This window comes from Scomber scombrus, chromosome 5, assembly GCF_963691925.1.
Source record: "Scomber scombrus chromosome 5, fScoSco1.1, whole genome shotgun sequence".
Classification (NCBI taxonomy): Eukaryota; Metazoa; Chordata; class Actinopteri; order Scombriformes; family Scombridae; genus Scomber; species Scomber scombrus.
The window spans coordinates 5,056,489-5,344,846 of NC_084974.1; the positions used below are offsets into that span (position 1 = coordinate 5,056,489).

Consider the following 288,358-nt stretch of genomic DNA (forward strand, 5'->3'; position numbering starts at 1 on the left):
ATCTAAGGGAACATTAAGTGCTACAGCTTAACTATCTCATCATCGCATTAGAAGACACTGTTTTCCAGAGAGTGTGCTCTGGGTGTAAAGTCAGTTGCATCCTCTTCTATATCTGCAGCCTAATCGGCGTCCTCTAGCTTCCTGTGGAAACTGGAAACTACAGCGGTGTTCTGTTGTCAGATCGAGGTTACTGCTTGCAGAGTGGGACCCGGGGAACAAACGTCAATGAAATATTATGAACTTCCTCTTCTGCTGAAGAGACAGGAGTTATAAATAGCCAGGGTTATTTTCAGGCAACACTTGTGAGATTTACTCAGCCCTGGTCTGATCTGGGCTGGGCTGAACCTCCATGTGGGATCTGGTTACAGGACTGTACCATAAATATACAGCATGAACCTGCAAACTACAGCTCACTCTGTCCTGCCCTCCGCCCTTCAAATCGCACTGCAGTGCCCAAGCACCCTTTATTCTCAGAACGGACACACACGATATGTGTTTTTGTACGAGTGTACACACACACACACACACACACACACACACACACACACACACACACACACACACACACACACACACACACACACACACACACACACACACACACACACACACACAGTCCATCTCGCTCTAGCAAACAGGACTGATTCCACGAAAGCTGTGTGGGTTGAACCAATATTCTGGCCCATTATTACAAATCCATCTGCCAATAACTGTTGGTCACTACAAAGGTAATGACATACAAGGTAAAACTGATTTAAAATGTTAAAGCCAGATTTATATTTCAAAGCTTTTAAAGAAGCTATCATCAGTATTTTCTATATGAATCATGAATCACATGACTGCTTGCATGTGAAAAGTATGTTTCGTTGAGACAAACCCACAGAGATTAATCACCTGACTGCAAACTTCAGGATGAGCAACAGAGGAGGGATTTCTCTTCTAGGAAAGACAAACACCTTTGTGATAAGATCACATTATTTCAATACACTTTATAGTTAATCAGTCATGTTAGCGTGAATCAATCATATTGCTGTTGTCATGTTAGATCCACTAACAGTATTCCATGTAATTCTGATTATGCAGTAATTATTGTAATTCAGATTATTATAGCATTGTCTATTGTCTATTTATTGTTATTCATCACAGCTGTTGGCATTGTGAGTCAGATCCTTTCTGTATCATCTTTGAAATCCCATTTCAGTGTGTGTGTGTGTGTGTGTGTGTGTGTGTGTGTGTGTGTGTGTGTGTGTGTGTGTGTGTGTGTGTGTGTGTTTCAGGTTCCCTCTGACAGGAGCTGAATCTCTGGTGTCTCATAGTGACTCACCTCCAGTGTGTTAAAGCAAAGGAAACACACACAGTGACACGCACACACACATACACAGAAAAGTAAACAGAAGATTAATTAACACTTGACCTGCCATCCACTAACTGTAACCCCTCACATACTTCTGCATGGAAACGGAAATGAAGTACAGTCTCTACAGTTTGAGCTGAACAGATTTGGATGATCTGAACAGGAAAATAGAAAAAAATGACTGTATTTACCAAGTCTGGAAACAGAGACTCGAATAAAAATATTCCCCCCTCATTACTTCACTTCAATTGATCTGTGTTTGTGGTCACTGTGTTGTTTCATTTCACTTTGATTCTGCATTAAGCAACAATAGTGTGCTTATCTTGGAAGTCAATCACTTCTTAACTATGTGTTCTTATTTTTAAAATAGAACTGGGCAGAGCCTCGTATGTCTGCTCCAAGGCTGTGGAGTGTGTGTGTGTGTGTGTGTGTGTGTGTGTGTGTGTGTGTGTGTGTGTGTGTGTGTGTGTGCGTGTGTGTGTGTGTGTGTGTGTGTGTGTGTGTGTGTGTGTCAAGGCCGTAGGTTTCCTGTTGATGCCAGGCTGTCAGGAATGCCTCCAGCCAGGGTCAGAGGTCAAAGGATGTGTGTCACTGTCATTTCCCTTCTCTCAGCAGCAGCCCGTGATGCCCCTCCACACATAACACAACACACACACAAAGCCTGTGCCGTGCTCACACTGACAGACATTAATATGCATGTAGAAGGCATTCATCCTTGTTTTAAATACTTCTGCTCATTTAATATTTATTTAGACAACATCATCTTCGTGTGAATAAAGCTACAGAGTCAGAGTAAGGTCAAAGGGCATGCAGTTAAAACCTATTCATTTATTCACTAGTTTAATAATGGGAAGGTTCAACATTGAGGCTGTGCAGTTGCATAACAAATTTCCCAGCAAATCACATCTGGCTGTATCGGGGAGGTCCATTTGAAGAACTCAATTAGAATAATCAAATTTAATATTTGTTGTTACAAGTTTAAATGAATAGTCTGATAAGCTCCCTGGGACAAATTGTGCTGAGTAAACACAGACTATCTCATAAGCTTGAAGCATTTTCTCCATGACAGTGATAGTTGGCTGAGGCACCTAAAAAGCTTTTGTCATCTAATTACAAAATAAATCACATAACATTGGCAAAAAAGGTGCATTCACACTCAAAAACATGGATCATTCTTATGTTGAGCAACCAGGGGTGGGATTAGTCATTTTTTGGCCCTGGGCAAAGACAAACTGGGACCACACCTCTGCCCATTTCAGACCACTATTGCTATCTATTAGCCTAAAGATGCAGCTGTGCAGAGAGACCCTTTCCAGAATAAGTAAATAGTCAGTTTCATTCAATGTTTAAAACATATAGGAAGAAAACAGCCATGTATGCTAACATGGAAAATCAGCAATTAACCATGAATGCTCTTCACTGCTGTTACCTAAAAAGAGATTGAATAAGACAAGTCCTCCAAATTAAATGACCACATAGGTTGTTTGATATAATCCAGAATGACCCATAGAAGCATCTTCAGAAGAACCCATAGGAGTGTAAAATACCACTTTTCAAAACTATTACAAGTCACTGTTATGAAATAATAATGTTTTATGATGTGACAACACTGTGGTTAAGTTCTGGTTAGGTTTGTGGCACAAAAACCACTTGGTTTGGGTCAGGGAAAGATCATGGTTTGGGTTAAAATGATTATTTGAAAGGCGGTTAGTACCTTCGTTGTCACGCCAACCGTAAACACCACGTCATGATTTTTTTTAAAACTGTCTCGACACGCTGTTGAAAACATGACACGGGAGATCACTGACTTTCAGATCATCTGGAGACCAGGAACATGTATACGAAATGTCAGGGCAATCAATCATCAGCCAAAATAGTGGATCCACCTCTCTCGCCTTTCCAGAGCAATTCCGCTCGCGTGGCTAAAACTTACAACTGATTCGCCAAACTCCATTGCATAATTGCATAATGTGCACAAGTAAGTGGATGTGTGTTCCACAGTGCTGACGGGGAGCAAACAAGAATGCGGAGATGGATGGAGTCATCGGATCGGGTCAGCAAGGTCATCCAAATGATGTGTGTTTATCTACCACAGTCAAGCTGTTTATATTCTTCTGTCAAAAAGACATAGATGTACCAATGTCGTGTCACACTTCAGCCCTTCATCCTGGAACCCACCCTTCTACTAGTATGTGTGTGTGTGTGTGTGTCAGTGCCAGTGTGTGTGTTGAGTGTGTTGAGTCCCTGGTTAGTCTGGTCGTTGGGGACAGGAAGAGCACCGCTACGAGAGCACAAGTCCCCTTATTTGTTTTAAGAAAGCGTGTGGTGCATACGCGTGCCTCTTCCAAAGGGAAGCGCAGGTCGGTTCCGTCATGCACACGCACACACTAACGCATAAATGCGTCACGCACACACTCAATCTACTGGGCGGTTACTGGGAACATCTGAGGCAGGATGCTGAGTCCAGGAGGAAACCCTGTCCAGACTAGCCCTCTCTCTCTCTCTCTCTCTCTCTCCCCCCCCCCCTCTCTCCCCCCCCCCTCTCTCTCTCTCTCTCTCTTGCATATGTGTGTGTTGTTGTTGTTGTTGTATGTGCGTGTGTGTGTGTGTGTGTGTGTGTGTGTGTGTGTGTGTGTGTGTGTTTGTATGTGTGTGTGCAATCTTAAAAACTTTCATGCATTGCCATTAGTTACTCAATAGCAGACAAAGGGAAACAGCAAAGATGATCTAGACTACTCCCTTTATTGGTGTTCTGGGGTTACTCAATTCTTCTGGCAGTCTTTTTGCCAACTAAAGACTTTCCACAAAATCTAGAATATAAAACATTCACTCAAGACATGAACGTGTTTACTCTACACTTTTATCTTCCCATGCACACACAAGACAAAAGACGCATATCCTCTACATGTGACATCCATCTTGAGCCAGGCAGTGCTCCATATCCTCCCCATGATCCCTAAACCAGAGTGGTAACATCCTCTGGTTGCAGCAAGGGGAAGCTGGCCTCAGTGTGACTCCGCTCTGCGGCAGGTAACACCCCAACTTCAAATCTCCGCGCAGACGCTCAAACGCTGAATCATTCGTCAGGTAAGAGTTGAAACATTTAAAATATGGTGTTTCTTTCCTTGTACGTGTAGGAGGAAGTTCTACAACAGCCACGTTTATGCTTTTCAGGAACCTCTTGGGATGATCTTCTGGGCACATTCTCTCTCTGCTTGACCTAAGGAGTTTGGCAACATTCCTGAGGGAGACTTTTTTCCACTGACACTCCCAACAAAGTAGAAGAGGAATACACAGCAAAAAGCAGGAGAGAGAATCACTTTAAGAGAGGGTACGGGAAAAAGAAGAGAGAAGGGGAACGATGATGGAACTGAAGATCCAGCTGATCCCAACGGGGGAAATCATCCTTTCTCCGGGGAAGAATGGAGAAAGCTGCTGCCACAACTGCAAGGTCAGTTCACACACACACTGCGGCCGGGTCCCAGGCCAGGTCTGGAGTCAGATTTTTCCACTCATCCTTCGTTTCCAGTGGGTAGAAATTGATGCTGACACAGCTGAGGTTACAGGGTTCGTTTCCCGAGGGGATGATGTTGAGAAACATTTACATATTTGAAGAACCGTAAACTGCTTCAGAGTTGGCCGTCTGTCATGTAAATTACATTGATGAATCAGAGCAGCTGTGGTTAGTTAAATGTTTTTTCTCGTTTGGCTCTGAGTAATGTTCTGAGTTATTCACAGCTAATTATACATGTAAAGAAGGGCTGCCTCTTTAGACTAGTACAGAGAGGGGATAATATAAACATTTCATTTACATAAATAGGAAGGCAACATTTGGCAGCACCCAGATATTTAACAGTATGATGTAACAAAATGATTACCAAAAGAAAAGAGACTTAAGATGTCATACTGGAGCTGACTTTTTAGAGTTGAAACACCTGAAATGGGTTTAACCTGAAACATTCTCCAGTGATTCATTTCATGGTCTATATTGTTCTCCTGTGGTGTATATTCATATTCTTTTTAATAACTGGACAAACAAGGACAGCAGGATACTTTAAGTGCAGCTACAAATGAGTTTAAAAGCAGAACATTTATTACAAAGGTCCGTTTTTTTGTTACTCCCACAGACTTAAAGAGCAAAGGCTTCTTTACAGAAATTGGTCGAATATTCGTGTCAATAAAATCTATAATAGAAGAAGCAGAGAGATATTGGTTTTTGGACCAGCTGGAGTGCAACCACACACTGTAGCATTTTGTGCAATAGGCGCGGCCACGGACACGCCCCACTGTGCCTGAAATAGTTTGCCAACAGGCGACGAGGGTGATTCCCACAATGTTAGCTTTTGGGTAAAATGATTCTGGGAAATGTAGGAAATCATTTGCTTAAACAGACAAGGCAGTATAGATAAACTTATGCAAGGCACACTGAAAGAAGAAACATTACATCTTAGTTAAAAAGAAATGCTTTGAATGTATTGAACACAGTCATGTCACAGAAAGTACATTTTTCCTTAATGTTAGGTTTTTTAAATTGTATTTTGAGCTTTTTGAACACATATAAAATAAATTTAACCAATAAACAACAACACACAGGTGACACACACACACACACAGGTTTACTTAGGTCACTTTTGCCTAATCATAACCATACCCACTGACCCAAAAATCTGCCTTTTACCGATTTGGGAAACTGTTTTTAACCCCAATTGAACAAACTGTCTGCAATTAACTTGCCTTAAGTCTGAAAGTCTGAACACACACACACAAACACACACACACACACACACACACACACACACACACACACACACACACACACACACACACACACACACACACACACACACACATATCCAGTGTCCATAGCTATCATAATGTAAATGCTCATACAGCCATATAGGCTTAAACCATCCATAAATATATACTGTCAGGAGATGTCCAATGAGAGTGCTGTAACTATATCAGTCCAAATACATTGAGCCTGATATCTTTCAGATATTTTCAGATATATGACTTCAAACTGTGCAAGCTGAGACAAGTACCTAGAGGAAGTAGGATGTGTAAAAAAAGATGCACAATTTGTGATATTAGATGTTTAGATGTAGGGACTTCAGGAATGTGATCATAGAAAGTTTGCTACAGAATCCATACATCAACGATTGGCTCCAAACTAGTGATGTCACAAATAACGCTCATAGGTACCAAATTAAACTGAGATTTATGGCCAGCTCAGAGAAACTTTCCCTCTTCTGCAGATGAATATAAAAAACAAAGTCACAATGAGCCCCTTTTTTTTAGGTCAGGGAGCCATTTAAAGCTGCGATTATAGCAAACAGGCACCTAAGTATCTGTTTGGCCCGCTGCCCTAATGATGTGCAGAAGAATTTTAAGTGCCTTTCTCAGAATAAAACTGTCATATAGCAATTTATGGGACGAGCTGATGACAGGGCAGTATGTATTTACTGATGCTACCGCTCTGTGTGCATCAGATGTATCAGGATTACAGCAGTTTTTAATTGTGTAAATCTTGTTGCCCGGTTAGGATAACTGCATGACATAGCCTGTAGCTTCCGCTGCGTTGCCATGGTGATGTTTCTACGCAGGGGATTACGAGACATAGCTGTAAAACATTTTTGACATGTGTTACATACTGTACTGTATGCACTTGTAGGAGGGCGGTAATAAAGACAGCTGATGTGTAATATCTATACAGTATCTAAGGAATGAGGGGGACCGGGCTTGTTAAAGACAGTCCTCCCGCGGTAGAAGGCACCATTTGGTACAGTAAAGCGTGGGGTCGATGCAGGATTAGGATGTGTAGTAAAAGGAATGCGGTGTGGTTAATGCAGCCCGCTGAGTGTTGGTCAGTGATGACTGGGGAGGTGTGGAATGTACTGTAGCCTGGATGGGAGGAAACGACAAAGACATTCCAGTACGCTGCTTCGCATTCCCCCCCCCCTTCCCACATTCCTCCAAGGTCAAATCACCCTGCGTCTCTAAATGTGTGTGCAAGGTGTGTGTGTGTGTGTGTGTGTCTCAGGGTCATCAATTGTTCTTTAAGCAATCCCCAACACCCTGTGTAACCTCTGTTGGTCATTTGGCATCAAAACTTTAAAGGCAGTTAAATCTGATCTCTTGGTTCACAGACTTTCCTTACATGTGTTTCTGGATTTTGCCCCACATTGTGATATTATTAACAACAACTTGTAGTCAGGTGAAGCTCTGGGAAGCTAAAAAAAGAGAAAAGGGTAACACGGTGGAGATCATTTCCTATGATGCAAAATGAAAAAATGATGTGTGTGTGGCTACATTTTGGCAGTGTTCCCCAATTTTGACTCCACAGAAGGAGAGTAGGGAGGGTAAACACTGAGGTGGGTCAGCGATATGACTGGCCTTTCCGTCCAGTAAAATCCGTCTGTCAAACCTCGCCTTGTCAACAGGATACAACCTGCGTGTGCTTATATGTGAGCGAGTGCCAGTGGTTGCAGGCTGTTCGATGCTGGATCGATCACTCCCCCCTCTGGCAGTGCTGCCATATTACAGTCCAGCTCAGGCTTTGACAGCCAGCTGACCAGCTGGTTGAGGTCACCTTCACATGGACACTGCACACGTTGTGCAACTCTGCAGTAATGTGTGTAATAATGAAGGCTGTTGTTTAGTGATTTTCTTTCTTTCTTTTCTTGACATGCTCTACACTGTCCAAACATTGTCACAACACACATGCCTTACTAGTGGGGGTTGCAGCTACCACTGAGGACACTGAGGTCATGACCTTCGAGGTTACCAAAGGTTCATCTGGAGTTTGAGCTCTGCTGTAAAACCTTTTATCACATAGTCACTCTCAAGCTCTGTCATTGTCAATTCTTGGAAGAGAAATAATAGAGAAACTGTTTCTTAGGTTGGAACTTCAAGATGGCAAAAATCCTTCAAGGCCCTGAAGGCATCGAGACTTCATCTGCTTTAGAGATTACTGTTTTTCCCCCCACAGTGAACATTTTATTGCAGGAATTTTAAATTGTGACGCAATGAAACAAAAAGGTGTTCTACTTTTCAGCTCAGTGTGCCTGAGCGCCACATTACTTGTAACTAAAGCTGCTGATGATTATTTTTGCTACCAATTAATCTGTTGATAATTTTCTTGATGAATCATTTTATTTGTAAAAAGGCAGAAAATGTCCCATCATGATTCCCGTTGATTATCATATATGACTCCATTAATCAATTATCAAAGTAGCTGCCAATTCATTGTCGGACTAATCAAATATTAGATTAATTGGATCGATCTATCTATCTATCTACACTGGACTGTTGAGTGTAGGGAGGGGCCCTGCAGTGCCAGTGTGAAGGTGCAGTGGCAGCCTCACTGACGGTAGAGGGTACGAGAACTCTTTGAAACCGGCATCATCACACCGGTGAGCAGTTTGATGCACATCCGTTACTACATTAGTCTATTAACACAGTGTACGGGAGAGACAGATGTATTCCTAGCGGTGGCACCAAACTCCATTCAAATATCTGCCTGTGTATTTACATTCTTCACGCTTGTGTGCGCACACAGTTGAAAGTTTAGTCTGAGAAGTGAGGATGGATGCAGGATTGCAGATATCCCTCTCTTTTACTAACATGTTCGGTTTGTTAACTTGCGTTCATTTCGGTGTGACAGTTTGTGGATAAGCATAAAAAAAAAAAAAATGTCTACGTTTTTGAACAGTTTGGCTTTGATATGCAGGCTGCCTGAAATGCGTCTGTATGTTATTCCACATTAGCGCGGCTTTGTAAAGAGGCTTTTTAAAAAAAATCTAAACACGGGAAGTTATTTCTACAGAGCTGTTCAGGAGTGTGTGAAGGAGAGCTGAGGACTGCTGCATCTTTGTCTTTTAGAAGATAACAAGTCAGCCGTGAAGAGTGTTTGTAGAGAAAACAGTGAGGGCACGGTCTATGGATTGGCTAAAATAAACCATATATCAGCCATGCCTGAGCCGCGGGGATGGGCTGTGGGTGAACTTCCTGGTGCTACAGTACGGTGACAGAAAAAGAAGGTGGGGGGAATTACCACACCACTCCCAATGAGAGCTAAGGGGAAGTGAGTCCTTACACTGTCAGTATTTTCATAATAACACCACTATCTATCATATTACCACTAAGATATAAAATGAGTGTCTGAGTAATATGACTATACGCTGCACCGATAGACGAGGTAAAGTCCTCTCATGAGGCTGCCGCCGCCAGTGGAGCCACAGTCAGGGGCAGAGCTTCAGCAGTGGGAACGCTGCTGGTGTGGACTGGGAGTGGTGGGAGTGGTGGGAGTAGTGGGAGGGTCAGGACGGGGAGAAACCCGGCAGGACGCCAGTCACTGACAGTCTGGGCTGACACTCACACCGGAGGGACTGACTGAACTGAATACCTTCTCCAGTCTGGGAAGAAAAAGCACTGAGCAAAGAGGAGATACTACCACAGCGGGTACTGAGCTCGGCTATTTCAGGTAACGTTACGTTTTATATCAGCGCTTCAATTAACGTCACTTCATTTTTACCGCGCAATGTCTCGCTGTTTACTTTCATTTAACGCTAGCTAACTTACTCCGTCGTGACAGACGTGTGGTCCCTTATTTCTCACATGGTGGTGACATTTGGAAAGTTTGACAAGAGTCATTTTGTGACAGTGCAGCGTGCTTCATGACTGAGTGGGTGGGCTGAAAGCGTTGACGCGTGGAGAAACCCGCTGAGCCAAACGTCGTTTAAAAAAGCAGCGTTTTAAGGCGACATAGGCTTTCAGCGACTGAGCCACACGGTTAAATACACGTAAATGCCTGTGAGGAATAAATGGGAGACACTGTTCAATTCCGCATATGTTCAACACGTTCATATTTGAAAACTTTGGCAATATTTAGATGTTTAAACGCGGCAGCTTGTACAGTCTCTGCCGAGTTTCACGCCTTTTCGTGCGCTAGAAATGATTGTTAAACTCACCTAGCTAAGTATAGAAGCTGTAAAGTTTGTTTGTATACTGACAATAGTGTTTGCCGGTTTAAAGACTTGGTGCTAGCCGTGTTTTCTGAATATATTTCGCTTTAGTTGTCGTTGGCCGGTTAGCGAAGAAACTGGAAATTATATTTTCTACGCCTTTTCTGAATGCACTTTAGTTCATAACGCTCCCTCCGTTACGTGTCAGTCATCTGTGAATTTGCCAGCTGACGTTCATTGAAGGCAGCGCCGTGAACTTTTAGCCACGTACTGATTTGGCGTGTAGCCTACAACTTCAACTCCTTCAGGCTGGGCTTGTCTTTTTATAGAAGCCAGACAGACATAGATTAAGACACTTAATTAAATAGCTAACCTCACAGCCGGTCACACCTGTGGGGACAAAGCTGCTGTAAACTGACTTGATGTGTCCCTGTATGGAGGGAGGGGGGAGCATCTGTTGTTTCTCATGGTAACCTACTATAAGCCATAATCAGTGTTGTTTTGATAAATGAATGCTTGGTAAACTTGGTAAGCCACCACTAACATTTAGGCTATTTTTCCCCTGAAATACCAAATCTCCATATAAAATGGGTGAGTTTTATGATATCTACCATTCCTTGTAACTAGAAAAGGGGCTGGGCTTGCAGAGCTGTAGGGCTGCGCCTGAGAAAGTGTCACAGTGGGTGACTAAGGCTGTGTCAACAAGCCTGTCCACCTGTTAATGTGTGTGTTGTTTGTACATGACGTAAACACAAAGATAACACCTGGCAGTCAATGCAAACCTGTACGCGCCCGAACGTAAGAACACATGAAAGATAGAATATAATCTGAAGCTTTTTCTCCTTGGAGAAAGTGCATATAATCTACTGATCTTCATCCTGATAATGTGATTACCCACCCAGTAGGGGAAGGTGAAGGAGAGGTAAAGTAGCCTTGTCCCGTACATTAAGAAGATCCACACATACACAGATTGAAAGCAGATGAGAGAAGTGTCTAGAAATGAGCAGGGTGGCAGGGGAGGGATATTCCCTCTGGGCAAAGCTACTTAGAGCAGCTGACCTGTTGCTTTCAAGGTCACTTGGAGGACATCGGCTGCCTGCACCTTCCATACGTTTGATATAATCTCCTTTTTAAATGACAGCTCATTATTGGAGATGATTAGCTTAGGAGCAGAGGCCTGCGCAGAAGTCAGATTAAAGTGCAGAATATTCAACAAGGGGCAATCTGCAATGTGATTATCCCACTTGGCTCTAAACACACATTGATGCGCTGTTGTCAATACATTTTTCCAAAGCCCCCCCCCCCCTGCTGCGTACTCTCTGGTGAGAGTAGTTTCCGTTAGGCTGATGTGGTGCAGATGCTTTAAGGCTGATTTTTCCCTCGGTGTCTTTTGGGGTTGTTGTTGTTGTTTTTTGGCTCCTGATGGGCTGGGTTTTTATGGATATTCCTGGTTCGTGGCTGTGACAGAGTTGTGGTGAGAGTGGTGTTGGGTAGTTTGGGGTTAGAATGAGCTTTTACCCCAAATGATTTTGCTGCTTTCGACATGTTTAGACTTTTTTCCCTTTTGGCTCCATATGGTCATGTAAGCACAAACACAATACAAAAAAGGGCTTGTGAAATGGTTTTGTCTTTGTTTTAGATTCTTTAGATAATGTTAGAATGACCAAGAACCAAACACTTAGTCACTTATTTTGTCTACATTGGTTTTGTACTCAATAAGCTTGAAAAGTTTTGCATGTGTGCATCTGCTCAACTATTGAATGAATAAGTTCTGGTAAAATAAATCTGTTGTTGAATGTGCGAGATCCCGAGAACGCCCTGAAATGGACCCCTGGAGGTCCCTACTATGGGAACCACATCTCTTTATTTTGGCGGATATAGGAACTGCTGTTGACAGGGTAAAGGGTTTTCCTGCTCATGTAGTCACCCTATTATACATTTGGTGAATCATGGGAGGAACCCATAGGATACACCTGACAGCCTGGCCGTCAGCCTGACCTCCAGCATCACCCTCTGTGGCAGGGAGGACTCTCACGCACGCATGTAAATCCGCACACTCGTGTACTTGAACTGTGTCGTAGGAAACAGGATTTACTTCCACTGTCGTGACCTTTTTGGATGTGAACTTGCCTCAGCACGCTGGCGGCTGCTGAGGAGAGTTTACTCCATGCACAAGTTATTAAAAAAAACGAGCGAAACACTCGGCCACCTGCGCATAGATGGAGCCTCACATCCCGGAAGCGGCATCTCCGTTTTCTGGCAACAAATACATGGGTGGGAAGCCAGTGAGGGATCATTATGTCCTTGTCCCTGCACTTGTGACTCATACTGGTTTATCAGCTGTGAAAAGTTTGGAAGTGGAAGTCGGGGTAAAAGAGGGGAAAAGAGAGAAATAAGGCACACATGTAGCTTTTTAAAACATTTTACCATCCATTCATCATTCACTATTGATGTAAATGTGGAAAGCTTTAGTTAAGCTTTAAAAAACTGCACTTTCCCTAAAGTGTCAAATAAATGATTTTTCACCAATCCCTACATTTGTAAAAGTTAATGAGATAGTTTGACTATCAGCTTAGTTTATCATTCTGAACAAATATAGTACAGCGCACAAATTACTGAGCTTTAAAGGTGCTGGTAGGTGGGTTTTCTTAGCTTCAGACAGAGCCATACTAGCTGATTTTTATGCTATGTCCAGTTAAATCCCTGCTAGATGCTACTTTCATACTGAGCGTACAGACACAGGAGTGATATTGATATTCTCATTTAACTAACAAGAAAGCGAATAAGCATATTTCCTCAAAATGTCAACCTGTGAGATTCATTACCTTTTTTTAATGGGAGAAGTGAGAGCAGGTAGGAGTAGATGAAAGCTGAAGTGACATCTTCCCACTAACAATTCCACATATACGCTCACTAATGGGTTACACAGCTGTTCCTTATCCTACACATGAAGCCTATTTTAAAACCCTGGCATCTGTGATTATACAGTATGAGCCGAGGCATTGAGATATGGTTCAGGGCTTTGGACATTTCTTTCCTCAGATAACATTAAGCACAGATATCACAGTAGACTTAGCCAGGGACAGGACTGATAAGGTCCTAATGCAACAGCATGCTGTATTCATGGCCTTTGGACTGATTTCTTAAGACATGGGAGGCCTGGGTCACGTTGAGTTATTGAAGGCAAAAATCAGATTTTACATCTATAGCTGCTGATAGTGGATAGTTAACCTCATACTTGACACTATAAAAATGTTTTTGTCACTATTACACAAAGTCTCCTCCAGCTGTAGTCATGGCGATGCTCCATCAGACAGTGAGCGACCACATCTCATTTATTTAGACTGACGCGCTTCCTTTTACCACTCGACCGTTTCCTGTGAAAGAAAACTGAGGAATGACACAGAGTGAAGTCAAAGAGCAAATCATGTGGTAAATACACGGATTAACTCAAATGATCTTATTTGAGTGGTATGTGCGAGACTTCAGGCGGTTGTTTAGATGATCGGCGCTGCAGATAAAGGCTGAGTGTATGGGAAGTTGAGTCAGGCGCTGGGCTGGGGACGTGTTGGATGGGGAATTGGGGATGGAAGTTATTGATCCGGAGCTCTGCCAGACAGACTGCAGGAGACACAGAGATGTAGATATAATGATGAGAGGGAGCGTTTGCATTAGAGTGTATCCTAACATCAGAGTGTTTGTTAAACAGAAAGCAGGGATGTAGTGTGAGTAATATAAACTGACTGAAAGCTGCACCAGACAACTTAAGATGCTGCTGATTTGTGTGGTGGTTCAGTGAGTCAAGGTTTATTCACAGACTTTCAAGTTTTTTTTTATAAAACATTCACCTATTTTTACCCTAAAAATGTTTTTCCATTCCAAGTTAAGCAGGGTTAATGTATGACTAAACCTACAACGATTAGTCCATCAGTCGACTGACAGAAAATTAATCATCTATTTTAGCATCTATTTTGATAATCGATTAATCTTTTTGAGTCATTTTTTTAAAGAAAAAGTGCTAAAATGATCTTTGTCTACCATCTTAAAATGTGAATGTTTTCTACTTTCTTGTGTACTCTGTGATAGTAAACTGAATATTGATTGTTGTCGATTGTAGAACAGAACAAAACAAGACATCTAAGGTTGCATGTCAGGCTTTGGGAACCCTTTTCACCATTTTCTGACATTTTATAAACCAAATGACTGATAGATTCTTCGCGAAACTAATCAACAAATTGATCAATATTGAAAATAATAGTTAGTTTTAGCTCTACATATGACATCTCAAGTAGTGAGCCTCACTGTCTGAACTGTTGCTCCAGCATGATGAAGTTCAGGTGTGTGTTTTTACATGAGAATCTTGCCTTGTGCAGCCTGTGTTGGAAATGACGCAGCAACACTTTGTAAAGTAAGAGCAGTGTCCAGGAGAATGGAAGTAATGAGGGTGTGTGTGTTACCTGTACATTGACACCTCACAGTCTTGTGTACAGTGGGTTTGTGTGTGCCTGTTAAGTTTCATCGCACTCCTGTGGGCAGCCGCTCGAGCTTTTCCATGCCATTCTTTCCCACATCCCAAAGCCATCCCGGCAGCCGAGCGAGCCCCGCCCTGCTGGGAATAAACGTTACGAGTGACTGCCTTCTGCTTCTCCTCTGTATTACAGCACAGACTCCCTGTGGGACTGGAAACCACCCTGGAAATTAGTCAAAATCCAGCGCCAGCCTTCACTGCCATTTTTGTACATGCAGTGTGTGACTAAGGGTAGCTGGGAAGTCCTCGAATGCTTATAACAATCTTTTTTTTCATTTTACTCATCATCTCTTGCACTTGATGTGTCTTTGACTTGATGATCTTCTTCTTGTTTGCATTCCACAAGTCTCTCCTGCCCCCTCTTTCTATCCTGACAGTCATCTGAGGACAGAAGTGTTCATTCATGTTTACGTACCATAGCGCTGACTAACTCTCTTCCTAATCTGTTCATACACCTTCACTCAGATTAAACCGATCATACAAGATATCCACTAATCCTTTTTCACCTGTTCTCGCACATCTTCAGCAGAGCCAGAAGGAGAGGAATCTGTGTGTGTGCTTGTGTGTGCGCTGTTTTAGGGTATTTTACCGGGACATCAAGGGGACCGCCACTCAGTTTTCCAGAAACCTATTGGACGTCACTCAAACTTTTCAATGCCATGTTAGTTAGAACAATAATCCATGCGCAATTATAGACTTAAGATGTTTATTTTAATTGCTATTAATATGACTCATTGTGTTCCAGCCCTGTCTCCCACACATGGACAAGGTAGGTGGTCTGAGAAATAAGGAAAACACTCTCCTTCTTACTCCTCCCCGCCCCGTAGCTGAGTAAAACATCCCAGAATATACCTGCGTAGCTTTTTAGAGAGCAAAATATCTGAGCTATCTTAAAGGTAACATACGGATTTGTGTTCACTGTCTGTGTTCTGTACGCTCAGCATCTGCTCCTCCAGCTACATCCATCCTTGTAATCATGACAAACTGTTCCTGAGCTCTCTGCATCCTGTACAGCATCATACCTGTAATTACATCAATCACTCTCCAGCGTACATACCTGTGATTTTTCTAACTGCTTCCTAACTATACCGTCAGCGCTGAGACACACCCACCCTCTCTGTGTTTTCTGTAATACGAAACCGAAGGCAAATCTCAGTGTTTGTTGAAACAAGGGTGCACATGAGGGGGGTCAGTGTTTGTCTTTGGGCTGATGCAGAACATCAGGACATTTTCAGGCCGTTCCCTATTCGAGCAAAATTCGACAAAACACCAAATAAATTCCTCTCCTCATCGCTCTACCCGACCACACTTAAGCCGAGGTGTGCTCCAGTTTGGCTATTTTTAACACGTAGTCATGTTAGATGTGATGAACTAACTGAAAAGGCAGGAATGAGGAAGAGGTGGAGGTGGAGAAGAAGGGGGCATGCATTTTTGTTTGCACCAGGAGAAAGTGGAATCAGGTGACTGGAAAACACGGGAAAGAAAATTTGGCTTTGATTTTTTTTTTTTTTTTTTAAAGCAAATGGGCTTGATGGGTTTGACTTGAACTCCATTTAAAGGCAGTTTATTTTGCCCTGTGGTTGACTAGTAACTGCCTTATCAGGAAAGTTTCTTCTCAAGCTCATTTGGACTAAGAATTTTTGGATGGTCAATGCAGAATGCAATTATTTACTTTACTGTTTTTCTTGATTCAACATTTTATAATAATATTATAGTTTATACATAGTAAAAGCAGCTAAAAGTAGTAGGGCAGTGCACTGGGTGTCAGTCCGGAGGGGGGAGTTGCAATCGGTATCGGTCTGGGAGGGGGTGATTGGTCTACTAAACAGCAACACAGAGGTATCAGGAGGCTTTGCTCGCACACGCCCTGCATTGATAGTCACACAAACACACACACAGGTTCCGGGAGATTGTATCTCATTTGCGGGCGTCAGGGAGCCGCTATCAATATGCAGGAGACTCCCGGAACTTCCGGGAGAGGTGGGATGTCTGTATCGGGCATTTTTGCTTTTGTTATTCAGTTAGTTTTCTGTTGACTGTTTTTTGGAAAGTCCACATTTTCATAATGAATTTATTAGTGCAGCCATGCCTGTTACAGTTAGATTTGTTTTTTTTGGTTACATATTTAACTTAACATTTAGGTTAGGTCAAACTAGAAAGTGACACCATGATATTTATCTGTGAAACATGTCAAATAAAAGCTTGGTAGGAGTTGGTGAACTACTTTAGCTGGTGAGCTAATGGCTAATCTGCCAGCACGCTCACGTGGAACATGCTAACACTAGTCAGTCACAATAAACTTCTATGGCTAAACTTCTATTTTCTCTTTGCTGGCTTGTGTACTGCCCCAGTTAAAAAACAAAAAAACTCTGTTTGCTTTAATAACAAGTTATTGGAAGAGGAGGGAAAATCTTTCTCAGTTAGCTTACTTGTTAGCTTAGTCACTGGCAGGATAAGTTTAAGAGCTTATGTGTACCATTGACTCATAATGCTCTAAAAACCATGACTCTTTGTGAAGCAGTTCATACAGATAAGTTTTTAAGATGTAATATCTGACTCCATTTTGGACTTTGCAGCTCTCTGTTACCACAGAGGCTAACACTGTCAGGTTGACTGAGGGAATTCTTAGGTCAAATGAACAGAGTTTGACAGGATGTGCCTTTAGTTTAAGGGTGACATATTTGAATTCAGCTTTTAAACTAGGATACATACTGTATATTGTAGCAAAATGGGAGTCCTCTGTATGGATGCTGTGACTGTAACAGAAAGAATTGTGGGTATGTACTTGTGTTTTCCATCCAGCCTTGATTAGTGGGACAATACAGCAAACACCAGCGTCCTTGGTTAAGACTAATCAGGTTTCTTTCCCACTCAGTACCTTTTTGTTAACCTTTAACAGAGTCCTTCCATGGAGCTTTGATATATCAGTACAGCACGAACAGGTGCGGCCTTGGACTTGAGGAGAGAAAAGAGTGCGGGAGAGAGAGATCGAGATGGAGGAGTGACATGAAATAACAGTTTATGGCGGAGGACTAGGAGGTAGAACGTAAGAGATCGCAAGAAGAGAGGCGTATAAATAACCCGATCATGTGCGCCGTGAGGTCGAGAGAAAGAAAACTAAATATGGCATAAAAGCCAGATGCCGGCAGAAAGACAAGAAAGGAGCCTGTAGAGTCTGAAGGAATGCACACACAGGTGATGAATGAGATTAGGCTTTGACTCTTTGACTGATATGGGTTTCTGATGCCAAAGACAGCATTCATTCATTGTCCTTACCTGCTTTGAAGGGGAGAGTGTGCCAGTTTGTCCCTGAGCAGGGTAACACCCTAACTGTGACGAGTCAGCAGTCCATGACACAGTCGACACAGATAGTAATGAGTGTAAAAGCCTTGTGAAATCCTTATCAGAGCTCTTTCCCTCTCTGTGTCCCTCTTTCTGTGCTGCATTAGGGACTGTGAGATCCAGGTTAGGAGGTTAATGGTTCATCTGTTTTGCAATCTCTTCCAGATTTGGCTGTAACGAAAAAGCACTCAGCAGCTTCGTTTGAAAAGTGCTCTATAAATACAATGATTGTCATTATTCATCAGGGTAAATCAGTTCATCAGGTTTAGAGAGTCTGAATGTGTTAAATTCTCCCGATATTATCTGATGAAGATAAGTTATGAATAGTTTGATATGCCGCTTATTCACTTCCTTGCCAAGAGTTGGATGAAGTGATCAGCACTGCTTTCATATCTGTGTGTTACAGCTGAAGACATATAGGGACAAACAACCAGCATGGGTCCATCCAAAGGTTAAAAGCACCTGCCCACCTCCATCTGTAAAGCTCACTAATTAACAAGTTTGGACTCTGGCTCTTAACTCCCACTCTTTAACATCGGTTGCTCTACAAACAAGATATGACAGTTCAATGATTGAGGTTTACAGTGCTGGGATCTTTGGACAAAGCAAGGCTAGGTGTTTCCCCTTGTTTGCAGGCTTTATGCTAAGATAACTAAATCACCTGCTTGCTATGGCTTTGCATTAATCTCATCTCACTCTCAGCAAAGAAGAGAACCATTTTGATATTTCTTGGGGCATTTTGTACCCTTTTTATGTGAGAGTGGAGACATGGCAGGAAACTTACAGAGAGAGATGGAGGCATTTGTAGGACTTTAACAGACTACAACATACAGAGAGAAGCGTCATTATGTTGTTTTTTTGAATGACATGCTTCACATTTCACATAATTTCTGCCTCGGTGGAGCTGAGAGGACACAGTTGTCCTTCACTTCATGTATTTTTGTCATCGCACAGCTGTGAGTGCATACTTCTGTAACAAACACAGATAATCAAAAGCTGACTATCTCACACACCCCATCAGCCCTGCCCAGTCTAAGTATGACAAGTGCATCTGTGTGTGCGTGTGTGTGCGTGTATGGGCGGCCTCCTGCTGTTTTAGGAACAACTGTTCGTTCGAATTCCGTCCCCAGGGGGATTAAAATGTTAAAAATGAGTTGTGGTGCTAAAGGCTGAAGCTCAAATTAGACATTCTTCGCTGTATTTGGATTCTTATAGCACGGAATTCAATCTTATCATTAAATGAAATTGTTAATTTCATATTGCATCATCATTTTTCATCTTCAGATTCAGATGTCAGTAAAAGTTTTTGCAAGCTGTGGCAAAAATTCTAATTGCCTTGTTGTATTTGAACACATTTAACACATGATTATTGAGTCAGCATATTTACTATAAATGGTTGAACATATCACTGGCAGTTTCTGCAAGCCTCTACACTTTTAACCTCGTGTGCCACTCACTGCAGATTTATGGGAAATGTGGTCTTGAATGTAAAGCGACCCTACAGAAGTTGCTATCATCTCCAGTATGCTTGCATACTTTGGTATCAAAATACACACACACACACACACACACACACACACACACACACACACACACACACACACACACACACACACACACTTACTCAAACTCACAGAATGCCTGTTTCTGAGTCTCAGGAGACAATAGTCATATTGGCAACGTGTAACATTTCATCATTCTCATGAGGCTGGCCAGGGGGATGGGGTGTGTGTGTGTGTGTGTGTAGTTGTCTGGTCATAGTAACTGCATGACTTGCAACATACATCAATAATGTGTGTGTGTGTGTGTGTGTTTCTAGACAATTGTAGGGGACTTTAAGCACTATATTGTTTGGAGATGAGTGTAGCCACTGAAGGATTAACATGTGTGTTTGCATTTTCTGTCTCAGCAGCCCAACCCTCAGTAATAAATCTCTAAGTAAGAGATTCCAGAGATGTTGCAATGAAGTGACGTGTCTTCTTCTGTGTGTGTGTGTGTGTGTGTGTGCGTGCAGGGCAGCCACCAACCAAATGCTGGTAAAATATGCAAGTGACTGGTGAGTTTGCTTCCCTCACCAGCCAAGTCCTGAGCCATCCTCTCTTGTTTTGGGAAACGGTCTGTGCTTAGTTACTTTCTGGACAGATTCCTCCAAGAGTTGAAGCAGTTCAAACATTAATTCCAGCTCATTTGTCAGGTTTCATGTTAGGTGGATGCTCAGATGTCAACAGCGCTTTAACGAAAAGCCGATGGCCTCCGAGGGGGAAATCTTTCCAAAGTGTCGTACATCTTTTGGAAATCTTAACTGTCTCACATTTTTCAGGAATGCAGGAGAACATTGCTGCTCTTTTAGATAAAGGCCCCAAAAGCTAGAAAAATAGAAGACGACGAGGAAAATAGAGGCACGGACGGAAGTAAAGGATGCGAAGAAGGAAAGGAATGTACTGTACGTGCGGTGTCTGTCTGCATTAATCGCCCCGGATTTGTTTAGCCCCGCGGCCCAGCTGTTAATAATGTCTAATCAGCAAAGAGGAAGTGCTCAAAGTAAACAGGAAATTTGCTGTTTAGAAATTAAGCAACTTAGTTCAAGCTGTTGTGATGCCACACAATAACCGTGGGCTGGATACACGTCGCTGGATACACGTCGCTTCAAGCCAAATTTGTTGCCATCGGTCCAGCGTGATGAAATACTTCCTTATTTACTCCGTGCAATCCAGGCGTTGTTTGGTGGTTTTCAACTAGCTGGTGTCACAGGGACAGAAGACAGAAGGAATAGGAAGAGGCGGAGGAAGAGGAGAAGGAGGAAAATGCTGAATTGCTTTCTAAAATATTAGTCATCCAATTTCTAATAAAGGACTGCTACTGTAATTGCAGTCTTTGGAGGTATAACTTTTGTCAGCTGCAGCAGTTCAGACCAGTCTGTATTGTTCCCAGAGTCTATTGTGGGTGTGAGTCTAATGTAAGGAGGCCAACATTGTTTTAACATACAGCTAAAGCTCTTTTCCATATAAGGCCTGCTGGGTATAAATAAGACGAAGAGGCCCTCTATACATAGGGGAGGATAACAGACAGAGGGAGACAGAAGGTAGAAAGAAAGAGATAAGAGGACAGCAAAGGGATAGAGATGGAGAGAGACAGGCAGTGAAGGAGTAGCAGGGTAGATATACACCACAAGTAGAAAAAAAAAAAAGGGTGGGAATGGGATAGGAGTTGGAGGCAGAATGTTCCTAATGTTTTGAGTTCCTTCACAGCAAGTCACAACCTGCCCCGCTGACTGGAAAGGCTTGTCGACTGCATGAGTTTTTCCTCACCTCGGGTTAGTGTAGGGTTAAGGTTAGAAGACAGAGGTAGTCAAAGGAAAGTCTCCATGAGTACAGTACCAGTCAATGCTTTGGACACACCTTTTCATTCACTTGAGTAAGGAACTGGTGCTGTATATCAAGAGTTGTGTGTATGTGTGTGTCGGTACACTGTTTTGCCAGCATTTACCTTTACTTCTTTATTACAGGTTTTTTTTTAGGCTACTACTTGCACTACCTTTTATTCTTTCCAGTTTCTTCAGTCTTTTACTATAGTGGAACATTTTCTAATACTGTAAATAAAAACTTAAAGCCCCTAATGGGCATGATTTGAACATTTTTGACTTCCGTACCCCCCATCAAAAGAGACATGATTCGACCCTCATTTTGAGATAAAGGGGCTGTACACATTCTCACCAGGATTGTATAAATACAACTTTTTTGTCATTAGAATAAAGATGCTATATCACATTTTAAAAATTAATCTCATAGGGGCTTTAAAGTAAACAAATGATTTCAGGAGGTCAGCATGAGCACAGTTATATTCTGCTGACACCTAACTTTAGCTTTCTTATTTTAGTACACACGTCATGTTAAGTAATAGAGTAGAAGTATTAATAACATCATCAGCAGTGAAGATATGGAAGGACTGTGTACTTATTCATTAGAGGGCTAGTTCTATAACATTCATTGTAGTGTAGCTATCAAAGTTTGTTGTGAAGTGCCTGAGGCAATGATTAACAATGATCATCAAAAACAATACATGGATGACAATGCATTTATTAAATACTGGCTAACTAGACCTCATACCAGTTCTACAAAACCTGAGTGTATTCCTTTTAAAGAGAAAGCTCATTGGAAGAATGTCACTTGAGTCAGCATCAGTTGATGTTATCAGACCTTTGTAGACGGCTCCTCACCTCTGTTTGATGCTAACAGCTTCAGGCTGTGTCAGCTGCAAAGTGTTTTGGCAGTTAAGTTGCATTGTGGGTTATGTAGGTGGGTAGGTGCCAGGTTGGAATAATAAAATAAAAAAAGACAATATCTCTGATTCTGCTGCATTAAGTTTTCATCCTTTTTATAAAACTGTCCAGGAGTACAATTCTAAATGTGTGGGATACTATTTCAGGAGCACATATAACTCTCCAGACCAGCATTATACAAAAGAATATCTTATTATTATGTATCACACAGTAATTGCACTCTATTTGTAAAGTATGGGCTGTTTCACCGCAGACACTTTGACAGGTCGGAGTAGGGAGAGCACAGGTGTTACTAATGACATTAACGAGGACCCTGAAACTGAAGCAGCTACATGGAATCCAGCCATCGTTAATTTGATTATTCACACCTGTGCTTTTTTCTACTGTCACATGTCAACATGTCTTACAGTATGAACACAGTATATCTGACTATATAGAGCCACACCTATGCGTGCAGGCTCACCATGTGTCAGACCTGTTGACCTCGAGCTGTGCCAGTATCACGTTGATAACACCAGCTGTTTAAAAAAAAAAGAGTTAAGAATAGACTGTTAATTTTAGAGTGTTTGCGGTTAGAGCCTCATTGAAGAGGTTATTATCAGCTTGAAAATTCTGCAGAAGAGCCAATAAGCTGCAGCCGTTGTGCAGCGGCAGCTCCAATGGACACACACACAGCCAACTTCCATTCATCCACTGAGAGGACCCAACCGCCTACTCCACTCAGCCCAGGATTATTCTTTTATGGAAGACGCTAGACACTTTAGGAAATGCCTGCACGACCAAACTGCTGCCACAGTGGAAAAGTGTGTTTGTGTGTGCGTGTGCAAGGCAGGGAGTGTCTCCATATTTGGTCTGTGTGTGTGTGTAGTGAAGAAAAAACAGACTACAGTCCAGTTTCCTTCATTAACTTAATTTCAAGCCCGCTGCTGCAGCCTTTTGTCTGCCGACTCTCAGTATCACATCTGTTCACAGTGGAAACATTTCACTTTCTTATGGTCTGCTACACATGGACACACACACACACCCACACACACAAACACACCAATACACCAACACATTAACACACACTGTGGTGAATCACTTAACCCAGAGCAGTGAGGGAAGCAAGGGAGAGGCACGTTAAGTAGGCTGCACACAGAGAAACAGGAACAGTAAGAGTATTTGGCCCCCTGGGAACCCCCCCCCCTTGTGTCAATATGATGCTGGGTCACCATAAGCTGGCACACGCACGCGCACACACACACACACACACACACACACACACACACACACACATACACATAGACATAATATCTTTATTCCTCCTTGCAGTGACAATTTCACCATCTGTCACCAACTTCCTGCCTCTCATCCTCTTTCTTGATACTTCTGTTTCATCATGTTCTCTCTCTCTCTCTCTCTCTCTCCCTCTCTCTCTCTCTCTTTTCTGCCCTCTCGTCTCTGTTCCCCCGACTCTTGTTCGCCGCCCACATGGCTCGCATTCTTTCGCTCTGACATCACAGCCGCCCTGCATCGACTTTTTATTTTTTCCTACTCTTTTTCTTTTCTTTTTTTTTGTCAGCCCTTACTTCCCCCCCTTTCCTCTCCACTTTGTATTTCTTTTTAAATAAGGAGCCATACAAGGATACAGAGATTTCACGCTGAGATGTAAGAATTTTGGTGTGAAAGATGGAAGAATGATTGGAAGAGAGATGGGAGAGGGGGTTTTAGGAAGACTGTGGAAGAGAGGGAAAGTGAAAGGTGAAGGCTGAGGGATGGTGATGGATGGTAAAAGTCTGGCTAGTGTCAGGAACTTGTTTGCACGAATAGGCCTATGTGTTTGCATTTTCACAGATTTACAGCCACTTTAAGCGGGTGTTTAATGGTTAAAAAAGGCCACTTTAGAGTTTCTTTTTTGTTTGATTTGTAGCCACTGGGTGAAGGTTTGATCCCACCTCTGGCTTTTATATCTTAGCTCACACTGACAGTTGCACTCTAGAGTGGACAAAGGCCAAAAGTTCACGCAGTATTTATCGTTCAAGCTAATTTAATGACTTGTAATAGTGCAGATTACAAAAGCGACTTTATTATGGTGAGAGAGCCTGCGGAGTGTCATGAAGACAGCAGGGCCTGATGAAAAGTAACAGAGCACAGAGACAGCTAGAGAAAGATATACGAGGAGGAACTGTGCGTCCGTCATTTAGTGTTCCATAGTATTAGAATCAAGCACCAATGAGCCAGTGATCCACATCCAGCCAAGTCCTCAGTAGATAATCACACACTCGCTCATCATCACATAACTTCTAAGATGACCAACAAGCCAGATTTCCCCAAAACTAGGTGTGTTCCTTTAACATAACTTAGACTTCAGAGCTCAGAGGTGCAGGCATATTGCTTTTGGTTGAAAGCCAGCTATAGCGCAGTTTTGCTCAGTGGGACTGTGGTTTTAGATGACATGTAAAGTGATGCCTGAGGAGATTGTAATAGAAACGGGTGGAGTCATCATATGGGCTAGATGTACTTTTCTGTCAACATTTAGATAGAGCGCATCACCGCAGAGGGTTTCAAAATCACCAACAGAACTGTATGTTAACTATTTATTTTCCTGTGTTATCTCAGTTTTAGCTATTCTAGCTTCAACATAATTTTTCATCCCAGGCTAATCTTCCTGGCGCCACAGAGGATGCTGTAACATCATGCTGTAGGAAGAACAAGTATCATGTTGTATTACTAATGTCATCGCAGCGTAGTGTGTATCAGCATCCTTTTAAACGCCTGGGATTCGTCACAATGATGAAACCTTTGCAGCATAGGCTGAAAGTGCTGAAAATGAACCCGGTCAACCTTGCAGCCAAGGGTGTGTTCAGTATTTATAGAGACGTCATCCCGAAAAGCTCATAGGCAGTGTCAGACCTCACACTGAGGGTTTTTTTGAGGGCTGATAGTTTGAGTATTGAGTTTATGAGCATCCTCATTAGAAGCCAGTTAAATAAGCTGATGAAACTTCGAGATGTGACTGTGTGTTCAGAGAGAAAGCGAGAAGAATTTGAGGAAGCGGTCAATGGACAGAAGTGACAAGATAAGAAGACACCCAAATGAGCAAAAACACAAAGTCAGCTCAAAATGTTTTAACTTGAGTGAAAAAATTTGCATTAAATCTTTACTTTATGTAACAGACACAAGAGGAAAATAACAGAACACAGACGCTTGTGGTCTGGTATAGTAGCTGCTATAGTGTTTATTGGAAGACTAATTTCTGCTCTAGTTTATGGGCAAACAATACATTAGTCTAATACCATTTACATGAAAAAGTGAAGCCAAAATATCTTCTTTCCGGGAGCTGCCATCTTGCTTGTGTGACGTCATTTGGAGCCAGAGGTTGCGCAGAGACGGAGACAGGGTTTGAAAGACGGAGGTTTGAGAGCGACTGTCACAGCTGTCAATCATTATGTGTACTTTGATTTTTTTTAGTTTGGCTTATGTCCCATATGCTAACATAGAGAGGGTGGGATTTGTGACCTATACTGCAGCCAGCCACTAGTTGGCGATTGAGATTTTTTTGCTTTGCTTTTGTGGAGTTGTCATGACGTCTATGTTCATATTCAGTCAATGAATCACTAGTATGTCAGTCAATGACTAATACTAGTATGGTAAAATATAGTTTTATGATGTTTCCCTCTTAAGTGCCTCATGCTTCTGTAGTATATTAAGACTAAAAGTGCATACTGAACATATTTAGCATCAGTGTGTTGCATTATGTTGAAATGTGGGGAAGTCCTCAGTGCTCAGAGAGATGTGTGTGACCAATACTGTTCTCATGATACAAGTCTATTAAGCAATATCTGGTGCACATGAGTCATTAGCTTGAGCACACAGTTTTATCTCATTCAGATGAAATGCATTGTGGGTACTCTATAGGGCAACCCAGCATGTGTGTGTTTTCAGTGGTGTGTTGTCTACATGGAGCAGCTGCAGAAATCCCCTTTTAGTTAGCTCCACTTTAGTTTGCAGCTCAGTTTTAGCTTCTTATAAATGCAGCAGATCAGTGAGGCATGATGTTACATGACGACACATTCCTAAGACTTATTTTTAGATTGTATGGGCAACAGAGGGAGAGTGGAAAATCTCTCTCTCTCTCCCTCTATCTATATATATATATATATATATATATACATCCAAAGATAATTCTGAACAAACGTTGCAGAGAGGAAGTGAGTGAGGAAAGAAGAATTTATGAAGTGGGGAGCAGAGAACAGAGAAAGAGAGAGGGAGAGGGAGTTCCCATTTCTGATTTCCCACGGAGTCGAGGTCACATGCGTTTCCCTGAAAGCAGTCAGTTGGATTTAAGCTTTTTTTTCTCCTCCTTATTTCCCCTCAATCTAAACAACTCAATGTTTAATTTGGTGTTTTCCCCCAAAAAGTTGTGTGTGTGTGTGCGATAAAGAGGCCAAGGCTAACCAACATGAGCTTTGAATCAGAAGAGAATCACCTCCTTCCAGCTCATTAACTCATCAGTGACCTGAGATATGGACCTTATAACCTCACTTTTATAGGTGTAGTAATGTTTACATAGAACATAATGAATGATACATGCAGCTGTTGTAGCTACCCTACAAACATCTGCATTAAGACAGAGGAGAGACCTGAGTTCACTTATTGGGGAAAAGCAATAATATTTAAAGATGTTTAAAGACACATGAAAATCCTCAGTTGTGTCTCTCAGTTGCTGGCTTTTAAAAAGGCAGACATTTGTTTTCTATATGTACAACATGCATATCTTTTTTTCCGTATTATTTATTTAGCATTTACTGAGATCAGTCAAAGTCCTACAATATAGAGAGCATGTTATATTCTACCTCTTGTGGTGCTGTTGGCCAAAATGTTGCGATGGGCACCGGAGCCTGTAATTGAAAAGCTCTACTCGCCGGCCAAACGGCAAATATAAAACAATGTTTGTTTCCATGGCTTTATGCCCATCACAGTGCTTTTATGTAACACCGTTTATAGCTCCAGAGCTGTAAAGGACCAAACGAGGGATTGAATATGCTGTGTTGTCACCTCAGCTAGTGTGTGTGTGTGTGTGTGTGTGTGTAGGCAAGAAAAACTGTCAGGCAGTACGTGGGAGGAGAGAGACAGATGCTCCGTCTGGTGCCAGCAGATCATTAGGATGATAACAATTTTGTACTCTGAGATTTTTTTTTGTCTCATTTTTGTGGTGTTTGTGAACAGGACTTCCCCACATATCCACCAACGTCAATCATTCCCTACAGATTAAGCTCCAAGAGTTAGCTTCAGCTGGAGAAGGCGGACGGGCAAGGGTTAAAGTCTGACAGCTGAGCCGAGCGAGACACTGGTGGTCAGATACAGCCCCTCCTCCCACCAACTCAGCACAAATATGCTGCCTCAGCATGAGCCTGCAGAATACATACACACACACCTTTACAGTCCATACACTTTGAGCCAGAGACATGAACACAGACGAGTAAACGAGTGAACCCAGCGTACATGTCTGTAGTGTTAAAACTGCAAAGCCGCTATCTGTGCTAGTATCTTTGCCAGTTTCCTGCTGTCTGTCCAGCGTATTCTCACACAGTTGTGAGAGAGAGACACACACACACACACACAGAGAGAGAGAGAGAGAGCGTCTGGAAAACATTACTCAGATTCCTGCAACAGGGGCTCTGATTATACTGGCAATGAAACAAGAGGGAGAGAGAGTGCAAAGAGTGAGGTGGGGTTGGGAGGTGGGAGAGGAGGAGGTGGGGGGCATCAAAAGAGGTGTACAGAGTTTAATCTCTGACACAGACACCGCTAAGCCCAGTACAAAGTGTGTGTTTTCTCCTGCTCACACAGACAGATGGAGGATACAAATGGAGGTCTGTTATTTTCAGGCATTTTGACGTCTGCCTCAGCAAAAAAAACCCTAATAGCTTCTTATTGAGTTTAATTTATTCAGTGATGACCAGCAGAGGGCAGCATGGAGGAGAAAGAGTGTGTGTACTCAGTTGTGCTTGTTGTTTAAGGGTGTGCTTTCTTTTATTATCACTATATGGTTCTCTTTGATAAGACACCTGCTGTCTGTCTGTGGAGTACACTGATCAGCTTTGGTGCAATATGAACATTTTGAATGATTCTGTATAATCACAGTAAATGAAAGCTGCGTCTTTGACCATTGACTGTTTTTGTAAAGAATCACTGCACTTACCGAAAGATCCTTGAAGAATCTTTTTCCTTTTTCTTTTTTTAAGTGTGTGGAGAAGTAATAAGGAAGCATGAATAGAACGACCTTGGCTTAGCCTCAACCTGAGCTATGCGAGCCTCGCAGCAGAATGAGGGAAATGGAATGAGAGGTGACGGCAGTTCACATTTTATGAAACAAGAGAAACTGAAAAAATGCTGGAGAAAATTTCACCCTGCTAAAAGGTTACAGCTGAATCACTGTAAAGAAGACATATACTGAAAGACGTTGCTCAAATAGTAATTAAAGTGGAAAGAATTTTAACTTTTACTCTGAAATGTGAGTTGAAGTGTATGTGATGAACTGAACTGGAAGTGTCTATTAAAAAGTCCTGAAAGAAATTAGTGGCAGTTCAAGTGTAAAAACTGAAAGATGAAGTCAGTTAAAGTGTCAGCTGCAAGTGTGACCACTGAAAGAGTTGAAGAAGTTTTTATGTCGTCATTGAAAGTTAAAGGGCATGAAGCGTCAGCTGAGGTTAAAGAATTAAACGCATCTGAAATGTCAGCCAAAGTAAAAAAAATTGAAAGGAGTTGACGTATAAGTGGTATAAACAGCTGAATTGTCATTTTGAAGACAAAGAGCTGAAAGCAGTTGAAATGTCGCCTGACAATTAATCATTGAAATCAGTTGAGCTGTCATTGGGTAAGAGAGAAAAGCACTTGAAATGTTCCTTTTTTTTTGCATAAGTGGTAAAATGATTTTAAATTCTAGTTGAAGTGGAAACTCTGAATATGCTTTAAGTGCAGCTGAAACGTCAGTTGACATGTCAGTGAAAGTAATGAAAGCAGTTGAAATTTCATAATCCAAACTGAAAGACCCTCGAGGAATCTTTTTTTTTTTCCTGAGTGGAGGGGTTACAAAGGATACATGACTACAAGTATTGTAGAATGACCTTGACCGAGACGTCACCTGAGCTCAGTTGCAGATCTGTGAAATAAAACTGAACTCATTGACTCTACTCGTACCCCCCCCCCTTCATTCATTCTCTCATTCCCCCCCCCCCCCCCTTCCAGCTTCTCTCTACTGTTCTGCCAGCTCCCTTACCTTTCATGTTATTTTTCTCATCATACTAGACACACACAGTATAAAATGTGTTTTTTTTTGTGTGTGTTTAGAACCGAGATGGACCCAGAGATGTGGAATATGCAGTTAGCAACAAGAGCTAGTTGTTTGGCTTAATGGGCCTATTCTCTTAGATCCACAGGAAGCAGGGAGTCATCCTAATGAGGCCTGTAAAACCTGGCTTTTCCTGCTGCCGCTCTGCTCTTTGAAGCTGCGGCTTGGACTTCCAGAGGTCCATTTCAAGTGTGAATCCTACGGAAGATGTTTGGCCACTTCTGATTCCACACTGAGGTTTCAGTCTTACAGTTTACAATATCACGTTTTCACTCAGACGCTCTTATGCCAACCACCTCCTTACCTTGCGATGCTTCGTATGAGCTTGCAAACAGGTGATTTTCGAGATCCTCAGACAGCTCAGCATCAGACTTCAAACCCTTTGTTGCCTTTGTTAATGTCTGTGTGTTAATCCTGCGACCGCGGTGGAAACTTGTCTTCCTCTTTGTTCTCAGCAGTACATGCCTGTTGCCTGTAAGATGTCAACTGTTATTAGTGTTAACAAGCAGATGCATAAGACTGCTGAGGCCTTTGATCTGCACAGAGCCGGTGTGTGTACGCGTGGTCCGGACTGATTACACTCCCTGTAATGTTATTGGACTAACGATGGTAGGGCCTCGTGTACATATATGTGTGCATGCATGCATGCATTATCGTGTGTGTGTCTGTGTGTGTGTGTGGATTCACCAGGCATCAAGAGGCCATATTTATGACAACGGGACTCTTGGTCGCTTGTCTGGTTTCTGCTTTCTGCTTCAGCTTGTAAATCTCTGAGTGGGGCGAGAGCAGGGAGGTGAAGAGAGAGAGAGGGGGAAAAAGAGGGAGGAGGGAAGGAAAAGGAAACTCTCCCAGCTGTAATACATGATTATTTATTGGCTCATCCCGCATTTACTACTTTACATCCAAGATTTTCCCTTTTTTCACATAATCACGCTCGGACGCGCACATCCTCTTTACTCTCTTTTTGGCGATGGAACGCCTTTTTTTCCTCTCACAACCTTTTTCTTCTCTCCAGGGGTTGTTAAGGCCAGATGTGTGTGTGATGGGAGATGTGTTTGTGCTCTCATAGCCCCCCCCCCCCTCCCTTTTTTTTTTTAAAGAGCAGCAAAAGAGCAAGAAAAGAATCCAAAAGAGAGCAGCTGTGGTGAGTTTTCACTTTTTAGCCTGTTGGATTGAGGAGAGGTCAACAAGGGGGGGGGCAGAGAGAAGGAAGGAGGAGGAGATGGGGGGGGGGGGTTATGTGTCACCCAACACAGGGACTGTTTCCTCTGGAGGGGTGAGAGAGAGAGAGAGAGAGAGAGGGAGGGAGGGAGAAGAAAGTGGGTGAACGAGTGGCGAGCTAGAAGAGAGCCAGAGAGGTGTGTGCAAGTGTGCGAGCAGCAGTAAGTAAAAGGAGAAGCTATGGCAGCAGCTGGATCTCAGGACAGAGGGGAAAGCTTCTAAAAACAAACTCTCGGCTAAATAGTGGTGGTGCATGGTCACATTCTTATAGCTGGACCGTCGGATATCAGTGGGAACGACTACCACATCCAGATCAGTCGAGAGCAGGAGCCATGAAGTACAGACCGATGGTAAGACACCAAGTTGCCTCGCAGAGAATATGGTGACAATCCGGATGCTTTTTTACGGTACGATTAGTCAAAGTTTGCACGTCCCCCACATGCACGGCTGCAGGATTCATACGTGAAGGGGTGAAAGGTGAAGGGGATTTGTTTTAGATTAGACTTGAAAGTCAATTGGAGTGGAAGAGGAAGTTTTTAGGAGCTGCCTTATTAGTAACGAGCAGCTACAGCCGCGTTTAAATTGTGTAACAACCTTCACCGCTTCATGCGCTTAAACCTCAAGGACACAGGTAAGCGAGGGGCAGGTGAGACCCACATCTTTACCTCAACTGTCTCCTCTTTTTTTTTTTAGCTGATCTCCTCTTTTGATCTCAGCATCCCTTCCCTCACCTCTCCTCTGTATTTGTCATGTCAATGTCAGATCTATTTGTATTCAGATCTATTTGATATCTGGGAAGGTGTGCCCTCATCGCGGTGTGTGTGTGTGTGTGTGTGTGTGTGTGTGTGTGTGTGTGTGTGTGTGTGTGTGTGTGTGTGTGTGTGTGTGTGTGTGTGTGTGTGTGTGTGTGTGTGTGTGTGTGTGTGTGTGTGTGTGTGTGTGTGCGTCAAGCGTGTGTGTGTGTGTTTGCACCGCCCCAGGGCGAGGCAATCACATGGTGGTGTTGTGTGGCCTGGGCAGCATTCTTTGGCATTCTACGAGAGGGAGCACGTTAATGAAAAAAGCATGTGTTGATGTATCAATGAAGTATGGGTGTGTTTGTGTGTGTGTGTGTGTGTGACTTCATTTTTCATGTTGTATATCTTTTAAATAGTGAAATATGTTCCTGAGCAGAACTCCCGCGGTTCCACTTAAATGTTTTGGCTCATGCACATGCGTCCACAAGGATTTTCTCATTCTAAGGATCTGTCTCTGCCTCTGCAGCAGCGTGTGCGGCTGACTGATTTGTCAGGATTCCTGAGAGATTCCTGACACAGTTGTCATTACTTCCTGCAGGGCATCTGACTTAAGCTCAATAGGTAGTTTATGTTGGGCTCGTGTCGACTCTCTCCAGGATATCCGCTTCAGTCAAACTTCGTCTGAACTTTAGTCTGGATGCAGCCTAGAAAGAGGCGAGTGACAAGCTCGGGAATGGCTCTGTAAACTAGCTGGAATGCAAATTTAATGAGTTAAAAACCTCAAAGCTAAACGTCAATGGAGTATCGCTGGGGTCGGGTAAGTTACAAACTTGCTAAATTGTTGTGGAGTGCCTGATGAAGTTATGAATGTCGCATGATTCATTTGAAATGTGAAGGATAAAAATGAAGAGTAAAAAGTGAAAATGTCTTTTTAAGGTTAAACTTGGGCTAAAAAGAGTAGAAAAGAAACAGCTACTTTAAGTTGATTTGACAGCATACAGCAGCATGTGAGTCCCACACAAAGATATTTTTGTCTCTTTTTATTTCATTAATGGTTGTAACCAGTGAGAAAAATGATAGCTGTAAGAAAAATGTCACACTTAATTGACTCCACAGTAGGGATGTTGTCATTTGAACATACTCCCTGCCCCCTCCAGGAAGATCTCAGTTCAGGCAGTAGAAAAGCACAAATGGAGCATGTTAGGTCCTTGGTGAAGCAGTTGTGCATATCCACAGACAGAGTACACCCTGATTTGCAGCTGCTTGTGTTGTTTTGGCCCGCATGTCGTCAGGTAGGCAGGTTCATGAGAGTAGCGAGCTCGCCCCACCTGTCTGACTGCTCTGCTGAGCAGCTCCACCGTCCCCTGGGATGGAAATGAACATGCTAACTGCTAAAGCCTGGGGGCTGTTGCCATGGTAATCACAATCAAAACATTTGAAAGCAGGAATCCCATAAGCTATATGTGTGAAACGGGGAAACGCCTGAGCATCCATATATATATCATCTGCCTTTGATTATAATTGAATTCCCCTGTCTCACACACACACACACACACACACACACACACACACACACACACACACACACACACACACACACACACACACACACACACACACACACACACACACACACACACTGACTTACAGTAATACAGAGTCTAGCTCACCTCCAGTTGGTTATTTATGGTTTATTTATTTATTTTTAATGTGTATCTTCAAATCTCAATGAAACTCCATATTTGAAGCTCCCCGTGTAGGCCTGCATCGTGATTTATTGACCACTTCCTCGTTTAATGAAGGCTGTGGTCGACTTGTGGCCCCATCAAAACCAAACAGATCACCATCAACTCTGTCATGTGGCTTGTGATGTCACACTTGGCATTATCACGGCCTCGCTGTATTCTCACAAAGGACAACACTCATGTCTGCAAAACAAATCTAGACGTTGAGTAATTCTTCACTTCATGCCCCTCTCTCTTTCTACCAGCTCGTGCAAGAACAGGCGAGAGAGAGGAGGAGAAGTCGGTGCCAGACGACTGATTCATAAAGGAAAAATTTAGAAAAAGGGCAAAACGCTGTGCGAGCAGCAAACCATTTCTTCACTCATTTTATCATCATTATAGAACTTAAACAGATCATGTGAGACAGAAATCAGACGGTCTTTGTTCTCCTTGCATATTTAACCTGGTTTCTGAGCAAATATTTGCTCTGGGGCTTATTTATTTAATAGCTCTTTGAATCCCATCAAGCCTGATGTAGGCACACTTTGTGGAGGCCTGTGACATGAAACTGTGTCATACAAAGTTGAAAAATACCATGTTTATATCTTTTAAATGTAGAAAATTTGCTTATATTGATTTATTTGGACACTAACCAAAAACTAATGCGTTATGCTGACAGGTATGGATAAAGGTCAATAAAGCAGATTAGCACTCTTGCATCCATCCACGGCTCATCGTGCGCTCTGTATGGTGCATTGAAAAGCAGCAGGTTGGATGAGGTTTACGTAAACACTGTGACATCTGAGCTCTCGCAGCGCACCCAGGGCGATGTAAAGGTCAAGGAGAGAGCTGCTATTGTTCACAGGTCTGGACTGGATGATCGAATCTCTCTGCTATCTCCCCCCTTTCTCTGCTTTCTCTTAGATCTTTGATGTTAGAGGTTATTGCTCGCTCAATCCGTCATTCGAAAGAGGACAGAGGGACTGAAGGGAGGATAAGGGAATAAGAAAAATAAAGATAAGATTAAATGATGATATTTAAAAAGAGACCCATGAGGAACTTGTGATTGTATTTATCCAAACTGCATGATGTAGTGTAGCTGTATGACACACCTCTGATCTTTCTCTCTGGGCCTCAGTACTTTTTCATTATTGACCACAAGACTGTCATGGTGCCAAATATTGGCACTGGATGTTTGCTCAGATTAGTTATTACTTATTGTTGGAATGGTTAATGATTTAAATGAGAATTTTTACAATTTTAATCAATCAATCAATCTTTATATATATAGCACCTTTCATACAGATTAATGTAGTTCAAAGTGCTTCACAGTTGACTGATGAGCTGATAATAAGACAGATCAAGTGTAGACCGAGGACAACACAAAGAAGAGGAACAAAAACAAACAATAAACCACAAAGGAAACATTGAGACCAATACATGCAAGAGAAAATAAGAGTGATTCTTTTAAAAGGATTTATAATACAAATCTAAATTTAAATAAAGTAAAATAAAAAAAATATGACAGAATAAGAAAAGTTATAGTAAGAAAAACTAGGTTACTATAGATTATAGTTATAAAAGAGAGATGAAGTTTTAGGCGTAGTTATTAAGAACTACACTTTAAATGAAAAGAGTTATTAGTTCCTGTTCATTAGTAAAGTATTTAAAAAGAAGACGAGTGGCACAGTTGTTTTGGTAAATACTAACACACCCAACAATGTGGGCGTGTGACAGTGCCAGTTATTAGCAGATAATGTTACCTCAGTATGGTGTCTTAACGGCACATGTGTCTGAGTGCTCTTGAGCAAGCGTGCTTTATTAGTGCAGTGAATCAAACTCTTATAGAGGTAGATGTCTCAGAGTTGTACCTCTGCAGGTCTCCTCATGCTAACCTGGTTCCAAGCTGACTTGTTTGCTGCACAGGATTTGGAAAACGTGACGACATGTAGGAACCGGGTGGGCACGTACTTGGTGTGTTCCCGTGTGTGTGTGTGTGTGTGTGTGTTTGTGACTTGCGGTGAGAAAACGGGTGGAGGTCCGGTGTGCGGCGCTGCACTCAGGAAAGCCAAACACTGAAAGCGGCACTGGGAAACAATGAAGTAATGGAGAGAAGAAGGGGAGCGACTGAAATAAGGAGGGAGTGTGAATGAGTGATAGAATGTATAGAGGAGGAAGAGGAGGGGAGAGGTGAAAAAACAAGGGTCTGCTTTCTTTCCTTCCAGGCGTCATAATATTTGGAGGGTTTTGCAATAAACCATGACACCTTTTATATAAATGAATGTCAGGTTTGGTTCTCTTCATAGTGATTTAACCTGTTCCCAGGTGATGAATCTCGTTTAAACAGCCAGTGTCTTATAATTCTCTCCTAGGATAAAAACAGCTGGACAGGAAGTCATAAGTTTCATATGTTTCCAGCTGCAGCAACAACAGCGTGTTTGGATTAAGAAAAAAAGAACTAGTTAGCATGAAATAGTGAGCATAGGCTGCAAAATAGAAGCTATAACGCTGTCAACACTGTTTGATTGACAGGTGAGAAGTGCAGAAATATCACAGCAGTGACTGATAAGCAGTGAGGAATGTTAGCCACACACACACACACACACACACACACACACACCCACACACACACCCACACAGCTGCAGTTTCTTTGCTTTCTGAAGAGTAGTGTGAAACAATAGGTCACCAGAGCTCATGGCGTCCAGGGGTGAGAGAAACAAGGATGTATGGGATTCGCACGTGCACACATGCTACAAGTGTGCTATCTGTGCAACTTGATCAGAAATACAGAAGAAGAGCAGCTCGAGTGTCAGTTTACAGTGCAGCTAAACAAAGTCATGTTGTTTTTTTTAATAAAGAGGTCAGTGAATGACTTTTTTTATTTGGGTACAACGGATCACAAAAGGCACAGTTTCGAGTCACGAATCGGATCATTTTTTAGATGAGAAAAGAAAGGGAGACAAATATAACCCTTAAAGCAAGCAACTTTTCCCTAAGATCTTAAATAAAAACATCATTCAAGATGTCCGATGTTGAAAGAAAATCTTACAATATATCAAATATTCAATACTCAATTATTAAATTCAGTGCAATATGAGGCCTGACACCTTTCTCCTTTAAACATTGAAGTGATTGAAATAATAGCCTGTGTCCATGACTAGATAGAGAGGTCATTATAGAAAATCTATTGCTGAGAAAACATAGGGTTTAATTTCATGGTAATCTTAAAGGTTAGAAATTCTAATAGAGTGTCAGCTTCCTTTTCTCTGCACTTGTCACTCTTCTTGATCTGCTGCCTGGAGAAGTGATCAGCTGATTAATGAGGCTGATATCTGGCATTTTGAGATAGTAAAAAAAAAAGTGCATATCATCATCCGCCCTGCTCTTTAAATACCAGCATTGTCATATCAGCTTCCAGTTCCTTTAAAAACAGCACTTACTGTACTCTCAGAGGTGTGAAGAAACTTACAGTAAACTCAGCCAATGTGTGATTAAAAAAACAGCCGTTTTAATGTGGAAGTCGTATATTGTAGTTTCCCGTTAAAATCTAACAGCAAAAGTGTTTCTGAGCTGAAACCTAATTGCCTGCACTTTGGATCAGAGCCATCGTCTCGTCCCACATTTTAACAGCCTGGATTAAGAAGTAGAAGAAGAGCACGGATGAAAGCTCAGGTCATCATCAGATCATAAAGATAAGAGGTGAGTCAGCTCCTAACAGCCTCCCTCTTAGCCGGGCCACTTTCCTCTTTTAAAAGGCAGTATAGGTAAAGTGCAGGGGGTGTCTCGCTTAATTAAAGCACATAAATATAACAGGCGGTGTTTGCTAATGGTATTTGTCGTCGCATGAAGTTGTTTTTAAAGTCCAAAGTCCACACGGGTGTCCTGTGGTTTCTCTCCATGTGTGAAGCACTACAGGACACTGACGCTCTCCTTTTTGAAAAGCCAAGATCAAACATACTCGTGCATACTTGTGTGAAATCTGCTCAAGATGTCGTGCGAGTGTGTCTTCTCTTTCATTCTTCTCTCTCTCTTTTACTCCTCTTCCTCTCACATCTCTCTCTCCTCCTTTATGTTTAAAAAAAAAATCTCTCTCCCGTCTCACTCAGCGCTAATTAATATGTCCTCTCCTCCCTCAAGCTTTCTCCTCTCTTCTCTTTCTCCATCTCTTCTTTGCGGTCTCCTGAGGGATGAAGACTACTGTGCTGCTTAACACAACAACAACACCTGCTGTACTTTGTGTGTGTGTGTGTGTGTGTGTGTGTGTGTGTGTGTGTGTGTGTGTGTGTCCCTGTCCCTGTGCTTGCTGTCCCTGCCTCTACTCTCCAGCACAAGTCTAATAGCTGGTTTTGGTCCAACTAGGTACATGTTAAATATGGATCTGGGCAACATTCGCAATCTTATGCTTAAAACTCAGGCTTCTATTTTAGAAAGCGGCTTCCTGAGCAAACGTGTCGATGATCTTAATCATGTAAGTTTTGCAATTTCACTTCTAATGCTAAGTTAGTTCTGTATGTGTATATACAGTATATATCTATATATATATATATATGTGTATATGTTATTTTAGATATGTGCGACCTGGGTGGTGTTTGTTGCACTTTGGTTGAAGTGATAACTTTTTTTTTCTCCCACATCAGTGTATGACTCCATCTCCAGTTGTTGGATATGTTAGGATCACTTAGAGGTTGTTCTAAAGAAAACATTGGATGAAGTACAAGCAGAATATCTCCACTTTGTTTAGTTGTATGTTTTTGAGTGAATGTGAGGTCTTTTGTACTTCAAACAGTGGGTCTTGGCATCGGTCTGAATGTGCTCTATTGTAGGTGGAACGCCGTGGGGGGGGGGGGGGGGGGGGTAGACTTTGGATTTTCTCTAAAGTCCTAAAAGATGTGAAGTTACGGGACAGGAAGGACTAAATTAACCCCTCGGGGGTTTTCTTGCACACAAAAGGGGTTTTATCTCAATAAACAATGCAGCTGATTTGGATCTTTGGTGAGGCCGGCGGTCAAAGTTTTTGGATTGAAGCTGATGGTAGATGATTATTTGTGCTCATATTTAATATTACATTTTAGATTTTAGAGTTTATGGCCAGGATACACTTTTATAAACACATACCATATGCAACCATTTGTGATAAGAATTCTTTAAATTTCAGGATGAAAGTTAATTCTTGACCTTGATATATCATTTCAACATCAGCTACGCCTTTCCAGCTCTTTCAACAGCAACTCATGGCCTTTCTTAATCATGTATGAATACTGGGATTTGGTTGAAAGCTCAAGAATAAGCTACCAAGTGGAGCATGAGATATGATTCTTTGGTCAGAAAATGTATTTTTTTTAAAGAACTGTGACCAAGTTAAATACTGAGCAGGACATGTAACAGATGAAGAATAAACTTGTCAGCGCTCTCTGTTGTTACGGCGACACTGTTTCAAAAATGACTTCAAAATATATCTTTGGCATTTCTGTGCTCAAACTTCTTCTTACTTCATCAGCCAACATATATATGCAGATAGAAATACGTCCAGACTAAACTAATATCAGCCAATAAAGCAGTCCAGCCGATCTATCAGTCTATAAATGACACAAACTTGCTGGCAAAGTATTAGACTCTTATCCATATTCACCAAAAACCTGCTTTTTTTCAGTTGTTCCAAACTGCTGCTCCATCATCACAGTTTGAATCCCACAGTGATCTAATACTGTCTGTACCTGCTTCTTACTGTTTTTTGTTGGTGTATTAAACAAAATAGTGTATTTTTTCCACTATATTCTACCAGTAACTTGTCCTCCAGTTGGGGCTGCCCTGATTTATGATTTTGATTGGCGGTTTATTCTTCTCACTCGTTATTTCCTCAAATGAAGATGGATTATGTGTGTATGTGCAAGCGTTTGTGTGGAGCGTTTGCTGTTTTTTTATACCCTCCCTTCTCTATTTCTCCAGTTTCTCCTCCTTTTTGCGGGGGACAGGCAAACAATGATTGATGAAGTATCACAGTACATAGGTTATGTTGTAATGCTCATTCACTTACCCCGCCTCTCTCTGTCCTCCTCTAGGTGGTGGCTAGTGACGGGGTGCGGGCTATGATGGAGTCAGCCCTGACAGCCAGAGACCGGGTGGGCGTGCAGGACTTTGTCCTGCTGGAGAACTTCACCAGCGAGGCCTCGTTCATAGAGAACCTGCGCAAACGCTTCAAAGAGAACCTCATCTATGTAAGCAGATGTATTGTCTCAGTGACTGTGATACGGAACCTTTTAGATACAGCCACACTTACAGAACCAGAGCTTGTAAATAGAAATTTAGCCTGAAATCCCTTGTACTTTAAGACTTGGATACTCTAGCCAATTATTGACGAAACTGAGGTCCATTAATGCTTGCAGAAGTTGACCTTCTGTTGCTGTTCATTATGTGTTTAAAAACTGACCAAAATAGCTTATGAGCATCTTCTTTATACCTTTATAACTTTGACTTTTAGCATACTTTCACTCCAAAATGCAGCATTATGTTTCAATTGGAAGAGGACCAATACCTTGTATAGTTCACTTATTTGGTTCTACCCAAGTTTAAAGGGGTTTAACTAGTTATCAGTTGTCTCAGTCCAGGTCTTGTTTAATCTTACTGCAAGTGGATCTTTTCATGTGATGTGAACAGTATGTTTTCCTCTCCGTCAGACGTACATTGGTTCAGTGCTGGTGTCAGTTAACCCTTACAAAGACCTGGAGATCTACACCAAGAACCACATGGAGCGGTACCGCGGGGTCAACTTCTACGAGGTCTCGCCACACATGTAAGTACACGACCTCTGCACACCTTACAGTACGCGGGTCAGACGTAACATTACATTTACAAAAGACTTGAATTAACAAATGACAGTCAACAATCATTCTTTTCGGTATTCTCATTTGGAAGACGTGTGAGAAATGATTCAGCGCATTTCGTTGTTATTACAGGCGGAACATTTTTTACTCGTTGGCACAAACGTCATTCACAGTGAACAGCGTGTTTAGTGTTGTCTGGTTTTTTTTCTCCTACACTATAATAAAGCATCTGTTGACACTTATAAAGCTTTTCCCCCCACCGTGACCAAACATTTGTGGCACCTGTGTACCAAATGTTTGTGTGTGTGTGTGTTCAGTGTATTTGGGAATGTTTGAAAAGTCAACAAGCTGCGTGATGCTCTCATGGTCTGACCGTTCTTCTCTCTATCGGTCAGACGGTCTGTAAGACATCATGGCATGAGGCATGAGTGTTTGTTTGAAAGGTTGCCACAGGAATGGTGAGGGAATCCCCCGTTAAATCCTCCCAGACCCTGTAGGTCAGCTACAAAACAATCAAGTTCATTATGGAGGCTCAAAGTGGCGTCATCGAAACGTTCTCAAACCTCTCGCTAGCTCCTTCTCTCTCTGCTCGATTCCACTGGTAGTTTATTTTTCCTCTTCTCTCCGCTTCAGTACTGGAGTGTACGGCCAAATGTTTTCTCTCTCCGTGAGTGGAAAGAAAGATGTGCTTTGGCAAGTGGAGATGGAGGGCTGGAGAGAGAGAGAGTGAGCAAGAGAAAGGGGGGGGGGGGGGGGGGGATAAGCAAATGATGGTACCAGGCAAGAGATTTCCTCCCAAGAGAGAGGGAATTCCTCTGACCTGAACCTGACCCCCCCCCCCCTGCTCACAACCACCTCCCAATATCACACTAATAGGGATCACACACACCTACAATCTGATGCTGCTATAGCCAAGCTGCTGTTTTTCTTTTTAAATCTTCCAGCAATTAGTCTGGTGTCAGAAATGTGTCCAAACAGGCTGAAACAACACAGCGGTGCTGATAACAGCATGGGGCTGATAAATGATACTGTAACTAAAAGCGGATGCACTCCAGTATGGACTTCATGATTCATACTGATAGTCAGTCCAGTGTCTTTCCATGTTCACACTGTATGAGGAGTTACCATGTGATACTTTCCAAACACAAGTTCTCCAAGACACACTAAGTGCTAAGTTTTTTAAACAGAACATCATCCTCATAATGACTGATGAATGAATATCGACTGTAAGTTTTATTTAATTAGTATTTAATGTTTTTTTCTTCTCTTCTATTACATTTATCTGATAACTGTTTGACTCTTTTAGGCTTTTCTGTACCCATTCTTTAAGTTAGAATTTAAACTGTCAATGGAAACTTGACTTTTGCCAATATTTAAAGCTATAATCAATATTTTTGTGTTGGCAATGATTTACATAACTACATGTAATGTTAAAAGAGTCACTCGTAGTGACAAACCAACAGATAATTATCACCCACCTCTGTAGATCCTCAGAGCTTTTTAGCGTCTTTCAGCTCATTGTTTTGGTTTTACTGCCTGCAACTTTTTTCAAATGATTGAATTTAAATGTGTTTATAGCTTGCGTCCAAAAGATGTTTGGCACTTTATTTGATAACTGCTATAATATTAAAAGGTTTTCTGTACCAATTCCAGGATTTTTGTTTAAATCTGCCAATGTAAAATATTTCTCTCTACTTCACCTAAAGCACTTGGTTTATTTCCCCTGGGTATGAAATGTGCAAAATAAGTAGTTTGCCTTGTTAAGCGATGATTTCTTGTCTAAAACCCTGAGCATCTTAAGTTGTTTCCCTGTCTATAGTCCAAGCTTTGTTGCCCATTTGTCTCCAAACATCCTACTACAGTCTTCCTGATTGCGTCTCTCTCTCTCTCTGCTCCTCTAGCTACGCGGTGGCAGATAACTCTTACCGCTCCATGAGGACAGAGAGGAAGGACCAGTGCATCCTGATCTCCGGCGAGAGCGGTGCCGGGAAGACTGAGGCGTCCAAGAAGATCCTGCAGTATTACGCCGTCACCTGTCCGGCCAGTGACCAGGTGCAGACCGTCAAAGACCGCCTGCTACAATCCAACCCCGTGCTGGAGGTGAGACTCCATTCTACTAGTGGACCACACAGAAAGCTTTTCAGCATATTGGATTTAAGTTGCGCTGTCACATTTATCAAGCTGCTGATTGATGACAGAGGGAGATACTGTATATTAGTTTGTTGATGAATATGAGGCTGATTTTTTTTTTTTATAAATCAACCTGTCAGCAGTTTGAAATAAGTCTGATAACCTCCAGATTAAAATGAAGAAAAATAGTTTTCAGGCCAAAATAAGCTCTATATATCACACCGTCATGAGTAATGTGTTCATATCTTTTTATCACGTTGGAAATCATTCATTCACCTGCTGATAGGTGTCAACACATCATTTTTTACATTTAAAATATTATCAATTTTCTTAACATTATATTCAGTTTAAAACATGTAAGAGACCATTATTCCTGTTTAAGGTTGTTTAGGAAAATGAAGGCAATAGAGAAGTGTTAAGTTTACAGGAGCGCTTGTTTCGATGTGTGGCATGTCCAGATGCTGTCCAGATGTGTGTGTGTGTGTATATGTGTATGTGTGCACTGTGCCCTGTAATCTGTCCAACTGTAGACAAACACTGCAGGGACTCTTACCTTCTTGTCTGCCTCCTCATCTTTATGACACTCTCTCTGTTTAACTGTTATCTCTCTTCCTCCTTAATCCAACGCTCCTCACTCCTCTCTCTCTCGTCTTTTTTACCCACAGGCGTTCGGCAATGCCAAGACGTTGCGTAACGACAACTCGAGTCGCTTTGGCAAGTACATGGACATTCAGTTTGACTTCAAGGTGAGCAGGATGGTCTGATTTACACTGGCAGTTACTTTAAACACGCTCCAACAAGTCCGTCTTTAGGAGGGAGGATATTGATTGTTGCAAGAATCTGAAATATTGTTCCTCATATCGAAAATCCTAAAAAAAAAAAAAAACTTACGCTGTGTTTTTTTTTGCATGCCAACATAAGAAAATGTAATGATGTCTATTCCCACAACTTCCCCGTGATTTTTCTCTTGATTTCGACATGAATCACATCACTCCCTCTCTCCTGCATCCGTGCTTGTGGACGCACAATATTTGCCTGCATGTGTATAATCACACCTCAGTACCCTAGCCTCAACCTCTCCTCCTCCTCCTACTCCTCCCCCTTCTCTCCCTGGCCTTTGTCCCGTCGGCAGGGCGCCCCGGTTGGAGGCCACATCATCAACTACCTGCTGGAGAAGTCCCGGGTGGTCCACCAGAACCACGGGGAGAGGAACTTCCACATTTTCTATCAGCTGATCGAGGGAGGGGAAGAAGACCTGCTAAGACGCCTGGGCTTAGAGAGGAATCCTCAGCAGTACCAGTATCTGGTTAAAGTAAGCATGTAGGACTGTGTGTGTGTGTGTGAAGTGTCGGTAAACATACCGGATGAGTATTTATAGTGTGTTTGTGGTAAAAACTGCTATAACTTGGGTGTGGTATGCATCTTTCTGCAGGGCTGGAAAGTGTGAAATGTTTCAATAAAAGTGCTATGGGTGTGCCATATATAGTATGTATGGTAATATGGCTATACATTTTTATGTGATTAAAATGAGTCATAGCATTATAACAACAGCTGTTTACTTAATTAACCTTATTTCACCAATAGAAGCAACCAGTGTCATTTAGTGATGATGCTTTTTTTGGTCTTTTTTAGTATCTCTATATATTTATACATATTTTTATGCTGTAATAATGCTGTGCTGATGAAGTGATGAAATGAACAGCATGAGTATGAAAAATTAAAGGTTAGGTACAAGAAAAAGCCAGAAATCACTTGAAAAGAGCCAAGCAGCTGATCTGACATATAAACAACCACAAACAACGGATTTTGAAATGAATAACAAAATATTGTGCAATTATATCATGATTAATGTCATTATTGTGAAACTGTCCTGCAATATCATATTCATTTAATTTAACAGATTTTGTTACCACAATATTACCTCTTTCCCAATATGTCATATGCAATATAAACATTCATTTTAGTTTAAACAAAAGAAGCCAAACTTTTCAAATGTAACATAATAAAATATAATCTAAGCACAACCAGCTGTGCAGTCTGAAATTAGCCCAAAATATGACTGAAATCAGTGAATATCTGGAAAGGAGGAAGTAGATAAGATTACAGGATTACTTTTTGAATAAAGTGTAAAGATTTGATGACCAGCTTTATCACTAGGTAGCTGTCCTTTACGTGGATACCTACTCTGCACTGTGCTGTGTGATGAGATGTATAGTGATGCTCACTTTCTGTCGAGACAGAAAAATTACACATTTTTATACCAGACATAACAGAACTACATCTCAATGGCATGTACTACACCAGCATGAACAGCATCTGATGAATGCTGCGGTTTGATGTGTGGTTTATTACAGACATATTTATAAAACAACCTGCCGAAGGGGAATTACCTGCAGCCATGCTAAAATCAGACTTAGACAGTGAAGTCATTCCTGAGCCACACCTCTGTAGATGAATGTAAACCATCTGTAAATTCTGCAGGGAAGTTGCAGCAGGATCTTACTCTATCCTGTCAGAAGCCATAGGTCTGTAGCCTCTGTGTGTTGAGTGTGTGTGAGTGTGTGTATGTGTGTGTCCCAGTGGGAGCTCTGGTTAATAGGCTCTCAGTAAGAGGTTCTCTGTGCAGTGAGAGGAACTTTCCTCAGGGGGGGAGGATCTGCCTTAAGGGCACTAGCTTCACCTCCCTTCAGTGAACACACACCAACAGCTACAGAGCAAAAACATTTCACGTGCACGCTTGTGCAAATAGGTGTTTACATGACGTGTCAATGGAAGCTCACATCACATGTAAACGCCTATTAAGATCATTTATGGATTTTGCCCTGCATGTTTTTAAGTTTGCAAACTAGATTAACAGCCTGAAGTAGACAGGAAGTAAACAGTGTTTTGAGAGTGCTTTAGCTTGTTTTTGTGTGTGTGTTTTCCGTAGGGTAACTGTCCCAAAGTGAGCTCCATCAATGACCGCAGTGAGTGGAAGCTGGTGAGGAAAGCCTTGAGCGTGATTGGCTTCAACGAGGACGACGTGGAGGTGAGGAGCAAATCCAAGCAGTGGAAATGAAGCCTGACATGTTGTCACCTTCTTTACTACTTTAGGTAGTGTGACATGTAGAAAAATTTCAGCTGAAAGTGATGATCTCTCTCCCTGAGTATCTAAATATGTTGCACTTTGTTTTTCTTTCTTACTCTCACTTCTACTAAGTAATTGAAGTTTGCACCACACAAACACTTAGCTATTACCACCCTCACTATGTGTGTTAACAGCAATATAAGCAGTTAAGTTCTCCATGTGCCTGAGGGGGCTGAGGCTGTTCCTGTGGATATTGTGTGTGTGTGTGTGTGTGTGTGTGTGTGTGTGTGTGTGTGTGTGTGTGTGTGTGTGTGTGTGTGTGTGTGTGTGTGTGTGTGTGTGTGTGTGTGTGTGTGTGTGTGTGTCTGATATTATATGGTGAGAACTTGTTTGTGCTCAGCGTGGGAGTTTTCCTACATGCTCAGGAGTCTGGGCTCGCTTCCAGAGCTCAAACAACCTCACACTGCTTATAGAGTGAGGAGCAGGTGTGTGTGTATGTGTGTTAGCCTAATTTTAATCACTCACCCTTATCTGCCTAGTCGTTCATAAAGATAGCCTCAACAGTAACCACAGATCTGTATAATTCATCTTTTTACCTTTGTTCTCTCCCTCCTCCCTTCAATCTCCTTTTTCTCTCCTTCTTCTACTTTCTTTGCTTTCCATTCCCTGTGTAGGAGCTGTTGAACATCATCGCCAGTGTGCTCCACCTGGGGAACGTGCAGTACGGCGGAGAGGACGGCATCGCCTGCATCACTTCTGACACTCAGATAAAGTACCTGGCCAGGGTAAGAAGCTGCACCGAGCAGGTTCATAAACACTCCTAACAGGCTGCCGGTGAAAAAAAGGCTCAGGTCAAGCATTTAGAATCTCTCCTAGGAACATTAAACAAGGACTAAAATAGTCCATTCTCAGAGGAGGACTTTAGAGGTATTTACAGTATGAAGCTTTCTACACTTATTTACAGCAAGGAGAGGAAATACTGTCAGCAGAGAGAGTGATGTCACTGCTTTATGACTCCCAACGCCACAAAGTAGAAATTATGATGACCTATTATAGTTTTTATGATGTGTGAGTTATTGAATATTAGACGAAGATAAAATTGGAAATTATTGAAATAGCAGCATAGGCTTTATGTGTAAGTAACTAATTTATCCAAAATGCAAAATTATACATACATATCTTAAATCTCATAGTATTTTTTTTTTTTTCATTTGCATAATATGCTGTTAACACTGGCAGGATTTATGAAATAGGGTTTTAAAATAAATGTGTATACAATGAATTAGTAGCTATTGTGATTCAGCTGTGTAAATAAGTCAGCCCTGTCAATGACATCATGTTATTAAATCATAGCGCCACATCAGGAAAATGATTCCATAATAATATAAAAACTCTGTATCTCCCAAATATTACAGTCCACATTCAAGCTGAAATAAATGAATGTAATTAGATTACATCTGTTATAATTAAGTTCCATGTTGGCATTAGGCCAGGAAACAGGGAATCCTCAGCCATTATTTGTGGACATTCTTTACCACTCTTATGCAGGCAATATAAAGGGTAATTCATCCCAGTCTTCATCCCACACAAAGTCAATTGCAAAAAAATGCTTCTGTTTTTTATCATAATTATCTGTTCATGACTTCATTGTTATAAATATTTCCAAAACATTCCTCTTCCCACTCATTGTTTCTGCCTGAAAGCAATCTGCTGCTAACTCCAACATGTTGGAACACCTCTGAAGCTTTGTCTCAATATTGACTTAGTCCAGTTAGGAATGATTTCCTGCTCTGTGAAGCTTGATAAGTACTCACATTCACATATCTGTTTATCCCTAGTAATGCTGGTTAAGACTTAGTCAATGATGTCATTTGCACATTACTCTAGAAAAAAAACCAGATCATACTTTGTATACAGTAGCCTCCATTCATTTCCGCTGCAGTCTTCTAATTACGCCTGATGTCAGACATGGTCAACAGATACCATCCGCAGTGATGTCACAGCGGCTGAGCGGGCCGACGTCTGTCTGTTGACATTTTTTGGGGATCATTTATTTATAGTGATGGGGCTGCGGCGCATGCTCTAATGTTGTTGTGCTTTTCCAGTTGTTAGGAGTGAATGGGACGGTGCTGACGGAGGCACTCACACACAAGAAGATAATTGCCAAGGGGGAGGAGGTAGGTTTGAATATTACACACACTCATTGTAGCAGTGTGCGATAAGCATTTGTATACAAAGCTTTCCTGTCTGTGTAATGTCTGGTCTGCTCCAGTGTAATTACATTGTAACTTGTCGCTGCTGCTTTCTGTGTGCCTCTGTCTCTCGTCGCCATCTCTCACCCTCCTGTGTGTGTGTGTGTGTGTGTGTGTGTTTCGTCTTCAGTTGATGAGCCCTCTCAACCTAGAGCAGGCATCCTCAGCTCGGGATGCTTTGTCCAAGGCAGTGTATGGACGCACCTTCACCTGGCTGGTTAACAAGATTAATGCTTCACTGGCATACAAGGTATACAAACACACATACACATATTCACTCTCTGCAGTAACCGTGGCAACTTCCCATTCAAGGAATGTACATTTTTGACCTCATCTTACTTTCAGGAATTCGTATCACCTTCTATTAATGATATTACATCTATTAAACTGAAAACAAACTTGACCCAAACTATAGTGTCCCCTACATTTTGTGACAGCACAGCTCCACCTTGTGGACATTAACCAGTCCAACAAGTGCGCACAAGGCCTGGAGTCTCATCTCTGTGGCAGCTGTTACATGCAAGCATTACACCAATAAACTCATATGAGCCCCAATATGTGTTTTTTTCCCCTCAATACAGTTACATAAAATCAGCTTGTAATATTTTAAATTTTAAAAATGTTAAAAACAATGAGCTGAGTTTCACTTATAAGTCTTTTGATCTGTTGTTGATATAAAAAATAATATGAGCACACTGTTAATGCTTTCTGCATTTTTCTGTCATATAGATATAAAGATGAGTTTTGTTGTTTTTCTTCAACAGGACGACTCGTACAAGAATTCCTCAGTCATCGGCCTGCTGGATATCTATGGCTTTGAGGTCTTCCAGAACAACAGGTACAGTATTAATGATTTTAGGTTCATCATTTAGTCCATTGTTAGTTTACAGATAGTAATGCTGAATTTAAACCTTTCATGAGGTTTGCTCAACAGCTACAAATCCATCTAAACAAGAAAGTAATTGAAACACTGAAACTTAACCCACACAGTCTGATTTTTCTTTTTTTAATAAAAAAAATAAAAATAGCACAATGTAGAAGAATGTAAAATTTTCTGGAGCTTTCAGCTGCATCTTGTAGCCTTCACCAGCTGCTAGAGTTTACACAGTTGCTTACTTAGCAACCTGAGTCAGCGCTGTATGATGAGATGCTCCAGAAAAAGTTAGTGGACCCCCTCAAACTGCTATTTATGCAGACAATAATTAACCTTCAACCTTAACCTATACAGTAACCTATATTTAAATACAGGATGCTATGGATTACAGTGATTGGGTAACAGTAGCCTTTAATGAAGGATCGGTCACCAGCCACTCAGTCAGAGTCACCCACCACCGAAATAGCATGTTTGTGACATGTGTTTTTCCCCCCCTTGAGCTAACATGTCTGCTGTTGTTGTTTTGCAGCTTTGAGCAGTTCTGTATCAACTACTGTAACGAGAAGCTGCAGCAGCTCTTCATTGAGCTCACCCTCAAGTCGGAGCAGGACGAGTACGAGGCCGAAGGCATCACGGTCAGACACCACTTTCTTCCCTTCCTCTCACACACACATCCCTCCTTCATACTGCAGTACAACGTATGAGAGATGAACACCTGGATTTTTATGAGTTGAGGCACATTCACCAGCTTATTTTATCTTCCTCCTCCAGTCCTGCCAGTCTCTGTTCAACCTTCATCACACTCTCTGGTCATGTCCTGGTTTAACATCCTGTCATCACACTCTTCCTCATCTCTCAGCTGGAGTTTAGGCTTTACAAAGAGCTCTTAATGTGATTGTGGTTTCAGTTATGTTTGCTGATGCGAATTTGATAATCTAATGTATTATCCTGCTGTTTCACAAAGGCTTTTAGGCCAAGTGATTTGCAATAAGTGCTGATATTTTTATAAGATGCTGCAATATAAGGAATTAATCCACCATCTTTTTTTATCATTAGAGCTGTGTTATTTATTTCCAGTTAAAAGCTTTAATGATTCCTTTTATGGAATTATGTTTAATGGCGGCAAACATCTGTAGAATTTTTCATCTCACTTGCCTTTGCCTTCATTTGCATTTATTGCATTTACATTGATTTGTTTTGCTTCTCTGGAACAGAGAGGCCTTTTGTGCGCAGTCTAATATAAATGCACTGGTTAAAGAGCAAGAAAACAGGTTGTGGGAGAGACTTGGATTCACCTCTCAAAGAGCCCATTATCATCAGACATCAGGGCAGTGGGCTTCTGTGGAAATGATGTGGCTGTTAACATGAACACTGCAGCACTCAGGCTTTGTGTTCATGTGTTCACATACAAGTGGGTGAGCAGCGAGTCTGAGCGCCAGGATTCCTGAAATTCTGCAGATGATTGAATTTTATGGTCATTAAAAGGTTAGAATAGTTGTAATTGTATCAGGGTTAGACTGATACATTTTTTAAATTTAAGAATTCTTAGGCCTGTCACAACAATTACATTATCGACTTATCGTACAATAACGTAATTAAAAACATCATCATGTCTATATATGGACTTATTGTATGATACGTGAACATGACCATGATCATTTTTTTGACCTCAGTATTGCCACACTTCACATTAGCAGCTAAGAAGCTATTCATGTCACATTGGTTAAGCAAGTAGTGTCCTCCATTCCTCACTGTTTACGTCCTGAGTGGAGACTGCAGAAGAATTAAAGGTATATTACTCTGTCCCCAACTATAATGGCAGTCTGTGTTTATACAGAAGTGTAGCGCCCACTCTCCAATCCCACCCCCGCCCCCCTTGCATTATTATGCTATTATATTATCATTATATCAGTGGTATTAAATGATTTTCAAATGACAATAATATTGTTTATCGCGATTATATCTGAGACAATATATCGTCCAACAAAAGTTGTTATCGTGACAGGTCTAAGAATTACATTTATACAACGAATTGTACGGTAGTCATTTATCAAGCAGTCGTTGAGAGCCTAATTAGATGGTAACATCTCAATTGAATTGCAATTGATGTCCAAACTAGTCTGACTGCTTGGATAATAATAGGTGTAAGACAGCAACTGTCCCTGCAGTCTGCCTACGAACAGGCTGTTCTGAGACAAGCCAACAAGATAATAACTGAGCCGTCCAATGTGCCACACTTAGTACCAGCTACTGCCATCAGGGAGGAGGTTTACAGCACCACAGTGATTAATAGATTTAAAAACTGTTTTATCCTTACTTCAATAAATTATGTAATTGGCAGCCGATGAAATAAGGATGAAATTGATATAAAAACCAACAGAGCTTCAATTTTACTTATCTACAGATGATTGACTATTTTGTTGACTATGTTTCTTGTTGCCTGTAGCCGTCTTCCTGTAACCTTGTCTTTTATGTATGTGTAATGTTTTGTATGGATGCAATAAGGGTGGAAGCCTGATCCAAATGTCCTACAATACGGGACAATAAAGTGAATCTTGAATCTTGAATCTCAGCAACTGATGCCACCTCAGGCGACTAGTGTTGGCATCTTTCAGAAATCCACAATACTTCAACTGAGCTTTTAAATCTGTTGATTTAATGATAATACTGTTCATTATGCCAAACAAGGACAATTCATGTCTGACATTTTCATATGATCTCTAACCGGAGTTCTGTCCTTCCAGTGGGAGCCGGTACAGTACTTCAACAACAAGATCATCTGTGACCTGGTGGAGGAGAAGTTCAAAGGCATCATCTCTATCCTGGTGAGGAGACGCTCTGCTTTCCATCTCTTTCTAACTGAAGAGGATTTGAGACTAAATTGTTCTTTCAAAAGGATGATTGAATTCACTCTGGAGGTGGACATATATACCCAATGGCAGTTACCCAATGAGTTTGACATTTTGGGCAATAATACTGGTGTCTTGTTGTCACTGTGAGATTGATAGACAACCAGCAAATACGCACTTCAGTTGTTTGTTTACAGCTTAAACAAATAAGATATAATATAATATATATACAATGTTGATTACTGAGCTTTAGAGGTACTGGTTGGCACATTTTTTAGCTTTAGACAGACTAGCTGTTTTCCTTCTTTCCGCTCTTTATGCTAAGACAAATACAAGACTGGAATCAATCTTCTCATCTAACTCTCAACAACAACTCAAGTCAGCATGTTTCCCAAAATGTTGAACTGTTCCTTTATTGCTCAGTCATTACTATAACAACCAAAAACCGGTTTAATCTCACTGTAAAGTTAATTATGTATTCATTAATGTGATCCCGGCACCATTTGTGTGTAAAATCTAAACACATAAAGCTCAGTATCAAGTTATTGTAAGTGATATGAGGGGATGTTGTTGCTGTTGTGAGATAATGACTAATGGCCGTTCCTCCCTCTGCTCCCGCTACAGGATGAGGAGTGTCTGAGACCTGGAGACGCCAGTGACATCACCTTCCTGGAGAAGCTGGAAGGCACAGTGGGAGGACACCCACACTTTGTGACGTTAGTTTGATTCGAACTCTCAGCACAGTATTTAAATATGAGGTTGTCTGCTTGCTGCACTGCTGGACATGTGGCCACTCCATTCACTTTATATCCATTCTGTGTTTGTCTGTCTCTCTGTGTGTGTGTGTGTGTGTGTGTGTGTGTGTGTGTGTGTGTGTGTGTTCCCCTGCAGTCACAAGCTGGCCGATGGAAAGACCCGAAAAGTAATGGGCCGTGATGAATTCCGACTGCTGCATTACGCTGGGGAGGTCAACTACAATGTCAACGGTGTGTATGTGTGTGTGTGTGGCTGTAAACAAGCTGTCCTCATTCAAGTTGCCCCCTCTTTATTTGTAACTGGAAACAAGTACGAAGCAGATGAAGCAAAGCAGCTAAGGCCGGTGTGATGTTATTTTCCTAGGATGTTTGGTGTTGCAGTGAATTTGGCACCGAGGTTAGACATGCTAAACTCATTTCCATTTCTAAATATCACTACCCTCTGCTAAAAATAACACGTCATCAAACCAAAACAAGTTTATTTTAGAACTTTGTCGCAATGTGACCCACTCACTTACTTAATGCTTTTTATGCCCGCTGGCATTAAGGGCAACAACAGAGGATCTCCACTCCTTTGGCACTTCCTCTCTTCCTTCCTCCTGCTGTCCAGTATTGGGGAATTCTTGTAATGTGTTCTCTTCGTATTATGTGTCCAATCCATCTCCTCCGCCTTCTCATGATAGTGGCGTCAGTGCTGTCTTGATTGGTCTGAGCCAGGGATGTATTATAAGAGCTGATAGGGCGCCACCACTCAGCCCATCAGCCAATTTTTCCCAGTGGTCACTTGTGGTATTGCAGCAAAAAAATCCCCCTGCGGCACAAAAATCATTTTCCCCATAGACCACCATTGTAAAAGAGACGTCTGTAAAACTGTTGACAGGACACCTTAAACTGCAATCAAGTTCAATTACGACTCTTTCTATTAAGAATTTTTGATCAATGGAGGTTTTATATTTGTTGAACTTTCCTCTAGCCGAGAAAAGTTGATTTAAAAAAATCTGTGACGTCTTCACCATCGGGGGAAACACTCCTGTGCATATTCAGTGGCAATTCTACAGTTTGTAGTCTGCTAGCGTAATAATGTAATCCGCCCAGTCAAAGTTCAAATGAGGTGAACTCTGACCTGTGAATGTGCAGGAGAAACAGGAAATACATGCAAGTTTCAATAGACGAAGCAGGAAAATATAGTGATCATAGGAGTATAACAGGAGGGTTATCCCACCTGTAATGTGCACAGGAAGTGTTGAGTTTAATTGACAGTAACGTTATGTTTAATATACTCAAGTTATGAAGACAACTGGTTAACATGAAAGAAGTCTTGAGTTTACTTATCAATAACAAATGAAAAAAGGATCAGAAATCAGAAGTGTCTTATTAAAATGGATGATTATGAAATAAAGGCCTGTTTTTAAATCTAAGCGTGTTGCACATAAAGTCTTGATGGAAGAAAGAGCGTCTATTTGAGGATTTATGATAGCTCTTTCTCATGGTGAAAAATGACTTTATAACAATATTGAATTAATGTATTCAACAGCAACACCAGACTTTACTTAATTTTACCAGTAACAGTCGTGGAAGTGATTAGTCAGCACATGTATCAAAAATAAAACTGATCTTCTTCTTCTTCAGGATTTTTGGACAAGAACAATGACCTACTCTTCAGGAACTTAAAAGAGGTGAGACTGAGTTCAGATCGAACAGGAGGAGAATAAATTAAGAGGATTGTAAGAAAAGCACTTTGATAGAGTGATACAGTGTTTGAGTCAGTGGTTCAGCATTGTCCTTTGTGTTGTGTTTGCAGGTTATGTGTATGTCAGAGAACAAGATCCTCAACCAGTGCTTTGACAGGGAGGAGCTGAGCGACAAGAAACGTCCTGACACGGTGAGATACCTCAGTCTGTGTGTGTTCCCTCATCGTGTCCTGACTTGCTCTGCATGTTGCACACACTCCTATAAGGGATGCTCTCAAGCATCCCAGAATACTTTCCCACAGCAAAACAAACAGTGTTGTGTTTCCCCTGTCCAGTATTGAGTGGGCGATATGATGGGGATTCTCTGTGGCCTCCCACTCTCTGAAGAATGCCCTGACACTTGTATGCCCTTCACACAAACACACACACGCACACACACTTAAACAGGGTACTGTCACAGGCTGGCAAGTTAGAGGCCCAATCCTCCACACTGGGCCCAGTGTTCAGTCTCTACTGGATTGCCAGTCACGTCAGCCACTCCTCTGCATCGCTCCTTACCTCATCATCTCTCCGTCGCCGTAAACGCAGGAGGCTTCCATTTCATTTTGCTCTCCTCATTTTTAGCTTCCACAAGTCTTTTGCTTCAGTTACTGACCAGCATCCTCTCCCAGCCTCTCAGCCTCATCTCTTCATCCCTCTCTAACCAGCTCCCCTCCTCTGTTTCTCTTGTTTGTGTCTGCCCCTCCAGGCAGCAACCCAGTTCAAAGCCAGTCTGGCGAAACTCATGGAGATCCTCATGTCGAAGGAGCCATCGTACGTCCGCTGCATCAAGCCCAATGACTCCAAGCAAGCAGGTATGAAGTCAAGTCTTGTTTTGTATAATATGGTACCAAATAAGAATGCTGAAATGCTGAAACGCTTACAGAAATACTAGCAGATACTGAGAGACACTGTCAACATAGTGTACTCCAGGATTAAAGAACATCTTTAATCAAAGGTGAAACTAGTGACTGAAATAAAAAAGAACATCATACACAAAACTTTGAGTTCTTATTGTAATGATTTTAGACTTGTTGAACATCTTGGATTAATGCAATTTATCTTTATCTAACCAAGTAATAGAATTACATGTGAAAATACATGTGATCTTCCCTATTTTTTTTTACACATACAAAGAAGTTTAAATTATTTAAAAATGTATATTTTAGTGTTTATCTCTTGGGCTGACATAAAATAATAATATACATATAAGTCTGTATTGTACAGTAATGGTAACTTGATTGGACAGTGGACTACAGGGAAGAGGTGGTTTTGATGGAGTATAAAGACTCTACCATTTATAACCCATGATATTGCTGTGCCAAAAAAAACAATCAATTATAAAAATCAATGATACATTATACAATAGTTTGTTGACGTAGCTCTGTAATAGCTTTGATGTCAGCTTTATGTAACAGTTCTTGTAAACACAGTTGAAGCAGCTTAGCAGCCTCAACAAGCTAATATTTTCACAGAGACGTCATGTTAATCTCGTGCTTTGGCTAATTCCAACCAAAACAGTTTGTTTTCAGAGGCATCAGCGGTTGCCGCGTAAACTCTCCGTGTGGTTGTCAGTATATCGGGCCGGCCTTTGTTTCTCCCCACAGTTGGCCTTTTGTTGAATTTCACACTGTTTCTCTGTCCTTTGTCACTCCTACTCCTGCTGCTGTTTAGCATTTACTGGTTTCTTCTGGTTCATTTTCTCCAACAGACCGTACATTTTTCTCAGACTCATGTAACCGTGCTCTCCATCTCCCACTCTTTTCCCCTCTGGTCCTGCTCCCAGGTCGATTTGACGAGGTGTTGATCCGTCACCAGGTCAAGTACCTGGGACTGATGGAGAATCTGAGGGTGAGGAGAGCCGGCTTTGCTTACAGACGGCGCTACGAGGTCTTCCTACAGAGGTGATCAGCTGCTCCTTTTTTATCCTATAAGGCACAACTACATGTTACCACCTGAAGCATGAACTACTTCGTTATAAAGGACATATTCGAGCATATGTGCTTCTTGTTGTCTTTTAGTACACATCTGAACTGATTATGATGTCCTTGTTAAGTCAAATAAGCCAAATAAGGCAATTAATACAATCAGTTCCATACAATACATTTGCTGTAAGAAGAACATTTTTACTACTTACAGAATGTCATATAGCCCCAAAACCAGTGTTGTGGTCAGTTTTGATATAAGATTCAATGATGTCTGTCATCTCTAATCATGTGATAAACACAACTGAATAGGCAAAGTTCAGGATTAAACTACAGATACAGATGCACATTTGTTAAATCCATGAGTAAATCATTGCCTACACTGAAGACCTGAGTCTTTTAAAAGGTTTTTGAGGGAATAGTAAGAATCCCATAGAATCTAAATGACCTGTCTCTACCGTACATCGTAATATAGTAAAACATAATAATTTAAAATACTTCAAATTATGAATGTAGTGATAAACTAGTGAGTAGAGACAACATGGACCTTTTTCAGAGCAGACATGTTGTATTATATGTGTAAATGTAAAAGAAATTAGCTTTGTCAATGTGCCATTTTAAACCAGATTATGTGTAAGAATTACAAAGCAATTTAGATGTATGAATTGTTTTTATATTGCAAATGAATGGACAGGTTGTAATGGAACATATAAAATGAGACCTTCCCTTCCTGAATTGGTTGGTTGGGTATATCAGCCTGTGGACTGATTTTTATATGAAGGACCTGGGTGGGATTTTCCACAAAAATCTAAAGGATGTGATGTTTTTGAGTACCCTTCCTCTCTCCTGCTAACCTCAACAAGAAAACAGTGCTATCAGAGTAGAAACACGGCTGTAATGTCATGTCACCCACTCCCAAGCACACACAACTAAAACATTATTTCCTCAACAAAGGAACAGAAAACAAACTCTAGAGCGATAGCAGAACAGAGCTTACCCCTTTTGTTTTTTCTGTTGGTAGTAATAAGATGGTAATGGCACACATTTCACAACAAAACATAGCGTGTTGCTTCCTGGCCACAGCTCACTGAGCCTACCAGTGTTTTGTAAACACGATTAGTCAAAAAAAAAGGATGTAAAATGTTTACTGGTTGGACCAGGTTCGGGTGGTTGATTAACATATTTTAAGCAAGTGTTTGAACTGACAATTGAAAGATGTTCTCTGTAACAATTAAGTTTTCTTCCTGAACCAGTATTCCAACTCATACTTACTTTTCACTTTTGTCTGTTTAGGTATAAGTCCCTGTGTCCAGACACATGGCCTAACTGGGAGGGGAAGCTTTCCGATGGAGTGGCCACACTGGTCAAACACCTGGGATACAAGCCTGAGGAGTACAAACTGGGCAGGTCAGCAAAACACACACACACACACACACTCATATCTAGAGAGAAATGTTGAGAGAAGTGTTATGATGTTTCAACTGTTTTTAATTATTTCATTGAATATGTTTTATTTTAAACTCACAGATCCAAAATTTTCATCCGCTTCCCGAAGACCTTGTTTGCTACAGAAGATGCACTTGAGACCAGGAAACACAGTCTTGGTAAGAGCCCGTGACATCACTGATAATTTGTGTCTAACATTGTCAACAACTGTTACAACTCAGATTGAAACCATGCGTCTCCTTTTGCTCTCTGTCATCACACAGCCACCAAGCTGCAGGCAGGATGGAAAGGCTACAGTCAGAAGTCCAAATACCAAAAACTCAGAACCTCAGGTGAGGAAGTCTGTACTATCACATCTGTACTGCATTTTCTCTTGTTAAGGGCATGTTTAGAACTGTAAGAGGTCTCCTGGTAGGTTTTTATTGTTTCTTTATTATTTAAATGACAATGTGTGTCGTGTTTCTCATCAGCTATTGCCATCCAGGCGTGGTGGAGGGGGATCCTGGCGAGGAGGAGGGCTCAGCGCAGGCGAGAGGCCGCTAATACCATCCGCAGGTACAGACTATGCAGGCACAGGCCAGCAGAGGGCACAATACACTCACTGTGTGATAGATACACCAGTGTCTTCTAACATCTGCTTCTAAAATGAGCAGTATAGTGGTTGAAGGGTTTAATTACTTCATATAAATTATCGTTCTTCATTAAGATATTTAACATCAAGACCTTTTGTCTTCCAGTTGTAAATATAAGCAAATAATGTTTGTTTTAATTGAAGTATTGTTGTCTTAATTGGCAGACACTAACTGTATGATGTTCAGATTTTCATTGCTTTGTGTCTTCATCTTTCCCAACCTCAGGTTCATCAAGGGCTTCATCTACCGCCACAAGGAGCGCTGTCCGGAGAACGAGTATTTCCTGGATTACGTGCGCTACTCTTTCCTCATGACGCTGCGCAGGAACCTGCCCAAGAACGTCCTGGACAAGACCTGGCCCACTCCACCGGCAGCTCTTACCGAGGTGAGAGGAAGTTTGTTTCCGGGAAAAATAATAAAAAATTAAAGTATGGTGATTAAGTGACAAACAAACAAGAACTAATTCTTATCTGAGGACAATCAGAAAATAAACGATGTTGTTAAAGCCCAAACAGATCAAACAGAATCATATTAATAATTCTATTATTAATTTCTATATATGTAAACAAATATTGTCGTTTTCAAACAATATTTGTTTTGCATAGGAAGGTGATGAAATAATTAATTTATAAATTCAAATCTCCATAAAATATAGATAGATATGAATTCATAAAGAAAATTCAAAATGTGTTTTTCTTGACACTCTTTTTTTTTAATAACATAAGATTGCATATGCTACAGTAACTTCTCACACATCCAGTATGTTTTATGCCTCCACATATATGCAGCTATACATATATGTGAAACCTGTCTGTGTCCTCAGGCGTCCGAGCATTTGCGTAAGCTGTGCATGCAGAACATGGTGTGGAGCTACTGCAAGAAGATCAGCCCTGAATGGAAACACCAGGTGAATATTGTTCCATCACCAGTCAAGTCATGCTCTTTGCCTCTACTCATCTGACTGTCAGGTTTCTGCTTCCTTCATTTGCTTCACTGTCATTACAATGTGTGCTTGACAGATGGAGCAGAAGATGATTGCCAGTGAGATCTTTAAGGACAAGAAGGACAACTACCCGCAGAGTGTCCCCAAACTGTTTGTCAGCACAAGACTCGGTAAGCTTCAGACATCTGTTTCTACTACAGCAGACTGTCTGTCTGACTTATACAAGATGAAGTGATTTAACAGGATGTCTCCTCATGTTCAGATGGTGAGAACATTAATCCCAAGGTGCTGCAGGCTCTGGGCAGCGAGAAGATGAAGGTGAGTCGAGCAGAGTCATGATGCAAGATCAGTTTGAAAGGGTGTTTGTGAATTTCTTCTTCATCATCATCATCATCATCCCTTCTGTTCCCAGTATGCAGTGCCGGTCACCAAATACGACAGGAAGGGCTACAAGGCTCGGCCACGCCAGCTACTGCTCACCGCCAACAGTGCTGTTATTGTAGAGGAGGCCAAACTCAAGCAGCGCATCGACTATGGAGCTCTAAAAGGTCAGAGGTCAACAGCCAGATGAATCATTTAGCTAAGAGGATAGCTTCTTTTGGATTATTCATTAAAACTGTCCTCTCCTCTGCAGGCATCTCGGTCAGCTCTCTCAGCGATGGCTTGTTTGTTCTGCACGTGCCCAGTGACGACAACAAACAGAAGGTGAAGATTATAGGACAGATTGTAATGAACCTGATAGTGTTGTGACAGAAGCTGGTCTGATGTCATGTTTTCTCCTGTGAGTTTAAACCGTGTGTGTCTTTGCAGGGCGACGTGGTTCTGCAGAGCGACCATGTGATCGAGACCTTGACCAAGATTGCCATCTGTGCCGACAAAATACACAGCATCAACATCAACCAGGGCAGGTGAGAGGCAGACAACCATCCTGTGTGCACATGACAAGTATTACATTGTCACAGCAGACTTGAAGTCTTGTTTTTCAGTGTGTGTTCTTACATAACAGCTAACAGCAGTGTAACACTCCTTAAAATAAATCACTCCTACACATTGAACCCTGTTAGATACAAAGTGGCCAAGAAAGCCTGCTCTCAAGAGTGTCTTTAAGTCTGGTCTTACTGTGCTTCTGTTCCTCCTCCAGTATAAAGTTTACAGTGGGTCAGGGGAAAGAGGGGATCATAGACTTCACACCTGGATCAGAACTACTGGTGGCCAAGTCTAAGAATGGACACTTGTCTGTGGTGAGTGTCAAAATCCAAAATTGATTCAAAAAATTGATTTCCAAAATCATATACCTTATAAATACTTTGATATACTATACTATACTATACTTTACTATACTATACTTTACTATATAAATACTTTGATGTACCATACTATATATACTATACTATATATACTATTCTATATAAATACTTTGATGTACTATAGTATATATACTATACTATATAAATACTTTGATGTACCATACTATATATACTATACTATATATACTATTCTATATAAATACTTTGATGTACTACACTTTGATGTACTATACTATATAAATACTTTGATGTACTACATTTTGATGTACTATACTATATAAATACTTTGATGTACTACACTTTGATGTACTATACTATATAAATACTTTGATGTACTATACTATATAAATACTTTGATGTACTAGAGTATATATACTATACTGTATAAATACTTTGATGTACTATACTATATATATTATATAAATACTTTGATATACTATACTATATAAATACTTTGATATACTGTACTATATAAATACTTTGATGTACTATACTATATAAATACTTTGATATACTATACTATATATACTATACAATATAAGTACTTTGATATACTGGACTACATATATACTATACTATTTAAATACTTTGATATACTATGCTATATAAATACTTGAATTCCTTTTGTTGTCCCAAGAGTTGTGAAAGTCGCTCTTAGTAACAAACAGAAAATTAGCCCTTCAGCTCTTTTGAGCCATTTAGCGCCTTTTAGCTCATTGTTTTGGTTTTCTAGCTCACAAACTCTCCCCTCTCTGATAAAAAACTTACTAGAGAGCCAGATGTTTAACTCAGGTGCTGCTTGAAATGAAAACAGTTAAAAGGAACTTTTTGTTATTGTCAACATTGTGGTTCCAGCTTTTTATGTGAAAAATTCAACCAATGCAAGGACTTCAATATCCTCCCACAACACAAAGCCAGACTTGTGTTTGAAGCCAAAAGCGATAAAAATGTCTTCCCTCGTTCTTTGTCAAGGAGGCACCTGCACATTAGAGTTGTCTAGCTGTTTAATTCTAATGAAACGTCATAATCAGCGGAGACATAATTAGTGTCATGTTATTTGGAAGGAGAAAATGGATTCATGTGTATTTTGACTGATGTGAGATTTTCCTCTGGATCTCTTCCAGACGGCTCCCAGACTGAACTCCAGATGATGGCCAGTCTGACCACACAAACACAAACACACACACACACACACACACCAGGACCCAAGTACTCCTGACCACCCTCCAATCACACGACCGCAGACGCCACTCTGCCTAAGCCAATCAGACGCCAGCTTGTCACCGCACCGGTGGCACGTGCTTCCAATTAAAAAGAAAATAAAAGTCCAGCAAAACTAATTGATATATTTATGTTTATATATTATATTTTTTGGGATTAATACTTATTGCTGTTTGAATATTGTGATTTTATATATGAGGCCAAGGAATAACAGATATTCAGGTGCATTTTTTTCTTGCACCGTGTGTGTTTATTGTGCTTTATTTGGGAACATGACCAAGAAAACAATGAGGGAAGCTTCAGAATAAGAGACGATAATGAGAAGAAGGGGGGATGTTGTTGATGAAATGAAATCAGGGTTAGCTGTTGCCTGTTGCCTCTTTTTTTCCTGTTTACTTCATCTTTTTTGATTTATAGGCTTGACCGTCTTCCTGCTTTTCTAACTGGGGCGGATGGCTTGTTGTTGAAGGTGTGTAGAATAAGGCTGACGGTATGTAGGCTCGCTGTTGAGGGGTTCAGGGATGAGAAAGAACAACTCTTCATGCTTAGGCACGAGAATCTAATAGATCTTGATGGTTAAGAGACCTGGTAATAATATAGTGTCGTACTGTGGCTCACCAAAATAGTTGGATGTACTACTGAATATATTTTCATGTATCTGTATATGTAGACTGAATATGAAGGGAGTTTATCACGAGGGAATCACTACGTTAGAGAAACAGCATGCACTGTAAATGCTGCAAAAAGTGAACAAAGTATGTGTGAAGTGGCTGAGGAAAAGGCAACAAAAAGGTAAAAAGAAAGACGAGAGAACGTGGCCGTCATTTGCCTCGTTGCCAGGTGCTTGTGCCTTTCTCCTCGATTAATCCTGACTATTCTTAACGAGGGAGTTGAAGAGCTTTATATCAATGTAAGAAAACCATGACACTCAACTAGACTGAGTCGAGTTAAGTGTAGATAGAAACCCGTCGTTCTCTAACTGAATGTGGCTCCAGCACCATGACATGCTGCGACTCGCTCCAAGGCCCCAGCATCGCTCTCTATAGCTGGCTACATTTCTTCTTTTCTTCCTCCTCCACTCTTTTTGCTTTGCTTCTCCAGCCTCCCCCATGACCTGCCTGTTATCTGTCCTACGACTGAACTGGTCTGATAGCTGCCCCCTGACCAGGGTTCAACCAATGTATTTGTGGAGATCATACAATAAATAGATCTATTCTTACACCTGTATGCCTTTTCAAACTGCATTTAGACAAAAATGTGACTAGAACTCAACTCAAAATTTAAAGCCATATAATTGAAATTTCTTTTGATGGATTAATTTAGATTTGAGTTGAGTTAAAATGAATATGAAGGCGAAAAGTCTAGCTCTGTTTAAGAATAACAAAATCTGCCTACTAGTACCTCTAAGGCTCTCTTACAATATGTCATTTCTTTTTTTTCTTTTTTAAAAATCCATACAAAAACTAAAGTGTAAAAATGACAATATGTGGTTTCACTGGGCTGGGCCAGACTGATTCTTATGAAGCTACAGTCTGAGACTGTTAGCTTAACTTAAAGTTTAGAAAAAAGGTGTAATAGCTGGCTTAGCTCTGTTTCTAAAGGTAACACAGTCTACCTGCTAGCACCTCTAAAGCTCTATAATCATGTGTAATTTTATTTATAATATGTACAAAAACTGAATGCTTATGACAAAATGTGGTTTCTCTGGACTGGGCCAGACTATTTCTTGGCTGTTAGCTGTGGTTAGATCCTGTAAAACTACAATTGTCATCTTTACACTTTTTGTTGGAATCAAACAAACCAGATATAATATGTTAATTAGTGAGTTTTAGTGAGGTGTTGTCAGGTGGATATTTTTACATTTGGACAGAGCCAGGCTAGCTGTTTCTCCATGTTTCCGGTTAGCTTTAGCTAAGATAGCCGGCTGCTTACATAAGCTTCATATTTATTAACAGACAGAAATGAGAGTGGTATCAATCTTCTCAGTTAACTTTCAGAAAGAAAGTGAATAAATAAAGTTCCCAAAATGTCAAAGTACCCATATTGTCAGGTTATAATCATTATGAAACAGCGATTAAACCTTTACATGACTCCATTAAAACTCATGACATGAGTAAAATATTCATGCGTCCTTTTCAAGGTGTCACACCAGTTCAGGTTTAGAGCCTCTTTCAGAGCAGCTGTAAAATAAAAAAAATATCTTTATAACCTTCATAACTCTTGACTTTTGCCCCCAAACTCTCTTCCAAGCCTACAGTTGAGAGACCAAAGACTGATGGTGAGAAAGTTGTGTTATTGAAAACTCTAACAGAGTAGGCTAACATTTTGAGAGGAACTCCAAAATGTTTCGAGAATTTTTTTTTATTTTAATCTTTTTCTTTTCTCCAGACCTTGCTCAATGACAGAACTTTTTCTCCCTCTATGGCTCTAAGGCGAGGCGGGTGCAATATGCCAAGGCAGGACTGTGCTACTGCCCTTATTAGCCAAAGACCCTGTTGATTTCTAGTGATTCTGTGTTGTATGATTTATATATTATTATTATGTCAGTCCTGAATGTTCTGTTTTGTTTTGTTTTTCCAGGAGGGAGATGTAAATGTACAGTTTGTTCTCTGTTATAAATGAGAGATTCAAGCCAAGTGAGGTTTGATGATGTTAAACATTTGGGGGAGAAGCAGCTTTTAGTATTGTTTGCTAACTTGTTAATGTGCCTTGTTGGATAGCAATACAACAGATTAATGTGGGATTGTATGAGAAATACCTCCTTGAGTCTAGTCATTGACATTTGACAACCGGTGTTTGGCCGTTTCTAAAAGTTTCCCACCTAAAGGTTTCCTCTCTCCGTGTGTATAAGCTTTATTCAAACCAAATTCCTAAGTTTGTCTGTTGATTTACAGATGCACTCCTGTTATTAGTCCTGACTTACTGTATGCACCAAACCAATGTATAATTATGCCAACACACTAAAAAATAAGATACTAAAGATTTGCTAAATAAATTTGAAACGTACAGTAAAAACCAAATGAATGGCCTTTCTTTTTGTTCAGCTGTGTGTGTGTGTGTGTGTCCGAGTGTCTAACAAAAACGTTTGTGCTCTATGTTTCAAGGTTAATGCTCAGTAATAAGCATACACTAACATCAGTTTACTCTTTGCCTTGTCTGTCTAAAATGACAGTCCATGTATCTGTTAACAAAGGGCTCCTACCATGCAGCAAGACCCCTGCACACCACATTGTGCATCAAAGCGAAAAATGCATTGCAGGCTTTTGTTTTGACTGTTTTTATGCCACAATTAGCAGATTACTTTTAACTAAAGAAGGTTAAATTACCAAAAGGGGTTAGGCAGACAACTACCCTAAGGCCCCCAGAGCTCCAGGGGTCCCAAAAGTTCCTAACCCACTGTGTGCCAACTGGTTTGTGTTAATTTAATAGACATGAATTGAATATGCACCATTAAAGCACATAATCAACTGACGGAAGGTCCTTAATGCTCTGCCAGCCTCGCTCTATTACTTTATCTTGACAACTTGTCACTGTGTAAGAATCCAGTTTCATTAATTTACTTTTTTTTCATTTTTATGCTTGTATGCCACATAATTTTAAAACAGTATGTGTCTAATCAAATTATCATGCAGCAAACCTGGGGATGGGATTACAGGTCAAAAGGTGATCTAGCTCCTTCAAAATTATATATGTAAATCCGTGTTCTCCAGACAAAGAATGATTTCATCACCCTGCTGAGTCCACTGACTTTTCTAGGAAAATGTGTTGATAACAGTAACTTTATAGAGAGGGTCTGGATTTAGGAGCCGCCTGACGTCTTGGGCCCCTGGGTTTACTTCTATGGTGTAATCCATCAACACAGGGGGAATGCAACTAAGTTGAATGCACTTAGTTGCATTCCCCCTGTCAAGCAAAATACAGAAATAGAGTTTTAAGTACTTTTAATTTTCTTGAGTTTTTCCATCTTCATACCTCCTGTCCAGTATATTTCAGGGTTAAATATTGTAATTTTTACTCCACTACATATATTTGACTGCCAGTTACTTTGAAGATGAACATTTTACATGTAAAATGTGATTAGTTTATATAATATTATGAATTGTTATAGATGAAACAATCTAACCATATCTAAAGTAAATAAAATGAACTTCACCTTTACCAGCTACAACATGAAAATGTTGCTGACATATTAACACATCCGTTTTAATAACCCAGAATTATATAACTCTTAAAGATGTTATTTTGCTTAATGATTACTTCGACTTTTTCATATTTTATATATATTTTAACGCATTAAGTAACACATCCAACTAAGTACTTCTTCCACCGCAGTCCTTTATGACAATTTCCAGTGTACATACTTTGAAGCGGCCACCAGGTGTCGCCCTCGCTGTGTTAAATTCCCCGCTTTAGTTTTTGTTTTCAACTGGTTCATGGGAACACCCTTCTCATGTATTTCTAGGAATTAAAAGTTTGGCATGAGGCCCCAAGTAAACAGTGAGCCACTTCACGTGTGGATGTGATTTATAGTCTTCATACAGGAGAGATAGCAGTGCTTACGCATGTCCTAAATATGGGTCTGACCCATATTTAGGACATGCATAAGCACTGCTAGTACTGTCACGGTCACACACTCAAAACAGGAGGCACTGAAGGCCTCAGCTTAGTGTTTATTCTTAGTTTGAATGTGCTTAATTGTAACATGAAGAAAACTGTCTCAGAGTGGTTCTGTTATTATCATTTTCTGGAATTAAATAACATTATTATGATTGTATTGATTGTTAATAACATTTCCACAAAAAATACCTTTAAGTTTACATTCCTCATTTGCCTTCTACCAACGATTACATTTCTTTATTGGCTCACAATTAAGTTATTATAATCGATAATTCATTCAGTGCGGCTCTGAGTTGTCAGTACGTGTGTTTACTGTTGTTGTTTATTTGCTATTTGGCGCTCAATAATGATCAGCTGTCCGCTCTTTATTTATTTATTTATTTATTTATACATATGTGTGTGTCCAAACATTTCAAGACTGTGATCCCAAACATTTTTGCAGTGTTGAGAAACAACACACATGTAATATTGTCCCTCTCTGATTGGCTCCGGCTGGTCTCCTAGCTCAGCCTCGGACCAATGGGGAGGCGGTGTTGTTTGTGCACCGCTGCTGCGCTGCTATAAAGCGGCAGCAATGAGGGATGAGAGGAGAAACAGTCATCCAAAAAGAGACATCATATGTGTGTGAACTTGCACCGCTGCTCTGTGTGTGTGTGTGTGTGTTTGACATCGAGAGACATTGTGGACCAGCAGCAGAGACAATTTGGGACTGAAGACTGAGCGGCTTTATTATCTCTTAATCCACAGACTCAGGTAGGCTGTCCGCACCAAGGATGCTCCACACCGGAGCTGTGACGCTCCGCTGCCTGGAGGAGAGGCTGACTCATAGTTTCTGGCGTGCTTTACGGGAGAAATCAGCATTTCATAATGACATGAAAATATCATAGGCGTTATTTTAGCAGTAAGGTGTTCTTCACTTAGTGTTTCTTTGTGTCACGGCTGCAGAGAGGAATCAGCTGCTATTACAGCCTGTGACATTGTTATCAACTTCAAGTTTATCCGTGTTTGATCACTTTTACATCCTGTTGGCTGATAGTGTTACTTCTGGAGGAAATGTCACGCACAACTGATTCTATTTCACCACATACATTCATTACAGTTGTTTTTCTTTCACTGTCAGGATCACTTCTTCCGTGTCCTATTTTTGTGAAGACGACAGCCGCTACATGAAAGATTGAATCAGTATATGCTTTAAAAGCAGGAGCGCGCGGTGTCAGTGAACATCTGTTTGCAGCTGGATAACACAAGAGTTTGTTGCATGTTGAGGCTTTTTGTTAGCAGTAGCAGTCTGTTGATTAGTGTCTTTGTTTCAGCAGCATCATGTACTGTTGTTGATACCGAACAGCTGAGCGCCTCCTGCGTGGATGTGCGTCAAATTAGCGAGAAACAGCACCACGCACTTCCGTTCAGTCTTCTAAATAAAAGCATCAATTAAAGTTAATCCAGTTTAAAAATGGAAACGACATCTAGTGAAGCAAACATATGTGTGTGTTTTCACCAAGCAGTAAACTGTAAATAAATGTAAACACCTTGCAGTCATTTCATCCGTCAGTTATATTGACATCAATAATATATTATGTTATTGGTGCATTTATGCTACTATTTTTGTTATGTTTATGATGTCTTTTATATTGATGATTTTACCTTGTAGCACTTGTAGATTTGCTTCAAATGTAAAGTGCCTTACAAATAAAATGGGTTATTATTATGATTATTGTTGTTGTTAATATGGCCCATGTATGTGTTACTGCACAGATACTGTGGAGGGATTTAAAATGTTTACTGGCTATTTTAATGTATATTATTATGATGACTAGTTAAAGGAAGCTTTAAATTTAAGCTGTGTGTTTTTGGTTTTTTATTTAGGAGCTTTAATCTCTGTCATAACAAGTTATACAGAATTAGCTCATTTTATTTTATTTTTGACCACCGGAAGTGTAATGTATCATTCTGGGGAGCTTGACTCTGTGCAGGGATGGAGGGGGCTGGAGATGCAGATTGTGGATGGGGTGGAGGGAGGGGCGGGGGTGTGCAGATAGTCCAGTTCAGACCAGTTCCAACACTGCTCTTCACTCACTGCAATATTGTGACTTTTGTCTTATTGTTTTCAGCGCGATGATGTGCTGTTAAAAACACACACACATTCAAGTGACTGTGTGCGTGTGTGTGTTATCATGCAGTTTATTCTCAATGGTCCTCAGTGCTGCCGTTGATGAGTGGCATTAAGTTCATATTCAGACAAAAACAAGCTGTCATACAGTACAGTAGGACAGATTTAAGTGATTTTTATTGGTATAATATTATAATAATGTAATAATAAAGATGTGAATGGAGTGTATTTCTCTTATGGATTCATGTCATGTTTCTTAGGCTTAGTGTGACATGTGAATGAGCGTCACGGTGCTCAGTGTACACCGTTGAAGCAGCATCCTCTCTGCTCCTATCACAGGTCGGTTTCAAGTCAATCTCGCGCCGTACTGGTTCGAACCGGCTGGAGCTCGCGGTGCGTTTACGTGCCGCAGAGTTTTCTGTAAACATAGGTTGTTTTTCTTCAAAGCGGTTTTGTCTCCCCCCACACACACCTGCTTACACTGTGTAACATTTTTTAATACTGACAAATGAGCATCCAAAAATAGTCGCGTTTGTTGATGTATATTTAATTACCTTTTTAAGGCAGACTGCAGATCTTTTTTTCTGCTATTTCTTGCCTACATCTAAAATATATCATAAAAAGCTGGGGTTGAGAAATTTAAAAATTGCATTCTAGCACCAAACTCAGATCCTTTAAGATTTATAACATTTTTTAATTAAAGCTTATGTCAACTATATTTTCTGGCAAGAAAGACCTCTCTCTAAATTCATCCCCCACGGGTACTGAATGCATCATCAACCTCACGTGCAACAGCTACATGAGCTATGTCACTCCCAGCCAATAAGAGAGGAGCTATTAAACCCGTAAGCCAATCAGATAATTCAGGGGCGGGGGTGTTTAATATTAATGGAAGGGATTTGTGCTATTCAAAGGCCTCAGCTGTTTTCTGTTTTGTGAGTCCTTCACTTCATCATCATCATCATCATCATCAAGCAAGAACAAAGAAAGATAAATTATTCAGCCACAAAGTGTCATCTTAAACATTTCATTGTAAAGTCAAGCAGCTGTGCAACATATTGTTTATATATGACTATATATCCAGAGATGCTGAACTTCCCACTGAGTAAAACAAGCAATGCACCATCAGAGTCACACAATATCTGTGACCATGTTTCCTCTCCTGTATATATATTCAAGAGAAGCATCCTGAATGTGGCTGTCACCTCCCTTCATCTTGTCTCTATCACCCCCCCCCCTCTTGTATCCTCCAGGCTCCAGCAGCCTCCCTTCCTCAACCAGTCAGGCCAGTGAAGTGCTACCTCCAACCCAGCAGAGATGGCTCCCTCGCTGGCCACGGCTTTCTCCCGCCGCTGGTGGATGGCGGTGACGGCGGTCATTGAGAACCTGCTTTTCTCGGCTGTGCTGCTTGGCTGGGGGTCCCTGCTCATCATGCTCAAGTCAGAGGGCTTCTACTCCTACATGTGTGAAGGACCTGGTGAGTCAGCATTACACAAGTTATATTTGACAAAGGGAGGGTGTGGGGGTGGGAGATGTGGAGAACTGTTGGAGACCATCAAAGGTGGAAAGTAACTGTGTTCAGGTACTACTTATTAACTTTTTTGAGGTACTTTACTTCACTATTTCCATTTGATGTTACATTGTACATCTTTTCCACTACATTTGAGAAGAAAATATACTTTTGACTTTGTTATATATTTATTTGACAACTATTGCTACTTTTAAGATTTTACTTAAAAAAAGAGATTAAACCATTTATGTTCAACTTTTTCAGACTTGTGACTCTTCACAATATAACAGTGTCTAATTCAAGCCAGTGACACCAAAGAGTGATTTCCCCTCTAAACATGTATCCTAACTGTGTAAAAAGTAGTGCACATTAATTCCACTTAAACCAGCTACAACAGTAAAAAGCCGCACACATTTCGATTAATCTATATTAAATTATAATAACACATGTATATAATAATATAGCAGTCACAGAACCATTTTTCAGCAGAACAAACACTTAAAGCCTTTGTGCTTTTTCTTCAATGGGATTTTGAATGCAGGACTATTACATGTAATAGAGCATTTTTATCCTTTTAACAGTTGCTGTACAAACATATGATGCCTCCTGGTTGAATCTGTGCATATATTTATTTATATTTGTCATATATTTTATATTGCCAATAAAGAATTTCAATCGGCCAATGTATAAGTAGTTCTACTAAATACTTATTCCACCATTGGGCCCCATGTGTAACTGAGGGGAACTTATATCAAGTAAAAGTCCTGTGGTCAGATGATTGACTTTGTGTTATAAATGATATTTAGTTTGGTTAGCCGTATTAGAAACTAAGTGTCGCTGTCATTTAGAACTTGCTTACCACAACTTTTACTGCTATATTTGTTTATTTTTTATTAGTACAAAGCTGTTAGGGTAACGTAATGTACAGATAGTGTATAAAGTGTCCCCACATTATTAGGAAAGTTTGTAAGGGACCACTTTCACTACTACATCTGCTGCATATTTGTCATGCAAAGTGGCTACACAGATGCAAATAGTGCTAATAGCCCTTTTTAGCATCCAGTATTATAGCAGAGAAGCCTTGTTTTGTTTTTTATGGTTTAAGGGGACCTTGTGTGACCACACCTTGATTATCTGTGATCTGCTTAGAAACCTAAAATCTGATAGCAACACTCAGTGCTACTTAATGCTGAGTGAGGGTGTGTGAATGTGTACAAAAGACTTTCTGTGGAATCGCTCATGTTTCGCCTGGCAGTGACCTTTGAGCAAAGCAGCTACCTGCGTATTAGCAGGAATCTTATTGATCAAACAGTTTAGATTTCCTTGTAGAATACAAGTCGATATGCCAGCGGCTGTCAGGCTCTAAACAAGAGGCTGTGAAGCGTTCCTGCACAACAAACCAACATATGGATCAGATCCGGTTATTTTATCTTACTCTGTCCGTGATCAAAGGTGATGCAGTGAGTTGCTGCACTCTGCGAGTTATTAAGTTGTGTTTTTTATGACAGAAAATTGCTTTGGCTCAGAAAATCAAAATCACATGAGGAGTTTGGGTCATCCTGACAAAGAATCAGTGTCCAGTAATAGTCACAGTAGCAGTGTAAGTTACATACATGCATAACAACAACCTACTGAAAGGTAAGTTGGTCATCATCAGTAGTGTTTGGAGTTGTCTCCATTGTCCAGGCAACAGATGAATGTGTGAATGAGACCATTCATCCTTTTTCTTCTCCGCAGTGATTATCACAGAGGCTGGTTTCTGTCTTTGTCTCTTTGATCCTCTGATATGTCTCTGCCCGTGTTTCTCTCTTTGTATCCTACAAAAGAAGCAATGATGAAAGCCTTGCAGGGTTAATTTGCACGGATGGTTTCGCTGCTGTCACATTTTATATAGCACTTGAGAAGACTGTCACTGTGACTGTAAAACATCACTGTAGGTCCGTATTTCCCCTGTGAACTCTCATTTCTCTGTTCATCAGTGCTTACGGTGTGTTTCATCTACATAGAATGAAAAGCTAATGATCCAATGATGTATTATTGAAGGCAGCCTCTTCATCTGATTGGATTAGGTTTAGCTGTGGGAAGTTAACCTGTATGGATCCTCGGTATTGACCCTACAGTCACCTGATTCACATCTCACTTTCTCGCCCCCACTCTCTGACCCGCTTAGTAACATCAGCGATTTTGATGTTTAGGACATCTGGAATCAGGTCAGGAAGCTGCTCAATATGCTCAATTTGTGTATGTAGTCAGTGTTTGTTTGTTTTCTGGGTAAAAATGTGCAGATATTGTCCTACTTCTAGCAGAACTTGGCAAAAAAAGTTGAGCCCTACCTGGTTTCTACTGTCTTGCCTCCTTTTCAGTCTGATTCTAAGTATAGGTCACGTTACTCATACAGTGGTGATTGGAAATTTCATCTTTTTAAGTACTGTTTCCGAAAGTGTTGTCATTGTGTTCAAAATGAAAAACCCCACAATGGAACACAATGAACAATATAAGGCTCTTTAGAGACAACACTACACAAAGGCAGTCACCAATCTTTACACAAACAAAAAGCGTTGCAGCATTATGGAGGTGGTCAAACACACTCTGAGTCAGAAATGAGAGTGCATTCAGAGGCCGGGCCAGCCAGACTACAATTGTAAAGGCAGTCTGGAGTTTGGCTGAGGAAACAAAGCACGGCCCCAGAACGCTACGGCGTCGGCACCTCTGATAATTTACATAAAGCGTCACAGTAGATAAGGTCCCAAAGCATTCCTGTGACCACACATAGAGGAGAATGCTAGAGATGTAGGCGAGAAAAGGGCTTCCTTTAATCATTTCTTCTGTTTGTGTTCAACATCTAACCCCTCCCTTAAAGTTCATACTTTCTATAGCTTCCAACACGTGCTTCCTCATGTCAGTGAAACTCTGTGTGGTTTGTTAGTTCAGTGCAACCTGTTCTCCCACGATGAAGTTGTGGTTACAGCGGGTGTGAAACGTGTACATATATACGTGTCGCAGCACACACAGAGAGATGTACATTCCTTCGTCTCACCCGTCATCTCCTCTCGCCTCGCTTTCTCTTCAAATAGATGGGCCTGTCAGCGCCGTACTTTCACTGACATTCTTCAGAAAGATACGCTGACCAGAAAGTTTGTTTGGCTCAATCTGAACAGAATGTACTTTAACTCAGAGAGGAACCAATGGAAGATTAGAATAGTTGAAGTATATTAAAAGCACACATTGCTAGTTTGTTCCTAATCCCTTCTAATTTATTGCTCTTTGTGTATCCAGTTGTTGCACTCTAGCAATCATTAAACCAAATGATGTATGCTGTGAGTGTTTGACATCACCTGCATGTATAGGAGAAGCTTACAGAAGAGGAGGGAGAGGGGGTGTTGAAAGGAGGAAAAAAAGGAATTTGGCCAAACATACAGCTGTTTTTGTGCTGTTGCCATGAAGGAGAAACGCTTGTGAAAGATGGCCGGTTCGCACTGAACACACACTGTGTGATTATTCATGAGTAACTTTTCAGAGAAGGAGTCAGCCTTTATACCCTTGAGTGTGTTTGTGTGTATTTGTCGTCAGGGCTCTTCCCTTATTGACTCAGGTTTGCTGCAGTCATTTGATTAGTCAGCAGCCGTGGCTCGCCAGGGGGCAGATGCTGCTACCTGCTATTAGCCCAACAGTCAGCACTTAGTGCTCCAATACACCTCAAATACCAGCCTGAGAGTGTAGAGCATATAATCCAGCTATTGACAGAAAGGTTTGATCACAAACAGGCCTTTAAAGCTGATAAAATGCCCATATTTTAGATTTTTCTGACAATTTTTTATCAAGAAATATGGTCAGATTAGAGCCTGGAACTGTATCAGTGTTATCAAGGGACACTAAAACTCATTACTACTAGTAGTCCAGTAGTCTTATAGACTTTTAAAGGATAATTTGAGTTTATTACTTACCATTCTTATTCATAATAATTGCACTCAGTGGCTGAGATCTGGGAACACGGTGACATTGCTAAAAGGAAGTGAAACAAGGTAATAAAGATGTTCACACAGACTGTAAACAAACCTTCAGTTAAGCCAAATGTATATGGAAGAGAAAACAAAGACCAAAGGCAAACAGTTCATTGTGAACACCTGTCACAGTTTATAGACTGACATCCATTGAGACTGTTTAACTTAATTTTATGGTAATGGTTACATTTTGCTTTTACGTTTTACCTCCAAATAAAGTGATTTAGGTATTTTAGCTTATTTACAACCTCATTTCTTCCCTGAATGGACTTTGTTGTAGCAATGCCGCTTTGAGCTCAGATCTCAGTAACTGCTTTTTAAACCCATAGATAAACTTTTAAGTCATTTATCTACCATCATGTTAACTCAAACCAGACTTTGCTGCAGCCTTTTTGAGCTCCAGTCATCCCCGCATCTCTCAGTAAATATATGATCCAACATAAAAACACCACTGCAGGCCTCAGATCTTCATTAAACCTCATGACCTTTCACCTACGCATGCTCACAAGCCACACACACTCGCTTTCTACACCACGATGCATTTAATATGACATCATAGCTTCCTGTTGTTGTTCTAAAATCTCCCTGAAATGTACAAACCAGCGTCAGTACTCCCTCCTTTTCTCCCTCCTCCTCCTCCTCTCCCTCGCCTTTACCTTAAGCTGGCTCAACACAGATCTAAATCACCTCCTTTATGAACATAGCGGGAAAGCAGATTTTCAGCTCAGTTGTTTATTAGACTTTAGCTGCTGTTGACCGTGTGCCCCATAAAACCGAAGGGAAGAAAAACACTCTGATGACTAAGTGCCTTACACCTCCCTCCTCCAGACATTGAACATGTGGTATCTGCTGAGTCAGTCTCTTGTCTATTGTTTTCCCGGCAAAAAAACAACAAGTCAAGGTGAAGATGTTGTTTTCCTCAGTCGGCCTTCCTCCGCATCACGCCTGTTTGTATCAACTGAGATTGACTAGAGGCGGCAGTCTAATAGAGAAGACAGACAAAAATAGACTCCACATGCAGTGCGATGGACTGTGTTTACCAGCTAGGGATTCAGCAGGAGGCGGACTGAACCGGAGTCCGTCTGTGCGAAAGTGTTACAGAGAGTTCCCCCTCCTACCCTGCAGGGGTTCAGTTTGTGGCTATTTCTGGCACCTGTTTACCCCTGTATTGTGTTGTTTTCCCCTGCGGTCGGTTTACTTGACCTTTAATGAGTCTCCTGGCCTTTTTTCTCTATCAGCATCTCAGTTCTCGCTGAGGGAAGGCAGACGCAGTAACTCTGACCTCAAAGTGCAACATTAGAAATGCCCAGAAGGTGTTTATTTTAGATACGAGCAAAACCTCAAGAAGGAATGAAGTCAGCAGTTTCTTTCCTCTCTGGTGTTGTCTCGTGTTTGTAATTTCTTGTATACAGAGAATTAAGATGCTTGTTTTTTTTATAGCACAATAGACCTCCTAGTTTGATTTAAAGATACAGTATACAAGATTTCTCATGAAATTAGCCCAGATTCGCTCTGTTTATCAGAGTGTTTTTTGTTTTTTGCTTCTTTTGCTAAAAGTAAGGCCGTTTCTCTGTGCTCACTTTAAATCTCAGTTTAACATGAAAGAGCACAAGAAATTTTATGAAATTGAATTGAACTTTTTCATGGATACAAATTATCATTTAAAGAATTTTATATTACATTATTATCAGAATGTGTAAGCAGCGTTCATTTTTCAGTCTGAGCTGAAATGTATTTACTTTTGGATAGTTTACTGCATAACAGTGCATCATATTTTGCACATATGTCATATATTTGCTATGTAAACAAATCTACAGCTGCACTAGCCGCTCTGTGAGGTTGTACTTTGGCACTTAGCCATTAACAAAAAGTAGAGCTGCTGGGAATGGCACTAGATGCTCGTATCTGGTCGTAAACCAAAGTATGGCGTTCAATGGAAAAGTACCGTAAAAAACGGTTAAATGTGATTTACTTTTCATTGAAAAGTGGGGTGTGTCGTATAAAATACAGAGAGAGGTTGGATCTGGATATCCATATATAACTATAAAGAGTGTCCACACTTATGAACATCCTACAATCCATCTAATTGTTGCTGAGACGTTTTACTTAAACCCCAAAATATTAACCTGCTTGTGGTCTAGAGGTAAAGAAGAAGAAAGATCCCCAAAGTCAGCAGGATTTATCTTCACAGAAGTTCATGACAGTCCATCATCGTTGAGATATTTCAGTCTGGACCAAAGTGATGACTGACAGACTGACACTGCCATCCCTAGAGCTATGTACAGCTGTCAAATACTGCAAGCATTAACTTACATAAAATGGAGTGTAGTGAAGTAGAAGAACCTCATACTTGCACTTAGGTAAATGCATAGTTACTATCAGCCTTTGGCAATAAAACCTCACAGTCTGGACATGTTGGTTAACTTACAGATAATTACGCAATGTACAGAATAACTACATATATGTTTAATTAAAAAATGTCATTTGGAACCACCAGCAGGATAAAATCAAGTTAACAAACAGTGTTTCCTCATCTTTCCCTCTCTACTCTTTCATTTTTCTCACCATCCAGTAAACAACTCCAACCTCAATGCCACCAACACGACCTCTGCGCCGGCTGAGGAGTACTTGGAAATGAAAGGCTGGCCCATCTGCAAAGACCAGGACGAGATGCTGAACCTGGCCTTCACCGTAGGCTCCTTCCTGCTGTCCGCCATCACCCTGCCCATGGGCATCGTCATGGACAAATATGGGCCGCGGAAGCTGAGACTTCTTGGCAGGTGAGGCGGGAGATAAAGCTCTTAATCCATTTTCCACTTGCTATGACACTGAGCCGTTATGGACTGTTCGGTTTGTTTATTGCCGATGCTTTGTGTTCCCAGCGCCTGCTTCGCCTGCTCCTGCCTCCTCATCGCCTACGGAGCCAGCGATCCCAACAGTACGTACACTAATACATCACTTTAACGGCATCATACTTTCAGTCAGGGACCCTACTGCCTCACACACACTCATCTCAATCATGTCGCCTTTGTAGGTGAGCAATAACGTAGATTTACACGCAGGCACACACGGTGTATCGATGCTGTGGTGACACTTCAATCAGTCAGATGGGATGTGTGGGAGTTGCATTGTGTCAGCAGGGTTACCAGCTCAGCCTGTGTCACTAATCCGGTCTTCTCCCGCAGGTCTGTCCATCCTGATCTTCTTTGCGTTGGCGCTGAATGGGTTCGGAGGCATGTGCATGACCTTCACCTCTCTGACGGTGAGTAGCAGAGCTTTACTATGATTCTGACACTGTGATGTGTGTGATGGCGACATTTTTGGATCGAAGGTGCTTATGACAAGAGATGAAACAATTAGTTGATTTATAAGTTAGTCGAACAACATAAACCATGTTGTCTGTGGCTCAGGAGGTAGAGCGGGTCGTCTACTAATCAGAAGATTGGTGGTTCGATTCCAGGCTCCTCCTGTCCGCATGTCAATGTGTCCTTGGGCAAGATACTTAACCCCAAATTGCTACAGATTTTGCAAGCAAAGATACCAAAAACGTGCTAGTATCACATTCTTTTCTTCTCATTTATGAGGATTTGAATCTCTTCTTTTTCCTTAGTTAATTAAATATATTAAGGGTTTTGGATTGCTGGATGACAGACCATGAATAGACAATGAAAGCACAAATGAATTTGACGGTACCACTTTCTCGGTGTGACTATGCAGCGGACAAGTTAAAAAGCAAACGCTGGATGAGTGGAAGAATCAATGCCAATATGAGCGAACCCATTATCGTTTAATACCTCGATATGAGCTGAGAGATTCTTCGGAAGACGAATTGTAATTGGAAGAGGAGAGAGGAGAAAGAGAGCCAGCACAACGCTGTGAAGTGATAGCGTCAGAGAAGGAAGAGAAGAAGAAACACATGGGTCAGTGAGCAGAGATGGCGAATGGCAGATAGACAGATGCATTAGAGAGAGAGAGGGGAAACGTTTTAAAAAGATGGAGGGAGGAGGAGACGGCCTGGGCAGCAGTTGGAGGGATGAGCAGTGATGTGCAGACAGGAGGAAGTGGATGGATGGAGGTACACAAGAAAAGCCACTGGTCAGGATGATCTCATCAGTCAGAGAAAGTGCTGCATCACAGGAGAGGACACGTGAGAGAGAGAGATAGAGAGAGAGAGAGAGAGAGAGAGAGAGAGAGAGAGAGAGGGGTAAAAAAGAGAACCAGACTGCATTAGTAATCTGTTATTCACTCCTGCTCTGCTGCTCTGGCTGGGAGCCAAAAAAAGACCTCTCCTCATTCATTTTTCATCCACACAAGGACACATGCATCCCCAGTGTGTGCTGTTCACAGCGTCCACAGATGTGCTGTTGTTGTAACGGCACAACAGGCCGCGCGTTAGAGGTGAAAATACTTGAGATAATGAGACAAATTAGGGGTTCTGGCTGCAACATACTGTATCTTTCACACATTAAATGCGAATATAGCGGTTATTTCTGTGCAGCAGTGTTGCCCCGAGGCATCGACACTCTGTCACCTTATCACAAAACACAGTGAGAGCAGAGGCAGGCTGCCATGGGAGGAGACAAACAGGAAGCAGCAACAGGGGAACTGAGTTTGCCTGTCTCCCCACCCATGCTTCACTGTTTCCTACTCGGGCCGCCTACTGGGACCCTGACACACACACACACATGCATACACACAGAAGTTGCTCAGCTGGTTTCAACCCCCTCTCCTCGCCCCCCCCGCTCCCCCCACACCCCTCCAACCTCCCAGTCTTTAGTCCCAGCCTTGTTGTTTTTGTCTTCTCCAGTTTCAGCTGCTCTCCCTCAGCAAGGCTGGACCTGTACTCAACTGTCAAAGCTGTCAGGCCTGCAAGCAAAAACCCTATACGCTACTGTACATCAGCTATGTGTGTGTGTGTGTGTGTGTGTGTGTGTGTGTGTGTGTGTGTGTGTGTGTGTGTGTGTGTGTGTGTGTGTGTGTTGTTTTAGCTGTGAGCTACAGCGAGCTGAAAGAGTTACAGCTCCCTGCAGGCCTTGACAAATGTTTACGCGGCTGTCTTTGCTTTGTGTGCTGCCTTCCTTGCCCCTTCCTCAAACTCAGGATCAAGGCTTGTTACTGAGGAAAACGTCTATTTTAAGAAACCTTTTACCTTTTATATACAGGGCGGGGAGGGCATCTCAGGCATCACGGGTCATTTAAATTTCTTCAGGTCAGAGAGACCTGTGTGTGTGTGTGTGTGTGTTTTTTCCGCTGATTTTTGGGAGCAGAACAAGAGATTTCTTTCATTCTCTTCAGCCACCGTTCTGTCTTCATTCCTGTTTTCCCACTTCTCAGGAGCTCCGAGTGGCCACTTTGGCTCCTTCCCACCCTTCTCTGTTATTTCTTCTCTTTATCTATCTTTGCTTCACTTCCTCATTCTCTCCTGTGGATGCACACTCAGCAGCACTCAATGTGCCTCCAATGGAAAAACAGGGAGTGAAGCTGAGGAGGCGAGAAACTCCCCCAGCTGCCTTTCATTCTTCCTGATTCTACGCATGTAAACAGCTTCATGTTACAGAAAATTTCTTCGAATTCTTTTCTAGGAAGTTTTCCTGTTCCCACACACACACACACACACATATGTACATACATCCACACCCAGAGCACACATGAAACTCCTCCTCTTGTTCTCCGCCTCGCTCGTGGCACGTGTTGGAGCCCCCCGTGTTTCCTGGGTTTGGTCTCCTGTTCTAAAGCTTAGTTTGCTGCCCAAATCTACTTTCTGGCTTTTTAATGAGTATATCTTCTCTTCATAATGCCCCCTTTTTTAAATCTGTGTCACTAGTCCACCAGATAACATACTTAAGGGCCTCATCTACCTGACCTTCTTGTGTGAAACAGTCAACAAACTGGCCACAGATGTGTTTTTTAGCTGAGAAATCAAAAGAGCGGAGAACATTTTCACCTTAATGAATGAACTTTTAGGTGGGGCCGAAGGCATGACTGCATGTTAGGTGGAAAATTCACCAAGCTCTCACACACACACACACACACACAGCACTTCATTCTTCTCAGTGGAAGGGTGAAGGGAGTGAAAAAGTGGTGAGATCAGGCTGCAGATTATTTTTTACCATGCTGGTGTGAGATGAAGGAAGTACAGTGTATGCTCTGTTTTACTGCACGTGACCACATAAAATGAAGGGAAGGGAGATGTGAAGGGGGGGGGCAAAACGATGAACTGATGCCAAAAGGTCAAGAGTCACTCTGTAATTTGAGATCCAAGCTGGCCATACGCTGATATCAGCCTGTTGTGGATGTGGCTTTGTGTAGTGGTGTGAATCCGGTTGCTGGATCTGTTGGGTGCAGCTGGAATGACTGTAAATCCCTTCCAGACACAGAGGGGTCTTAACACATGTTCAGAAACGTCACCGCCCTTCCAAGAATATATTTCTGCTGGAAACTTCCAAAAGTCAACAGATTTCAGGCCAAAATACATCAAATTAAGCCCCTAAATATATTGGACTCTAAAGGGAGGGACCAAAAGCTGACGTTAGGACGATGGAGGTATGCAGTCTGGTGTTCGTCAGCTGGTGTTTGCTCATCTTACGGCCCAGTTGGCAGTTCTTAATGACGGATGGGGTCCTATCCTGTGCGTCAGGACAGGACAGGACAGGACCGGTCAGAGCTGGTTCTCAATGGTCCAGTTTCCACTCACTGAAGCAAACCCTCTTCCTTCTTTCATTTCTCTGTCCAGTTTCCTCTTTTTCGCCCTCTGACTGCATTTAAGGATCAGCATGTTTTTGTCACTCCCCGGTTCTCTCTGTTGCCACACACTCTGCGTTTCCATTTCCATTTTCACCACTCAGCACACGCTCTCATCCAGCGTGGCTCACGAGATGTGTCAAAAAGCACACGGCAGCCGAAACCGTCTGCAGTCACAAGGGAAACTTTTAACCACACGCTGCTTTTTGGAGAAGTTCAACAGGGATGCTAGACAGCTAGACGTGCAACAAATGTGGAGCTACAGACTCCCCGTTGACCCATTTATTGTACATTCATATTTATTAACTTCAGAACAGGGACCCAATAAAGACATGAGTGATACAAATAGATTTTACAGGCCACTCTTGCCTTAAGCACTGAAATACTGAAATATATTCAATAAACAAAGGTGCTCACAAGGGGTCACAGTACATTGTGTACAGTACACACAGCATTCATCTCATCTACCTGCATTGATAACATTCAGCACTCTCTCCAAACAAGATCTAATCACAACTGAGCAGGTTTGAACAGGGCCAGATTCAAGACATCAGTATTTCTTTAAACTTTACATAGAATAATATTGGAAAAGCTTGAAGTGAGTGTCATATTTACTGTGTAATCCTATAACTGACATTCATAGTGCTGATGTATATTGTGAAAGCAGGCTTGGTACATTCATGCCGACTAGTAAAAGTTGCTGAGTTCAGGTGCGTTGACAGTCCATCACTGTATTGAGTTCTTCGAAAAACTCTAACTAACCCAAAAGCTTTTCTCCCATTGGCCAACCCGAAGACTTTTTTTTTTAAAACAACAAAAAACTGTACATTGCTCCAGTGTAATTTCGCAATGACCCAAATGTCTCAGATGACTCAGAGTCTTTCAAAGAAGAAGAAGCTGATCCTGCTGTGTCATGACTAACTCACCTGAGCTGCCTGGACACAGTTCCAACAAAGCCATGACACACACACCGCAAATACACTTATTGATTAGTTTTTCCATCCTTTAAAGCACCATTTGTGTCTCAGGAGGTGACTTTGAGATTATTTCTTACACAGTTTAATCAGACTAATGCCTTTATCCCCATCCCACCCCACCTGCACCTGTCTGCACCTGCTTCTAACCGAACCCTTGCCGCCGAACCCTGATCTCTTATCTCCAGGTGACTGCTCTGAAGCTAAAATAAACCTTTAGTGATGGCTGTCCAAACACTAAGTCCATCTGCGTGTACCCTGACACTCTCTGCATGGATACACTGTGACCACAGAGCTAACAAAAGATCTATTCAGGGAAGAAGCAACAACAAAGTAGTGGGTGGGCGGTTTGTATCTACCTACAGGACTGCTTGCTTTCCTTCACCAGTCGGGCTCTAAATAAATAGATATTTGATCCTTAATGTAACAGAGATTTAGGAGACTATAGAGTGGAATTTCTCAAACGAACCTGGGGTAAACCTCTGAATAAGAACTGTGTATTTCTGAAACGTGTCAGCAATGATATTTTGATCAAATGTATGATGGTGCGCCACCGTTTCTACCGGAAGACACTTTCTTGGCCTTTTCCAGGAGCTGTGTACATCCTATACTATACTGTTAGCATTTAGCTGATAGCAACGTTGTGTCTCTGCCTCGCGCTTTAGCACTTTTTAACTCACAACAATACATTTGCTTGGTGGCAAACGTATTTTATTGGCGCTTGCAGATCACAGTAGCAGCAGAACATCTATCATATCTGTTATCTGTACAGTTACTGCGCTGTCATTGGTTGTTGTGTGTCTGTTAGTGCCTGAGGCCACAGCTGATTCTTTGTCCTCCACTGTTTAACAGTCACCGCCTCACCTGTCTAAGTGACTGATGTGTTATTAACTCCAGCAACAAAAACACTGTTATCTGACCCTAGTCAAGCCTGTCAGCTGCTCCTCCCATCAACTCACACGGTCGCAGTTTCTCTTGCTGAACCTACAGATCTGTACTTCTTCTTTCAAGATTAGTGCAGCAAACTGGTTTGTGACATGTTTTTTTAGGTAACTGCGGTCTTACCAGCTGACAGAAAGTGACTCAGACCCAGTAACCCAGAGAAACTCCCGTTGTGACGTAAGCGTTTTTCATCAGGCCAATGCTGCGCTCAGCAGTGTCACCGGGACGAGATGTGCTTTCTGCATGCAGCTGCACACATTGCAGACTGCACCGCTTACTCTCTTAAACAGATTCTATTCATAGAAATGATAGCCAGTGGCAACAGTGCTCTTTCCAAATGAACCTGCTCCCAGAGCGAACAAACAAGCTGGAGTGTATTAGTGGGAGAGACACAAATGAGGTGAATGACAGAGAGGTTAGGGACCGACTCCTCCACACTGCGGTGGCCTTATTCCGATGTATATAATCTGAATATCTGGGAAATAGTTCATTTACAGGAAAGAAAACTAAATGAAAATGATTGGGGTTGTGAGGAGGGAAGTATTTCAAATCGCGCCTAGTATATATCAATGTTTAGTCAGCAGTCTTCTTCCCTGTTGGCGCATTGCTGCATGTTTTGGCACAGTACACCTATCTGTAAATCACTGGAATAGCATGAAAACATTGGCAGGACTCACACTGCACGTGCACAAATCGAACGAAACAGGGACCCACTGAACTGCTCCACATCACTACTAGAGGTCAGAAACTCCTTTGATATGTTTGTAGAACTTCTAATATTTGCCACTAATGTACACATTATTAAAAGCCTGTACAGAGACAGAACCTTTGTCTTCTATAGATTTCAAATGAAACACGCCATGATTTAAAGTAGTCTTTTGGATTTAATTATTTATTTATTCATTAACTATATTGCGAGAGAAAATTATAGAGAAATTCAATATTTTTTTTGGACAGGATAAAATTAAAAGACCCTTCACTGCCCTCCCAAAAAGTCAACCAAAAGAGAAAATAAAACACCTTTCCTCTTCTCTGACCCCTTCTTCAATCCAATCATTTTTTAAGTTCCTTATTTTCGTATTTTCCCAAAGTTTGACATTACTAATAGAGCTCTTGCAACACACTGGACATAAAAAATGAGTCATCCTCATAGGCTGGAGGATGAGGAAATGATAGAACGTCAGTGGTAAAAATCTGAACCTGTTGACTCTGCATAGCTATCATGAGTTAGCCTTGATTCATTATGCTGACCGCATCATGTCTGCTGAGCTGAGTTGCTCATTTATGTCTCCCCTTCTCCCCTCCTGTCTTGTCCTGTCGTCCCCGCCAACTGGGCCAAAGGTCACCCATCCTACCCGGGCGTTGTCAGTCTGTCAGTCTCCTCCTGTAAAGTGTCATAACTGGATTCTTCCGGTCGAGTGCCGCTCCAGAGAAACACAAGCGCAGAAACTTGGTCCGCCCATTGTTATTTTGGAAGTCGTAGCAGGGGTGTAGCAATTTTCAATGCTCACCTTTGGTCCAATTAATCCGGGAGAGAGGCGTCTTTGTGGGGTGAGAGGGTTCAAGCAGCTGCCTAACAAGCTGCACCCCTGCTGTGAACACAGCGGCAGGATGGACAAGTGGATGGACACATGAGGACAATGGGAGAGAGAGAGGGGATTTTGACTGCAGCTTTTCTATTTATGAACCATAATAATGCTTCTGAGGAGTTACACCCTCATCTCATTTTTAGCTTCCTGCCTCCACTCATTCACCACTTCATTCACTGCTGTTGACTAGAGTTTTGAAGCTCCTTTAAAGTGAAGCAAACATGACACTGATAAAGATGATAAATGTCTCAGCCGCATTTCGCTCTTGCACTCTCTGTAGCTGTTTTCCACTTCCTGAAGGAGGCTGTTTACAGTCTGAAGCTGTCTAGCGAAGAACATCGTGTGCTGTTGTCTCGAGCGGCGGGTTGAGCATCATTATGCAAGACTCTCTGGCTTTTCTCTCTCTTGCTCTGCTTCTTCGCTTCAAATAATGGAAAGAATAACAGTGCGAGAAACATCCTGCTGCAGAACAGGGTGTACTTTGTGGGGACAGGCCTATCAATAGTCAATAATGTAGAGGCCTGGCAGGACTACGTGTTTGCCTGCATATGTGCAAATTTCACATCTGTTTGTGGATTGTGGAAGGACAATAATAATATGACAGCAGAGGTGAGTGTGCAAGCTAACATGCTGTCCACAGAACAAACATCAAGTAATTGACTAAATCCAATTATAGATATTATTTGGGCAAGCAGCTGCAGGCTTAAACCAGCACTTACACTTCATCCCTTCGATACATGATGAGAAGGTTTAAAGCAGTAGGGATATGTTGGGTATCTTAATGCTGCAGCATAGTGCGCAGTGTGAATCACGTTTGGAAGGTGTTGCATGCAGCTTCAAAGGAAGAAAAAGCCTCAGTCTATCACTAGCGCACAGAGTTGATGCACTACAGAGGGCTTTTAATCCATGTTAGTGTTATGGCTCCAGGGATAGCAGCGTCTTTCTGTCTCTAGTCAAAACTCTTAATATCTCAACAGCTATTAGACAGATTGCCATGAAATTATGTGCAGGAATTCATGGTCATGGTCCTCTGACTTTTCATCTCACGCCACCAGCATTAGTTTGACATTTGTTATTTTGGGTAAAATGTCTTGGATGGCAAACCATGACATTTGGTTCAGCCACTCATAATCCCCTCAGGATGAATTGTAACAACTTTGGTGAACCCCTTAATTTTTAGTGTTGTGACTAGGTCACAATTTGGGTTTGTCCAATAGTTTACGACCAAATACCTGTGAAACTAAGGACATTATTTTAGTAATGAGTGCTTGTACAAACCAGAAAATGTTTGCATAGCTCACATGTTAAACTGAGATATGTTAAACATTAGTAGCTAAACACCAGCATGTTAGCGTTGTCATTGTGACGACATTAGCATTTAGCTCAAAGGGTTGCTGTGCTGAAGTACAGCCTCACAGAGCCGCTAGCTTGTCTGTAGACTCTCATTCTTGTTTTTCTTCCTCCACTGTGACATTTGAGAAGCGCAAGACCAGTCTGTGCTTCTGCATGGTGTGTTAGAAAGGGATAATTGATTTTTTTCTCCTTTTAGGCCCCAAGCTAATAGTTTTCATGGTGGTGTAAATCATATTCAGATGTTATAAGGTGATCAAGATTGAGATTATCCGCTTTGTTCTCAATGAATCTGTTGACATCACATGTCTTTGTGTGTTTTCATGTGATTCGGTGTGTAGTCTGACTCCCCTGGTGTTCTCTCTGCCCTCTTCTCAGCTGCCCAGCATGTTCGGAGACCTGAGGTCGACCTTCATTGCCTTGATGATTGGATCCTACGCCTCCTCTGCTGTCACTTTCCCCGGCATCAAGGTAACATTTAATTTGTGTTGTCAGTTACATCAAAAACCCAAAATATGAATTCTTCTGCTGGTACCCATCAGTGTTATCGATTCTCCATTATGATGTTTTTTTTTGTCCCGTCTACCTGCCCGTAGGTGATTTATGATCTGGGTGCCACCTTCATCAGCATCCTGCTGGTCTGGGCCGGCTGTGCCTGCCTCGTCTTCCTCAACTGCTTCCTCAATTGGCCTCTAGAGCCCTTCCCTGGCCCAGAGGACATGGACTTCACGTAAGACTACCAGACTACACACTCTCTCTGGCACACATACCAAGGCATACATCTCTGTAGCCTCCAGCTATCCTCTCTAAGTAGCCATTGTAATATTGTTAGCTAAACTGAGCTTATACCTGATGTAAATTGATTCCAACTGTGTGTTGTCTGTACGGTCTACATCCGCCAGAGATCACCGCAGTCCTACACACATGTAGAGGATTGAACAGACATGCCTCCTCACACACTCATGCACACTAAATCCCAGTGTAATTCAGCAGAGGCCCCAGAGACAGGAAAGACTATGAAACCAGATGATGAGGCGGCTTTGCTCTCATTCTCCTGGATCCTGGATCATCCCATCTTTTCTTTTTCCCCTCCCGTCTCCAACCATCTAACACTTTTTTCCTTTCCTTCCACCGTTCTCTCAGGGTGAAGATCAAGTTCAGCTGGCTGGGCTTTGACCACAAGATCACAGGGAAGCAGTTTTATCGGCAGGTGACCACCGTGGGACGCCGTCTCAGCGTCGGCAACTCCATAAAGCAGCATAACCAGCAGCCCAAAGATCTTGCTTCGCAGGAGGCCAACAAGCTGTGCCTGTCCACTGTCGACCTGGAGGTGAAGTGCAAGGGCAAGGACGAGAGTAAGTCTAAAATTGGAAATGAAACTTTAATAGTCCTGGGAGGTGCTTTGGGAATCTGTAGTAAGGCAGCAGAAAAAGTGGAAACCAATAACTGAATAAGTGCGGTAGGCATTCTCTCTATACAAACCCACTCATGACATTTGTGGCCTTTGTTGCCATCAAAGACTGGAATCCCCAACACGCTGCTAAGAGAACGTCACAACAGCCGTCTGTGTCTGCGTCAGAGACACAATCCCAATGGTAAAACAGAAGCTTTTCAAAGATTCAGATAAGTCAACACAATTGCTCCCTTGTGTTCTAATGGTTCAGTGTGGAGCAAAGACAGCCTCACTATTTGTCTCGTCCCCTTTGCCAACCTATGAATATTCATCTTATGGTTCTCAAAGGCCGGTCTGCTGTTAGGAGTGAGCATTGTGAATGAACTGGGCAAGAGAGAACATCTATGCCAGATTTGTCTGAAAGCTCCATGATGGACAAAGGTTTTTTCTAGACAACAGTCCACCCCATGGTCCTGGGGAGGAGTTGTAATATGAGCATGTTATGAAGTGCTCCATTGGGACCCAAGTCATTAAGCTGTTTTTGTTCTCTTACGGTCATGATTGTAGTTAATTAGAGCTTGTCAATATGAAATCATTGAATATTAATAAGGAGATTATCCTAACACAAGGTAAATGTGGCAACAGCAACTCCAACCCAAATGTTTGACAGCAAAAAACTATTATGATTTTTACAATATACTGTATTTATTAATTTACTTTTCAGTCCTATTTTTGTTACTATTTTTGATCAAAATGGTAAAAATTCTGTTTCAAAGAATTTATATATAATTCTGAAACACTAAATCCCTTTATTTCACTTTAATTTAAAGCTGCACACTTTGTATTTTTTACATCAACAATAACATGGTATGTGTAACTTGAAATATGTTGCTCGTAGCGACACATTGCACACACAGATAATTATTACCTGACCTATTCCTCTCAGCACTACAGCTCATTTTGGCCTATTTTTGTTTGTGGTTTTTGGTTTTCCGGCACAGATGCTGCACTCTCATTAACCCCGATTGTAAGCTGCGATTGTACACTTTCAGCACCAAACAATGACAAAACAAATGAGTGATTAGATAATGAACTTTGTGGAGCACTTAGCCACTTAAGAGACAGAACTTGGGAAAGACTGGATAAGAGTGAATGGTGGACTTACATTTACCCTAAATACGACAGTTGAATCAAGCCTGCTGGAGCATCGGGGTCTGACCTAGATCTGTACATAACAATTAGGTCTAAACACCCCTTACATCCCAATGGTACCCCTTAAATGCCCCTTTACCTCTGCCCTAAATCCAAACTAAGCTAATTTCTGTTACCCCTACACCTCCAGGCCTCCTAAGAACCTCCTGCTTCCGTCTACCGCTCTGGTTCTCCCACATTGGGGTCAGGGACTCCCAGCAGGGGTGGTCTGGTTACTCCTCTCTTGGTCTCTTTGGTACCAAATGGACCGTGGAATCGGTTCGGACCCCGTCCTTAGAAAAGCTGCTCAGCAGGTGTGGAGCTCATCAGCAGGAAAGCTCTAGAGAAGCATTATTGTGGTTGAAGGCCAAGCATCAGCTGGTTGTCTGTGTTTCTGTGTGTATGTGTGTGTGTTTCAAGCGCAGTCATGATGCCCTTGGTTGGTTTCATAACAGCTGGATATGTTCTGTCTGCCAGCAGCTTTAAAGAGGCCCATATTACCGCTACACCAGTTCCTCTTTAATTTGACAGCAGCTGTGAAGGTTTCAGTGTATTTACTTATTAGTCATTGTGTCTTTCCTTCTGTTGAGATTCTAAATGCCTTATTTGAATTTGAACACATTATTTTTTATGACCGTATCATCAGTAACAAGCATAAATCATGTAGCTGTGCTGACACTCTAAGCACAGTGTACTTGTTCGGTATGTAAACTACTTTGTTAGCCAGCACCGAAGACAGGCGCAGACGGGCTTTCTCTGTGTATCTTGTGTCTCTTAATATCTCAGTCTCTTTAAGTGCTTTTTTAAAATCTTGAAATTGATTTTTTGTCAGGTTACTTTTATCATGTTATAGCTATTTGTGCCTTGGTCAATGCAGGAACAATATCAAACCAAACATTTCCTGCTAGTAGCATGGCTTTAAGGACGGCAGCGTTGGTTGGTCGGGTCATCGCTTTGGTCCATAATAATATATCGCAACAATGATTGACCTTTCTTTCAGTGCCACCAGCAGGTCAAAATGTGGCTGCTCCTCTCTTGTTCTTGTTGTTGTTGTTGTTGTTGTTGTTGTTGTTGTTCTTCTTCTTCTTCTGCTTCTTCTTTTTCTTCTTCTTCTTCTTCTTCTTCTTCTTCTTCTTCTTCTTCTTCTTCTTCTTCTTCTTCTTCTTCTTCTTCTTCTTCTTCTCCTGCTTGATAACATGTAAAAAATGTATTTTACTCTAAGATGTATGTCAGGAACACTGTAACGGAATAACTGAGTAACGTATGGCATGCTGAAGAGGCCACAAACGAGGCAAAGTGTTTGGGAATCTCTTGGATACTTAAATACTTTCAAATGAATAATTATCTTATAAAAAAACACACATTTCATTACAAGTCTTTGTATTGAGGTGCTCACAAAAGGATCTCTGTAATAGGAAATGTGAACACTGACTTATGTGACATCTATTTAGAAGTCACAGATTGGATCTCGCTTCCACTCTAATGACTGCTTTCTCATTTCCTCTACAGCTCAGTCCTTCATGAAAAGTGTCATCAGTCCCATTTTCATGCTGAGCCTTATCACCATGTGTGTGACCCAGCTGCGCCTCATTTTCTACATGGGGGCCATGAACACCATCCTGGAATCTCTGACAGAGGGAGACCTCAGCACAGGTGTGTGTGTGTGCTTTTGCTTGCACATAATGGATTAAACTCACATGAAAACACTGATTATTTTTATTTGAATGGTTTCTGTTTTTTTCCTTTAACACCTGATTGGAGATGTCTAATTGTTGCACTGGATGTTCACTCCTTAAGACTCTGTTTCTTTCTGCTCTGTGACACCTAACAATCCTCTCTCAGCTGCTTTTTGCTCAGCTTAACCGCCTTTATTGCTTGTTGCTAACTCCCCTCTGTCTCTGTTCGTCTCTCTCGCTCTTTCTTTTTTTTCCTGTCACGCTGGCTTCCTGCTGCTGTTTCAGTGGAGAGGATGCAAGTGGGTAAGAAACTTCAGGCTGAACTTTACAACTTCTAACCACCTACATTCTTCAGCCTCTCTCCTCAGCTGTCTGTCCTCTTTGTCTGTCTTGTGATAGCACAAACTCTAGAGTAAACTGTGTGGTCGCCACCCAAAAAGTCACTGTAACATCCACAAAACTGTCTTTCTCGACCTTCTCAGTGTCATTCTCTGTTTCTATGTGCCATTCTCCTCTAAGCTACTCATTCTCCATCCCCTCATTCGATAACTTGAAGAATAGCATAAAAAGATGATCCTAACTTTGCCTGCACGGTTGTCTGTCTCTCAGTGAGCGTCTACACATCCATCTTCGGCGTGCTCCAGCTTTTGTGTCTGATCACCTCTCCTGTGATCGGCTATGTCATGGACTGGAAACTCAAAGACTGCGAGGATGACAAGGACAAGAGCGGCAAAAGGTGAGGCTCACTACAAAGAAAAAAGAAAAACATATTAGTGGTGGAAAGGAAGATCATTTCTGATGTTTACCATTTACTGTACGGAAATATTTGATTGTATTCTTTTCTCTCAGGGAGCCCGGTCAGCCCCGTCGCCCTGACAAAACCATTCAGAAGATCAAAAATGCCACCAGAGCCTTCATCTTCACCAACCTCCTCTTGGTTTGCTTTGGAGTCACCTGCCTAATCCCCAATCTGCCCCTTCAGGTACACAGACACACTGGTGGATAGAGAGCTTGTTTGATTGGTTCTTCACATGCTGTCTTGAGCAGTTTAAAGATGAAGGCTCATTCATGCTTTTGCGGGGATGCACATTTTCCCAGCATGTGCTGCTGAACCCCTGAGTCTCCTTCAGAGGGGGAGTTAACACTGCAGAGAGGGAGAGACTGAGATGAACATGATGTTCAATTCACATGGCAATGCAGCTCCTGATGTTTCTAAGTGCTTGACTGACACCTGGTGGACAAAAGAGTTATTGCATGTTATTTACGTGTTCTGAATCGGTCTCATTTATCAAAGATGAAAGCCATTTCACATTGAAAATAGTTGTAGCGGTGAACTGACCCTGTACCTAATAGAAAATTAATTTTCCCCCTGTTTTGTCTTCCTCTTCAGATTCTTTCCTTCATTCTGCACACTATTGTCAGAGGCTTCATTCACTCTGCAGTCGGAGGCCTCTATGCTGCTGTGTAAGTGTATATATTTAAATGCTTATAGCATAATAATGCACCATAAAACTGTATATACCATTTATTTCATATGTACTACATGGCCAAAAGTATGTGGACACCCAAATATTACACCTATTTCGATTGCTGAACATCCTGCACTCTTCTGTGAATGCAAGCTGATAGGTTTTGGCATCTGACTGCTGGACTTGTGCCAGTTCAGTCAGCACAGCATTAGTTAGGCTTAGCGCTGATGTTGAGCAATGAGGCCTGGTGTCCATTTCACCAAATTTGCAACATGGGATGAATTTGTCCTGCGTTAATTTTGACACACTTCTTGATTTATAGTTCAGACCCATGCACAAGTCTGTGAAGGCCCTTTAAGAATGCAAATTCATCTAAAATTGGTTCATCTTAAAGGTTTCAGATGAGGTCAGGACTGGGCACTCATGTTTTTCACCACCAAAATGGGAAAACTGTTTCATTCTGGAACCTGCTTGGCACATTCTCATGTTGAAACAGGAGAGAGACTTCTCCGAACTGTTGACACACAGTTGGAACTAAAATGATGTCTAAAATATCATTGTGTACTCTAGAACTGAGATTTCTCATAACTGACATTAAACTATGAAAAACAGTCACAGACTAAAAACAACAACAGTTGGCAACAACAGCTGGTAATTGACTTTTAAATTTGATTTGGCCTCAGTTGGAACTGAACCTTTAGCTCACACAGAAGTTGGTTTTCATATTTATCATAAATAATCTGGTCCAAAAAAACGACACCACAGGTTAGTGATAAAACTTTTTGAAACTTAGAATCTGAGACATGTTGTTTGTCCCCTGCAGGTACCCGTCTTCTCAATTTGGCAGCTTGACAGGCATGCAGTCTCTGATCAGCGCTCTGTTCGCCCTGATCCAGCAGCCTCTCTTTATGGCCATGGTGGGACCCTTGGAAGGAGACCCTCTATGGGTAAGATGACACAAATAAATGAATGTTGGCATAAATGAGTGAAGGAGGAACATAGGAACTGTCAGTCTGACCCTTGTGTTGTCTTCAGGTGAACGTGGGCCTGTTGGTTGTGAGCATGCTGGGATTCTGCCTGCCCTTGTACCTGCTGAACCACAGCCGCTACCTCCAGCGCATCAGAGACGAGCAGGACGAGGATCCCAAGATTTACGTTAAGATCAACAACGACAGCAAGCCTGAGGCCTTCGTCTAAACCGCAAGGAAGACTTAAAAAACCAGGGAGGACAGGCCACGCTAAAAAAAGAGAGAAGAAAAAGAAGAGAGGGGAGGGGATCAATTCATTCACCCCTGTCTTCCCTTGTTGCTACCGGAGCCTCTCTCAGTTCATCAGCACCCACACATCCCTTACATTCCCTGCACACACACACACACGTTTTCACACATTATACAATACTGCCAATCATATTTGGTGAAACCTCCCTGTTGTTACACACCGTGAGAAACCTGGCACACACACACACACACACACACACATCTTTTCAAGCCCTCATGGAGGCTGAACTGAGGAGAGAATAGACTAACAGGAGAAAGAAGCAGAGCCAGACTCTTTATATGTCTCCCAAATGACTCCTCTTCACATCTTTTCTTCACTCTTGCCAATTTTGATTTATGTGCCGTTACGTCTTTCACTATCGGTCAGCTGGTTCAGCCTCTGTCGGTCTGTCCTCCCACTATAAAAAAAAGAAGATGCCAGCCAATGGGAAGCCACAGTGAGGACAGTATTGTACTTTTAAACCACCTCACGAAGAAACTGTTGCGTCATGAACATGCCAGTAACCATGACGACCTTTGCTTTCCGACCGGTCCAGGTTCATCTGTGGTTCTCTGATGCATGATCGTCATCTACTTGTCACCTTTCTATCTTAGACAGCGCGGTTTTTAACAGAGATGCCTGTTGTCTGTTTATTTGTTAGGATTTTAAAAATATTCTAAATGTGGCACCCTCGGCCGTGGCATCTGGAGGGCATAAAGAAAAAAAAAAAAAAGAAAAAAAAAAAAAAAGGTTCCACAGACAGCAGCAGTATTGGTAGCAGCTCAGCAGATCGAAACACACAGTTTGAGTGATATGATGCCTTTTTAAGTTAGTCAAGAAAACATTGCAGTGAGAAACAGGTTTTTATTGTTAGATGAACTACACTGCATGCCAGACACACTGCTGGTTTTACATGATATTACTGTTTCACTAGCGCAGGAAGACACACTCAACTTGCCATGTCAGTCTTTCGTGTGTTTGTATCACCAGACTGTATCACATTTTGAATATTTTGTTGTTTTTCTCCAGTGTATTTACTTGCAATATGATCGCAGGCGTGTTGTCAAATCTTTGTTCACTATGTACGACGGTGTGACGACGCGGAGGAGGAAACGTGTTTAGAGTAGGTAGACGGGACAAAGAAGACGTAGTGTGCTTTTAAAGGTTGGAGTTGGCGTGGAGGTTATTCTACCCCGCTCCACACACATGAATTTGAAGTCTTGATTCATCGTAGCAATAAGTGCTTCTGTGAGGTGCTGGGCAACACGTAGACACACAATCACGTACGCAGGCAAATGTATACATTTTATGGACTGTATTTAAAAAAAAAAAGAAAAAAAGGTGCTAATTAAATTACAGAAATGTGTTTTGCATTTTGCTTAAATGAGGAGTTGAGGTGACTTTACCACAAAGGCAACAATTTGCCATCAAATTTTAAGCGCTAAACGCACATGGTATTTTTTTAAATACAGGATTCCAAAGAACCAGTCGAGTTTATTATTGTTTATCACTACTTTGGTCTTGGTTTCTGATACGTTTTGTGGTAAATCTGCACCGTAACTCAAAGTGCAACTACAGCAGCAGCTCTGGGAAACTTGAACTCACCTCTTATACACAAAGGGAGACTTAACACGGTTGAAGGATAGCAGGTTGATAAAGATGCATCCAGCTTCTCATAAAAAATGAAGCGTGAGACTTATGATGCTCAACGCAGCCAATAAAGAGAGAGAGAGAGAGAGAGAAAAGCCCAGAACAGAAGAGCAGGGCGTGTGGAGGAGGCGATAAAGAGATAATAATCACCTGTTGGATTCAGTCTGTTGTCTTCAAATTGCCATACCGTGAAGCTCCTCAGATATTTTCTACCTGGCAGTAACTCACAGAGGCACTTCCAAAGACAGCCATGACCCTCAGAGTGCCTCTCTATGTGTACAGATGATGGGAGGAGATGATCCAGGCAGGATGTGGCACACCCAGGGCCCTCTCTCCCTCCCTCCCTCCCTCCATCTATCCATCCATCCATCTATCTATCGCTTTCATCTACTCATTCATCCGCGAATATGTCTTGAAATGATTGTCAGGCTACAGAGCTGAGAGACAAGCGTCTGCTGCCATCAGATGCTCCCAGTGAATGACTTAGTGAGAAGTGAATGGCACATGATGCACTTTAGACCTCTAAAATGGACCTCAGTCGTGTATTTTTTTTGAATGGCCTGCCCCCACTGTATTGTACACATAGTGCATAGCCGCTTACCAGTGGTGCATGATGCAGAGAATGTATACTCCGAGCTTCAGATGTAGATTTGTAATGGCAGAACATGAGTATGGGAAAGATATGTTATTTTTTTATATTCACAGAATAGAAACTGACGCTTTATATGTTCATTATGTCGCCTTTTATGTGCACGGACAGTGTGGCAGAAGCTCGTCTCTCAGCTCTCGGCGTGGACGTCATCAGATCTGTATTCTGTATTCATCCTTAGTAAACTGCATGAGTTCGTTATCTATAAAGGAGCAAAGAGAAATGTATGGAGTGACACGAGTGCCATAATTATTTAAACATGTTATATAAGAGTGACATATGTAGCTTTAGTGAAGTGGAAAAACAAAGTGTTCACATGTGTTTAAATGAGTTTGCATAAGCAAATTACATTCACAAACAAGGTGAACATTGTTATTGTACACTTGGTGGACAGATGTGTAGAAAAATGAAATCATGCTGAAGACAGTAATGAATTCTTGCACAATATCACCAGTATGTTTTTGCTTTTTTGAATGTCAATATCCCGACCTAGGTCAATGAACAAAAAGCAGCACCTTTTCAATAACTTAAGTGTGGATCATGTGCAGGAATTCATTACATTCTTTTGCATTTCTTTATTTTTGGTCATTTCTTTATGCGATAATTAATGTTGTCATGAGAACATGTCTCCATCCATTATCCAGTGTGAGGTGACAGAAGTCAATGCAAGGTAGTCCAGAGCCTCATCTCTATAGAGACAAGATGAAAGACAAGTCAGATTTTTAAAATGTTTCAATAATTTGTTCTCTGTAGATGCGGACTTACAGACTTACAAGACTAATTGACTAAAAGTGAGAAAAAAGTCTTTCTATAAACACCAATTTTGTACCTCAGACATATGATATTGTACATTTTGCTCTGAAACATGTGGAGTGTACTTTTTTCTTTTTTTTTTCATGACACAAAATTGTCTTAAAACACATTCAAGTAATTACGGCATTCATTTGACTCCATAGAAATGTATCTAATAGCATGCTGTTGTGACCTGTAACTAATGTCCACGTGGCTTGACATGCTGTTAAGATGAGAGATAAAGGGCAGGTACAGATATATATACTCTGATGCAGTACTTTCCTCCAGCACTATGAATGTTGGTGATGATAGACATTGATTTTTCATTAGCCTGCAAACCCATCCTGAGATGAGTGATGAGTTAGCAGTCAAAAAAACCCATCATTCCCACAAAATAGGGAAACTAATCAGCACTTTCCTTCACTGCCGTACCTTAAACGACTCACCCTGTCCTTGACGCCATCACCTTCCTGATCTGATGATAATGATTCAGCCCAGCCTCCCTAGGATAAAGATCCTGTCGTAGTTTGCTTTATTGATTGATGTATTGATGGATTGTTTAACCTCTGAAGATGAATCCTAGTGTCAGCTTTTGCTCACGGGTGTTTTTATGGCTGTTTGTGGTGATGGTAAATGGGGGATTTCAGCTGGAACACCAACGCCTTGTTTCCCTCCCTTAAGGATGACCCTTTTGTGCATTTTTCTACCTACCATAGTTTTCTTGTCTTTTATTTAGCTTTTTTTTTCTCCCTCTGATGTTTACGAGAATGTTGTATTTTACATGTTCTTATATTGTATATTTGGTTTTTTCTTGTCTTGTACCACAGTATAGCCATTGTCATTGACATTTTAAGTCATGTTTCAACTGAAAGACAAAAATACAGATCAATATATGAAGCAAAATAAAGACAATAATTTGTATAAGATGTGTCTCTTATTTCCAATGAAACTGCAATACTTCCTCAGAGCAGTAGGGGTCAGGCTCTCACTGTATTTCTGATTTTCCTGGTATCTGGAGTAGATGAGAACAGGTATCTGTTGCTTGATAAGGCATACATAGCAACACCTTGTAGGTAAACCTGATGATCAACTACAGTAACTACACAGTTTCTTCAGCATTGTTTCCTAATCACATCCACTTACAATGTGTAAGTGGATGTGAACAGTCTGAGGCGCCACGTAAACAGGTTGAACCAGAGTTGACAGCCTACCTGTACTGGTTTGACCATACTGGGCGTTTTCTCACATGTAAACAGGTGCATAGGCTACCTCACCCTCTGGGAAGACGACGACGTAACCCAAAATGATCCTTGTAAACTGAGGCTGGTGAATAAAATGATTGGCAAACTTGAGGCAGACAGCCACCTGTATGAATGTAACCTCATAACCATCACATCTGTTAAGCTCATGAAGATATTTGCCATGTGAGCTTGAAATTGTGGTCAAGTCCACTGTGAAATGTAAAAGGCACATGATTTACAGTCTGACTTTATTTTCATTATAACTAAGTATGATTATCATGATTATTATTACATTGCAGAAGCCACAATAGGAACAGTATGCATAGAAAAAAAGAGCCAAAGCAGCAAATCTCTGACTTTTATGCACAGTAATAAAAAGCAGCAGTTCAGCAGTGACAGTTGGTTGAAGAGGTATTATCATATTCACACACAAAGCAATCACCACAACAGGAAGTTCACGTTGATTTTTTATAATGGTTTACGAGCTGCACTTGAACGTCACATCAAGTCACCTGTGTGAAACTAAAGGTGGGGGGTCTCCTCCTCTTTCTAAGCCGCGCCCCTTCGTACACACACCGCATCTTCCAGGAAGAAAACTCGGGAGTAAAAGAGGCGTCGGGCAGTGAATGAACGGCTCCTGTCAGCTTTAGAGAAGCTTCCAGGGGTTTCCTGCTGTTTGTATACTGCTTGTCCCAACGGAAACACAGTCAACATGCTGATTAAAGAATTGTGAGTATTATCATTTTATGAAACTGCGTTGTTTTTTTTTTTTTATCGGATAGGACACAAACTGTTACTGTCGACAATAACTCTTAACTAAAACATATCAAACTATTTAAAATGAGTGACCATTACAAGCGGGAAAAAACGATATACATGTTCAAATGTAGCTAAGTAAACAAAGTTTCTGTGTGTTTAAGCAGCGGGCTTAATGTACATGAGTGAGTTTGAACTCCAGGTCAGAACTCCGTAGAAAGTTCAGACAATTTAAAGTTCATTCGCTTTTTTGTAAAACAACGTACATGATATAGTTTAAAGCAAAGCAGGTCGTGTTGTGGTATCAGCCAGTCGTCGCCTCGGTATCGGTTGACTGAGCTTTATCTTCGCATCTAAACTAAGGGTTAAGGTTGAGTGTACTGTGTACCCCGCCTAGGTCACTTTGCTGACTGTCATTTGGTAGGAAGAGGTGCGGCAAACAAGTTTTGAAAGTGACATTTCCTCTTACTTTAGTTATACTTTTAAGGAAATGATTGATGCCGAATTCAACATTTCATCTCCAATATAGAGAAAACATATTACATCATGTTTCATAAGGCATGACTGTGAGTTTATAAGCACAAATATATCAAATTCGACAATATTTGAACGGGGTTTCGGGGTTTTTTTTTTTATTAATCTGGGCAAATATAAAATAATAGTACAAGTCAGTAAGCCAAGGCAAAAAAGTTTTCATGTATAGCTCTATAGCCCCAAATCACAAGTCACACATGTGTCTCCGGGGGCATGAATGAATGGAGTGAATAAATCAATGATCCAGTCCTGCTACATTCTTGTACCTACTGAGCCTGTTTTATGACTGTCATGTCATATGCTCATCATCACTGGACAGACATCCAGGAGCTGTCATCTGACCATAGTGCAAAGTACATTAAAAGGTTCAGCCATGTTAAAATGTTATGCTTAGGAAAATTAACTCGTGACTCAAAAAATATTGTTTGTCATCTTCTGGGACTGTTATATTATTTCACTGTAGACTGTAATAAAATGAGAATGGGTCCTGGTGGCCTTCCTGAAGGCAACTATCCAACGGGAAACAGTATCTTTCCGTTAAGCCTTTTCAATACATCACCGACCATAAGGGTTTTGCTCCAACATAATCATTTACTGTTCAAAAATACAATCAGAAATAGTTCTAAAATCAATAAGTAGTTGGCCGAAACTTGTTAACTGTGCCGTGTCTCGGTCAGTGTATGGGTGCAGACGAACATACAGTTTCTTTTTCATTAATCCAGCCATCAGGTTCATGCCTGAAAGGCTCCTCTTCCATTCTGATCTGTTCTAATGAAATATTCAGACCCTGCTAGACTGGCAACAGGTGGCAATTAATTGGCTATTGTACCGTGGCACATGAGAAGGACACACGAAGAACAAACAGACACATACAGATGCAAGGTTTCCACCTAAAGTTTCTCATTTGTTTGCTAGCGGTGGCATTCTTGATTGTTCTTATCATTTCCTCTTCTCTGTGTTCCTGTGATAGTAGAGCATTGTGTAGGTTTGCACATCAGCAGAAGACTGTCTTGCTACTTCCCAGTGCTCATTATGTATTAACTATAAATCAGCTGATAAATATTCTCCAAAGCAGAGCTCTAATTAAAAAACATGGCTCACAATGATGTTATTGTGCTTTTATGGCTACATCACCAGGAGAAGTGTTAGTAGTTTTATTAGGTCTCTGGTAAACATGTGTAATTAGCCTATGGCAGTCACCCTATGTAGGCCAGCTGACCTCAAGTCTGTGTCCTGCTGAAGAAAGAATCGTCCATTTAACATTCATCTAGAAGTCAGATTTTATGTGAGTGTTACATCACCCTGAACATGAAGTTCAGTTTACTTGTTGTCTCATACAGTAGAACTGCAACAATTAGTCAATCGACAGGAGATTTTTAGGCAAGTGCTTTGATAATTGTATAACTGATTAAGTCAATTTCTACGCAAAAATCACATTAAATCTCTGTTTCCAGCTTCTTCTTTGTTAGGATTGAATACTTTTTTCTGTTTTTTAATGGTAAACTCAATGTCTTTGGGTTTTGGACTGTTGGTTTAGACAAACATTTGAAGTCATCTTGGAATATGGAGGAATCTGATGGACAATTTTCATTGGTTTTTGACTTTTTATAGATCAAACGATTAATTGGTTAGTTGAGAAAATAATCTACATATTTATTGAGGATGATATTGATCGTTAGTTGCAGCCCTACCACACTGCTGCAAAAATATAAATAAATAATGTCTTGTGTAGCTCTGAGAGAGATTTCCAAAGTTCTACAAAAATAACCCTGATGATGTCATCATGGGAAATGTAGGCTCCAGTGTTTTGTGGAGCTCGACCAATACAAAGGACTGAAAGTCAGGATATCTCTGCCTCCGCTGCTTTGATTTCAATCATTCTTTGTTCAGTCTGTCTCTTGTGACTCCCTCAGCTTTTTTGGAAGTGCTGTACTCAATCACTGGAGTGCTCTTTAATGTAGCTAGGTAGCTAGCACTAATTGGGATGTGTATATAAAAAAGACACAAAAATAACTTGATGACTCAGAGACTCCCATCAATTCAGAAGGTTTGAGAGCCTTTCTACTAGCACTTCTAAAACATGGATTATTATTGTTGCTTATTTTATTGATTCATCCAAGAGGCAATCTCTCATTTATTTTCCACTTTCCAAGTACAACTATTGTACATAAAACAACATGTGACTAAATACTGAGTATTGAAGCAGGACGTTGATGTCTGTAAGTTAGACCTAGAGGGGAACTGTTCATAGGTCGACATCATCACTAATATCATCATCCTCTTCCTAAAGTCAACAGTATAATGTTGTGTCTTCAGTTTCATGGCTGACTGGCAGAGTTTTTCCTTAACACGTTCTTGTGCTTTCTGTCTCCTGTAGCCGAATCGTCCTGCCCGTTTCAGTGGAGGAGGTAAGCACTCATTTATTTACTTTTCTTTATAAAGGACAGTACGATTTAATTGACATCATTGTAATGTACAATCAGATGTGATCCTATATTTTTACCTGTGGGCATTTTTTGGCCAAATCCGGCAATCTACAATTACGGCAAAGAATATAATCGTAGATATCACATTTGGTGAAGAAGGAAACAGTACAGGTTTTACAAAGGTTGCATCAGGACTGTTTTCTAGCATTTCAAAAAACCTTTCTGCCTATTAGTTGTATAAAAAGTCACTTTTAGTACCATTTGATGAATCTTATTATTTTTAACCTGTCTCCGTGTCGCAGTCACTTCTCTTTAGTTTTCACAGCTGGAATGCTGCTCCAGGCTGATGGTCAACATATTTCAGTTATCATCATACAATCTGATCTTACTGCCTTTACAGATGATTAAAGGCATTACATACATACTGTACTAAGTGGCTAGCACTCAGTACAATATGTGCCCAGGCGTGTGCTGGTGTTTAAAGTTAGCTGCTGTCAGGACTGTCACTTTAGGCTGCTGACAGATGCCCTTGCAGTTGAAACCCTTTGTTGCAGCTTCATATCAGGTCCAGAATTTATTTAGCAGTGTGTAATCTGTCATAACTCTGGCTGCTGCCATATCATGGAAAGTGCAGGCTCTGCTTCTTTACCTTTCCCCCTCTTAAGATTTGTGCTTCATGGCAGTGTCGTCAGTGTTTTTCTAGCATAACGCTACATGCCTGTGTAAACCCTTTCGTCTCTTTACCTAACATCCACAGACTCATTCTGTGGTTTAATCAAATGTTCCATACAACAATGTTTGCTTTGTTTGTTCCGTTGCTTAACACAAAGCAGAAGCCAGTGTTTCACTAAGCCATATAATCACTGTTTGCGGTATGACTGGATTTTTCTCTGATCCCCTGGATTCCTGCGTTAGCGGAGTAATAACTGTGAAAATTATAATACTCGAGCTGGAGCAAATCTGAATGAAATGGGATTGGCTCTGTAGTCTGATGCTGCATTCACAGAAATTGGAAACAAGGTTTGGTGGGAAACTTAAAAAAATGATCCAAAGTGTAATACCTGTGTGATTACTCAGTATTGCATTTCTATTACTTTTTGTTTAAAAAACTATGGAAATGCAGTTTCTTGTTTCTACTGTCATACATTATTGAGCTGAAACAATTGATTGGTTAAGGGGTAAGTTGGCTGTCAGAAAATGAATGAGCAACATTCTTACTTATCGTACTATAACGTAATTATCAACATCATCATGTCTATATAACAACTTATCACACCTCGATATTGCCACACTTCACATTAGCAGCTAACCGGCTATTCATGTCACATTGGCTAAGTGTAGTGTGAGGAATGGAGACTGCAGAAGCGAGCCCTCTCGCTTATATGGAACTAAAGGTAAATAACTCTGTACCAGCCCATAATGGCTATCTGTGTTTTTACAGAAGTGTAGCACCCACTCTCCAATCACACACCCCCAACCCCTTGCATTATTATGCTATTATATTATCATTATATCAGTGGTATAAAATGATCTTCAAATGACAATATCGTTTATCGCAATTATTTTTGAGACAATACACCGTCGAATAGAAGTAGTCATTGTGACAGGCATACGCTTAAGTCATATTTTTGTCTGTAGTATTTTAGGTAAAAATTACAATAAAACAGCTGTTTACAGCTTATCAAATGTTTTTTTTAAAATCACCTTGGGCTCTTGGAATGATATTTTCTGACATAAACAGACTAAATTGGCCAAATATCAACCTTTTGGTTAAGATGAAATGTAGCAGTGTTTTTTCATAAACACCAATGATGATCAAGAACAACTCACAGATAACTTTTGTCATCAGGTTTAATGGTTTCAAACAAGTAGAGACAAGAAAACATAGACGACAATGGTGTTGCTTTGAGCGCCTTAATCATACTGACAGTTGCTCATGTGATGAAAACGTACCATTCTCATTATAAAACAAGGAAACATTAATTCATAGCCCACACCTTAATCGCACAATGTGAACCAGCAGATCCGCTTAACAGACAAACTTGAAAAAGGGAGTACTTTGCCTTAACATGTTGTTTCATCCCAATATTGATGTCCACCTTCATTCAGGTTCAGCCTGTTTCGTTTGCAGCCGAATGTCATCCTCCTTTTGTCTCACGGGGCTTGACAATGACATAACACACTGGTTCTACACGGAAAGTCACATTCCGAAGTTCCCACACACAGTGACATGGCTGAGCATCTACAGCTACCAAAATAGGTTATTAGCTTGTAGCAGCGATATGTCTCTGGGTAGAAGAGGGCTTGGCTTGATTCAAATACAAGACATTTGTCCTGCTAAACTACAAACAGCTGATGTGTCATTACTGGTCTCACCAGCTGTCACACAAATCCATAAACAGTTTATAACATACACATCAGGTAAAGATACAGGTATTCCCCCAAAAGTAGAAGCCTCAGAGGACCAGAATGTCAATCAACCAGCTGTTACAGCAAGGCATAGCAAACCCTGTTTCAAGCAATGCAAGCAAAAAGGTTTTCTGTGTCTGTGTGTGTGTGTGTGTTATGAAGAGTTGTGTGGCCCTGGCAAAGGCTACAGACCCAGTAATATGAGTCAGTCTTTCCAGTGTGACAACACTTCTGCATGAGTCAGGGAGGGTTTGAACTATTGGGGGTTGTAGCAGAGAGAAGTGAGCAGGAAGGAAGAACGAGCGGAAAAAAGTGGAGAAAAGGCTTACTCAGCTAGTTTACCAATGCTGAAGACTGTGTCTGGGATACCAAAAGGGAACCGGTAACTCACGGTCAATAATGAATGGTTAACAGAGGTCATGTTAGAAGGATTTTCAACAGGGGTCTATGCATTTGTCTTTACATTATCTTGAGACTCTCTTATTGTAGTATTTTTAATTTTTTTTTTTTTTCTGCCGAAGTTGTATAATGGTGTAACAACACTAATGTATTGTTTTCTGTGTACCAGGGTGAAACATTCAACACAGAAACTGTTTTAGAAGAAATCCTCTAAATCCCTTTTTTCAAAGATTGAGCTGCCCAGTATGCTAGTTAGCTGTTAGCCGCTACTGAGCCAGAAGCTAATGTAGAAACTAGCTAAGTATCTTTAACAAAACCATTACCATTACCTTAGTTTATCAAGTGAGTTCTGTTTTCATTAACTGTGATAAAATAAATACAATAATAATAATACTAGTAGATGTTTTTCAGGACATTTTAACTTATCACAGGATAACATACTGTAAAGCTACATTAGCCATTTGGAGGCAGTAAAACAAGCTGTAAACAAAACATTAACATCTGCCATTTACACTTGTTAGTGCACCATGTTAGAAAACTGCCATTTACACATCCAACAGATAGTGAGCAACATTAGAATTATTTGGAGTCATGTTGCTGTTTTATATAATGAATGTAAGTCGAGTATGCACTATTTATGTAGCTCTGCTTTGGTCTCCATCAACTCTAGAGGAAAAAATCAGCCTTTTCAGCTGCAAAGTTCTCCACTATGTTAACCAGCTAGTCGCTAACCTTGTCTCTTTCCGCCTGGTACAGAACAGGCAGCATACATTAAGTTTATTATTTTCTCTGACTGAACCACAGCAGCAAATCATCTGGCCAAAACAATAAGCTGAAAGATGCTAAAATGTTGTGTAGAGCTCCTTACACATCACCATAGCATGATACTAACCTATTATTAGCTCCACCTGTGTTTTTCCTGCTATGACAAGTCAGAATGTCTGCTGTTAACACGCTGTTGCGTATCTGTGCACACAACAATAATCCGCTCTCTGTTTTGTCTCTGTAGTACCAAGTGGGTCAGCTGTATGCCGTAGCAGAGGCCAGTAAGAGCGAGACGGGTGGAGGAGAAGGTGTGGAGGTGTTGGTCAACGAGCCCTATGAGAAGGATGCAGAGAAGGGACAGTACACCCACAAGATCTACCACCTGCAGAGGTACGCAGCTCAGCACTGCATGCCTCACAATACATAAGACATAGGAGGAATACACAGAAATTCTACCTTGATAAAGTTATTGTAACTTATAACTAATGGCTTTATTAGTGATAAAGTAATAATTTACTTTTGCTTAATATGAGTACTCTGTTGCCAAGTTGGCAAAAAAAAAGCATGGCATTTTATGTCATCTTTATTAATTCTTTCATTCAGCAGGAAGACTAGTGTAGTTGCCCACTTACTATCTAAAAAAGGTTTTTAAAATCACAACACATACTCGACCCGATCTTAATTAGAGATTCAATAATAGAAATCCAATATTCAGGGACAATATGATTTTCATATATGATTTTCTTTCTCCATATTTATTTGTGTTCAGGGTTTACAGTTTTTTCGTGCCCCAAAAAATGTTTAATTCAATCAACTAATTTTTTTTGAGAGTGGAAAATCCTTGGAAGCAGTTTTGAATTTGCAGAGGCCCAAAAACTGTCCATTAAAACCAAGGTTCCATTTTTATTTTGAAAAGCTATTCATGCATAACGTACTTTGGTGGAATCTAATTAAGGGTTTTCAAGTTGACAGATTCAGAGAGGGACAGAGAAAAAAAAAATTACCCAAATGTAAATGTATGAACATTATTTATCTATCGCTGAAACTGTAAAACCATATAGATCTGGCCCTACTCTGTCTTATGTTTCTGAAAGTCCATTAACTGTTGTTTTATAATTGTGCATACTTATGTATCTACATCATTGTCTGTCTCTGCAGCAAGGTGCCACGTGTGATCAGTGCGTTGGCTCCAAAAGGTTCTCTGGAGGTTCACGAGAAGGCTTGGAATGCATATCCTTACTGTCGAACCAGTGAGTCCCACTACATACACAAAACACCACAATGCATAATTTAACATGTTAGCAACCCATTCTCAGTCAATGCCTTGTGATCCTATTGTACAGTAAAGACCAACACTAGCTGTTTAATGATGATGCACAGTTACAATGTATGTTGTGGCATTTGACCAATGAAATCCGTGTATGACCTATAACCTTGTCTCTTCTCTTTCTGATCCATCCTCCTTCCATCGCCGTCGTCCCTTTCTTCTAATGCAGTTCTTACAGTAAGTATTCTTTCATTTTAGGTTCCAAATAAAAGTAACAATTAAGTTTACCTTTTTAACTGTGGGACTGTTTATTATTTGCTTTAGTAACAGGAGTGCAGTTATAACTAAGTAAAGTGTTCAGTGAAACAGTGTTCAACTTAACACAATGAAAGATGAGATGCTAACCATGTTGGATGAAAGGAGATACTGCAATGATGAGCTTCACTTCACACAGTAGCTTGTGTGTGTGTGTGTGTGTGTGTGTGTGTGTGTGTGTGTGTGTGTGTGTGTGTGTGTGTGTGTGTGTGTGTGTGTGTGTGTGTGTGTATGTGTGTGTGTATGGCAGGCACACACACACACACACACACACACACACACACACACACACAGATGCTAATGTTCATGTGCAGACATTGATACACAATGCCTCCTCACACTGTTATGTAATAACTTTTGCATGTGTACACACAGTAGGTATGATTGCTGATTGACTGTATTATCTGTCTGTCCCATGCAGAATGAATACATGAAAGACAACTTCATGATTAAGATTGAGACGTGGCACAAGCCCGATATGGGGGATCAGGACAATGTAAGTCATGTAATCTAGCAGTACTAACAGCACTAACATACATTGCCCAACATCTCATTAACAGACAGATGGAGAATTATTCTCTACTCACTACCAAAGTACAAGTAATAAGTGGTTTCTGTAATCTCTCACATAAAGCATTAGTGGGACCAATCTATCCACCTCTGCTCAAAAATATGTTTTTCTTCTTGTTTCTGTAGTTGAATTGATTGAGCTCTACTGTGCAGAATGCCGTATGTTGGGAGTTTGACACTAGAAGGTTGTTTTCACATTCGTCTGCTGACAAGTGGAAAGTTTTTCTCTCTGCTCATTGAAAATCTGACCTTTTTAAGGGCTGGGCCTACGAGCATAATTTGTGACATCATCCTGGTGTCATGTAGAAACTTAAAGTCTTCAGTGCACAAACAGTGAGAATGGACCTTACAGTGAAGTAGGAGACATTTTGTGTCCAGCAGTTAAATTTCCAAAATGAACAGTATTCATAGATTTGGGGATTTTTAATGAGGAAGGAGTAGATGCCAGTTCTAGGATTTTAAAGTGGTAGTTTTTTTATGTGGAAAAACTATATTAGGTACAATCAGGGTATTTGTATTAGTCAGGAGGGAGTCTTTAAGCAAACACATTACAGGTATAGTTATATATATATATATAATTAAAATTTGTGCTAAGAATAAACATTTAGTCAAATGAATGTAATTGAATGTACTGTCCTGCTGTACTGCTTCAAATCATCAATGTAAATTATTAGTAGCATCTTAAAACAGTTATAACTATAGCTCTATAAATAAAAAATGTATTAGTTATTATTATAACTTAAATTAGTGGAGGTCTTTAGAGCTCATAATCATTTTATAAGTCATATTCTGTCTTCAGTATAGATGACAAAACTAATTTGTGCAATACTTTAGTTTATGACCAAATACTGGCAAAAGTAATGATTCCCATCAACCTCAACTGTACTTTGTACTTAGTGCATATTAGCGAAGATTAGCAAGCTAAGATGGTGACCATGTTAGCCTGCTGATGTTAGCATTTAGCTCAAAACACCACTGTGCCTATGAACAGCTTCACAGAGTGGCTAGTATGTTTAGAAGTTGGCGTCCTGCTATCCTCAAGCCTCGACGTGAACTGAATGAAACTGAAACTAGTCCCACCACTATCAAGATTTTAGATTTTGGTCAGCAGTCTTGTGCAGCCCCATGTCATTATCAAGTGTCTGACCAAAGGTCATTGCAGTTTGGAAATGGCAGATACTTTTTGGTGAATCTTCTAGTAGGCATTTTGCCATACTAGTGCAAGCCATCTGGGGAAAATTGCGAACAAAATTCACAGTTCTTGTTTTCTGCTAAAATGCTTTTCAAAGTTCATCTGAAACTAATGTGATGAAATTCACAGATTTTTGTTGGGACTTTGTGACCTCTGTCTGGATAACGTTACTCCATTAATCACTAATATAGATATATATTGAAACTCATCCTGCACTTGTAAAACTAAGTTTTGTTGAGCTGTACGTATAAACATGAAATGTGATATGTATTACCTGCCTTTACAAAGCAATTGACCTAACATGATGGTTTGATGTATTTGCCTCGCTGCAGGTACATGGACTAGACCAAAGCTCATGGGAAAAAACTGAGATTGTTGACATTGACATTGCTGACAGAAGTTGCATAAATTCAAAAGTAAGAGCCAAAATTCTACATGATTTCAAAAACAAGCACATCAGAAGCCAGACATTTTAAAAAAGGTTTTACAATCTCCTTTTAAGCACTCATTCACAACCTTTCTTCATTCTGTAGGACTACAAGGCAGACCAAGACCCAGCCATCTTTAAGTCAGAGAAGACGGGTAGAGGGCCTCTGGGACCTGACTGGAAGGTACCTACACTATACCTTTTTTATTTCATGTTTATTTATTATTTCGTGTTTTGGGTTGAACCGCCTGGAAACGATGTCTTTAATGTTACCTGTGCATATGTGTTTGCAGAAAGAACTCGCCAACAACCCCAACTGTCCGCATATGTGTGCCTATAAGTTAGTTACAGTCAACTTCAAGTGGAGGGGACTGCAGAACAGGATGGAGGGCCTCATTCAAAAGGTATGAAATTGTTGTTGTCAAGGAGGAAAATATGGGGTTTGATATATATTGCCGTCTTGTGGCCAATGTATGAATTGCACCTAAGACAGTCTGCTTTGAGTTAAAATGCCACACCATACAAGAGATGTACCTCAGATGACTTTTATATTTTTTCTCCCTGTAATTATTGCCTAATCTCTCCTCTTCCAATGTGTCCCTGTTGTATCCTCACAATGTCCTCCTCACCCCACCTCTCACTCTTTTCAGGTGGAGAAGCGTGTGTTCACCCACTTCCACAGACAGCTGTTCTGCTGGATCGATAAATGGATCGATCTGTCGATGGATGACATACGACGTATGGAGGAAGAGACAAAGAAGGAGTTGGACGAGGTGACTGAGCTCAGTATTTTATTGTACACTGCGTTTTCTTTCACAAGTTCAATCCTGTATTTGTAGATCCCAAAGAGCTTAATGACCTCTCAAAATTAAAAATACAACCAGGAGAAGGAGATAGGGCTGATGTTGCTGCATAGTATACTCAACATGCCACAACCTGAGTGGCAGTGAATGACATAGGCAGTACAAGTACATGCATAGAATATATATGAAAACTGTCATTTTAAGATAATTATATGATTATATAGTTTTCTCATTACTACATACCAAATTAGTCAGTTTTAACTCCAAAACTTGATTGTTATAACATGATAAATTGGTATGTTGGTTTAACTGTACTCTAAATCAGTCATATAACAAGATTGAAGTAACATATGACAGGATAGCTAACAAGTTTTACATACATCTTTTAATCTGGACAAAAACATGATGTATGTGATGTATGAGAGACATCAGCAACTTGTATGTCATTACAATGAGAAATGTTTTAATGACATACAATTAGTAATAACAGGAAGGGTTCTTGATATATCAAAACACAATGTTTTTATAGCTTTGATTATTTTATATCTATTACAAACTAGAAAAATATGCCATTACAACATGAAGTGTGTTGTCATTATGCTAAAAGGACTATGTTAAAATATGAATTGTTCCAACATGCTGCCGCAGCCGCAGTCTTTACAGTTTTTCTCATCATTGTTTTGCCTCCGTCAGCAGTGCTTGTGCTGAATAAAAGAAATCAGGTATTTTTGTACACTTGTCAATAACATGTGTCTTTCCATGTGTTAGATGAGGAAGAATGAAGAAATTAAAGGCATGGGTTCTGATGACTGACCGGCTAACCCAGTAAGTGTTAAACTTTTTTTGTTGTTGAGATTAACATTCATAATTTTAACCAAGATGAATCAGTCATATCTTTAAAACATGTCATGTTTCCCTCTTCAGATCACTCTGATACAGGAGGACTTGACTTCAGTCAGCAAGCTCTGACTCCATTCCTTGGATACTGGACCCAGAACAACTTAATAGGCATAAACAAGAACACCACAGTTACACTCTAATGAAGTATGCTCTTAATAAGAGCTCATGATTGCGAACCAATTTCTGTGTATTCATGCACTACAATTAACTACAACTACAACACATTTGCAAGACTGAGAATCAGTTTTGAAGATGAAGTGTTCTTGCATATGCCTCATGGGTCCTTTTGAATTTAAAAGCGAAGGGAAAAGGTGCAAACTGACTCTAAAGCAACATTTCTGTATTTTCCATGTTTACTTACCAGCACAAGTCAAACTTTTCTACTAGTCTTCTGTCTGCAAAAGCTCCAGCGTTACCAGAATCTTAAAATGTAGTTTTATAATTAATATAAAGAAAGTGCTTTTACGAAAATTCAGTTAGTTTCCTCTCACAAAGATCTCTTAATGCTGTTTTTTTCACTATTGGAAATCCTCCACCCACCTGTGCATGAAGGGTCTTTATGTAATTTGATTCATCATGACATGGTGGCTGGAGGCATTACAATGGAAATACAGCTTATGATTGATTTCTTTATGATTATCAATGCAGTGTGGTAATCCCGGTCTGACTGCACCTGCTGTCGGTGCCAGCTGCTGATTTATGTTTTTTTAATTATAGCTTTGGGTTGAGGTTTTGAGTGTTGGTGATGATAATACAGTATGTAAGAAGAACCTGAACTCTGAACAGATTGTAAAATGATTGACACACAAAATAGTTATGTCTCGATAGCTGTTCAAAAGTTATACTGTAAGTCTTGTGTTGAATGAAATGACCTGGATTTTAATGTAACTATTCATGTGATTGTGTACATTAAAGACAATTTATTTGTTCCTTGTTTTCTTGTCCATTTGTACATCTGTTGGAATAATATGTGCAAGCAAATATCCTTTTCACCTGTACTTCTCTTGATTACATGACAGACTGAACCAGAGTCAAGATGTTGTGAGTCACAAACCCGCAAGTCACTTAAACTTGGGTTACTTTCTCTGGTGTTACTGGCCTCACAACTGAGTGCATAAGGTTAAGGTGAAGTAAAACTGAAAGAGCAGAAGTGTGAACCACCAGCAGCAGCTATCCCTCAGAATAAAATCATTGATTTATAACCAAACAGAAACAGGCTTCTTAACTTGTATATCAGTAACAACTATATGCAAAGAATGCCCTGTAGCTAACCTTTGGCTATAAAATCCACATAGAAAGTTAATGACAGTTTGAGCAGTTTTTGCAGGGCAGAAATTGAAACAAACGAGTTTTATTTAGGAATATATAAATGCGATGATAACATGACAGCAGAATACGATTGAATGACCCTCAATGTCTGGTTTCATCTACGCCTCAGGTGTTATGCTTTTATTTTGACGGAGAACAGTCTTCCGGATTAGGGGCGGGAACAACAACATTAGCTACTGTACGCCAAATGTTTTTTTTTCTTAGGATAACCAAGCCTTGATCCACCCTACTCTGTTTCTGATTGGCTAATACTCATTGCCTTCGTCGGTTGGGCTGATTAGGTTTAGCGATGAGGAGTTTGATTGGTTAGAGTTAGTGTCAGTACATTAGAGTAAGACCATCAAAGACAGAGTAGGGCGGGTCATGACTTCGCCATCCTAGGAAAAAAAATCGCCTTCTGTATTCAGGCTGTTTGCTGTGCGTCTCAAGTAGCTAAACTACGAGAACAAGTACCATTAAAGCATACCAGGTAGTGTACAAGAAAACACATTCTCTTATACCGTTTTTTTATTCAAGTCTTAAATGTTTTATTAGAAAAAGGAGCTTGGTTTAGCTTGGCTATTAATGTTTACCTTTGCGTTACACCATGACAACAGTACGGGCATGATGTAGCTAACGTTACACGCAGTTAGCTTGACGTAACGCTTTCAGTTGTGTGATAACTGAGTCTGCATAAGTCAGATTAAAGATGTTAGCTGCAATGTGTGGTTAAACCCCCGGTGTCCTGTTCCGTTCATTAAGAATTGCAACTGATGTTAGCGACGTTAGCTAGCTAATAGGTAACGTTACTGTTCGGGAGGTGGGTTTATTTTGACAGTAGTTTGTGTTTTAACTGTGTACCGTCCGCAATACTAGTGTAAGTTATAGCAGGTTTGGCTCATTTTCTTCCAGGTTGGAGATGATGGAGGAGAAAGAGGAGCAGTCAAAGGAGGAGCAGTCAGACCTCAGTTTGAGGAAGGGAGACTACGACGGAGAGAGCCTGAGGTTAGGCACTTTTCGCATCCTCTCTGCAACTTCCCTGATTATACTAGGAGTGGTGCTCGGACCTGACACCAGCTTTCATTGTGTCAAGCCGAAAATAGCAGAGGATCAATATACATATGTTAAAAAGCTTGTAAGTGAAGCAGCACCAGGTGTGTGTCAGTAAGCTATATCATCAAATTGCCAGATTTCTGAATGGACCCTGGCCTGAGATATTTTACACCTGACCCATCAGACATACCAGAGCATGCACTACATAGAGCACACTGAGTGGATATTCACAATATGTACAACTATTTGAAATGTGAGCGTCCATTAGGATAATGAATTAAGTCTGCTTAAATAAGGTCAAAAACTAGTAAGCTGATGTTATTTTGAACCATTTAACATTTTAGTAATGTTGCACAGGAGTGTACTCACTTTTTTTACATGCTGTATACTCAGTATTCAATGTTCTTTTGCCTGGTTGTAGTGTCACAGCCATAAAGTGGCAGGGTTTACTGCTCATAAATGTCATGTCATGTGGAAAGAAACTGCTTCTATGTCTTGTCGCTGAGATATTAAATGATGTGAAGTGTCTGTCAGGGAAGTGTTGCAGGATAATGTATCTCCTAAGGACTGTGCTGCTTTCTTGTTGCTTTAAAGTAGTTTATACTTAGAATAAGCTTGATTGAAGAATCCAAGAGCCACTGATACACAATATGTTGTGTTCTTGAAGCCAGTTTGGTGTCGCCTTCTCTACACAGAGGTGACATTGTCCAAGTCTGGCCCATAAAGTCAGTCAAGAAAAACAGGCTCTACAATGTTGACATTATTCTTTAGTCCATATGTGACATTTCTGCTGAATATTGTTATTGTTATTTTGTTGAATTAAAGGTTTGTGCCAGTGCACATCGCTGGGCCCAGACCTCCTAAGGCTTTTCTGAAAGCATCTGTCTCATTTAGGGTTGAATACGCTCCGAGGTTAAACACAGTGCAATGATTGCCAGCATTCAAATCTGCCTGTATCCTGGCAGGTGGATTAGGTTGCCTAACAATACACACTTAATGCGGATTTGAATGAAAAAAACAATGTATTGCCAGAGGAAAGAGCAGCTCTGTGCTAAACAGCTTACACGAGGGAAGGGAGTTTTTATGTTCATGTGTGCAAGTTTGCAAGTTGGTTTCTCAATTTTTTAAATAGTCTTAATGTTGAGGTATTTTACAATGAGATTATACGTAGTTTTTAGCACACAAAGAAGACCTGTAGACAAATTAACCAATTCCCTAATCACTCAGTCCAACTCTGGAGTACCCAAATCCCTGAGGCGGGTCTTTCCTCATTTCCCTCTTTCTACAGAAGCCACCAGAGCTTCATACTGCTGTCCGCTTGATTCTCTTCTCACAATCCAAACAAACCTTAAATTATCAAATTTTGTATTTATATTCTTGTGTTGACAATTTTTCATCCTTCTGGAATTACTGCACGCTTTCAAATTTTTCACTTCAACACTCTGGCTTTCAAGAAGACAGCAGGACTTGTGTCAAGAACAGCTCTTGAGCCATAATGGATGATATCAGTCGGCTGCTGGGCACCATCGGGCGCATCCGCTCGGACACCGTGTCCAGCGACGCCACCCAGTCGACAGGCAGCAGACTGGCTCTGCGCCATCGGCTCAACCAGCTGATGACTTGCGTGGATGACTTGGACCCTAAAAACGAACTGCATGAGAAAGTGGTGAAAACATTGGATAACGCCTTCCTCGCCTGTGGCAGAAGAGCCAACAAGCCCAAGAAGGACAGTTTCAGGTGGAGAATGACGTCATCTTTTTTCCTGTGTCTTCTCTGTGTGCTGAAGCTGAAGAGATACAGTAGATCACATTGTAGTACAGTATTTATCTTCCCTCTAACTCTTTTCTTTTTCTCTTTAACATGCACTCAAGGATTTTCCTGCCGTATGTTAGATAAACGGCCTTATCACCAGCCAACAAGAGACACAGTTGATTCTGGTTGGATGAAGCCCTCCAGCTGAACTTTGTCCTTTGATTCTCTGTCATGCGTTTTGCTGAGCAAAGAAAATTCAATGTTATGGATGTTAAGAGTTTGGGTGAAAGGCCAACCGTTCACTGACCTGACCTGGGTGTGTAGCACACATCCCTACTGTTACAGCTTTTAAACCCAGATACTGTACTCATCAATGAAGCTCATTGATTGTGAAGCTCAAAGTATAGTGACTTTCAAATTTCTGAATTGTTTGTTTTTTTAATTATAAGGTAATACAGAATATTTTAAGGTGTTTTATAATAGCTAATAGTGTCTTTAGTTCTGAATGTTCAACTATTAGTAAAGAAATGTATATATATTTTTTAAGCAAAGTGAAATGACAACATTTTTTCCTTGCCTGCAGGCTGCAGATGGTGACTTGGAACGTGGCCACAGCCGATCCTCCGGATGACGTGAGCTCGCTTCTCCGTTTAAGCTCTCCAAAGAGTCAAGACCTCTATATCATCGGGTAGGTGGAGCAGGGAATGTGCAATGATGGGTGGGGGCAGTGGTTAGTTCATATGATTTGGAGAAAAATGACAATTAATGCTGTGTTTGTGTGATAGTCTGCAGGAGGTGTACGCAAGACCATTGAGATTCCTGTCAGACATTGTGTTTGACGATCCATGGAGTCATCTGTTTATGTCCACGTTAGCACCACGGGGCTATGTTAAGGTACAGATGTGATTAAAACATCCTCGTACACATGCACACATATTAGCTCCATTATGGCAAAAATGGTAATCATGATTATTTTAGTCCGTATTGAGATCATCATTATTTTATACAGTTACTCATTGACTCATGAATGTATTGACCTAAAAATATAATTCAGCTGAAAAAAGAAAAAAAAGTAAAAAAAAAAAAAAGAAAAAAAAGAAAAAATAGATATTCCACAATCTACCAAAACTACTAAACATATATTGAATATATAAAAATGACAAATAAAAGTAAATTAGACCAAAATAGTTGGGATAATGTTATTGTAATGATTGCTAAGATGCATGTTGTTTGGAGAGTGATCAATACTAAAATGATCATTCATCATGGTACTTTGAGAAGTAGGAAGTTTGACTCTTATCATGACTATTAAACATTGATTATTATCATGCAGTGTGTGTACAGACAGTTGAGTAACCAGGTTACAGTTGGTTATTCTCTAGAAAGCTCATTTCTTAAATGTCATGTGAACAAGAAACCTGCTCTCTGTAATTGGAGTGTGTGGGATTAGAGAAACCTGGGTCCACAGGTGGATTTAACTCCCTGGAGAACACCAGTTTCTCTGCCATGATACACGTAACCAGGTTTCTAATCGGCTTTCGACAAGTAAACATGTGTACAGTAACTGACAGCCAACAGAGCTCATTACACTTGTATCTAAAATAATAGAATCCAAAGTCTATTACGCTGAAACAAAAAAGAAAAAGCCTGTAGATGTCTAAATAAGTCAGTTTCCTCCTCTGAACATTTGACTGTTAAATTTAGACATATTTTGCAGTATGAGGAAGAGCTCTGGACTGTGTGGCTGCTCTGACACATGATGTGCTGGATTTATAACACAAGACAAAACAGCAGCATCATTGTGAAACTCATGCGGCACAATCATTATTTTATCTTGATTATCTTGTTCTCATAATTGTTTTTTAAATTCTGTACAGCAAACATATCTGCTCTGTAAATCACTTAACATGTTTTCACTTTTGAGAACAAGTAAAGGGAAGAAGAAACAAATCTCAAATAAAGCAATAATGTCGTGTTCTATCATAGACAGAGCAGATGGTCACACTGAGCCTGACCGCATCCTGATACACAACACTATAGCCACAGACTCTGAGCAACAACCTGCATTAGCTTTCCTGCTAAGTCTCCTTTTTATCTAACTTACAAACAAGAACACGTCTTGTCCTGCACCTTAACTTGTTGAACAAGCAGCCAAACAAACATTTGCATCGTGAAGAGGTGCATCGCTAACATTAGTTAACAGGCTAGATGGCTAATTAGCTGCTCAGTTACAGCACGTGAAACAGTATGTTAATGGCATGTACTGCTAATATTATTTAGTCTGTCAGCACCATTGCTGCCTCTGACTTGTAGCTACAACACTTTGTTTACTTTGTCTAATGTTCCGTACAGTGTAAATATTGTCTGAAATGAATGTTTTGACTCACCTGCCCAGAGGACTGCAAGAGAGTACATAAATACACTTTCTGCTGTATTTACTTTGTATGTGTGTGTGTGTGTGTGTGTGTGTTTTTGTGTGTGCGGTTTAGGTGTCCTCCATCAGAATGCAGGGTCTACTGTTGATTTTCTTCTCCAAACTGGAGCATGTGCCCTTTATCAGAGACATCCAGGCCACATATACACGCACAGGCATCTTCGGTTACTGGGTGAGAAACTTGTGCACACAGAATGCGTGTTCAAAAAACATCCTGCTTGATTGATCAGATTTGAGATCTGAATCACAGAATCAGAAGAAAAGAGACACTGTGCTTTTTTTTTTTTTTTTTTTCAATTGTCAAATTTTTTATTTTTATAATAGCAATTTCGCTCTTTTCTTAATGGGTAGTTTTGTCTCTCACATAGCTTAAAAAACTGAATGAAGAGTGCAGAATGGTTTAATAGACACTGGTTTGCATGTTACTTTCCCATTTGTCTCTCAGGGTAACAAAGGTGGCGTATCCATCAGTCTGTCTCTATACGGCCACAAACTGTGTTTCCTCAACTGTCACTTGGCAGCTCACATGAAATACGCCACAGAGAGAGTGGATGAGTTTGAATACATCATGGACACGCAGACGTTTGACTGTAAAAAGTCTCCAACAATTCCTGACCACAGGTGAGTGGAATACAGACTTTCATCACATGAAGCTGCACTATGTTAGACATTAATTTTCCGTCCTTCCTCCTCTCCTCTGTCCCCTCTCTCAATCCAGACTGGTCTTCTGGTTTGGAGATCTCAACTTCCGAATCCAGGACCACGGCATGCACTTTGTCCGCACCTGCATCAACAATCACACCTACAACCTGCTGTGGAGCAAAGACCAGGTTTGACAGTTTTAAAATGAGACCTCTGATCATGTGACAGTCCCAACACTGGAACGACTAACCTTGATGATGATATGAGACATCACTGTGTTTTGTGTTGTCATTCACAGTTGATGATGATGAAGAAGAAAGAGCAGGTGCTCGAGGAGTTTGAGGAAGGGCCTCTGGACTTCCAACCCACGTACAAGTTTGACTTAAACTCTGATACTTATGACAGCAGGTAACTCAATTCTAATTTAATCATGCTTTTAAAATCAGGTTTTAATTCTTGTACTTGCGTCTTAGAATATTCATTTGTATATATTTTATCTACGACTGTTTTCGACTTCACAGGGACTACAGGACATGGTTTGCCTTTAAGTAAGAGAGTTAAAAACACATGTCCACATCTTCTTTTAATGTACCACGTCACCCCTTTTTTAATTCACCTAACTGCACTTCGGTACGGACATACTGTACACACTACTTTTAACAAGATGCTAAAAGTAGTACCCTCTTCTTTTTTTAATGCAGTCTAATAACTTTGAGTCTTAACCACATGTTTTTTGTGAAGGATTAATGGAGATTACCTGCATCTGTTACTGATTGCAAGGAGACCTGTCATAATAACTACTTTAATTGGACGATATATTGTCTCAGAAATAATCGCGATAACGATATTATTGTCATTTTGTCATTTTATACCACTGATATAATGATAATAGTATAATAATAATAAGGCAAGGGGGGTGGGGGGTGGGATTGGAGAGTGGGTGCTACACTTCTGTAAAAACACAGACTGCCATTATGTGTTGGGACAGAGTCATTTACCTTTAATTCCATACGATAAGTCCATATATAGACATGATGATGTTAATAATTATGTTATTGTACGATAAGTCGATAATGTACTTATTGTGACAGGCCTAACTGCAAGTTAAGCAGGAGCTACTAACAGACTTTTCAAGACAAATGTCAGGTTGTCTCTGCAAATAAAAGATATATATTCTCCTTTTTGTAGAATATTGTCTGAGGTCACAGGCCAGTTGTTTTGGGAGCCAATACTGTTGCTGTTGAAGGTACTCTGGAGTTTATGAAGGCTACTGGCATTTTGAGCAATGGTTTTATTAGCTGGTTGTCATTTTGTTTTTATCACGTCCACAAGCATGAGGGTGCAGGCCATTCATGTGTGCTCGGCCAGAGAAAGTCTTTGCATGTTCTAATCTATCTCTGTGGAAGAAGGACTGATAGTGCCTGATAACACAAAAAGCTCAACATGAACTGAATGACTTATCTTAGAGTGCTTTATCTGTTAATATATCATAAAGCACATGCACAAACAAGATGTATGTAGATAACAGGATCTGATATTTTAAAAAATCTGCAAATGCTGTACAAAGATGGAAATTAATTCAGTTAGTTACACCTCAAGAATACACTCAACACACTTTACTGAGAAAAACGGACTGTAAATGTAACTGTTTATGACAAAACTCCATGGGCTACCTTTTTAAATAGCAAAGTATCAGTGGTCCATGTTAACCTGCATTGTTTAATACAGCGTTACTGCTTTAATAGCTTGTTTATCTAAAACGTTGTGGTCAGATCTCTCTGGGTCCCAGAACAGCTGCTGTGCAACAACTAATATGCATGGCCATAAATAGAAGTTTTGGTAAGACAGGCGCTATGACTGTGGTTAATTCCATATGTGTGTGGATATCACTCATACATGGTTGTGCTTACACTGTAAAAACCTGCAGTGATGATTTTACTTACTGATTAATGACATTTTACAGTGTTTTATGAATGCTTGATGTTGACGGTGGTTTGTGAAGTGTTAGTTACCACTGAAAATGTGGTTTTGAAAATACATTTTAAAAGTGTGTACAATTTAGTGACCTCTAGCAGAATGGACAGACATGTAATACAATATTGATAAGTATGTTTTAATTAGTGTAAAATCACCTGAAAATAAGAATCAATGTGATTTTGTTAACTTAGAATGAACCTTTTATATCTACATAGGGAGCGTGTGCTCTTCCATGGAGCCCATGATGCTGCACCGCCATGTTTCTACAGTAGCCCAGAACAGACAAACCTAACACTGGCTCTAGAAAGGGCCTTTCCCCTTTTTTGCGCAAATTTCACAGCCACAGTAGATTATCCTAAATGCTTGGGAGAGGCACTCAATGGCAATCTGCAACCTCACTGCTAGTTGCCACTAAATCCTACACACTGCACCTTTAAGACATGTTATTCTATATATCTCCTCATATCAAAACCTCATTTTAGAATTCAGTTTAACATCTAAAGACTAGAAACTGGAGACATTTTGTGTCTTTAGTCATCACATATCTGAGACATTAGCATTAACAGTGTACTAACTTTAAGATAGCAGCTTACAGCTACGATAGGATCTAACAACAAACTTGACCTGTGCCTGTTTTAGCGGCTGAATACATTGGTGCACCAATGCACGCAAAACTCTGATGCAAGTTGAGCTCACATTAAAGACAATACATTTACCTGCCGTCTTTAAATTCAGGTTTTTCATGATATGTGTTAACATAACATGAAAGTGTGTCCTGTACACCTTAGAACATTTTCCTTCCCGCAGGCCGCCTTTGCATCAAAACAAGAAAGATGAGTCAACAAAGAACCATTTTGAGTATAAATCCCAAAACTAATTTCAATATTACTTGCTGTGCTGGTTTTGTACTACTTGAAAAATGTGTTCAAGTTGCCCCATCATAAATACGCATTGATATCGAGACTGTAACTTTCCCCCCCCCCTCCCTCCATTTGTCCATCTTGCCTGGTATGCCATGTATGGTAGAATTATTGTTTTTCTGTTTTCCTCATCCACCACCAAGTCACGCACCTTGTAACAGTCCTAATTTATGCTACAAAGAGTTGACTTTGTCCCCTAACTAAACCAGCCTCCTCTGTGCTCTCCTACAATCACCCTGTCCAGCGGTAAGAAGCGTAAACCCGCCTGGACAGACAGGATCCTGTGGCGGCTCAGACCCAAAGCCCCGCCCCCCGACGAGCAGGATGCGAAACAGGTCAAGCAGCTGGAAGAGGATGAGGAGTACCCGTTGAAGATCAGGCAGGACTTGTACACCAGCAATATGGAGTACGGCATCAGCGACCACAAGCCGGTCATCGGCCTTTTCACACTGGAGGTGAGTTACCAGAGCTTTGGCCTCATTCTAACACTAACCAGCCTCTACTCTCTTTGGATCTACTTCTTCCACAAAACCCTTTATCTACTGCTTTCTGACCATGGTGCAGTTGTTATTGTAGAGCTGATGAATGCTTGTGTGTTATAGGAATCCCTTAGCTAATATGAACCCTAGAATTGATCAGGTTTTACTCTTGATAGTCAGTTTGAAGTAGTCAGTGGGAATGAGGGAATATGTTTATTTTATAATATCATGCGTAAAATCTGTCGAAATGAAAGTATTGAATACTACAGTGTAGTTTATTTAGATTCAATCCAACATGCATGATCCTGCTGCTGGAAATACTCAATAGAGTGCCAAGTGTGTAGCAATCCGCTACTGAATATAGTCCCCAACAAATGCACTATTTAAGCCTGTTTGAGTAACTTTTGCTAAAATTTACACTGCCCAGCTGTTTTAAGGAATGATGTAACCATTCTTAAAGTCTATAGTAGGACTACAGGGAAAGGGTAAAGAAGTCACAAAGTATCCAGAGACTGACCCTGAAACTGGAGCAGCTAAATGGAATTGAGCCATTGTTGATTACAAATTTACACCTGTGCTTTTCCTACTCTGACTTGTCAGCGAATTCTGGGAAATGGGAATTCTCAGTTCTTCTTCCACCATTTCTCTCTCTCTCTCCGTCCCTCCAGCTGAGGAAGATGTACGAGACTCCTCTGGTGCGTCTGCAGGCAGAAGGCGACTGGAGCGCCGACATCGACGCCATGGTTCTCTACAGCCCCTTGCAGCCGTTCTCCTCCAGCACATGGGACTGGATCGGACTCTTTAAGGTCAGCTTAACAACGACCGCTCAACACTGTCAGTTTAAATGTGACGTTTTAGTGCCAGTCTTTAAACGTGTGTATGAAATTCAGGTCGGGTTCACCAGCCTGTCGGACTACACCACCTTCACGTGGGTCAAAGATGATGAAGTGGCCTTCAACGATGAAGTCACACAGGTAGTAACTAGTTAACAGAAGCTGCTTTGATTTTATTTATCTGGAGGAATAATATCAGTAAAAGTACTCAGGTGATGATAAATGTGTCTGTTTTTCTAGGTATATATTAGTAAAGAGGAAATCCCTGTGCAAGGAGGAGACTTTGTGCTGGCCTACTACAGCAGTACTCTGAGGTGCATCATTGGAATCAGTGAACCATTCAAAGTAAGTGTACATTTACGTCATAACACTTGATGATGTACTTGAATCCACATAAAGCATGTAGGACGACATGCACAAATATGAATCCGCAAATGGACATTTAGTTTTCCTTTAATCCATTCTGACAACTTCAAATTGATATCATTTGTTACCTAAGTTCCTGGTTGTGTAGAGAGATACCAATGAGATCTGCTGGTCTCTCTTTTAGGTCCACGAGTCCAAAGTAGCCATCGAGGAAGGTTTGGTGCCCGAGAGGATCAACAGTCTTGACAAAACCGTAGCGGGTGATGACTTTTGGAAGTAGACGTGGTACGATGTAGAGATGGATCTGATCTGGCCCGGTTCACCTGAACCACAACGAGGCTTTTAATAACTATGTTTCTTAATCTGTCACCAGCTGAAGGAGCAGCTTAGGAAATATGCTGTCTGTTCATGCTGTTAGACTCTCCACTGAAAGCTCTAATGCTACTGGTTTAGTTATCAGTTACTTACACCTATGCGGTCAGTACACTTTCTTTTTTTATTTTTTTAACTGGTCTCCAGGGTCACACTTCCAGTAATATAGGAACAAGTGTTGAAGGTCTGACTAAAATAAAGGCAGCAAACATGAACAATCCATCACCTGACCTAAAAACAGAATGGATCGATTAGAGTGCTCAGGTCAAATCTTTTTTAGTCCTGGCCTGAAGCATAATAAACTGACAAAATCACTGCACTGTGTATGAGATAACATTATGAGATATGATGCAATGATTTGACCAAATATTATGTGTTTAGGTCATGAGGAATGGGAAGGAAAAGGTTAGGTGCATTGATACAATAGGAGGTAAAAATATGTGATGTACAGGCCTGCTGCTTTGTGTGATCAGTCCTGCTGTATGTGTCAGTTTGTGAGAGGAAGCTCTCCTTTCAAGGCTGTGGTGATGGATCAAAATATTTTTAAAAAAAGCTACTTTGTGAGGCTGAAAGAAAAGCTGGAATTCTTTTTATTAAAGTTTGGGTTGTTTGGAAGAATGAAAACACCCCAGTCAAGTTTCACCTGACTGCTGACAGTTATGAAAAGGGAATTGCAAAATGATCAGACTCAGATGGAGTTTATACGACCTCCAAACATACAGCAGGTTTGTGTGTGAGCAGTTTAGGCTCCAGGGAATGATCAGTGAAGAAAATGAAGACTTAAGATTTGCCCGACACAGGGTTAAGTACAAGATGATGACTGAATAAAACACTTTATGGCAGAAAGAGAAGTTTAATTTTTATTGAGGTTAGCTGTTACTTTAAAATCCTCTCTATCCTCTATATTAATACATGTAGTATTGACTTCATTCTGAGGTATGTGGTGATTTTAATCTGTACTGTCTTAAAAAAGAGCAACATTGCTGTAGTATGTAAGCTGGATCTACACATGGGTTTAAAGGATTTAGTATGTTATTTCACATATTCACGGGGGCTCAAAGAATATTTAACCATTGTGTTGTGGAAGGTAAGAGTTTTGATTTTCTCCTCACAGTATTTTAATTAACTTCAGTTGTTCCTGGAGGACTTGAAAACATAGATGTGTATTATGAATTAGTTTTTTTGGGGAGCAGGTTAGCTATGGCTCATTTTCAGCTTGGTCTTATAATTAGCCCACCAGCACTTTGCAGTTTTTAAAAGTATATATATATATATATAAACCTTTCCCTTTTTAATACTGATATTTGTATCACAGCAAAATGGAGAGTGTAAAGAAATGTTGCACTGTTTATTGTTAGTATTTATAGCTTGTCACGTCATTATAAGTGTGTATTGAGAAAGAATATTTTGTTTTTGGAGAACCATATGGATTCAGCAAGTGCCTTTTGAAATGATTGTCGCTTTACATTCATTGTACTGTACCACGCTGCTCAATTTTGATACTATATGTATCATTAATATTCATCAGATTATTTTTCACAACATGGTATCATTTTCCTGGCCTCTCGTTCTAAACTTTTCAGCCTTCAGCTATGTGTTGTACTGAATGTTACTATTTTTATTGGCTTGCTGGAATCAATTATTTTTTAGCCAATTTATGACACCTTTTTATTTTTTATTAACACTGAAGAGTGACCTATTTTCTCAGATAGTAATGAGAAGTTTTAATGTACTGTAACAAAATACCAACCAATTTATAGCTATGGAAATATTAAATACGTCTTAACTTTATTCTTTGTGTGGTGTATTGATTAAGAATTGTTTGTAATTGTTTGTGTGCTCGTCTATACGAGATATTACGGTAGCCGACGTGTGTAGTACGTTGCCATGGTAACCGTATGTTTTGTTACCTCTTGACTTCAGCGAGAGGCAGAGGACATTAAAAAGGGACACATTTACTCTGCAGAGGGGTTTGTAACAGCACGGAAAAAGGTAAGGTAATAGGAAAGAGTCTTTTGGTTTCTCTTTTGTCATAGTGTATATTTTGGGTAACGTTTTAATGAATAACTTTGACCCAGCGTAGCGCTTACCTCTGACTATCAACGTCAAACTTCTCCCACAAGATCATATTCATGGTAACAGCTTCATAACACAGGTTTAAATATATTCATGGAACATTATCAGTAACAATGAATTAAATATCGAAGTTACAACAGCCTTCACAATTCAATAACTCAGAGAAGAAATGCTCCTTTTAAAATAACATAAAAAATTCCATGACCATCATTGACAAAAGTTAAATGTCATATTGTCTGTTTATTTGTAAAATGTTCATCACTGTTTCCCAAAGTCCAAGATGACGTTCTCAAATGTCTTCTTTTATCTTGATTACAACCCAAAGATGTACAATTTACTGTCATATTTAAAAAAAATCACATTTAAGTAGCTGGAATCAAAAATGTTAGACTTATTTTCTCAAAATATGACTCAAAATGATTATATCTTCTTCCTGCCTGCCTATACTGTCAGTGACTGACCACCAGTGGAGAACAATGTCTACGCCAGACCGTAATCCCCAGGAGGGTGGTGGCCCCAATCTAGTGAGTATTGAGGTTATGCGGAACCACTCCGAGCTCTTCAGGTCAGAATGCATGAGGCTGATCATGGAAAGTGACAAAGCATGCAAGCGTATGCAAGATGACGACAACAAGCGGCTAGGTAAGAAGTGCAATCATACAAAAATCTGAGTCTGTTTTCACAAAGATTACAGAGATAGACTGTAGTGGTATTTCTTTTGCTTTTCAGATCAGCGGGTCAGAGACATCCAGTTTCTGAGGAAGGAGTTGGAGCTGAAGTTGGACGAGATTATTCTGGAGATTGATGCCCTCATAGTGTTACAGAGCAGGGTCATGAAAGCCCTAGAGGGCTGCAAAGAGCCAATGAGAGTCACCGTTCTCTGTCTGGAGGAGAGGTGAGGTTTGAAAATGAGAGAAAATGGAGAAAAGAGGATGTTATGCGATCACATAGAATTAGACATACAATACTATTTTAAAGGAGATTAAAGCCATGAATGAAAAAAGATTGGGGATAAAGAGGAAAGAACAGAGGAGTAACGCTCTTTTTTTGATTGTTCTGCAGGATGAAGCGTCTTCCCTCTGAGAGGCTGCACGATGAGGTGGACAGAGAGCTGCTGAGGGAGAGGGAGCTCATTGACGGAGTGGGTTCCCTTCTGCAGCGCGTAGCAGAGCAGATCACTGAGCAGATAAGGTAAGGGAGAAGGATAAAGCATGCAGACCTTTTGGATTTTGTAGATTACCCTGAAGCCTAAAAATAAAATGATTCACCACTTTAAGCTTGACACAGTTGGGCAACTTACTTTATAATTTCTCCTGTTTGTGCTCCAGACTGAACCGATCTGCCAAATACTACGTGGAGCAGGATCTCAAGGAGAAATCTGAGGCTCAGTGCATTGACGACTCCTGTGCCTTAATGACCACCCATTCCCAGAGCAACCTGCAGAAGTCCATAAACGCCAAGACTCTCCTGGCGAGGTGAACCAACATCTCCTTGTTTGATCCATGAAGGCAGGAAGATGATTTTTTTTTACTCCCAGGTCTTCATAATTGATTAAAACTCATTATCTCCTTCTGTTTCAGCTTGACAGTGACTCCGAAGCAGTGGGAGAACATCTCTGACATCAACATAATCAAAGCGGAGCAGCAGAAGACCAACTCTCAGTCACTACGGGCTCTGGTGGAGTCTCTCCTGGAGCAGACGGCCAGTGACATGCAGAAGCAGGTCCAGGCTACAACGTCAGCCTTTCAGCTGAATGTGCAGGAGATCAAGACGGCTAAGAGCCAGATGGAGGATCAGTTGTCTAAGGTAGGGTAGATGAGTGTGTGGAGGTCCAGTAATGATTTCTTTCATTAAGGACAGACAAATGGATATAAATGTGGTTTGACTTTATTCGATTGGATGACATTGGAGTAGATGCTAATATTGCTTTAGTAGCACATGGTGTGAATGCTGCTTCAGACACATCTCCACCCTTCCATGACACCCTGAATACTCTCCATCTTTAGCATAAAACATTATTGCATTGCTGTAGCAGAATCAATACACAGAGTATAATTTTACAGTTCATTTTGTTGACTAACGGCAGCATCCAAAGTTGCCACTGTTTCATAAAAATAATCATGTTTACTGTGCTGAAACAGAGCAAAGTTTAAAAGTTGGTTACAACCAAATGACAAAAAAAAAACCAAAACAAAATACATTGGCAGCAAGGTCTGTGGATTATCTATTGAACCTGGGACAGTATTTGCAAACACCGGTTGACCTCCGTCTGCTGTGACATGTCCCTCCTCTCTAGATTCTGTCTGAATTCGCCAGCCAGCAGAGGAATAAAGAAGATCTCCAAGCATCCATCACAGAGAATGAACATTTCCTGAGTTTGGCCCAGTCCAGACTGACTTTGCGTCGCCAGAGGCCTGGCAAAGAGCACTGCCACGATCCTGCACAGTCCCAGCTCCTCGCCGAGGTCCAGCAGCTCACCGTTCACATCAGCAAGTAAGATGAGAAGGGTCACGACCACAAATGCTTTTAAAAGTTGAAAGATGTTGTTGTTTTGATTTTGATGGATATCATAGATGTGACGATGGATTTTAAGGAAGCATGACTGTTTTCTGGCACATTCTTTCCCGTATTTGAGATATTACCATTTAGAACAAATCATTACGTGTTGTCTCTTTATCTCTGTGCTGTCAAGACTGCACGAGGCAGCGGCCCAGTCAGAGCAGCAGCAGAGGGCTCTGATTCGCTGCCAGCTGGATCTGCAGGAAAATATCGGGATCAAGGCCAACTCTCTCTACATTGATGAGGTCATCTGCGCCCAGCACAGGGAGCCCATTATCATCCATAACTTCTGAGCATGCAGCACTGGGAAGTTCCACATATACCTGGTATTTATTTCAAAGTGCATTTATATAAAAAAAAAATCACTTCAAAGTGTGTGTGTGAATAGAATTCTTTTTCATACGGTATTAAACAAGTCCTGATCTGCATTTTCTTCAGTTTAGTCTAAAGAAAGGTCTTCACTGGCAGAGCTGTGTGGCTTTGTTTTTGTGCTATCTGAAGAAATTCTCAGTATTAAAACACAACATCATGCAAAGCTTTTTTCTTCCAAAATTGATCATATTTTATTTGTTGTTGTTTTTAAAACATTTATGAATGAATAAAATTGATCAAATATCTTTATATGTCGCTTATTGAAACACTCAGTGCGGTTATAGCTTAATGCTAACTGGAGTGCTAACTGGAGACGGTCGCATCACACAGACTAGTCCTTACATAGAGAATAGCTTTTACTACACATTTACTCTCAATATCTGCCAGGTGGAACTGAGCCAACAGACAAAACTAACACTGGTTTGCTAATCCGTGACCTTTTTAGATTAATGAGTAAAGCCAGGAAGTAATATGTAATATGGTTGGCATGTCTGACCTGACAGTTGATCAAATGGTGAAAACTTTTGTCAAATTACATTTCACAAAAACAACCTCAAATTATGAAACATTATGCCAATAAACCTAAATGATCAAATAAAGGTTAGGCAGATATTTCCCTCTCACTCTAACTACATCAATGTGTCTCTATGTATGCAAATATCAGCTAAACAAAGCCATATCACTAGTGATGCTCTAGTGTCTTATTGTTTACATAGCTGATTGCTGATTGCACCGCTGTTCCTTAAATCCATCACTTCTTACGTTCTTAATAACTACTAGCCAGTTAAGTAATGTGTAAATCGGTTGCTAGGACACATATGTGGCCCTGCCCAATAACAACAGCCAACCATGTAAACAGGAAGTGTGATAGGAGTGACACACTATATGTTATTAAGAGTGTCAAGGGTATTAAAATAATGAGTATTATATTTGGAACTACCTTCTCTTAATGTAAACAAACATTTCTCATGTTGGCTAATAAAGTTACATATGGACAGCCCAAATACTTGTCTTCCATCTCTTGTTTATGACACATGAATCAAAAGGTCTTTGATGCAGTTTATCCATCCTGAGGAGCGCTTCGTCATTTCAGGAAAAGGTGAACTTTGCACTTCGCCTGAAAGCACACAGGAAAGAAAAAATGCTCTTACTGTAAGAACTGTTCAATATTGTGCATATAAATGGTGTGAGATGAAGGAATGGTACCTCATGCCAGCGTAGTGTAATGAGTGGCAGGGCCAGATGACAGTAGGGGCAAGTGGAGATCTGGTCTGGATCAACTCCATTAACCTGGGGCCCATTGTTGGGTCTGAATGACAGAGAGGTGGCCTTATAGGTGCCGCTTAGCTGAGGAGTGGCCCCTTGCCTGGAGAAATCATCTTCATCCTCATCCTCGTGCTCTTCCTCCTTTGGCTCAGCATCTCCATAATACCACGTGGATACTGGGAGGCACTCCAGCTGGTTTGGAGCATAAGAACAAAGATATTACTTTTATGTATGCATGTTGAAAAATGTTGCACAGTGGATTTGGGCTTAAGTAAAGAAATAGCCAGTTAAGCATTTGCAGATAGTGACATGTAAGAGGAAAAGAACTTGGCAGATGGCCTGAACAAGCAGGAACCTTCCACATTTTGACTCTATAAGAATTTGAAAAGTAACAAAACAAAAAGCATAAAACATCTGATTTAAGTTTTTACATCGTAGGTAACAAAACTGACAATGTTCTTGGATTTTTCTCTTATTTGTCAGTATAACAGGCAAAAGACAAACTTGTAACACTTTGTTTTAATACTCAACATTGATATATTAATTACTGACAGCAGTTATAAGATTTGAACTGACAATAGAATTCATAATTGTATGTCTGCTGAAGAACACTGGCAGTGGTTGTGTGTTAGCAAGTTTACTGTGCAGTATGGTAGCTAATTGTAAAAAGCAACTTCCAAAGTCCAAAATAGATATAAAGATATTTTCTGTAATGGTGTCATTCACAAGGTGTTTGATAGTCTCCTTCAATTAAAAATGTGATTTTCTTCTTATTCACTCAGTCAAATGTTTGAGCTTCACTGTGTGGAGTGATGAATGTGCAGAGTTTGATGATAGAAGACTGTTTACTTCATCTGCTGAAGGAGGAAAGTTTCCTCCATGCTCATTAAAGCATGGAGGAAATTGTAATTGTAATTCCACAATCACAATGTTATGTAGAAGAATATTACCTACCTCATGTTCCTCTATGTCTTCAGCTGGGAATGAAGCCATACATCTGCTACAGTTCACTGTTATTTTCGCTGGGGGAAAGACAATAGGGCATGGTATAAGAATAAATATTCATATTTTGGGAGTTTGATTGGGTTTATTGTGCCAAAGCCCACATTCCCTTACTCTTGTTAGGGGTACTGCTGGTAGTTTGAGGAGGACCTGAGCCATTGTCAGCAGCTGAGCAGGTCAATCTGTGCTTGGGCTGGTCCTTCAGGGTCACATAGCGGTTGCAGTCATTGCACCGCTCAGTGCGACTCCCACAGGCCTTGCTGTGTTCATCCAGGTCCTTGCAGGGCATGTCCAGCTCACAGTACTGACAAGACTGCAGGCGCTCCACACACTCATCGGACTGGGACACAGAGCAGAACAGGGTCATAGGGTGCGTTACCTATATTTAACTAATACTACAAATCTGTTAGCAGTCAGTGTTGGGGGACTCACAACAGAAATTCAAAAAAAAAAAAAAGGTAAAAATTGAATAAGCAGAGACATACTGGAGATATTCTGACTTTTACTACCTTATATGGGTTTAAGCTCCGGAAAAGGCAACAACAGTACCACTGAGCTTACCTCATGATCCATTAGTTGACAGCGTTCCATCTTCGTGTTGCATTTGGAGCATCTTACCTGCATATACACAGTTGTAAATATACAGAGAATTTAACATTTGACTCTAAGTGCGTGTGTGTGTGTGCACGTGTGCATATATCTGTGTGTGTGTGTGTATATACCACGGTGTGCTGCTCCTCTTTGTGTTGGTCCAGTTGATCTCTGGGAACTGCTTCTTCACAGTCAGGACAGACACATAAGAAGCGGCTGCAGTGCGTTTCATGCAAAGCGAAGTTGGCCTCTGCTACTTCCTTGTGGCTTAAACACAGAGGGAGATGGTCATGAAACAAAGTGTTGAAAGCCATATGTGTGTTAGAGATGCAAAGGACAGTGGTGTATATACTCGTACTGAATGGTGTACAGTACCAGCCAAACGTTCCACAGATTTTACCCCACGTTTTAATTGAAATTGGAAAGTAGCAATTTCAAGGAATTACTGTGATTAACAGCTTAAACTCCAGATTTAAAGGTCCATTAAGTACTGTGTGACCTTTATGTAACCAGATGGATTTAATTGCAGCAACAGCTGATCTGCTCAGGAGGTCCGTCATTCAACCAGTTCAGAGATTCTTCACATTTTTAACTAGAGCTGCAACAATTACTTGATTAATCCATTTGTTGATTGACAGAAAATGAATTGCCAAACATTTTGATGATTGATTGATTATTTTGAGTCAGTTCCTGCTTCTCAAATGTGAATATTTTCTGATTTCTTTAGTCCTGATTGTAAACTGAACATCTACTGGTTGTAGACTATTGACCAGGACAAAAAAAGACATTTTTTGGTTGCATTTTGGACTTTGGGATGCAGTTATAAACATTTTTCAGCATTTTCTGGCATTTTATAGACCAAACGACTAATCGATTAATCAAGAAAATAATTGACAGATTAATTGATTCTGAAAATAATGGTAAGTTGCAGCCCTGTTATTATAAATGGCTGGTTGACTGTGTATATACAACACATGAAAGTGTATCAACAACATGTGTCCTACTGATGAATGTAAAGGAAAACTTGTTCTTTCACATTTTGGAAAAGTATTCATCTTAACGAAAATGAAAGTGAAGTGTTTGTTTTGTTCTCGTTGTCATCTGAACAAAATGTAACTGAACATTCCTCTCTATGACCCTAATGAAAGTGAAAGGCCTTTCCTATGAACCCTGACATGTAGCCTACTTATGCCAACACTTATAAAAACACCATTAAAACACCTGATTTCACATAGCTTTACATCAGATATGCATTATATGTGTTAGGATGTCCAGTTTCTCACAGATTGGTGAGGTGTTAAATATTGTTCAGTTTAATTTATGCAGTTATGTAACCACAACCAACCTGTCAACGCCCTAACTGATTCACGTCTTATTGACACTATATTCAAATTTACAGTAATCAGAATACCATTACACAACCAGACTTTTGAAAGTCATTTGGTGCCCTGGAAAGTTTGACAAAGTCTTTTCTCACCACTGGCCGCAGGTGCGTGTTGCTTCCGTCGTATCCATTTTGACAGAGGTCTTTAAAAATGACCCACTGACAGCAGAGGACGATCCTGGATCCTTCACCAGAACAGAAAGTGAAAATATCTTTCACCACATGATGAAATTCTTCGAACGTGACACAGGGTGGCGCTAAAGATCCCTCCATATGATTTATGATTTCAATCAAGTGACGAGGATTACTTTGTATAAAACTACTGATTGACATGATGGGTGAGAGATGAAGTCAGTATTCAGTTAATTCATTAGCAAATGTCTCAACGGTTAAAAGGTAATGAAGAGGCAATGTCAGATTTTAAAAATGTGACTTTTGTTTTTTCTGTATCATGACATTGCTGCCATCGCGATAGGAAAGATATCATATCTATATTACACTCAGTGAGCTGAAGAAAACACGTCCAGGTATGAGTAATAATCAATGGCATTTCAAATGTTCATAAAGTTATTAAACTATATTTACCATAAGTGTTGATACAGTAGCCTACTTAAACGTTAGTAAAAAAGTGTTTACATGTCTTGGGGTGTTACATTATGATGGAGAAGATACAAAAAGACATTAAGCAACACAACTATGCACTGAATATTTGATTGCTGTTGACTAATACACACATTAACCAATTGATACAGATTTTTACTGAATGTTATATTAATCTATATGAGCCCTTATTTGTTTTCTCATCTCTCGACCATAGACTGTATATAAAAGCTCTCGACTCTATACTGCATGAAAAGGTCAGATGATCATCACCGACATCTACCATGATACTAATGATGAGCTCATAAAATATGATGCATTGCATAGGTTATATTACCCTACTGTAAAAGCTGGACTGTAAATGCATTAAGAATAACGAGCCAGTAATGTAAGCATCAAAGAGGTGTTTTTCTGCATAATGCAAATAATCCCACTTTTTTTTAATGCTGCTACATTGCAACTTTTATTCAAGTCATATTTTAAAGGCAAGACTTTTACTTTAGTTTGACGGTGTTGCTATGCTACTTTTCTTAAGTAAAGGATCCCTTACTTTTTTTCTTAAGTAAAATAATCTGAATACATGTTTCACCACTGCATCCTAATACAAAGTAGCCTTTGCCATATGTTTGCCATTGTACAGTAAATGTACCCTACAACCTACAATGCGTTCATGTGCCCATTCCGCTGTTTCCGATAGTTCTTGAATGCAGCACAAAAACAGTTTGGAAGGAAGGAAACGCTTCAGCACGTCGCCTTGGAGACAGCTGCCGGAAGTAACGACTGTTATGGTGAGAACAGCTGAGTCTTTAACCACTACTTAGTTTGATGTAAAGCACAATAAAGTAACATTATTATTATTTCCTGTAGCTAGCTGTTAGCACGTTCCTGACGCTGTGTTCAAGTTGGCTTGTGTTGTGTTGCTTTAGTCTCGCGCACAAACTGTTGCTGTGATTTGTTCGCGCGCCTTTCCTCATAGTAAAATATGACAAAAAGATCAACTTATCTGCTGTATTAAGACATTTGTTTTTAATGTCAAGTGTTTATAAGTTGTTCCAGCAAACATCTGATACACAAACAGGACTTAAAATGCACTTTAAACCTTTGTAAGTTAAAAGTTTTCGTGAAGCGAGTGTGGAAGTGTAAAGTTCACTAGTCTATTTTAATGAACGCTTATATTGTGTTGTGTGTATGCCAATTATACATTATAAGACAGTTTAAAAGACAATGGGTTTGGAGGGTCCTCCACTATAAATATGTGGTCGATTTGAATCCCATTTCCTGTATTTTATACAGGATTAGGGTAATGTGCAACAACTGTAGGCTCCAGTGCATTTATCTCTTTTTCTATTCAATTCTTTTAAAGCTAACTAGTATACACACTGTGTGGATTACACATGTCAACATACTGGCTACTTGTTTTTTTTTAACCTATCTGATGCAGAAAGCAAAAAACATGTAGGCCAACAAAACTAAATGACCAAATATGTGTATGCACATTTCAGAAAGTTTTTGAACATATAAGGCTGTTTTGTATAAATCATAGTATTTCTAAGCCTAAAAAATAATATCCCAGCTTACAAATTCTGAAACAATTTGACACAAGGAACATTAATATATGTGCTATTTTCATTTTGAGTACACTATCTAAACATGTCTTCTGATTTAACATGAAACATATGATATTAGGTGTTAATATAATGTATTTGATTCATAAATATGGTAAACTAGTCAGAATTACCCTAATCCACCCTACATTTAGGGACTATGGTGATACAAAATCCAAGAAATAATGAAGTTAGTCATAATGATTTATTCTGCCAGAAAGTATAGTACCACCTACCTAGACTGGTAACATATGGACTGGTTTACCTCAGAGAGGCCAAAGACTCTTTAAAACAAAGAGTCTCAGAATTTTAATAGCTTTATTCTATTTGTAATAATGTAATAAAGGCAGATTTCCCAGTTTTTTTCCCATATGTAGACCACTTTAGACCGTGCAGGAATAGATGAAAAAACAGTGATCGCCCGTGGAGATGACGCAGTGTGGTTAAAAAATAATAATAAACGAATGGGAAAGTGGGGGGAGACATGTCCCCCCTGCCCCCAGTGGAAATTACGCCCCAGAACTAGCGTTACAAGTTCAGTATTATTGACTATGTAGCCTATGTGCTATACATTCTGTGAATGAACAAACTATATGTTATCATTTATCTAACTAAACTTCTCATTTTCCTAGAGGTTTGAAAAGAAGCCAAAACAGAAGTGGGCACAGGTTCACTTAGAAGGGCTGTCTGCCCTCATTCACCTCCAGCCCACCTTCACCTCCATCTAGTCTCTCTGCCTGGCAATGTCCCGCTCAGCCATGCCGTTCCTCAGTGTTGAGGCCACAGCCCCAGATTCTCTGTCCCTTCTCCACCAGCGCCTGTTGTTAGCCGAAGAGCAAGCTGAAGCTCTTATTCAAGACATTAGCTCACTGGGAGTTTCTGGCGACCACATCATAGGATCTTCAGAGACAACGGTTGCCAGTCAACGGCCTGTGAGTCTACTGAAGATACGTCAGGTCCTGGGGGATGAGGGCACGCCATGGCAACAGAGTGACTCTCTAGTGAGGCGAATGTGTCGCATGGAAAGTCTGCTACACACTCTGAAACTCACTGTCTTTCATCTGGAGACTGAGAAAGAGATGAATCCTTCTGACACAGGTAACTGCTGATGTGTAATCCTATTAACCAAGACAGGGAAGATTGGAAAAAACATAACTTATCCCACATATAGTGCTATGTTACAGCAGCAACTCATATCAGGATACAGCTGTGCAATGGAAATATCTTATGAATAAATATGACACAAGAATTGTTGATATAATGTGCGAATACAACTAAAACATGATGTGTAAATGTGAGATTAGTGGTGCAGAAATAAACAGGGGAAAACCGGAAGTTCATGTTCCATTTTTTCCTATTTGTGCAGCTCGTCTGGAGCAACAGCTAGCAGCACTGCAGCAGGAGAGTGAAGAGGAGCAGCAGGCTTCCTGTAGGGTGGTGTTGAAGCTCAGGGATCAACTTCACCAGGCTTACCAGGAGAGAGATGAAGCATGCACAAAGGTGCAGCACATGGGAGGGACACTGGAGACAGCTACTGCTGCCAAGGTAATAATATAAAGAAAAAGAAAATACTTCTATTTTTGTCATTTTGACTATAATTTTTGTTTTAGGATGATATTTTACTCAATATTTTCATTGTAGGCAGTACTTAAGAATGATGGTTACAGTGTGCAGTGTTATGGTGAAGGAGTGCAAACTTCATAGCTTTGAGGAAAATACATTACATCATACTTATAGCTTCTGGGCCAATCAGATGTAAAGTGAATGGATTTAGACAATAATTAGAAGGAACCATTTTTAAATAATTCAATTTTACAACAATATAAAACACAAACTTCATTAAGAATTGGATATGCAAAAAAGGCAACACAGTAATAAAAAAGAAAGAATATCATGAATTGAAGTAACATCATTATAAAGTGCTCCTGCCAATGATGCTGTTTTGTTAAATGCTGTGATAGGAAGTGTGGCCAAAACAAAAAGTACAAAGAAGTACATTAATATTTAACAAACTGCAGACTTCTCTAGGGTTCAAAAGTCATGTTCTGCCTTCAGCATTCCACCCACTGTCTTACACATTATGCTGTGTAACCCAAACTAATCTTATGCCAGAATTAGAAATACCTGCGTATATGTATGCATATATGTACATATATGTATCAGCATTATGTGTCATTTCTCCATAATATGTTTTCTGAAGCAGGATAGCCAGGAATGAAATCAAAACTGAAAAAAATCATTTTATTATGATTATATTGTGAAGTTGGTTGAAATTGTATTTTCATTGATTCTCAGTAATCAATTAATCGTCTCTCACGGCTCAGATTTCACTTTTAATAAAGTCTCTATTAGTGTGAGAGTGCACATACAGTGTGCAAAGTAACCACCACCACCTGTTATTTCGCAATTTATCATTTATTTTACTTTTGTTGAGGGATTTCTGTTTTTTTTTCATCTTCTCTTTAGCCTATGTAACAGATAATTTTGAGGTTGTTGCAAGAGTTACTACAGAGATCAGCGTTTTCTTGCCAGGAAACACAAATTGCATAAGTGTGTATGGTGATGTAAAATCAGTGGTGATCATATCTTTCTGTACAGATGGATGTCGCTCTGGCTGCAGAGGAGCTGAAGATTCTTAAATTAGAGATGAGTGAGAAACTGAAGGAGGTAAGTGGCTGGTTTCTTTAGCAGTCAGAGCACAAAATTTCATTGTATGGAAATGCACTGATGGCATTTTAACACACGTGACAAATACAGTCCCTTGATCCTTATTTTAGCCCTTTTACACCTAGCACCGCACTGTCAAACAATTATTCTATTAGCACTGACCAACTGAAAATGAACCATAGCAACAAACCTGTCTACTGTCCAGATGAAGGAGCAGATGAGGCAGGAGTCGGCCTGTTCCCGCGAAGCCATGAAATCTCACTGTGAGCTTCTCCAGCGGGTTAAGGAGATGGAGAGAGTGATGGAGATGGAGAGGAGACAGGTACATCTTAAGAAAGCCGAATGAGAGATGAACATTTGTAAACGGCAGCTGACGTGCCATTTGATTGTGGTCTCGCAGGCTTTGCTGTTGCAGTCAGATTGCCAGACGCTGAATGTGGAGGTCCAGACCGGCCGGCAGAGACTTGAGGAAGAAAGAGAGATAAGCAGGCAGCTCAAAGAACAGAGAGGTTAGGAATGTCAAGGGATGCAAAAACAGTCTGATGTGGCACTATAACGCTGAATGCTGCTGTATGGCTTTTGAGGGGAAAAAGGAGATGTAGATAATATAAATCACTGTATATTTTTAATAGCTGCCAGTGAAGAGTACAACTATTCTGCATTTTTGCTTAATAAATGACTTAATCTATTTTCAAAACGATTTATAGGCCATGTTTGCGCAGGCGAAACAAGCTGAAAACTCAACTCTACCTTATTAGTATTTCTCAGTGCTACAGATACACAAGATGTTCACATTTTGAACCACATTTTTCCATTTACTTTTTTACAGAAATGAAGGACTCCCTCGTGTTTGAGTTAAAAACCGAACTGAAAGTAAGTCAAAAGAGAGAGCAATTCAGTCAATTCTCACCTGTGAACTCTACAATGCATACGACCGTGCTGTATTTATGTTGCTGAATATTGTATGTGTGTGTTTCAGTGGCAGCAGAGAGAAAACAGTAAGCTACAGGAAGAGGGCAGAGAGCTAAGAGCTGCTGTTGATAGAGTCCAGGTCAGGAGCTTTACAGCGTTTCCTACTGCAGGAATGTTTCTTTCTTCATTCGTTCTTTAAGCCATGCAACTGTTTTAGACTGTTTCATCACAGTCATCAAAGTAAAAGTAACAATGTGTTTTCCAGGCTTGAAAATATGACAGTAATGTTCAAAATATGTTGAATTATAACAACCCAAGTAACAAGTTTCCAAGATATATGGAGAAAAAAATGAAAACAACACACATCTTAAAATTTGTAGTTCTTTCATACATTTAAATGTAATTATGATAACTGTGTAGGAACACTTTTTCCCTCTGATTTTCAGCTTTTAGTGAAATGTTCAGTTATTAAGTGTAATTTGACAGCAGTGTCTAATTTTCTGCACATCTGTTTATGTGTTTATATTTTCATAAACAGACCCTGAACAAGCAGCTGCAAAGTCAGTGTTCACAGCTCAGTTCAGCCCTGCGTTCACTCACAGTGGAGAATGCACAACAACAGTGTGAACATCAGGCCAGCTTAAAGGTATACACACACACACACACACACACACACACACACACACACACACACACACACACACACACACACACACACACACACACACAGACAGACAAAACAGACATGTTTCTCTCTGTGTCTTTAGGTCGAAAGGAGTCGTACGGTGAAGCAGCTGCAAGAGCAAAACCTGCTGCTGGAGGCAGCCAGACACAGTATTCAGACTGAGCTGCAGGTGGTGCTCACAGACAAAGTTAACCTGCAGATGGAGCTGTGAGTTTGGCTTTTTACACTCACACACACACACTTATCTCACACTTTCAACAGGCTTCTTTTTTTTTTCACAGCAACATTTTGGCTCGCAGCGTTTGCATAGAAAAAGGTGTTCAGTCACAATGATTGTCTCCACCTGGGAAATACACCAATGCTGTAATTAAGATTGAGACAGCAGGAACAATTAACAGATGACAAGCATGCAGGTGCTCAGAATATTGAATTTCATTGGAAGACTCACATAAGCAAGGTTTTATGTGGCAGAGTAAAGTATGTTAATAATTCCTTTTATATAAAACTAACTCATTTTAAATATAGCTGGACAATTTGAGCTGAAATCAATATTATTAATAATGTGTCATATTTCACATTGTTGCTATACATCACAATATTAAAAATGAAAGATCACATGGCTGTTTTTTTGTTTTATATCATATTTTTTAAAGCACAGAGTTTTGGGTTGCGGTCAGTGTTTATGAGCATACATTTCTTTCCATTTCGTTACTTTAATAAAAAAAAATTGATGTTTTTAAAAAAAAAACTCTCAGCCAGACGGAACAGAGATATAATGGGTCATGCATAATAAGCAGTGGTGAAGCACTGCATCGTTTACTACATTTTCTCTCATATTTTCCAAGTCACTGTCTCATAAGAGAAGAGGTTTTATGGGCTTTGGTGTGAGAGGAGATAATATGTGAGAATAGCAGGGTTAGACAAATATATAGGTTTGCAATATCTCAGAATGACATTTTTCCTTTATTAAAAAATAAAGCCACTGCTGTCAAGTGTTTCTCAGAAGTTTCTCAGTTGTTGACTCTTCTTTGGTGTCTTTATTTAATGAATCCTGTCTCACTGTTCTGGTTATCTAAGCACCTAAAGTACTGATATGAGTGTCGGATTCAGTGGGGAGATTCATTATATGATGGTTTAAATGCTGCTTTGGAGGCGGTCTCTCTCTGGGAAAACATTAATGGTCAAATTTGAAAAAATTAATAAATAAACTGAGAAAAGTAGACAAGTGGATTTTTTTAATGTACCTTTTTAATGTGAATAAAATCTGTCTGTCTTCAGGGAGAAGCTCAAAGGTGAACATGATCTGCTCCGGCAGAGCTCCTTGATCGCACAGGAGACGGCGCTCACTCAGAAGGAACTGCTGGAGCGAACCTTTGAGAGGCAACGGGGGGAACTGTGCGCGGCCAGAAAAGAGGAGGAGGCAATGAGGAAACATCTGGAGGGTTTCAAAGCTGAGGTACATTCAACACATGCAGCATTACTTTTTGTGTGATGGATGAGTACAATGTAGAGCAATCCCTCTTCTGTGTGTCTCTGCCCTCTCTGTGAACACCAGTTATGTCTGATTGTCACTAAGCTGGAGGGTGAGCGGAGCAGTCTGGAAACCCAGCTAAGTGAAGCCAAGGTAGGATTAGCTTGTACCATGCCACATCGTGTACTTCATGTATTCAGTAGTTGATTATTACTGGTGTCTTGTGTCATGCTGGTGGCCTGTGAACCTGTACATGTCAGCTGGAGGTGGGATCCCTGATGTCAGCTTTAACGAGTCAGCGGGACGAGAACAGGAGGCTCATGGGAAAAGTGGTGAGAGACAGAACACAACTGTTGTGATCATCTGCGTCATTACAGCTGTCATTGATGATCTCATAGCACCTTCCTGCTCCTTTAAATAAGACAGTGTGTCTAAACTTTTGACTGCCAATGCACAGACTATATTTTCACACACCTGCTTCTGTTGTTGTATCCAGCATGCTTTGCAGCAGGTGGACCAGACACTGAAGGATCGCAACAACAAAAACATGCTAGCCAATAAGGAAGGGAAACTAAAGGTATAAAACACACACAAGGTCATTTTTTCTTGAGGGATTAAGACATAAATGAATAGTGAAACATGGGACTGTGTTTTTCAGGAGTTGCACAAACATAGTGGCACATGTCTCCCTTAAGGACTTCTGTTTAAAATGCATTCAAGGTACATTGTTGGTTAGGCATCAACTTTATTACTGAAATGTCTCACAGCTCACTGAACACTGAATTGCGAGTGTGTCCACATGAGATAATTGACTTAGATTAGAGTTTGATTGATATGGTTTCTAAAGTTTGAGGTGGTTGTTTGAGTCGAGCTGCATGTAAAAACATTTAGTGCTTATATTTAATAACCTTAATTGTGATTGTTTGTATTAATAAAACGTGGTTAAATGTGACAAAAATTCTGGGATTATTCCCCCGGATTTTATTCCTTTCAGAGCTGCTGATTTTTACTATTACGTGACAATTAAACAGTGAAACGTGTCTTACTTGCTTAGCAGTTCTTTAAAAGGGATGGAGCAGCATAATATATTGTAGCTTTTACAGACTCTTGCTGCTAAAAAGGAAATGAACCATGAACAACAGTGGCAGACCTACAGTTTATTTCCTTTCCTACAAACAGCCTAAACATTGGTGTGAACTTGATACATCCACCTGAACAAGTGCACTTACAAAACTTACAACCCACGATGAGCAGTAATGACTCCTGCTTTTTTTCCTATAGATCGATGAGCTGGAGGTCTTGCAGAGTGTCTGTGATCCTGCAGGGAAAGCTGTCAGTCAAACCCTGGAAAACATCCTGGCCTCTCATAACAGACTCCAGACCCAGCAGCAGGAGCTGGGGGGTCAAGAGCAGGAGCTGGACACTCTCAAGAAGGACAGGTCAGAGCTGCATGCTTAGATGAAGAAGCGCTATGGAGCGTCAGGTTTATTATGTTAGATCATATTTTATTTATGGATCATATGAAACTGAGTAACTGGTGGTGTTTTGTGTTCCTCTGTGACAGGCTGCAGGTCCAGAGAGACATCAGGAAACACCAGACAGAGGTGGAGAAACTCCAGCAGCTCCTGACATCTTCTCACTCCAAGAACAACGGAGCTGTAAGAACACACTGCTTCTTCACCAGATGCACTCATATAAAAAATTTGATATGAGTTATAAATGTTAGGGAATATAGGAATATCCATATTACAGCACAAAGCTGATTAGATTTGATGGTAATTAGGTTTTTAATATCTGTAGATTACATTTTATTGTATGTTAAATATAGGCTGTATTTTTAAAAAATGAGATGAGATCAGAAAAGTCAGATTAGGAGACTTTTTCTCATACAATCTGACAAATCCGTAATAATCCTCTCACACGACAGAATTTATTTAGATGATCTGGAGGACGAGTGGTTTGGATAATTGCTTGAAGTGAAATAGTCGGTCAGCTTTACAAATGATTTCACTTGAATCATCATGCACAGAAAGGTCAGTTAACTGTTAGATCCTGTTAGGTTTCAATAATTCATGAAATACCATAGCTGAGCAGTGAGATGAAACACACATATTTTTCCTGCTGATGGCTCCACATCATTAACTGAAATAAACTTCACAGTCAACAAACGGCTGTCACATTTATTGATCAGAAGGTTTTGTGAATTTAGAGAGGCACTCGTAACATTTGCCGTTACTGCCTATGTCAGCAGCAACTAACATGGGGCCTCAGACCCCCAGGGGACCCAAAAGTTCTGCACACAAAGCTTATGTACAGTTCTAACAATGTACAATATACCCCAAGTTCACTGTGTGTCAGTTAGTTAGTTTCAGTTTGAATAACATGATTGAAAATATGCAGCACAAAGGAATAACAGCAGCTGAAATGATCAGGGCCTGAAGGCAGGTGCTGCAGTATGACCTAATGTTGCAGCCTTGCCAAAATCGAGTTTTAATACTTGTACTATTTTATTAATAATGTGCTGACATGACTCATATTCCTAAATACATTCTGGATTAATTAAATTACAACAAATGTGGGGGCATGTACTGCAGCAGAGGAGTACTGGTTCTAGTACATGACTCTGGGTAAAATATAATGAAGGTGTCATACTGTATGTAGCCTGTTGTGCTCCAAATCTTAAAGGCACTCAAAGCTGACAAGTTACATACACAATGCACAAAGAGGGGGGAAGCAAATGATCAATAAGGGCACACAGCCCTTTGTTCTGGGGCAATCTAAGTATGTACACAAAATGTATGTATAACTAAAACTGTGTGTGTGTGTGTGTGTGTGTGTGTGTGTGTGTGTGTGAATCCTTTAGTTTGAGTCCTTGCAGAAGTCCTTGGACACAGCAGCAGTGGACAATAAGAGGCTGGCCAAGAGTCTGGAGCTGGCTGTGTCCACCAACAGCAGTTTACATAGCAGACTGGAGCAGGCCAGAGACCAGTACCAGGGTACTATCACACTGAGGTAAACAGTCAGAAAACATGCGTGTGTGTGTGGGTGTGTGTGTGCGCGTGTGACTTGATGTATGTATGTGTGATTAAGATATCTAATACAGCATGTTATTGCAGAGATGAGGAGCTACGGGAGGCTCGGTCAAAGATTCGTCATCTGTCTGAGGAGCTGAACGCTTTAAAGCAACAAATGAGGGAAGACTGCAAATCGTCTGTGAGGGCACTGCAGCGTGAAATCTCCGAGGTGCAAAATAATAGCAAACTTTCCATTTTGTCATATTGATTTTTGACACTGATGTGTTTCCACACTAAATGGTCACATCGATCTCACAGTTTTTGGAAAAGACGTTCAAATAGGACTTGAAGTAAAATTTGGAGGTGTCCAAAAACAGCTTAAGCTGCTGAGAGATTTACTGAATGTAAATACTGGATGTAAATATTTATGGATATACATAATCCTTATTGAGAAGCTAATTCTGACTGTGCTGTTTTCCTTTGATGTAGTGTACAAAACAGTAGAGGCTGCCAAGCTTCTCATCTGTCTCTTTGTTTACTGCATCCATTCTTTCTCAAAAATTAATTAGCTAATATTTAATCAATGTGAAATTCATTTAAAAAATCCTGCGCTCCAGATTTATGCTTTGTCATTACTATTTGTGTGTGTGTGTGTGTGTGTGTGTGTGTGTGTGTGTGTGTGTGTGTGTGTGTGTGTGTGTGTGTGTGTGTGTGTGTGTGTGTGTGTGTGAATTCTCCCTCGTCCTTCCCCCAGCTGAAAGTGACAGTTAAGGATTCTTCGAGCAGGTCAGGTGACCTGTCCGAGGCCAATCGAGAGCTGCGTCGACGGGCGTCTGAGCTCGAGCGGCTGGTGTCCAAACAGAAAGCTTGTATCAAAGAGCAGAAGAGCCAGCTGAGGCAGCAACAGAAGAATGGACATTTACAGGACCACTGTGAGAGAGTGCAGGTAGAGTTACTTCACCTTGCACACAGTAATCATGTTAGAGAGGCAAGTCTGAGAAACAGTGAGTGAAAAACACTTCTCGCTTCTTCATCAGCAACTTTTTAGTTTCCATGAGTAGCAGCAGCAGCTAACAGGTTAGATATGAAGCTGGTGAGTAAATGCCGTTTGTCAGAATTAATTATTAATAATATTTTATTATTATTAATAACATAACATATTGTTAGTAGTATATATAGAGATAATATTATTGATACTTGTACTGTCCTTTTTTCTCTATTAAATCCAGAAAAGTGCAGAAACAGGAGAGATGATTGGGATAGGGTTTGAGGCCAGGACAGGTACATGCAATTCATGATAGAAGAACCTTAAACATGAGTCAGTTTCCAGATAAAAGTTTTGTATCATTTGGATTAAAGGTGGATCTTTTTCACAGAGCTTAAAGGAGAGTAGCAGGGATCAGCATGAGAAAGAACCAGCTGACAGGAAGCTCCAGGATGTCAAGGTGGACTCCAAGCAGGTGAGTGTCTTCAAACTGTTTTTTCCCCTCCTGCTTTAACTTAATATTACCGTAAACACTGGTGTATAAGTTGCACCTTAAACGCAATTTATTTTCATTGATAAGTGGGGTGCGTCTTATACACCAGTGTGACCTATCCACCTTTAAAATACAGAGAGATGTTGGATATGATTGTAGCTATGTAAAAGGCCGTCTACACTAATAACAATAACTATAACTATAAAGATAACGATCTGTGTGTCTACAGCTAATTAAAATAGTCTATTGATGACCCGTGCTGATTCAGTATTTACAGACCAAACTGACCAAACTGACAGCAGCAGATGTTGAAGCGCAATGAGTAAAAGCACACAGATGAGCAGCTTTTATTGAGCTGTGGCAGAGACACACAGTGTGAGCACAGATCTGAAGCCTAAAAGATTCATTAACTTTGTTGTTTTTCCACTGGATGGAACAGAGGATGATGCTCTGTTTGACTCTGGGACTGAGGACAGTATGTTTGGTGAGACTTACTGCGACTTGCGTGCAATATTTACGAACGGCGACAGCTCTGATGAAGAGTTTTTGGGACTCGATTAAGCACACAGATACACACTGTATTAAATATATAAAGTTACAGTGTTCTTTTAAAAGGCTTAATTGAAACTCAGCCTAACCCGAACCTGGTCAGAGTTAATATACTGGTTCAGTTCAGCTAAGCAAATCATCACTGGACCATTAACCATCAACCCGACACACTGTTTCAGGTGTAGCATATGTATAAAGTATATATATATATATATATATATATATATATATAGAGTATAAACATATGTGTTTAGAAATGAATAGCTACTGGTGCATTCAAATAAACCTTTAATAGAAAAGCGTTTCCCCACGCATGACACCCTCCAAAATAGGCTGCGACTTATACACCGGTTTTTACGGTATTCATTTTGTGTGTAGTTAATCTTTTTATATATATATATTTTAATACTCAGTGACTTTTCAAGAGCCACTAATGTCTAAAAACACCTCTGGCTAAGTGTTAGTTCCATATGATGTCTTAATACTTCTGCATCTGACTCCAAATGTTAATATAGTCGTGGTCAGAATGAATAATAAATTCTATTGATTTGTGTGAAAAGTGTAGCTTTTGAGCCACCTTTCAGTTCAGACTCACTTTAAATGAAGGGTTTCATGTATATTTGTAGGTTTAAGATTTAAAGTTTAATTCTCAGTTCTCTTGGGCTTACAGGCATTTTAAGATTAAACTGAAAATTGCATCATCAGCAAGTGACAAACAATACTTTTTATTTTCTAAAATCCTGACATCTGTAATGAGGTTGCTTTACTCCAGCAGATTAAGGAGGTTTGTTACGACCCAGCTCGATAAGGGAAGGGCAAGCAACATAAAACCAGATGCAATTGGTAAAATAAAATCATTTATTTACAAGGAACAAAAAACACAAGAGAAGAGCTACAAAGGAAAAAGGGCCTTTGGGTGCTGTTGATATAAAAAAACAAAAACAAATACAAACCATTAAAATACTAACGAAAATTAACTTGATCTTAAAGTAACAAAAAAAAAAAAAAAAAACCTTATCTAATTCTTGTCAATGTCAATTTAATGTCATCCCAGCCTTACTGGCTCACATATCCCCAGAAACACCAGTTGGATATTTGTGTAACCTAACATGGAGAAATTTGTGCTGAAACAAGAACCCCTTTTTTATCTCACAAACCAAAAAAACAATCAAAACAGCACCCTTGCTTCTCCCAATCTCCCTCTCATTAGTTTCACAACCAACTAATTAAATAACAAGGCCAAAAATGTGTAAATTCTGTCCCCAATTGCACTTTCTGGATGTATTTTATACATGATCCCTTGATAATATATAAATGTATTAAACTAAACTAAACTATCAAATCAGCATGTTAGCATTGATGTTGTAAGCAAACCAATCCTACAATGCAAAGTGTCCATCTGTAGCATGACGTTTTGACTGTTTGGACAGATGAGAGGAGTCCAAGCAAATACAGCAAATATGGCCCAAGACAAACCACTCACTGAATGTCACTCCAGACTCCTTCAGACTAAATGAACAGTTGCACCTGATTTTGTGCTTATTGGTCCATTATAAATGAATATGTTTGATTCTCGCTGGGTTTTGAAGGTTTTAAACAAGCGGGAGGCGGAGTGGGAGAGGTGGACGTCTACCATCCAACGCTGGGAGGACAAGAGAGAGCTGGCTCACGTCGCTGGAAAACCCAGCCTGTGAGGACACAGCTGGTGACACATTGATAATGACCCACACACACCCACACGCACACCAAAACACACACGGACTTGAGCGCCACAGTGATCCTTTGTATTTATTCAGACATCAAACAGTGACCAACAGCGAGGAAACGATAGCAGCCACACGTGAACCAGCAGCTGAATCAGATGTGTATGTGGAGTGTTTGTGTGTGTGTGTGTGTGTGTGAATTTTGATTAGAATTTCGAGTTGATCAGCTTTGACCATGAGGGAAGGAAACATGCACTCTCATCAAAACCAACTGTACAACCATAACATCTAATATACGTCTCCACTGTACAAAGATTCTCATTCTTTTGTAGCAACATATTCTTTATACAAAAGTAATTTTTTTTAATAACACTGTGTACAAATGCTTTATTCTCCATTAACCACAGTTGTACTTTATTATGTACAGAGTGTTGGCTTCTGTTATTCGGTGAGTTAACTGTGAATATATATGATGTGACCTCATGCTCTCACTTCCACTTTGATTCCCGGCTTGTTTAAGATATTTCAGAGTTTATCAGGGAAACGCAGGGACGCGAATAATCCAATAGCTGAGGTTCTTCCATTTCCAATAGAAAGGGCTCAAATACTTGAATCAGTTGATGGCCCTGCCAAGAATTCCAGTGAGGAAAAACAATCTTCTTCTTTTCTGTCCAATGTTTGATAAATACACCAGCTCCGTTGTGTTTGTACTGTAGTCTGAGTTGAATGTAGATACACAAAGATAAGCATCCACCCTTTTTTGGTGCTGCACTTGGCTACAAATCCTGAGAAAAATCATCAACCATGAGTCCGCTTTCTGTTTTTTTTTTGTTGTTTTTTTGTTTTTTTTTGTAAAAATTGACAAATCTTAAAAACCCTACAAATACTCACAGTAACAAGAGACCAGTGCAGGCAAACGATACAACAATTATGACGGCTGAACAGTGACCATCACTCTCTGCAGCCACAAGAGCGCAGCATCGCGACACGAATCACACTCCAGTACCGAATTGAGAGACCAGCAACATTTTTGGGAGGCACGAGGATGCTACTGATCCCAGTTCATTTTTAAATTGGTCCTTGTACAGTTTACATCAGGGACTGAAATCACTGGTTGTTGCCAATCCTTAATCTACATCATCTGATATGCTGAGATTTTTCTATCTGATGCTACAAAGAGAAACAATTGAAAAAACATGTTACTCAATTAAAAACAAAAATAGCTTATGAACCCTACGCATGATGAGTGTGATATATCGGCTAAAATACAAAAATATATGATTTGAAAATAAATGTAAACATAGAAAAATATATATAATCAAATGATATAGTATGTACATGATCGATGGTCATGTGACCCATGCTTTAGTTTGGTTAATACAGACTGAGTCGTCAATGGACAATCAATGTATAGACTTCCATAATTGATCAGGCTGCTGTATGCGTTCTGTATTATCCTGTTAGCTTTAATGAATGTATGATGTAGGACAGGTCGTGTGTGTGTGTGTGTGAGTAAGGGTGAGGGGTGTTCTGAAGGTCATCTGAAGGTCAACAGGCCAGGCGGAGAGGTCACCATACGGAACATTTTTCCACAGGGTTCATTGGTGAACTCTTCGGACAGTGGAAAACACGGGCGAACTCATCAAACTGGGAAACGCTACCGATGACTCTGCGGGGGGGGGAAATGGAAACATCTTATAGCAATGTGGACATTGCGAGTGTGTATGTGCGCATATTTTGCACAGTTATATGATAATTTAAGTGTAAAGTACTTTAACTTATTTCCAAACATTCTCGTGCATTCCTAACTGTAGTTAAAGGTGTCATTTTTTTATGATATGTTGTGACTGAAGATTATTCTTAAAATAAAAAAGCAATGCACACAAATGCAACACACTGATGGCTTTCTCTGTGTTTGTGAGTGTTTTTTAAAATGTTTATTGGTGTGTGTGTGTGTCTTGTACCTGTAATGCTCTGGTGCATGTTTGTCAGTTAGCAGCTGTAGGTAGATGGACTGAGATCTTCTCTTCATACACCAGTTCTGAAAAGACAACATAGAACAATAAGGGGGCGCTCCGGCAATTTAATATTGCACTTTAATAAAGGTGCAGGACATGTTAGAGAGATTTAAACAAAATGCACGGTCAAATAGCAATTCCTAGAATGAGATGAGGAGGTTGATCCAAAACCCTGGTGTCCTACATTTCCCATAATATAATTTAACAGTACATTTCATTAGACTAACCCTGCTTGGTAATTTCCTGTTTCTGTTGACTGGATTTCTGTTGAAAGTATAAAACCTGAAGCCACATCCAAGGGGACCCTAATGACATCATGAGGATTATATTCCAGACATTAGGATGCTCCCTCAGAGCTGCAGTGGACACTATACATCCGTTTTCAAAGGCTGAGTAGTAATAGTTCTACTGACAAGTAAACAGATCTTCATGAGTGAAATAGGTGAAATGGCCCTTTAATGCAGTAGTGACCCAACCTGGATACAACTCGGCCCAAAACAAATCTGTCTACAACTGGATGTGATCAGCCAGATCTGCACATACACAACTTACTACAAGCTATGTGTTGCTGTTTAAATATTCAAAAAGTAGTTTTGTCAAGATCATGATATTCAGTCTTCATAGCTCTACTTTTTAGCATAAGTTTTTTTTTTTTTTTAATGGGCTAAACACTACAGATTGAATAAAAAAGTCTTCCCAGATTTTGCTACTGCTACAATAAGCCATGAATTTCAATGATGCTGATGGATTTAAATGATAGATGTAATAGTTGCAGGGTGGTCTAGTGCTTGGAGACACTAGTATCATCAACACAATGCTTTTTTTTTATCCATCCAATGGTTAATGGATCCATCAGCTAATGTTGGGGTAATTTATAACTCCTACCTGCTCTGTATGATCAGTCACTCCGGCTGAGAGCAGCAGCTAAATGATTTAACATGTAAATGTAATGAAAGACTGTGGTGTGGGTTCTATAGAGAGGCTTCAGTACCTGTGCAAAGGCAATGAAGAGCAGCTGTTCATGAGTGTATTTGACACCGGGCAGAGGCCTCTCCGGACCATGTTCCCTCACCCACTTCTGATACGCCTGGACGGAGGGACAGAGAGATGTGCAGGGAATGATTAATGAAATTATGACTCCTCAACTCATGGACAAAGTTACTTCCAAGTTGGAAATGTTACAGTATGTACAGTAAATACCTACCATGAACTATGGAAAATAAGAGTTAAAATTGACAGGTTGCGTTGATTTTATCTGATTCCAGAGCAGTTTTGCACTTAACTTAAATGTAAATAAAGCATTAAAATAAAGACATAAAGTGTAATATTTAAATATTGTGACGCCACATAGCTGCAGTATTTGAACAATGATGTTATCTGGTATTACTTACGAAGTATGACAGCTTGAGTCCTCCCATATCTGCTATGTTCTCCCCCAGTGTCAGACGACCATTCACCTAAATGCAGAGAAAGAAACTTGAACTTTTCTGATTCTTCTTGAATCTCTGTGTTAATACCTGTATGTCGGTATGTATTATGCACTCAAAGGTTTACCTTACTGCATAGGCGGCGCCAGGGTAGGGCTTGGTTGAGCTATAGCCCCATCAATAATTGTATTAGCCCTACCGTTAGCCCCATAATAAAGATCATAATAAAGACATAATAAAGATCTTTATTATGTCTATGGTTAGCCCTGCCATAAAACAACCAAGAAAAGTGCGGAGTCCAACAGCGCCTCCACGTCGTAACGGCATTCAGACAGCTGCGATCACAACTGTCACTGATCTGGGTTCATTAAGAGTCGGCCTCCAGTATCGCCGTTATTATTAATCAACATAGACTGTCACTGTCCTGAGATCAGTGGGGAACCCGGCGGATTGTACTCATTTGAAAATCTCAACCTGGTGAGTTTTAATATTGTTTTTGGAAACTTTGCTGACTTTGTTATTGCGTTTTGCGTGTTGTCTGTTCCTTCCTCGCTGCGGTCTTGTTGCTTAATTAGCATATTTAATTTGTTGGAGATGTGTTTTGACTCTTGGCTGTTGTGTGGTAGTATTGTGTTGTGTTGAATTGGGTGATCTGTGTGTCAAAGTTTGCCTTATTGGCCCACTGTGATCTTATATTGGTCTCATCGCCTTCTATAGCTGCCGAATTTTCAGTCGTATCCACCTACTGTGCTGTTAACGTAACTACAGTATTAACTAACTAGCGTCTCTCTCTCTCTGTGTGTGTGTGCGCGTGTTTTAGCTGTGGGAGGGTGTTGTTTCATTGAATATATATTCACATTGAAATTCTGGCATTGATTTGAGCCCGACCGCTGTATGGGTTAGCCCCACCATAGTTGGACCACAAAAAATACTCTGGCGCCGCCACTGTCCTTACTGATGTACTTAACTCTGGGATCTGGTATGTGGTTTAAAGGACAGTTTCAAACAACATTTCGTCTTTTTCAAGGAGAAGTTACTGCTTCCTGGTCTTTTTTAAAGGGATCATTTGGTATTTTGAGAAATTTGCTTTCTTGCCAGGAGTTGGATGAGGAGAATGGTACCACTATTATGTCTTTATGCTAAAAATGAAGCAACCATCAAACTCACAAACTAACATCTTCGTTAGTTTGTGAGTTTAATCTGTACAAAAGTCAAAATGTAAAATTGATACTGAATTGTTTTACAGGAGGTTATATGCTTGAATACTCCTCCATTGCGAGGGTACAAGCAGATACTCCAGACAGAGCTAGGCTAGCTGTTACCCCAGTCTTTATGCTAAGCTAGTCAGAAAGCAGAGGCTCAGATGGCAGCATTGGGCAAGCTCCAAACATTCTGGATATCAACCCAAATAAATCGATACCAAGTAGTATCGAAACATCTCCCTTCAAACGATACCTGCAATCGATCCTTTTTGCACCCAAAGGACTTGCTCAGAGCCAATCAACGCAAGTGTTCTTTGATTAATACATATTAATAATTTGAACTTGACTTGAAATGCATTTGTGTAAAAATCAAATCATTTCGACATGTAGAGGAATGGTGTCATTTTATGAAATGTAATTCACATGATGAGTATCAAATTAGGTACTCAGTTGGTATCTGTATCCTTTTAAGGGTACTTGGATTGGTACTGGTATCGTAATTTTTTTAACGATACCCAGCCCTAATGCTGGACCAACATTTGGCACAATACAACTCAATAATATCTTGTGTTAGAACCTCCATGCCAAGTAAACACCAACATTTTTCAAATCTGATGACGCAGCTTCCTGTTATAAGTAAGCAATCTTCAATCACAAGCCAATATACAGTATGACATCATTATAGTGTTATCATAAGGGTGTTAAGACTCGTGCAATGAGTGTGCAAACCCACCCTCTGGTTGTAAACTGTGAAATTATCGTAGAGCTTGACGATACATTCGGCCTTCTTCTGGAACTTTCTGTAGGAATCCTCGGTCCACCACTGTTTGAGGTTGCCGTGACGGTCGTACTGGCCCCCTAGGGACATGAACCATTGCATCACTATGATGAAGGGCAAAAGGGCAGGGGGGGGCAGTGTTAGCATGAAGACAACACAACCTATAACTTTCCTTCACAGTCCAAAGAGCTGCCCAGCACGTCACAGAAGTCAAACTGTGGTGGGGGGGCAAAAGTTAACCTTGGCTGATGTATCCGCTATATGAACCAACTGGACTGTCAGCCAACTAAATATGTAGAATAGATGGTTGACAGTCTGTCAAAGAAGCTGCCAAAGTACAAACTTGGCAGCATTTTAACACATTCATTAAATGCTTTGGCTGTATCTTAAAGGGTAGCACTTTGACTTGAAATGAAAGTTAGAGATTGTGGCTCATAATTTAGTTTAATGCACAGTTGCAGACAACCTACACACGTCATTCATTTACACAAATCATCAGGGAGCACTTCATCTTTCTGTGAATTAGAAAGGTTCAAAGCAATGATAATAAAATTAGCTTTGTCGTGATGGATTATGGGTGAAGAGGTTGTTAGTCTTACCCCAGTCATCATATCCGTGTGTTAATTCATGGCCAATAATGGCTCCTATTCCTCCGTAGTTCAGAGACCTGGCAGCAAGGAGGAAACATATACATTATATCCTGCTATCTACCAGCTACCTACACTATGAAAGAAGACACTACACAAGTAATAGCTTGACTTTTTGGGAAACACTATTAGCATTTACTGAGAGGCGAATCAGAAGTTTGATGCTTTTACTTATATCTGTCAGTTAAATATGGAACTAGAACATGGATACATTAACTAGCTTAGCATAAATACTGAAAGCAGGGACAAACCACTAGCCTGGCTGACAAATAAGATATAGCATGTTCATTGATTTAACATTAGAGGCACTGGAAGCTAACTGTTTCCTACCATCTCCTGGCTCTAGCTTTATATTTAACATCTTCAATCCTTTAATCTAACTCCTCAACAAAGCAAATAAACGTATTTCCTGTCAAACTGTTCCTTAAAACTCTTAAGCATGCAGCTTCGATCTTCATTGGTTGCACTTTAGAGCAGACCAATGCCTTGTGACTGATTGAAGGTGTCTCATTACAGTCCACTATTGCCTTCCTTTCCCTCATTTCATCCCATTGTCCTCGTTACAAATTCTGCTCAGCCAAGGAAGATAAAATAGTTGCACTTGGGATATCATTTTGGATCCATGTGCCTCCGATTGCCATTGATTAGAAAACATCACATATCTGTTTCACGTGTGAGGGAAGAATCAGCACTTGGAACATTTCCAGCTGCAGTGTGAACATAAATCTTTATCCCCCAAGTTGCGGACACAAAATTCAACACCTTGTAACACGTTCCATCGAACAGCTTCCATTCTTTATATGCACCCACTGGTCCACAACTAACATGCCCACTCCACCCGTGCCAGCAGCCTCCCCAAAAAAAAAAGCAGGTGACTCCACCTCTCCTTGACCCTGGTCCAGGGCTGGAGTGCTGTCTTTGCACATGCAAAGATATGGAGAGCGATGAGAGGGCAGACTCTGGGCTATTCACATGGCTACGTCTGAAAATGACTTTCTGACAGCTAGTCGATACGCTGCCTCACACCAGGCCCCGCTCCCTCGCTAAACTAACTGGCTGATTGAAGCTTCATTATACTCGACGTGATAGCGGAGAGGTGTGTGTGCGTGCATGTGTGTGTGTGTGTAAAGGAGTTAGGCAGCGAGAGTTTATGGGAGGTGAGGGCTACTGCAGTAATAAGTTACAGGGGACAGGTACACACTTTAATATAACCATTAATTAATACTGATTAGCATGCATGGTAGCAGGTAGTGGAAGTAGCGGTGATCACCTTTAATGAAGACATAGAAGTGTTAGCTAATGTTGGGTATACAAATTGCTAGGTCTAATTATCTCATATTTGTGTGTGTGTTGTGTGTGTGTGTGTGTGTGTGTGTGTGTGTGTGTGTGTGTGTGTGTGTGTGTGTGTGTGTGTGTGTGTGGTTGCTCCATGGAGTTGATATGAATGCAGGAGGTGTAGCTCTTTGGATTAGTATTGTATGTGTTGTCTTAGAATAATAGTGAATCCTGGCAGCAGTAGCTTTGCTCCTTGGTGAATAGCTTTGGTTAACAAAGGATCTGTTGAGAAGGGAAAATAGTTGTTTACCTTAGAATTCCCTCTCTCAATGATGTGCCTGGTGTTAGAAGTCTTTTTCTCTACTGTGAGCCCTCGCCTCCTCGATGACCATTTTCCGACCCGTGCTTTTTAACTTTTTAGATTGATTTGGTTTTCATTCCTGCCAGTGCTTTATGAAAATCAGCTCTCACAGAGTTGAAAACAGGTAATTCATCATCATGAACAATTAGTTTTCTTCATTTTTACAAGTTATGTTTTTTCACTCACCACTGGGAACCATGGAAAAAAGATGTTTATTGAAGCACTTTCCCCTTGTGGGGTTGAGGGAACTCTATCATTAACAAGGACTTTGTTGCCAATCATTTTAATTTAAAAAATATTTCATTTAAATGTTTACAGTGTCCATGTTTGTGTATTATATAATGCCTGGGTGCATAACCATGAAAAATATTTCAAAACAGTCCCTGCTTTAATGCATTACCTTGTATTGGTAACATAACTTAAAGTGTGATGTGATGTATGACATCTCACTGGAGTCTTGAGTGGATGTTCATACTGTACTGTAATTAATTGAAATCAGTGGCAGTCTAGAAGGAAGAAATTCATCTATTCAACTTTTGGTAAGCTTTGAAAAATGTTCAGAGGCATTTGCATACAGTTGTTAATGTAACTTTTGCTGAATAGCGTAGCAATGAAAGTATAATGACACAACTTTAACTTATGAAATGTAGTATAACAGTAGCACGAGTAAAGAGGAGTCAAACACTCAGCAAACTGACTCAGTATTGTATCAATATAAAGTTATAATTTAGCTTTAAAGCAAATATTAAAACGAGAGAGTAGAGGACCTATAATTTATTTATCACATCATAAATCAGTCAGAATGTTCTCACCCTTCAGTGTCAAGGTTTGATTACTTACTCAATATTTAGTTAAACTAATCAATATTACACTGGTTGTTTATAGGAGGCCCAACCCTGAATATATTCTAGTGAGACAATCTGTTAATATTCTATTCATGTATGCATTGGTAATTATTGTGTCAGGTATAAAAAGTTGGCATCATTTGTCAAGTCGGATTATAATCTTGTTAGCGTATTCATGGATCAAATAGTTCCTGATTTAAATCAAGATTTTGTCCATTTTTATCTTGTTAATTCAGATAAAGCGCCTGTATATGTTAGAACATTTAAAATTTGAGAAATGTGGCTTTTTTTGTGAAATCAATTTTTTTTTATAGAAAAGGTAAGCCTATACTATATAGCTCCTGTTAAGATATTGTGTAGCTCTCTCTGTTAAAACCAAAAATGTAACTGGTTTGGATTTCACTTAAGTTTTATTACCTAATAACATAATTATATAAATATTAGTTTGGACAAGAATGAAACTGGAGAAAATATGCAGTCCTTTTTTTCTGGCATAAAGATGATAATTTTTTAAATATTTTGTGTGCTGCCACAGAAAAACGTTACTTATCAGCAGCTAATCCAAAAAAATATTAATACTGGCCTTGAAATGGCAGAATGTCAAACACAAAGAGCTTTTATTTAAAACACACAGCTGAGGAGGAAAAATAATTTGTGTTCTGATTTAAATGAATGACTAATTTGAGGTAAGGGAGAGTTTTGTGTGGTTCTGCAATGATTAATTAAAACATTTCTCATGTGGAGTTTCTTTGAGAGCAAGAGAGGGAAGAGAACAAGTGAGATAAACAGATCAGATAGAGACGGGCGGAGAAGCTATCTACTTTTTATGCACTGTCAATTTACTAGATGGGCTCAAATTTAGGAGAGGCGTCTTCTCAATGACACCTGTTCCATTAGCGGGACCTTGTTCGGTAATTGAGCTCTTGGTGGGTAGTTAAATTGGTTTAATCAGGTGTGTTGGGACGTAAAGGCTTGGCAGACTAACACTGCCTTTAATGACCTTTGTTGTGGTTGTGAGGATGTTGTTGCTTCCCTACGGAGAGTGGCAGGGAAAGGAAAGGCGGGGACAGGAGGACGGATACTTACTGTGGGAACTCAGAGTTGTACAAAGTGGGCTGAAGGATGCCGGCTGGAAAGACTGAGGGAGACATAAAGACACAAGATGAGGCACAGAAACAATAGATAGGAGCAGGTTTTTATAGCGGGCTGCATAGAGGGAGAAGTTCAGTGCGGAGTAAAATGAAAAACACTGACTGACTTTAAAGCTGCACTAGCCAATATATTTATGTAAAAGGCATTTACACTATCATCCCAAATCTTATTGTGTGGCTGCAATAGAGGGCAGCGACAAAGAAAAGAATCATTTTATTTGCCCACATAAGTGCTTTACTCTGTCCCTTAAATATGAACAAGTTAACACTTCATCCTGAGAAAGCTGTTTTTCTAATGATGAATAAACCTCTTGACCTCCTCGACACCATCACCGTCTCAGACATCCGATTCTTGGGAGTCCACATTACAGAGGACCTGACATGGGGCACAAACACAGCAGAGCTGGCGAAGAAAGCCCAGTAGACTTTATTTTCTGAGGGTTCTTAAGAGGCACAACATCCCTCAAAAGCTGCTGGTGTCCTTCTATTGCTGCTCGGGCACAGAAGAAAGCGCTGCAGAGGGTCATTAAGGTGGCCCAGAAAACCATCGGCTGCCCTCTGACACCACTGGAGGACCTACACAGCTCCCGCTGCCTCAGGAAAGCTCTAGCCATCTTACAGGACTCATCACACCCAGGACACAAACTGCCCTGAACTGCTCCCATCAGGCAGACGATACAGGGTCATCAAAACACACACAAACAGACTAAAACACAGTTTCTATCCTACAGACGTCGTTGCATTAAATACTGCCAGGCAGCGACTCACGTAACACATGCACCTCTGTCTTACACTGGATATAAGCTCTTTTGAACTGCCAAGGTTTCGTTACAATTTCGTTGTACCTGTTACAATGACAATAAAGATATTCTGATTCTGATTCTGATCACACAATCTGAACAAGACATTTAGTCAACTCACGATTCAAAGTTAAAACATTTCAGTCATCTCGTGTTGCCACATCTCTGAGGTTTAAATAGCTAACTAGCTCGTTTAGCTAGCAGTGTATCGTAAGAATTAATATCTTTGACTTTATTGAAGTGGTAAAAGACATATTGAATATCTTTAGATTTTGGACTGTTAAAACAATACTCATATATCCATACAATCCTTGTTCTGCATGTGCAAAAGGATTTCTTAAGTTCTGCTAAAGCTAACGTAAAATACTCCAGTCAAGTGAAATATATCTAGTGACACTAAATTGAAATGGTTAGCATTGTACATTTTATCAGCTAATCATCAGCAGTTAGCATTTGACTCAATGAGCTAGCATGACCTCAAAGTCTTTGTTGATATATTGTTAGCATTTTACAGACTAAACCAGGGGTATCCAACATACGGCCTGCGGGCCAGAGCCGGCCCCCCGAGATGTCCAGTCCGTCCCACTAGATAACTTTGCAAAGTATGAAGAGTGAAAAAAGTAGCATTTTCCACCCTGACCAGAATACATTTCTCTGAAAACACTATGAGTACATATTGTGGTCATATTTAAACCATTTATATATTGAACATTGTGTAAAATGTTGTCAATCAGCAGCTTTTGTGCAAAATAATCTTTAAAAAAAAACTGAGACATAATATTGTTGAAATTGCACACATTTTTATCTTAAAACAAATCTGTTTTATGAATAGATGGTTTATTGTATTAAAGTTATAATATGTATTATATGTTTTATGTAAATTATTATTCAATGGTTTTACTGGTCTGGCCCTCTTGAGATTAAATTAGGCTGTATGTGGCCCTTGAACTAAAATGAGTTTGACACCCCTGGACTAATCAGTCAAAGTAGTTTCAGACTTACATATGTGCTGGTTAACATACTGTCTAGATTTAACATATTTACACTTTTTGACTGTTAGCCAATGAAATCAAGTAAACTGACTATATTAATAAAGCTCTGCATGAAGAGACTAAAATGTACTGTATGTGTCTTTGTCTCTTTAGTACCAGATTGAAATGAACTAAAGGAAAGCTTAAAGATAAAGGTGCAATTTAAGAATAATCTATTATTTCATGTAACAGTAAAATAAAAATAATTATATTATATTATATTAGAAAACAAAAAAAGATTAGATATAGAGAGAGTATGAAAATGAATCCAGAGGAGAAAGAGCGAGAGCCATAAAGTGAAGGGGCAGTGAGAGAAATGATGTGTGGGTTAAAAAAAATGACCCATGAGGCCCTGATGACTGTGTTTGTCTGACTCCTCCTGTCCTCTAGCATCAGCTTGGGAGCGCACTATTGATTTTTCGGCGAGAGATTTAATCCAACAGGCAGGCAGACACAGACAGCGGGCTGAGTCTGGGAGAAGACGAGAGAGGGAGGGGGGGATGAAATCGCAAGGCTAGATTTGTTAAAACTCGGGACGGTGTTACTGCTTGTTTTTCCCCCAGGGGGGTATTAAGTATGTGAGGTGGAGATCGAAGCAGAAAGTGAGTGATGAGAAGGAATATGATATCAGGAGGTGGATGCTTTTTTTTTCTCTCCCTCTCTCTAAGCGGCCGCCGCGTTTGACATGTCGAAAAACAGACGGCAACATGGTGTAATTGCGTGTAACTAATGCACGACCCACATCGTGGTGCAGAATGGCAATGGGAGGGATGAGAGGTATGTGTGTGTGTGCGCGTATGTGTGTGTGTGTGTGTGGAGACAGATGACAGAGAGAACACAAATATCAGTATGTGAGATGAACGATCACGCACTCACCCATTTGGTTCTTGTTTGGGAGGTAGTAGGCATTAAGGGCCTGGGGTGGGAGAAGCCACCTGAGTACAAAAACAGGAGTCAAAATAAACAGGGCTTTAAAAATGGGATCCCACACACACACACACACACACACACACACACACACACACACACACACACACACACACACACACACACACACACACACACACACACACACACACACACACACACACACACACACTCAAATCACTCATCTATCTCCTCGAAACACTGCCCAGTCCTGAACAGAATCCCAAACACCTCTATCTCTCTAAAGTGATCTCATGGGATGGCTTATAAATAACACGTCACTTTTGAGGACATTTGGCCTGTCATGTTTACACATTTTGTGCTTTCTACATATCATATATATACTGTTTGGTCCCCATGAACTCAGTGAAAACAAACTAACAAAAAATGCTGACCTTATCAGTGGAAGATGCTATATTTTAAGATTGTTTCGATACTAAAATGCGTTTTTGATAACATTTCTAGTCAAAAATGTGCATTTTGCTTTCATAAATGTATACGATGATTAGTTTGTCGGTTATTACGAAGATTCATTAAGCCTTTCTATTGTTGCTATGATGGTTGCTATGGATACTGCCATTGCTGAAATTACAGTTACATGTTATTTGAATAATTGCCTTTGCATTGTGTAGTTATATGAGCTGTTATGTTATTTTATGTAACTCTCAGATGTGAAAATATTGTATTTCCCACTGAGAATAAAAGGAGTGTCTGCCTTTTTTTTTTTTAGTTTTCACTGAAATAAACTTGACAATCACATGGGCTAAACTGCCTTAAATGACATGCAAAATGACATATATTGACAAATATTAGGTGTGTGTGGTCCCACGGCCGAAGTTCCTCTCTGCATATGAAAACACGGAGAGTTCCTTTACCCTAATCCACTTAAAGCCAGACCAATTGATTGGCAGAAAATCCCCCAAATGACTAACTCTGAAAGTTTGAGATGCCCTTGGTCTAGGAGTGAAAGACTGATGGCTCTGCATAGGCTGCAAACACAGGGAGGAGGAGGAGGAAGAGGAGTGTTTATTTTTTATTTCCTTGTGACAAGATGGACTGCATGTTCACTTTTTGGTGATAAAGAGGATGTATGTGATTTAACTCTTCAGGGTGTCGAGTGTGAGCTAATGATATTGTCCAGTTGTTTTAGGCACCTTGGAATACTAATGTGACTGTAATGTGTTGTCATAGCAGAGAAGCACTCAATCCAGGCGTGGCGGGCTGTACTGTATAAAAAATGAAGCGCATGCCCCAAAGCACTTTTCTGCTGCCTGGCTGCTATAGATAAGTAAATCAAATGGATTTGCTCCAGCTGTGTATGTCGATTATGTATCTGTTGGTTTGATTTAGTGGTGTATCAACAAATATGTCAAACTAAAAAGGGACGCACAGGGACACATGTTAGGCATGTCAAACATAGTACAGATTATGCAAGCCACAGCTGGACCAGCTCAGGCAGGAATTCAAATGTATAAACCTTCTTTAATTACTCTGCGCCACGTGTCAGTGAGCTGAGTTGGCTATAGCTTTTGTGGCACGAGTAATGTGAGGAGGTATGAAACTCACGCTGTCTTGTCCACTTCTTCGTGGATCTTCTTCACTGACAGCTTGATGTTAAACTTGATGCTGTTGAGGATGTTCTTAAAGTAGGTCTTCTCGTCCACTTCAAACTGCAAAATCACAGATATGAAGTGAGTAGTAGTAAATAGCAATAATATGCGTTCTTTATGATTCAGCATCTAACATAATAATGGACTTGCAGTAGTATGTCGTACACAGATTAAGAATTGTTTTGTTCACTTGCCAAAGGGACTTAATGCGTCTTTCTTTTGCAACATCTCTTTATTTTAAACTGACAGTAAACACATCATCTTGCTTTTTTTAATCTCTTTGCTTGTTTAATCGTATAGGGCCAGATGTGCCTCTGTAAATTTGTGACAAAAATACACATCTGGACAGATTTAAAAACTAGCTGGTATTTGGCAGATGGACTTTCTGCTATATCCTCCAACCCTTGAGTCTGTGTGCTTAGTAATGTAAAGAAAAGAGCCAGTGATACAGATGGGTATGAGTTAAGTTCAGAATGAGAGTGCTGGTAGGTGAACTTTGTTAACTTTGGACAGAGCCACTTAAGCTCATTAACCCTGTTTCCTGTCTTTGTGCTAAGCTAACCTAACCAGCAGCAGACAGCCACCTATTATACACTGTCATCAGCAGTCATGTGATATGTATTGGAGCTCAAGTCCAGTCAAGTTTACCAAGTTTGGTTATCTGTATAAATGCAATACACACATTGAAGAACTACAGTGATCTTTTACTCAAAGGGGTCCTGTGGACTTTTTGACCACTAGTAGTGCTGTAGAGCAATGTTTTGACAAGGATGTAAATACACATGTGCAAACATATGGGCAACACATTCAGCCCAGTGGTTCCACACTATTCCACCGACTGATATTATTGCATTAAGAAACATTACTGACGAACCGATTGCTAGCTAGCAAACATGGATGTATGGTAAACAATATTGGTTTTAAAATATTACAAAATGCATTCCACACATTAGTTCGGCAATTGCAAAGCTGATTATGCGGAACATTTTAAACCTTTGTTGTTTAAATCCATGTTAACATGCTCATTCGTCATTGCTGCTGCACTGCTGCGTTTCATGGTGTTACCTGTAGATCAGTAGCACAAATATGCTTTGTGTTACCCGTGTGTTGATTTGCGTGCACAAGAACAAACATCGCTCCATAGCACTACTAATGAAGAACACAAAAGGGCTTGTATTAGCAGCTACTCTGGATTGCACTCTTTCTCAAGCAGCATCAAGGCCAATCCAAGTCTTTATTGTGTTTTCCATGCCATTAAGGGCCTTTATTTAGTAACATAGTCAGCATATTCTCACTTTTATGCATTTGAGAGGTACCTTCCTTTTCTTCTCTGTATGTATTTTCCATCTTTTACTTGGCCTCTTAGTCACTTTCCATCACTGACGCTAACCAGCATAGTTGCTTACAGATGTACAAGTTCAGTGTATAGTTCTCCATCAACAAACTTTTGACTGCATATTTTTGAGGGCTGGCCTGACTGCTCCCAGTTTGTTCACGTTCTCCTTGATTGGATCAACATACTTAATGTATTTGTTGTATATATTTGAACGAAGTCGCCGGTGTCACTTGGGTTAATACATTCCTGTGCATGATGTATTTTTGCTCCATCTGAATACAATCTCCTAGGGTACATGGTAATACCTAATGTAATATCATTCTAGAGACAGAGATAGAGAGTGAGATGTGGGGAAATAGTATTTGTGAGTATGATGTGTGGGAGCTTGTGTGTGGTGAGGAAGACCTGATAGCGCAGAGTGAAATAGGAACCTCATGACTCACCCCATATTCTTGATCTATGAGCTCAGGTTTGAGCAGAAAGTCGGGGTATCCTGTCATCACCATCATGTGCTTCAGCTGGGAGAGAAGAGGAGGAGAGGATGATGGAGGGAAAGAAAAAGAGCCCAAGTAAACCTACCCAACACCACCCTACATCCACTTGGAGTAACTAATAACTACCAATTTTTAGACCCAGGCACACAACCATCTGAGCACACACCCATGCATCAACTAATCAAGCAAACCCAATGTAATAGGATTACAGGGAAGCTCTTTATATTCAGCATGGGCCTCTAAAAGGATTATAACTTCAGATTGTAAAAGTATTAGAAGGGATATCTAGCAGTGCAGACCCTAAATCAGCACCACAGAGAGAGCCGGATTAGGCGATCCTCACTTCTCAATGTCAAGTCCTTGATGTATTCTATCACATACTTCCATCTAACCGAGCAATCAATCAAACCCACAAAAAGAAAAGAATTGCAACTAATAATTAAATCCTTTTCAAATACTAATCGGATCTGGCAGGGATTCATGTTCGTGATGGAGAAGCTTAGTTCGTTCTCCGAACCTTTGCTCTGGCAGCCTCCTTGGTGGCCTCATCCATCCAGTCCAACTCGTGCAGCCGGAGGTCCAGGGCATGCTTTATGTCTTCCACCAGCTCCTGTACCTGGAGGGAGATCACATTACATCACATCAGATCACATCAGATCAGTCACTGAAAATATATAACTATAAACACAATATAATCAGCTTAATCTGATTGGTTTTGTGGTCACCAAATATGATCAAACCACACCCCAACAGTCCTGAAGAAGCAGATTAGCTTAATTTTTCCAGTGTTAAACTCTTGATAAATAGTGATTGATTTTTAAAGTAGGACTGGTGCTTTTGCAGTCATAAATATTTATAGTTAGAGAATAACTGAATATTTGAAGCCGCATTTTCAGAGGCTTCACCTTGTGGAATCACCCAAATCCAAATAATTAAAGGTGTAATTAAAGAGTGTAAGGTCATGGTTACACAAACTCTTTTGAGCAGTTGCTTGTGTTACTATAACTAACTGATCATTTGAGTTTATGTTACATTAGCCTACACTGGTGGTCTTTCTGCCACCTTTGCTGCAGTTTTGATCAATCCATTGTGTTAAATGCAAATTCCCATGTCCAATATCAGATTACTTCTGACCCTCTGCGAAGCTGAAACACACCATAAAGCAAAAGCCTGTGCACTCAACCATCACAGAATTTCACTTTAATTTTAAAAATGTATTGGAGGCGTGTTTCTATTTTCCAGCTATAAGCACCAACGCCACTGGAATGGTGCAGCTGACAGAAATAAGAAACTTTAACTTTGACTCTGCAATACAAAGTAATGTAGGGCGATAAATTACGTTTTATAACAAGGTTCAGGAACGGAGACCATGCCTCATATCGTCTCAATTTCTGCACAAGCAGTACTTAAGTCACACCCTATCCGCTCTTTCCCCCCTTCGTCTCATTTCGGACATCCCACCCCCCTCACCCTCTTTCTAGCGTTCTCTCTTTTGTTCTATTCCAGGAACCAGAGGTCAACAACATGGACCACATGTCGAGACAGCTCCCCCCCACCCAGAGTCTCATCCCTCCACACACCCACCTAGAAGACTGGTACTGCATCCTGCGCCTCCTCATCTACAGTACACAGCACCCGGCTTCTACTTTCCTCCACACTACACCCTATACCTCTCTTTCTTCCTCCCCCTCCCTTACCCCTCATCCCTTCACCCCCATGCCTTCGACCCTCACTTTTCCCTCCCAACCCTACGACCATTCATTATATATGTCTTTTTTCCTTCTTGGCTTGTTTTAAAATTCCAGTAGATTCCATAAAGGGGATTTACAGATCCTTCTAGTTATCTTTACCTTCAGTTAAAGGGCAACTCCACTGGTTTTACACATCAGAGTCAGTTTACAGGTGTCAGGACTGCTGTATATGTAGAAAAAGAAGAGCAAGCCCACTCCCCATTTCTGGTTGTGGGTAACAGCTTGAGGCTACATGTGTTACATAGCATAACCCACACAAATCATGGATGTACAAAGAGAATTGGATACATCAATGGGACCTGTCAGCTTTTTGAAAGAAATTGCCTGCAATTTGAAAACATACTGTCCATGCTTTTTGGGCCAATACAGAGCAGACTTCCACCAGCCGAGATTGCTAACTTTCGGTTTATCCGTCCGCTAATTTGCTAACTTGAATGGGGATACAATCATTCTATTGTGCGGTTCTTCTAGATGTTTGAAATGTGATTGGACTGAATGAATCAAACTCTGTTAGTGAAATGAGTACAGGCATCTCTTTCACAATGTAAGTCTATGGGAAAAAGTCTTTCTGGGCCCAAAAGCAAAATGCGATGGACCTGGAAATTCTAATAATACAGTTTGGTCAATGTTTGTTTTGACAAAGATAAAGAATGAATAAAAAAGACAGTCTCTCTGGTTTTATAGGTGATGTTATAGGAGTGCTATGCTAAATTGGTGAAATACTCTTTTAAAGTTATACATGCTTGCTGCACTGACACTCAATTTGGACATTAATCATCCTTTGCAGATTTTTACAGTATGAATATAAATTCAAATAGATACTGGGCTGTGCTCCTACATACTTAGACATATGAGGGTTTTTTGCCTAACCTTGAACACACCTTAACAATAGTTTATATGCTTGCCATCACCGCATAGTTTCCATGACAGATGTATGTTAACGTAGACAGAAGTCATTAAGAAAGAAGACAATGTTTTGCAGGATTGCCAGATACCAATGTCAAACCTCTAGTTACTTTTAAAGAATTCTACTGGTGCTATCTTATACTACTGTAGACAGAATATCTATTCCTGAAAGACACCAGGATGTGTTATGTTTTTTTATGTTGGTGATTCAGGATAACAAGAAAGCTGCTCTTTCCTTATCTGTCTCTTGATTCTCAGCTTCAGCTCCTGAGACTCATTAATTCTTGTTCCTGCTGAGGTAAGCAGCATCAGCAAGTCAGTCAAAGCTACAGACATCGCTGCTGGCTTGGTTCATAGGTACACAGGTTCTCCAGCCTGTGTGGGCATGCCACCATAGTACAGACTGATGTCTACCAGCAGTGTGAAATGATCAGTGTGGACATGGACAATAGCGAATATGTGATAGTTTGGAACAGTAAGAGTTTGAAGTTTTCAATCCCCCACATGAGACGTTCATGATAGTTTGAATGATTTTTAGATGCTTACAGAATTAGCGTCCACTTTATCTGGCAAGAACCTGCCATACTCTAGGCTTCGTCCCAAAAATCCCCCGTCTATTATTTTATTAATCAGAAAGGCACCACTGGCTTGAAGCCTTATTGAAATTGACCCTTTGTATCATATTGGAATCTTAAATGGAACATTAGGAGCTTGGGAACCTAAATTACAATTATGGTAAAGTACATAAAAAGTAATTAACACTTAGAATTTATGCCAGACATGCATGCTTGATAGTCCTGGGTTTGGTAGCATGGGAGATTTAGAAGTTTACAAAAGAAGAAGAGAGGTGGCTTATTGCAAGATGAAGCTTATAGGATTGACAGTACGGCTATAAGAAGAAGATGGGGGAGATGATGAAGGGCTTAAAGAAAGAGTATAGGGTTACAGAGGTTAGAAATCCCATTGGAAATCATATCCCCATGTCCTAGAATGGACATGAGACTGATATAACAGTACATATGGGGGAGGATTAAGGTAAAATAGAAAGGGACCAAAGGTGATGGAAGGGTAGAGGTGGGGACTTAGTAGTGACTGACCTAGGCTGTGTGCAAAATGGAAGTAAAAAGTGGAGTGGATAAGAACTAGAAACAAGTTGGCCCCCCTATCTGCCCCCGAACAGCCAAAAAAAATGATAAAGTAGAAATGAATGATATAAAAACATCATCAGAAAACAGTTCCAGTGTTGCCACAGACATGGAAAGTGAAAAATGGAACTTTTTTTTTAATTTATAAGAGGGACTGTAGCTTTACATGACATTTTACAAAGGTTTGCAGCTACACATCTATTTGTGTGAATTCTAATCTTACAGCTACAAATTAAATCTACAAAACTACAAATAAGACCTGTGGGTACAAGTACTTTTGGTCTACATTTGACAATTCCTCCTGAATAACCAATGGGGATGCATTGATTGGATATCAACATATCCAATCAGGAATATCATCTAATTATCCAAGCACAGAGGCTGGGGCAGGCGTGCCTTTCTACAGGGCTGATACAGAACTGTCCTTTTCAGTGTGCTGAGTCACTTCATTAAAAAATGTGTTCACTGAATCGTCCAGTGCTTCAGTCTCACGCAGTGAACTGAAACATGGCCGAACAGTGTGTATTCCTCCTGATACCTGGTGCTACACTAATAGCTAGCAGAGCTAATAGTTAACCACCACACACACACACACACACACACACACACACACACACACACACACACACACACACACACACACACACACACACACACAGGCAATCGATTCATCCTTATGGCTGTCCTCTTTTCAAAACAGAAACACCTGCATATTTGCAGTCTTGAACACATCCCAATACCTCCTGGGAACAAATGACATGAATCACTCAGTCAGTGAGTCAGTGTATCCTTGGAAAGTGATTCAGGTTTAACATTATGCCACAATGATTCAACAACATTGGTCTTGGACTGCAATCCAGGTATATGACATTATCTAGATTGATATTATATGCATGTGCTTACCTTTAACGCTACTGTTTGCAGTGTCCATGCATGCACACACACATTACAATACATTAAAATATATGCAATTCAGTTCTGTGTGATTTTTTTCACCCACAAACAGATAGATGTGTAACTGCAAACCTTTGTACAAATCTTCATGTACTCACACATTGGAAATTAATTGTTGATGGAATGCATTCATACAAAACATTTTCACACACTGAGTTATGGTGATACACAGCTACAACACATTTGACCGTAACCTGTGCCCCAAAAGATATTACAATAAAAAATGTTGCTTCCAAAAATTGGAACTGTCTCAGATAATAGGAATGTTGTTAAATGTTTTCAGTAATAGACTTAGACTAAAAAATCCACTCAAGGCCAAGGTCAGTTTTGTTGATTTTCCTCTTATTGTCTTTGAAGGTTGTGTGGTTTCATCATAACTGAGATTCTTGTCCAATTATTTTTAATGCAGTCTATGGAAATTGAAAATAACCATTACTGCATATTTCTTTTAGTTTAAATAGTGATAGAAACATTGTCATTAATAAGTAATGACAGATCAGGCAGTTCCAGATTGACACACTGTTCACCCTCACTGTAAAGCTGCTGCTCTGTCCACTGCAGTCTTTAAAATGTTCCATCAGTTGTTGTTTCTGCATGTCAGTAAATTATGTATTTTGATGAAAACTAAATGTAATATTTTGTTAAATGTTCTCAATAATAGGCTACAGCAGTCAGTTCCCTGTGAAATACATCCCAGCTTCACTTTGGCAGACATACAATCACTACTTCTATCCAAGAATCTCTCAAAAATAAATTGATATCACAGTTTTAATCATATAAACACTGCAGCACATACAGTGTATTAATAAACTTAAGTGTTGTTGGTGTTAGATTAGTTTCTGGTCTTAGAATACAACCAAATGCCAGATAATTTCTACTGGTTAAGTGGAATCTTGTGCAAAAACGTTGTGCTTCCTGACCCGAATCCAACAGATCCCGATAAAGTATTTTAGGTTCAGGTTCAGATCATTTCTAAAGCTTGGCTTTGCGTTTTGGTTATTTTCAAATGTAATTAAGCAATTCCTCTCGTTCTCTCTGACTGTGCCAATATTTATTTAGAGTCATGTGTTGCATGTAGATATGCGATGCCCAGAAGAGGGGAAGAGAGTGCAGCCAATGTGTTGCATTAGCTGGCAAAAATAAAGCCACTGGTCAGTTTGGGGTCTCAGATTTGGCAGTACCAGTTGGATTTTGGGGGGATTAAGGTCTTAAAAACACAAAAAAACAAGTCAGGTACGGGTCGCGGCTTTAGTCGTGAGCAGATCTATATGTGCAGTTCACATGTTAATGTTAAATCTTTAAATCTACTGGACAGTGGAATTTGGCTACTGTTTAGTAAAGTCAAGGAATATGGGTCAAATCTATCGATTATCCCACTGTCCCAACAAGTATCGATCCATCTACCTCCATCTTTACCTTAGCTTTGCTCTGTGAGGAGAAGTGCTGCTGGACGAACAGGGCTCCGAGGGCCATGCCAAAGTGTTTGTTGGCCTGTGTGAGGCACAGTCTGCCCAGCTCCAGCTGCTGCTCTGTGCCGTCAATCTCCCGGGAAAACTCGTGGATGGTGCTGCGGAAGGCGGTGGACAGATGTTCACTCAGCGCTGCCACAATGCGCCACAGCATGTAGTTATGTAGAACCCTGGGATGGAGGATATAAGAGGAAATGGTTAATTGCCCTCACTTTTGAACATGCTGTCACTCATATGGGCTTCCCCCCCCGCCCCCAAAAAAAACTGATGTGTTTTATCCATATACAGCTCCACAGAAGGGAACCAGTGATTAAATAAAGCACAAGAAAAGGCATCTGCTATAGTACAAAGCTTAAAGTGCGATAAAGAAGCTTTCATGTTAGACTGCGGCTCCCTTCCTCTTTTGCTTTCTTTGTTAAAGTGACATCTACTGAGTCTCACTGTAATCTTGTTCCATCTGGCCCAAACTTTCTGTTTTTCCATCTGCCCTCTGAGCCTCTTAAGAGTCAGAAAAGTTCGAAAGAAAAAAACAAGAGGGGCGACAGTGATGGAGAGCGAATGGTGAGGAGTCAAGAGGACCCAGCAGTTAAAGAGTGACTCCCTCTAATCCAGAGTGACTCACAGCGGAGAGGCAGCAGAGGGGGCGAGCGAAATGTGTCGCGGGAGGGGAGAAAATGGATCATTCATTTATGTATTCAAGCTGTGTCTTCTCCCTCAGACGATGGAGTGCTGGTGTGTCCTCGTGCCCCCACTGGGTGCCGCACATTTAATTTGCCCTGAGGGGACAAATGCCCCCCCTCTCCCACTGTGAGGCTCCATGTGAACCTTGAGGCTTGTTGTTGTTGTTGTTTCCCCGTTTTGGTTTTTTTTAATACATTTTTCCCTGTGCATGACAGATATTAAATCAAAAGCGCCTTGGCAACAGCACCCTGAAGGTCCCGCCAACAAAGCACTTGTGAAGTGAATTTAATTGACGGGGGGAAAAGAGGGGGGTGGAAGGCAGGGGGTTGTGGGTGGGAGGGCTAAATAAATAAATGAGAGACTCAGGTGGTGTCCTTGATCATCAGGCCTGTCTACTAATCAACATGTGTTACAGATGTGCTCGCTTCGCTTGATGAGCTGGTTAGTGTTTGGCTAATTTCGCTAATTTTGTTGTGGGCTGGTGTCGGACGGAGCGAGTTTACGAATACATGTGTTTGTGTGCGGAGTATCCATGTGGGAGTGTGTGCCCAGAAGTGCAGCTACATGTTTGGAAGTCGTCTATATGATAATGGAAACACTGTAGCATCTCTCCGCTGATGTGATGACGAGTGGGACACGCTCAGCTCGAGGCAGCTTTGAAGAAAAGTAATGAGTGTAATCTGTTGGAGTAATCTAGTTGAGTAAACTGGCATAATAATCCACCATGAGGTGTCTAATCATTAAAACCCCAAATCAGGAGAGCGTGTACAATTATGAAAAATAACCTGTCCGATTATTTTTCGTAATGACACAAGTCAGAGTGACATCTAGTGGTCGTTTTTTAAGTGTGTATAAATTGCTGATGTACTTCACTGCATTTTAGAGAGAAGTATTCTACATCTCTAATTACTAGTTGCTTTATACAGTAGCTTTTTATATTGAAACTGTAAAAGAAGCCTATAAATTATGATCCACTGTTTTAAAGTACCAAACAGCTTGTTAAATAGTCTTTTCCTAACATTAAATAAGTGGTTTCTAGTTGCCTAAAGTGAGCCTTAAAGAATAGAGTTATTGGTGGTTGTAATGATTCCTCTTGCTCATTTTGGCCATGAAGAGATCCTTTAGTAGAGCTGTTACACTGTAAGGAATGAGGGACGAAATCCACAATTCTGTTTATGTAAAAATTCATTCTTACATTCAGTTCCTTTGTAAAGCTTTTTAACTGATTGCAGCTGTCTTGCTTGGCTTTGATGATGCCTGATGAGTCGATTTAAAACAGATCCTTTCACAGCATGTCTTAACTTTACATACACTGCTGAGCTTTGTATTCTACTTTACGACACTGTCTATGACTTACTCTGAAGTCATGTCAAGTGTAATTTTAGTTTAAACAGTGCTTTTTATAAATCACTGTTTTGTAATAAACTGTAATTTAATATCTCCAATATTAAATGATTCAACGTAATTGTCAAACAAATACAACTTATTATACAAACAATATCCCTATATCTTCACTCCCTTGTAAAGCTCTGTTGGCTTCCCCTTGAACAATCGAACCCATGATTGAACCTTACAGTTGACCCCCACATTAAATCATTGTTCTTTCATGCTTTCTTTGTCAAACTTTGGATTAAATATTGATTTAGCTGAAATGAGGAAATGTATGAGTAGCATCTCACTGCCCTCTCTGGTTACAAGTTTCAAGTCTGTTGCATGTGTAATTACACCCAACAGTGACATCACAACGTACTAACACACCCTGGTGTACACTTCTACATCAACACAGCAGTGTGCAGTTACGCCACTAGAGGTCAGCATAAACTATTTCCAGCTGATGTTACGTTGCTCTTTAAGCTAGAATAGTAGCGATAGTGGGAGCTGAAAATGACGCACACCCCTGTGATCAAGTATTAAGTATTCTTTATGGCTGTTGGTTGTCCATATATATGTCAGGGTGTTGTGCATGACTGGAGATCATCAGGTTATTTAAAAATGTGAATCACCTATAGTAACAATTTAGAGCCAACATCATCCCAGCATTCTGAGTTTATGCTGCAATACTACTGCTAACTACTTTATTTGTACAGTAATTGATTTAATGAGGAACCAAGTTTCCCTCAACATAAAAACATTACCTAAAATGGCAACACATTTTTTTCTAAACTTCTGAAACTTTGCATCACACAGTGACTAAAATGGTCTCATCTAAAACATATAACATTGTGTCACATCACTTTATCTTTGTCTTCCTAGAAGCTTCCTACAGGGTCAAATCTTCCCACTCTCACCTAAACGGCCACATATGTATATGTCAGCGTGTGCTCTTTGCCATAATGGAGTCACAGTGGAGCTAAATGAAAGCCCTCGGCCCGTCTGTGACAGTACTGTACAGATCAAGCGGTAGGTCTTAATTACCGGAGGACTGAGTGAAGGCTCATTAGCTGAATGGATTTTAATGGGGCTAGTTAGGGAGATGAAAAGACACTGTCCCCGTGCACTGCATCAACACATTACCACAGGTAATGACCCTGGGGAGGCCTCCTCTATTCTAAACTTTACTAGAATTATACAGTATTTCCAGACAGCGGGTAAGGTGAATATTGTGTAGTGCAGTTTGATCATTTGTATATGGTAAATAATAAACTTAAAGACCGTGTAAATTGAATTCAGACATTTTCTTCTAAACACATTAAATAGGTCATACTTTTTTTTTTTTTAAAGGTGTAAAAAGCATTTCAACCATTTAGATTTGAATTGTGGAGCTAGGCTTCACAAACTGTGTTTCAAGATTTCTCTGTCTGGATTTAATGGGCGGGTCTGAAAATTGCCCCTGCTGCTGTAATGGTATAAATACATTCAGCGCACACTACTACTATTACTACAGTCTACAGTTAGCCAGTTAGCTTAGTTAGCCGCCGAGCTAGCCGCCGAGTTATCAGCTGAGTTAGCCGCCGAGCTAGCAGCTGAGTTAGCAGCAGAAAGCTCTCAGGCCTAGCGTCCATGTTTCTGTTAGAGGTGGTGACTTTGATTGACAGGTGACACTTGGTAGGGGGCGGGGTTTCAGCGGCGACTCGGCAGGCACTCCCACAGCGTTTGGGAGCAGAGAATAAGGTTGATTTTTAGACAACTTTGAAGCCTAATTTCATATATTTGGCGATTTTTTTAATCATTCAAATTTTGCAGGGTGGTTAACAACACATTTTTCTGTGGTATGTCAAACTCAGAACACATATTTATTTTCACTTTACACTGACTTTAAAGTGGAATAATGGGATCTGAAAACAGAAAAAACACTCACATAAGCTTTGAAATTGCAAACCCAAACACCAAAGAGACAGAAAATCATACACATTTATGCTTTCTGCTGGAGACTTCCATTCACCGTGCCCTACAGTAGCACAACTGCATATATTTTCAGCTCAGGTGGCCCAGCTGGGAAGCAAACCTTGACTTGCTGGGAGCTACAGCGCCATGAAATCCACAACTCGGTGAACCGCTTCATCTGACAATACTTTACAACTACCTTCAATGTATATTTTTAAAAGCAGTGGACCGAGCAGGAAGTGAACTCTCGACTGCCGTCGTCTCATTTCCATGGGTTAGTCATAAACACGTACACACACACATACGCTAAAACACACAAAATAATACACTCTACTGCTCAGAAGCCAGGTGACATTCCATCAAATTGCACGGCCTAAAACAATACCAAAAATAACACACACCAGCTTCCGTGCTCACACAAGCACACACACACACCCTGGAGAGTGAAGGATGAACGGAGGGAGCCGACATAGGGAGAGTGGCAGTGAGGGAGGAGTGTGTGTGTGTGTGTGTGTGTGTGTGTGTGTGTGTGTGTGTGTGTGTGTGTGTGTGTGTGTTTATGTTTGTGTGTGTGTGTGTGTGTGTGTGAGACGCCAGTGTTGTCATTATGCTTTCCCCTTCATTGGAGACCTGCTCATCTGGCTAATGGGATTGGCTACAGTCACTGCAGTTTATGGAGATTGCACACACACATACACACATGCATGCACACACACAGGGATGTAGAGAAAGAAAGAAAGAAAGAAAGAAGAAAAGATGTACTGAGGATAAGGAGATGGACGTGTGACTGTTACCGTCAGTAGATTTGTATGATGGGGAAGACATCAATGTGAGAGAGGACAATGAAGAGAAGGACTTAGTCAATAAATGTCTGTACAGATGGGGGGAGCGTGTATTGTTACTGATGGAGAGATTGTGAAATGGACAAAGAGAAAATGAGACTGCGATGGACAGACTGAGTTGTCAATAGCAACTTTAACCAAAGAGACACAAGAAGAGAGAGAGGGGGGGAGGTTCAAACAAAGAAGGAAAATGATGGGTAGTAAAAGGAAAAGAGTCACAGGACAAAGCAAAAAAGAAAAAAAAATAGGAAAGGAATATCTGAAGAAAACAGCACAGTAGAAGAAAACATGATTCATTCATATTTGAACGCCTGCACTTTCACCCTGAAACACACAGCTGTCTAACAGGCACCTTCCTGTGTGTTCTCCTGACTCGTCCGTCACCTTTCCATCTTTCAACTGTGTTATACTTTGTTTTATATATTGGAATGTCTATGTGTGAGTGTGTGTGTGTGTGTGTCAAAATCCAGCAGAGTATAAAAGAGTACAAAAAAGATTTTCTGTGGTCCATTAGTGGCCTTGAGAGGAGCAAACCTCCTCTGCATCTGCTCTACTGGTCAAAGATACAACGGGCCAACACCTCTGTCACGAGCCCTGACTCCCACCATATGAAGCCAAACAATTAGATTGTGTGTGTGTGTGTGTGTGTGTGTGTGTGTGTGTGTGTGTGTGTGTGTGTGTGTGTGTGTGTGTGTGTGTGTGTGTGTGTGTGTGTGTGTGTGTGTGTGTGTGTGTGTGCGTGCGCGCGTGCGTGGGTTTATCATGCACTGGTAGTGTAGCAAATGTCAACTCTCCATTGCCCACATTAAGGAAAATGTAAGAAATTGGACAGAAGCTCAAGTAATGCTTTCAAAGCAAACAGAGGTGTATTTAAGGAAACTCAAATATCCTGTGTTGATTGACTGAGTTGATTGAATACAACTGATAAATATGAACATAATAGATGAATTATGTTGTTTTAGTTGCCATTATGTTGTTCTACTTTTAGCTACACTAGCAGCATGGCTCTAGAGATGGTCTGTTGGTCAATTAACCACTTTGGTCCAGACTGATATTGGTGATGAAATGTCATGTTCCTTGGAGGATGTAGCCTAATAACTTTGCCTGCAAGCTGACATTTGGGGTGTCTGACTATGTTTTTAAAAATATATATTTTATTCATAAATATATATATTTCAACAAATATATATATTTCACACAGGATGAATTGTTAAAACACTGGTCATTTGCTTTATGACCAAATAAAAGTGAAGACATTTCCATCTACCTCTGTTGCACTTTGAGTTTGGTGCGTTAATAAGCAAATGTTAGCATGATGACACGCTAAACAAAGCTGACAAACACAGTAACCATTGTACTTGCTACACATTAGCATTTTGCACTGTCACTGTGAGCATGTTAGCATGCTAACGTTAGCATTTAGCTCAAAGGATTGCTGTGCCTTAGTACAACCTCACAGGGCTGCTACCATAGAGCCTGTAGACTCTCATTCTGGTTTAATGACTTTATTGATTGACTAACTGGATAATATTATGCTGTTTTACTTGTTACTGTAATGCAGCTGAGGTGGAAAATATTGATTAAAGGAAAATGATCAACCAACCCTATCCCTAACCCTTACCCTAATCCTAAATTATTTCTATTTTGTTGAAGTTTATGCTATGTTTGGATGGAAACCTGACTGAAATCAATTGTATGTTACATTTATTTATATTGAAATAGTACACATGTAGTGGTTTACATGTAGTGTTATAATATATAACTACTGAACAGAAGAATCAATAGAAGAAGGCAGTGTTGGGGCGGGGGGTTCTTTTTTTCTGACAGGATGTTGCCCTGTCATGTTAAAATTCCTGGCATTATACTGCTGTAAATGCTAACTTCAGTTTCCTGGTGTCTTTATTTATTTGTTTGTGTGTTTTTTTGCATGCAACAAGCTGTGTAACTGTCAAATAACAGTCAGTGGTGGAGACACCTCTTGATGTGAGGAACAGGTGCATTTTTAACCTAGGGGAGAAACCTACGAGTCTCTGTTTGTGTGTGTGTGTGTGTGTGTGTGTGTGTGTGTGTGTAGATGTGTGCGTTTATTTAACCTCTTGGGGACCCTTTCCATTATTAACACATAGTGTCATTTCTGAGGTCCTGGTTAAAGTTAGGGGTAAGGTGTAAATTGAGGTTAGGTTAAGGTTATGCCGAATGACGTTCCTGCCGATTGCCGACCAATATTCCTGCTGCAACGTTGACCTCTTAATGACAACACAGGAATAAAGATAGAGATTATATAGGCTATAAATAACTACTACAGACTAAAGACTAAAAGACTTCTACAGGAATAAATGCATTTGAAGAGTTTACCATATTGGTATGTCTGAAAAAGTGAGGTCGTCTTAAATTTGGAGAGAGAATGGCAACAGAGTAGAAAGAATGAATAGGTGAGTAGGAGGTTGACAGAGACGGATAGGGAAGAGTGGAAGATGTGCAGATAGAGGGAAGGGAGAGCTGAACAGTGTTGAGGGATCAGAAAGGAGTTGTGGAAAAGTTGAGAGTTATTCAAAGTTGAGAAGGAGAGATGTAGTGAGGGTGGAGGAGGAGGGGGAGGAGACAGATGGAGAGAGCCGAGGAGAAAGAGTTTGGTGAGGGGATGATGAAAGACGAAGACAAACTAGTCAGAAAGTTACAGAGTTGGGGAAAGTCTGTGGATTGGGTCAAAAGTTCAAACTGCTACATCCCACTGTCACTGTATTGAAGCCGATTGCTGTCGAGAAAAAAATAAGGATTAGATTAAACAAGAATGTAGATACAAAATTATTGATCATTTTTGATAATTATAGATTGTGATGCAAAACATTTTTTAAAGAAATGTTCAGCTTTTCATTATTTTGGTTTCCCACCAGTAAATAGTAACTTTTTTAAACTGTCTCCTAATTTGACTAAGAAAGTCAAAAACCATTATCATACAATTATGATTTAACAATTATGTATTAAGTCAAAATGTAGGCTTACAGGCAAATCACTGGTAGCATATGACCTATGTCAAAACACCCGTTGCTTTCTATGTAAGCCAGTCTATCAGCTGTGCTGCTCGTCATCATTACGGATTGAGGTGCATGAAGTCATAAAAATGCACCACTGTCCTATTTCCCAGCATTGGCTTTTATTAAGTCTTTAGAAAAGTAGTAATTTTATCATATTGCTCCCCAGATCAGTACATGACTATTCTGTATTTATGTACTTTATGATTTATTGCTTCTGGTAAGTCTTATTGTCTTAGAATTTTGATTAACGCAGTCTGATTGTGATGTATTTTTATCACTGTTGACATTTCATCACTTTCTTTCTCTGGCAGAAATATGCTTCCGTACATCTGAAATGTGAGAAATAAACTAGTGCAATGTAAAATATGTATTTACTTGTATTACTTGATCTTGTTATTCTTAATCAAAAGTACGAACTGAGGCAGGTTTACTTTTGGAGTCATAAACTGAACATACAATTGAGATTTGATTTAACAACTCAGAAAAGAGAAGTTGTTTTAAACTTTGACTGTTTGACTGACACTGAGGTCTGAATCGGCCAAACTTTACAGCTGACTGAGAGACTGAATGATAAAAGGGAGAGAAGATGGGATGTCAGATAAACACAGGAGGAGGATGATGGGAACAAAAGACAGGGAGAGAGAGGATGATTGAATCATAGAGAAGAATCAATTACTAAAGCCATCATGGGGGATGGATGGATGGGCAACACGAATAGAAGATTGATAAACAACATGGATGATGCAGGGCATCAAACCTAGCTTCTGCAACCTGAGGGGAAGTGAACCTGACAGCAGCAATGGTAACCATTACAAAGGGATTATAGATCCCTTAGTGATATGACCCTCACTCAATGAGAGAGAGCAGTATGAGACCAAATCAAAGAGACCAAGAACAGTACATGTGGTGGAAAATTTGATATGGAAGAGATGTAACGCTGGTGGGAGCTGAGCTTAATCACTGCAGAAAACATCCTGTTGTTTGTTGTTTCTGATTCATTGAAATAATGTAAAATACTAATGAAGGTAGAATAAAAAAATAATATTGTAAAAATGCAAATGGAGAAGAAAAATAACCAAAAGCTAGTCCTTCTTTAAGTGATGGCCAACAACCATTCTGCAAGGGTTAGTGCTGACTGCCAGTTGAGACAGGTCTAAGTTAAACAGTGGAGGAAGGCAGTTGTTAGTTACGCTGCCCAACACCTTACCAATGCATGGGGTTAATGGTGATTATGTTATGGTATTAGGAAGGTTATTTGGATATTTACTTCATAGTATGAGGAAAAGTTGATTTGTAGCTCAACAGTCCTTCCAAAAGAAGTGAAGCTAAGCGTTACATCCTTTGCGATAGGTAGGAGTCAATTTGCTTCCCCATACTTTTGATTTGTTCAGAGAATCTAATTGGTCTGGTGTTGTGCCCACTGACAGCTGTTTCCACTGCAAAAAAGATCTACCAATCAAGGTAAACTAGCGACATAGCTTCATCCATGAAACACAAACATTACAACAAAACAAATTGGCACATCACAATCGGGGGGGGGAAATGTTGCCCTTAACAACAGCTACTAAAGCTTCCATTTCAAGTAAAAATTACATTGGTGGTACAAATTTGTCAGTTGCTCGTCATTACTTAGCACAAAGCAACAATAAAACCCCTAATGACACACTGGTTAACATGACCAAGGCTAGATGAGGTAGCAGTAAGGTTTTCTGAGAAATGTGGTCCGAGAAACCTTCATTCTGACTCATACTGTATCCCAACAGCTCCAGACAGCTCGACACCCACACAGTTGAACAAATACTTGCCCCCACTGATCACACCCATTGTGTCATTTTTAAATGCATTAATGGATTACTTAGTGTGGCATTGTCATTCAACTCTGATTAAGTGGATTCACCGATTTTTGTACAGTTGATCAACACTACACCAGGATTGTCTATGAAGCCCCTGACCCGTGTCAAATCTAGCTATCAGACAATACAGTGTACAACAAAATAGTGACAGCAGGTAATAAAAATGACCAATGCAGAATGTAGCCTATAATGTCATGAACTGGTGAGTCATGAAATTACCAAAATATCTGAATAGGTTATGCTGTTCTACAGACAGACATGTATCCAGCCTCAGACATAAATGACAAGCAAGTAATGTACCCGCCATTCATCCAGCCAGTCAGCCATGTATGAGGCCTGAGTGCTGTTGTGTATTTGTGTAGAGCTCAGTGACTATTGGCGAGCTGTCAGTGGCTGTAACACAGATCCTGACGTGTAGCAGCCCTCTAAGACCTCCCCTGGAGTCTGTCAAGAGAAAGAAGGGGAAAGAATGTGTGTGTGTGTGTGTATTTCTTTCCGTTCATGTGTCTGTCTGAATCTGCAGGTGGTAGGAAGGCGTGGGTATAGATCAATAATAATCAGCTGCAGCAGAACTGGAAGTTCACCCAATAGTGCCTCAGCTCCAACAAACACACTCAAATGTGCACACATACATGCACGGCGGGAATCAAAAACCAATCCATACACCTTGTGACACTTGTGTTGTGTAGCCCAAACTACAGTGACAGACCTAAACCAAAGGCAATATACACACACACGCACACACACACACACACACACAAAACAACCTCAAACAAAAGCGCTTACTCACGCTCAAAAAGTACCAACTAAAAAAAATGCATGCGTTTAATTTCATTGATTTTCGATACACCTCTACACCCTCATCCCTCTCTCTCCTCTCCTTCTCCTAACCCCTAACCCTCAGATCGAGCCCCACCCGTTCTCCACCCGTTCTCTTGTCCTTTACCTCTTTGAAGTGGTCTTGATAATGTCAGAGACTTTCTGTATGTAGTCGGTGGCGAGCACCACGATCTCTTCGTCTTCTGAGAAGCTGTCATGGAAGATTCTGTCCAGCAGGCGTTTCCAGTGAAGCTGTAGTGAGACAAGGAATGATACTGTGTTAGATTTTTATAGAGTCATGCAGTTTATCTTCCTAAGAAACATCAATTGATTTTCTTTCATTTAATTGTTAAATACACAATAGTTTTACTTTTTTGTACAGATGGCCTGTGTGTGTTTATTTAAAAAAGGCCTCCCTGATTTTATATTTGACAATAAAGCAGGGTATGCTTTAGGGCGTGGCTACGTTGTGATTGACAGGTTGATTGGTTCACAGGTTCAGGAAGGCGCCTCTTGCTCCTCCTGATGCCCATATAAGTAGAATCCGTGTTTGTTTTTTTACCCAGCATGCACCTGAAATTTTCAAGATGGCGCTGCTCAGATCCGATACTATTCGCTTCCAAGCAGCAGTCCACAAACCAATGGGTGACGTCATGTTCACCTGGACCATAAAATAGTGATTGTCAACATCTTTTTTCCATAAGATTAATCAAAAATGTATTAATGACTGAAGGGGAATTCATGAATGTGAATTGGTGTAGAGACTAATTATGAGTCAGAATATGAACACTATGTGAGGGTTAAAGGCTTGGATTCGTGTATATTTTTCTCACTGTCAACAAAACCCATAAAAAGATTCTCAATACTTAATGATTTCCCTGCCCTGTCTGTGGCTCCCAGCTTAAATTCCCCTTCATCTATATTTGTCTATTTCTTCTCTTCTTGGTTTATTTGCTCTTCCTAAGGTTAAATCTTGAAAAAAAACAATTCCAAATATATAGTTTCATTTTTGAAAATGTCATCTTTGAAAAAAGCTGGCCCCTGTAGTTTTCAGTAAATGTTACTAAAACAGGAGTAAATTGTGCATCTGTTAGGGACTATTTTGAGCTGTGGATGAATACACATGTGTGGCTTTCGTGAGTATTTACGGAAGCGGGACAGTGTTTGTGGGACTGAGTGAACATAAACTGCAGTCATGCCGAATCATAATGAAGGAAAATGTCACCCAGTGCAGTGTGGAGCTGTACGGCACAGAGGAATAATATATAAGACTTTGGATACACAAACAATACATGTTAGGACCAATTAAGTGTTGGTTTAGGTCTTTTCATGGGAAAGTATAGACCATCGCCTGACATACATTTACACAGTATGTCACACTGCATAAGCTTTACGCATAATATCATTTGTAAAGTCTGTAAAACTCATGATATAAAGTTATGTTCTGCTACTAATGCTGACATCACTAACAGGCATAACATTAAATACATTGCACATGCTTGCTAGACACACACAGGTGTTGTCACTTTGCCTGATTAGACTTCATCATACAGTAGCTCCAACCTGTGCTGATATCTAATTAATCTGAATATGTGACACCCGTGTGACACCTGTGTGCCTGTGCAGCGCCTGGAACTGCTATTCATTAGTTCTGCCTCAGACATAGTCCTACATTTAGATATATATCTTTCCCAATACAGCACAAATATCTACTGTATATATATGAATGGATGAACCAAACTGATAGGACACTCTGAGCCTTGGTAATGCAAAATGTATAGATAGTGCCAAACCCCATTTTCATTGATTTTATCAGCCTGATTTTTGTTCTGATTGTTTTGTATCAGCCAGCGAAGCACGAAACAACATTCTGATAGATATCATGGTGTATTGTCATGTTTTCAAGAAAGACCTTTTCTATTTTAAAGCTTCAGGTTTACACACAGTAAAGAGATTGACTGTGTTATTTTAACTGGAGAAAAAATTAGAAATTTGATGTTTATAAACCAAGATCTCAAGTATTAAGATGTGTTTTTTTTTGTAGTGAATTGACTGATTCTTATCCTTATACTTTTTCACTGATTTTGGTTTGACAGAGTTATCATTTTGAGATTAAAAAGTATGACTCTTGATGCAAATTGCGTCCCTAGTGTGCAAAGGATTACAGTAAAACCACCAGGGGTTTTTACAAGGGCTGCATTTGTACTCCAGATCCAATTTAAATCAAATAATTAGCAGCAGCACAGTGAAGCTGTTTAGCATTGTCCTGTCTTTCTCTTCTTTCCGCGTCCTCCTTTTTTCTTGTCAGTGTCTCTTGTCAGTGTGACCCCTTTCATTCACACTCATATTTAAACATGTTTCCTTTTCTTTCTTTTTTCTTTTTTCTTGGCTGTATGGCTAAAAATCACACTCTTTATCTTTTTTCCCTTCATTCTTCATCCATCCCTCCCTCAACCATGAAACATCTTGAGGATTCTCTGTCAGTGTTCCTGCTGCTTCAGGGGAGAGCCTCCTCCTCCTCTTCCTTTTTCTTTCTCTACCTCTGTTATCTGCAGTGTCTTCCTCTCTTCCCTCCCTCAGTAATTTCCAGCACCCCCCAATGTCTCCTCATTTTCTCCTTTTCTCTCAACCTACTTCTTTTATTTCCTCCCTCAATCTCCCCCGTCTGCAGGGCTGACATCTTTTGTGAGACACTTAGGCCTCTATATATATGTGTGTGTGAGTGTGTGTCAGTGCATGTGTGCGTGCACGCACGTTTAGCTTCACCACTCCCTCTTTCCCCAAACAGACACCCTCCCCTAGTGTGCTCGCCACACTACTTAAAATGCTCAGTTGGAGTTCAAATCTTAACCCATCACGTCTGCTTCCACCAAAAATGGATGTGCTTGTACTTGTAAATGATGTGTGTGTGTGTGTGTGTGTGTGAGTGAGCGCGTGTGTGTGTGTGTGCAGAGCTCACATCGGGAGCGATTCGCTGTAGCTGCCTGAGGGTGATGCGGTTATACATGGTGCTGATGTCCTTTCTTTGGTCATCATATTCTGATACAGTGATCTGGGAAGAGAGGAGATTTTTACTCAACACTGCACACATACACACACACACACACACACACACACACACACACATACACACACACACACACACGAGCGCAGACATGCAACCAGCTCACGTTGGCCAGACGGGTCTCCAGCTGTATAATCTCCTTGGACTTCTGCGTGGCGTTGTGAGCTCCCAGCATGCTCAGCAAGCGTTCCATCAGGGCCTTGTACGCTGCCAAGATCTGAGAGGCAAAATGACATCAACGCTAATAGACAGGAGGAGCTGCGACATCATCAGTAATGGCCGGTGACAGGATGACATGTGGTGAAGTGGACAGGATAACAAAAGCACAGTGGGTGACAGAGGAAAACAGGTGGATTGATGAAGACTGGTCAATGGGACAGATGGGGGAAGAGAGGAGTGAGAGCAAAGAGAGGGAAGAAGAGGATGATAGGACAGATGCAGTCAAACAGGGAGTTAGAGAAAAAGGGAGGAAAAAGAGGAAAACATGATGGGAAGGAGGGAAAGAATGGGAGGAGTGAGGAAAGGAGTCAAAGAAGAAGCATGCTTACCTTCACACTGTCCTCATCCTGGCCCAGGTAGAGGCTTCTTTCAGGCAGTGTGAGCCCCTCCTGATCAATCTACACAAACACACACACACTTACTATTATTGAATATTTTATGGTATGTGATCACATATGTTGTGCTAAGCTGCCAACAGATGGACTTTCGAGGGTTAGTTAATATAATTATGATCGACAATGAGGCCAATAATTACAAGCCATCAAACATATGCTACAAAAGTGAATTAATCATTAAATTCAATTAATAAATCATATCCACACTTAGGGTCATTTTGCATGTTGGACTAACGTTCATCTTTTATTTAATCTTTGTCAGTGTTGTTCAGTGAAAACAAAAGCATTTCCCCACATGTGTTGATGTAGTATTTTGAGGTAAACTGAAGGATTATGTGTTCTTTTATGGGTTGAGGAAACTACTCAGGATTTTTAAGCTGAACAAACAACTATAAAGCCACTTTGATTATCTGAAAAAGACATTGTCACAAAGCTGAAAGCAGGGCTGTTTCTCTCAACTCATTAAAAATTGACGTACATGGTTTTCACAGGCCAGCGACAATATTAGATGCTAGTGCCTGACAGCTTTTAATGTGTCTGTCAGTCAGAAAACCTGAAAATAAAGTTCCTCTAAGACAAAATATTATAAACTCAAGGTTCACTTACTAGCTTTTTCTGGAGCTTTCAACCATATCTCACAAGCTTTTTCAGCAAATGGAACTGGCTCAGGTGTCTTAACTATACACTGTAGCTACTGTATATAACAAGGTATAACGTCACCTGCTCTTTTTTTAACTGTAACTGTTTTGAAGCCAAGAGTTGTAACTTACGGTCAGTGCCATCTTTTCTAATTGGAGCCAGGGGCTTCCAAATAAGCAATGCGGAGCTTTGGCTTTCACACTCTGGAAACATGCCAAGCTACCTCAAAACCAAGCTAACATTAGGCTTATTGAAATATTACGACAATAGTCCAACTCAGTGCGAGTCCCAGAGCCAGGGAAAGCAGCAAATGAACTAACTGTCAGTCAATGCACACACATCAGACATTAAGGCTATTATAAGTCTTCTCTATCTTATTAATGGAGCAATAATTTACAAAATGACCACCAGCATACTTATAAGAAGGCCTGTATTTAGCAATTGAGACCAGAATGACTCATTGAAAAACTAATTGAATGACTGAAAAAGGCTGTGAGATATGGTCTAAAGCAGGGGTTCTCAAACTTAATGGGGTCGGGGACCCCTAATGGCGCAAAATATTTTGCAAGGACCCCCTCTTAATCACAACACAAATTTAGGCTTACAACTTACATCATATAGGCTTAATATCTGTTCTGTTCTGTTCTGTCCCCGGACCCCACTTTGAGAACCACTGGTCTAAAGAACTAGAAAGAGGTAAAAAGAGAACCTTGTAATTTAGAATATTTTTACCACAGATATGTGTTTTTAGGTTAAGAATGAAACTCCATCCTCAGTCCAGGTTCAGTCCCATTAATTTAATCAACCTCAAAGAATGTCATAGGTCTTTGACTGTGCTCTATCTGACCATTTTTAAGATTTCTAGGAAAACACACACATACAGAAACTCTAATACACTCATGGTCTTATAAACACACGTCATTCGTTCTCACAAATGTGCTCTCTCACCCTGATGGCGTTCCTGGAGGAGTTTTTGTCGTCCACGTTGACAGTGAGGGAGAAGAACACGGCGGTGCTGTACACCCCCTGGGTCCTGTACAGCAGCTCGTTGAAGTCCGGCCTCAGTGGAGCGCCCTCTCTCTCCCACCCAGCAGCACTTGGGGGAGCCCACACCAGGTCCCACCCCCCACAGCTGTCTATCACCTCCGTCATAGGGTCAGAGCCCAGCTTGTCGATCTCCTGGATGTTGATGCACGATCGGTAGAACTCCTTGACCTTGCGTTCTGCTGAGTTGGGCCCGTGCCTCCGTATTGGCTCTAGCAAGAGGCGCTGTAGTTTCTCCTCATTGTGCTCCCCAATTGCTGTGATGATGCCATAGCTCAGCTTGTCCTCAGGGATGCCATGGCGCCTCAGCCAGCCGCCACAAGCAAACGAGTAGAAGTCTTGGCAAGGCTGGATGGTTGGGTCAATATTGGACTGAACGAAGCGTGCCGCCCGCAGCAGGGAGCGTTTGCGTTGGCAGTCCTGTCTGCACTGCGGGTCTTGCTGGGCCTCCAGGGAAATGTATTTGAGTGCCAGCATGCTGCCCAAGATGACGCACATGCCGGCTGCAAAAACCAGAGCAGAGAGGAGGCAAATCTCCCTCCGACTCCATCGGGGAAGCCCGCCGCTACCGCCGGTGTTGTTTTGATCTTTGTTTCGACTGTTTGACCAGGTCCCTCCTCGAGTACGACCCACGTGACGATCCAGACTGCCACCCAGGTGAAGGGTCATACCGTTGCTTAAGATATCACTGCTGTAGCGACCACCGTATTTCACTTCCTGGAACTCATCATAGTGGGCAGTTAGTGAGTATGTCTTCTCCATGGCAATGGGCTGTTATGAATGAGACATCAATAGCAGAAAACTGCAAAGAGAAAAAGGGACTAAAAATGACTTATTTCTGTGTTCAGACTACAACCATGACTACTCCTACTGAGACAAAGAGAAGGCACGGACTACAGGGCAAAACAGTGATTTGATGTCAAAGCCCCGTTGGCCTTCTTCAGGCAAAGTCCCCTTTGTTCTTTTTAAATCACAAGCCAGCAGAGTGAGGGGCTCCCATTCTGCATGAGGAATCTCTTGGGTCCCGCTCTCTCTCTCTCATCCTCTTTCTCTCCGCTCCCTTTCCATTTGTTCTCTTCTCCTCCCTCTCTCCAACCAGTTACAGGTCACCTGTCGATAAAAATAGAAATGAGATAGGAGAGGGCTGTAAGACGAGCGAGAGATAGGAAATTGAATCCACAATGACAACAGCACAGAATGACAAAATAGTGTCCGTTGTGGCACATTTCCCTACTTTGTCTTGTACTGTTGTTTGTTGGCTAAAGCTGTTGGATTGATTGGTGATAGTCATCCCTCAGGGAGACAACGTCCCCGGGTGACTCACAGCTTTGGATGGATCAGTGTGACAAGAGCAAACAGTTGAGCATCAGCTGGGCATGAAGAGGTATAGCCATAACTTAGTGTGTGTCAGTCCAAAATTGATCTAAAACTTTTTTATTATTACAGAAAGATAGGGGGGGGGGAGGGGGGTGGGGGAGTGTCTCAACACACTGAAGACACACACACACACACCTACACATCAGCTGATCCTCCGAGCAGATTCTGAGGGAATAACAAGCTATCACACTACAAACAGATGCCAACATTTAAATCACATTCGCAAGTGTTCCCATTTAAACTGAGGTTAAATACATTTTTCGACACAAAGGCTGACAACAAACTGCATTCACAGCATGTACGCGGATTTGTGCAGTGGCAGCCCAGACACACACACACACCCACATCCAAAATATTTTATAGAGGTTTTCTACTGCTGATATATTCTACATAATGCCTGTAGGAAATATCATAAGCCTTTAGACAGAGAGACTGACTGATAAATTGTTTTTTGGATGCTGTCCCAATGTGAGTTTACAAACCCTTCTGTGTGTGTGTGTGTGTGCGTGCATGCGTGTGTGTGAGTGTTTTCAGTGGCTCAGTGCAGTGAACTTGCTGAGAGCTGTGAAGGCGATCTGTGAAAATTGATCCCTGTTATCTCCTCTGAGAATAGCAAACTTCAGCACTGATGTCTTTAACGAGCTTCCCCTCGCCTTATGGGAGTGCTGTATGCAGATAAGAGGGAGAGGAGACAGAAGCAAAAGAAAGAGAAGTTAAGTTGTTTTACAGGTAAACAAAGGGATGGGAGGTAGTGGATGGATGGTGAGTGGATTAAAGTGTTAGTTTTTTTAGTGGGGAGAGGAAGGGTTGATAAGATAAAGAGAATTTAGGGAAAAGTGCATATTGGTAAAGTTCCCCTCAAACACTGCAGAGATCTGAGGTTTAATTGTTGATGATATTTCATTCTAATAAAAACAAGTGTGACCACTGGTGGGAAGCCAGCTAGGGCTCATTGTCATAGTCCAGTGCCTTTATGAATGTTCAGCGCATCATCTACATTCAGTGTTTTGTGCTCTTATATTAAAGTGGAAAGTAAAACCCAAATGAAACTTTCTGTGGAGCCATGAGGGTCTGCCATGTGACAATGTCAACATCATCCCATGAGCACGAGGGGTCCGTATCACCCAATTTATGACTGCTACAAACTGTGCGCCGACAAGGCCTTTGATTTCACATATGTTCAACACATCCAAATATCCACGCACCAAATGTGGTGTGTAGAGAACCATGTGTGCCGTCTGTAGCGGAGTCTTGGAAGGTCTGGTGTGAATGGTGGATGTATGTGTAGCACGTGCAACTCACAGTCAACGTGTGTTGGTGGTTTTGTTGCGTTACCGTTACCATTATTATACAGCAGTTGCCAACGGATATGCACTGATCCAATCCAGGAGATACCAACGTTTTTAAGCGGATCAGATTTCCTCCAGACGTGACTGATCCACAATTAAATCCAGTTTCTTTGGCAATGTCATTTAAAAAATCTGTATTTTTGCCATGATTCATATTTATTCAGTCACAGCAGGTTGCCAGCTCAGTTTTTAATGCCACAACAAACCCTGACCTCATGTTCATTTACATAAAAATGATTCCAATGAGAGAAAAAGTCGGATCATTGCATCCTGAGTTGTCATGAGAGGCTACAGTCGAAATAATTATTATAAAAAATGCTGTATTTATTCTCCTGGTTTTTTCAGAGTTATCCAATATCGACGTTCTGCCTGACAACAGAGTTGCCACATCGCCTCACTAGCGACTCCTAATGGTTGGTCAGGGTGCATGCACAGTGGTTGGATAGCTGAAGGGATAGCGTGGACCTCTTACGTTTTTATATCCCTCTGTTTAAAAGAAGTGGCAGGTGGCAGCATGTGTCAGCGAGATTGCACACCTGTCCACACCGTCCTCAGCAGGGTAAGCGGTGATAGGACGTGCAGTGCAGTGCAGTTCTGGGGGAGATGGGCATTCCACAGGGGACAGAAAATAGGGGGGGAATGAAAGGTTGAAAATCAAGGATAGTGTGTCTCTGTGAGTTGTCATTACCCATCCAATGTATCATCCATCAATCCTCTGCCTTGTTACACTCACTCTCTCTCTCACACACACACACACACACACACACACACACACACACACACACACACATTCTGTATCTCTGACAGTCACTATCAGCTGCTTGCACTTCATGCATGAGCACATATTGTTTCATATAATTTGTCATAATGTTAAATAATATTGGATACCAATTCAGAAATACATGCAATCTCTCATTGTGACTTCTCTTCCTTCTGTCTTTCTCTCAATAGCTCTCTCTCTCTTGAGTCATAGCTCCTTAAGCATTATAATAAATTATGGCACACATATATATACACACACACACACACACACACACACACACACACACACACACACACACACACACACACACACACACACACACACACACACACACACTATCACACTCTGAGTGGACAAGCAGTGTATGGCTAATGGATTGGATCTTGTGGGTACCATCACAGGGAAAGGCATGTGTGATGAATGGCTATTTACCGAACATGACAGGGCCTAATATCTGAGGGTTATACTAATACTGCTGCACACACACACACACACACACACACACACACACACACACACACACACACACACACACACACACACACACACACACACACACATTCACAAACAAACACTTAAAATGCATCAACAACACACCCCATGGTGATGCATGGCGCCTTGTCAGTTGTCAAACATTTCCCATACATCTTTCAAGCAACAGACAATCGTTCACTTATTGCAGTGGTTCTCAAAGTGTGGTCCAGGGACCTCCAGGGGGAACCAGAGGCACAAATAGTTCTATTAAATCCAAATGAGCCACAGCATCTTTAAAGGAACTGCACACTTGGAAGGCTGGACAGACTTTTCTCTTGCATCTTGAAGCAGTAATCATAAATCCTCAGTGAAGACCAATGTGTAATCGATGAGTGGAGGTCTCTGTGGGGTCAGGGTCACATCGCTGTCACGAGGACTCCGCAGAAGAATCACAGCTCTGCTTGCATAATTGTTGGCGGTCCAATGAAAAATCAGTTATATCTATATATTTAACATGCAGTAGAAGTAGTTGTGGTGTGGGTTGATCGATTCAGTAACATGACAAGTAAAAATGAAAAGTTTACTGATGTAGATTTATTCCCTCCAAAAAACCTTGAATTGTCCGAAAGTTCCTAAAATGAGCGACAGACTTGCAGTGTGTTGGGAGTTCCAGGCTCCGGTGCTTTGGCAGTTAACACACCAACACATTAACATCGCTCCCAATGGTCTTATAAAAGCAGCCAGATTCTATAGTGAGATATAAAACCATCAGGGGTCAACAGTTGTTACAAACTTTGAAACGATTGCCAGAGGACACATTAGAAAGACCATTAAAGATAGCTGTCAATAGTAACTCTGTCAGCTTTATTTACTGTTGAATCAATAGACACAAAACCCATTTACAGCCTCTGGTCTGTAACTTGATAGTCACCTGCTAAACCCTCACCATGCAGTTAAAGTACACAGGAAGCTTATGGATAATGTATAAAACACTTGATCTGTTACAGTAGGTATCTTCCTCAAATATGCATCACAGTGTATATTATACTGTGAATGTTCCTGTCAGTTCTTCCGACAGTCTTTTACCGTTATCATACATTCCCTGAGTGTAAACTTTTTTCTCTCTCTGCTGCAGTTTGTGATGACATTTGGTAGTACCCAGAAATAAGAGCTTAGTGGGAACTCTCTGCTTTTATCTCTTCTTAGGCGAGTTACGTCACCTGAAAGCCCTCTATAAATGGGTTTATTATCCCCTAATCAAAGTGGTCACAGAGCCTGCCCCAAAAGCTTCACGGCACTCAGAGGGTTCAGAGTGGGAGTCAGCCCCCTCCAGCCTTATCACCGGTCGCCAGAGGCTGCAGTAGAGTGCTACGATGCCGTTTGTATGGGCTACAGATTTGGACACAGAGCTAAAAGGTCCTATTTAGTACCAGGAGATACTTTTTTTAAGGCATGAGTCAGAGCAGAACCCTTTTGTGTTGCAACTTTTTGTATGTATAATCTGAAATGTACCACATCAGCAATATCAAAAGACACCTTTGAGGAGCGCTCTTCTTTCTTATTTTCAGTTTTATTACTAAAACAGAAGAGAAGGAACTCTCTGTTCCTCTTATTCTCTCTTACTATCAGACTCTCTCTGACACACACACACACACACACACACACACACACACACACACACACACACACACACACACACACACACACACACACACACACATTCTGATACTGTAAATCTATTAGCCTAAATAACTCACAAACCTCATTTTTGGAGACAGATACATGCCAAAAATATCTCTTTAGTTGAAATCCTCACGCCTGCACGGGCAAACCGTTCCCCTCTATGATATGAAGCTATGAGTATTCCCAATTCTACTGTATTAGAATACTTTACCTTTAATTCAAATATTCATATTTTTTCCCCACATAAAAGCCACTTTATGGGTTGTGTTACATGCCGAATGAAACACCACGGTATCCATTTGTGAAAAGTCTTGAATCATGGTATATGGTCTGTGTCAGTTTCCCAATCAATAAAGAAGGGTTCAATTGCTATAATTTCAAACGGGATTCTCTACAGGACAGAACAGCGCGGCTCATAGCCTCGGACACAGTGACACAGTAACAGTAAAAGTGATGAATAACACGGAGAGCGGCGATGTCATGCAGTCACTACTACAGAAGAGGACTGGTTGTCTATTCAAACTTTTAGGCGACGCAAAATCTATCGTGTGCGTAAAAACGCAGAGTGCGCAAGATAGAGTGCAAATAGCGGGTGGTCCCACATTCATACATCTTGGATTATATTCAGTTTTTGCTCATGATGTATTCATATGATGTAAGATCATTTTAGCCTGATGGACACGACCACAAGAGCAGAGACAAACAGTGAACAGTGAAACCATAACATGTCAAATCATATGACATCCAGTTCACGCATTAACCTTACATACAGACACACAATCCTCACTTGAAAAAGTACGCTCAGTCAAAGTCATTTCCAGCCCAGCAGTCCGGCTCAGTATCCACCAATCTTTTATTCCTCCTCTTCCACCCTTTACAACCACAACATGTGCGTCTTATCACTGACAATCCAAACTTCCACACCGCAAAGAAACAACTAGACCATGTGCGTAAAAAAATGACTGGGCGGCTCTGTTATAAGTGTGTTAGAGCAGCATCCTCCACTGATGAGAACTGATTATTAGACGTGATTCACAAGTTAGATTGTGGCTGTTAAAAAACAAACATACAAAAGTGTCATTTCAATGAGCGCCCGGGTGCCATAACACGATGACTGTTGGAAGACCAGCTTGCCCCGCCAGTGAGCTCACTGGAGCTGTAGAAAAAGCACCGGAGTGATGAAAACTTGTGCAAAAAGACCTTACCTGCGGTGGTTCAATCGAAATCCCCGGTGGGAACGTGAAAGTGCCTTTTCTCTGTATATATGTAGGTGGATGAGATCCGCTCCACTGAAGGTCCGAGTGGATTATCCGGTACCCTCCGGAGATCGGCACACACCGGGATCTGCACAGCTTTCTGCCGCTGCAGCTCACAGCCTCCGATGTATGGAGGAGAGAGAGATAGGGAGGGGGAGGAAAGGAGAGGGAACGAGGGAGAAAGGAGGGAGGTGGTGGTTGGGGGGTCCGATAGAAACAAGGTTGCGCACACGCAGCCATACAAGTTGAACAGATGATTATTCTAGATGTATTATTATGTATTATTTATTCTCTCCTTTGTTTTTATAATTACATCATTTTGAGAGTGATTATACTCAAATACAGTACATACTGTATTATATACTATTTTCACTATTTTTAGGTGCGTATTTCCACCATCATGGTTCTCAGTTGGAAGAAGATTGACTTAAAATTGAGACTTTTGATGTTCATTTCAGTGTCAACCCACAAGATGAAATCCCACTCATGGACATTTACACCTATTTCCAGTTACATTAAAGGGGGGAAAAAAGTTACCCTCACATTCACCCTCGGCTGCACACCAGCCAAAAGCAAATACACTGTACCTACATCTAAGGAGGACGTGATTAACTAGAGAGACATTTGAATTGTTATATAGCCAATTACACCCACAGTATATTTAAGCTATTAGTGCTCCATTAATGGCTGCAAAATGTGTCAAAGAGGCAGATTTGAATTGAATTTATACATTCCCAGCCGCTCACAGAGAGAACATCAAACCATTCCTAAAGAGTGAGTCTATTCCACTGATTGATATTATTGGGCTGCACTATTTTATGGCACTACCACATCAGAAAATCTATTTGGAATAAATCCTCCAGTCTACACAATAGCTAAACATTAGCTATGGAAACATTAATCCCCACATAGCCTGAAAGTCGTACAAACCAAACTAATCAAACCAAAAGGTTGACTAATATTATTATGCAAATGAGCTGAGTACCTAACTGGCCATTTCATTACTCGATTGTTCACTGAGAGGAGAAAGCTCATAAGGGGACGAGTGTTGGTTCATTTTGGAGACTGTAATCACACATATAACATAAATGATTGGCTCAATTGTTTGTACTGAAAAAGCTGAGGTTTTTTTTTAAACTGTTTGATTGCTGACGTATTAACAAAATAGAAAACTGCTAAATATAAGGTGCCAGTTCTCAAAGCGGCACTGATTGCCAAGGTGACAGTCTTAAAGTTTTAATAAAATAACACACAACAGTACATGATTATATAATATGCTGAAGAACGGTAGCTTAACAATCATATCTATGGTAAAAGAACAGGCAACAGATTGGTAATAGGCAGGTTTACAGAGTAGGGGCAGAAAACAGGCATGAATGGCTGGAAAGCAACACAGTATGGGGCTAATGGGAAAGGAAGTCTGCAAGGAAGACTGAGGTCAGGTGATACATGAGTGTTTTCGGTGAATGCAATCTTTACAGTAACATTCAACTACTGTACTGATCAATATTTCTATATTAACAATAGGTTAAATGATCATAGTTAATATGGAAGGAGTCGGTCTTAGTGTTGAACCCACAACGAATTATCACCAGACTCAGTCAAGCTCACTTCCCTTCAACTCTATGAAGCATTGTAGCATCATTCAGCTCATTGTTACTGACTGCAACTTTACTGTTTTGTTTCAGTCTCACAGTTCTCATCAGCATTGTTTCCAGCAGAAGCAGGAAGTTGTTTTCAGTAGAAAAGCTCAAATAAACTTATTGTACACCTATTAGGAACCTTTTTCTCAGGAGATGGTGGAGACCAAAACAGAGTGAAAAGGAGAGTTAATACTGGACTCGCATGTAAAACCTCACTTACTTGTTGTACTGCCCCCAAGTGGCCAAAATGTATTCATGCAGGATTAAACTATCGTGAGGTAATAATATATATGTAATTCAGACAACCTGGTGAGAAGATTTGCATTTAATTACAGACTGCAAACTCAGGGTAGAGTATAATTAACCTTGCTTGGTCCAGTATGTGAGACCAGCTGAAACTGAGGATGTGTTATTCAATACATGGTAGGATGAGGTTGTAGTCTGGGGTCAAAAATGCATGATATGGTGAAATCACATCATCTTTTAATTTAGATTGTAGTTTACCACCCATTTAAGGCTCACACTGTTACAGTATCTCACTATATGCCATCATATACATTTATTACCGATGAAGTTTGAACATAAGTAGTGTTCGAGCATTCAAAACCTCTTACACATTAATTATTACTTGGCTGTTTGCCCACACCTTGAGTGTTTCATTGCTTCCTCCTATAGATGTGATTTCCTCAGTTAATTTACCTTAAGCTAGAGGCCATTTCATCCCACTTTCCCCAGCAGGTCATGGGCTCATTTCGCTAACAGGTAACAACAGTGAGGGAAACGAGGCAAAGCAGGCACACTGGCCTATAATCCGGCTCAGTGAAGCAGTGGATTTGGGTTCAGCTGTCAGCCCGCACAGAAGCAGGACACTTGGTAAAATTATATGCCACAACACTCGCGGCCTACAGACCTAGAATTATAACGAGGGCCCCGGCAGACGAAGAGAGATGAGGGAGAGAGCCCTGTGCAGCTGGGGATGCTGATGATGAGCAGATGAGCTGGGATCAATGTCGGAGTTTGACGAAGAGAAGGGGGAAGGAGTGTACGGATGAGTGGCGTTCCGGTCCCTCAGCAATTTGATTCATCCTCATTTTTATTAGGATGTTATTTACACACCTGCTGCCACGGGGAATGTCACGGAAATTCACTTTCTTCATCTCTTTCGGGCTCTCGTGCACACACAAATACAAACAACAATGCTGTAAGCAAACACACACATCTGTACTAACATCCCCTAACACTTCCTCTTGACAATAATTGAATAGTCTATATGAGCTGTGGACTACAAGTCTATTATTGAGCGTCTAAAAATACCCGTTTTTGTCCTGGTTCACTTGATTCATCAAGGTCCCTGATGAAGCAGAGTTCTCACAAAGAAAGTTAAGCCAGAGACAGAGATGATTATGCTAACATAGAAAAAATGAGTGAGTTGGACCAGTGATATATACTCCACCATCCTGGGTGTAGCCTAATAGAATTAAAGAGGTTGCCTCCAGGTAGCGCTCAGGTTTAGGCAGACTGAAGATGGATGGAGGCAGCTTGCCTAAAAGGTGCAACGACTTAGATAAAAGCAGAAGGGAGGTGGATGGGGGGGATGTTTTTTCTCTTGTCTGCTCAGCACCTGAGCCTGACCCCATCCCCATGTGTCCACCCCCCTCCATCTACCACTCAGACAGACTAATGGGGAGATGGGAGCACCATTTATATCCCTCACCCCCCCACCGGCAGCCTTCTACCCCCTGGAGGGGTTAAATATATGCAAGTGTGTGTTCTTGTTCAGATGTACTTGTAAGAAACAAGTTTGGTGTGAAGTTTCGGTTTACGGTAGACACTTCTATGTGTACCTCTTTTCACGTCAGTGCATCATTATAATATGATAGATGATGATAGGTTTAATTACCACAGATATATTACACTTGTAACTTCTGTTTTATGTCAGTGGTATTGGCATCGGTGTTGATTTAATTTACAATCTTATTTCCCATAAAGCCTGATGCTTCCTGTTGAAACCTGGAATTATATTTGTGCCTCATTTCTCAGCGTGTGATGGGACATTTTGAGCTCGGAAGTTTTCACAGGCAAATGAATTCTATTTTCTAGAGAAATCAGTATTATGTAAGGAGTACTTTAATTTGTGCAAACAAAACTTTGTGCTTAATACAATTATTTATTCATGTGTTTTATATGACAGGTCAAAATATCCGGTGTCAGGGGAAGTAGAGAAGCACTGGGAGAATGGTAGATAGACATACCACAGCCACATCTAAGTAGTTTATACAGTTTTGGTTATATACCGAGTTTTTAGAACCGTTATTAAATTCTGCCTGAGTAAGTCCCTACTGAGCTGTCTTGGTAAGTAGCTAACAACCTGATCCCTAAATATCCTCGAGGTAAGCTGGAAATTAGAGTGAGTTTTGTGTTTGTCAAGACTGCCATTCTCCTCTGCCAATCTTCTCAACTTTGTTAACTAACTCTGGTAACTATGCAAATGTAAACCTAATTTTCTGAAGATTTACTGATGTTAACTACAGCACATATAAAGTCAGAATGAGTATTAGGTCTTGATAAATGTAACACTGTATTCACACAGCTGTATTTTGGCAGTCATGCCTCTAGCACAGCTCATGACGTCTGCCCATCTGAAATCTCCATTACCAGCAAGGTAAACACACACAGGTCTACGGAAGCGTATTGCTGCCACGCCAGAAAAAGAAAAAAAGGCTCAGTATCACATTATAACGTAATAAGTTTCATGTTATAATGTGAGGGATTTTAAAATACATGGGGCTGTACCTCCACATGGTTGGACTCATTCATCTTGCTGTATACAAAAGGATAAATGAGATCAACCCTCTGGAGGTAGCATCATTTATTGATCTGACGCTGGAGAAGCCACCAGAGTCCACAAGCACTAACACACACACACACCAAGGAGCACACAGGTTGTGGTCTTTTGTGTCCTTTTAAGAATCACTTAACCATAGGGTGTGCAAAGACAGATCTCTCTTTGTAGCCCTCGTGGTCGGATGAAATGGCAGCAGCATGATTTAACCATGGATAAAACCTCACTTCTGTCTACTCACAGCTGGAGGAAAATAAACATGTCAGATAGAGGGCATGATGTGCGCCCCTCTCCACACACCAGCACTGAAAAGTGGACCATTTTGGTCACTGTAGTAGATGGACATAGTGTAGGATTACATCACAGGGAGTCTACATCTGCCTAAGATCAACTATGACTTTCATATTGTAACGTGAAACTTTCCATGTTATAACGTGATATTGATACATTTTCTTTTTGTGGCATGGCAGCAATATAATTCAGTTCAATCCATTCTCAAAATGTTCAAATTGGAACTTTTAAATCACTTCCAACTACCACTACCAACACTTCCAGTCATTTTTGCGGCAAATGTACCATGAAACCCAAAATCATCCTCATCTTCTGTGCTTGTGCTCGCTACAAAAACGTCCAAATAAATGTGTTTAAAACAAAACCACGGAAGATGAGATATGTTTTTAAGGATGGCAGTGTCGTTGACAACTACTTCCCACACATTTGATGAAATGTGACATCTACAGTGTGAGCTCTATAGAGAGGAAATCCTAAAGACCCTATAACCTTTCATCTAGGGCCACTGCTAAAAATGAAATGGATTTCCATGATATTTTCTGTAGATATTCTTGCCCCCCAGAGGATGAATCCTAATGTTTTTGGTGACATTTCCTCTGGTGCCACCATAAGGCCATTTGTACGAAAGCAATGATCACATTCACACTTTCCAGAACATGATCACTTAGCTTTTCTATTCTAACACAACCATCAGACCAAATGTCATCTTAACTTATAACACATCACATCATCCAATAAGCAGATTACTGTGAGCTCTGCTGAGCTCATTCATGCTCCTAAGGGGATTTAAATGAGCAGTAAATAACTATGAGATGTTTTAAGTTGCCATATTCATATGCAGTATAACTGAAATACAGTAAGACTGTAAATATCTGTGTGTGTGTGTGTGTGTGCGAGTGTGTGTGTGAGCAGCCAGGTCTCTACTGAATTTAAAATGTGGTTTGAAAGTGTACCTCGAGAATTCTCTCTTATTTGTATTATTAGAGATTAAAATGGCCTTTTTGTGGTGAAACTTTTGCACATAAAAAAAAGAGTGAATAATTTACTTTCTGATTTAATTAAATTGAAAGTCGATTGAGGCTCATCTAAATATCCGTGCACACGTCCGCGTTTGTGCATGTGTGCCAGTAGATCGAGCCAGACGTCTGAGATGTCTCTGTGACTGATAAAAATTGAAATGAACCGTAATGAAGATGGACAAGAACTTGGCTCTCATTCCCGTCCCTTCCTTCTTCCTTCCCCTCCTCCTCCTCCTCCTCCTCCTCCTCCTCCTCCTCAGCTTTCCTCAATTTTTTTTCTTGTGTGAATCCTTTTCTTCCTCCTCATCTTTTTCCTGTTTCTGATTTGAATCCAGGCCCCAGCTTGTGTAGATTCAACGCAGGTCAATTCTATTTTCCAGTCAAACATAAGAAACCAGATTTCTGTGGGGGATGTTGGTGTCTTTGCTTCATTTATTCAGCCAAAGGGGACTCACACTTCATCATGCAGAGGATATTAACTAAATCCTTAACTGAGAGGTTGACAAATATGGGGGTTCTCTCCTCAGAGAATAATGTTGAGCTAACTTCTGCAAAAATAACAAAAATTAGAAAACTTGTTTGCAAAAATCCATTTTGATTCCCTTGAGGATCTGGGGAAATCCTTGAACTGCAGTTTAAGAACTACTGCCACAAACAACCTGCAAAACAAGAACCTCAAACCTCAAATTAACACTCTGGCACGTCTCCCACGAGTCACAGCTGCAATGTTCAATAATTGCTTAATTAACAATTTTTTTCTGAGAGACTCTTCTGAGCACTTTTGAACAACGTGGACTGCTGTGCAAATGCTCGCACAAACACAGCTACACACACAGCCGTGCAGTCTTTTCCGCACACACACATACACACATACACACACACCCACACACACACACACACACAAACATACACACACACACACGCAATTAAACTTTCACAATAACGAGGGACTGATGAAAAGTGCAGCAAACTGCTGCAAAAGAATGTCTCTCTCTATGGAGTCTTGGAGTCCTTTCTGTCATGCTCACAAACCAAGGCCTTAAACTAATAATAATGTCCCTTCGTTTGCCCCCTCCCTAGTCCCTCCTCTCCTTAAAAAAAAAACTTCTTTAGTCTCAAGTGTCAGAAACCCCATTACAGTAATTAAGTCAGCGGACCCTCAAAGAGCTCTCCTTCAAACAGCCGGAAGGAGGGAGAGGGAGGCATGGAGGGGGAGAGATATGCTTGGAAGGAAAGAGATGGATGGAATGAGCTAACAGCTACAGAGAGAGAGAGAGAAGGAGAGATGAAGGGGTGAATGAGAGTGTGGAAGAGGAAGAGGCAGAACAAACATACTTACAACACCGGGGGGAAAAAACAAAACTGTGAACAGAAACAAACAACATAACTGTAAGGTGTAAATCAGCAGCACATTCACTTTGAGATGTTGCTGTAATTCATATAAACAAATGAGAGCATTTTCCAGGTGATTGGCAGCCTCCACCAACCAGTCTCTACACTTCTACAATGAACACTAGAAGCTACCCATCATGGTCTAATTTGTTTATTAAGAATCACGCAAAGCTATCATGATAGATTTGATCATGATATTTTAATGGACTGAAAACGTCACATCTTCAAGTGAAGTAGTAAAAAAAAAAAAAAAGAAAGAAAGAAAGAAAGAACTGGGGAAATAAAGAGAAAGATGGAGCTTCATGGAAGAAAACAGGATGCAAACAGGATGTGGAGAAAGAACCAAACAACAGGAATGATATTTACTTTACTTACTTTAGTATTTATTTGTGTTTTTAAGGGCAGCAGAACTATGACAATACATACCTTAACTCAAGGTCCAGTCCATGAGATGTGGTTGAAAGCCTCAGAAAAGGCTTGTAAGTGGTCCTGGTTTAAGATTTCTTTTTTGTGAAACTATTTATTTGATCAAGAATGTTCAGCAGTGCATTGATTTGTGCTCTTCCACTTTTGTAAATGCAGGTACTGCTCAGTGTAGCCTTGAGCAATGAAGACGGTCCAACTGGTCAATGAATGGATGGTAATGAATGTAATATCTATGAATTTTACTCATTTTCCAACAATACAACATAACATTTTAAACTTTAGTAAATAACTTCAGAGTTACTTTTTAAATGTAGCACCAAAATTATCCAAAAACAATGTACCTAATTTTACCATTTGGTCTCATCATTCTCCTCTCACACTAACCTGACAAAATCAGAAACAGCTGAACATAGTATGGCTAACGTTAGCATACCAACATGTTAATATTGAGTAGGTACTAGTTGTATTGTAGTAGGTTTAGTAAGTAGGTATTTAGTAGGTAGGTTTATCATGTTCACCATTTTAATTTAGTGTGTTAGCATGCTAACAGTTCCTAATTAGCGCTTAACTTAAAATGTACAGCTGAAGTTGACGGGAATGCCCCTGAGTTTTGCAGGTATTTGGTCATTGGACAAATTCATACTTTGATGTGGTGATAGCACTAGATGAAAGTCAAGCAAAAAGTTATCATAATTTATTTTGAGGCAGACATGAATGTCTGTACCAAATTCTGATGTAATCCATCCAAGAGTTGTGGAGACATTGCGCTAAAAAACAAAAATGTTAATTTCATGGTGGCCCAAGGAAGATGGCCCAACTGGTCAATGACTGGATGGTAATGAATGTAATGTCTAAAAGAAATTGCTCACTTTCCAAAAATACAATAATTACATTTTAAACTTTTGTAAATAACTTCAGAGTTGTTGTTTTTTTAAATAGCACCAAAAATATCCAAAGGCATTGTTTTATTTTCTACTGATTTTTTTTTAGCTAATGTTACCATCTAGTCTCATTGTCTGGCTGATCTGGCAAACATGGTAAATGGTAAATGGACTGTACTTATATAGCGCCTTTCTAGTCTTTTTGACCACTCAAAGCACTTTACACTACATGTCTCATTCACCCATTCACACACATTCATACACTGATGGCAGGGGTGCCACTAGGTGCCAACCTTTTCATCAGGAGGAAACTAACCAATCATACACATTCATACACCGATGGCGCAGCAACGGGAGCAATTTGGGGTTAAGTATCTTGCCCAAGGACACATCGACATGTGGACTGGAGGAGCCAGGAATCGAACCGCCGATCTTCCAATTGGTGGACGACGGCTCTACTGAGGCACAGCCACCCCTTAAGTTACCATAATTTATTTTAAGGGGGGCATGAATGTCTGTACTCAATTCTGATGCAATCCACCCAATAGCTGTGGAGACATTTCACTAAAAAGCTAAAATTTCAACTTCAAGGTGGCACTTAAGGAAAAGTCACTGTCTGCACTAAATTTCATTAGAATCATCAAACAGTTGTTACAATATCTAAGTGAGGTCCAACCAACCGCCTTTATGTCATCCATAAAGCCACCCTGCTAGCACAGCTCAAAACGTTTCTACTTTCCTACTCTTAGTCATCATCCTCTCAAGCAGAACTGACAGAAATTGGAAAAGGCAGACAATAAAAAGTGAAGTTTATCCTGGTGGAAGCATTCCCACTTTGATTTTGTTGGGTAACAAGATTGCAGGAACACTGGCCAGTAAATCAACCTGGCTTATGTAATCATTCATAGGTGAGGTTACTGTGGTCTGTAGATAAGACAGGTGTAAGAAACAAATGACTCCACACAGAGGAGTAAATAAAATGAAGTTACTAATGAATTCATTTTTTTGTAACAATTTCAACACTGACTAGGTCCCAAGTGTTATATGTGTCTCTGACCGTCTTTTTTACCCCAATGTATGGTCCATCATGAAGGCAACAAAAAAAAAGAAGAAAAAAGAAGAAGAAAGCAAAGGTTGGAGCTGAAGGGAAAGTGGCACTGCTGTGATTGGAGAAGACACAGACCATATTAGCACCCAGGGCCATGTATTCAGAGAGAACATGACGGAGGGGTGGGAAAAGGACAGGTGTCAGGTCCCCATGATAAAAGGCTGGCAATAGAGGAGTTATAGACACTGAGGGGCGGGAGGGTGAAGGGATGGAGAGGGTTGGAACTTCAGTGCCAGGAGTGCTCAAAGCTCCTACATTGATATTCTGAGCTCATAGTTTGCTAAAACCCCTCCTCCTCTTCTTCCTCTTTTTTTCTCTCGAGGGTGATGTCATCCCTATATGGATCCTTTGGTCAGATGCCATCGCCGCTTACATCTCCGTCACTGTCACCATCTGCGCGCACACACATCCACTTAGCCTTGCAGCGACCTACATCTTAATGCACATTTGCTGCAGAGGACACAAATATATCTGTATCATTGGATGGGTGGAGTCAGCAGAGACCAGGCCAGAGTGGACTGGTCATCGAGCTGCAGGTACTCAGTGGTCGGAGATGATACGCCAGCTTTATGGGTTGTCTAGGTTGGCTAACCATGCCACTTAAGACAAGAGTGGAGCGGTGTGCTCCATTTTAATATGTGAGAGTGGTTCCAGTGGTGACTGTCCACATGCAGGAGAGTGGAGCCATAAATCATTTCAAATCATTATGAATTCATGGTTGGAAGTAGAGGGGTGTGCGTGTGTGTGTGTGTTCTGTTTTGAATCAAAAAGAGGAGTTGGCCAAAGGCGTCTGCCATCGAGATTTCATTTTAATTAACGAGCAGACCACCAAGAGAGGTGCCAGTAAGCAAACACTGAAAAGATTTTTTTAACAATAACACTAGCTTCAAGCTGTGAGCCACAATCAACCAACATGACAAGAGGTAGGGGTTTACTTAGGGAAATCTGACAATCACTTATTCACATCAGCAGGACAAACATTCCACCAGATTCCATGCAGGATTTTTATTGTATTGCCAATATTCAGATGAAGGGCTCTGTGGGTATAGAAAAAACTCTGTGTGTGTGTGGTAGGGCTGCATGATTAATTTAAATATGATCAAGCTCTCAAATCAGGTCTCTGTGTGATGTAATTTTCATGTGACAATGATTCTGTCATGTTTGTATTAGTGGGGAGAACGATCGCATCTAAACTAACTCACCTAATTTCTCCCTTATCTGCATGAACAAATGGCAAGCGTGTGGTACTCCATGTGAGACAGGAAGAGAGGGGTAATGATGTACATAAATCTGAAGTAAAATGCAGTGAAAGAAAAAGCTTCTTTGAAATAAGCAAAAATGAACTGAAGAAAAACGAAGAACTAATAAATGTATCTATCTGTTCTGACAAAAACACTGTGCTTGTACCGTAAAAAAAAGTCTGCTGTGCAGAACTTAATTCAAAATCAATGATGACAGTCAAAAGTTCCAACGGTACTTTGCAAGTAAAAGTAACACCATCCCGGGCCAGGTTATCCATATGCATCAGGCGAGTGCCCGGGGGCAGAAGCCAATTTGCCATGCTGGGGGGCACAGCTAAAAAAAAAAGAAAATTTTTTGTGGTCAGAAATGGCAGATATCAACATTTATAAAGTATTTGATTTTGCTTTTATTCATCATTATTCTTATTAATAAGAATATGAATAATAAGAATAAGAAAGTTGAAAAGTAGCAGCTGCTGTGAGTCTTTCAGCACCACAGAGGCATGGAGACAGAGAGAGGGAGGGAGATACTGTTTAATTCAGTAATAACAGTAGTACATTTTATTGCTGATAGAAAGTATGTTCAAAGACTATTTTACTAATCCAACGCCATGTGGAATAAGTACACTTTCATATACCTAACTGCTTCGGTTCATACATTAGTTCATTGTCTTATTTTCTGTTTTATAAATGTTGTAACTGCTGTTTCTGAGCAGGAAAATGAAAAAATGCCTTAACATTTGTGGATTTTGACATGGAAATATTAATGTATTGATTAATTAATAATAAATAAATAAATTCTCCGTTTTCATTCTTTGAATTTTTGCACAACCATAATTCTAATAGCCTGCAGTGCAATATACATGGACGGATCTACCATCCGGGCAATCTGGGCAAGTGCCAAGGCGCCCTTGAGCAAAGAGGGGCCCTGAAAAAAAAGCGTGCACTGGGTAGAAGGGGGGTTATCCAGAAATACGACACCTATTCTGTTGATGTTGATTCTTATTGTCACTGTCGGAAACCTAGTATGTTCAAAACAAAATATGGAGTTACAAAGTTTACTGCTGACAGCGTTATCCAATCAGAATAAAATAAAAGTAGTTTTGGGGCATGAGCTTCAGTGGCCAGGGCCCCCTGGGGGTAATAATGCAGCATTGGCAATACACTGTCCCAATGTGCCATTCCTTATATCTTCATATTGCCCCACCTGGCGCTCTGTGATCATTCAACTGTTGAAATGGTTGCTTGCAACAGATGTTACTGGGCTTCATCTTATTTGGTATGTGTGTAATGATTTTTTAGACATACTCGGTATTGGTTTTGCATCTAGTCCTGATTAAGGCCATTTATGGTGGAGATAAGGATATTCAGCATGACGTGTTGCATTGGGATGTGAGCTGCATTCAGATTTGAGCATCAGTGTAAAATCTAGTATGGCATTTGTAGGCCCATGTCTATGTATGGTTTTTTGGTTATGTTTTACATTTTTTGTGTCGGGCCTGTACTTATGCAATAAATTCATGTAAATCTATGGTCATAATATCCACAGTAAATTTAATTTTTGTATGTGTAAAGTGGGAGGAGGGAGGCACTTCAAGTGTGGTCACCCTAAGGCACCATACTGTGTTAATCTGGGCCTGACACCATCAATTAGCTCAACCATCTGACACATTACAAAAAGGCCAGGAAAATTTGAGTGCAAAATCCACATCACCCTGGAGCGCCTTGGTAGTAGCTGAGTGGTTACCGCGTATGCCACATAATGGCAGCGTCCCTGGTTCAATTCCAGCAGGGGACCTATGCTGCAGGTCATACCCCTCTCTGTTTCCTGTCAGCCTCTCTGCCACATACTATCAAAATAAAGGCAAAAAGCCCAAAGATAGATCTAAAAAAAAGAAAAAAGGATCCACCCAAACATTCAAACATGTAGTGGAACCAAAATGAGGCAAAGATGTTGCTATATTCACCACTGCAAACCAAAGGCTTAATGCTTTACAAGATAAATCAGTCCACCCATGGTTTTATTTTAATAGTTTGTGTGGCGTTAATTAGGCTCAAATATAAAACTGCTTTTTATTTCTTCATTGGAATAAATATAATTTTTGACAACTTGAAGCAATTAATTAGTTCTTACCTGGAATTAAAAAACATTGTAAAAAGCGACTCTAGTATTTACAATTTTATAAAAACATAAGTGCCAGTGTTTTTCTTTCATTGATTAATGTTTTATTTTTTCAGTGCTCTAAGACATTCATACCTTTGGGCAATTTAGATTTTCCAATTTACTTAGCCCTCAAATTTAACATCAGATAGTGACATAGTGTCTTACAATTTTGATCAACGTGCCAAATGGGTAAGCAATAATAAGACTGAATAATTGAGCACAATTAATAATCTAGAAGGTAGTGAGTACTGCCACAACTGGGTACACAGTCCAATCAGGAAGTATTCCATCCAACACCAAAGTTAAAACCTGACCCCGACCAGCAATCCTCCAGACCTGTGGATGAGGTAAGCTTCCAAGCATGCAAATGCCATGGCAGAAAATATTGTTTGCCAGTGTCTTCACAAAGTATCAATAATTGCCTGCAACAGTTGGTAAAGTGTCACAGGTAATATGGGAAACAGTGAATGAATGACATGAAACAATGAAAAACATAACCTACGGAGCAGGGCAGGATGTAAACAGGAATAAAAGTCTGGGGGCATCTGGTGGACAGGTGTAGAAATGGCAAAAACCAGAGCAGGGAGTGCTGAAGGTCAGAAGGCAGAGACAGAAGGTGCAAAGGAAACACACACACAGAGCCTAAGCAGGAAATGACAGGGTTGGTTTGTGCAGACTGGATATGGCTGATGTGCTCCTGAGGTCTGTGCTGTGGTAGTGGTTGTAGTTGCTGCTGGATGGACCTGGGTTGATAGGCTTGCTTCAGCATACTGTTGGCAGGTCCCTCTTTGTTGTTGGAGTGCTGGGGGTCCCTGTGTTGTTCCTCCTGTTGAGTATTCCTCTTCTTTTCAATGTGACATCTTTCATTGTCTTAATGAACAATGGAAGTCTTTCCTTGAACAGGTGTATGGGATCATAAAGATCTTGTACAGTGACAGAGGGGCAGTGGGCAACATGAACATTTGGCCAGAGTTCTTAGTCTCTCTTAGTCTTCTGTATTGTGTGTGGGTGGGAATCCTTCCTGGGTAACAGAGTGGACGTCACTATCTTAGAGTCAGGAAAGGTGTGACATGCCTTCTCAGTGACACCTTGAAGAGACAGGGCTATAAACTCCGCAGTTTAAGTACTCAGTTGTTAGCAATAAGTATAATAAGGTAATCAGTTATATTTTAACAAACTACTCCTGTAACTTTTGCCACAAGAAAAGAAAATCTGCCAGAAATGTGCACATTTACTACTTTTTTGGCAGGCAGGTGGTGCTTATGACGCAGATGATATAGAATCAATTTCAGGTTAGTTGTATTTGTGATAAACTGTGTTAGTAACGTGCGACACGACGCGTTCAATGGCAGATGATGCTTAAATGACGATTGACTAGATGTACTAGCAACCCGGTGTTTGTAATGTGCAAGTGCGTTTTTTTTTTAAATTTTTTTTTTTTTAAAAACTTTATTTTTGCTTTACAAAATAACAGTGCATACAACCATATGAGCATCATATTAGTAACAATTGGATAACGTAATGTGCAAGTGCGTGTAACGGTGTGCAATGGCAAAGTGACGTCAGAGTAGCTGCATGAGAAGCTTGCAGCTGGTAAATGGAAAAAGACAATGTGGAAGTGACTTTAAATTAATTATTAATTATTTACTACAAAGTAGTGGAGATGGATAACGTATGATGCGGAACTGATGTCCCGTGCCGTTGGTATAAATACTGAGAAGTCTGAGTAGAATGAGTAGCAATACTACCTGGCGCCACCAGGGGGGTGTGGCCGTGGGGCTACGCTCTGTGACGTCATGCGTGCTGATCCGGGCGGTGATTGGCTTTGGCGAAAACCCGGAAGCGCGGGAAACCCGGTGGCTGTTGACGGTGTGGTGGACAGGTACCTGGACTGTTGAAGCAGCTGAGGAGGGGAGAGTTGAAGCTGCTGCTCCAGCGGCTATGTCCGTTGCTTCCCTGTTTTTTTGCCCTAGCTGGTGGAGGAGAGGAAGCTGCAGATCTACCGGGAGTTTCACATCAGGGGACGTGAGTTGAAGAGCCCGCGAGTCCGGTATGTGCACCGCTGAGCGTAGCGGCTCCGTTGGGATACTCTGCTGCGGTCTGCTGCTGGGTGACGAGAGGAGAACCGGTCTCACACGAATCTTCAGTCAAGTCGGACGGGTTGATCTGCAGTTCGTGATCCTTGGTGAGTTGGCTCTTTGAGTAGTAATCGTAGCGTTTGTTATAGTTTTGCCTTGCCTTGCCTTGCCTTGCCTATATAGGAGCGGGAAGGGGTGTAATTGGGGTGTGTTCCCGCTCCTGAAACTGCAATTTACAAGCTTTGATTTTTGTGGCTTTCTCTATCTTTGAGTATTTTTTTGAAGGGGTTGTCTGTATACTCTCTTGCTCTTTTCCCATCTATTCCATTTGGTGTTGTTGTAAGAGCTGTGCTGAGTTTTTGTCTGTCCGATTCAAGACCCTTTCTTTGTAGTCTTGCGATACCAGACAATCGGAGTTTGCAGCTATCAAACCTATGCTTCTTACATTTTTCTCAAAGACACTCCTTACCAGAAATGATGCTCTCCCCCCATTCTCCTCTGGAATCAACTGCGTGTTACTGCCCCAATAGGGCCGCCCTAAAGACTTTGGATTGGTTCTGTAATGCAGGTTTTTTTTAATGGTAATTGTTTCCATCCACTTTTAACAATGAACCCTAGGAGATTGTCCTCAGTCCCTATGAGCAAAGCATTTAGAGACTGTGACTCTAATTTCCCTGAACCCCACCAGCTCTATTTGTAATAGGGTAAAGTGCTCCTCCAAGTCTGTAAAGAGGGTTGAATGTGGAGGGGTTAGGGTCTGCTCTGTGTCGTCATGGTGCCTGTTCTCAACAGGGATGCTGGAGACAGTTGGATGGTCTGTGTCCCTTCATACAGAGTTAAGAGGATGCAGTTGCTTCCTCCTGAAATTGGTGACTCAGACTGTCTGGGTCTGCAGAACAGCTGACAGCCACCTGATAAAGCATGCTGTGTCTGGGAAAGTCCCCCATGGCTTGTATGCTGAGAGTAACCCTGGGTGGGTGGGGGCACAGGTGTGGCTCCTGACCAGGGTCCCTTTGGGGCAATTAAGTCCCAAACCAGAGCTTACTGAACTGACCTCCTCAGAGCCAAGTACCAAGATTGTACATTTTGCCAAATTTTCCAAATGATGGAGTAATTTATTTTGTTCTCACAGGATGATGAGCGTTTAACCTCTTCTTAATATCTTTAGTAACAAAAAGGATCCTTCCTCAGGCTGGAAGTATGTCATGTAATCATGTTTTTTGTCATGCTAATCTGTCATTGACCAAAACAAGAAAAATGAAGCTCTGATGGAGGATGTCCTCCCCAACCAATCAATAACCAGACTACATTATTTACATTGCATTGCTACAATCACAGTTTCCAAATTTCATTAAAAAAAAAAGAAAAAAAAAAGTGATAGATACATTCAAAAAGTAGCATTTTAGAAAATAAATTAGGCTATAATGTGCAAATTGCTAACTACTTTTAAACATGTCACCAAAACATTTACATTTTATTTAGGTCTTTTCAATAGTGTCCAAATTTCTGGTTTTCAAACTTTTCCTTTTTTTATGGAGCAGTAAATAGTTACTTTTGTTATTCAATGCACCTTGTCGTAGCAGCCCTGAACAACTGTTCAGCTAACTGTGAGTATGGATTTCAGCTCTCTTGGCTGGACATAAGGCTGCTGCTCTGAAGTGAACTCCTATCATTAACAATATAATGTTACAATATAACAACATTATTTAAATGAAACAACTGAGAGAATGAACTTGTTTGTTAACCAGCAGTGACACAGCTCTGTTAACAAACAAACAAGATGGCCATCAGCCACCTAATGCAAAGATAGATAGACATTAGATAGATAGACAGATAGATATTTATTGTCATTGCATATAAAAACACAACAAAATTTCGTTTGCAGCGCCAAAAATCAGCATAAAAGGGGGGCATAAATAAAGGTTAAAAAATAATAAATAATGCACAGATAAGTAACACAATAATAAATAAATAATACAAATAAAAGTAATCAGAATAATATGTTCAGGTAATTTGCATTTGTCCATCTAACTCTAGCAATTGTACCGTTCATCAGATGAGTTTATGTGTGTTTTTATGAGAGTAGTGTGTGTTTATGTTTGAGGAGAGAATCCACAGCTCTTGGAAAGAAGCTGTTTTTGAGTCTGTTGCTTCTGGCTCGGATGGTTCTCAGCCTGCCTGATGGGAGGGTGATGAACAGGGAGTGTCCAGGGTGTGAGTGGTCCTTGAGGATGTTGGATGCCTGCTTGTGGAGGCGGCTTGAGTAGATGTTGCTCAGGTGCTGGAGTTATGATATGAATGCTTCATGAAAGAAAGAATAAGACATCAAATAACAAATAACAACATGATTCTCTCTCTCTCTCTCTCTCTCTCTCTCTCTCTCTCTCTCTCTCTCTCTCTCTCTCTCTCTCTCTCTCTCTCTCACACACACACACGCATTCAATAAAATGAAGAAGCAACAGCAAGGATTTAAAATGCATAACACCACAGTTAGGTCTGTATCGTGGTCAGCTTCTCGTTCTGTTATGTCTGCCCTGACATACTGAGCAAAGAGAAACAACAATTGTATCTCATTAGTGGCAGCTTCTCAGACCTTGTATCAGACAGTCTGTTCCTTCTAAGGGTGAGCACTAAACCTCCTAAACTTAAACCTCTGCTCCACAGGTGGGCTCCCTCAAATGTTATCTCTGAACCTCATCTCTGGGAGCCATCAGAGATTGAACTTAGGACAACTGGAGGCAACAAGAAGTGTGTCTTTGCTCTCCACTACCCCAAAATTAGTCTGTATGGCCTGAAAATACAATTGAATCTATTTATTATTAGTGTATAATTGCTATTTAATTCGTCTTTTGAAATATTTTTCATGAAGTCTCTTCACTGTAGACCAGAACTATCCTTCCTCCTATATTAGATCAATATCATAGATTTAATTTGGTTTTAGGCTATTCGTTGATCCCTTTATTTGTTCAGTCTTCTGTTGCTGTGATAGTGAATATCATTATTTTGAATACCATTGTTTTGATAATTGTGGTTACTGCTTTAAAAAAAACCCATTGCAGTAAGATCTAGGCAAGGAAAGTCTCTTTCACATCCGGACTTTGAGAGTTGGTTATAAAGTCCCATAACACCAGTTATCCTCTTGTAAGATGTCCAATGCTGGTGTAAGCGGCTTCATGATGGTTCGGTACTCCCACAGGAATTGGTAGTCCTTGTCGTTGAAGCACTTAATTCCCAGCTTGGTGCACAGGCTATTCAGCTCTTTCATGGGTATTTTGGTGGTTCTGCAAATGGCTTCATTAAAGGAATTGCACCTTGTGGATGACAGCACCAGTAGTTTTCCGACTCCCTCGACATATTCTGATGCAAATGTAGATCGACTTATCGTGGTTCAAAAAACGGTGCACTTTCACAATACTACCCCTATCCACAGCCTTGGTGTCTGTACTGGAAGTTAAGTATTTCTCAACATCACCAGTGGAAATTAGCTTAATTGTATGTGCTGCACACCTGTAATGTGGGGGAGGAGTAAACTGATCATCAACTTCAGTGGAGAGGTTCTGCAAAATCTGTAAAAGTGACTCATCACTGTCTTCTTAGGCCAATTTGATGCATTGTCTATCAGAGTGGCTACAGCTTCTCCAAGCAGTCCATATGATGATCAATACACCAATAACATTAAATGTGTGCTACCTCTGATTCTTTAACATGCTAGGATGGCCTTGTTGTGCTCCCAAGTGGAACTGCTGATCAAGCGCACTGTTACATGCAGAAAGGTTTTGTTGTTAGCTGTCCAGATGTCAGCTGTGGTGGAGTGTGGCCTTCAAATTAAATTCGATTACCCCATATTCTCTCTCTCTCTATCTCTCTCTCTCTCTCTCTCTCGGTAGCCAGCAAATGTCTTTTTTCTGTGGCCGTTTGTCATTGCTCTTCTTGTGTATTTTCTCTGTAATGTGTTGAAATGAGGGTGAGTGTAAATAGGTAACATCTCCTCTACGATATACCCAGTGACGAACTTCTTCAGATCTTGTCCACTTAACCTCTCTTCACCACCATATCCTGACCTGAAATCCAGTTTCTGTTGTTTAGCTGGACTGCATGGACTACTGACAGTAGAGGCCTCCCTATCACCACTACGGCTTTTCTTTAATAAGTTTCATATTACTGTGCTGCTCTATCAGATGCTGTAATACATTACACATTTTTTGCAGATGAAAGCATTTTGCTGCTCACACAAAATTTACAACAGATGACAATTGAAAAATAGTGTTGGGGTGTGGGTGGTGGGAGAGTAGGGATCGCTGTGGAGAGTCCGGTCAGGGCTCTGGTGGGTCTCAATAATCAGACCGTGGAGTGCAAAGAGAGTTCTTTATTTCTGCCAGATATGGGGGTTCTTACAGAGACTTGGAGGTGTGTGGTTTCTATAAATGAACAACGATAACAGAAAAGACCACACTCAGGTAAAACGTCCTCATAATACAACAAAAGTGTTAATTAGTTAACAAATATTAGCTTAACTCTCTATTTACTACTTTAACTCAAACTAATTATGTTTCACAATATCAAACTGAAACTTACTTACAGTACAAATGGACGCACACAATCCTCTTGAACTGAAAAAACTAGACTTGGAACATCAAAACACCCAACTGAAAGCTTTTAAAAGCAAGTCTAATGCTATCTTCTTCCTTGCTGCTAGCAAACCGGTTCAGACTGGCTTTGTTGCAGGCAGAACAGCGACAGTGCGCCCTCTACTGGTTGACGGTTAGCCACTCTCTGCTTAGCCCTAGACAGCCTTTTCAACAACAATGTTCTTTGTATCTTTAACTGTGACAAACTCAAAATAGTGATGAAGTACTTCCAGCTGTTTGAAGCATGCTTCTCTCCCTCATCCTCCACCCTTCATTTAGATATTGGCAGGTAGCCAACATGACCTGCCCTGACCTGCCATGCAAACACGTCATCATATAGCCTACCTAGGACAAAAAACAATATTCTGGCAATGCCATACTGGAGATTTACTTGCATTAGTAATTGTAATATATACTATAATTTTGGAAACTGGAATCCCTTAGTTTACTCGGGAAAGTAATGATATTACAGTCACACATTACTGAGTAATACATTACTACTCTTGCTTGCTTGCTGATAGCAACTGACGGCACCCAAGTACAAGTGCTATGTTCAGACCTGCCGAACAAATTGCACCAATTGGGAAAACCAGAGAATGTAAATAGTAATGGACGTTTATCCACTGTGACGTCACCCACTGGTTTGTGGATTCCCACTTTGAAGGCTCAGTATGCATTTTGGCTTTTCCCATCGTGAATTTTTGGAGCCAGAAGTGACCAAATTTGGACAGGAGGGTGGAGCTGACCGTAATGCTAGTTGCAAGCATGGTGCATTTATAGTCTATGTGTAACTGTTAATTTTCGGGTTAAAACCACTGAAACAAAATGTACTTACCGGAAACAAAATTAACATCTGGAGCTCTTGGGTAGTTGAGTGGTTAAAGCGCATGCCACATAAAGGCAGCGTCTCTGGTTCAATTCCGATCTGGTTCAGTCATTCCCTTCTCTCTACCTGTTTCCTGTCAGCCTCTCTGCTAGCTACTGTACTTACAAATAAAGGCAAAAAAGCCCAAAAATAAAATCTAAAAAAAGAGAAAAGAACATCTAACTCCTTATTGGTGACCAAAATGTTAGTTAACTTTCATGAACTAAAAACACATGTTGCCTAACCAACATTGTTGCTGTTATAGTGACTTGCCTGTGACAGCATCCATCTATCAACTGTCAATATGGGTGAGTTATATAAACATTCACCACCTGTACAGTTGTCATGAATGGGGAAATTAGCTATACGGACCAAAACCATTGTAAGTACCATGCTGTGAACAGGTTTATTTCTGCTCTGAAGCATTTTAACATGTGGGCTTACATGGGGACTGACTGGCTTTTAGAGCCAGCCTCAAGTGGCCATGCGAGGAACTGCATTTTTTGGCACTTCTTCATTGGCTTCATTTTTCAGCCCTGGAGGTTGCCGACTGGGGGAAAAAAATCATAAACTAATTCAACCTGACTAAACATCACCGGTCTATCTTTTGTTAAACACACACAGAAAAAAGTGTGCTAAAAAGTTGACTTGATTGATTAGTCTTGAGTTTAGTGTTTCATGCACTTACATGATATCACAAAAGAACAGTGTGTCCTTTACCAGTTGCTAATGATCATATTGCCTGTGCTATCTATATGAAGTCAGCAATGCATGCAAGAAATATTTTCTCATTCAAAAATGTTGTGCCCAGGAAAAATCATGATCTCAGTTCTGGGCAGCCCTTGTGTGTGAGGGAGTGCCTGTTGGGGGATGTTGGTGGAGGGGAAGGGTGGGGAAGACCGAGTGAGAAGGAGGAAACCACTGCAGCGCTCTATTTCACTATTGGCTGTCGATTGATTAAGGAGGTCATCTGAAAGTCAATTTCTTTCTCTCTGCCAACCATATGTGACCCTCCTCTCCCTCCCCTACTTCAAACCTCCCCGCCCTCCCCCTTTTTACTCTTTCCGGAATTACAACGCAAGGCAATTAAAGCCAACTTGCCAGCGACTCGGGTGTTCCGGGCTCGTAATTTTTAACTCGCCGTAATTAAAAGTGTTACAGCGACAGCAGCGGTAGGGAGGTAAGGATGGGTAAGTGTTGGGCGACGAGGTGCAAGATGATTGATTGACGGACAGAGCAAGGGTGGGGGTTTGTGAGGTGGTGGTGGAGGGGGCGTAGCAGGAAAAGAAAGGGAAGGGCAAAAGTCAGAGCCTTAAGCTTGATTGGAGAGAGAGATAGAGAGATGAGGAGGAGGACTGAAAACAGGGCAAAAAAATTGTGTGTGTGTGACATGTCTAACATGTCAACAGGGTCCCCAGGGAAATACTAACGAGATGACCAGGGTGAACTAATTGTGTCTGTTGTCTTCTCTTGTCCAATCAATCAATTACCACAGAGAGTGCACTGGAGGGCAACAGGCGTGTGTGTGCGCGCTTATTTATCACTGTCATCCATGAAATGTACACTATATATATAAATGATGGCTTTTAACGGCGGCTGCATAACAATAGAACTATACATTATTTTCATTATGGCTGTGTTGGACTATATGGCCTTAATATCTCACTTTAATGCCCTTGCAGGCTTTACGGCTATTTTTCCAGGAGAGAATGAGACACATACCCAGAGAGATAGAGGCACAGAGTGTAATATAGAAGAAAACCATGAGGGAGGAGTTAACAGTTACAGCCCCCTCTCCATACGCTCCTCCCTTTCTGCCTCCTCCATCCGCCTTCCCCTCTTTTCTCTCACTTGCTATCCCAATTTTTTTATTGCCTGGCCCAGTAAAAGAGCGTGAAATGAAAAAATAATTGGGTTTTAATTTGTCGTTGGAGCTCCAGCCACCCGCTGACAAAAGCCCAACCAGATCGCTTCTCACTGCCTCATTAAGGGACAAAGACAAAGGAGAGGTAAAAGCACTGCCAGCGAAGGAGTTTCTGTCTCTCTAAGCATCCGTAAGCACATGCGTGTGTATATAAGAATCAGTCCTGTGTGTGTTTGTGTATTTATTCACAGCTCTCTGTTTCCTTCTGTGTTGGATTTTGTTTGCTCCAAAGAATACACAGTGCATCCAGCAGGACTAGGTGTGCTTACAGCCTATAAACAAGTGTTCAAGTGGGAAAGCACAAGTGGCCTAAGTAGCTCCTTATCACCACCATGACTTTGTGTGTGTGTGTGTGTGTATACATGCGTGTTTGTTTTCCTCTCTGGCTTGTGGCTGTTTAAGCCTTGAGCCTCTTAAAGAGCCCAGTGGGACAAGTACAGGAACCAGAGCAAGAGCTTAACCTGCTCCACCGCTCTTCCCAGAACCTCCACTTCACAGTGCACCACAGTCTGCTGCATCTGTTGCTAAGTAGCAAGATAATGGCCATAAGCAGCATAAAGTTGACATACAGCACTGAGTCAGTATACCTGTGTAAAAATCTTATCTGGAATACAATGTTTATGAGGACTCTCTGAACAACACTGCTGCATTCATTGATTTTTTGAGCATTTGGAAACAGCACCAGTCTGGCTCCAGATCTATGAGTCCCAGCCCACATCTTTGAGTTGTTCTGTGATTCAAATGGGTCTGGTGTTATGCTCAGTGCCTGTTTCTCCTGGTTAGAGAGACAGTTGACCAATCAGAGTGTTGCATGCAGCTGTCGGACTGTACAACCAACACTGCTCCCAATAAACCTCACACACCCACGACCTGGACAATTTCACAACTGCATTTTCTTATGTACATGACTGTGCAATATCAGTATTTTTGGTACACTGTTACTCAACCATGCAATATATATGTACATATATTTATTTTTCCACTTTAAAACCTGTGCAATAACAATATAAAACTCATTGTCAAACTCATTATCATTCACCACCAATATTACTCTTGTACATAATGTTACTTTATCTTATCTTATCTTATCTTATCTTAGCATTAAGAATTGGGACATTATCTCCTCTCTTCATGGTTAGCCAGCTACCAAGCAACACCCATAAAAAAAGGTGACAGAAAATATTGCAGTCCACCTATAGGATTATCTAAATATGTTTTGTTGCCATAAACAGTTAAGTTGCTTCTAGTTAGCTGGCTTCTTTGGCAACTTCCTTATTCAACTCAGAGATCTGTGAGCTATCATTAACCAGTGAATGGACTGTTTTATTATGTAGCTTGCATTGGCAAGTGAAGCTGCCATTTGTTTTAGGTCATTTGTCAAGCAATGACTCAGACCTGCACTGTTTAATTTTTGGTGTAAAGGACAATATTATTATTTGGGTTGTAGAGTGGGTGCGTTTGTGAGTGTGTGCCCTTTAGTCAGGAGCTAAACAATTGGTTTATAAGATACAGTAAATGTTTTAACTTTTGAGAAAGTAAAAAGTAATTCAAAGTTAGAGATTAATACAATACAGTCCTGATAAGTGATATAATTAAGTTCAAAGTTAAATCTGGTCATTTTATTTGTGTTGGCAGGTTAGCACAGCCAGCCACAGGTGAGAGAACAGGGTCCCACTCATAGTACTAAAAACACTTAATAGACTGTTACTAATAAAAGAGCTACATGGGTCAGGTACTACACTTCACTCACTGAATTACAAATATGAACAGGATATCAGAACAGTTAAAAGAAATGGAGCGTAATCTATGTTATTAATTAGAACTGATTTTTCTTCAATAACTATTGATGTTATAATCTTAAAGATTCTCATTAAGTCACTATAGCTGAATAAGGCCTGTGGCTCACTGATAAAAGCTCTTGTATTTGTAGTTTTACGATTATTACGAAGTGGCCACTTTACAGTCATGTATTCTAATAAAGCGGTGCAGTTAATGATACGTTTTCACCCAGTGGTTGATCCACCAGAGAGTGCAGATGGATCTAACGCAACAGACTCAGCCTTCAAGGGCTCTTCAAGGGCTCTTCTAGGACGGCTGTGGCTCAGGAGGTATAGAGCAGTAGAGCAGATTGTCCACTAATCAGAAGACCAGCAGTTCGATTTCCGGCTCCTCCAGTTCACATGTCGATTTGTCCTTGAGCAAGATACTTAACCCCAAATGAGATCCCCCCTGATGAGCAGGTTGGCACCCTGTGTGGCAGCCCCTACCATCAGTGTATTAATGCGTGTGAATGGGTGAATGTAACATGTAGTGTAAAAGCGCTTTGAGTGGTTGGAAGACTAGAAAAAGTGCTACATAAATACAGTCCATTTACCATTCAGTTTGCTTGTGCTAGTGTGATGTCACACAGTGAGTCAATGATACTGTTTGGATATCTTGGAGTGGGACTTGAGACTGCAACTCTTTCTACTTTGGCTGTAAAAACAGAATGAAAACATATTTATTTTCTGCTTGTAACAGTGATGACACATAGTGCTGATAACCCATCCATTGAGTTTTTACTGTATGCAAAACTACATTAACATGGCTCAACCATTTATTTGAACCCTGCTTTAACATTGCAGTTATGTGTCAGGTTTTTTTTTTTTTTTACAACTAAAATGTCAGTACAAAATCTATCTCATAGGCACATCACAGCTTCGACATGTAATTTGTGTTTCCCATGACTGTAGCAGAGGGAGAAACTGGTCAAACAACAAACAGTAAAAATGAGATAATGCGTTTTTTTTTTTTTTTAAACCTCAAGAATCTTTATCTCAAAAAACAGATTCAACAGCAACCCCACCTCCCCCCCCCAAAAAAACAAACAAAACAAACAACAAACCCACAACTTCCATTGGTTTTGCATAAAGCACAACTCACCATGGACGTTGCAGTGTCCATGGCAACGTACCTGGCTTTTGCTGCCACGTTTTTGCTGAATGGGTTCTCCTGCTGCCCGTGTTGTGTTAGGCAGCCAGTTGATAGCAGTACACGGTGTAATGAACAGACTATATGAAACAAGGCCAGGGGCAACGCCACTACAAAGATAAGAGCATGAAAAGAGAAAATGCTGACTGTGTCGAACAAAGACACAACTATTTAAAGCAGAAGTAGCCCTGCAGCCCAACTGTTGAGAAGAAAATCATCCCAACCGGCTCCACTCAGCAGTACTTTGATTTATTTTAAGGAAAAAAAATACTGACAGTGAAAAGTAAGTGTGAGAATGTGGATGCCACTGGGAGGAGGTGTCCTCTATTACCTGAATGACAGCACAGCAGAACCTGTTTAAAAAAAAATCACATGCCATATGTACAGTTAGAGAGGTATGCACTCTCTCCATACTCTACATACTGTATCTTCTTTAAGTTATATTTATATTCTGCTCATTTGTTTTGGCCAAATATATTGTGTGAGAAAAACATAGTTGCTGTCTGGATTATGTTCCCTGCCAGTGTTTTTTCTAGTGTAGGAAGAGCTACATTCTTGTACTGCGTAGATGCCGCAGGGTGGCAGTGAGGATAAATGGTGGGTGTAAAGGTGTTGGACTTTACAATACTTAAATGTAGTTATAGTCGTAGTTGTAACATTTTATACGATGTGGGTTTAATTTGTACAAAAAAAATAAATGTAAACATGACAAATCAACATTTTTCAGGGTTACATGCTGGAAAACTGTCATTTTCTATACTTTGGTTTTCGTATGAATTACACAAATGTGTTGTGTGTGTCTGTTGTGTTAATTAGTGAGTGCGTAGGCAGATTTTCTTACCTTGTTGAACCTTTTGGACTGCTTCCCAGACTTTATGCTAAACGAAGCAGTTGCCGGCTGTAGGCTTATACTTACTGAATTATGAGTTTGGTATCAATTAGGGTCCGACTGACTCAGAATTTTTCCAATATTGATATATCAGCTGATAATTTTATATATAAAGTATATATAAATGAACATACATTTTTTGCAGTGATCCCTTAAAACCTCTTGTGACAAAGATATGTAACGGAGGCCATGATATTTTACCATTGGACAATAAGCTGTATTGTATAAATTGACATCAGTGTTCTGAAACAGTAAACTTCACTGGGAATCTAATAATTATAAATAACTAGAACTAACTAAATAACAAAAAACACATATTACAGAAAAAAACATTAACACGTATATATTAAACTTGAATTAAGGCAAAGGACCAAATAAATAAAGGCAGCCTATATAAATAAATAAAAATATCAGCACATATCGCACAATGTAAACACCAATACTGATATATCTGCGATAGGTCAGTATCGGCTGACCAATATATCGGTCGGGCTCTAGTATCAATCTTCGCTAACTCTCAGCAATAAACATGTTTCCCAAAATGGTGAACTATTCCTTTAAGATGAATGCGACCTACCCTTTAATGCAATTAAGAACCTTTCCTTTTTTTTCTCCTTTTTTTTTTTTTTACAGAGCAATGACCACTTAATGTAGTATTAGGTGCCTCAAATCAGCAGCAATAAAAACACTGTAAGAAACACTGTTTTTTTTATCATCCTGATTGGTCAGCTCAGTTTATTGGATCAAACTAAAAAGCCATTGGAAACTTCTTAGCCGTATACTGGCCAGCTATGTAAACAGGTGGCTAATCATGGCCGCGTGCTCCCCCTGTACTAATCATTATTACGTCTGTGGAACACAAATAGTCCCATTCACTCTGCTCCTATTGACATAGTATTACATTACCTAACACATTACAATTCCCCACAGGGAGGATTTCCTTCATGTCACACTACACTACTACACTGTACACACACAGACACACACACACACACAAACGTATGAATGAAGGCAGCCAAACACACACATACACACACAATTCAACTTGACCGCGTTCCTCTTGGCAAGTGAAAGCAGCATGAAATGGAAAAGAAACAATCCCTCGCCCTCTAATCTGTTTAATCTACACCTTCTCCAATCTCCTTTTCATCTTCTTCCTCCACCTTTCCTCATGCAATCTCGCCCCCCCCCTCTTTTTTATAACGAATCATTCCATCCATTTCTCCTTCCCTACATTGAACAACTCTTTACCCATTGTCCATTTCTGATCCAATCTCCCCCTCTGCCTCTCTCTCTCTTTTTCTCCTCACCCCTCTCCTCCCCCTTCTCCTCCTCCTCCTCTTCCTCCTCCTCAGGCTGAGTGGAGTCAGTTCAGGGCTGTAACCTCCTCACACCCTCCTCCTTCGCTCCCTCCCTCCCTCCCTCGCTCCACTCAATCCATCTCCTCTGAAAAACATAAATACCAGTTTCCTATTACATCAGTCTGATGAAGCCAGCAGCTGAGGCAAAATTACATTACTGCTGAGAACAATACTTTTGTGTGTGTTTTTTTGTGTGTTTGTGTGTGTGTCAGTCAATCAATCCATCACATTTTATTTGCTTTTGCTCCCTTGGGAGACAATGTATGTATGCACGTGCAGAGGTGAATGTGTATATCTTTTTAAATGATGGTTTTATGATATGAAACCTTAGAAAATCTGTCTTCTCTATCTTTTTTTTGCGAGTAGACATGAAAAACGACGTGAGGAACTCTGATCTTATGCAAAAGGAAAAGAGAGACTTGGGTTCAGTTGTGTGTGTCTGTAAATCAGATTGATTGCAACTTTAATTAAATTGTATGTGCCCCCGGAGATCATGTCTCCCTCCCTCCTTTCTCTCTCTCTCTCTCTCTCTCTCTCTCTCTCTCTCTCTCTCTCTCTCTCTCTCTCTCTCTCTCTCTCTCTCTCTCTCTCTCTCTCTCTCTCACTCTTTCTCTCTCTCTCTCTCTCTCTCTCTCTCTCTCTTTACAGTAAATGGAAGATGATCGTGATGCTGGTTAGTCGCTCTCAAAAGTGCAGATTTCTTCCATTTGGTCCACACAGAATCATTTCAACCAGATTGACTGTGTTGCTAGACATTGTTGGATTGCATTCAAACAGTATATTTAGTGTTCATTTATTATTCATTGAAAAATCTATCACAAAAGTCTGCTTGACCATTGAATTATAAAAACACATTTTCATAGAAAACACACCAGCATATTTTCACTGTGTAGTAGCCTTTTATTTTCTACCACTTAGATGGACTTCCTTTCTGCAGCGAAGCATATTTTCAGCTGTTATCTCTGCAGGAGGACCTTGTTTTGTGTGTGCGGAGGACACCAAATCCTGAAAATCATTTTAAAGGATATACTCGAGGATATTCTTTATTTTTTTGTCATTGTCAACAAATCCCACACACAAAAAAAAGACCCAAACAACAATCTGTTAAATCCGTCTCTCAGTACTTTCTAACTTCCGTACAGTGACTGTGGTACTCAGCCCTTAAGCCCAAAGATCTAAATCTTTCAAAACAGATCACAAATATATGCTGTTTTCATTCTTTACAAAAGGCTTGAATAAATACTTTCAACAGCTGGACAATGTCGTTTTTAGAAAATGTTACACAACAGGACCGTACTGCATTTATAGTGAGCTATTTGCTTCTGTGGATTCATATATGTTCAGTGCTCCAGTGAGTGTTTACAGGAACCAATAAAATAAATTATATTTTTAAAGTAATTGAGCTCTGTCAGGCTCCTCAGTCAATACATTTCTTTGTAGATTAATTCAATGTTGCTTTTTGTCTTTTTGATGGGATTAGTTAACATCAAGACAAAGAATAACTCCAAATATACATTTTAAACTAGCCTGGCCTCTTTTTAATTAGAAAATGATGTAATGATGTGTAAAAATGATCAGCTTTATTGTATTTGGGCACACTTAAGCACAGAGATACCTGGGCTAAACACACACAAACACACACGCACATTCTCACTAAAACACAAATAAAAAATCACATGCATTGTTTTTCTTCTAAAGTTTCCTCCCTTCATTCATGTTTATTTGGATGCCTTTTAATTACAGACGGCATACCAACATAATACCTTGTCATCCTCTCATCTAACCCAGAGTGACAGAGAGGACTGAGAGATAATCCAAGCAGATGGGCCTCTACCCAAAGCTCCATTGTAATTTCTCTTTTAAAGAGGCAGGCATCGGCTGCCTGATCGCAGTTGGCGTCTGAAGCTGGCATTTGTGAGAGTGACACTGTGATGTGAATTTTATTATTCTCCATAATGAGCTGACAGTTATTGCTTTGTTGTGCCTTAATTATGTTGGATTGGAATTGCCTTTTCGATAATGAGGAGCCACCTTCAAGACTTGTATTCAATTTTCTCGTTTCTCTAATTCCCCCATCACCAGCCATGTAGGGAGAGAGGGAGGGGACTCGAGCACAGTATATTTACTATACAGTGCATGCATGAACACTCTTACATATACCATACATATATATGAGCACATACACAATCTTAAATGATTGCCTGCTCTTAATCTTGCATCTTTTCATGAAAACATCACAGTAACATTAGAAACGCTTCTTTTTTTGAAAAGTGTTGAAAATGAAGGCAGGTGGCATGATGGATGGGTAGGCACCCTGTTGCCACACAAGAATGTTGATGTCAGACGATTCTGCAAAATCCTGGATTACTTTCACTCACTATTTTTTTCTCTTTACAATATCTGTGCACAACAACTACAGAGTGGTATTGTGTAGGATAATGTTTTTCAGAAAAAATAAGCTATGGTTAGGATTAAAGAAACGTTTAGTTTTTGAGTTACATTGCACAAGCCGCGGGCACGGAAGTGAGTGTTTTACAGACTTTCAGATCTGCTGATCCGGCCTTTCATCTCTCACGGAATTAACTGGCCAGACCAGGTACTGGGCTGTCGACCTTAAAAGACCAAGGTCTGACAAGATAACGAAATTAACAGCAAGATGTGAAGACACTTAAATGACCCCATCGGTCGGTTTAGCCGCCGGGGAATACCTGAAAGCCAAGAGGGTTCCACCCCCACATGGACCGAAACTTGACTTATGAGACTGAAATGCATTTTCACACACACACACACACACACACACACACACACACACACACACACACACACACACACACACACACACACACACACACACACACACACACACACACACACACACACATATACAAACTACCCAACCCCCTCTTTCTTTCTGTCTCTTAGACCCTAATGTAAGATAAGACACTGCCAGACCCTGCCATAAATTTGAGATTGCGATCGTGAATTGACTTCATAATGTATTTCCCCCTCTTCTAACCCAAGTCTGAATGAATGTGAATTAGTGTTCCAATCATTCAGTAAGCCAGCTAATATTACTCAGCACATGCTTTCCTGTAAGATGGTTCAACTCTGATATCTGTATGATCTATAATGAAGGAATTATTTAAATTTATGGTGAATGCATCGATTACCGTTTTGGCCACATTGCCATCTAGGGATTGTGGATTATGAGATCCTTGTAATACTAAGTATAGTTAGTACTGGTAAAAGACTGTATTTCATTAAAACCGGTCACATTAGTGTTGTTTTAACCTTCTGTTCACATATATTATTTTTTGTGATACATTTGCATTAGAATCACTGCTGATTGACCACAGTGATGGATTGAAGTATGTGACTTTTTGTGCAAAAAACCCACCCAAAAACTGTTGAATTAATTTTCCTACAGTTAGGGATTATAGGCAGCCATTTAGTTAAAGAAAGTACCAGACCCATTTCTCTCCCTGGAGCCCAGTGGATGAATATCTCTAGGAGGTTTGTGTGTGAAGCATCTTCCTTGTGCCCAAAACATTCACTAGATGATAGAATACCTGACGGCTTTCAGTCGGCAGGCCAGTCCTCACCTAAGTTCACCAAGACTGTGTTCCAGTTTATCATAGTTTTCCTCCTTTTTGTATACGTTTTATCTATTCATCTTTTCTCCTCGTCTAAAGCATGCCTTTTTCTCCTGTTTTTATAGTATTTATAGTATAAGTTTTGTTGTCCGACCAACTGAATTTCTATCAAAACTATTCCATGAGTATAGTACTGTAAAGTTAGAGGAAGAGGAATTCTTTTCAACATTCAGCCACAAGTCACCAGGAATGGACAGAGGCTGTATTGCCTGTCCACATCAGACTGCCTCTGAAGAAACCATGACAACGGTGCATCAGCCTCAGACTTTGGCTCCATTGGTCCAGGAGTGGGACCACCAGACCTGCAGGTAGGCCCTGCTGGGAAGCCCCATTGTCAGGACTTTGTTGCTTTGTGTTACTTCAGGATCAGTTGTGACGGATTAGTTCCTGCACAGTGCTCCAACAAGTAGGCAAACTCCACATCTTTGGTATGATATGAGTTGATGTCGAATAGAACTTCCCTTACAGAAGTTTGACTATTTCCCCTTGTGTCCCGCCATTTGACGTTTCTTAATCACATTCACTAGCTAAGTGATGAAGTTATCTTACAAAGTTATCTTACTTAAGTTATCTTACTTACTTAACTAAACATTTTTTAAATTAAAATCAGATTGATTGTTTTTCTTCCATTATGTCCTCTTATTATGCCTCAATTAAATCGTGATAGACATTTAGCTATTTATAAATGGCCTCATCATTTTTCATGACGTCATTCATTTTTTTGTTAGGCAGTGTTGGAGAGACTTAAACATGTAGTTGAACTACATAGCTTAACTACAATTTGCTGTAACCTGCTGGTAGTTAAACTACATTCATATTCTGTGCTGCGTCAAGTATTTCAACTACTTTTTGGGTCATGTTTTGTAGTTTAACTACTCAATTTACAAGCTACAATTTTGGCCAATAACATGAAATATTTTTTATTAAAAAAAAGACCTATATAATATATATTTTTGTGTTCCAGAACTCTCTTTGAAAAAAGGCATGAATCATGTCATGACAAGCCAACATTGTTGTTCGAGACACACCGATCTAGAATATGTCTGCCTCTTTGTATTTTTTATTACATTTTTTCTTGACTGATTTACATTTCCCTTGTTCTTTGGCTGCGTCTGTTAACATGGGCTTGTTGCTTCAGAACAATCTGTTTTCAGATCTCTTAATGAGAAGTGCCTCAAGAGAAACTCTTGGGGTTGAGTGTGGGACATTTCTTTTACTGATTTACGTGGGTATTGGGGTAGGATTTTCATTTTTATAATACCCAACATGTCTATAGATTACACAACATGTCTATGGTGAACCTACAGTATGTTGACCAGTATGTCGTTGCTTTTTTTCTTTAAAAAAATAAAACTGAGTTGAGAGGCATATTTCTACTGCCATTTGAACTTTTTTGTAGGCTATTATATTTAGTTTCATATACACCACATGTTGATTTATTTAACGCTGAGTTAAATGAGTATAATGAGTATAAGTAGTTGCTAAAGCTACTTTTTTTTAGCTGTAGTTTAACAAACTACATTTCTCCAGGGGTAGAAATGTAGTTGGTTCAAACTACTGCCAGGCTGAACTACATGTAGTTTTACAAGCTACGCTTGCAAAGTAGCTTCCCCAACACTGTTGGTAGGTCCTCAGTGTGTCTTCTTTAAAGCAGAAAACAAAGGTCCCTGAATCGAATAGAATCACAACCTTCAGTCGAAGGCTGGTGCCCCAATTTTCACAATGTGAATTTCTAAAAGTAGTCACATCACTACACAACCAAACCACTTGGTTAAGTTCAACACTACTTGCTGCAGTGATACTGAATGTTGACTATGGATGTAAATGTGAGGTGTGGACATGTCCAATAGGGCTACTGAAATGGATATTGTGTGTTTAATTAAACTCTCATGAGCCTTAAATTCCCGTAAAGAATGTTTGTAGTTTGTACTGAGAGTAAAATCATAATTTATTTCAAAAAAGACTTTATCTTCATTAAGAAACGTATTCTATATCTACTCCTCTTTATCTATTCTTAATGTCTGTGGCAACTAAATGGGAATTCCTCTTATTAAACAGTTGATCTGATCAGAAGTTAGTTACTAAAATCTTGTGTATTTCTGTTTTTTTATTCTATAACCTGTAGATTCTTCATTCACACAAACAAATCTCAATCGACATGTTCCTTCCTGGATTGAAAATCAACACTGCAAACACTCATGCTGTCACTTTAAAAGAAATGCTCAAACTCATATTGGAAGCGGCATCTCTTGTCATAAAAAAAGCGCGTTCTCTTTCTCAGAATTAGATTTTTCCCATCTGTAAACAACTAGAGCAGGTTTAGATGTACAGTATGTGCTAAGAATATACTATCCACTGCTCCAAGAAAGTTCCTAGGTTTCAGTCTGCTTCAAATAAAGTGCTTGTCTCATCAAGAGTGTCTGAAACCCCCCCTCCCCTTCCTACGCCTCTCCGACTTCGGAAATGGAGAAAGTGTGTTTCGTAACTGTATAAAACTGACAATGAGGCAAAGCACGCAAACTTTACTTAGGTGTGTGGAGGTGAGAAAGTAGAACTCCTTTTACATTGTTCAACATCTACTTTTTTTAAACTTTTAATTTGCATTGCCCTGTCTTTACTGGAAGGCTTTTTGTAGTGTAGCCTTATCAACACTTAAGATGTAGTGGATGAGACACTGTTTGAAATGCCTAGTTTTGAAGCCAACCTTTTACTTTAAAGTCTATATTTACCTAACATACTGTATGCAAACATGTTGTGCACATCAGACTAAGCTATTTACTGCACATATTACTTTGTAGACAGTGTTTCATTTCAGATAGGAGACAAATCAAATCCTTCAAACCCTTTTTTGTATAGTACACATAATCAAATAGATTTTGATGTTCATACATACATGCCTTTTCGGGCCAAAATTGGCTTGTATGTGTCTCCTTATACCAATCATTTCAGCAGAGATGACAATGACAGTAATCAGGAGAGAATACCAAACTGTATTTGGAAGCGAGTTGAATCGTACACGGTTAAGTAGAAAGTCTTCACAGGTGTCGGCAAAGAAAACATGTTCAAAACATGTAATTTCTGTTTTAAATTTTTGTTTTGTTTCTTTCTCTGTTCTGAGCTCCATTTATGTCTATCAGCTCAGCTCAGTCCAATCAAAAGAAAAGACATGATCAAAGCGACGGGGAGCTGCAGTCTTTCCTCCCGCTGCGCTTCATCGGTCTCTGCGGCTTCACACCGAGCATCAGCAGGTGGGATTGCGGAGCACCCAAACTGTCAGAGTTGATGATTAAAGTCTCCCTCGCTGACTTTTAATTAATCCCAGAATACCAATAATTAATAACTTTGTTCCCCTGTGTATTTTTTTAATTATGTTATGATCCCCTTTGTCAATAATTCACATCAGGTATTGTTTGAATGTTCTTGATGACTAACTTAAAAAGTAACAGTTGAAAGCAAACATGTTTTTTAAGAAGAAAAGTTGTTCATGTTTTTCACTTGAAGCGTTCCTGTTATTCTGGAAGACTAGGTGGAGAATTAACTGAAGTCCAAGTGCTCTTCTGCTGCATGCAAAAGCATCCGTATACGGCACTGTGTGGGCTAGCACAGCCAGGGAGAAACGCCACAGGCATCACACACTTGCAAAAACCCCTCGTACATACACACACACACACACACACACACACACACACACACACACACACTGTCAGAAAACTTCACTTCATCCACACACACACAGATGCCCCTCACCCCAACACACACACACACACACACACACACACACACACACACACACACACACACACACACACACACACACACACACACACACACACATACATGCACACAGGTACAAATGCCACAAGCGATAAAATGCAAACACGATTAGGCCCCCTGTTGACGACACCTGTCAATACAGCTTTCGCCTGAAGGATGCAGTTGATGTTGCGTGGTGATTCATTACATGCACACACATACACACACACAAACACACACACACTCACACATTTCCTCACTGGTTTCTCTCTTAATATCACTTTTGAAAATATTCCACATGCTCCTCTGTTTGTACACTTTCTCATTTCACTTTCTTTTTGTCTTCTTATCTCATCCGCGCTCATTGTTCTGCCTCTTGAAGGAGATCTTTCACTGTGCAGACAGCTCTCTGTTTCATTCAACTGTTATTTGTCTCTGACACTCGCTGGTTTAGGCATATTTTTAGGATTTGATTACACTAGTTTATGAGACTGAAGACATTTCTCCAGTCTGTAATAAACTGGCTGAACGTGTGATGCACAAATATCTTCTTTTACCTACTTCTGTCTGAGCTGTCTCATGCTAGAAAAGGTTGCTTATATAAGTTGTTTGTGAAGTATTCAAAAATCAATGTTAGCATAACCAATAAAAAATAAAGTTGGAGGTTATTTGACTGTCTAAAATTTCACTCAATAAGCGTTGCATGGAGTTATGTTGGAGTAATATACTGTAGCCAATTGGTGCTACTATCCATCCTGCTCATTATCAAAGCTAATTAACCTGCTGGACACCAACCAGACTAATTAACCTGTATTTGACATGTTTAAATATACATGTTTCTTTTAAAGTTTTGCCTCTGTAAGTCATAGAAGTTGTGTCTTGTGCTGCAACAAATCCTCAAAAATAGGTAATGTGCCTTCCAAATTCACCTACAAGCATTTTCTCTTTTGCCATCTTTGTGGTTAAAGTCTAGTTACATTTAAAAAAAACCAAAGCTAGGTGAGAGAAGTTCACCCATGTTAAAAAACTCTGTTGACTGACCTTGACAACCTCTTACAAAAAAACATCCATTATTTGCATATGAATGCTGCTGTTTGTCATGTCAGGGCATGGAGTTATTCGTATCAACAAATCCCATGAAAAGACCAAATAGAAAATGAGTCATGCCTGTTCGTTCCTACTGAGGATGTAGAGCTATATAAAAGGGCTCATAAATATATAGTTACATATATATATATATATATATATTAAAAAAGGCTTTGTAAAAAGCGAATAAACAGGCGGCCAGTCTAGTTTTTGGCAAATACTAAAATAAAATACTAGGGACTAAAGTTTTTGGTGCAGGACGGCGTATGTGGCATTGACTCAAAATAAAAGCATGTGAACATAATATAAGAAGTAAAATCTGTTAAATTGATGGAACAAAGTGCATCTTTGCTACTAACTTTAAAAATACTTTTTTTTTTTTTTAAAGCAGGCAGCACTTCACTCAGATTAAAGTCAGCCTGCAGTCTTTTCTATTAAACCTCTTTTCAGGACTCTGTGGGCGTGTACAAATATATTCTTGATTGACATCTCCCTCACTGCTGTTTTGTGACACCTGCTAAGACGGGACATCTTTCACCTTTTATTAGTTCATGCAGTTTGGTGATTTCTTACCAACTTCTACCTGAGCAGAGGTTTAATTATCCAAAATATGTGACACCTGTGTGGGCTTGTCTCTGTAATCATCTACTTTGGAATGAACCTAGTTTGCTTGTACTTCTGTATTGTATATAGTCCTATTGTTGTACTGTGTATGTGTGGAGCCCTTCAGCGTGCGTTGCTTGTTGTTTACCTCCCACTTATTGCTTCTACTGACCTCATAAAGAACAAATGACCAGAGAGACAATTAATCCCACATGTATGTCTGAAGTCTCGTACTGTATCATATTTCCTGTTTTGTCCCATCCATTTCTTCAATTTCCTTATGTCCCTCCATCTCACTATTGAATGTTTCCTCAGGGGAATATCAAGCTGTTGTCTCCCCTCATCTCTTCCTCCTCACCACCTCTCCTCCCCTCTCCCTGATGAGAACAGACAGTCGTGTTCCAGACGCCGGGGACTAGGAGGGGTGGGAGGACTGGAGTGGTTGGCTGAAAGGGTGGCAGATATAGAGTGTGTGTGCGTGTGTGGGTGGGAGGAGGAGGGCTGCTGGCAGTGGGAGCCATGCTGGGATCGTCCTCTGCTGCAGCCTCTAAACATTTAGCTGCCTTCCCATCAGCCCCTCTGTTATAACCACGGACCAGCGATCACACTGATTGACTCAACAGATGACCAGGGTATATAGTTAGGTGTGTGTGTGTGTGTGTGTGTGTATGTGTGTGTGCTCGTGTTTACAGTGAAGCACTGCCGGCGAGTTCTTACATTTGATAGTGAAATGATGCAAGTGAAGTGTATGTAAGTGTCAAGACCAAGTATATGTTTTCATCTGAGGGTAAAATGAATGATGTGTGTGTGTGGGGAGGGAGGTAGGGGGGCAGGAGGCTAAGGGAGGGGGTTCATTATGTGTCTGTACATCTGTGTGTGAGCTGAAGTGAAATGATGGGGTGAGGGAACGGTGGAGGTTAGACGTTTTGCTCGGTGTGCGCTCCTGTGTGTGTCATTTCCTGCTGGTTTCCACCTCCTAGACGTTCAAAATATTCTCTCCGCTTTAACAGAGGAGGAATTCATGTTCTTAAAAGTCACAGCACAGCTAATCCAGGAATTGTATCGGCCCCGTTTCTGATTCATCTGTTTAGAATGAGTCAAATTGAATGACTCAGACTCATTTCGTTAGAGAAACCCTCCTTGAAATCAGCGGGAGATGAAGGGAAATAGGACTTTCTTTTTTTGTTTTGTTTAGAGGATGTCAGATGTTTCAGTCCTGCTGTGACTGTGCCTCAGCAGATGCGGCGTGATGTGAAATCTGTAATGCAAAGTAAATGTAGCACAAAGGATTGAGCTCAGTTTGAAACGCATATGTGCAGTGATGGAAGAAATACTGTGATCCTTTACTCATATCTTTTAAAACAAGCACACTAGTAAACACTATTTCTTTGTTTGTCAGCTAAATGAATATAATATATCTTTGATAAAACTAAGTTACTGACCTTGGGCTACGTTTGAAAAACATACTTTTACTATATAAAGAAAGTTGACACGATGGTACTGTGCAGAACTTCCAGTAGGTTCTTCCTCTTCCCATCCAGGATCAGACTTCAGTTCATAGACTGCTATATATGTCTACAGCTACAACCAAGATGTAGCATAATGGAACTTGCATTATTCATTAGGTAGTAGTCCAGTTGGCAGGGGGTAAAGGTGGGGGTCACACTTCCAGCCAATCAGAGTAGGTGCTCATTAATGATGCTGATTTTATGAGGGTAGCTTCCAAAACAGGCTCTTGGAGGATAAAGGGGAATCTAGGCTGGAAGGAAAGATGGATGAATAAAATGTCCCAGATATGTTTAAAATAGACTCAGCATTTATATAAATGTAGTCAAAGTAGGCCATAATACTAGATCATTAAACAATGTCTTGTATTTATAAACTTTTCATATGGGTTTTTAATATAAATATGAATCTGTCAAGTTGTAGCTATAGCTGCCACATGAATATAGTTGTGTAGGAGCACAATGTGGCATTAAGTGGGAATATTCAAGTAAAGTCCAAGTACCTCTAAATAGTACTTAAAGGACCAGTGTGTAAGATTTAGTGGCATCTAGCTGTGAGGTTGTAGATTGCTACCAACTAAATATCCCCACTCCACCCATTTAGGGGAACCTATGTAGACCACCACACTCACAAAAAATACGAAAGGCCCTCTCCACAGCCAGTGTTTGGTTTGTCCATTCTGGGCTACTGTAGAAAAATGGTGGTGCAACATGACGGCCTCCATGGAAAAGGACCCGCTCCCTATGTAGATATAGAGGGCCCATTCTAAGGTAACAATAACACAACAATTCTTATTTTCATGAGAGAATACCCTAATTTAAACACATTTATGAATATATAATATATATCTACACACTGCACCTTTAAGTACAGTACTAAAGTAAGTGTACTTCATTTTCCACCACTGGAAATTTGCTGCTGATGTCCAACTGATTTCCTTTGAGATCAACAAGAGCAGTGTTTTTTTTTTTTTTTTTTACCTTTTTATGAAAACGTTGATGAAAGTTATTTTTATGCTTCTTTTCCTTTTAGCAAATGATGGCTGTAAATGATTCAGCACTTATGAAATCACCATTGCAGCTTCAGACAACATTACAGCTATTCTTTAAGAGGACAGTCTTAGCAAAAAAAGCTGTTGGCCAGGTGCCTATAAACACAACACAGCAACAAAACAGGTTTTCAAAGTTCAAGACTTTATTGTCTCTGGGGGGAAAGCCGACCTGCAGCAAAGGAACAGAAAATATACAATCCAATCATATACTGAATAGATAAAAGATATAAAACACATGATACAGTAAGAGCAGTGGATTGGATTACTAAAATATACAATGTGGGGTATTATACAGTACACATGCTTTATAGGCAGACGTTGGCAATAAATATGAAATAAGTTTAATGTTCTCTTCAATGAACCCTTTAAATTGAAAAGAATATTTTCCCTTGCTTGTTTCTGCAAAGTCGAAAACCTGACTTCCACTATATCATGACAGTTATTTGGATTGGTGCATTTGGTGCCGATCCCAAACCTGCAGAATGCATTCTCAATCTGGAAATGAGTTCTGGTGTCACAGTGTTGTAAGCTCTCCAAACAGCGGATGGGGGGAAAGAAACTTCTTGAAGTCTCCTCTGGCAGAGGATGCACAGATACGTCCTTCCCAGACATCTTCACAGTTTTGGCAGCTTTACTTTGCTTTGGCCCCGGCCAGAGTATGACATCACTGTCAAAATCTGACAAAACATGAACGTCAGGGTAAGCTTTTTCTCGGGGTGTGTAACAGATTATGAGTTCGACTATGAGCTCGCTGTACCTTCTGCTATACGTGTGAGCTGATAACTCAAACATAGAGCAGTTAAGTGAGACATACACAGACAGAAAGAAAGAAAGAGAGCAGTATGGTAGAGAGATTGAGGTCCAGGAGAAAGAGATATGAAAAATAAGATGACTGCAGGATCTGAAAGGAGGAGTTAAATAGAGTGAGGGGTACAAAGCAGGAAAGGGTGAGAACATGAGACGGTATGATGGAATTGAAAAGGAACGAACATCAGTGGACAGAAACGACCCATGTCTGTTTGAAATTACATTCATATACTAATCTGCCACAGAGATGCTGCCTCGATTTAAAAAAAACAAAAACTTTTTTCTTCCTCTCAACATAACCAGGAAACATCAACACTTTCATTGTATACTTCAAAGCTAACTTGCAGTGGTGGAATGTAACCATGTACTTTTACTCAAGTTCTGTACCCAAGCACTATTTTAAGGTGCTTGGACCATTTCATGCTTCATTATGCTTCTACACAAACTACATTTGAGAAGGAAATATTGTACTTTTTACTTCACATTTATGTGACAGCTATAGCTAGCTACTAGTAATTTAACAGATGATATTACATTCATAAAGTATGTTTAAGGAATTGTACAGTATGGTTAAGTAAAGATCATGGTCTTGTTTAGGTAATTTTTTTTTGTTATTGGCATTTTACAGAAAAACATATTTCCCACATCTTAACCTTAAAAGCCGTCCACACGTCTCAAGGAACCGAATCCTGGTTTACGACATTTCCATCATCCACTACATCTGACCACCACCACATGACTTGTTTGCAGTACTGTCCAAAAAAAAAGTAACTCTTCCTTTCCTCAAGAAAAGCATAATAAAAAGTAATTCATTTTGTTTCCCCTCACTATGTAATTGGGGAAACAAGTATTTCATGAGAGTAATTTCTAGGAGATACGAGCTGTGCCCCAAATTCAGACTACATAATAATTGTAATTTTGAATCTTTAGTGTGTTCACAATGGAAAAGCCACTGGTGAAGTGTACTCAAAGCAGTACACATGCATTTGGAGAAATAAACAACCCTACATGATGTGTACAATTATATATGGAATTACGACAGCAAGGATTACAGACTAATGCTATGTCTCAAATCATACTTCTCTCAAATCAAACATGGACATTGCGCACTTACCATTTTCTAGCCAGTTAGCAAACTAGCGTTAGCATTGGCATTATTGTTTGTGGTACCAAATCATTACAGACTGCTTAATTAACCCAATAAACCTACAGTATAGTGATGTTTAGTGCACAAACACGTAGAATGCATTTGTATTGTGTGGTGATGTTCACTGTAGTTACAACGTCCTCGGCTGACATGTCCAGTTTGAACAGTGGTCCCTCCTCTTCCGCTACATAGCCAAGATGGCAACCATTAGTCCATAGTTCCATGCTCTTCTGATATCGACGTGTGAGCCGATAATCTTACATATACATAAACACACATATTTTATAATGATCCCTCAAATGTGGTTATCAAACACTTGTGATAAAGATGTGTAATGGGGGTACGATACTTGCTTATCAGTGCACTGAAATAGTAAACTCAAATTATAACAAAAAAAACACATCTGTAGCCTACATATATGGGCCACTCCACCAAATTTGTGCCATTTGCTTGATGTGACACTTCCAACATTTTTTAACTTTTTTGGTACTGAACACACATATTTGACTATTCAGTGTGTATTGGTCAATCTCTGGTACCTTAATTTCATTTTTATAAGGTTTCTAAGCAGAAGATGGTTGCATTTTTTTCAGTCCTTTTACCAAAACTTATGTCATTTAAAAAGCATATTTACAAGCATATCAACCATTTTCTTTGTTGGGGGGCAGATAGAGAGAGGGGAAACTGAGGGGGCAACGGGTGTGTCTCGCTCCTTTCCCTACAGCATGCTATGGCTGGGTGTTTCTGTCTCCTGCACAGTATGGGTTTTCTGCATCTTTTTCTAGAAAAGGTAAGAAAGACAACAAGTCTGAGCAAAAGTTGTTCCTTAGATCTTTGTATTATCTACCAGTATCTAAAATCAACTTGAAATGTGTCTTGCTTGCCTACGAAACACTCTTCTTTTCTGCATAAAACAGACTTCAACATGTGTTTCACTTGTATGTGTGATGACACCAGATTATAAGTCACTGTCATTTCTTCCTGTCTGACTCCAGGTATGTATTTCTCATGTTCCTTCTCTAAATATGTGTATTTCCTCTCTGGGTCAGCATCGTGTTGAGCTCGATGCCCTGTAAGTATTATATGTCTGTGATAGGCCATTATCAACCCATAATATTGGCTGACTGATATATCGGTCAGACTCTATTTTTGAGTGCACCATCCAGCTACTTATAGTACACTGCATTTTTCCATACTTCTCAGTGTAAACGCACTTATGCACTCAAAATATTAAGTCAATATTTACTATTAAGTACAGAAGTACAAGATTTGAGACCCAGCAGGAGACTTGTGTTTTGTTTATCTTCATGATGATTGTTTTAATGTAGTGTAGTTTGTAATTGATTGTCATCATTGCACTTTTTTAAAAGATATTTTGTCTATTGAGTATTGATGCTGCTGAGGGGAAATGAGGATCATGGGAATCAAAAAAGGAGCTAGATAGAGCTGCTGCAGCACTGAGACACCCTGCCAGCAGCATCAACAGTCACCTCAGGGAGAAAAAGCAGCTTCATAGCAGCAAACTAAGCAGCTCTACTATGTGATAATAAGAGACGAGTTCATTTTTCAAGTTGATTCGCAATTCAAGGTCTATAACTAGTTCAATATCAGTATCATCACATCCATGTTTGTCTCTCCGGCTGATTCTTTGTGTGGTTACCAAAAAAAAAAAAAAAAGCATAATTTAACATTCCTGTAAAACCTGCTGTGGATCAGTCACGGTCCCTCAGGTTGCCATGAAATGATTTCATCCATAATAAGGCCAGACTGAACACAAACTACTTCTGCGCCCAGGGAAGGGTGTTGATTTGTGGAGACTTTAATACACTGACTACCTTCCTGACACTACAGTAAAATTTATAAAAAAAAGCAAGTCATTCTGAATTCACACACAAATAGCCACACCACACTCATGCCAGGTTTACTTGTAAGCTTTATTTATTGATACTTAATAATTTACCATTACATACATTTCATTTTCATTTTATCACACATTCTATAAAGATAAAATAAGGGGTTGCATCTCAATTTCGTTGTACAATGTACAATGACAATAAAGATCTATTCTATTCTATTCTATATACGAACACATTTGTACAGTAATATTAGTATAATGCAAGTCTGCTGTCGTTTGGGGTACAGCCTGTAAACTACTACTTGAGGTGGATGAATAAGACTGCTTGAAAGAAATGATTCATATCCATGGCACAGCTATACGCTGTAGCCTATAGACCATATGACTCCAACATAAGCCCTATTTACTCTTTTTGTTAACATACCATCTGGATAATGGAATCTGATCCACAGGTTTTTGGCATTAGCACTCAGTATTAATAAGATTCAACTTTACTTTGCTTGCAGTGTGATAGAATCTTAATGTGCAAATGAGTTAAGCGGGGCTGGCACACTGGCCAACAAACGTGATGCTTCCCAGGGTCAAGAGCAGTGATGCTGTGGATGGATATCATTCTTTTTTTTGCAGGGGACCTACAATACTGCCCCCTGTAGCTATTTGGCTTGTTTAACTTTAGATAATCCAATCACATGAATTTGAATCTGTACTGGATTCAATATCTTCTCAAAAATGAAGACATGTCTCTCTGCTGCCTTAAAAGAGGCTCATCATTTATCATTAAGTGTTAGACATTTCGTGTTTTAGAGAGGTTTATTTATAAGCAGCATATTCCAACCTAAGGTACTCATGTAGAACACAAAGTTCACTTTTCTTACTCTTATAATGATTGGCTTTTGATTGAAGGAATGGTGCTCTGAATCATTTTCTAATGAGCAGATTAAAAGCATTTAATATCAAAGCAAAGGCTCCAGGTCATGAGAAATAGAGAATGTCTGATAGCAGAATTTGAATCTGTATTGTTAGCTAAATCAGAAGGACTCTCAGGCAGCAGACCTGTGTGACTGCTGACCATCTATTCAAAGACTTTTATTTATTCTGTGAGGACCAACTGTAGCTACAAGCACAGACACCTTTGAGAGATCACGAATGATCTTACGTTGTAAAAGAAAGGCAAACTAAGCACCGAGGATTCTATGTAGGCAGTGATCCATGGAATTATTTTTGTAATATACTAAACAGACATACATGTCTTCCAGTTGTTTAAAACCAGTCCCCAGACCACATGATTCATTTCAGAGGTTTGTATATGACCTTAATGGGCCTTCTGCTGCAGAGGGTCTGGCACACTTCTGCCCCAGACACTAAGCTTCAAAAAGCTGAGATATTCATATTCCAGAAGTCCAGATGTCATGGACACAAGTCCAACTTCACCTGAGGAACAACTCAAATGCAACAGTGCATCCAGACATACAGGGGTAGAAGAACTCCATCTGAAAGTTTTATTTATCTGTTGATGAACTGAGAGAGAAAAGTTCAGTGCCATTAAAAAGTCAGTGCATCACATCATAATCAACATCACAATCAGAATGTGGCAGCAAATATCCGTTATTGAACTCACTGCACTATACAGCAGCAGCTATGAATCACATTTCTGAAAGTCAGTCAGCTGGTCCTCATTGACAACCAATGTTGTATTATTGTACTTTAGGAGCTACAGTGGCCCATTTCTGCCAAAATGTGTTTTTCTTTATTAATGTTTCCTTTGCAATTATGAGTTATTGTATCAATATTAGGGGACACTTATGAGACAGATCATACTTAAGAGACATAGTCAGAAATATGAAACACTTCAAATACATGGCAGAATATCGGACAATGTCAACTGATACTACATATGTTATTCAAAGAAAGTTTCTCTTTGTCCTGTGTGATAGTAACGGAATATTTTGGGTTCTGGTGTGTTCATCAGACAAAAAAGATGTTTGTAGATATCTCTTTGGGCTTTAACAAATGTGATGAGCATCTTTAATCATTTACTGACATTTAATAGATGAAACAAATTAATTGAGAACATTTACAGTACATTAATTAACAGTGAAAACAATCATTAGTTGCAGCCCTAAAATCTAATTTTTGAATGATTGACAAATCAGCCTTAAAGTAGTTTCCCACATCTGTCTCTTAATTTTCCATACTTATTTTCCACATACATTTATTATTCAGCTCCCATTACTATTACATTGTGTGTAATGTTATAATACTTGATTGTAGTATTAATATACAAGTTGAGGTTGACATGAGAGCACGAGTCATAATGCATATTTGAATTTGAGAGGGCAAGAGAGTCGGTGAGGATGTGTGAATGTCAGTGAGTGAAAATGAATGAGGCCCCTGTGGCCAGTGCTGAGGTTTCTCTCTGACACATATTGATTGTGGAGCTGAACAATGGTCCTGGCAGAGAGCTGCGGACCTGCCGTAATGTGTGTGTGTGCGTGTGTGTGAGAGTGAGAGTGAGAGAGAGAGATTTTGTGTGTGATTTAACAATTACATCCTAACAAAGACCAGATGACCTCTAGAGATGGGAAGCAGAGGAGAACCTGAATGCTTAACATGACTCCACTTGTGTGAGTAAAAAAAAAAACCCATCTTATGGTTAGAGCTCAGGTTAGCCTTCAAGTGATGGAGCATGAAAATCAAGCCCACTAAACACACATGAGACTTAAATGTCAGCTTTCTCAGAAAAACAAAAGGCCTGCGTGCAGTTTGACGGCAGCAGCGTTATCAGCAGTGAAAACGCTTGTTGACACACAGCAGCTGTGTCACCAGAAACCGCTGCTAATTAAAGAATAATGACCTGTTTGGGTTGTCTGTGTACCAGACATGTAATCTACATAACATTATTTCAAATCATTTAAGTTTCACTTAACTGCTGCAACCCAGGCACGTGCAGCTTCTGAGCAGTAATCAATACTGGGTTCAATATCTTCTCAGAAATGAAGACATGTCTCTCTGCTGCCTTAAAAGAGGCTCATCATTTATCGTTAAGTGTTAGACATTTCGTGTTTTAGAGAGGTTTATTTGTAACCCTTTTTTGAATTAAATTTCCTCATGTGCATAATACAAATTATAATAAAGTATAAAATCCATTCAGTAATAAAGCTGGCATATGGAGTGTCTTATAACGTGTGTTCAGATTTTTTGCCTTGCATCAGTCACGTGAATTTGACTACTGGGCTGTTTTGTGTTTACTTACTTTACTGTATGTTAGTTATACGTAGCCAGCAGCAGACACGTGTGTGTGTGTTTGTGTGCATGTGTGTATGTGTGTGAGAGAGAGGGAATACATGCATGTGTGTTCAGCTCAGCCTCTGATTGAACTCAGAACTCACCTGAAACTCCCCCCCGTTATTTCCCCCCGGTCTCTCATTTTTACTCTTATCTCTGTATCTCTGTGTATGAAGTAGATTTATATTCTGTATGAACAAACAGACTTAAAAGCCTACTCTCAGTTATGTTCTTTTATAGAACCACAATCAAAAGCCAAAGTTAAGAAAAGATTCAATCACAATATAATAAATAAATGAATGAAATTAATAATATAATACATTTCATGAGGCAACTGTAATGCTAGTATATTTTTTCTGTCACATTAAACAATGTTTCTGGATCATGTTTTTATGTAAAGCCGTATAAAATAAAACTTAGCATTTTGGAAATCTCAATTTATAGTTCACTTTCTAGCTTTTTGGAGATTTCAACTGCACATCACTGTTTTCACCAGGAAATGATCCAAGGGCCAAGAATGAACAGCAATGCTTAAGCTAGACTGTCTCAAAATGTATGGATCAGTGACAAATAAGTGTTGGCAAGATGAGCAATTCAAAAATATCTTTAAAAAATAGTTAAAACAGCATCAGGTTTGTTAAAATGTCAAATGGTGTAACCACAAAAAAATGATAAATATTAAATATTTTATCCACCTACAGTGTATTTAAGCGGACTTATACAAATAATTACTTCATTTAAAAAAATGTAAAAGGTTCATGATCTCCATGATTCCCCAGATGAAATGTAATATTTAGAACAATTGTATTCCATTACATTTATTTTATATAAAAAGTTAGAATGTAAGATCATGCCAAACTAGTTGATATGGTGTTTTAATGAGAATTTAGTGTTTTTAAGCAAGTTGAATTATTTGGTACAAAGTTATTATGGTTACACCATTTAGACATTTTTGCCATAATCCTCTAATATATTCTCTCAAAATGGATTAAAAGCAGAAATGTTATGCAGGGTTCACAAAAAAAGTGTGTGCAAGTTATTCATACATTCATTTTCAAATTTTAACCCCTTTTAAATCGGACTAAACCAAATGGACACAAAAAACGTAACTGAACCTTATATTACCTGTACCAGCTCACTAAACTCATATAATCTGATATGACATGTTTTTATGGCTTTTATTGATGTTTATTTTGCTAACATATTTAAAATATCTTCAAATAACAGAGGAGAGATTCATCAGACAATATTTGCAATATTTATTACAGGAACACTTTTATTATCATGACCATCATACTTAAAACACATTGTAACAATGATAGCAGCTGATTATGTTAGTGCAGAGGTCTTATTATGCAAGAATTTTGGTTGTTTATAACTATAATAATGTCATATTCTGTTATTGGTACGGTGTGCATTTACTTTATTTACCTGAATATTTAGCATTGCTCCTGGTGAAGGAATTTTTTTTTTGTAGCACAACAACCAAGAGGCCACCACTGTTTACACTGTTCAAGTAATATAGTAGAGTTATTGGTATTCTGTTAATTATCCTGAAGGTTGTTGGCCTTACTCGAAATGTCAATATTCATAATAAAGAAGGAAAGAAATATTGTAGATAAATTACAAACTCTTCACAAGTATGGTAATAGAATGTGTTAATTAGTGTTAGCAAGATGCAGGAGATCTCTCACTGTTTGTGGTCCCTGTAAAAATGGAAAAACACACACACACACACACACACGCACACACACATATGCACATACATAAACCAACACAGCCACGCCCCAGCGTTATGTTTAAACTGAGCACAGTTTCCCATTAGCCTTGATTGGATGTGTTGATTGATTCTGTCTGTGTGTTGTCAGATCAGTGCAGGCGAGGCAGCCACTCTACTTTATTGGGACACGGTGGCGAACGGAGGACTGAAAAGAGCTGATCCAGCACATAACAGAGTAAAACAGACTGTTGAGAAGTTAGGGACTTTATTGCGTAATCCCAAAGTTTTGATTCTGCACGTTTCTATTCTCATACAGAGCATCCTCAGCCTCTATGCTTAGGTTTTAGGCTGCTTTATATCCACCTGTTGTACCTCAACTCCAGTGCAGTCATTCAATAACTATAGTAACAATACAGCTTTTGTCAAGCGTATAGTGTTCATTTTTGCAGTTGTTGAATGTGTGACAGTGAGGTGGTGTTTTGTCCAACCAGGGCACAACATATGAATGCTATTGTGTTGCATTATATTCTAAGGTGTTTGTAGGTGTCATTCTCTTTAGAAGAAACAGTTTTAGCTGGTTTCAAAAATGAGAAGGTGGGGAAGGTTTAATGAAAGATGGCATTGTGTTGCATTTCTGCATTTATTCACTGTTTTCTGGAACTTTATCGTATACTGGATAAAAATCATGGAAAAAGCCTACGTGATGTCACTGTTGTGTTTGTAGACTCATATTTTGAAGCCTCGAGTTTGACACTGTCACCATCTTCGATTCTTGAAACCAGGAGTGATGAAAAGTGACCATATTTGGACAAGAGGTTGGAGCTGACCCTAACGCTAGCTTCTAGCTTGCCTAGTATGGTGCATTTATAGTCTATGGTTAACTATGGCAATGCTAATGCCAGTGCAAATTTGTGTGGGCTTAAAACCATTAAAACAAAATGTACTTAGAGGAAAAACGTCAAACATTTAACTCCTCAGTACAGTTTTTAGTACAACCAAATGCTAAACAAAACTTATTCTAGGTAAACAAAATGTTACAATTAACTTTCATGAACTGAAAACACTCTGAAATACTGACTGCAAAGGCTACACCTATAATCTGTGAATCTTGGGTTATGTCATGGCCATGTTATCAAACCAACGTTGTCATCGTGGTAGCGACTTGTCAATCACAATGTAGCCACGCCGTAAACCCTGCTTTATCGTCAAATTTAAATTTACAAAATGAACTTGAAGACTTTAAACTAGTGATTGAGACCATACACTTATTAGAAAAGTGTTTGTACTAATTCAAGTGAGAAGTAAAGTTATTTTCTTATTAATTTCCATACAATAGGATTGCTTTTTTAATCTGTTGGAGTCGCCCCCTGATGGCCATTAGAGAGAATGCAGGTTTAAGACACTTATGAATTGGTTTCAGACCCAGAACTACCCGTTTGAGCTTTATCTATATCAAAGACCGAAGACTCAGTCCCACCAGTGTTTAAAACGGCAGAGTTTAAATGTGAAAGCGAATATTTAAATGGGATCACTGTTATCAGTGGTATATTGCTTGCAAATGTTTTGTATCATCAGCTTTGGTGGGCTTTGACACACTAATTTGAGCAATGGTCCAATAGTAAGCCATCTTGATAGTCATTACCTTTGAGGGAACACAGAGTCAATGGGTCCCAGATGAAGGAAGCCATCATAGTGTATTCACAGTGTTGCACCCAGCCTTCCTCTGGAGTATAAACTGACACATGGTTTCAAGAGATAAGAGTCAGTGGTACAAATATATGTGTTTGGAATCAATCATCAGTAAATGAGCTGACAAATATGCTAACTGACTGTTAGCAAACTCCCCAGCTTGCAGAACCTTTTCCCCTTTTAAACATACGTTGTTTAATATAATAATATAATATCAGAAATTTAAAATGCCAGGTGGGAGTAAATAGCCCAGTAAAGATAAAATACAGATGCAGACAGATATTGTGAATATAACTAGCATTAGCATGTTCCCGGCTGGCTAGCAGTGATGAGCAAAGCAGTCTACTCAATCATTAGAATTAGTTTATTAAAAAGATTGCTCCAGTACTTGACTGGACCTCCAACTGCATAGTCCAACTCACTAAACTGAAGCGTTCAGTTTAGCGTTTTGAACGTTTAGTTCAGCTTACTAACTAGTGAACTGAGAATGATCATTTGTAAAGGATATGCCAATGAGTTGAGAATTTAGCCTGATAAAGATATTTTTTGCAAACTGAAAGCTATTATAACAAAGTTCTCCCCTATTATGTACAGTATGTATATTTTCACAACACCTAATTCAATAAACTATTTGGTACCACTTCCTACTTCAAGATTTGAGGGAGAGGGAGAGAGGGGGGCTTGAGTGACTCAATGACTGTCTATCACTCAGGGTTCACGTTCACTGTGTACCTTCAGTGAACAAATCACGGAGCATGCACCTGTGAAGGAGTTTTCTATACATCAGTCATATATCAGTATGTCAGCCAGCAGTCCCCTCTTGGGTCAAGCTGTACCTGTCTTCAGGGTTTTATGTTTTGTCTTTAGCCAAGCATGTCTGAGGAGAAAACCCTTATCTGAAAGTTTAACTAGGCATGCAGAGAGTTTCCTGGCAGACTTTTGGAGTAGCATTCAAAGTGTCAGGACTGCACTTTGACTGTACCCCAAGTTTCTCCATAACAGAAGTGGAAATATGCAGAAAAGGCAGAGAATTCAAGCGAGCCAAAAACAAAAATGGTTTAACTCGATGTGATTAAATTAAAAGCTGATGTCAGGGTCAGTTAGTAAAGATGAGAGCCCCCCCCCCCCTTGATAAGGTTTTTCTGGATTGGCCAACATAGATTACAGGGTTCATACAGCCCCAGTACTTTCAAGGTACCATAACCAAACATTTCCAGAATCTTGAAGGCTGTATAATCATATATAAATTGTTACTATTCATGTTTTTTTGCTTTGTAGTGTTTGTTATTGTGCTGTTATATACATATAGCAGTAAAAGTAAGGACATTTGTGTTTTGTAGATTATTTCTCTGTTGTAACAATGCTTCTTGGCAACAAATCTTATCTTATTATAAGCCTGTTTATTTCCCTTTTAAATCGTGCCACATTTGTAAGAAACATGAAAAATTTGGCAAATCTTCTCTGCCAATGCCGAACAGCTTATTCTGCTTTTGTTTGGTGGATTGGATGACTGAAGTCTGAAGAAACAAGACATATTGGAAATTTAACAATTTATTCATTTAACAAACAGGAGCCTTAGTAGTGTGTGGAAGAACCATAGACATCCACAACAGCCTGGCACCTCCTCCTTATGCTGGTCACCTGCCTGCTCACACACTGCTGCGGGATGGCATCCCATACTTCAACCAGCATTTGTCGCAGGTCAGACAACGTATTTGTGTTGGTCACGCTGGCACGAACAGCAAGCCCAAGCTGATCCCACAAGTGTTCAATGGGGTTGAGGTCAGGACTGCTGGCAGGCCATTCCATCATCTCCACTTCCAAATTCTGGAAGTAGTCTCTGATAAACCCCGCTCTGTGGGGCGAGCGTTGTCATTTTGGAGGATAGAGTTTGATCCCAGACTGTGGAGATATGGGATTGTCACTGGTTGCAGAACCTCATCTCGATATCTCTCTGCATTGAGATTGCTTCCAATGATCACAAGCCTTGTTTTTCCAGTGAGGGAGATGCCGCCCCACACCATCACACTGCCTCCACCAAAGAAGGCAGAGATTTGCCAAATTTTTCATGGGCGCAACCCACATACCTGCTGCTCATCCCACCAATGCATGTTCCTTACAAATGTGGCACCATTTAAAAGGGAATGTGCTATGTTTATTTGAATATTGACCTACATTTATGTTTAACACTGTACATGGCCCAAGTAAACAAATTACTCCTATTGAATGCAATGCAATGCCAAAAATAAAGTGTACAGAATTCCTTTATAACCACAGCAATCAATTATTTTACCAGCTGTTCATATTAACTTTGATTGTATGTTTTGTTCATGATCACATAATGCTTGCTAATTTGCAGCATGTGAAAATGTTTTTCTAATAATAAGAGTTTTAGTTACATGAGTGACCGTGTAGATGAAACACCAGATTATGTTGAAAATCAAGCATTTTTTCAAGGAGTACATTCGAATTCAAGCAAACCTTCTAAACATAATGGCTAAAATTAAGCATTTTGCAAACTTTCAACACTTAACACTGTAGATGAAAGTCATAGAATCAGTGAGATTACACCGTGGGACGATAGGCTTAGTACAGTGTAATCTAATTTAAATCTATATTGTGAGTGTGTGTCCAAAACAGGCTTTGAATGCTAATAGTATCAGAACCTAGGCACCAATACATAGTGTATGTACACAGGTTTATTATTATGAATAAATGAATAGATGGTCCTAAATTGCCTCAAAAAGTGTAGTTGACCCACACATCCAAAAAACATCAAACAGGTGCTGGACCAAATTCACACGGTAGCTCCCTTAAATGCAATTTAATGAGACATCCACCAGTGACGTTTCGAGCTACATGCTCTTCATACTGAACAAAATATACAGTCGCTATCTTAAATAGATCATAGGTTCCGGTCACATGATATATGTACACAACCCATTCTATCACTGATCAACATATTATATACAAGTGCCAGCACACCTTTAAAGACAACAATCAATAGCACCTTAACACTGAAACATTGTTTGCAATTCCCACATATTTAATTGCCAGAGGGGACCTGATTGAGGAAGCATGAAAGAGAGTGTGGGGGGCAGGTGCGCTCTCATTCACGTTTTTAAAACATCCTTTCAGTGAAGGATCTGTATAAATGATGTGCTGAAGTTTCTTTACAACCTCCCTAATCACCAGAATGTCCAAAAGGTTCATTGTGTAACATCCACGTATACAGAAAACTTGAGGTGTTTGTTCAGATTTAGAAATTCATGGAATTCTATCTGTTGTGTTTCTGTGCCAGTCTTTATAAAAAATATATCATCCAAATCCTGTTTTCAGTTGGATGTGTTGTGTATATATGTGGTTGTCTGCTCGTTGAAAATCAGCTCAGATTCAAGCAGTCCAATGAATAGTGAGGCAAAGCTGAGTGACATTTTGGATATGATAGCCACTCCTGAGATCTGAAGATAAACGTCCACACAATATAGAAAATAATTAGAGGTGAGAACACATTCAATCCGGTTCAGGATGCACTGGGTACAAGGTCTTCAGTTCTTTCATCCAAGAAGGATTCTGCAGCTTGACGGCCCTCAAATGGAACAAAAGTATATAAAGATTCATTATCCGTCGTTACAAAGAACTATTGTGTGTCAATTTAATGGACTGAATTATTTCAATAAAGTCCATAGAATCGCTTATGTATAAGGAAAGGCTATAGCCAAGGTCTAACGAAAATGATCTAAATTGCATTGTTGCCATGGAGACTTGGATGCTGCAACATGATTTACTGATATGTATTTTCTATGTGTGCGTCACTGCAAGCATGTTTAGTCTGCATGTTTTGTATCTAATGCTTTGCTCTGAATGTTGCAACTAGGTATAGGTAATATGTTCACAGTGAGGGTTAACCTTGAATCAGTAAATAATTCACCAAAAGATGCTGAAACTCCAAAGAGAATAAAAGTCAGAGAATAAAAGTTGCAGTACAGTAGAGTTCAGATCTGAGAGTGTGGAAGCAATGTGGGTAAAAGAAAAAGGTGGTAGAGAGGGTGTTTTTGTGTTAAAAATAAAGCTGTAATAACAGTTACATTGGTTGAAATCATATGATTATGAAATATATAATGTAAGAATTATACATTGCAGTATTGTGACACAACTGATGGGTAAAGATAGTAAGAAAAAGTGAAAAAAATGCTGATTTGGTCACAAATTCGTAGCCAGGTTGAGTTACATTGAGAGCAGAATGTTGATTTTTGTTGCACTTATCTCTCTACACTAGAAATTTTGAATAACTGATGTAGGCGAAAATCACACACTGTCTGGAGGGTGGTGCTGTGGGAATGATAGGAGGACACACCCACAGCTGCAAGACACAGAAGATGAAAATAAAAAAAGAATTAAAAAAAGTTGTAAGTCTGGTTGGTGTATTTGTATGAGAGAAAGGCAATTCAAGGATCTTTTTTTAATAATGGCTTTACATAAATCATTAAGCATTAAGACAAGATGTAAACAATTAAACATGGTTATTGAAGAGTTCAAGAGAATAGAAATAAATATAAGCAACAAATTCTACATGATTGAAATCTGGAATTATACAAATGCTATTTAAAAGTAGAGAGGTGAAAAGGAACAAATGTCCAATTTAGTTTAGACCTTTTTTTGTATTCAACGTGATTTATTTAGCAATGATCTACTGGCTAATATATGAAGGTGTGTTGGTTGAAACCACCAGTCCATGCAACACTCTGTCTAATCCAAAACCAGGCTGTCCAAATGAATGGCAAATTGTACAGGTTTTGCAAGTTAACAATAGTATTGTAGTATCTAATTTGATTTTTTAATTCGACACACTACACAGTCACTGACATGTGTTAAGCATTCTTTGTGATTCCTTTGCATCCAGATAGCGGCATCTGTTTGCATTTACTTTTAAAAGTACACAATACCGTTGGACCAGTCTAGTCCAGTCATCTGTGGAGAGTCTGATGGTGTACACTTCAGATCTGGAAGATCTCCAGTTGACAGAGGGGGAAGTACTGTTTTCTTATATGCTGATGACCTGTTGATAGCTTCTCCATCAAAGGAAGCTTGTCATTCTGACTCCATCTGGTTCCTGCAAAGACTCAGTGTGGTCACAGAACCTCTTTAGATAAGCTGCCATATTTGGGACATGCTCCAAATAATGGACAGCACCTCCTCTCACCAGAGAGAGTGAAACAACATACCTCCTCCCAAGACTAAGAAAGAGATGCTCTCATTTTTGAGGGATTCCAAAGTACTCCAGGCACTGGATTTATGAGTACACTGCCATGGACTCAGTTTTATGAGTAGCCACAGTCTAATCATCTCCTCCAACTGTTCTATGGACTGATATGTGCAAAGCTTTCCATGGACATGAAACATGCACTCTCCATAGCCCCAGGGCAGCCAAATTATCTTCAGCCATTCCACCTGCATGTACATGGGGGTATGGCTCTGCTCCACTCAACATGAGTCTCATTGCTGGCCTGTTCCATACTACTCGTCTCGACTTTGGCCTGTGGTCCTTGGCATGCCAGGATGATATAGATCAGTGGCTGCAGTGGCCATCATGATTAAGAATTTGTCTCCCATTGTACTAGGTCATGACTGTGTGGTACATGTTCCTCATTTGATATTAGAATTTTGTGGGGTTTTGTTTTTAAATGATGAAGGCACTTGCAAATGACAGGGCAATAGAAAATATAAACTTTGACTTTGGATACTTAAATATGCTCTGCTTCTTACTTTCTCAAATTCGCTGTAGAAAAGTCTTGAAGCAGAAACACCAGAAAAACACTGGATGTCTTAAGCAGAGGAATTTATTGATGCTTAATCGATGAAGGAGAAACTTGGGGTACAGTCAAAGTGCAGTCCTGAAGCTGTGAAGGCTACTCCAAAAGACTGCCAAGAAACTCTCTGCATGCCTAATTAAACTTTCAGATAAGGACTTGCTTGTCAGACAGGCTTGGCTCAAGACAAAACATAAAACCCTGTAGAGAAGTACAGCTTGACCCAAGAGGGGAATGCTGGCTGACATACTGATATATAGAAAAATTCTTTCACAGCACTGTTCCCTCACGGGGATCGGAGATAGTTTTAGCCACGCATTTTTTCACATTGCAGGTTTTATCGTATGTTGTAAACTATTAAACGTGGTGTGGTTTTATAAATATTCAGGGATTGTCAAACGTAACCTAGGTAATTTTAAACTTATTCCGAATCTAATGAATACAGATCCAGTAATACTATTTCATCTCTCATATTGTACCACAACTTGGTCTCAGACAACCAACACAACAATGCAACAACCCCATAACCCTAACCTATAACCCTAATCTATAAACAAACACTGAAGGTACTGGATTTTTGTTCATGGTTAATGTCTGTTTATTATAAGATTTTTAACAGTCTTGCCTAACCTCTGTTTGAACAATATATAACAATCTATAATGTGTTGAGACTGGCCAATGGTGCACTCCCAAGTTCGAGACTACCTTGCTTTCTGAATTTATCTCATATTGTTTTTTTATTTGTTGTATACAGACTAGTACATTGCCTATTGCTTGGCCTCTTGTAGTTCTGCTTCAGTGCATAAAAAAATGAATACACTTAATGTGAGGTGTCAATGAGTTTATATACCAAAAACATGAAACATTTGATTCATACATGTTGAATATTGTAATAGTAATAGCATAACAGTGCATTTAAAAGTAAAATATGACTACATAACACAGCTTTTGAAAAAAAGAAGAAGAAGCTAACCCAAACCCTAAACCCTAACCCTAATCCTAAGTAAAGTGGAACGATCATATTGGGCACTTCTATCGTTGATTTTCTGTAGCTTTCGCTCAGATCATTTGTTTCCTCGAAAGATTTGTGCTTCTATGAGACATACTGGTTTTGAACTGCCTGTGGGAAGCAACCTAAAAGTCTGTCCATTTTTTATTAAAAGCTCTGTTTCTGCTGTCCGCTCGTCTCTTTTCGGAGCACGCCATGTGAAATGACTTTTCTCGAGCTGAGCTGATACTAAAAGGTGACATGGAAACACTGCAGTGCAGACCACTGATTGGTCAGTCATTTATCTCATTCATGGGCTTTCTGTTTCAGAGAAAGCTTTCCACTCTCTTGCTCTCTTTCACATGTGCGTTTCAGTTGCTGTGCTTCAAATACACAGCATTCACACATGAGGAAAAAACAACCCAGATTTGTCCTGCTGTTGTTTTGTGTTCACTGCTGCATTTGTTGAATGCAATGACTGGAAGCAAAGGAGAAAAGGAGTAGGACGATGAAACAGAAACTGTCTCCACAGTAAATCATCTGTTGAGTGTTTGATGCCTGTTTGTTTTAAAAACATAGCTGTCATTGAACAATCAGAAAATAATGTATTTCTGTAATTCATGGACTTTTTCTCTCCTCTCCAACGCTGTCTCTTGGTCGCTCTTAGCACATTTGCCCTCTCTCTCTTTTTTCTCATCCTTTTTTAAAGATTAACGGTGAAACATGAAGGACACATACATACAAACATAGACAGAGATCCTATTGGTTTGAAACTACCTGTGGAAAGTAGCCTAAATGCCTGTCGATTCTTGGTTGAAAGCTGTTTTTGCTGTCTACTTTTCTCTTTTTGGACACCGCACAATATAAAAAAATGAAATATGCTTTGGCAAACTTCAATTCAATTAGGTACAATATAATGAGACGGCTACCTTTTGAAAGCAACGTTATTATTTGGGTGGTCCATTATAGTGTATAATAATGGGACAGAGTGAAAAATCAAAGATTTCATTATAATACACCTGTTTTAGAGAGTACCCTCAGTCAGTTAAAGGAACTTGAGGCAAAGTCTCAATTATAATGACCAAAACTTTCCAAAGCAAAGCAACTATAAGGATGTGGTGGTGATCCCTATGGTTCATAGATCAAATGCATTCCATAAGAGATAACAGTCTGAGACCAAAAACAAATGGCTCATAGCACCGTTGTCAGCAAAAAATCCATTAAAGTTTACTGTGCAGATTCAACAGGGGGCATCACCCATGTATCCTAATCCCAAAAGTGAAGAATAGGTTTATAGTCTGCCACTTGAATACTGGAGTGGCAATGATCCAGTTCAACTCATGTGTAGACTAATAAAACATCTGTGCTGAGACTTGGAAAATGCTTTATACAAGTGAAGTCCATGCAACTTGAAAGAGCTCAGACTGAATGTTCACACAACTGTGATTGTGTGTGTATATGCTGCTGTAATTAAGAGTGCTTCATTTGTTCAGTTATTCTCTGCTGAACATTTTAGACCTGTTAATAAAAGCATTTCCTCTTATACATCAACTATTCAATTATGTGACTAGAAAGACACCAACGAATCTGAGAAAACTTTCTTTAATGTTTAATGTCATCGCTTGGTTTGCAAAGGTAATATTATTCTGCAAAATATTGAATAAATGCAAATCTAAGAAATTCATTTTCCTAATGAACTACCAGCATCAATTCAAAATATAATGAGGTGTAAGCACTAAATGAATAAGAAATACGGCTGTTTTAACACTGGCTCAACTCTCACCAAGGCTAAACCCATCTTACCTTAAGGTTCAATGTCACTTAACCTTTCTCTTACCTTTTGGCTTAAAACATCTCTACTTTGAGAGAATCAAACTGTGTTACCTCACCTTTTGATGTTTGACTCTCTCAAGCACCTCCTTCTCATTTGACATCACAGACAGCTGCTGGAGTTTGTTTTGCCCCATTCTCCATACCTGGCAAAGCAGGTATGTAACCGATGCAAGTCAAGTCTTCAGTGATGGGAACATGTCAGAATACAGTGGGTTGTACACTTTAAGCAGGTCTTGAACAGCACCAGCCTCTCCATCTGGAGGTGAACATGCTGTTACAGACAGCAGAACCTGGAAAACAATTATCAAATAGACTGAGGAGAAGTTACTGAGTTTTGCCTTCATTCCCATTGTCATAGGTGTGTTGATGGCAGGGAAATAGCAGAGAAATGTATTCACTGAACAGCTGGACAACTCCACAAGTTCACTTGCCTGCAATCCTTATTTTCTTTGAGTGTATACAAGTGTATGGAGGATCACAAGTGGGACACGAGCGCGGGTGGGTCACACTCGCGGCAACACTCACTGTATGTTATGATAAAGTTATTTGAATTATTATGATTTATAACATATTGCCAATAAAATAAAAGTAAATTGCAAAATGTCTATCTCACACGAATAGAAAAACACATTTCTAATTTGATATTACAAAGCCAGTGGTCCAGTGTTTCTTACAGAATTTTGAGAGACTATGGTAGTGGACCTCAGTCCGACCCCCTGGGGGGGTGTGGGGGCATGTTCCCCAGAAGAAAATGTTGTACATTTTAAAGTCAAATGCATCATTCATGCACTCTGAGAGCAACATTAGGAGGTTATATCTAGAATTTCTTTTTTTGTGCTTTAGTAATTTCAATGCTGGTTGAACTACTGGTATGAATGGTGATGACACACCCACAAAGCACAGTAAAGACATTTATAAAACAAAGAAAACAGATGTGATTATTCAAGTTCAACACGTTCATTATTGAGGAACATTGGTACTGAAATCCACTGTAGCCTACTGTTGGTCACCCCCCCCCCCCCAAAAAAAAAAAAAGTTTCTCATAAGATCTACACGATCTACATGAATTATGTTCTCGACCAGTTGATTTTCAATTGCAGTGGTTATTGATGTAGTATCCAAAATCTCTGTAGGGGCTAGGAACCTATCTTTGACTTTACCCTCCTGAGAAACATATCTCACGAAGAGTGACAACTATTCTATCTTTCCATCTCTGACCTTACCAGCCACAATGGCACACATCTTTGATTCTCTCATCTCACTGACAATAATTGCATTTACCTCTAGTGAGCGCAACACTCAATCATCTCATTCTGACTGGCAGACAAGAGGTATGTGCTGTTGAATGGAGGAGTATAACTCTGCAAGAAAGGTTTAAACTGTCTCAAAAAGTGTCATGCACTCTTGGAAATTGCCAACTGTTTCGTCATGACCTCGAAATGGTATTCTTTGCTTCCTCAACATGCAGGTCGCCTGCCACAACACATTACAGGTAGTTCTTTTGCTAATGGCAGTGAAACTTCCTCTCTTTATCTGATGTACAACGTTGCCTTGTTATAGATTTGCTTGGTAGCTGTCGTGGAAATAGTCTGAAAACACTTACCACAAATATGAAATAATACACAAACACTGCTGGGTTGAAGATTAAACAATTATTATTGTACAAAAAGGAGACGGCATACATACGGAATGACATCAGCTTATCTCAATGAGTAAAGAGTATGCTTAAACTATTATAGTTTCTAAGAGAACAAAGAAATCATCTGTGATTGGTCAAACATATCAGTCTATATGATTTTACCCAATAGAAGATGACCAAGGAGCAGAACATATATGCATATGCACATCCTACACTGGACATACCACCCCAAAACAAGAGCATCCCTTCGTAAATGATTTCGTGACACCTTACAATAGGGTCCCCTACGCTTTCTACCTTATTTGGGCATAGGCCAAGTTAGAAGAAGAGGGGTCTCCTAAAGATAAGAACACACATTCCACAGGATACACAGTGATCTTACATCCATAGTCTTAGATTAAAATGATCAAACCGATCGTTGATCCATCTGCACTTTTACATAGCTGTAAAAGTACAAACTGTACTGTCCTTGTGTAACTAGTATGCTACTCTGTCTCTTCATTTGTTTTTCTGATCTGCTCACTCTCATGTCCCAGAGACTCTAACTGTCCTTCTCTTTCTCATAGTATTGTGAAAATAAACAAATAGCATGTTTAGTTAACTAGGAGTGTTTTAATGATTTCCTGTTTAGAATGAAGTTAATTGTATGTTTATAACTGCTCTTTTGGAAACATGTAATGTGGTCAAAAAAACACGTAGCATCCATGAAATACATTAAAAAATTATATTGTGACATTAGCTGTTAGCTAGGTAGCTTGCTAATAATGTTAATGTCTGAAACTACTGGCAGTTAACATTATGGCTCATGATGAAACATCAGTGTCTGATTAACTCTTCACTGCTAAGCCTTTCACTAAATTATAATAATAATGATAAATCATCAAATACATCAAATCAACAGCACAATCATAGCGACCAATTTAACGTAATGTTGACAGTCAGAACATTCTGCTATCTAACATTACAGAGCTAACAATGATTTCAGAAAATAATAGCACCACTAAAAAGAGTCTAAAATCAAACATACTGTAATCGCAGAGCTGTTGAATTGCATTTGTGTGGCCTAGTCTTGTGTTGCTGTATTGGCCTCATGTAGCTGTCTGTCATGGTGTGTTTGTCTAACCACATGTCTTTCTGTATCTGTGTCTTTATTGAGCTGAATGTCAAGCTGACAAACAGAATTAGAGTTGCTACAGAACAATTTTGATCAAATAAGCATGACTGAGCTACAGTTTTATAATTTTTTCACTTCCTATCTTTAAGTCAGCAGGTGTTTTACTATCTCATAGCAGGAAATCAACATATCAGCAGGGGCTGATAGAAATGATGATCAATACAAATGGCTCAATGATTGCTTGACCACAGGCTGAGATTTTTGGCATACAGACTCCTTGGCCCATAGTCTGGAACGGAGTCTCAGATCAACCCACCTCCTTGCTCTAACACACAGACACAACAGTTTGGTGATGGGGAACAATGCTGTGGGCATTAATACCTACCATTCATTTACTGAGTCTAAAAACACTTGTTCTCAAGCTAAAAAAGCAAACAAAATAGTAGTACTAATAGTGCAGTGATATGTTTTTATTAGATGGGACAGTATTTGTTAGTCTCAGTTAGATGTTGGAGATGTGGGTAATGAGAAAATGAAGAACTTTGCTGCTGTAATGTAGTTTCATTATTTTTGTGGCAGTGTAAAAAGAAAACTTTATAGGACTGGGTACATTGTTATAGCTAGACAATTTTAAACTGGAGGTGGTTGAACCAGGCGGGGAGTTCCGGTCCTCTGAAATGAGGCCAACGCGGAAGTAACTTAAAACTGCATTCTATCAAAAGGCCACCAGTGGGCGACCAAAAGGACTTTCGTTTCTCTACAAGTCAATGGAGAATTCACCAACTTCTCACTTGATTTCTAACCTCAGTAAACGTTTTCAAAATGTGTTTGTGGTCTCGATCGCTAGTTTAAGGCCTTCTTCAATGCAGTGTGATTTATAATTTTGGCCTCCCTGATTTTATATTTCACGATAAAGCAGGGTATGCATTATGGCGTGGCTACGTCGTGATTGACAGGTTGATTGGTTCACAGGTTCAGGAGGGCGCCTCATGCCCCTCCTGATGCCCATATAAGTTAAATCCGTGTTTTTATTTTTCCCTGCATGCACCTGAAATGTTCAAGATGGCGCTGCTCAGATCTGATACTATTGCCCTCCGAGCAGCAGTCCACAAACCAATGGGTGACGTCACGGATGTTACGTCCATTTCTTATATACAGTTTATGGGTTGAACCAGCTGTTAAAAAATTCAAACTTAGTTCAGTTATTATGTAGGACTCTAAACTAAGTATAGATTGATTTATGCATCACTCATTTAAATTGGGCTGCATCACACAAAGCAGTTCATACAAAGTAGTGCTAACTGAACCTACTGACAAAATTAAAGGTAGGGAAAATTAACATTTTTTAAGCTAACGTTACAACTAGCAAAATAAAAAACAAATAACCAATTAGCTTTGTATAGGTTAGCTTAATCAGATATTTACTCTCTCTCTTACTCGCTCTACGTAGCCTACTGACCCACGGTAGAAGCACAAAAATAACATAAAATCACCAAATCAACTAAATTTAAGCAAGCTAACAAAATTGGGCTGTTTAGTTGTGCTGCTACTACAGTTATTACGGTAGCCTAAAAGCACTCATTTGGAATCGATTGGGCTGCCGCAATTAACAGTGCAACTTCATTTTAAAAGGCAGATTTCTCTCCCAGAGCTCACTCCACTCTCCTGCCATAACACTCCTGGTGGGGTTTGACGCTGGGCAGAGGACGGAGTGTGGCGCAGCCGCTCCCGTAGGAAATCCCAGGTTACTGAAAGGTAGATTGATACCAGTCATTTTTGTAATTATTGTGCTAAGCTAAGTGGGTGCTGGTACTTGCTTCATATTCACCTCACAGACATGAGAATCATATCAATCTTCTCATCTACCTCAAAGAAAGTGACTAATATATTTGGTATAATATTGGATATAATAAATCAATAACTATTTCTAGAACTTTAACATACTGTTTGGGAGTTTTTTGTGGACGTCTCTGATGCTACAGTGACTTCCTGTCTGTATAGTTACTTTTGAACGAATAGTGCCAAAGATGTTTCTTACCAACCAATTTACTAACTAAGAACATGAAAAACCATTACAATTGCAATCTGATTTGGTAAATCACACATTAAACACAAGTTAATTTGTAACTTTTAAGAGGTTAGGATGGACTTAGAACATAAATTTAGCAAATGGATTTATAAATAGCTAATGAGGCACAGTCCTGGAAACTAGAAACTGTTTAATTCAGTCTGTATGTCTTTGTTGTTTTGTCTGCCTTTTATTGTTTTATCAATTCTTCCTCTAAAGTACAGAAAAGCTACTATTGTATCTCAATGCTAACCTCACTCAGGAACTGTAATCATGAGTCATTTGCCTCCCACCCGCCCACCTACCCAGCCCCTGCAATTACAAAGAATGTGATTAATTGTGCACTGATGCACCCATTGCAGGACCAGTAGAACACTGACAACAGGACAGGAAATAAAGAACATGTTGACTGTCTCTTCCACCGACACTGTTTCTACGTCTCTCGCTGCCACTGTCTTTGCTCTCTCTTTTTTTCCGCTGATTTGGCTAGATCTAATTTGTCTTGAGACACAGGGACCTTTCTTTTTTTCTCTCTCCAGCACGCAATAAAGCAAACGAGGTGCTACAACTAGGAGAAGTTTGGGGAGTCGATTAACCTAACTTTAAGGTGTCCTGAATTCCTGCTGTCTAAAGGTTTCAAACCAGATGTGCTGGGATAACATGCCAAAGTGTTTGACTATGGAATCAGTCTGTTAGACATAAATCACCAAACTACCATCGTCGAGAAATCACACTCATACTTTTAGATGTGTCTTTTAAGTGCAGTTCAATATTCAAACCTAGACTATAGGTACAATCCCTCCCAGGACCAATCAGCAGTAAATGCAATGTTAAGCCTATGTTTTGACAAAATGGTCAAAGGCCTGTGGATTATCAAAGTCAAAGTAGAGTAAAAATCCATTCACCTCCATTGTAGTGGGCTTGGTCTTTTGATAGTTTTCAGTTCTGGTCTGAGATTATGATGATGACTAATACACAATATCAACAACTATAACTCATCTATCATCTCTGCTGGTCTGTTCATGCGACGCTGTTCAGGTTACAAAGCGTGTGTGTGTGTGTGTGTGTGTGTGTGTGTGTGTGTGTGTGTGTGTGTGTGTGTGTGTGTGTGTGTGTGTGTGTGTGTGTGTGTGTGTGTGTGTGTGTGTGTGTGTGTGTGTGTGTGTGTGTGTGTGGTTTGTGACAGGCTTTTTACCGAGCAGTCCACCTGGTTGTGTTTGGATGGCCCTAACTTTAATTCAGAGCCCATTTTCAGTCCATTATGCCGGGCCACTGGGGAGGCCACAGCAAATTAGAACTATCTCTACTCCACTGACTTCATCATTAAAATTAAAATGGCACTCGCTGCACCCCACCTGTCACACACACACTCACACATACTGACCAGAGAGCACAAATACATACCCCGTGAATATATGTGAAGATGTACCCACACACTGAGTAAACCATGACAAATATCACATGTATAAATTCCCGCAAATTGACCGCTTCGAAAAAAGTACATTAGTCCAAACCAGACACATACACACACATATATAAACACACAGTTGTAGAGACAATGGCGACTGCCCCTGTCACATCCAGTCAATTCCAGTATCACTCGCCCAGTGGGACGGCGTATTAACCGCCACTGTGTTTTGTCCTGTTTGGACCACTACACGGATGCATGCGCGTGTGTGTGTCCAGATGTGTTTGTGTGTCGGCCCATTTACACAGCGGGGATGCGCCTTCGATACTATGGCTAATGTAAGAAGTAAGAATAGCTGGTCATTTAGTTGATATAGCTTCACAGTCGGGCCTCAGCCCACACTGTTGCCCAAACAAGATCGATAGAATAGAATAGAGGAGTCCCATAGAGCCCAAAGAGAAGAGAGGAAGGGAATAGATGTACTAATATCGCAGCCCAGAGTCCTTGCTTCTGGTAATCACAGCCGTAAAACTCAATAATTACACCGGTTTCTCTGTAAACAGAACTGACTGAGGGAAGAAAGCCACCTGAGTGTGTGTGACGGCTGGCTGCAGTTAGTTGTGTGTGCATTTGCGCGGTATATAGTTTTATATTCTTTCTCTCCGCAAATGTGAATAGTAAATTCATTTGAAAGAACAAATTGTGCACTTATTCAAATGAGATTGAACGATTTCAATCCAAATGAGTTTGAATAAGCGCAGTGAACCACATCCATGGGTATGCATATTTGTATATGTTCATGATTGTGTGCCTTTTGTAAATGTACTGTATACGCACAGGCTGGCGTGCATTTGTGTGTGAGTGTGTGTGCGGTATGCAACACGTGTCCGCTGAAAGCAGCGGGTTCCCGCTAATGCTCAGAGAAGCGGCGAGGCTGGCGGGGGGGAGCGGCGCCGGCGTGAAACGAGGAAGTGAGTGTTTTCCTCACGGTTCACGGACGAGTCAAAAAGAGAGGGAGGCGTGGAAATGAGATGAATTGGAGCAGGAGGAAGGGAGGTGGGTGGTGGGGAGGAGAAAGAGAGGAAAAGAGTGAAAACACACACAAAGCGAATGGTGAGTCCACTCGATGTCTTCTTGGCTGTAAAGTTTGAGGAGTGTCACACTTACACCGTATTAACACCTGGTATTAAAATATGATCTGTGTTCAGATGTGTCATTCAGATAATAAACAGTCTGATCTTGCCTTTGTGTTTACACCTGGTATTTTTAATGCCTTTTTGTTATCCTTAGTGAGATCGGATCTCTGTCCTCCAGAGCAAAAACTGTGTGTGAGGTGAGGTGGCGGCCAATCAGCTGTAGGCAGGTGTAAGATCGCCAGAGATGCTATTACTGTTCCTCTTTTACTGGGTCTTTTAAAAAAAAACGTTTTTCTGTCAGGAGCAAACAGAAAAGAAGCAGCATTTTGCAGCATCTGCTTTTGCAGCTACTGTGAACAGGTCTCTCTGGATGAGAGAACAAGGTCGTGGGAATGTATTGTTTTGGGGCAAAAATGACTTGACGGCAAATTTCAGAATGAGACAGAATTTGTTCGACTGTATCTGCCATACGTTTCGGCCCGCTGTGGTCGACAGTGTCTCAGGAGAAAGGAGTAGCAGCTGTGATTTGGTATTATGCCGCGGGGTCTGGATTCAGGACTGTCTGTCATCTCTATGTAAATGCGGTAACTGTATGCCAGGGAGTCTACCTGGTCGCCAGAGCACTACACGCTGTAATGCCCGAGAGACAAAAGATTTAGTGACGTCATGACTGGCTTTAAGGAGTGGTGGCGGTTCCCTCAGGGAGTGGGTGCTGTTGATGGGACACATAAAGCTGTCATAACCCCAGAGCACCATGTGACTGTTGATGACCACCAGTATAGGTGAATATTATTTGTCTCTACTGTAGATAAATAGTGATAAAAATAGTATACAATGATTATTGCACGACAAAGATCATTAAGGGGGTGGAAGAGGTCAAAATATATAAAAGTAGATTTGGAAATCCTAAATAATAAATATCCTTTTCTAAATGATATGGGTTAAAATGTTAACTAAACCTTATGTACATTTATTGGCAGGAGAAAGAATCACTTTGGGCACTGAGATCTGGTTTTATTTTTTTAGTTACACATCACAAATCACACCTATCTTTCAAAAGATAGATATTGACCCCTTTGTCTCCCAACTTTTCCCCAATTCTCTAAATATCCTGTAGGTTCAAAAATAGAAGGACATTTTTTTCCACATTGTATGACAACATTGCTTATAGAGGGTAAATATAATAAACAAATATCTGCTAGTTGCATCACTTTATTGAAACCACATCACAACCCATGTTTACATTGTGTGAACTATTCAAATCCTTAGAGAACACTAAGGATTGCACACTGCTAGTTTAAATGATTAAGAAAAATAAAAACCCAGCATGTATCTGTGTATGTGGCAACACTTATGTTTGCTGGCCGGGAAAGTGTTCCTGATGCAAGAGTGCTGAAAAATGACACACACTTGGCTCTGGCTGAGAACAGTGATCTATTTCAACAGGTAAATCTAGCCCATAGTAATCCAGTGCTTTTAGTGGAGAGTGAAACCTGCACATAACCCAGAGCTTAGTTGTAATTCATGTTATTACAATATGATGTGCTGCAAAAATAAATGTTCTAGCCTATCCAAGACCAATCATACTTAATAAGTTCTCAAATGCATGTGTTAACCAAAATAGGCCATTACAAACATACCCGGCTGAATGCGCCACAGTTTAATCATGCAAGCCTTATACATCATCAGAGGTGATGTTACAGGCACCGAGATGAACATTAACAGCATTGCATTGCATAGCCTGGCATAGCGGCCACATACAGTACACTGACACACACACACACACACACACACACACACACACACACACACACACACACACACACACACACACACACACACACACACACACACACACACACACACACACACACACACACACACACACACACACACAGCTGACAGACACAACAGCATCATTAATCAAGTGTATGGATAGAGATACACCAGCACCAACATGCTCAGTAATGTTAAAATTGACACAGTGGTACAATGGCCATGCACCAACGTCGGCATAAAAATCAGCGTACAACTAACAAAAAACATAACCAGTAAACAATAATATTAAACTACGCAATAGGCTACTGCAGTCCAAAAGTTATAGATTAGTTTACATTTGAAGATGACAGCAGGAGATGATGGGACTTGGTGTTGAATACTGAAATGATGTCATTATAGTGCAAGGATTCAGTCACATACTGCTGCTGACAGGGAAAGGGCTAAATTAGGAGCCACGTACATGTCGTTACTACTTGACAAAAACTAGTCATAATTGGCGCAGGAGTAAGATGTCCGGGTTGAGAATGATGGCTGAACCTGAGCTGAATTCTTTCCCTCCTGCTCGTCATACCTTCTTTTTGTGACTGTTTTGCATCTCCATGGTTTTTATCTTAACCTACAATAAAAACAGCTGGCTAGGGGACAGTAGGCTTTTACTCCTCTGTGCAATGCGTGTACTGTACACTGGGTGACAGAGGAGCAGATGCTCACAATCTGGCATTTGCAAAATGGACCGCCACTCAAAGAATCTGACTCATCATCATCATCATCATATGGTAAATAGGAAACAAGAATTGCTTGATTTTAATTGGTCACAAAGTCAGATAATTATAATAAAACTTCATTGACTGCTATTCACTGGATGATCCAGCAATAATTATCCAGGATAAACACGCTCACTAGTTGAAATTATTTAATTGACAGAGGAAAAAATGAACAAGGTCATACTAAATGGGCTCTTGGGTTGCCCACTGGGACAAATGTGATGCCTAGAGGCATGTCACAGGCACAGTCATATTTTGGTTAAATAAATGTTTGTTTTTTAAGTACACACTGCTGTAAAGGAGTAATTTAGACCACCAGACAGTCAATCATTATAAAATGAGTGGTGGCCACTTTGAGTGGAAAACCAGTTGGTGAGCTTTGGCTACATAATGACAAAACATTAGTCAGAATGGTTCAGTGTTTACTCCAGCCTGTACTGTAGGTCTGCTATGATTAAACACTGTTTAAGTGCACTCGTGCATGCATGCGTGTGTGTGTGTGTGCATGTGTGCTCACTGATTCTTTGTGCATTTGCTAATGTAATTGAAAAACAAAAGAAAAAACAATGTGTGTGTGTGTGTGTGTGTGTGTGTGTGTGTGTGTGTGTGTGTGTGTGTGTGTGTGCACACTCTGGCTGTGCATCTTTTTATAATGCAGAGCAGAGCCTGGTGAACTGGGGAAGGGATGAGAAAGAGGGTGAAGCTCAAGCAAGCTGAAGCGTTTCTGTTGTGATGGACGAGTACAGTGTCCCCCCATCTGATAAGATCTGCTTTTAGATTCATTATTACAGAAAGTGTAGCAAACCCATGCCACGAAATAGTACACATTCTGTCATTGTGATACTTATGGATGGAATTATAGTAAAAATACATTTTCCAGTCTCTAGCATAAAGGGGACCCCCTGGAAAATTTGTTTTTGTTATTTTGAAGTACACACTGCTGTAAAGGAGTAATTTAAAACTAATAATTTATCATCATTACCTGACTAACCCTGTCAGTGACCCCTAGGGACCCCACTTTGAGAACCACTGAAGTAGAGGAATCAGAACTTGAGGCATTTAGAAAGAAAACATTGGAGTCAAGTTTGAGTAGGAGCAGGAAATAATCCTAAATACGTTATCACAGAATATTTATACTTTATATTTAAATTAAGTCACTATTTCAATTTAGTTTAAAGATTCCATGACCATATTAAATAAATGAATGAAACAATTACAAACAAAATTCAGTCCTGTCAGTGTAAATCCTGATAAATTCAGCAGTATGAAATCTTTACAGCCAGGGAGCTTATATCTTGAGTGTTTATCAGTTAAAATCCGGTGTAGAAAAACATCATCTGCCTTTGTGTGGTCCGTCTATAAACGTGAAGAAAAGCCCACAGTAATGTAACAGTTTCTTGCTGGCGTGTTACTCTGAGAACCTGGCTACTCGTTGCAGGGGACGGGTCTAATTGCTGATGTTGAGATTGTGGTGCGGCAGGTGATAAATGTGTGATGAGATGTGGTTTGTGGTAATTCCTGCCCCTTGTTGGCACAGGGTTTTCAGCAGAGGTAATAATAATAAACATCACCTATCTATTTCGTGTTTCTTATCATCTTATCCACTTCCTGGCCGCATGGGGCTTTAAGTAGTCAAAGTATCACCACACGACGGACGCCTTGTTAGCTCAACTTGTTTATCTACAACAGCTTTTTAATTTAAAGTTTCCTCGAAGGGGATGTTTCTCTCTCCTGCCTAACTATCTCACTTTTGATATCAAAACAATACCATGTGGTGTGTTTAGCTAACTGAACCATCCCTGCTGGGTCTGTTTTGGGAAATGGTTCTGTTCCTAAAAGCCTACTGTATCATTGCTTAGACACAGCTTAGAAAAAGTTAATCCACAAATTTCAAGCCAAGACAACATTTCTAATAAATCTTAAATCTCACCTTGTCTTGCTTAGTTAAAGGACAAGCTCACAATTTTTTCTGGTCTGTCTTAAACCAGCAGTCAGGTATCCATATGAACAGTGAAAGAGGTTTCCTCTCTGTAATCATCCCTCCTGTTCATACTGACTATTAAAAGATCTCCTTCAAATGTGCTTTCAATGGAAGTGATGGATTCCCTCTTTGTGTTTCCCTGCTGAGCTGTGGTGGAAGTATAGAAACAAAAAGAGGGACTTTGGTACTAAAAAGTCTGTAACGTTGAAACATAGAAGACTTGATTTGACTGATTTGGACGGCTGAAGCTTCATATTAGCTTCATATCAACTTTGAAATATATTTTTGCACAGAAGGAAACTGGATTTAGTCCTCCATCACTTACATTGTAAGTGCATTATGAAGGGATCTTCTAATGGTCAGTATGAACAGGAGGAATTATCATGACAAGAAAAACCTGTTTCAATGTTCATTTGAACACCTGACTGTGTTTAAATCATTTTTGAGTGTAGAAAGGCCTCATTGTTTTTCCTTGTTGCGAGGAGTCCAACGTAAAGCCTAGTTAACGCCCATGCTAAACATCAGCCAGACAACAAATAAATATATGTGTGGCAGCAAGCATGCTGCTTGACCTCAGGAATTAAAATCATAAATGAATTAGGATGCAGCATGCATCCCGGAGAGGCCATTCTACAGTTATGTGAACTATCAATGTGTAGCAGTCAGCATGCTGCTTGACCTCAGAAATTCATTAAAGATTTAAGATGCAAGCATGCAACTTGGAGAAACTATTCTGTTGTTATAAGAACTATGTGGACTATCAATGTGTGGCAGCAAGCATGCTGCTTGACCTCAGACATTCATAAATGAATAAGGATGCAGCATGCATTATGTGATCTAAGTGTAGCAGCAAGCATGCTTTAGCTGCATGAACTGCTTCTGAGAGGGATGCAAGCATGCAACCCAGGAGAGGTCATACTACATATTATCAGTGAACCCCAGCCAACCACTTTAAATGCAGCATTTCCGATCACAAGATGATGACAGAGTTCTTCAGTCTTTGCTTTCATAGCCTGGTGAGCCTCAATCATTTCATTTACTCTCAGGCAATGTAATGTTCCTAGGCGCCTGAAGACCAGCGACCCCTGGCTTTTAGAGTGGATGCGGGAACACAGGCAGCTGCAGAGGTAGCCGCACCAATGCGGAAGGAGTAGGAGGTGTTCAGTTCAGAGCGGGGCCTCATGTTTGCAGAGGAGATGGAGGCAAGCAGTAAACCATGTCCTTGACATAGCCTTCCTTTGACAGTCAGGAGGAACAGGAGTTTGACTTGCCTCGCCTGAGGATGCCACTTCAGGTACCGGGTTATGGAAGATGGAGGACAAAAGCAGTGTTAGTTTGAGAGATAATCGATGAGCCTTTAAAAGGAGGTCTATGGTTAAATCAGAAATGGTGAAACCGTGCTGTGGGTCAAAATAGTCTGAGCTAGTAGCCCATTTGACACACCTGAGGAACCATAAAATACAGTGAGCAAAATGCTTACAATAATAAATCTACATAACACCCCCACCTTAAGTGAGACACCAGTTTGTGCATTAGAGGTAATGAGAATGGAAAAATCTTATCATTGCTTTCTAGATTCTCTTTTTAGGCCATTGAAGAAAGGCGAATGGAAGGATTTCTAAATAGACTACATGCTGAAGGATCTGCACATCTTAAATGAAACTGAATACCTGCTACAATACTTTGATGGAAGAGGGTAGTGTTTAATGAGATTTAAAGCAGTGAACAATAAAAGCACAAATCATAGACCAAACATGAGCAAACCATAGATTCATTGTAGAACCCCCCAAAAGCAATGGAAGGAGGTGGTGAAGTTAAGGAGGCCTAATAAAGACAGCAAGTCACATTTGGTGATAGACACTGCGTCTAACACGCCTGTATAGCTTCCTGAATGCAGACCAGTTTTTTGAGGGCAAAGATGCTAGCATGAAGTTGCTATCAAGTGTGATGCCTAAAATTCAAGCCTTAGCAGAGGGCACAGGGTTTTCTCTGCAGAGAGAAGGCCACCCAGTTGCTCAGAAGTGCTCTTTAGCACTAATGCATCAACCTGGTTTGGACTGAGAATAACAGGAATGAACAGAGGAAATGGCGTAAGGTATGAAGCTGTTTATACTTGGAGCAATATCATAATGAGGCCGACGGTCTATTATCGGATGCCTTTTCCCAGAATATTTGCGAGATGCAATGCCAATAAGATTTATGCAAAACATGAAAGTGGAGGACTATCATGTCCCGAACTTGTAGGCTCACTGTGTGTGGAAAAAGATCCACATGCTACACAGGAGAAGGCCTGATTGATAGATAGGTAAGGCCTGATTGATAGATAGGCCTGGCATAGCCAGGTGTGAGATAATGCTAAATATGAGTCCAGTTCAAGTCTGCGATCTGGATAGACTTCATATATGAGGTCAGGGGGACTCTCGTTGAGGTCAGGGGACTACAGGTCCCAGGTTCTGTACGGCGTGGCGTCAGTCGGGAGCGTACTGACAGCAGTGGATGCAGCTGGAGCCAGCAGTGGCACTGAAGTTGAAGTTTGTTGAAGACAGCTGGAGCGGGATTTTTTGAAGTTAGAGGCGGACATCCACCTCCCATAGGAAGGAATGGATGCTGAGCAGAGCGCAGAGAACGGAGTCTCGTCTGAGGCTCGGTGTGTGGACGGAGTCTCGCCTGTTTAGCCAGGGTGCTAACGCTAGCAGGAGCGGAGGCAGGTGTATGTGCATTTACAGTGATGTGAGGGCAGTTCATCTAAGACATGCAGTTATTTGAAAAAACTAGCGACAGGAAGGGCAGACTGGTCCTGGTCCTGGAAATTTGCAACAAAAATTCAAAAAGCTCTTCATGGTTCCCCCTCAAAGGAGCAGAAAAACTGCAGCGAGAGTGGAGGATCTTAACCACCGCCAGTTTGTAATCAAAGGAGAGTTTTTTCTTGCTGGCAAGAGCTACACAAACAGTACTGCTGTCTACTGCCCCTTCTTCTGATCCTTCTCAACTTTGGGTTTCAAAGACACATCTTTTTCCATAACAGATCATCATCCAGCTCAAGAAGCGACATGACGAGCGCAGAGTGATAATCAATGAAAATAACACAGTCGAAGTTTTTGCTATCATACCTTGAAGCAAGCTTTGCCAGCAGCAGTGTGAGCAACGGTGAAGCAAGATCAGTGTAGGTGGGAGTCATATTTAAAGGGACCACCTTGTGGTGAGAATGGCCACCAATCAGCCACTGATTGGTGTGTGTGACCTTATCAGTCACACACCAATCAGTGGCTGTCAGCTGATTACAGCGTATGACCTCCGTGAAAAAAAAAAACTGACGAGGGTTATACAGCCACTCTAGGTGAAGAGAAAAAGTAAAGACCAACTTCAACAACAGTGTCACAGTACAGCACACACAGATTAACATGCAAAGCACCAAAGATGGTCACTCACTGTTCCTTGCATCTCTCTTCTCTATCTAATCTCCTGCCATGACACAAATCATAATCCGGTGACACTATAACTCTAAAATCCCCATCTCTCAGCGTCTCTTTTACTGTCTCTCTTTCTTCCCTGATCCCTCCATCTCTCCTGAGCTCTTATTACTTTTTTAGAGAGGATCATTTCCCCTCCTCTGCTCTGATAAACCTCTCACCTCTCCTCTTCTGTATAACTTCTCTTTTCCTCATCTACACCCCCTTCACTAATTCACTCATCACCTGGCGTCTCCTCTCTTTTCTTTCATGCATTCAGTCGCCTCCCTTTCTTTTCTGCATCTGTGCTTTCATTTGTCTTGCTTTTGTTTTTCTCATTTAGTTTTTCTGGTTTTTACATTGTCTCTCTTTCCAGCCGAGTGGCAGCAGTACATTGAACAGAAGGTGAAAGCCTGGATAAGTCTCTCCCTCCGCCCGTCTCCACTTCTCATCCTCAACCCCTCCACCCTCCCTCTATGCTGTCGTCTTTGCTTCTACCTCCCTGTATCTGTCTTTCTCGATGTATCCCTCCATTTGTTTATCTCCTCACCCCTATTCACCTGTTCCGTCTCTGTCTCCCTCCCCACACCGCCTCCCTCTCCCTCTGTCCATCGCTTTTATTGCTCTCTACAGCTCATAAAATACAAAGGGAGATGGGGTGGGTGGGGGTGGAGGGGACTAAATAAATAGACAGACATGTATTCAGAGGGGAATAACCTAAATAAACGCAGGGTGTTTGGCGACTGTTAATAATGTTGTTGAGCTGGTCAGGCGATGTATGAGCTGTGATTAAGTGAACTGCAAATGGATGGAAAAACGGTAAGAGCAATCAATTTCCTGTTTGTTTTTCAGCCTTCTTCCAGTAATTGAACATGTCTTCAGTTCCTTCAGGAAGTGCAGGGGCCGGGTTTTATCTCAGTGTCGAGCTGTGAAACTGGGCCAACACCACTGAGAGAGGCAGATGGCTGACATTTTTACCAGGGGGCGTGTTCCCTTTTTAATATATTACAAACTCAACGAGTCCTCATAAGTATTGGCAGTTATCGACGGTACAAGATCATTTGTTGGTGCTTTCCAAAATTGTTACAAACCACAGTTCAAAAATAAATGTCTTTTATCTTGTGACAATGCTGTGGTTAAGTTTGGGTTTGAGACAAGATGTGATTACATAAAAAGACAATAAAAGGGTAGTGCAAATTGACCCAAATGCATGTATGCAAGTTAAGAAAGTTTCAACTTTAGTTAAAAATGTGAGCATATCCTGGAGATTTATGAATTTGCTATATAAATGTACAGAGACGACATGAAAAAGTACAGAGACTGAAGGGAAACAAGCAAAGAAACTGGAGTTCTGAGTTCAGTCAGAAGTTGAAGTGAACAGAAACAGACAGACACGGTCGACTAGCCTGCTCACAGCTAATGTGAGTGATGAATTGCGCGAAAGGCGAAAATCGAAAATTTACTTTGTGTTGTCTCTGAATACACCTTTAGTGTTAGGGGACCTTCATCGTAATGGTTAAGTGGACTATATGTACATATGCAGGGTACCAACCTACTCATCTGGGGGAAACATTCATTTACACATTCATACTCTGTTGGCGCAGCCATCAGGGGCATTTTGGGGTTAAGTATCTTGCCCGAGGTCAGATCAACATGAGGACTGGAGGAGCCAGGAATCTTAACGACCGATATTACTATAAGTGGACGACCTGCTCTACCTCCTGAGCCACCGTTGCTCATGAATGTTAGGGTTGTTATGGAGACAATAACAAACGGGTGGTTGACTCGCAATTAGAAACATATGTAGAATTTGCCACAACATACAGTAATAATGTTATCTGATTTCTTCCTTTACTCCTGTCATAATTATTACAGTCATTTAACCAACTAATATTTTGTGCATGTATTCAGCATCTTTATGCCAAATTATAACAAGATTTCTGTCTTTACTATACCTGACCCCTGACCAGTACTATAAAGTGATTTTTTTTACGCGCGACATCGCGTTTGGTCTGAACACGGCTTTAGTGTACAATTTGTCAAGACGTAACAAGACATAATTGCCTTTAAAAGTTTGTTGCTGGTTCCTTCACAGATGTAAGTGTTGCTGGAGTCCCTCTCTCCTCATTGAATATACAATGATGCCTTTTAGCCAGCAGCATCTTAGGTCTTTCAGATCCACTAGACTGACACTCACACACACACAGGTTTACTTAAGTCAAGACCCAAGCCACATAGGCTGTGTGGACATCTGTGTACCTCCAATTTGTTATGACCTCACAAAAATACATAATCAGCGCGCATAAAGACCACTCTCTGCGCTCGTGGCCTCTGTGTACACGCTCGCAGTCTGTTTTTGAGAAGTAACATACAAAGATTGGCATGGATAAACCAATTTATAGTTTACTGACTTGAAACAAGGGAGAATAGAGGCTCTCTTCCTCCACCAGGCGTTTAAAGTGACCAATCAGAAAGGAGGGGTGGTTACGGGGCCGTCTATTCAATGCCCGCCCCCAAAGTGCCAAAAGTCAGCAAAGGCACAGAGAGTGACAGCGAGTGTATACACAGAGACCGTGAGCGTGTACGCAGAGACCGAGAGCCCACACACATGTTGACTTAGGTCATCTCTGGGGACATTACATAGACTTAAATTCAAGAGATTCATTTCCCTAACCATGACTACTACTTGCCTAACCCTAACCTGAACCCCTGACCCAAAAAAGCCGCTTTTTCCCAGTTAGAGACACAACGTTTGCCCCGAGTTGGACAAAGCATTCCTAATTACATGGTCTTTATTCTGAAATTTGTTCCTGAAAGTAGCCTATGATAAAGAGACAGACACACACACACACAGTCGAGCCAAGTGTTTAAGGGGACTGGGCACAGCTGGATTGGCACCTCTTAACCTGTGGGCAGAGGACTGATGTGAAATAAAGCCAGCGTACCAGCAGAGTGAGGTGAAGTGGCTCTAATCTGCACTCCTGGCATGAAGTGGCACGAGGCCGGCCCGCTGTGGCAGGAGTTATGCTGGCAATACGTGAAGTTGGCATCCTGCTGCGGCCGGCTCAGTGCATCAGCCTCCCGCTGAGCAACAGAGAGATGGGAAATGGAGACGGTGTGAGGCCAAGTCAAGGGAGGTAAAAAAAACCCCCAAAAGATACAGAGACATACAATATGATGGAGAAATATCTGTAAAGAGACATGCATAGCCTACTCTCTGCTTCTGTAATATCAAAACAACAGAAGCTCCTTATAATGAATGAAAACTGATGATAACTGACAAGATATCATTTTTCGGCCCATGTGATGAATCAATAGAGCCTTGTCTTCCTGTTAGTTCCAAATAACCTTCACTTTTTAGAGACAATGACAGACAAAAGAAAGTGAGTGTATGAGACATAGTGAAAGACAACTGATTTCTCCTATTTCTCCCATTTTTAAAATGTAAGTTTAAGTTTATTTATTTGTTCAACTCCTTTCGTTTACATTCCTATTTTTTAAATTGCTTTTATTTTATTTATCATGAACAAAGAAGTGCTTTAATTTTAAAAGACTCTAGACACATGTAACATGTGGGACAGGTCAGCTTTCTGTCTCCACAGTCAAAACTAAACATGGAGAAAACTGCAGGTGCGCTGCAATCAAGTCTGAAGACTGTTCTGTATGCTGCTGCCTTTTATTAAATCAAATAATTATCCATTTCATACATATTGTGTGCCTGATGCGTGTTCTCTCTGGCTCTCGTTGGGCCGTCTTGTCACTTTTAAAAGTAAAGTAACATAAATCACCTTCCACCATGGGAAAACTCATTAATCTATATTCAGAGCAGTCACAGAGCTCACCACAGCCTGCACATTTCAAACCCATCCAAGTGAAATACCAAGTTTTAATGGAGTCCCATATGATGATGAGTCAGATTTTTTGAGTGAAAGTGTTTAGCAAATGTCAGATTGTGAGCAGCTGCTGCTCTTTCATTCAGTGTACAGCCTGTGCATTGCACAGAGGAACAGAAGCCTACTGTTTACTATCTTGCTGCATTTATTGTAGGTTAAGATAAAAACAATGGTGAAGCAAAGCACTTTCAGAAAAATATGCATTTCAGAACCTATTTAGTATGATTGGTGTTGGACGGGCCACATTTTCTTTGTTCTCACCCACACTGTGATTTCTGCCTACACTAGTGGCTTACAAGGAACTGTCTCTACATCTAGACGGCTCCATTCATTTGGCTGTATCTGCTCAAATTAGATTCATAGTTCAGTTTAAAACATCTGTTAGAGAAGTAATCAAAAAGTAATGAAATGCAGTGAGTTTCTTTGATAATGTAATTAAAATAGTTACATTACGTATTAGATTTTAACAGGGTAGCCTATTACATTTCAAAAGTAACCTTCCCAGAGTTGCATGTTGTCACTGTGATGTTGCCAAGCAAGCAGCAGAGACTCTTTTAATTGATCTGTTAATTAGTGAGCTTTAGAGGTGCTGCTAGGCAATAATCTTTATACGTTTGAACAGATTCAGGATAGCTGTTCCCCTTTTTTTGGTCCTTATGCTAAGCCTGCAGCTTGTCGGGTTTTCTCAGTCATGTTTTTGTCTGTCTCACATGCGTCTATAATGGAACCGATTCAAGTTTAATCAAAGAAGCTGTCTATGCTGGCATTTTTACTTCACTTTATGCATGTCACCAACATGAATTTTAGACTTCAACTCTTTACATGCCTAACTAGAGTGATCGTACATCGGGCTCTGAGCGCTTCCAAACGTATGTGATCTACACTCAATACTGTACCTGAACACATTCTCTATAGACACTGACAGAGGACTGACTGCTGCTGTGCTACTGATGTGCTGCTTTCACTACACACAGCCTGTGTGTGACTGCCAACTGGCTCTATAGCTTCATGTTCAATGGACAGACATGTGAATGGTATCAAAATTTTCATCTTACTCTCTGACAAGGAACATCAAACTATTCCGTTTAAAGCCACAACCCTGAACCCATATTTTGCAGATTTCTAAAAAGACCTACCTGTAAGTATTTAAAACTGAAAAAGAAAAAAAAAAAGACTGCACTGTGTCCCTGGCCAGAAAAAAACACTTCTAGAGATTGAGGAGTGGGGAAAGTGCAGTAAGACCAGATGGATGTCTTTTAAAAAACGTGTGCCCATGTGTGTCCCTGCTTACATATCAGTTTGGGAAAACAGCACCAAAAATAGTTTTTTAAGCACCTCTAGCTGTAATCCATACCGGTTCACACAGCAAGCATTGCTTTTTTTCTGCATTTTTGAATATAAGGATAAATATGCAGCTGGGCAGCTTTGTCCCAAAATTCCTTCTGACCTAAATAGGCCAATATGGGTACACATTACTTATTTTTCTCCATCGACCACCCCTCTGCCGTGGCCTGTCACGCACGGTTAGCCCTCGATTGACTCAAGGCTGGATCCTGCTGGATGGAGCTAGGCGGGAGCTAACTGCTATTTCCTTTCCACCAATTTAGAGTCAACCCAGAGCTACCATTCCACTGCCGCCACCAACGCAGATCTAAAGGAGCAGTTATTAGAGCCATTCAGGGAGCAGGGAACCCTTACAGGTAACATAGCATGAATGGGTGAAACCCCCCCCCCCCCCCCCCTCCTCTAACAGACAGAAATCACACAGAGACAAGTCACAATGCCACAATTGAATCTGTGCTTCTGGCTTAACACACAAACTGAGGGATGTCCTGACATACCCTCAAGTTGCCTAAACACACACACACACACACACACACACACACACACACACACATATATATATAGTGGGGGGGTTTTTTTTGCATCGAAGCAAGAGCCTTGAAAAGCCTGCGTTTACAGTCTGACCTGGCTCCGTGAACCCTGTTCTCCTCCTGGATTTTACACAGCTCAAACCCCATTAAAAGAAGAAGGAAAAAGAATGAGCAATAGTTGTAGCTCTCTCAGTGGTAAATTCAGCTTTTCTTCACCACACGGATGCTTTAACAAGATTTTAAGAGCATGAGCTGCTGTGTTAAATTTTCATGAGATCACCAAAACAAATGAATGCCAGATCAAGCACCATCATTACCGCTGTGTGCCATAATGACTATGGTGTAAAAATAACATTGTATTTCAGTAATTTGCAACTGTAGCTGCAGACCTGGGTCTGTGCTGAGTGGCAGTGACAAACAACCAGATATTAAACTGTGGTGTTAGTGGTCAAACACGGCAAGAGCCCCACTATAAATCCAACAAAGTTCATAGCGACATTGCATTGCTCAGTAGCTTTTGAGTTTATTCCAGGGTGTAGTTTCCTTAACTTAAGGAATGCAGGAGGTTTCATTTGTTTCCCATCATACTTTAACAAAGTGATGATGGGGCACAGAAATAAAAAGAACAAAACATAATATTTTCCCCATTTTCTCTTGAGCAAGTACTGTATGTAGGGGATGTGAACTCAGGGCACACTTTAAAAAAAATCCATAGCGTACCGAGTAGCATCAGACTAATTATAAGTGTAAAAAGCTGCTATTTAAATCAGCACTAATCAATATTACAGCGTATGAAAAACCCACAGAATATTATCACCTGACTCTTTTAACTTCCTCTGCTGTTGGAGGGTTTTTACTTTTAGTATCTCTCAGCTCATTTTTTTGTCCTGTTTTTGCCGGTCTGCCACTCTGCTAACAGTTAACTTTGGAAAAAAAAAAAGAAGCTCTAATAAACCTGTGTACACGACCTTTAGAGGACACAGTTTGTGACTAGCCAGTGAACACAGTGGAGCATTTAGCGCTTAAAAAGCCAGATATTTTTGTCCAGGAGTGAGAGGAGATCCAAATCAAGCTGAAACAAGAGTGAATATTGGATTTAAATTCATCAAGTGGCCACAAAATAACACTAAATGAATGCTAATGAATGAGTGCAGCTATGTCAATGTTTTGTTTTACACTAGTTTACTCTTCTGCCCCCAAGTGGCCAAAGAAAAACTACTGCTGCACCTTTAAGGAAGATAATATTTTAAGAAGGAAAATAATTAAATGAATACATTTCTGAAAGTATAATAGATTTATGCTCCAAGCATAACAATTCTAATAAGGCTCTGGTACATAATTCACTGCCCATCTACAATCTTTTTCTACCTTTTTCTCAAAGGTAATAATGGAGAAAGAGTGTAAAGGCCTATCAGTCTGAATATCAGGATATATCATATGTAGATTAAAAGTTGAAGTTTAGCACTGAATCATCCTCGTTTGAGAAGTCTTTTGAGTATTTATGAGCAAGCTCCTCATGCATCCTGCCATCATGACAGACAGTACCACAAAGCAAACGTGAAAAATGCAGGAGAGGGACGTGTGAGGGGAAACAACTGAGAGAGAGAAAAAAAGTATCAGAGGGAAAGTAAATCTTCCCTCCTTCCTTTCAGTGTGTGGCTGGGTAAGAGGTGCTGGGAAGCGTAAATGGTTTATACCTGCATGCAGCCTACAGTAAGTGACTCCAATCTAAAGGGGAGAAGAGCACACGGGCCTCGGCCTCCAATCTCATTTGGCTCCAGGACCTGAGGCCTGACTCACTGATAGGGGGGAAAAAAGTGAATAACAGCAGAAAGGAGGAGGAGGAGGGGAGGTGGGAGGGAAGGATGGAGGGACGAGATGAGATGGAGGAGGGTTAAAACAGCACCGAAAAACTACGGTAAAAATAGTGTCAGGGTTATGGTGGAGTCCAACAAAGAGAGAGAGAGAGAGAGAGAGAGAACGAATGGTGGGAAATTGCGGAAAAAGTCAGGAAAGAGGGGGTGGGGTGGGGGGGCTTATGAAGGCAAATGGTTAGGAGAGGCCGAACGAGGAAACGAGGACGTGATAACAAGGGAGGGATCGTCTGGGATGTATCTTCCAGGCTACGAAGGATTGAAAGAGTAAACAGAGGTTAAGGAGGGATAAACGGAGAGATAGCGGCTTGTTTGCGAGGACAGACAGAGAGATATGGCACATTGTACGGCGAACGAAAGAGTGGCGTTTCATAGAAGAGAAGGAAGAGGAGGGGAAAGAATGATGTGGAAAAGATCGGAGAGAATGTAGTGTGAAGAAAGAGATGGGAATGAGAGAGATGGGAGTGTTTGAGAAGACTGAGGAGAATCTGTGTGTGTGTGTGTGTGTGTGTGTGTGTGTTTGTGTATGTGTGTGAGAGAAAGAGAGAGAGAAAGAGAAAAGAAGAGGGGAGACGATTGTGTGTGAGAAGCGGAGAGAGCGAGGGAAGGGAGTGTGACTGATTTGGCCAAGGCAGCAGTAAAAGGTTCCTCTAATACAGCGGGTGGTGAGGAGATCGGAGCGAAGAAGCCTGAAGGATACACTCTGTTAGAGGAGAGGATGAGAGGAAGGCAGGAGGGCGACAGAGATCCAGAGTTGAAAAAGTGAAGGGGGGAGGGGAGCGGGGGGGTGGAGGGTGGAGTTGTGAGACAGCTTTCCCCAGGTTCTACTTCGCATCTCCTCCTACTCCTCTCGTTTGCCAAAATCTTTCCTTTATAGTCCTCTTTTCTGTTCTTTCTCTCATTTTTGCATCTTCCCCGCTTTTTGCCCTTAAATCCTCCTCCTCTTCCTTCCTTCCTTTTTTTTTCTCCTTATTTAAAGCATTTGGCTTCTATTGCTGCTCTCATACAAATGTAAAAAAGGGACCTTGAAAGCGATATGTCTTTTCAATAAAACGGGATGATCAAAGAGCAGAGAAACAGGGACTCCGATCCAGACATTTTAACTGTAAAGCATGTTGCATCAATTCATAACCACAAGGGAATGCATGCCAGTAGAGCACTTAAAGAAACCCCCCCCCAAAACACTTATCATATCACTGCACCCCCCACCTGTCACAAGCTGCAACTCTTAACAGGCATCATGTGTAACAATCAGAAAGGCGGCTACGTGCTACCTGTTGCAGATACAAAACACAACAAACATCAGACTCCTCTTTGTGGGTTGCTGCCCCTTTGCGCTCCCTTCACCTCTCCTCCATCCTTCTACCCCACTCTCTCTCTCTTCTTCTTCTCTCTATCTCTCTCTCCACCTCATCCTGTCCAGACTGGCATTGGCTCAGTGCCCAGGAACAAGTGCTGGCTGGCTTTGCTTGGCCAGACGGGGCGTTGGAAGACAAACTACCCAATACAGGCTGGAAGCAGATAGAGACAGAGAGAGAGAGAGAGGGAGAGAAAGGGGGATGCATTGAAAGTGGGTAAAGAAAAAGGAGGGAGGGGGTGGTTCAGAAAAGGAGGGATAGCTCCAACGAGAGTTGAGGTAAAGCGTGCTGGGGCATTGATTTGCAATTCCAATGAAGCCTGCTTACAGTGAATTACACACCAACGCACTCTGGCTTAAGTGTGCATAAATAATCACGTTCAGCTCTGTCCCATAATGGATGGTCCTTCCGTAACAAAGTTAGTGAAGCTGTCTGCCGCGGAACCACATAAACATTAAAACCATTATCAGAAGTGCCAGGTCGGATTAAGATTGCACCAGGAGGCTCCTGACATGTCGGAGCTCGGGTACCAAAGCCCACGAAGGGACCCTGGGAATACTGACTCTCTCTCTCTTTCTTTTGAGATTGAAATCTTCTGGTAGTTTTTATGTTCTTTAATAATTCATCTGGGGACAAGTGCATCAGTTCATTAACTTTCATCTAAGAGAAAATCCCTACATTCAACATCATCAAAGCATCTAAGGAAGAGTACAACTAAAAATATGTATAGTCAGTATACCCACACAATATAGATGGACAATATCATCTTAGAGAGACTATTTATCCAAAATCTGCACCTTTCTTTTACACAACATTGAGATTTCTGAGCATTTAAATCCTTGCTTTATTTATTTATTTATTAATTTTCCACTATTTTTAATGGAGATTTTACACAGCAATAATGCAAAGCTACTGTACAGCAATCCAGTACAAGGAAAACCACTGCATAAAAAAGATAAAACAATATATAATGATGATACAAATTGTAGTCGTCTCATCTCATACATAGTCCAACTACATGGAATCAATGTGGCCAGTATGTAGTATTTCCATATATTCATATAAACATACATATAAATAAACTTTAACATATTAGCGCTTCAACTAGTGACAGTCTTAACCATCCATCAAACTACCAAGTACCCTCTACATCAATCATATAACAACTGGATAACAAATTCTGAAATTTGTTATCCAATCTTTAGTCCAACAGACTAAAGATTCTAAATAATCTTTCCTTTCAATGATAAAAAACACAAAAGACATTGCTAAATTACTCAGTCTAAGATATAGAAAGTGTCATATTTTACGATACCAACATTATACTTATGATTTGGAGAAATTTAGAGAATTGTTGACTGTATGAGTCAGTTTGAAAGTACTCAGAGATATTTTATTTTGGGCTTTTTTGCTTTATTCGGATAGTAACTGACAGAGATGCCGACAGAAAACAGGGAGAGAGAGAGGGGGGAGTGAACTGTAGCATAGGTCCCTGGCCAGATTCAAACCAGGGACACTGCAATTATGTGGCATGTGCTCTAACCACTAGACCACCAGGGTGCTCCCAGAAAATGTATTTTAACTGAAAATGTAATGTCAGTCTGCACCTGAGTTCACACACTACAAACTATCATGAGATACATGTGTTAGAGTTTTTCCTTTAAGTAATGACAATAATCACTCTGTTCATAAAGTGGATTTGGGTCTCTGCCAATGATTCACTTGTTTCTTAACCTCTGGCTTGGTCCCCAACTAAGGCTATAATCATTTTGGCCTATTACCAGTTTTCATTGAAATATGCATATAATTTCTCTCTTAAAGAAGCAAGTCACCTTCAGCTTAGCTACTTTATGTCCAAAATTCTTCATAGAATAAAAAGTCTGAGTGTCTATTTGCACCCCTGGTACAAATAGCCTCGGCCACACAGCTGAACTATTTGCACCCTAGACGTATAACAACGTGAAAACATGGCAGACATTCATCTTCCACGCCAGCAGAAAAAGGCGAATTTAGAAAGGTTTCATCTCTATTGTTTGTTCTAAAGACATTTCTGGCGGGAAAGTTGTTTTATATTTTCATAATCTTTCCTCAGTGAATGCATAAAAGTGTCAGTTTGTCAGTCAGAAATTATTTGTCGCCAATATCTTACTTCTGTATTAGCAAACATATTGGGCTGTCACATTACTTTGTAGGAACGAAGCGGTGGCGTAACAGGTAGCGTGTCCGTCATTAGTACAGGAGACTCTGGTTTGAGTCTTTGCAGCAGCAGTTATATATTGATATTGTTTTCAACGGGAAAACTCTGCTACATTTTCACTTGTTAAGTAAATGCACACAACCCGAAAATGTCTGAATTTACAACCTTCAGTTTGTTATATGATAGAAATCAAATTTTGACAGATCGATGGTTGTCATGGATACCAAATACATTTTCAGACCTCTGAAGTCACAGGCATTGGCCGTGAGACACGCATTTCACGCTCACACGCCACACCTGACATTTCTCATGCCGGGGAGTGATAGATCTCACCGGACAGAAATTATTATATAATATACAGAAGAGAACAGTGACGTATATTTATCCCGCTGTCCCGGTGGGATACGGGAATCTTCCGCATACAGTATCTCCAGACGCTCCCCTCTGACAGCATGCACTCCTATACTGGGGTGCAAATAGCATACAATGATATTTGCACCAAGACGGGTGCAAATAGAACACTTTCCTTTATATACCAGGGTACAAATAGCATCCACTTCTAATTGTACTGGGTGTAAATAGCATTCATTGATATTTGCACCAGAGGTGCAAATAGCCTTTGCCATAAAAAGTTGCTTCCTGCTGGCAGCACACTATTCTCCAGAATGTGTTTCCACAGAAAGTGAAGTGAAAATAGCAGCATATGCAAACAAGTTGATAATAACTGTATGCTTAAGAGCCCTTAGTAAGAAAAACATAACAAATGGGTAAAAATACTGTACTACGGAAGTGTATTGCTGCCATGCCAGAAAAAGAAAAGCATCACATTATAAGGCAAAGTGTATAGTTGGTCTCAGGCGTGACACTTTCCCCATCTACTGCAACGTCACAAAATTGTCCGCTTTCAGTGCTAGTTTGTGGAGAATGGCACACATCATGCCATCTATCTGATGTGTTAGATAGAAGTGAAGCTCTGTCTATGGTTAAAACATACTGCGGCAATTTCATCCTAGCATGAAGGCAACAAAGAGAGATCTGTCTTTGCACACCCTATGGTTAAGTGCTTATTAAAGGAACTCAGAAGACCACAACCTGTGCGCTCCTTGGCGTGTGTGTCCAGCGTCAGATCGATGAATGATGCTACCCCCAGAGGGTCAGACTCATTCATTCGTTTCCGTACAGCAGGATGAATGTCCTAACTTTCCACCAAAATGTTCCAAAATTGGTTACTGCATGTTTGAGATATCTTGGTGACTAACAGCCCAACAAACGCGACTGAAATCATAACTTTCTTGGCAGAGGTAACAAGAGGCAACACACAGGAAAAAAAAGTGAAATAAAAATTGAGCCCCCTTTGCACATTAATGCCAACAAGTTCAGCATTTTTAATACTTGTCATTTCATACCCTCTCACCTACTGTAAGCACTTTTTGAGACAAAGCATTTATGAATACTGTAGCTGTGGGATAGAAACCCACTCTGGCTGTGTTAGCTGAGTGCTGAAAGCCCGCCAGCCAGCAAGCCAGCCAGCCAGCCAGCCAGCCAGCGTCTTAGCTCCCCGTGTTAATGTGAGTGCAATCTCCTCCATTCACTGCGTGTTGCATGCAAGCAGGCATGTGTTGTTAACAGGCCCCTATGGAGTGCGAGCCAAAGATTAGCGTGGTGAAGGCTTGTTGTACACAAAAACAGCATCGAAGCCAGACACCAGACAGAGTGGCTTTCCACACATCTACGAGGTGCCCAGCCAGCAGTGGGGAGGAGTAGAAAAGAGAGAAAGAACTGGTGAAAAGACAGGGGGATGAATAGAAAAAACATGAGAATGAAGATGGGGAATAATAGTGGCAGGATGAGTGGAGGAGGTTGGTGTTGGCAGGTGAGACGAAATTTGATACTCGTGGCGATGTTACCACAAGGCATTGTCCTATCGTTTCCTCCACTCCGAAGTGAAAGACAGCCTACAGAGGGATGCAGGGAGGACAAGAAGGATGGAGGGATTATGAGGACAGATGGAGAGAGCAATGACGGATGGCGTGTGGATGGATGGACGGCACTAAACGACGCCATCAGTCAGCGAATTAACGGCCCGTGATGAGCCAGCATGCAAGCCAGCATGTTTTAGGACTTTGTTTGCCGCCACTGCCAACAATCAACTCAGCCATGTTTGTTTGTGTCAAGGATTGGACACTGATGAGGGGACAGAGGGAGGGAGGACTGACTAAAACAACAGAGCAGGGAGATAATCTGCAGGATGGTCAACATGACTTGAAGATCTAAGACCACTATAGAGTTTGGGTTGAGTTTGAGTGGAGGCATGATGTGCTTTTTTATCTTTTGTACAAACTCCGTTTGCTCTGGTTAGAGCGTCTGTTGACCTGCAGGTCTTGTGACTTCAAATATCAAAGCCAAGAGGATTTGAGTCTTGTAATGATGTAAAGAGGACTGTGTAAACATCAATTTTAATGGGTAATTCATTCATACAGTATATTTCTCCATGTGTCACTTAAACAACCGTTATGATTATCAGACATGATCTACAGGCGAAGTCAGCTTGAGTTGTTAATTATGGAGTCCTCCTCCTTTTATTTGAGTATTCCTCTAATCTGTTTACCCACAACCTAGAAAAAACACACCCTTATACAGTAGGAAAAACTAGTCTATATTAAAGGGTTGAATTATGAAACACCATTATTTTTGGCAAAAAAGGCCCAATTGCTAGATTTCGTGAGTTTTCATTCATCAGACATATGTTTGTTATTGTCAAACAGTGGACTCTATGGCGACAAGTGAACCATCTTCATCCACTGATGAAGACCACAATATGTGGCTGCAATAATCTAGTAAACAGACCCTGAATTAAAGCTAAAGGTTAACAGGCAATATTTTTACTGTTTTGGTTCACTCTCATCAGTATTGTTTTCCAGACACAGCAAGCAGCTGTTTTAAACAAGTTGTACACAACCTGCACAGCAACGACCAGCAAGAGAAGTTAGTTGGTGGAGACCAAAACAGAGCGAAAAGGAAAGTGAATATTGCACCTATATTTAGGGCTGGGTATCATTAAAAAAATGATGGTACCTGTACCAATCCAAGTAACCTTAAAGTTATACAGATACCATTTGAATACTTTATTTGATACCCATCATGTGAATAGAAGCATTAAATTGCATAAAATACCTCCACTCCTCCACATATAAATGATTTAATTTTTACAAAAATTTCATTTTGAAAGTGTTCAAATTATTAGTATTTAATCAGGTGACTAGAAACAACTCCAAATGAGTGTTCATGTTGTTCTATATATGCTGAATGTGTAAATTAGCCACTATTTGCCAATACCTTTTGCCATAACAACTTCATAAGGTGATAATATGTCAGTGTTTGCAGCCAGTTAACTCAGTAGAATCTAGCCCAGCATGTAGACTTGGTTTTATTTGGCCAGGATTTGAGATACTTTAGATTTGTACCAACCCCAAAACAATGGAGGTAAGCTGAGTTTCATTTGTGCTACTCCAAGCATTGAAAGAGCAATCCATGGGACTCTGTCTTTCAGAAACAAAGTCTTGGATAATTCAGGGGGCTTATGTAAAGACTATTACTTCAGTAGACAGGAGTTTCAGCAAAAGAGGTTCACTGTGAGGTCTGTGAATTATCCACAGTAAGGGTTGGCTGTCGAAAGAAACTGCTGAAATTTTTAGGTATACATTTTCAATCCAACGAGCACCAATTATTTTCATTCTCCTTCAAACCTAGAGAAATATACAAAACATCATGGTAAGATATAATACATTTCTTGTAATTGGGGGAATCAGATACTATTAGCAAGAGTACTTAGAATGTGATAGAATGCGAAGGATTCAACTCACACACACAGAATATGATATCATTCACCACTACTCTATAAAAAGCATATTATTGAAACAGACATTGCTGCTGATCTATTTAACAAAACCGGAAGGAGAAATGAGAGTAACTTCCCTGCTGCCTCTGGCTCATTTTCATTTCAGGTTGTAATGTAGGAGAATCTGTGAGGTAGAGCTGTGTGATCGGCACAGACGGCAGGTTACTTAAGGATAGCATTGTTCCGTCGTGACCCTCCGTAAGTCGCTCTAATTCTCCCTCTCCCTCCTTCTGCCTCTGATTGAGCCATTAAGCCAGCCGGGCCAGCTGATTGATATAGTGCGTGTGTCAGGCTAAACTGATTCATTGAAGTAAACGATTTGATGAAGGGTCAGTCCACAAATCTCTATGGACTAATGTGAAGCTAATGGCAAATGACAACAGGATCAAGCTAAACACCAAGACAGGCTGCGTCTTCAAGTTCAGAGGAGTGAGTCGGCGCACAGTATGGTGGGAAAAAAATCCAGGGTTGATAAAGAAAGAGTTGTGCAGTTACAGAAGAAGGTTCTGTGCAGAGTTGTATTGACAGCTGAAGAAAATGAGGTTCCAGTAAATTACAATCAAGGACGCAATATTGATATTAAGACGTATTTGCACCGTTTGGTTTGATCTGCCCAGATACCTCTGAGATTTTAGCCACCAGCCAAATTTAATGAAAGTGAATGGATTTTTTTTGTGCTCAAAGGATTGACCACTGTTTTTTTTAATGCTTCAAGCAGCACAAATTAAATTCCATTCATATACCTCCTATTGAGGTTAGAGGGGAACATTTTAGAGGTGGGTATTTAAAAACCTGGAATGGTATGTATATATCACAGATGGTGAATGAGGAAATATGTTTTTCTGATTTTGATTTAGAAAGGATAAGAGTGGCCTTATTCTATATTTTTCATATTGCCAGTAAATCTCATGAAAAGGCTAAAACCAACAATGTGTTAGTTTGTCTCTTGACACATTCCAGTTTCCCCAACCCTCTGTGTGGCACTCAACCCTAAGCCCACTGGTTACTATTGCCTATTGGTATACTAAGCAAATATGACGTTTCATCGAATAAAAGGGGCTCAGTAATTTCCCAAAACTATTTGGGTCAGTGGATTAATATGCATTTGGTGTAACTACAGTGTCCATGGAGGACAGTGCAACGGTATAGCTGATTGATGTGTTTTTATTAGTTTTAGGCCAACAACAGACAGACTGAAGGAATGTAGGTTTTGGTCTTTTTATGGGATTTTGTTGACAATGAGACATTGGAAACCTTCTATTCAGGGAATGGTATACTTTCATATATAGTTCTTTAAGTGAAGCAAAAAAAATATCCTACAATCCAATTTCTACTGCTAGAACTTTTTATGTTAAAGCTGTAGTTTTGGCGAGGCATGATTAGAAAGCTTTTACTCACTGGATTACGGTCAAAGTGGGATTTTCAGATTTTCAATTCACAACTGATGCACGCTCGTTTTCCAGTACCCCGAATGCGAGGAGCCAGGAAATGGGAGACAAAAATGAAAAATGTATGAAGGAGAGAAAATGTGACAACCTCAAAATTGGAGCGATTTGGGAGACTAGTGTATAAAGACACATCTAAACTGCTAAAGCCTTCCATTTTTCCAGTCTGCGGCCCCCCCCCCGTGTTGCTGACTCTCCTGAGGAGCTGTTGCTTTCATGTTTTCGAGTGCGACACAGCGGCTTTGCTTGGGAGGTCTGAGAGTACGGCCCAAACCTGCGCAGGGGGAAACAACATCAGCCAAATAACTGAATAATTGAATGACCAAATGAAACAGCCTGCGCTGCCGAGCGGATCAATAGACTCCACCACTCTCCATTAGGTATTCACTGCTTCCCCTCTCTCTCTCTCTCTTTCTCTCCATCTCCCAATTTCTCTCTTGCTTTTTCTCGTTCCCTCTTCTGTCTTTCTTTCTTTCTCTCCCTCCCTTTAACCCATACTCTTGCCTTCATTTCATTTTCCTATTATATCCCCTGTCTTTCTGTGTCTCTGCTTTTTCACTCAATATTCCTATTTTTCACTCACTTTTTCTTGCCATCCTCCTTGCTTTTCTTCACTATTCCCCAGCCTTTTCTCTGTTTTGTTTTCTCTTTTTCTCTCACTGTAAAACCTTTCAAACCTTTGTCAGTTGCTGCAGCACCTCCTTCTCTCCTCTTCCTCTCCTTCCTTCTTCACTCTGTTGTTTTCAATATTTATGCTGCTTCCATCAAGGGACAAACCAATATATCAAGTCAATATTAGACTTTTATTAAAAAACAGACTTCAGCCAGTCAGTGTGGTCGACCCTATGATGAATGCGATGCGGTTTGATTGATGACTCATTTATTCGTAGAGCTGGTGAATGCGCTGGTTGTGTATGTAAAGAACTTTGCTTGAGCGCAGTCTGTGACAGCATCAGAAACTGATAAGAATAAAGTTCTAGGGAAACAATAATGGTAAAATGGTACAATACTGGCTATCAGCACAAAAGAAACCAACAACTGCAGCAAAGCAGCTTCAGTCCAAAGGTATTGATATCAGCTTTCACGGACATAAAACCTCTTAAAGACTAGTTTCAATATTTATTCACTCTCTGATTTCTCCCACTGAGAAAACTGCATTACGTCGCCACCCCCCATCTCCACCAGACTCCCTTCATTCCCGTCACAATACAGCCCCTGTAAATATGATCCGGGCCGCATCAGAGCTCCCATCTCGGGAGATGGCGGCGTAGTCAGCGAGCCAGAAAGACACTGTTAGATTTCACAAAGGGGGTTAACAGGTGAGCGCAGGGGAGGCAAGTGAGATGGGAAATGGATGAGCTGTGGTGTTTTTCTGGGCTGCCACTCTGAACGTGCAGCCTCGGTCAAGCCTCATGAACACTTTCATGTATCTACCTGATCAGATGAATAGTGGCCACTGACGCACAGTATCCCTCTGCCTCTTCAGGTACAGTGTGTGAGAGTGTGTGTGGTCCTGTACAAGGATTTGATATGTCTACACGTGTAGAAAAAACTTTAAGCGTTGGAATTTTTTACTGAGTCCACACTTGTGCAAATGGGTAGTTTAGGTTTAAGTTAAAGGGGACCTTTTATGCTTGTTGTGATTTTCTGTTATCTACTGTCATGATGTTAGAAGTATGGTAAACATGGTCAAAGTTCCAAAACTCAAGGTTGTATATATGTAGTCCCTGCAAATCACAAATGGCCATTTATTCCATAGTCTTTGTTGCTACTGTAGTGAGTGACTGTTTTTCAGTTTGTTGTTGGTGTTGTCCACTCTCATATTTCAGATCCTATTTAACCTCGAACATGTATGAATATGTTTGAGAAATTGACAAATGAGAAAAAGTAGTGAAATTGTACTTGCCCCATGTACTGGAAGGAAGTCTGCTGTGACATGGCTTCAAAATGCAAACCAATCAGAACAGAGTGGGCTTCTTGGGAGGAGAGCCTTAAAAGAGACAGGAGCTAAAACGGCTTGTTTCAGACAGAGGCTGAACTGAGGGGATGCAGAAAAAGACTTTAGTAAATCATGATTTTTTTCAACTGTAAATCATGGAAAGATATTCCAGCAGAGCTCCAGGTTTCAGTTTATGTGTGTGGGTAAGGTTGAGAATGACTCTTCTTTCTTGTCTATTTATGGCATACCTAACTGGCAAAATTACCTTTTTTCACACCCCATCAGTACGTACCCATTACAAGAGGCAGTGTGTTTGTGGTTCACCTTCACACTCTGAAAAAGCCTGTCTGTTGATAATAAGTTTAATACGTTTTGGTTCAGGCACGATCTCTCTCTATATATATTTAAAAACAATATTCAATTGAGAGCAACAATAAAGTAACTTTTGTATGCAAATTCATACATTTATGGGATCAACAAAGTCGGAAGAATTTCAGAGAATAAATCCTCTGGGCAACATTTCCTGGCAATCCAATTTTACATGTGTTAAGATATTTAAGTGATGACCATACTGCATGGCTGAAAGAAGTTTAAAACTATGCAGCTAGAACTGCATTAAAGTAGCTTTTACTGAGTTAAGGTTTTGTGTTTTATCTGCACAGAAAAATGGCTTCTGTTTGTTTCTGTTTACCAGCGAGATCAAACTAGGTGACACACAATATAAAATGCAGCGTCCAAGCTAACAATCTTCTTAGTGGCTGTTTGTTTATGGTAATTATACCTTTGTTCCAAAATTAATGTGCTAATGGTTTATTACCTCCGCCAGCTAGCGTTGGATGGGGGTTGTGTTTTGAATCCATCTGCTCACTGTCTGTCTGTTAAGCAGGAACTCTCACTTACCAATAGATTTGCATTAACCCTAACTTAATTGTTGGTCATGGGGTAAGAAAGAGAAGACTAACACACTGTTTCCCAAAAATATGTATGACATGCTGATTTAAGATGCAGATCAAACCTTCAGTGCCAATCAGTAAACACCAGAGGACGTGATACTGTTCCAGTCAAACAACACTAAGGCACCGGAGAGCTCATTTCCGCTTTAGGTATAACCATTGTGAAAATCTCTCTCCACTGGTGGCACATAAAAGCTTTGAAATCCTTTGTTGACACCACCATTCATAAAAATGTTCTCCTGTGGTGTTAATGCAGGGGTTCAAAGAGCCAAAAGAAACTCTGGACTGCTTTTTAATTCCCCTTTGGTAGAATTACTGTGGAAAGTGCACTGATCCTTTGCTCCTGTTCATTTTGTACGATATGCCTCAAACGTATCTCTCCTGAGATAGTTATAACTGACAGCCTCATTACCAAGATTGACATTTCTCCCATTATTAAAATGATCTTGATGCTTGACTAATAATTACAAAACCTAAGTGGATATTTTCAGTTTTATAAAAACTCTATGTACAACATCCCTTGTGGTAGATCCTGCTACATTCAGTATACCGTACATGTACATTTTGAAACTTACTGTTACTATGACAGCTACTTTTACTCTGTTACATGAAGTTAGCTTTACTCGTCATTTCCCTTTAATTTCATAGCCTGAACACACAGTTCAAGAACACATGAAGTGGACCCACTCATGCGCTCAACCACTCGAGGCCTGAACCTTCGCTTTTTAAATTCAAATCCATTTCAACAGCAGCAGATTTCACTAATTATTCACCGTCCTCTAGTTTGAAGGTGTGCTAATTAGTGACATTACTTGGTGTTTGAAATATGCTTACTGACACCGCCCGGCGTTTGAGGTCTGCTAATTAGTTGAAATCACCTGGTGTTTGACTAGAATGAAAACCTGAGTCATTAACAGAGTTCTCAGCTGATTGGGAAAAGAAAAGGTGAATTAATGAGCATTTCTATCAACTACATGTCATTTGAATATTAGGAGTCGAGGGCGCAGCTGGTGCTATTTAACCACCGGAGAATGACATAGCAAAATAAGATGATGTAATTAAAAGAGTTTGGGTCAACACAGTGGAAAACCATTGGTGTGATGTGGACACTAATGTAGAAAATATGATGGAAATACATTTTTCTTTGTCTTATGTCTTACTACAGTCCTTCAAGTAAATCATGATGTACTGTAGATGCTTTATGTACATAATTTTATTTGCAATGTTTACAAGCTAGTTTTCCACCTTAGCCAAGCATAAACTTTTTCTTTCTCTTTAAAATTTTACTTTTTTTCAAGTGCAAGGAAACCGACTTATTAGTATGCATTCACTTCCTAGTTCATTCATTCCCTTCTACTTCTATAATAGAATTAAGTAGTTTGCTATTAAGAAGAGAACTGTTGATTTCCGACACGTATCGTTGTGATTTTGCTTTATTGCTGACAGCTATGAGTCACACTGTGGCAATTTCTTCTGCAATAATCTAAAAGGTAGTGCACTGTATTGTGGGGACTGTTCAGCAGTAATAGAAAAAATGTAAGCTGGAGTGCAGCACAGGTGAGACCATTCAAAAGAACATAATGATACAAAGTTCTCTATTATATTGCAAGCTATGTGAAAATAGTTGCCGTATATTAGTGTGTATATTGTTAAATTATAACTAACTATGACAGTAAAATACATGATAAGAATTTAATTGGCAGGCAGTGAGCAAGATGATCATTTGGTGTAACTGTGAACAGGTTTTGAGTCAATTTAAAGGTCAGTCTCTCTTATCATCCCTCTTGATCTCTCTAATAGAGGAAGGTCTGCTGGCGGTTACCATCCGTACTCAACATCTTGTTGAGGGGAAATCACTGAGTCCTTGTGTCTGCATATCATAGTTCACATGGGTGAACTGATTGCGTTGCTAAGGAAACTGTTTTTTTTTTTTTTTTTTGCATGAACCCCAGGATTGTAAGAGATTTGCGAATCAAGACACTGAAAAGCCAATTAGGAGAGAATGCAGCTCAATATGCAGATGTTATTCAAAATCAACATATGTCATGAACAATGTCTCTCTATCTGTCTGATCTCCTGTCTAGACATTCACACTCTTACTAAGCTCGCTTTCCACCCACAGACACTCCATCAGTGTTTTGCCTCTCCTCTGTATGCAAGATCAGTCACAGGGATGAAACCTACATGTCTTGTCTCAGTGGTTAGAACAGTCTACAGCAGGACTGTCAGTGACTGTTATATTTGTACCTCATCAGGTAAAACTTTGGATGAACTGATCCTTTATGCCAAAAACGTACACGTTGTAGTTTAAAGGAACGATCTTCCAAATTGAACGACCGAATAAGTCATTTTGCTATCAAAGAATTAAGCATTTTCTTATCTTACGATCATATTTGCAGAATCTGACACCGCTATTGTTGTTAGGTTTAGACTCAATAATGCCAAAATGAGCTGGTTAGGATTAGGGAAAGATAGTAGATTTATCATTCCTACGGGGCCACTAAACAGCTTTATTACTTGAATAGAAACATCTGATGTTTTTGGGCAAATGTTTAAAAAATTTAAAATAACTATAGCTACAATTTTACTTCTTTACCCTGGAGGCCAGTCTCCTTTGAAGGCCCTAAAAACTTGGTTTCAAATCTACAGTATTTCTGTAGAACATGAAATATTCAAGACTAAATAAGCACCAGTCAAAACCAGCAAAAGTAAAAGTTTAGAAAGAAAAATTCACATAATATATATTTTTTAAGAATTAAAGCTCAAAAACACAGCTCATCTGCTTCATCAGGTCTGATCAGATTTATGTGACATTACCTTTTTCCAGCTGAGCCCACCCACTTCAAACCAGTAAGAAAAGCACAAAAAACCCTTAAGTACGGAAATCTCTCCAGTGGCATAATCAGAACCGTTTTAACTTCTCTAGCATCAGTGATTGGTTTGTCTGTTCTGAGCTACCGTAGAAACATGGCAGCCTGTGTGAGGCGTGGATGTATTATAAGAGCTGGATAGGGAACCGTCCCTCAGTCAAAGAATATAGAATCATTGAGGAGGCTGGTAGACTGAGGCAAAGAGTATAGAATCTATACTCTTTGCCTCAGTCTACCAGCCTCCGCAGTGGCCACTCGTGGTATTGCAGCAAAAAATCACCCTGCAGCCCAGAAACCATTTTCCCCATAGACCACTACTGTAAAAGAGACATCTGTAAAACTGTTGACAGGACACCTTGAACTGCAGATGAAGTCAATTATGACTCTTTCTATTGTGAATTTTTGATTCATGGAAGTTTTATATTTGTAAAATTTAAAGGGGTTATAGAATGTGAAACTGTATTTACCATAGCGTTTATGAATAAGGATAGTTGGGTCTGCATAATGGACATACTGTGAGCCTTCAATCCCATTGCTGCCTCTTTCATATGCAAATCCCACAACTAGCAAAGGCTGCTGTAAAACGTCCGTGGGAAGAAGACCCACTCCTTATGTAGATATAAAGGGCTCATTCTAACATCATGAAAACACAATAATTCTTATTTCCAGGTGATTATACACTAATTTAAACATGCTTATTATGAATATATTCCATTTATGCCAAGCTAGATGCCATGAAATTCCACACACTGCACCTTTAAGACTTTAAGGTCGTTTACTTTTTATGATTATGTTAAGGTTACACTCAAGCATGAGGTTAGTGACCGTTCATTCTGAGAGGTTAGGGAACAAATGTAGTCAGAAGAAGTGTTGATGCTGCATGCTGATGATCAGTATGATAATCTAAACTGCTAAATATCACTCTCTTTTAAAGTGCTGCACAAGACCATGAAGCTGACTCTATATTGGTACTTAATCTGTGGCTCTGTTCTGTCTATCTTGGGACCCGCGGTGTGTGAGACTTAATTGCAGGCGGAGTGAGCAACATGCAGCCAGACAGTCAGTCAGCCAGTCAGCAGGGGGAGCACTGCTGCTCCGAGACACTGATTTATTGGACAATTTCACAGCAGTGTCCGCAGTAATGGGACAGAATAAATGGCTGACCCCTCAGTGACTGAACTGACTGCTGGGGAAGAGCAGAACTGGCTCGCACTGTGTGTGCGTGTGCGTGTGTGTATGTGTATGTGTGTGTGTGCATCGTGTCAATTCTCCATCTTTTCAGGAGTGTGTCTCTGTTTTATTTCTCTTTGCTGTCTTTTTCTCTCTGGGTGTGTGTTTTTAGTGCATCTTCCCTATAGTTTGTGTGTTCTTTTTATTTTTATACATCCCTCCTCTTTCTTTACACCACTTCATCCGGCTAACACACACACACACACACACAAATTCTATATCGCTTCTCTTCGTCATCGCTCCTCCACTATCCTATTATGACTAATTTACACTCTGCCTGTGTCATCCTTTAGCTCTGTCTCTGTCCTCTTGCCCTCTGAGTTTTTACTGCATGTGTGTGTGTGTGTGTGTGTGTGTGTATATATATGTTCTCTCTTTTCCTCTCCCAGCACACAGTCACTCTGTTTGTATCATTACTCCTTCCTCTCTCCCATCTCTTCTTTATCTACTTCATCTTTCATCTCTGTATGTTGTTTTTGCCCACAGCCCTGGTTTCCCAAAAGGAATGTCTTCAGGGTGTGTGTGTGTGTGTGTGTGTGTGTGTGTGTGTGTGTGTGTGTGTGTGTGTGTGTGTGTGTGTGTGTGTGTGTGTGTGTGTGTGTGTGTGTGTGTGTGTGTG

The 288,358-nt window shown here is 40.4% G+C and overlaps 8 protein-coding genes across 10 annotated transcripts; 6 read left to right on the forward strand and 2 right to left on the reverse strand.

Annotated features, from left to right (window-relative positions):
* Positions 1 to 4,358: 4,358 nt before the first annotated feature.
* LOC133980599 (unconventional myosin-Ic-like) lies at positions 4,359 to 64,454 on the forward strand. 2 transcript variants are annotated; one of them, XM_062419357.1, is made up of 33 exons: positions 4,359 to 4,441; positions 4,529 to 4,805; positions 39,542 to 39,697; positions 40,157 to 40,272; positions 42,205 to 42,403; positions 43,099 to 43,179; positions 43,566 to 43,745; positions 45,363 to 45,461; positions 46,175 to 46,285; positions 47,606 to 47,677; positions 47,883 to 48,002; positions 48,517 to 48,590; positions 49,156 to 49,261; positions 51,371 to 51,451; positions 52,100 to 52,191; positions 52,367 to 52,461; positions 53,860 to 53,906; positions 54,032 to 54,112; positions 54,670 to 54,775; positions 55,747 to 55,864; positions 57,179 to 57,292; positions 57,413 to 57,489; positions 57,595 to 57,663; positions 57,802 to 57,886; positions 58,189 to 58,348; positions 58,787 to 58,870; positions 58,983 to 59,076; positions 59,169 to 59,224; positions 59,319 to 59,454; positions 59,541 to 59,611; positions 59,717 to 59,814; positions 60,048 to 60,147; positions 61,338 to 64,454. In XM_062419357.1, the coding sequence occupies exons 2-33, from the start codon at positions 4,716 to 4,718 to the stop codon at positions 61,362 to 61,364; spliced, it is 3,195 nt and encodes a 1,064-aa protein (XP_062275341.1). In that variant the 5' UTR covers positions 4,359 to 4,441; positions 4,529 to 4,715; the 3' UTR covers positions 61,365 to 64,454. The 2 variants fall into 2 exon arrangements, with proteins under 2 accessions (XP_062275341.1, XP_062275342.1); XM_062419358.1 differs by lacking the exons at positions 4,359 to 4,441; positions 4,529 to 4,805 and adding an exon at positions 9,683 to 9,836.
* A 2,221-nt stretch (positions 64,455 to 66,675) lies between these two features.
* LOC133980600 (large neutral amino acids transporter small subunit 4-like) lies at positions 66,676 to 96,249 on the forward strand. Its single transcript, XM_062419359.1, has 14 exons — positions 66,676 to 66,804; positions 69,415 to 69,638; positions 76,245 to 76,452; positions 76,555 to 76,610; positions 76,858 to 76,934; positions 85,647 to 85,739; positions 85,865 to 85,998; positions 86,412 to 86,623; positions 89,362 to 89,505; positions 90,138 to 90,264; positions 90,378 to 90,510; positions 90,919 to 90,992; positions 91,821 to 91,944; positions 92,033 to 96,249. The coding sequence occupies exons 2-14, from the start codon at positions 69,479 to 69,481 to the stop codon at positions 92,192 to 92,194; spliced, it is 1,704 nt and encodes a 567-aa protein (XP_062275343.1). The 5' UTR covers positions 66,676 to 66,804; positions 69,415 to 69,478; the 3' UTR covers positions 92,195 to 96,249.
* A 904-nt stretch (positions 96,250 to 97,153) lies between these two features.
* On the forward strand, positions 97,154 to 110,278 carry LOC133980601 (phosphatidylinositol transfer protein alpha isoform-like). The gene is made up of 12 exons (XM_062419360.1): positions 97,154 to 97,315; positions 100,254 to 100,284; positions 104,120 to 104,265; positions 105,034 to 105,125; positions 105,372 to 105,379; positions 105,879 to 105,953; positions 107,552 to 107,635; positions 107,753 to 107,830; positions 107,940 to 108,050; positions 108,297 to 108,419; positions 109,218 to 109,274; positions 109,374 to 110,278. The coding sequence occupies exons 1-11, from the start codon at positions 97,299 to 97,301 to the stop codon at positions 109,260 to 109,262; spliced, it is 810 nt and encodes a 269-aa protein (XP_062275344.1). The 5' UTR covers positions 97,154 to 97,298; the 3' UTR covers positions 109,263 to 109,274; positions 109,374 to 110,278.
* A 723-nt stretch (positions 110,279 to 111,001) lies between these two features.
* inpp5ka (inositol polyphosphate-5-phosphatase Ka) lies at positions 111,002 to 123,270 on the forward strand. The gene is made up of 13 exons (XM_062419361.1): positions 111,002 to 111,147; positions 111,570 to 111,662; positions 114,046 to 114,150; positions 114,248 to 114,356; positions 115,952 to 116,068; positions 116,342 to 116,517; positions 116,615 to 116,726; positions 116,837 to 116,946; positions 119,680 to 119,890; positions 120,583 to 120,720; positions 120,805 to 120,888; positions 120,988 to 121,092; positions 121,298 to 123,270. The coding sequence occupies exons 2-13, from the start codon at positions 111,577 to 111,579 to the stop codon at positions 121,391 to 121,393; spliced, it is 1,449 nt and encodes a 482-aa protein (XP_062275345.1). The 5' UTR covers positions 111,002 to 111,147; positions 111,570 to 111,576; the 3' UTR covers positions 121,394 to 123,270.
* Positions 123,271 to 124,037: 767 nt separating this feature from the next.
* On the forward strand, positions 124,038 to 126,551 carry tekt1 (tektin 1). The gene is made up of 7 exons (XM_062419589.1): positions 124,038 to 124,203; positions 124,291 to 124,456; positions 124,624 to 124,752; positions 124,890 to 125,036; positions 125,142 to 125,367; positions 125,858 to 126,054; positions 126,254 to 126,551. The coding sequence occupies exons 1-7, from the start codon at positions 124,038 to 124,040 to the stop codon at positions 126,411 to 126,413; spliced, it is 1,191 nt and encodes a 396-aa protein (XP_062275573.1). The 3' UTR covers positions 126,414 to 126,551.
* Positions 126,552 to 126,781: 230 nt separating this feature from the next.
* On the reverse strand, positions 126,782 to 130,910 carry xaf1 (XIAP associated factor 1). The gene is made up of 7 exons (XM_062419377.1): positions 130,829 to 130,910; positions 129,483 to 129,618; positions 129,322 to 129,378; positions 128,875 to 129,100; positions 128,713 to 128,780; positions 127,699 to 127,950; positions 126,782 to 127,609 (listed from the first exon to the last, which is right to left on the reverse strand). The coding sequence occupies exons 1-7, from the start codon at positions 130,864 to 130,866 to the stop codon at positions 127,577 to 127,579; spliced, it is 810 nt and encodes a 269-aa protein (XP_062275361.1). The 5' UTR covers positions 130,867 to 130,910; the 3' UTR covers positions 126,782 to 127,576.
* A 2,670-nt stretch (positions 130,911 to 133,580) lies between these two features.
* Positions 133,581 to 145,439, forward strand: ccdc150 (coiled-coil domain containing 150). 2 transcript variants are annotated; one of them, XR_009925164.1, is made up of 21 exons: positions 133,581 to 134,037; positions 134,306 to 134,484; positions 135,538 to 135,606; positions 135,812 to 135,928; positions 136,007 to 136,115; positions 136,436 to 136,479; positions 136,586 to 136,657; positions 137,057 to 137,164; positions 137,286 to 137,410; positions 138,482 to 138,659; positions 138,759 to 138,827; positions 138,935 to 139,006; positions 139,171 to 139,251; positions 139,956 to 140,113; positions 140,239 to 140,332; positions 141,538 to 141,686; positions 141,791 to 141,917; positions 142,443 to 142,634; positions 142,726 to 142,781; positions 142,918 to 142,969; positions 143,065 to 143,139. XR_009925164.1 is itself a non-coding variant. In XM_062418906.1 (20 exons), the coding sequence occupies exons 1-20, from the start codon at positions 133,683 to 133,685 to the stop codon at positions 145,407 to 145,409; spliced, it is 2,487 nt and encodes an 828-aa protein (XP_062274890.1). In that variant the 5' UTR covers positions 133,581 to 133,682; the 3' UTR covers positions 145,410 to 145,439. The 2 variants fall into 2 exon arrangements, 1 of the variants encoding a protein (XP_062274890.1); XM_062418906.1 differs by lacking the exons at positions 142,726 to 142,781; positions 142,918 to 142,969 and adding an exon at positions 145,305 to 145,439 and having other exon boundaries at positions 143,065 to 143,148.
* A 1,471-nt stretch (positions 145,440 to 146,910) lies between these two features.
* LOC133980796 (endothelin-converting enzyme-like 1) lies at positions 146,911 to 184,222 on the reverse strand. The gene is made up of 18 exons (XM_062419601.1): positions 184,114 to 184,222; positions 183,365 to 184,047; positions 181,712 to 181,780; positions 181,270 to 181,380; positions 181,059 to 181,151; positions 178,227 to 178,351; positions 167,493 to 167,715; positions 161,838 to 161,936; positions 161,270 to 161,344; positions 159,447 to 159,550; positions 157,830 to 157,888; positions 155,058 to 155,109; positions 151,443 to 151,510; positions 150,799 to 150,923; positions 148,828 to 148,893; positions 148,428 to 148,523; positions 147,383 to 147,459; positions 146,911 to 147,087 (listed from the first exon to the last, which is right to left on the reverse strand). The coding sequence occupies exons 1-18, from the start codon at positions 184,220 to 184,222 to the stop codon at positions 146,988 to 146,990; spliced, it is 2,334 nt and encodes a 777-aa protein (XP_062275585.1). The 3' UTR covers positions 146,911 to 146,987.
* Between the last annotated feature and the right edge of the window lie 104,136 nt (positions 184,223 to 288,358).

What these genes read in the sequence shown, in the direction of transcription:
- tekt1 (XM_062419589.1), top strand. Translation starts at nt 124,038, where the DNA reads ATGTCTACGCCAGACCGTAATCCCCAGGAGGGTGGTGGCCCCAATCTA. An exon ending in GTTCTCTGTCTGGAGGAGAG is followed by an intron (nt 124,457 to 124,623) that starts GTGAGGTTTGAA and finishes ATTGTTCTGCAG; the next exon opens with GATGAAGCGTCTTCCCTCTG. An exon ending in TGGAGGATCAGTTGTCTAAG is followed by an intron (nt 125,368 to 125,857) that starts GTAGGGTAGATG and finishes CCTCCTCTCTAG; the next exon opens with ATTCTGTCTGAATTCGCCAG.
- LOC133980796 (XM_062419601.1), bottom strand. Translation starts at nt 184,222, where the DNA reads ATGGAGAAGACATACTCACTAACTGCCCACTATGATGAGTTCCAGGAA. An exon ending in GAAGAAGTGGACAAGACAGC is followed by an intron (nt 157,889 to 159,446) that starts GTGAGTTTCATA and finishes TTTTGTACTCAG; the next exon opens with GTGGCTTCTCCCACCCCAGG. An exon ending in TCACAGTTTACAACCAGAGG is followed by an intron (nt 148,894 to 150,798) that starts GTGGGTTTGCAC and finishes CTCTGCATTTAG; the next exon opens with GTGAATGGTCGTCTGACACT.
- xaf1 (XM_062419377.1), bottom strand. Translation starts at nt 130,866, where the DNA reads ATGGATACGACGGAAGCAACACGCACCTGCGGCCAGTG. An exon ending in CAGCAGTACCCCTAACAAGA is followed by an intron (nt 128,781 to 128,874) that starts GTAAGGGAATGT and finishes TCTTTCCCCCAG; the next exon opens with CGAAAATAACAGTGAACTGT. An exon ending in AAGACATAGAGGAACATGAG is followed by an intron (nt 127,951 to 128,712) that starts GTAGGTAATATT and finishes GCTCCAAACCAG; the next exon opens with CTGGAGTGCCTCCCAGTATC.
- LOC133980601 (XM_062419360.1), top strand. An exon ending in GAAGTTGCATAAATTCAAAA is followed by an intron (nt 107,636 to 107,752) that starts GTAAGAGCCAAA and finishes TTCATTCTGTAG; the next exon opens with GACTACAAGGCAGACCAAGA. An exon ending in CAAAGAAGGAGTTGGACGAG is followed by an intron (nt 108,420 to 109,217) that starts GTGACTGAGCTC and finishes TCCATGTGTTAG; the next exon opens with ATGAGGAAGAATGAAGAAAT.
- LOC133980600 (XM_062419359.1), top strand. Translation starts at nt 69,479, where the DNA reads ATGGCTCCCTCGCTGGCCACGGCTTTCTCCCGCCGCTGGTGGATGGCG. An exon ending in CTACATGTGTGAAGGACCTG is followed by an intron (nt 69,639 to 76,244) that starts GTGAGTCAGCAT and finishes CTCACCATCCAG; the next exon opens with TAAACAACTCCAACCTCAAT. An exon ending in TGGAAGGAGACCCTCTATGG is followed by an intron (nt 91,945 to 92,032) that starts GTAAGATGACAC and finishes TGTTGTCTTCAG; the next exon opens with GTGAACGTGGGCCTGTTGGT.
- ccdc150 (XM_062418906.1), top strand. Translation starts at nt 133,683, where the DNA reads ATGTCCCGCTCAGCCATGCCGTTCCTCAGTGTTGAGGCCACAGCCCCA. An exon ending in AGTTAAAAACCGAACTGAAA is followed by an intron (nt 136,480 to 136,585) that starts GTAAGTCAAAAG and finishes TGTGTGTTTCAG; the next exon opens with TGGCAGCAGAGAGAAAACAG. An exon ending in TCAAGGTGGACTCCAAGCAG is followed by an intron (nt 143,149 to 145,304) that starts GTGAGTGTCTTC and finishes TGGGTTTTGAAG; the next exon opens with GTTTTAAACAAGCGGGAGGC.
- inpp5ka (XM_062419361.1), top strand. Translation starts at nt 111,577, where the DNA reads ATGATGGAGGAGAAAGAGGAGCAGTCAAAGGAGGAGCAGTCAGACCTC. An exon ending in TGCTGTGGAGCAAAGACCAG is followed by an intron (nt 116,727 to 116,836) that starts GTTTGACAGTTT and finishes TGTCATTCACAG; the next exon opens with TTGATGATGATGAAGAAGAA. An exon ending in TCAACGATGAAGTCACACAG is followed by an intron (nt 120,889 to 120,987) that starts GTAGTAACTAGT and finishes CTGTTTTTCTAG; the next exon opens with GTATATATTAGTAAAGAGGA.
- LOC133980599 (XM_062419357.1), top strand. Translation starts at nt 4,716, where the DNA reads ATGATGGAACTGAAGATCCAGCTGATCCCAACGGGGGAAATCATCCTT. An exon ending in CACCGGCAGCTCTTACCGAG is followed by an intron (nt 58,349 to 58,786) that starts GTGAGAGGAAGT and finishes CTGTGTCCTCAG; the next exon opens with GCGTCCGAGCATTTGCGTAA. An exon ending in AGAATGGACACTTGTCTGTG is followed by an intron (nt 60,148 to 61,337) that starts GTGAGTGTCAAA and finishes GATCTCTTCCAG; the next exon opens with ACGGCTCCCAGACTGAACTC.